Consider the following 265,960-nt stretch of genomic DNA (forward strand, 5'->3'; position numbering starts at 1 on the left):
CCACAGTGCTGGTCAGAACTGCATACAGAGGGGCTGCTGGCCGTGGTCAGCTGGAAGCTCGGCTCCGAGACCTGCAGAGAGCTTCTTCCAGTGGTCAGCCATGCCCTCTGTCGAGAGCCGTCACTCTGTCCCCACCCTTCATGGCCCAGGCCTACCCCTCAATGCCCACACTAGGTAGCCATATCCTCTGACTATTCACGGTCTGATTCATAGACACCTGGACCCCAGGCTGGGAAGGACCCGGGACTGCCCATCTTTTCCTTTCCTGGGGACCACTCTATGATCTGCTTCTACCATTCATGTCCCTGCTAGTAATAGACTCATGGACCCACGCCATCCTGTGTGGATCCAACCAGGGCGTCCCTAGGGTATGGGGGTGACAAGTCAGACACAGTTTCTTTCTTTCTTTCTTTCTTTCTTTCTTTCTTTCTTTCTTTCTTTCTTTCTTTCTCTTTCTCTTCTGTCTGTCTGTCTGTCTGTCTGTCTGTCTGTCTGTCTGTCTGTCTGTCTACATAGCCTTGACTGTCCTGGTACTCACTGTAGACCAGGCTGGCCTTGAACTCACAGAGATCCACCTTCCACTGCCTCCTGAGTACTGGTATTAAAGGCGTGCATCACCCACCACGTCTGGCCCACATGGCTCCCAATCAACTGGGAGGAATAAAATAATAAAACACTCCTCACCTACCACCTGGTCCTTGAGGGAAGCGTTTTCTGGAACTGGACAGGCCTGTGCTCCTTTCTGCCTCTACTACACCCAGCTCTGAGTGTGGGCCGTTACCTCTGGCACTCTGAAGTTTTGCCTTCGTGACCGTGGACAGTAAGTAGTCCCTCTTTGTGTGGCCATGAGGCTTGGCAGGGTGGCAGTGCATCCTGGGAAATGTTGTGAGCAGGAGACAGGAGGGGGCTGGGGTCAGCTCTACCCCTAGATGCCTGAGGGGCTAACATCTGTGAAGCTAGCCTTCCTCCTCCTTAGAATGGAGCTGAGGAAACGCTCAACTCCCAAGGGCCTGGCACGCAGCAGTCACTGCTCATGTCCCGGCTTCCCTCCTCAGGCTGGGAGACGATGCCACGCTTGCATTCACTGGCATGCAAGTGAGAGGTGGTGAAGGGGGAGAAGGCTCATCATGTCCCCTTCCGCAGTCTCTGCATGGGAGTTAGCCATCTGACAAGGGTACTGGGAGGGAAACTTCCTCTCTCCAGTCCCCAGGTTCCAGTTGAGTAGAATAAAGCAATACCTCCAGAGCCCAGAGGGAAGGCAAAACCAGCTCAACAGAATCACCAGGGAAAAACCACTCTGGAGACCTTGCTAATTCAGGCATGTGCTGTGCATGTGAGCTGTGGGGACCCGCCATTGCACCCACTCAAGAGCTCTGTGGCATCACGCTAGTCGGACCTACCTGTGATAACAGCATGGTTATCAGAAAATCCAGTCTGGTGTGCTGGTGAATGTCTATTGTTCTAGCTGCTCAGGCGGTTAAGCCAGGAGGACCGTGTTAGTTCAGGAATTGAAGTCCAGCCTTCAATTCTCCAGGCAATGGAGAAGGACTTTGTCCCTGCCTCCCCCACCCCCCTGAAAAAAATCCATTGTCATGACGTGGACTAAAGAGAAAGGGAAGATAGGGTTGCCTCTCCCTCTGCAAAAGGACTAAAGAGGGGCTCTAGTTTATACAGGCAGAGATATGGGAGAGACTGTGTTTTAAAAACAGGGTCTCAGGTAGCCCAGGTTGGTTGCTCTGTGGACAACAGTACTGGCCTTCAACTCCCGATACGTCATCAACCTCCCAAGTACTGAGATCCCAGGTGTATGCCATCACACACAGGTTTAAGCAGTGTTGGGGATCCAACCCACAGCTTGTGCATGCTAGAACAGCAGCACTCTGGCACCCGAGCTACACCCCAAGTTCAGGAAAGACCTTGAAACAATCATTGGAGACATGAAGGAAGATAGGGGCAGATGGGCTTTCTCAGTAAAACAGGAAGCTCTAATTCTCTGCCATCAGAGAATGCAGCAGAGGCTGGATAACAGCTTGGAAAGTCCCTTCTGGCTCTGAGGGTCTCAGAATGAATATGGATTTCATGTCATCTTCTTTCTTTATTGTTTAAAAAAATATTTGTTATGTATAGTGTTCTGCCTGCATGTATACCTGCAGGCCAGAAGAGGGCACCAGATCTGATTATGGATGGTTGTGAGCCACCAAGAGGTTGCTGGAAATTGAACGCAGGACTTCTGGAAGGCAGCCAGTGCTCTTAACCACTGAGCCATCTCTCCAGCCCTTATTTCCTACTTCAACCCCCAGTCATTCCCTTGTTTTTAGCCTTGACTTCCTTCCTATTCTCTCCAAGGGTACAGCTCAGAGGTGAGAAAAATTATGTTTTATGCAGGGTCCATCACCCCTAAGTTAACAGCACTGGGAGGCAGAGGCAGGCAGATCTCTGAGTTCAAGGCCAGTCTGGTAAATTCCAGGACAACCAAGGTTACACAGAGAAATCTTGTCTCGAAAAACTGAAAACAAACAAACAACAACAGCAAAACAAAACAAAAAAAACCAAAAAAATACTAAATTAAAAGTTAAGCTTCAAGCTGGGTGGTGAAAAAAACCAAATAAGCTTATTGGTTCACACCTTTAATCCCAGCACTTGGGAAGCAGAGGCAGGCAGATCTCAATGAGTTTGAGGACAGTCTGATCTACAAAGTGAATTCCAGGACCGACACAACTGTTACACAGAGAAACCCTATCTCGAAACAGACAAACAAACAAACAAGCCAGACTTATAGACACATGTCTAAATCACAGCACTTAGGAGGCAGAGGCAGGCAGATCTCTATGAATTTAAGGCCTGCCTGGTCTCCATAACAAGTTCCAGACCAGCAAAGGCTATAGAATGAGGCCCTGTCTAAATAGAAACAAAACAAACAAAGAAAAAAACCCAAAAAGCAACACCCCCCCCAAAAAAATAAAAACACACTGCACGCCTTCATCAGTGGTGTCTATTTGAATCAGCGAAGTGAGGCCATGTATCTTCTTCAATGGTGTCTGTTTGAATCTGGGAGGTGAGACCACTTGCCTTCTTCATTGATGTTTGAATCTGGGAGGTGAGAACACTTACCTTCTTCATTGATTCTTGAATCTGGGAGGTGAGGCCATGTGCCCCTTTCACTGCTGAAGTTCCTAATGGCTCCTCTTCACTGTCAGCTTGACTAGATTCAGAATCACTATGGAAACATCTCCCTGAGAGTGTCTGTGAAGATCTATGCGGTTGGAGGATCCACTCTGAATGTGGGTGGTATTATCCCACAAGCTAGGGACTGAGACTGAATGAAAAAGAGAAAACACCTGAGTACCAAGCCCCACACTTGTTGCCTCCTGACTGCGGACACAATGTGACCAGCCCTGTGCTTCCTGACTGTGGACACAATGTGACCAGCCCTGTGCTTCCTGACTGTGGACACAATGTGACCAGCCCTGTGCTTCCTGACTGTGGACACAATGTGACCAGCCCTGTGCTTCCTGACTGTGGACACAATGTGACCAGCCCTGTGCTTCCTGACTGTGGACACAATGTGACCAGTCTTGTGCTTCCTGCTCCCATGACTTCCTCTCTCTGATGGACTGTACCTTCAAATTGTGAGCCAAGATAAACCTCTTTTTTCTTAAGTTGTTTAAATTACACACACAAGCACACACATGTGCGCGTGCGCGCGCGCACGTGTGTGTGTGTGTGTGTGTGTGTGTGTGTATGTGTATGTGTACCATAGTGCACATGGAGGTCAGAGCACAGCTTCTGGAAGTCCATTTCCCATTCCAGAGGTCAAAATCTGTGTATCACTGTATGCCTTTATCTGTTGAGGCATCACACTGTCCTAACAAGTTGTAGTTTATTTGTTAATTTTTCAAGACAGGGTTTCTCTGTGTAGCCGTGGCTGTCATTGGAACTCACTCTATAGTCCAGGCTGGCTGAAGACTCAGAGATCTGCCAGCTGTGCCTCCTGAGTCCTGGGATTAAAGGTGTGTGCTACCACTGCCCGGCCCAACATGTTGTTGTTGTTTTGTTTTGTTTTTTGTTTTTGAGGGAAGTAATTCAAAATTCTTATAATTATTTGCTTTGTGATCAAACCATCCTCTCAAAAATGTACTCCCATTAGCAGGTCAGTTGAAAGAGTAGAGGATGTATTAGTTCTCAAAGACACCACCCTAGAAAGCTTCCCACAGCATAAGGAGGTTTTATAAAGTGCATGGTGCAGAAGACAAATGGTACAATGTCACGGGAGTGAAGCGATGCATCTCGGTGTGAGTGAGGTGGGTGAGTGGGTGAGCAGCCAGGCTGAATTAGTTTTTCCTCTCCCGGAGTCTCCTGCACAGACAAGTCAAGACAGAGTCTCACTATGCAGCGCCCGAGGGAGCATCACCAGCAATGGCAGGGGTGGGTGAGCTGCCCCATTGTCCTGGAGAAGGAAGCAACAAACCCATTGTGCTGCTCGCCAAGGAAGACTGGTTGGGGACGTGGAGGGAACAATGTGTAGCATAGTTCTCCCCAAACTTTGTGACAGCCTGGCATGGGGCTGACAGGAAACAGGAATGGATTGAGTTAAAAGGCCCTGGTTAGTTGGCATGGGGCCTTTTCCTGGTCTAGTGGGAACATTGGCAGTCATCCCTGTGGCCCCTCTGGGAGTCCTGAACTTGACCCACAACTCAGGCAGTAACTTGCTGAGATTGGCCTAGCTTGGTCCTTCATATCTTTCCACCACAGTGAATGGACTTAGAGGACCAAAGGGGCTGACACTGCTCACCAAGACCTGGCATAACTGAGGGACTGTGTGTAAGTAGGGGGTGGTAAGAACACTGGAGAGGACAGAGGGGCTGCGTGTTAGACTTATTGCTATTACCAGCATGGGGCAGGGGCTTGATTATCTGAACCTGGGGACAACTCTGACTGTACACCAAATAGTGCAAAAGAACACATCATAGGAGCGGGAGAGCTGTTTCAGTGGTTAGGAGCATTGGCTGCTCTTCCAGAGGACGTGGGTTCAATTCCTAGCACCCACACGACAGCTCACAATCATCTATAACTCCAGTCCCGAAGCATCTGATGCCTTCTTCTGGCCCTGAGGGGACTCCATGCATGTGGTGCACAGACATGCATTCAAGCATGTGAACGTGCACACACACAGCATAAATAAATATTAAGAACACCTCAGTTACATAGGTGAGTGTGCACTGAAATGTTCAAGCTGGATAACAATAGCGTTGTCCTGTCGGGTCAAGGCCATTCTTGCCACCAGGGTGTCATGATTACTCTTCTGACTCCACTTGGTTAGACTAAGTGATGCCTGCATAGCCAGTGACACACTATCTCTAGTGTGTCTGAGTGTGTTATTTCTATCAGGAACCCAGTAAAGGAAGCCTAATTTTGCTAGAGTGGCTGGGCATCTTCTAATAAATGAAATGGAAAGGAGAAAGGGTGAGTCCACCCCCACCCCTTCCTCAGCCCAGATCCATCTCCTGCCCTCAGACCCTGGAGCTCCCAGTCCTGTCCTGTGGCCATGCAGAATGAAATCCAGCAGCTCATTGGCTTCTCTAGCCTTTGACTGTGACGTCAGCAGCTCTCCTGGCCTTCGGCTTCCAAGTCTGTGGGGTGGTGGTCTATGCCTGTGTGTGCATGTGTATATAGGATGTCCAAAATCAGAGGGGTGGACAAGGTGGCTTCCTTCTAGGCTAGAAGGAAGGTGGGCCGCATTCTGCTTAGTTTCCAAGGAGTAAGCAATCTTTGGAGTTCCTCGACTTGGAGATGCACCCCTCCCATTTCTGCCTCCATGTTCACATGGCCTCACTTCCGTGTCGGTCTCGAAAGCCCCCTCCTTACAAGAGACAGCCGTCTCACTGGATGCTTATGTGAGTCCATCCCAGTCACACCTGAGAAGCCCCGTTTCCAAATAAAGTCCCTGTCTTAGTTCTCTTGCCGGTTGCTGTGATGAAAAACTCTGCCAAAATCAGCTCCCGGGAGAAAGACTTTGCTTTCGCTCATAGTTCAAAGCATATTCCATCATGGTGAGAACTTCAAGGTAGAAGGAGTCTGGGCCAAATTCTGTGTGTGTGTGGGGGGGATTAAGGATTTCAATATATTAATTTGAGAAAGGCATACAATTCAACCCCGGACATGAATGTAGAGACATGGCTACATACATGACCATGTATGTGTCGATGCTTCGAACAGCTTCAGCACAGTGAGCTCCTCCGGAGCTCAGGAATCTGGGCGAGGTAGTTTTCAGTTGCGATTCTTGTCTGAGCAGGTTAGAAAGGATACTACAAAGACTCTTCAGCCTGAATCAGAGACCATCTACCTACCATGCCACCCAAGCATCCCATCGTTCTACAGTAGCAAGTTTCACATCACTGAGCGCATGAGTCTGGGGCCACAGAAATTTCCCTGTTCCCAGAAACCAAAAGAGGTAGAGGGTTAAAGCCCTGTGACTGACAGGTGACAGTCACCTCTGATCTGATCAACCTGTCGTTTCATTAGAGCTGAAACATTCCCTGTGGGGAGGGAGAGGAAGGGGAGACTCAGAGACAGACACGAAGTAACAGTAACGAGTCTGGGTAAGTGGACAGGGAGGCAAAGGGAAAGACTGAGAAGATTCTCCAGGACCCTGGCCCAGCTTTCGAGGAGGAGTAAGCTACTGCCAGGGAAGGGGACTCTAGACTGGCCGCATTGCAGAGGGCTCTCTCAGACCTGTGCAGCTGCCTGCAAGTTGTTCCAGGGTTGTAGCTTTTGGGAGTCATTATTAACCTTGCACTGAACTTTTCAGTGAGGCAGCTGCTTTTCCTCATCCCTGCTCCTGTAAGCAACCCCCAGCTGTATTTCTGTAAGTAACCCCTCAGTCGTACTTTTGTTAGTAGCCCCGATAAAAATTCACTGGTCTAACAAGACTGACTTTGGTACTTTGATGCAATCATTACTTTGGTCAGTCATGGATTCCCTTTCTGGGATGCGTAGACATGCGTGCGTGCATGCGTGTGTGTGTGTGTGTGTGTGTGTGTGTGTGTGTTGCTTCTCTGCAGGAACAGTCTCTTCCACAACACTACTAGGTGGAAAGCTGCATCATACACGATTCCCTCAAGACACTGTAGTGCTCAGAGCTCTCACACACTCTAGACCAGGCAGGCTCTCATTCCACATGCTGAGAACTAACTTTGTAAGTTTTTCCCATGAGGCTATCATAGCCAATTTTGTTCTGTTATAATAATTTTAATATTTTAAAGATTTATTGGCTTTATGTGAATGAGTGTTTTGCCTGTATATATGTATGTGTGCAGTACCCACAGAGGGCAGGAGAGGCCATCAGATCCCCTGGAATTGGAGTTACATGTGTTTGTGAGCAGTCATATAGAAACCAAACCCAGGTCCCCTGCAGAAGCATCAAGTGCTCTTAATTATGGAGCCAGAGCCGGGGCTGGAGTGGGAGCCGGAGCTGGAGCAGGAGCCGGAGCTGTCTCTTCAGCCCCACGTTATTGTTACGTTTATTTTAGGATTACTTCCAGAGCAATTGTCTTCTCTCAGCCATAATGTTCCCTGCCACCAGCACTTTCCCTGTGTCTTGGGAGCTGAGTGCAAATGTAGCCCCACGCTCTTCTTCACTGCTTTATAAATGGCCAAGGAGGGATCTGAACCAGGGAGCTATGCTTTCTGTCTGTTTGGCCATCGCCTTGCTCTGGGTGACTGGGATCCATGACACCCAATCGGTGACAAAGGCCCATAGTTTCTGCTCAACTGGCAGAGCGTGAGCAGGGCACCAAGGGAGGGTGTAGAGAGACATTTCTGCCCAGGTCTGCTCTCCTGCATCGAGCTTGCTTGCTGAGGGCTGCAGGTAGGGTGGCTGCTTTCTTTGCTCGAACAAAAATGCCTGAGTATCTCTTGTGCACAACACTGTGCTGGATACCATGATGGGAAGGCAGGGAAGTCGCCCGTTTCTGTTACCTGGTATTTACCAAGATCCCCTTTTGGAGGAGAATGAAAGCTCTTTTCTTCCGGGTTTCTAAACAAGAGGGACACCATTGGCCCTTGTGACTGAAGTCTTTGGGTAGATTTGCCTTTAGGTGTGTCTGGGGCCAGGGACATCTGTCTTGTTTTCTGAGAATGAATTCTGGGTAAAGAAAGAGGGAAGGGTTGGGGGAGAGCAATGTCACTGGCAGATGCAGACAGGAGCAACCCCACTGCAGAGAAGCCAGTGCTATGTGACACGAGAGCTGTGTGACATTAGGAAGCATGGAAGATTCCAGAATGGGGTGCCATTAACACACTCATGCATTTGTCCATGTCTTTATTGGGGCCGAGATACTAACTTGGGTCTGGACCTCATGATGGACAGGTTAGGTGTTTCAAAGATAAAGATGAAGCACTTGGTTTTAGGGATTTCTGGCTGTGTCTTGGAGAAGCCAGGCCAGCACACACCGGTTACTAATCAAGCTTCCCCTGGCACAGTGATGCACAGCAGCTGAGCTCAGTTCCTACTGGGAAGTCTAAGAAACTTCTTGGAAACAGTTTACAAGGACTCAGAACAGGGCAAGAAAGGCTTTAAAAAAAATCACTAACCTGCACCACCGTGTGTGTGGTGTGTGTGTGTGTGTGTGTGTGTGTGTGTGTGTGTGCTTTCAGTACTGGAAAGGATCAGGCAAAAGGATCATGAGTTCCAGGCCAGTCTGGAGACACTGCCAATAAACAACAAACAAACGATAAACAAAATACTGGCTGGGAATGCTGGCAGGGGGCTTGCCTAGTGGGTGGAAGGTTCTCTGTGGGGCCTGGGTATTGAACTCAGGCTGTTGAACTCTTCTGGAGTTACAAGCAGCTGAGAGCCATCAGGCAAGGGTGCTATAGACCAAACCCGGATCCTCTGCAAGAGCAGCAAGCACTTCTAACCCCTGGGCCATCTCTCCACTCCATGTTTACACATTTTATAAAGTGCTATTATATTAATAGATTAACACAAATTAAAAGGTAGAATTTAGAGTAGAAGTAAAAACAGAGATCCCCTTATATTTTCCCTAAACATAGAATGACACCCACTTTGGAAAAAAAGCTACCTTAGTTATAGGCACGTGTGGAATGTTTCTGTCTGAGGGGTTCTGGAGTGTCTGTGTGTGTGTGTGTGTGTGTGTGTATGTACGTACTTGTGTGTGCTAACTCAGGCATGGAGGTGCTGTGGGGTTTGGGAGATGGGAGGCACGGCAAGGATTGGCAGGGTCTCTGAGACCTGAGGACGTAGACTGAGCAGTGAGATCCTGAATGAGGAGGGTCGTGACAATACAATAGAAGGTCTAGGCCCTCTGAATCTCGGCATGGAGGGGCTGGTGGTTCTGGCAAGTTCTGTGCCCCAGCTTGGCTGCAGAGAAGCAGAATGCTAGTCACCTTTATAATAAACTCCCCCTAACCCCCAATCAGTATCCGCTCCCTGTCTCTGCGGATAAGATGTGTGACCATGGTGATGGATGGAGGTGGTACCATGGCAGGGCCAACAAGGTGATCATTCTACCTGCTTGCTGTAGGTCAGCACCACATTTCTCTCCAGGTGCCAGAGGGTTATGCTAATAGATGTGGGTTGGGAGGAAGGGTTTCCAACTGAGAGCAACCTGACCGGTGAGACAGAGAAAATTAACATCCCTCCCTGCCTGGCTTGCTCATAGACTGCTTGCTTGCCCTACCCTCTGCCTGCCATGCTGCAGGGCCTCTCCTCCCTCCAGACATCCCCACCCTGCCCAGTCTTTCCATCTGACACTCTCAGCCTGCCTTCAGGACTGCTACTGACTCCAAGTCTTCCTTCATAAACCACTCATGACTGTAAAACAAATCCTATAATTAGAAACCAGGTTTGCTAAACCAAGTGAAAAATGTTACGTGGTCCTCCGTTCACTGGACCTGCAGCTGGTGTCCCATGACCCAGAGGAGCTGTGACCTTGGGCTTCCAAGAAGCCTTAATAAGGTAATGTTTATAAGGCTCTCGGGTTTATAACTCTGCTGGAGGAGAGCCCTGTGAACAGTGGACTTGCCATGATTCCAAGGCGGTCCCTTCCCACTCTATCTTGATAGTGGAGCATATTGCCCCCATAGGTGGTACATGGAAAGTCCCAAGCTTGGAGTAAAGGAAGTGGGCTCTGGTTCTAACTGTGACTCTAAATTCTTTGTGACACTGAATCAATCTTTGGTCCTCTTCGGACTTCTGTTTGTCCATCCTTGAAAAAAAAAGCCAATGGGTGTTGCTCTCAAAGCCTTTTCCACCTCCAACAAAGGCTAGTCGATTTCTGTGCTTACCACTGTTTCGTCTCAAGCAAGGATTCTTTCCCAAATTCCGTTTTCCTTCTCTCGACACCGGAGAACTTGGTAGTGAACTTGAGCTGCAAGCCACTGGCAGGGGGTTGGAAAGACACACGGGCACACCTTTCTCTGCCTCGGTATTCAGTCCCCAGTCTCCCTCCCGTGAGAGGAAATGAGAAACAAAACAAAGGAACAAAAACGGGACAGGCACTGAGAGGAAAAAACTGGCAGGGGTGAAGTGGGACAACACGGGGAACGGGGAGAGCCAGGGTCGCTCTGTGGAGAAATGGTCACACCGTTAAACTACCGTAGCACCAGTCATGAGAGCTGACAGAAAGCTCTCGGCACCAGGCTCTTGTACGGATAACTTAACCTCCATCCTACTAGCTCAACTGCCAGCAAAGGAGCAGGATGGGTACCTCCTCATCATCCTCATTTTAGAGATGAGAAACAGAGACAAAGGAGAAGGCTGGGAGTAAACCTCAGTAGTAGGGCACTTGCCTCTCACATGCTAGGGCCTGGGTATGATTCCCTTCACTGCACTGAAAAAGATAAGGAGAGATAGATGAATTTTACCCCAGTGAAGTGTGTGGTTGGAATAGATATTCCTAAACATCCTTGGTTTCTGCAGACGAGCCATCTACAAATCTTGAAGCCTGCTGCGATGTTTATGGTCACAAGCGTGAGGGGAAGTTTTCATCTCTGCATCTCTGGATGGTTCTGATGGACGGGGCTCTGTGACCTATACGGGTCATGGAGCATAGGTGATGAGGGTGTCTTGGCTGCACCAACCCTTTCAGATTTGGGGGCTGCTAGTTGCTGCAGCACAACCTCACTTATCCTGACTGACTGCTTAGCATGGACAGAGGTATCAGCTTTGCTCTGTGCATTCTCAGTCAATGTACGGGAAGCAGAAAGAAGGTTCAGACACAGAAGACCAAATGACCTTTGATAGGAGTGCCAAAAAAAATGGCCGTTGTTGGTCCTGTGGCGCTTGAGAACTGAAGAGGGGATCTGCAATGTCCTTAGGAAGACACTGATTTTGGAAGGCGCAGCCAGACCTAGCTTGGGGGCCGAGTTAACGGGGTGAAAGCAAGGGAATGCTAGAATGGAAGAGAAAGTCCTCCAAACATAGCCATGTGTAACAGGCAAGCCACGTGGTCACCAGGAGAGCACACTGTGAAGACAGAGCCGGTCAGCCTGACCTCTGACTCAGTGTTCTGGTGCTCGGGCATGAAACCCTCTGACAGATAAATCCTCGGCCATGGTGATGTGAACAGAGTACAGGCAGCTGTGAACAGAGTTTGAAATCATTCGTCTGGCCTTTGGCCCTCGGTGGAGGCCATCTGATGATCGGTCACACGCCTCTGACCTTAGCCGGCCTGGTGCCACTTACCTCTTTCTAAAGCAGGGCCAAGATTAGGGAAGCTGTAGGCCCAGCTTTCATGCCAACCTCTGTCTCTCTTTCCCTCACTGTATGGCCATGGGCAGGTCGCGTCTTTCTTCTTCTGTTAAATATTTATAGTGATTTCACTTCCTGTGCTGAGGAAATGAAGTCACGGGAACGACTGTTTTTAAAGGGGACAGCATGCCCGCGAGGAGTATCACCCCCACCCCTCAGGCAGTGGTCACCTGCCTCTGTCTATGACCTGGGTAGGGGACATCTTGTGTGTTCCAGAGCCAGGGGCTGGGAAGCTCCTTCCAACAACAGAGCGAGGGCGGACTTCTTCCCTGGAAGGCAGGCTCCAGAAATGGCCGGCATCACACAGGCTGGCTTTTCTTTCCTCCTGCTATCTAGAGAACTGACCTCCCATGGAAACTGGGTGAGACTTCACATTCTGGGGACAGCGCTTTTCTCCATCTGAGCTGAGTCCAGGGTCCCAGGCTTCTCAGAAGATGAACCACCAGTTGCCGAGGAATGTGGAAGATGCAGAAGGCTGAGCAGAAGTGTTCCAAGAAGCTTCCAAGATGCGTTGCTGCCCCTGAAGCCAGGGGTATCGTCACATCTGCCACTGTCCGCCGAAGCACAAGTCTGGGAGCTAATGGAAGGGTTCCGTGCTGACCCCCAGTGCCTAGGACACGTTGAGCATACTGCAGTTGCTTAATATGCACTTACTAAGTGAAGTGGGTAGACCACCCCTTGGGAATGCTCCAAAGCTCTTCACTGCCCTCAGGCTGAAGCCTCAAAGGACATTGCTCACTAACTGGAGATTACATTTAACCATCACTGTTTCCTCCAGACTACACAGACCACACAGCCGGGGAGACTGGGTTGCGAGTCATAACACTAAACACCTATGAACTCTCTGGAGGTCGGGAGGATGGGGCAGGAGCCTTGGCAATGTCTACCAAGGGGGGTAAGAGACTGTGTTCAGAGTTGTCTCTTCTCCCTGCGGTGGGTTGTGAGCTGCCCTTGGGGAGAATGGGAGCACATCTGCATGGTCATCCTGGCCCCAGGCTCTCCAGGGCGGGCGAATAAAATACACCCACTGCCTGGAAGCTGAGCCCCCTGATGGCACTCCAGGACTGCAGAAAGACACTGAGACACTACCCTCAAGGCCATACGCCCCCAGGTCCCCACCGCAGAGCCACCTCTAATAAAACAGCTCAGTACCAATCTCCCCAGCTAGGGCCTACTATTAAATCTGACCTGCTGAAGGCACCGTTCTCACTTAGCCCACGTCACTCCAAGACTCCTTGTTGTCAGCCAGCAAGATGCTGGCTGCCCCATCTCGTCCCCTGTGCCTACATCTTGGCTAGTTCCTTTTCCTCGGGCTTGGATTGTGAGGCTGTTCTCGTTCCTTTTTTTTTTCTTTGCTGGGTAGGGGGAATCTCCCACCCCAAAGAGACACAGATCCACCCAGGAATGGGGGAGGTTGGGTGGTGACTTTTGGGCGTCAGAGTCCTGGAGGCTCTAGCAGATTATAAACATCCCCTGGGTCTGAGGTGCGGATGTACGGGTGAGCCGGCAGCCCGGTGCCTGGACTATGCAGGCAGGCTGTTTATATCCTGCTCCTTCCTGCCCCAGGCCTGAGCGAGTGCAGGCAGGAGGGCCATGTTTATTAGGTCCCAGGGTCTGTACAGACGATCAGGACTTTTCCATGTGGAAGCTTCTAAAATCTGGGGAGGCTGATCCCCCACCTGTCTTACACAGTGTCCCCAGCCAGGCTTCTTGCCTCTGCTGAAACTCATGGGGGTGCCCATTCTTCCCTAGGGTTGTTACTTCTATTTTGAGGTCTCTCTGGGAACTACAAGGTTTTAGGACTGAACTGACTAGAATTATGCTGTGCTACGTGATCGGACAGAGCTAAGAACAAAATGTGTGCAAGCAAACAGTAGCTAGGCTGTTCATGGCACACTGGTGGGCATAGCACACAGATGACCTCATTTTCATTATTCTCTCCCTTCTGATGGAGCCTGGGGGGCCAGCCCCAGGTGACCCCAGTAGCCCAGCTGCTGCGTGCCTTGGGCTGGGGTCCTTTACTTTGGTTCAAAGTCTAGGACTTAAATAATAGTCTTCGTGAACATCAAAGAGCAAGAACAGACCCATGAAAATGCACAATGAACAAATTTACAACGAGAACAGCCCAAAGAAGCCAAACACGAAGTGCCTGTTACATCAAAGATGGAATGTGTATCCTGAGAGAAGAATGTCTCTGGAAGGCAGGGAGGTCACCAGCAAAGACCCTACACACAGGAAGAGTTGGCAAGGTGTCCCTGCCTGTGGGGGATGTCTTTGGGTGGCAAGCGCTGGGACACAAAGCAGAACACACAGTCAATCTGCAGCCTAGAAGCAAGGCCTTGGCATTTTCAGTGCTGGACACTGGCCGACGGGCATCTCGGAGTTGGTCATCCGAGAACCGACTCCAGTTCATAGTTGCTTGACATCCACCCTTTGGGGTGCAGATGCTAGTGACTGTCCTGAGCCCAGGGTCCTGCTGACGTGGCTGCCCCTCTACACGTCTCATTCACCCAGCCTTTCCCTTTTTTGAAAACTGGGAGCTGGCTGGTTAGGGCTATTCCCACCAACAATGTTCCTGTCTCTGGAGCTTAAAATAGACCCTCTTGGCTGGGACTCTGGAGTGAGCAGTGAGGCAGGCATTTGTGCAAATAAGGGCTTGGGAGAAGGATTCCTACCCAGGAGGGAGGGGACAACAGCATGGCAGAGGAGGCAGGACCTCCTGGAAGGATGCGCTTTGGGGGCTTTTGCCAGTAAAAGAGCCTGTAGCCTCTTCCTGCCTAACTAGACCCCCTTGATCAGGGTCTGGGGCCACATCCCCCAGCCTCCTGGCCTGGTTGAGGTTCTGGAGTGGCACCTTGAAGAGAGAAACCTCTGCATTGTCCCACAGGCTCTCGCCTCATCCCCACCCAATAATGCCGGATTTCTACTTAGGAATATTCCAAAGGCACCCTTGGAAGCCCAAGTTAAAGCTCATCTTAATAAGCACAATCCCAATTTCTGCTATCACTAGTTGGATGCTCGCGTTTGCCAGGCACGGCACAAAGCACTGTAGGATGCTTTCTTCTTCCATCCCTTACCCCATTGAAAACTCAGATTTATGATGTAGTTGAGGATGGCCTTAAAGTTCTAATCCTCCTGCCTCTGCCTTCTGAATGCTGGGATTACAGGCACAAGCCAACCCACCTGGTTTGTGCCGTGCCAGAGATCGGACCCAGGACTTCGTGCCAACTGGGCAAGCATTCCAACAACCTGAGCTACATGCCCAACCCCAAATCATTATCTCTATTGTACAGAAGAAACAAAGGGTCAGATAAACCAGCTCGTTCCCCAAAGTCACACAGCTATGACGAGGGAGACAGGATCAAGACTAAAATCCACCAACCCGTGGAGTCTTCACTGCCCTGGAGGACATCCCTGCTCCTCTGGGTCCCTTAGCGCCCATCTTTCATCCTGAGTGCCAGCGTCGCCATCCTGTGTTACAACTGGTTTGATGGAACGTATCACATTCTTAGCAGGTGCTTTCTATGTGCCAGAAACGCTATACTTAAACCGCCCCTGGGCTGGGGCGCTTTCGTGTCTCCCAAGAACTGTATGTAGTTCCTTTCCTGAGCTCCTCACCTTGCCCCATCTGGGTTGTTCGAGAACGCTGGGTGAGGCTGAGGTGTTACAGATCCCCTTTGATGGGCAGTCCTGCCCTTCAGGGGCAGTGTCTTCTACCTGCCCTGCAGCAGGAGATGTAGCGGTAAAACAAACTTGTTTTTGTGTCTTCTGTGACTTTGGGCAAATTGTTAAGTAGATATCCTAAGCCTCAGTTTCCCCAAGTCTCAATAGAGAGTAAAGTATAACTGCACTACAGGTGTGTTGGGATTGTCCCATGAACCAACAACATACTTGGAGGAGCTAGAGCCTGCATGACACCCAGGAGGTGGGCATCAGTCAGTAATTGATGCCCTCCTCCTTCTCATGTATGTATGTATGTGCACATGTGTGTGTGTCCATGTGGAGGAGGCCAGACGACAAACTCAGAGGCCATCCCTCAGGAGCCATTCGTCTTGTGTCTTTGAGCCAGGCTCTCTCACTGGCTAAGGGCTTTCCCAGTAGGCTAGGCTCGCTGGCCAGTAAGCTCTAGGGATCTGCTGGTTTCTGCCTCCCCAACACTGGTTTAGAGTACACAGTGAACGCCAACACTCCTGGCTTCACCACTTAGCTTCTGGAGATCGAACTGAAGCCCTGATGCCTACGTAGCAAGCATTTTATCAACTGAACTATTGCCACAGGCTCGCAATTACTATTTGCTGAGACTGTGGTACAGTGTTTCAGATATCAAAGGCCTAGTACATAGTAGATGCTCAAAGAAAGGAAGCAGGTACTTTGGGGTCAGCAGATAGAAACTTTCAGTCACAGATGGGCAGTGGAGGCACACGTCTTTAATCCCGGCACTCGGGGACAGAGGCAGGCTGATCTCTGTGAGTTTGAGGCCAGCCTGGTCTACAGAGCAAGTTCCAGGACAGCCACAGTTATACAGAGAAACCTTGTCTTTAATCCCATCCCCCACCCCCAAAAGAAAAAAAGGAAAGAAACTCTCAGTCATTGCCCTCCACAGATTGGCTGGCCATGCCTGCTCTGATGTGGAAGACACCTTTAACACTGCTCCTCAGCAGCACTGTTACTGGGAAGCCAGGGACAGGCACAGGCCTTGCCCACAGCTTCAGCGTCTACTCCAAGAGGAAGGAACCGGCCGTTGCTGCTCTTCAAGGCTGTCTGGCTTTCTGTTGGCGCCATCTAGTGGTGAGTGCCGTGAGGCTCCCGGCGGTCTGTAGTAGAGGTGCCAGGGATCACTGCATCGCTGCCATCGCTGCCACTGCTGGCTGCCCATCCGTGCATCTTCACAGGTACTTCCAATCTTTATTCATGAAGACCCAAGGACCCCATCCTCATACACGAGGCAGATGGAGACCTCAATTCCTGGTTTCTTCACCTTCCTTTCTGGCCTTGCACCAAACTCCGAGACTGGGCTCCACTGGTCTATACTCTGGACATCACTCGGGGACAATCAATGACTCTACCGTGGTTTCTCAAGGCCGTAGAAAGTGGCACCTTTCTGGTTCAAGACAGTCCAGGAATGGGGAAACTGGTGACAGTTACTCTGCTGTCCCTGGGGTCCATTGTAAGCAATCTGAGGTCTCAGAAGCACTGACCTCGCTTCTCCCTCTACTACAGACTAGCAAGGAGGCTCAGCCTAGCCCAAGGCTGTTAGTATAAGCATTGAGGGAGGATAAGCATTGAGAGGGATAGTTCTGCTTCCAGATCTAGCACAAATACTGAGTGAGCCTGGGAAAGCCCCTGTGAACCTGGGAAGGCCCATCCTCTCTGAACTTCAACACTGGATGGGGCATGGGCTATGTGAGAAGCAAGGATCTCTGTAGCTTCCAGACTGGCTTATATTAAAAGTGAAGACTCCTGGGTTTCCTACGCCAAGATCTCTGGACTAAAACACTGGGAATGGATCGACACCCACCTTCTCTTCTTGAGTATGTTCTGAGACTAGGTCTCTTGTATTCCAGACTGGCCTTGAATATGATGTGTGGCTGAAGAGGTTCCCGAACCCTTGGTCCTTCTGCTTCCACTTCGCAAGTGCTGCCACCACACGATGCGCTACTAGACTCTGTTATTTGGGAATCTCTATTAGCATACCATGTAGTTGGGTCCTGGGCAGCTGCGTTTCATCCTTAGGGATCAGGAGGAAGGGTCCATGTACTAGCAAGTAATGGGATGGATATTTCTGGGGTTCTGAAAGGCAGAGGAACCTCCATATCCTACTACATATTTTCAATTTCCTCACCTTATCGTGGGCCCCTCTCTAGCTGTAGAAGAAAGTGAAGAACTAGCTAGGCTGCCTCCATTCACCCCTCAGCCAGGTCCTTTCGTTTGTTCAAAGAGGGGCTGGGACAGCCAGGGCTGGGGGTGGGGGCTTGCTGCCCAAGGAGGTATTTTTCAGAGTCTCCCGCCCTCTGAAGTTTCCAAGGGCAGCACAGAGCCCTGTCTAGTATTTGACCAAATATGGTGGTATCTCTCAAGGAGCTCACGCCCCAGCCAGCTCCTCAGTTATGCTGTGGAAACCTGCCCTGCACAGATTAATCTTGTGACATTCAGGAGCCTCTTACCCTGCCCTCCTCCTCTCCCTAGTTCTTGTAAATGGCCAAGACTGGCCCTCAGCAAGACAAGACAGGGGAGCTCGCCCACCCCTTCCTCCTCTGCTGCCCCCACCCCTGGGCACCCCCCAGGGAGTGTATTTACTGCTTGCTCACTTTCAGTTGACCGTTCACTCAAGGTGAGTGGCCTTAGCCACAGAGGGTTGGCCGTCAGTTTAGTGTTTGGGGCCCCATGGACCCTGGGTCACCTGAGCTCATGAAGCTGGAACCCTCTTTAGGAAGGCTGCAGGCAGTGTCTCAGCCAGCAGGGTTGGTTTGAGGGGTACAAGAGAGAGGTGCAAAAGACCCACGAGCCCTAATACTAAGACAGCTGCTGTTTATAATAAGAAACGTAATAATTATAATCATTATAGCATCGTTTTATAATAAACAGGAGAGTGTTTATTGAGCGCTTCCTCTGTGCCAAGCATTGTCAGCTATGACATGGCCTATTTCTTTATTCTTTGTAGCAGCCTCGAGAGATATGGAAACAGATGTAGACAGTCAGTAGGAGTCAGCAGGGGCCACTATTTCCTGGGATGTGACTCTCATTATATAGAGAATGGAAGGAGAGTGAGAGAGAAGGAAGGGTCATAAGCAGTTGTCAGACAGGGGATAAGCCCCGAAAGGGGAGATCTCTCATGCAAGATGGCAAATGTTACTCCCATGAAGGTTGTAAGAAGGTTACTTCCATGAAGCTTTTCGGTATCTGCACCTTGGCCTGGGTGGAGCACACAGACTCAGAGACCTGTTCACGGAGGGCTAGAACTGCGCAGAAAATATCCCAACACAAACAGTGTAGCGTGGCGTGTTGAGTTCTGGATCGGAACCAGACCCAAATCCCAGCTGACACTGCTAATTCACTGTGGAATACCGGGCCAATTCCCTTCTTGCTCAGGCCTCAGTTTCCCTGCCTGTAACTAGAAATGAGCCCACCTGAGGCTGGTTGGAGTACCTGAGGAGGTTTCCTTGGGAGATAGGACTGTCTGGCCCTGAACCAAGACAGTCTCAGTACATTTTCTCTTCTGACCAACCAGCAGCCCATCCCTCTCCCTCCCTTTCCCCCTGGCCATCCCCAAAGCAAACGAAGCTGATTGTCTTAACTGGCGCTGTGGGTGCTGGCTGGTCAGCCGGCCGCAGGCCACAGGCGGAGGTGCCATCAGCCAGGGCCCCACCAGACACACAGGACATTGTCCTTCGGTCAACAGCCCCTGGGCACCTCAGGGCCTGGCTCCTGGCCTACCCCCACACCCCTCACCGCCTGCCACTGTGCTAAGGCCCAGCCAGCTGGGGGCCCAAGGCTCCCAGCTGACAGTGAGCCCACCCACCCACACCCCCCAGCAGCCCCCCGTGGAGCTATAATTGCCTCAGTCCATCCTGTTGCTGCTATTCTCTCTCTGCGGCATCTGGGGTTCCTGGCCGGTGGCAGCTGCAGGCCTGCTGCCTGGCTTGGTGGGATGGACTGGCCACACAGCCTGGTACGTGGTGCTCCCTTCTCTGTAGCTGTTCTTTCCCCATTGATTAATGGCTGCCTGTGTTTGGCTTGGAATCTGCAGGGACCAGCTCTGTCCTCTCCTTCAGGCCCAGGGAGAAACAGAGCCTGGTCTCAGCCTGCAGTCATGGCCTAAGGCTTGGGCTACAGCTCTGGGAACAGCCTGGTCACACTGAACTCTTTCAGGAGGAAGTGTCCCGGGCGATTGGGCAGACTCGGGCACTAGAGCTTTTCCAGACCTGGCTTCTGGGATCTGGGCAGCGTGCATGATCTTGGGCAAATCCTTCTGTCTTTGTTACCCATCTGGAAACTGAGGGGAGGGGATGTTGAATTTGATCTGTTTCCCCCTGCAAGGTGAGTTGAGGAACGTGTGGGCAGCTCAGCCGAGACGGCCTGCAGTGAGGGAAATATTTCTGCTGCAGAACATAGGACTAAAGGGAAGAATTTAGCAACCTAATTCACTGCTGTGGCTTTTATGCCAGCAAGTGGCTCTGCCAAGAGGGGCTAGGCTGGGACTTGTTTCTAAGGGTCAAGCTTGCTGGGTAGCCTGGATGATAAACCAGGCCTGTCCCCCTCCCGCCCCACCCTCAACACCCGTGGACCAAGATGCAGGGAAGGCACAGAGTCTGGTAAGACTCAGAAATGAAATGAGAAACAGTGAGCTGGACTAGGGTGAGGTAGGTTGTCTGGTGCTGAGGTGGAGGGGGTGGTGTGTGTGTGTGTGTGTGTGTGTGTGTGTGTGTGTGTGTGTGAGACAGAGAGGGAGAGGGAGGGAGGGAGATAGAGAGAGAGATCTGGAAATGAAGTCTTACAGGAACCACGCGCCAGCTCCGCCAGCTCCATGCAGTGTTCCTTCTCGCCCACTCTGTTTCAACTCATTTCCTCTCAGCAGAGCCTATAAGCGGCTCAACCCCCCTCTCCCTCGTCCACGTCCCTGGAAGACTTTAGGCTGCTTCTGCTCACGAATCCTCTTTCTTATTCCATTGATGAGTCTCCAGAGAAGCTGGGCCCAGCCACCCTGCTGCCCCAAGGGAGAGCCCTGATCCCCAGGCATGCCTGCCCTTGCTACTCCCTCTACCTTTCTGCTCCGTCCCCACAGTTAACAGCACTGAGGTCCCTGAAGTCCCGGGCAGGCATGGTGGTGGAATCTGTTCACTCTGCAGATGCAGGCACAGGGGATAAGATGCATGGAAGGGAGTCTGTCCCAGGGGGGAGCAGCTAAGGAGATATCGAAGAATCACACATCCAAGTACAATTGCAGATGTGTTAGGGACATGTGGGGCTTGGTGACTCCATGATGTCCAGAAGCAATGTTGAGGCAGTGACCTAGAGCCCACAGCTGGGCAAGGTTTTCAGAAGGTGGAAGGAAAAGGCAGAACCTGGTGGGCAGAGTGCAAACTCCCTCCCACAGCAAGGAACATGGGGAGCACAAGTGCAGAGAAGGCCAGAAGGGTCACAGGAGACCCCCCGCCCCAAGAGGGCCTCAGGAAGGACATTAAGGGGGAAGGTGGCAATGTCAAAAACGCTTTTCAATGGCCTCCACTGGCCTTGATGCGGTGAGTTGGTTAGGAGCCAGGCAGGCTTGGGAAAGGAGCCAGGCAGGCTTGGTAGGCGGTGGAGCTGTCCTGGGAAGCAACTATGGTCTGCAGATTGAGTAACTAGAGTGGGCAAGGGGATTTTCCGGAGGTAACTGATTTCAAGGACTTCAAGATGCATGAGTGTCATCAGTGCCCAACACAAGTGTCCATACCCAAGGTGGCCAACACAGAGGCCTCTCTCTTCTTTGCCCTAACCCTAAGCCTTGGCCCAGAGAGACTTGGTTCCAGCCTCTGACCAATAGCCTTCTTTCTCAGCTGCTCCTTCTTGCCATCTCTATCTTCTTGGGGCCAAGCCAGCCCCGAAACACCAAAGGCAAAAGGAAGGGGCAAGGGCGGCCTGGCCCCTTGGCCCCTGGGCCTCACCAGGTGCCACTGGACCTGGTCTCTCGCGTGAAGCCCTACGCTCGAATGGAAGAGTATGAGAGGAACCTTGGAGAGATGGTGGCTCAGCTGAGGAACAGCTCTGAGACAGCCAAGAGGAAATGCGAGGTCAACCTGCAGCTGTGGCTGTCTAACAAGAGAAGCCTGTCTCCTTGGGGATACAGGTAGGTGGGCTGGGCCCAGCAGGCCACAGTTCCCGCTGTCCCAGATGCTGTGTTCAGGACCTGGGATTCAGGTGAATTTTAATCCCTCTTCTGCATCTTTCGGCCAGTTGAATAGCTTTGCTGAGCCTTGGTTTCCCCAGCTGTCAGTGGGAGTAATGGTGGCATGCCCTTCACAGATAGACATACAGTGCTGTCTTTTTAGCCTCCGGGTCTGAAATGTAGGGCTTCTAAAGCATGGTGGTTCGCGCCTGCTGGCTACGCTCACACTTTTCACATCAGGCAGGTTCCTTCTTAAAATCTGCCTCAGAACCACCTCAGGGTTCCCGTGTTCACCCAGTCAGACTCCCTAGGACTGATGCCCAGATCACAGAGTTGCGCCTGTCTCTCCATGCGTAGGGTGCATGGCCCCTGCTTTGACTTGGGGATCACTGGGTTACAGAGGCAACGTCTGTGTGTCCCTCTCCACCTCCTAGGTCAGCGTGCAGAAGAGGCCCAAGGTACATGGGTTCGATGGAGTGAAGAAATAGCTCACTTGCTCCCAAACTCAGCCCAGGTCTTTGCTAGCTACGCTGCTTATATCCTAAGACTCTAGACTAGCACTGTTGGCCAGAACTTCCTGGCATGAAGTTCACTGCGGTAGCCTGGTGACTATTGAACCGCTGGAATGAGACTGAAGGACTAGTATAGATTGACTCCGATTTAGGTCGGCACATGTGCTACAGTCAGTGGCTACTGTGTTGAGCGGTGTAGCCTGGGACTGTGACAATGCAATCAGCAAAGGGCCTTCAGACCACATCTTGCTCCTGCTGGGCTGTGCCCATGTGCCAGTCAGGGAGATTGTAAAACTGTAGGCTCATTCAGGAGACTTGAAATTGATTTCCAGGGAGCTCCCAAGCACAATGAGGTGACTGACACTGGGTGTTCCTAGGTCTCATTCTCTTACCTCTCATTTGTGTTTAACTGAGGAGGAAATCGAGGCAGAGAGGAAAGATATCCTAGGTCTGGGACAACCTCAGAAGGATCTCACTATGAGTGTCTCAAGTCTAAGACCGGTTTGCTTTTAACACAGTATGTGAGCCGGGCGGTGGTGGTGCGCGCCTTTCATCCCAGCACTTGGAAGGCAGAGGCAGGCAGATCTCTGTGAGTTCAAGGCCAGCTTGGTCTACAAGAGCGAGTTCTAGGAAAGTTAAAGCTGTCACACAGAGAAACCCTGTCTTGTAAAGCCAAAAAACAAACAAACAAAACAAAACAAAACAAAAACATAGTATGGATATAAAAATACAATCTCCAGAATTCACAAGGGGAAGGAGAGAACTGACTCCCACAAGCTGTCCTGTAGCTCCTTGTAAGGTCTCCTCTGATCTCAGATAGATAGATGATAGATAGATGGAAGATAGATAGATAGATAGATAGATAGATAGATAGATAGATAGAATAAAATAATCAACAACTTGCTGAGCTAAGCATGGTGTAATTCCAACACAGGGAAGGCTGAGGCAAGAGGATTGCAGGCAGGAGGTCACCCTGAGCTACAAAACAAGACCTTGTCTCAAAAACAAAAAACAAACAAACAAAACCCCAAAGCAAAAAACAAAGAATAAAAGAAAAACCAAATCAATCCAAACCAATCCACAACACCCTAAAACTTGTTGAGTCTCTGAGGTTCAGTAAAACAATAGAATACAGGCCCAGGTCCTCGTCCAATGCAGATTCTACATCCACTTGTGAACATTTTCTCCCTGTAGATTAATTCCCCACAATATAAAAATAAGGTAGATAAGAGAGGAAAGGCTTAGTTTTTTCCATGGTCCCCGTGGTATCTTACTGGGTAAAAGGAGGAAGCTGGGGACACAGTGGTGACAGTACCTGACTAGCAGTGACTTCCAAATCGGGGTCTCCTGTTTTAGGAAGGTCGAGTTCATTACAAAACACCTAGGTCAAGGTTAAGGTTAGGCCTTAACCCTAACTCCATAGAACACCCTGGGGATGGCAGCTCCCTTTGTTGTTAATGGTGGCGCTCACCCTGCTCTCTCCCACCCGCTCGCTCCCCGCAGCATCAACCATGACCCCAGCCGCATTCCAGCGGACTTGCCCGAGGCACGTTGCCTATGTCTGGGCTGCGTGAACCCCTTTACCATGCAGGAGGACCGCAGCATGGTGAGTGTGCCAGTGTTCAGCCAGGTGCCAGTGCGCCGTCGCCTTTGTCCGCCACCTTCGCGCCCTGGGCCCTGCCGTCACCGCGTCGTCATGGAGACCATCGCGGTGGGTTGCACCTGCATCTTCTGAGCCACCAAGCCAGTGGCCACTGCGACTCCTCCCTCCCCGCACCCACTGTGTTCCTGCAAGGCTGATAAACAGTAAACGTTGTCCTTTGTAAAGAAAGGCATTGGGCTTGCTCCTTGCGACTAGGAAGCTAAAATTGTGTCCGGGTTGGATATCCCTGGGAAACAAATTCCAGATCAGTTTGAGTGAGCATTTCCTAGGACTCAGCCCTCGAGAGTGAACCAGTCTATTAGAAAATGCTGGGCTGGGGATGTATTTAACTCTTCAGCTAAACAGTCTGCCCAGCACAAATGACGTCCCGAGTTCCATCTCTAGCACTACATAAAACCAACAGGGTGGTGCACATCTGTAATACCAGACTATGGAGGTGGGTAAGTCAGGAAATTCAAGGCCACCCTTGGCTATGAGTATAGCCTCGGATACACGAGACTCAGGAAACAAATACCGCTTCCATTTCTATCTCTTGAGATGGTGGCAGACTTCCTCTGCGCTCTTCCCTGTAGCAGCTGCATAACTGGAACACGGCTGTCATAAGCCAATATGCTACCTAGCTGACTCAAGTTACTAAGACACACAGTCCTAAGAGGTTGCTCCAGGTTCTGCAGTGCCAAGCTAGGGCTCAGCCTCTCCTGGATGCTGTGGCAATGACCCTTGCCACAGATGGGAAGGGTTGCCCTTAGCCCCAGGGTTCTTTGCAGAACAGACCTAGCCTCCCCTAAAAGGGCCTCTGGTAGCCGAAGAGGTCCTAAATCATCATCATCATCAGCAGCAGCAGCATCTCCTCCTCCTCTTTTTTTTCTGGAATGGGAACTCTGATTTTAAGCATGCAAGAGCTGCAAGGCAAACTAGATAGGTCATTGTTCATCCAGCGACCTATCTGCAGCCCTGGGTACCAGTGCCTGCGATCCTCAAAATGTCAGTCTGCGGGAAGCTTGTCCAGGCAGACTTCTGGCTCAGCACTCAGAGGTGCTGACTTAGGTGGGGCTTGCTATTTTTCCACTTGAGTGCTGTGGCCTCTTTTAATCTCTACTATTATGGGGGTGCTGATGCTGCCACCTGTGACGGCACTTGGAGAACCACTGGGTCACATCAAAACATTCTCCTGACCAACCCTGGCAGTATGGGGTTATCCTAAATCCCATACTGGGTCTTGCCCTGATACTAGCTCTTTCCCCTTGTAATTGAATCTTGCCCCCCTGGGCCTTCTAATCCCACGGCAAATCCCTAATCAGCTGTCCTGGGCTCTAAAAATACCTTGCCTCCCCCCAGGACAGCTGAGGGGCTTGGGCTATTTTCTGTGGGTGAAATGAGCTAACACATTAGAGCTAACATCCTACAAAGGGTCAATAGCCCACTGCAGAAACATTTCGCTCGGCTGCTTGAGCCCGTGTGCGTACAACAGCTTCAGCGTGGAATGCTTTAATTGTCTAATTCACGAAAAGCCAATGGTTAGGTATGTGCCTGTCTGGGCTGGAAAGTAACTTACCTTTTTTGGTATTGTTGAAGAGTGTATACTGGTTAAAATTACCCTGGGAAGTTTTGGCCTGGTTCCAGACACATGGAAAATAGACTCCACGTGCCAGCTCATGCCGATCCCTTTAGCAGGCACTTCTGTAGGGGTTGCTTGTCTTTAAGGCTCCCACAGATGTGCTCTGGATCTATGTGCGCCCCTAAAGGCAAGGTATCGAAGTCGGGCTTTGTCCATGCTAAGGAGTTGCTTTACCACTGAGTTATCTCTCCTCCAAGCCCCATGCTCTCTGGGTCATAGGCCCATGCAATGGGTACAATCTCCAAGGCTTTACTGGAAGCCATTGTGAGAGAAGGTGAGCTGCAGGAGTCCTGGGGGAACATGGGTAGTGTAGGCAGGAGGAAAGCCTCTTCTTGGTGAGAAAGGGTCATCCTTATAGAAGGCGCATTAGAATCTTAGAGATGCTTAGTATACACTTGTTATACAAGGTGAAGCCTTTCCCTATTGCTGGGTCCTTATCTGAAACAAGCGGATGAGATTTCACTATCTCCAGGCTCTTGCCCAGTCTTTAAAATCCTGGGACTTAAATGTGTAAAAGCCTCTCCTAAAAAAGGGGTTTTGTTTATTTCTTTGAGTGAGAGCGCAAGAGAGGGAGAAAGACTGTATGTACAAACGCATACCACATGCGCTTGTGAAACTCACAGGGTAACTTCTGGGAATCAGTTCTTTCCTTCCATCCTGTGGGTCCTGGGGTTGAACTGTCTTCAGGCTTGCCAGCTTATCTTAGTCCATTGACCCTCTTGCTGGCCTGAAACTTGGCCTCTTGGGCCTGAGCAGGGGAGCTTAGGCCTTGGGAAAAGTGAGTCTATAAGTAATCTAGAAACCTACTTGGGTCTAAAGCTAAATACCCACTTCCTAGAACATGACAGATAAAATGCAGAGGCTTCCAGGGAACCTACCATCTGCTTCCTTACTTCCTTCAGCGCTGCTTCATGAGTGGGTGGGAGCAAGGCCTTCCTTAGCGCCCCAGCCCCGAAGACAGCTCGGGTCATCTGCTCTACAAAGTAGAATATCTGTGTAGAGTTTTGTGGGTTTCTCTTCTCTTCTCTTCTCTTCTCTTCTCTTCTCTTCTCTTCTCTTCTCTTCTCTTCTCTTCTCCTCTCCTCTCCTCTCCTCTCCTCTCCTCTCCTCTCCTCTTCTCTTCTCTTCGACAGAATCTCATGTAGCCCAGGTTGGCCTCAAACTTACTATGTAGCCAAGGAAGACCCCGATCCTCTTGCCTGACCTACCGAATGCTGGGATTACAGGCAGTGATGTGATGAGTCAGGGCTTTGGAGCACGCTAGGCAGGGCTCTAATGAGTGAGCAACGCTCTTAGCTTTGTGTGCAGGGTTTTAAGTACTCATTATACTGTGGACTACAGGCGGTAAGGGTGGTGCCCTTCTTGCTGGTCAGACTCACAGGCCTCTCTAGGCCTGGGCAGGGAATGTCTGTTCTGGCTTGAGAAGGCAAGGTGGGCCCCGGGATGCTTTCAGTTGGCCTGTGTTCCCCTTTTTGGAATCTGTCCTGCAAATGATGAGACCATGAGATGAACTTTGAAGGCTTGGGCAAGCGGGCCTCAGGGCATTGAGAGTGGATTTGGTTTGGAGCTGTTTAAGCCTGACTATTCAGGCAAAGGAAGGGTCTGAAGTGCAGCCAGCTTAGCCTTAGCATGAAGTCCCAGCCCAGGGAAGGACCTGCCCTGGGTCTAAGCCATATTCTCCTTAGGGACCCAAGGGGGTGGAGTCAGCTGAGTATGGTTTGTATTGTCTTTTCTTCTCTGGCCCAATATCAGACAGACATAAATACGATGACAGCCTGTGCCACCTGCATTTCAAAGTTCTTTGGAAGACACCATCACATGATTTGACGTCACTAAACTTGAGGGTTGGGGGGGGGGTGCATAGGTACCTCCACAGCTGTGACATTTGGATAAGACCTGTGCTCCCAAGATGATTATTATTCGAATCTGTGATTCTAAGCAAATCGGTTTACTCTATCACCCTATTACTGGTCCAGTGTCTGAAGCCCAACCGATCAGCACTTGGCCCTTCTCTGGCCACTGACATTGGTGCAGGGCTAGTCCACATGGCCTACGGGGGACCTGCTGACACTGCAGTCTTTGGCTGTGAGAGAGGGACCGGGGATTGCCCTATGCTCTGCACATGGCCTCAAATCGTTTTACCCAGTAAGGCCTTCACTGTTCAGGGAGTTTTCATTTGTTTTTCTTCTACTTCAGCCAAATTTGTTTTACTGGGGTGCCAGTCTTATGGCTTCTGTAATAGCTACCACACGCAGATCATCTCTTCACTGCCACCACCATCACCTGGTAAAGCATGAACCTTTGTTCCGGTGTGAGTCTAACTGCACGGGAAGGGTTTCTGCTCTTATGCTGATCTCAGTTAGGGCGAAACTCCAGAGTGGGGAAGTTCTATAAAACTGAGCTGAGACCTCAGACAAGTTATGCTGTCTCTGTGAGCTCTTGTCTTCCCTGCAGGAGCCAGATGAATCTTAGTATTATCTGTTAGGCAAGCTTCTGGGCTACGATCCTCTGGCGGCCATATTTCCTCTGTACATCCAAGCCTCTCCCCTAAAGCACAGTTTAACAAGTCTGAGTAGTGTGTGTGTATGTGTGTGTGCGTGCACGCTCCACACTGGCTCCACTCCTGTGTGCTCCCTCTGCAGAAAGGCCCAGGTCCAAAGGAACAAAGACAAGTTTCACTTCAAAAGCTGATTTGGGAGCATGGTGGTGCTGAGACTTGAACCTGGGGCTGCATGCATTCCAAATATATGTCCCCCACCGAGCTATGCCTGTGACCCTGGATGTTTATTTGACCTGTTTCTATAATGGTTTGGCAGTGTCAAAGCCAAGGCCTCCTAAATGCTAATCAAGCACTCTGCTACTGAACTACATCGCTAGCCCCAGTCTACTGATCTTTATAGTTACAGAAAAAGCAAGGCACAATTCTCTACATGAAGCCAGAGCCAGAGAAAGCACCAGATTAACCTCCCAAGAACTCCATCCCACACCGTCCTTTCCCCTGCCCTTTTCCCTGCTCGGGGAGTTCGGGGGTGAGGTAGGACCACTCTCTACCATCCAAGGACTTGCCTCCTGGGCAAGACAGATTCATCACATGACTCCTGTATCCTTACATAAAGAGAATGGCCAATCCCTCCAGGGGCCATCAAAAACTTCCTTTCTTCCTATGGCTCAACCTGTTTCCATTTTTCTACCTGACTGACAGGTAGCCCAGGGCTCTACTGACGGCAATGTTGGGGTAAATATATCAATCATACGCACTGCTGCTGGGAGGTGTAGCGATGGTCTCGAAAGAAATTCTGAACTGGAACCCACACCCAACAGCCCATCCAAACGCTGACATTTTCTGATCTTCCCTTCTCTTTAGGTAGCTGGTGGTAAATGTTTTTTTACAAAGGCTGTGCCTTTGGGGGGTTGGTAAGGAAGACGAAAAGGAAAGAAAGCTGAGTTCTCTGCTATATATTCCTTCTCTCAGACATCTTGGCTTCTAGTGAGAAAACGAAGTCAGAAGTGGCTTGGAGTCTGAATTTTTATTTCTTCTTGAAAAACAGTAACAAAAAAAAAAAAAAAGAAAGAAAAAAAAAACCCCAAGAAACAAACAAACAAAAACCATCAACCCCTCCCCCCCAAACACTGGCCTGAATTTCCTTCCCTTTTCTTAACCTCTCCCTTAAAAAACAAAAAAAAAAGGTAGCCTCTAAGAGGATCCTTAGGCAGACAGTAGGTCACCTGGACCCACGCAGGGGACATCTGCTCAATACACGGTGGCAGAGAGAGTGGAGCAGCCCACGAATGTGACCCAGTTAGCCCCGTGCTGCTGAGATGGGCTCCATCTTCAGTGTGGGGCAGAGTTCCTGGACTCTCTCTGGAACCCTCACAGTTCAGTCTTGACCTTGTGGATTAAGTCCTTTTGGTCAATCTTGTCCAGGTCCTGGTACCAGCGGTTGTAAGCCAGTAAGGCCACATTCTTAGCAGCTACGGCCATCATCTCCACAGAGCTGGCCGCCCACTCCAAGGCATTGAGGTAGAAGAGCTGGTCATGGAGCACGAACTTCGGGAGGCTGCGGCGGGAGCCGTAGAGGGGGTGGGCCTGCCACTCCGCCGTCTGGACTGAGTAGTAGGAACGGAAGAGGGTCTTCAGCTCAGTCCGGAAGAGGGGCTTCGGGGACTGCACCCGCCACACTGCTGCCTCCTGGGGCTGCTTCCGCCGGAAGTTGGCTGAGATGTTGACAGGACAGATGTTGTCCAGAGTGCAGAAGAAGCTGGGGAAATCTGTGGTGAGTATGTTGGCGAAGGGGAAAAGCTTAGGGTCGGGGAAGCCAAAGTAGGAAGAGTTGAGGTAGCCGTGGACCAGGGAGACCACAGTGGGCTGGAAAGAGCCCTGAATGTCATCGATGGGTGGAGTAAAGCCTTCAAAGGTGATGTTGTTGCTGCTGTTGTCCAGGTGCAGGGGCGTGGCAATGACCACGATGTCGTAGAACTCGGAGTTGTTGCCCCTGTCACTTTCATACCCCACTTGGTACAGGGCTTTCCCTTCTAGTAGGAGAGAGAACACAAACGTCCACTTATTCCATCGCTCCTACCCACTGACCTTCCTTCCATCGGGGACCCAGCACTGGGGGTGCAGAGAGAGTCTGGCATCAGGGGCAGCTCGGCTGTCCCTCCTTTCCATATTGATGCCGCTGCTGGGTGGGCACTGGTTTGGACGTTAGAAGGCCTAAGCCCTTCTCTGGTTCTGTTGCTGACTGGCTGAGGTAAAGATGCCACTCAAATGATCAGAGACCAAAGGAATAGTAGATACAGGGAGGAAGCTTCCTAGCGCTGACGCGAAGAGCGTCAGCGCCCTCTAGTGGTCTGTGAGCCTTTCCCTGATTTTTCTGAAAAATACTTCCCAGCAGGAACGCTCTGGTTGAGGTACAGAAGAGGAGGAGGGCTGGCTAGGAATGGCAGGGGCATAATTCCTGTTTGGTTCACTCACCTGTAGTGTGCAGGGTCACAGAGGTCACTGTGGCATGGATCACACTGGCCTTGGCGAGCTTCAGCAAACCGGAACAAACCAGCTTGTTGCCCCCTTCCACGGACCACAGGTTGCCCTGAGCCCCAGCTAGTGACATGGCTCCTGGGAAAAGGAGGGAGGGAGGAAAGATCTTGGGCCTTCCCACCAAGACAAGACTCCTCCCAACCACGAACCCAGGAAATGTGCTTAAATATAGTGTGATTTTAAAAGTTAAAAAAAAAAGGGAATGGGCCAACGACAATAAGCCAGAAAATGGTTTTCATAGGACCCAGCTTGTTCTAAGGATGTGGGCAAGGTGGACAGGCAGGCTGACGGCTGCGCACTTACCAGCAAAGGCAGGCATTGATGCTGACTGGCCATAGCTGGCCCGGAGGACAGCAGAGACAACATCATCAATAAAGCGCTGTGTGACCCCAACCTGGAGCAGGGACTCGGCCACTGAACGCTGGGTCATGTTGACAAAGGTGGCCTCCCCCAGGGAGTAGAGCAGTTCTTCTACGCCCGAGAAGGCATAGCCATGAGCCTGGTACTTGTAGATCCTAGGAGACACGTGGGACTGGAGTCTTGTGCAGAGAGGCTTTGTGCATGAGGCCCTAGAGGTCTACCGTGTTATTCCCTTTGGCCTGTTCTGTGGCTACAGTGGCTTGTCTGTACCTCCTCACTGGTAGCCAGGGACAGTGCAGAGACACAAATAATCCAGGATTTCAAAGGACTTGGCTTCTTCGTGTGGCTAGAGGCCAACTATATCACGCTTCCTGCCCAAGGTGCTGATATGTCTCTAAACATGGGTGACTAGCTTCTAGTCTGTCCTGGCTTCAAGTCCAAGCTGGACCTGATGGCTGTAGCCTCAGACCATTACTATCCCTGCCTTTGACTTGATCTGGCAGCGCTCTCACTTGCCCAGAGTTCCTGTCTTGTCTCTACTACTCCTTCCAGTCCTAGAGCTAGCAAAGATGGGAGCTACCTGCTGATATATTCTGGATTAGCTTGTCTATGAACTGCTGCCTTCTCTGGGCTTGATTTTCAACTGTGCTACTAGACAGCAGTGTCCAGAGGCTGGACAGGGATGTGGGACTGGAAGAAGACAGGGATGTGGGGCTGGAAGAAGACAGGGACATGGGGCTGGAAGAAGACAGGGACGTGGGGCTGGAAGAAGACAGGGACGTGGGGCTGGAAGAAGACTGGCCGGACTTACTTCTACAACAGGAAACGGTCAGCATGGCAGGGCTACTTAAAACCGACAAGAGGACAAAGTAGACGGAGAAGAGGGGGGCTGACTGTGACTGTATATGCGATGGAAGTCATGTAACCCCAGGACTTCGGATGGCAAGACAGGAATAGCAGGAGTTTGAGGCCAGTCTGGACTACCTAGTGAGACTCTGTGTCAAACAAAGTCAGAAGAAAGGTTTTAAAAACAAAGCTGGGGGCGGCTGGAGAGAAGGCTCAGCAGTTAAGAGCACTGCTCTTCCAAAGGTCCTGAGTTCAATTCCCAGCAACCACATGGTGGCTCACAACCATCTGTAATGAGATCTGGTGTCTTCTTCTGGCCTGCAGTCATACATGCAGGCAGAATACTGAGAATACTGTATACATAATAAATAAATTTTAAAAAATAAAAACAAAGCTGGGCGGTGGGGAGAAGGGCTGTGAACAGTGTTACGAGCATGACGTGACTGTGGCACTCACACACTCTCAGCAACGGCAGCTGCCTACAGAGGCCTGCACCAGATGGAGCCCTATAAACATCCAGTCATGGATGGTGAGCGGCTCAAGGGGCCCCGACTCACCCAAGGAAGCTAAAGGCAGTCAAAGGCTGCTGGAGAAGAGGAAGTCATTGTCCTCACTGGTGAGTTACCCATGCTCCAGAGGACCACTCCACCCCAATGCCCACATGAGCAGCCCTGGTTAAGCCCGGTAGATAGCAAAGCAAGCACAAAAACCGAAGATGTGACAGCAGGACGGGGCCTTGGTGGGAGAGGAAGGAGCACAGGAGAAGGGAGAATGACTGTGACAAGAATGCATTGCATCCATACAAAATTATACAAGAGTAAGTTTAAAAGGGAAGAAGAAAAAGGAGAAGAAGGAGAAGAAGGAGGGGGAAGAAGGAGGGAGAGGAAGAAGGAGGAGGAGGAAGGAGAGGGAAGAAGAAGGAAGGAAGGAGAAGGAAGAGAAAGAAAAAGAGGAGGAGGGGGAAGAAGGAGGAGGAGGAAGAGGAGGAGGAAAAGGAAGGGGGGAAGTATAGAGGAGACTTTGGGGGACATCTGGAGAATGTAAGGAAGAAGTGTCACCTTGTATGGCCTGATCACGGAACGGGAAGGGAGTGAAGAGTGAAAGAAAGTAGAGAAGGGTGTCATGTGACCACACCTGGGCATCTGACACTGGGGGGGGGGGTCTGTGATGGGGCTAGAGGGGCAGACAGCGTCTGCTCAGGGCTCCAGGAAGTGGGGGGCAGGGGGATACAGAAGAGAAGTGGCTGCTTGGCATGTCAGTACAGAGCAGGCGTAGACGAGTCCTCTGTATCTGGAGGTGACAGGGAGGGGCTGGCACTCAAGAGGAAAGAGGAGGAATGAGAATGTTCTAGAGCTGTGGTTCTCAACCTGTGAGGTAGAATGACCCTTTCTCAGGGGCTGCATATCAAATACCCTGCATATCAGATATTTACAATTCATAACAGTACCAAAATTACAGTTATGAAATAGCAACAAAATAATTTTATGGTTGGGGGTCACCACAGCATGAAGAACTGTATTAAAGGGGTCACAGCATTAGGAAGGCTGAGAATCACCATTCTATTTTTTTCGAGACAGGGTTTCTCTGTAGCTTTGGAGCCTGTCCTGGACCTAGCTCTTATAGACCAGCGTGGCCTGGAACTCACAGAAATTCACCTGCCTCTGCCTCCTGAGTGCTGGGATTAAAGGCGTGCGGCACGACCGCCTGGCTTGAGAATTACCGTTCCAGAGGGACAAAGCAGGGGTAGAAATCTTGCAAACAGGTGACCCCAGGCTGTATCTGGCCTCCATAAGTGTTTCATTTGGTTCACAAAGTCAACTGGTGATAAACACTGGAAAGCTGGACAAGTTCATGACATGTTTCCTTGTGGCTAGTCAGTGTGCTGCAGCTGGCTGCTGCCCTCAGAGGGTCTTACTCTTCGGGCTACCCCACCCCACTGTTCTCTTCCACCCAGGGGCCTTGCTCACCCCGCTTTAGCCTTTGTAAGTGACTGAGTTTGCAACTCATGCTTCGGTAATTTAGTGGGAGGAAGGAATGAAGACTAGTGTCACAAAGCCAGGGGCCCTGTCCCACACACTCCTCAGGCTGGGGCTCACCCTGAGTCTGCACTGAGTTGGGCAGGGTCCTTGCGTCGGCCTTTACCACCCTTTCACAATTTCCAATGCATCAGTTCCCTCCTGAGATCTTCCCTGGCCTCCTGCAGCTCCGCCCAGCCCTACCTCATGAACTTCTCCATGACTTCCTCCACCCACATCTGCAGCCTCAGGAAGCTGATGCCGTAGTGCCACCAGAGGCGGAAGAGGTTCAGCAGGTACCAGTCGGTTTCCTCCAGCACGAAATGCTCCCCGCCGAAGATGGCGCTCCTGCCCACCACCTCACGCCGCTGTCTCAGCCCTGCGGAGACCAGCAGCCCCTCAGCTCCCCTTCGTGGCCCTCAGGAGGCCCAACAGTGCCTTGAGCTTTTGCATTGGGCCCTTCCTGATGCAAAGGGCTAGAACTATTTTGTTCCTTTGTGCTTCCTGTCTGTAAGTAACATGCTAATGAATACACCGAGAAAACCATTTGCTCTTCCTAGTGGGCAAGAAAATGAAAACTTTGTACCATTTTGTACTTTCTTCAAAAGGGACCCACTCAGCCAAGAGTGAGGGAGATGCTAACATGCCAGAATGTCTAAAGCTCACAGGGCAGGGCTGGCTTTGCTATGGATCCCTGAACTCACACTAGCCCCTTCTAGCTTCTCAGCATTCTACAATTCAAAGAACACTCCACTCATCATGTATGTGGCCACGATGTAGTCTCTTCCACCCCGACATAACACATACAACATCCTGCATCATGAACAGCCTCCTGTATACTTACATGGCTTTGTGTTTCACCCCAAATACAGAGAGGGTGGGCAGGGAGACATTTCAAAATCCTGCTTTGGCAAACCCTGCTGTAGCAAATGAACTCGCATGTATGCACTTTGCGTATCTACAAGACGTGATCCTGCAGGACCACTTCTGAGGGACTGGAACTTCTTCAGCAGACAACATGCATATTCGGAGTTTAGAGGATGCTGACTTTGAGCCCCAATTTGATCACTTTAGCATCTCAGCTGAAGGGTATTAAGGATTTGAGTTCCAGTCTCTTTTTTTTTTTTTTTTTTGGTTTTTCGAGACAGGGTTTCCCTGTAGTTTCTAGAGCCTGTCCTGGAACTAGCTCTTGTAGACCAGGCTGGCCTCGAACTCAGAGATCCGCCTGCCTCTGCCTCCCGAGTGCTGGGATTATCCAGTCTCTTTAGAGGGAGATCTGTCTCTCATCCTAAGGCTGGCTGGGTGTGAGGTCATGTCCACATACCACCTGGTAGAGTACCAAGTGTCTGGTGGGCAATGTAGATATGGGATGTAGGATGTAGGATGTAGATGCTGATATGACCGCAATAACTAAGAGGCAGTACACTGAAAGGGAGAGACTGGCCTGGGAGTCAAACCTGAGTTCTAATCCCGGCTCTGCAACTAACTCACTGTGTACCTCAGGCAAGTTCTTTCCCCTCTCTGGTCTCAGCTGCTCCATCTGTAAAATGAGGAGATGGAGCTAAATGACGATCTGACCGCAAGGGCCTGGGGGAGTCTGGGAAGGGCCTGAGGCACCGGGCACTAGACCCCAATGCTGGACACTCACCCAGCAGCTTGATGAAGTCCTGCATGTGGAGGCTCAGCGAGTGGAAGGAGGCTGCCCCGCTCTCGTAGTTCTGCTTGTTGACGGAGATGGTGGCCAGGCGGCCACCCACAGCCCCTTTCTCATAGACGACAATTTGTACTCGGGGTCCAAAGTGTTGCTGAAGGAAATGGGCCACGGCAGAGCCCCCAATCCCAGCTCCAATAACAGCTGTCGGCAAGCCCGAACAAGGCAGGGAGGGAGAGACGGCACAACGGGAGAGAGGCTGGTTAGTAAGGCACTGCCCTGTGCACAGCGGAGGCTCCTGGCACATGCATGTAGCAGGCTTATGGAATTTCAAAGGATAATCCACAGCCTGAGCTTTCAGACGCTCTAAACCTAATGATCAAAGGTTGGCCCCTCCGACCGCACCTACTGCCATCCTCATCCAAGGAAGACCCTACCGGCAAGAGAGAAGGAAGGAATCTCAAAATTTAGAGAATGCTCTTAAAAAGAGAATAAATTGAGCAGGGCAGTGGTGGTGCACACCTTTAATCCCAGCTCTCAGGAGGCAGAGTCGAGCAGATCTCTGAGTTGTAGGCCAGTCTAGTCTACAGAGAGAGAGTTCTGGGACAGCCAGGGATACACAGAGAGACCCTGTCTCAAAAACCAAACTAAACAGAGAGAGGAGGTGGGGGAATAGAAAGGAATATAAATTGGGCCAATCAGATGGCTCCATGTAAAGGTTTGCTGCCAGCCTGTTGACCCAAATTTGATCCCTGGAACGTGGAAGAAAGAACTGATTCCTGGAAGTTGTCCCCACATCTCCATGAGTCATGGCATGCACGCTGCCCCTCTCTATACATCAGTCGATGTTAAAGAAAATAGAGAATAAATTTAGATTCTTATAAAATTCCCCATGCCCTCCATTTTTCTTATTTCAGGATTAATTGGTGAAAACAGTTACTGACCATTACTGACCAAGCAGTTCTGTTAGTGGGCTGAAAAACATTCCTTAGCTCAGGATCAACAAACTACAGCCCACAGGCCAAAATTGCACACCTTTAAACCTAGCATTCGGGAGGCAAAGGCAGGCAGATCTCTGTGATTTCAAGGCCAGCCTGGTCTACAAGAGCTAGTTCTGGACAAGGCTCCAAAGCTATAAAGAAACCCTGTCTCGAAAAACAAACAACAACAAAAACAAAAACCCAAAAAACAAAACAAATAAAAAAAAGAAATGTTATAAGCACAAGTCCTTCTTTCTTTTCTTTCCTTTTTTTTTTTTTGAGACAAGGCCTCCCTACATAGACCAGGCTGGCCTTGAACTCATAGAGATCTGCTCGTCTCTGCTTCTGCCTCTCCAGTGAACTATCTTGCCCAGCAGGCTTTCTTTCTTTTGTCTTTTGAGATAGTGTCTCACCACGCTGCTTAGGCTAGCCTTGAACTCCTGGGCTCAAGTGAGTCTCCCTTTCAGCCACCTGGTGCTGATGATCGCTGCCAACAAAGCCACACCCTTTCTTTCACTTACTATCAATAAGAAAATACTGTGAAATGGCCTGGAACACCCAAAATATTTACTTGTTGGCTCTTTACAGGCCTTTTGGTCAAAGTCCAACCAACCACCTGATGCTGCTGGGAACCACTGTCTAGACAGACAGTGGTCAACAAACAGCCCCGAGAAAGAATGAACTCATTATGAAACCCTTGGGCTGGGCTATTGCCTTGCCTGCAGTTCTGTCTGCCCAACATCTGAAACACGGCTTCCCTCCCACTGACAGTCCGGCATTACCCTCCAGTCAGGCAAGAAGATAAAGACTTCCCCAGTCCCCAGGTGCTACGGTTAGCCCAATTAGCCATCTTCTAAGGAGAGGCCGGTGTTGCCCATGCCTCTTCCAGCAGCTTCCCCTGCCTTTGCCACACCACATTCAAATGACTTGAGGACACAGAGGAAGCAGGATTATGCTGTCGCCGGACCCTGGCGGATAACAAAGTCCAGAAACATCTATTGCACAGTTAACTAACCAACTCCTTTTTCTCAGTACTTAAGAGTCACATCCAGGAATACCCTCATTTTCTTCTAAACCACTCTGCTCTCTTTCCCTCCTCTTCCTCTGGAGAGTCCCAAATTACCTACTTTCTCCAAAGAAACAGTCATGTCAAGGGCTGGAAGTGCCATGTTCAACCCCCCAATTCCCCCTGGTTATAAGTAAGATGTCCTATCACTGTGAGCAGGTTTATGGAAAATACCTAACACACTGCTCTTTGTCCTAGATGTGCCAAGGCTCAGAGATGAACCAAGGGGGGTTTGGGTTTCCAGGAACCTAAGCAGCCAATGGGCAGAGAGACTTGTGCACAATCAGCTAAAATGATCCATAACCAAGTAGGACAACAGGCTTTTAGGGATCCTGAGAAGGCAGCAACAGATACAGGCTTTGCACAGAGAAAGCATCTGAGCAGGACCCTAGAGAAAAATCTGCATGTCAGCGAGAGGAGAAAGGGGACTCTAAAGGGTCCTAGGGCCACTCAGAAGCATGGAGACAGGATCCTGCTGCAGCCCAGGGACTGTGACCTTTAATGGGAGGCACCCTGTCCTCCTTTCTCGGTACAGCCCAAACCACCAAAGGGGTTGAAGGTGTTTAGGAAGCTAAAGGGCAGCTTGTCATCGATTGGGAAGATGGGTGAGATATGTCTGGGGACAAGCTGGAAGGAGGCAGGTTGCAAGCTACGGAACTGCCATTTGGTTGTTGCGGGGAGTCCTTGCTGCCCATCCCCAGGAAAAACTACTGCACATCCCTGGTCCCTAAACCTGCCTAACTCATTATCCTTCCAAGCTTGCTCTGAAGTCAACCTCCATTAGACCTTCTCTTAATACCGCAGCCCCCGGGATTCTCTCTTGTGCAGACTCTTAGTCACAAATCAATTTCCAGTATGCTCTGGCCAGCCTTAACCCCCCCGTGGCCTGTTGTAGCTTTCTCACACAGTTAAGTTTTAGCACTGTACTGGCCCTGGCAAATCCACGTCATCTCAGATGTCCCAAGGCATTCCTGCCAATTGGGGTTCACAGGGGCAGCCTAGTGGAATTATTACGCTGTCCTCCCACAAATAGGACTCGGTAGCGTTTCTGGTTGTGGGAATTCATGTGCAAAGAGATTTAGGAAGCTTCGAGCCATGCAGAGTTAAAACAAAAGGCAGAAAAAAAAAAGTTGTGCGCAAACATGGTACCAGTGACAATGACTACACACGGTGAAGTAAGTGAGGTGTCCTGGTGCCTGCAATTTATTTGGAAATGCAACAAAATATGAACAGTGCAAAGAGCAGAATGGGTGGTGGGCACATGGATAAGACTGTAAAATTCTTTCAACTTTGTTGTATGTCTGAAGAACTTCGGAATAAAATGTTGGGGAACCACACAAATAATAATAATTAATAAAAAAAAATAACAGCCATTAAGAGTTCTCCATGCTGGGCTGTGGGGCTGTGCAGTAGACCGCTTGTCTAAGCAACCCTGAGGGGGGAAAAAGTTCCACACTCATCCGACTCAGCAAATCCATCCCCAGCAATCTATTTATTGTTCTGTCCCGTGGAAGGAACTACCTTCTATAGACCGGAAGTTCTCGTTAGATGTTACTTCTAGGAAGCCTTCTTAGAGCCCGCAGAACCTGCCAAACGCCCTCCAGACACAGAACTTTCTCATCCTAAGCTAGGGCCTGGCGTCCTGAAGGAACCACAGCCATAGCGTGCTATAACACACAGGGCGCTCAGCCGACCCCTGCAAAGGCCACCGCCCAGCTCCTCTTACTGGAGAGCTTCTCAAGAAGTAAATATTCCGTGACCGTGCGCCTTGCGGACAGCTGTCAGTGGCTATTCCTGCCCAGGCCTTCTCCTTCCCAGGCGGCCCCCTCCTCGTGCCCACGCCACCTTCCCCATCAGCACCTCCCCTGTGCACGCTTCTTCCGCGCCCACCAGCCCCTAGCCAATCTTGCACCCAGCTCCTCTCGGGAGCAGCCCTCCCCTGCCCCAGGTCAGCTGCAAACCCTCTTCCCGCCCGTCCTCCTCAGTGAGCACTCCACCACATCTTTCCCGCACCGATTTTTCCGGGCGGGGCGTCTCCGCCTGCAGCAGCGGCGGTGAGAAGCGTGGCCAGCATGGCGAGCAGCGGGACAGCGCGGGCCATGGCGGGTGGTGACCGGGCTGCACGCTGCGGATCCCCGCTTGCGGTTGGCGCTCGACTGCGCGCCCCGCCCTGGCGCCCCACTGGCCGGCTGGCCTTGCAGCCTGGTTGGTCCCAGACTTTCATTGGTCGAGCAACCGTCCCTCTGCAGTACTAGTTCTCCATTAGCTACATCTGTCTCAGGGAGAGCTCAGCCATTGGCAGCGCCCCTGTCCCTCCTCCTTGGATGCGGGTTCTTCATTGGCTGGCTCATTCTGCTCAGGCGCAGGTGTGCATGTCTTTGGAGCACAACATCAGGACCAGGGCCCAGTTGCTGGGAGATGCACAGAAGGGAGTTCAACCATGCTTACTAGCTTCGTGATGTGTCTTCTTCTGTGTTTCCAGGGGGCACAATAATCTAGGCTCTGCCTTTCTTGGTTGTGATGATCACGTGAGAGAATGGAGAGGAAATCACTTTGAGGGGCTTGTTAGTCCCTCAAGAGCTGTGAATTGCTGACCAAGCTGGCGACCTGCATGATTAGATGAGCTTCTTCGCGCAAGGGCTGAACCAAGCACTTCTGCGCTGGAGCTTTAATTTTCGCTTCCAGTTTCTACATCTTTTCCCTGCCTTCTATCGTCCCTCCCTTCCTTTATTTTTATTTAGGTATTTGTTTACTTATTTAGATACTAGGTCTCATGTAGTTTTGGCTGGCTTAGAAGTTAGCAGAGGATGATTTGGAATTCTTGATCCTCCTCTCAAATGCAAGGATTATGTACACGCTTGCCTGTATTTTTGGAGACAGGGTCTCTCTTGGTAACCCAGGCTGGTTACCAGGCTCTCTGTTGCTAGGATTACAGGTCTGAGGCACCGTGCTTCTTATCTAAAAACTGATGAGTTTGCCTGCACGTCTGCTTGTGTGCTGTGTGCAGCCTGCTGTCCTCCAAGGTCAGAAGTGGGCATTGGATCCCCTGGAGCCAGAGCTACTACACATGGGTGTAAACCACCACGTAGATGCCGGGAACTGAACCTGGGTCCCTAATGTGCAAGAGTAACAAATGTTCTTAACCACCGGACCATATCTCCAGCTTCTCTTCCTTATTTTAAACAAGCATTTACTCATCATTTTGTGTTAGGTATTCTTATGGGCTGACCACTTACAGTGGCTGGGTAGGATGGGAATAAGAATAAACTTATTGATGCTCTGGGAATACAGGAAACAATGGGTTATGGAGTCAAAAGTAAAAGTACAGTATGCAGATAGACCTGGAAGGATGAAGATGCAAGGCCAAAGCCCAGGAAAGCTTAACTCTAAAGATGGCCATTTGGCAAGGAAGCTGGTTCATGGAAGTCAACTGAGGGGCTGAGGCAGGCAGTTAGAAGTTGATAGAACATACAGAAGATGAAGGTTGGATCAAGGAAGGACAAATGCAATAGTTTTGTGAATGTGTGTATGGTACATGGTATGTGTAGGCATGTGTAATGCATGCATGTATGTGGAAACCAGAGAATAATAGGTGTCTTTCTCTATGTAGGGTCTTTCACCGAACTCAAAGCTCATTTGCGTCAGGCAACCAACCATCAACCTGGGACAGGCCTGTCTCTACCATCCTGGGTTGGGGTTCTAGGTTCATACATTCTTGCCTGGCTTTTTACATGGGAGATGGGGACTTGAACTTAGGTCCTCGTGCTTGCAGAGAAAGCACTCCTGCCAACTGAGCCCCTTCCCCCATCACAAAGAACTGCCGGGAGTTGTGGGACAAACTTTCCAGGGGACACACACCACATACACCACACACAACCTATTACCCCAGATAGGGAGCCCACAACGGATCAAAATATGAGTATCATCAAAATATGACTTGGTAAACCAGAAGTTTTATTGGGGTTACTTACAGGAATATGAGGGGTTACTTGTAGGAGCAGAAGTGATTCACAGAGAGCTCCATCACCAAAGTCCACCACAGTACGGATGATAGTTCATCAAAGCCGGGAACCTGGAACACCACTCAGCCTGCAGGCAGCTCAAGTTGGAGAGAGTCCTTTCCTGGTGGCTTACCTGGTCTTTGTTCAAGGCAGTTCTCCTGGTCTCTGCTTCTTCCAGGAGGTGAGACTTATCTGAGAATCCTCTTTGTAACTTGGCTTGTCTGAGAGTAACTCTCAAAAGTCTTTACTGTTCACATACTCTTGGAGAGGGAGAGACCTAGTGAATCTGGTAGTTTCAGGGACTTCCTGTAGCTATCTTGAGTTATCTACTTTCCCTCTTAATAATCAGGATGGAATGTGTCTTAAGCCAATGTTTTATCGCTGTGAAGAGACATCACAGCCACAGCGAGACTTATAATGGAAAACATTTAATTGGGGGCTTGCTTATAGTTTCAGAGGTTTAGTACATTATCGTCATGGCAGGAAGCATGGCGGCTCATAGGCAGACATGGTGCTGGAGAGTTAGCTGAGAGTTCTACGTCTGGGTTGACAGGCAGCAGGAAGACAGACACTGGCTTGAGCTTCTGAAACCCCAAAGTGCACCCCTAGTGACACACTTTCTCCAGCGAGGTGACATCTACAACACTAAGGCCACCTGTCCTAAATCGTTTCAAGTAGCATCACTCTCTATGAGTCTATGGGGCCCATTTTCATTCAAACCACCACAGAATATTTCAATTCTTTGAGGAAACTGCTACACAACAAAGGGTAAAACAGAATCTTGTAGAGGATGCAGTTTCAATTCTCAGTACTCACATGGCGTCTCACAACCAGCTGTCAGTCCTAAGGGATCTGATGCCCTCTTCTGCCTCTGAGGATACCAGGCACACAGACATATATCAGAGATAAGTGAGTGAAATTTAAATTTTAAAGCACTTTGGCTTGCAGTGGACCTGTAAGGAAACATAGATCACCTTAACCACTGAGCCGTGCTCCAACCCCCATTGTTTTAAGATAGTGTCTTTATGTATGCTGGGCTGACCTCAGATTGATAGAGATCCTCTTGTCTCTGCTTCTCAAGTGTTATGATCAAGGACATGGGCCACTATGCCCAGCACACCGAGGTCTTTTATGGTAAAGCCATCAAGATGAAAATAATTAAAGGTCTGGACTCAGTTTCATCGTTCTTTCATTCTAAAAGTGCATATTTCTGTAACAAGGTCAACCAGACAAACAGAACGGGAAGGGAAAGATGTATTATGAATGGTTAGTGTTCTGGCTAGACTTATGTCAACTTGACCAAGAGCTAGTGTCTTCTGAGGGGAGGGGACCTAGAAGCCTCCATAAAATTCACCTTTAGGCAGGCCTGGAGGGCATTTTTCTAAATTAGTGATTGATGGGAAAGGGTTCAGTCAATTCTGGGTGGTCACCCTGGGTTCTACAAGAAAGCAGACTGAGTAAGCCAGTAAACAGCACTCCTCATGGCTTCAGCAACAGTTCCTGCCCCAGGTTCCTGCCCTGACTTCCTTTGATGATGAACGGTGATATACAAGTGTAAGCAAAACAAGCCAGTTCCTCGTTTTACTTTTGGTTGTGGTATTTCATTACACCAACAGGAACCCTAAGACAGTCCGTGTAATGATGGGGGAAGCTCGAGGGAGCGAAGTTCTAAGAGAGTATGTATTTTGATATGGGGACGGCCTGCTGAGGACTACAAGGTCTTAATTGGTTCATGGAAAATTGGCAAAGCTTTTCTCTGGAGTCTGAGTGTCTATGGAAGACTAATCAGTGTGTGCAAAGACTAACAAATGAGGCTTCCTCCTCCTCCTGGATGTTTACAGCTGGGATTGTTGGTCTCCAGAGGCCTTTGAGACCAGCTAATGTTTCCCCTGTGCTGTACCTAATGAACACCCAGTAGTAGAGGCAGCATTAGAGAACCCCACCTGATCCTGGCTTCACTATGTGTGTCTGCCTGTTCTTTATTCCCTCACCAACCCTAGCCAGGGTTCCAGGACCCAAGCCACAAAGGTCACAGCAGGTTAGCTTACAATTTATTTTTAATACAATCACTTAGCCGGTCTTCCCTTTCCCCTAGACTTTAGACAATCGTAAAAATGTGAGAAAAACTGTGATAATTTAAGTAACAAAACAGGAGAATTTACTGGAGTTTCATGTACTCCTCAGTGTCATGAATCATAACCATTTTGTAAACATGGAATGACTGGTGGCAGAAGTCACAGGTACCAGAACTGCCCTCAGTGTCTATGCTACCAAGTCTGAGTTCTACTACACTGTTGTGGCTTCCATGTCCCTTCTTTGAGCTTCTTTTATTATAGCTTCATCTCATTGTGAATTCATGATTTAAGTCTGCAAAACAGAATAAAAGAACCTAACATTGATCTACTTGCAAAAAATGTGTGGAGAGATCAGAACACTCTAGATAACAGAACTTTTAAAACAACAGTCTGTTCTAGTTCACTTGCAAGGACAGCAAGTAACTCTAAAATATACATGGCCCATTTTCTCACTGTTTCCACCTGTCAATCTTGTAGGAACGAAGGCAAATTCATATTGTGGAATTTCACTGTTCCTTAAACAGGCACTTAGTAAGATGGTAAAATAATGCCTTGCCAAGAGAATCTTTTGACTGCAGAGTCCTGGAAATAGAACCTGGGTTCTCTGGAAGAGCAGTTGGAATGCCCTTAATCATTGAGTCATGTCTCAGTCTACAATAAATAATACTTTTTAAGTATACCTACACATGGTGTACAAACCATTTCTAACTCCAGTTCCAGGGGCTCTCACACCCTTTTCTGGCCTCCACAAGCACATGGTGCAGAGATAGATGGAGACAAAACACACACATAAAATATGGTCATATATTTTTTAAAAATTTGGGGGCTGGAGAGATGGCTCAGTGGTTAAGAGCACTGGCTGCTCTTCCAGAGGACTTGGATTCAATTCTTAGCACCCACATGGCAGCTTACAACTGTTTTAAACTTGAGCTCCAGGTGTTCCAACACCTTCACACAGATACACATGCAGGCAAAATACTGTGTAAAAGATAAAAAAGAAACAATTTTAGAAAGTAGTATTTACTGCTCCCAGTACACTTTATACCATCTCCAAGTCTTATCTTTGTCTAGGTGTTTAGATCTGATGGAGGTCAAAGGGGATGGCTTCATTCTCTTGAGGGTTAACTTACCACCTGAAAATATGATTGGAAGTCTGAGATTAGAATATGCCGCCCCAACATAGTCTTTGCTATATATTGTGCTGGTTATTATTTTGGGAAACTGCAGTCACGGGAGTAGCTGAGAGACTGACTTTCCTTTTTTTAATGCAGTAGTTGAAAGGAAATGCACATTGGCAGTTTTATGTATCAAAGGGCTTCCCCAGACGTCTGAGACCACCCACACTCATCATAGTTTTGTCTTCCAGAAGGCCTCTTCTGTAGGTCAGGATGTGATCAAAGCACCAGTTTTCTGAGGCCGACTCTCAGATTTTGCACGACTATTGTGTTCACATAGACAACGGAGTTTGCTTTTCCTCTCATTCATCCAGTTTGTGCCAGTTTAATTGACAGTCCAAAGAATCTAGAAGGACTGTCTCGAGTCTGTCCTAAAACCGACTAGATTTTTGAGCTTCAGAGGCAGCAGGAAGGGTAACACTATATTACAGAATTGAAAGGCCTTCCCACGAGAATTCACTCCATCACCAGATGAGTAAAAGAAAAACTTGCAGGCCAGTAGGCGACTGCTTCTGGCTAATGCATGAAAGGGAGCCAGCCCTGAACAGAAATCCCTGGCAGCCTATAGTTTCCTGGCTCCAAGGTATACTTCGAGTCATTAACCACATTTCAGAGCCAGGAATGACAAGGTTTGACTGTTTGGACAAATGGGGAATGTAAATATCGACAAGGTTAATCCCAAGACAGGCCAGCACTGCTTTTCCCAGGCAGTTAACCAAGGCTATCCCGCCTGCCTGGCAGGGTTATATCAAGAGAACCTTAGTGCTCCTTTGGCTAACTTAGTAAAAGTAAAATCTTTTATACAGCATCAGTTAAGATGTAAAAAAATATACAGGTTCATAAAATTTACAAGGTTAATACATAAATGAGGAGATAGACGTTCAAACAAATATGGCTTAAGATGGATTTAAGAACTAGGAAACAAAGCTTGTCAGGGCTGGGAGCAGAGCTCAGTCGCAGAGTGCTTACCTAGCATTCTGGAGACCTTGCACTCAATCCCCAGTGCTAAAAACACAAATTAAGTTTGTTGATGTGAGAAGTAATTTGTCAGTCTCAACCACAAAGGAAAAAAGGCATACCTCAGCATTATTAGATGAGAAATTCATGGGAGTCCAGCACTTTGTCCATTAACCTTCCCATACAATGTAATATAAGATCCCAGGGCAAATCTGACCAAGGACAGGAGTAAGGGTTGGTGGAACCAGCCATTTGTAGGTAACTACCTACACAATTGTGTTTGGGTTTTTTGCTGCTGGTATTATCACAGGTATTTCATACCCAAGGGGCTGAAAATAACTCTGCTTATAAGGGAAGAGGATCTGCAGAACCCACACTCACCTGACACACACAAGTCTCTCTGCTGCTGAGTCTCAACCTGCTACCATCTGCCATGGAAGCAGATACTGCTACACGGGCCCCAGCATGTACAACGCTGGCTGCATAGGCGAGGATGCGACCAAGGCTTCTCTTGCTTCTATGGTGTTTTAACCACCAAACTGGGGGTGTGATGGTGGGCATGGGCCAGTAGGACTCCTATATGGGCAACAAGGCCCAGACCAAAAGCATCCTGATGCTGAGGTATTCATGGAGAGTGGTACTGTCACCAACTTGGATAACAGAGATGACACTACACCTTATGTAATGAACCACGTGTGGCCCTCCCTGGAAGAGCACTTGCTGCTTACCAAGGTTCCCTTAACCCCACACCAGTCATGAAGAGATGACCCAGATCATGCTCAAGATCATCACTCTAGTCATTCACACAGCCACCAAGGCTGTGCTGTCTGTACAGCTCTAATGGTATCACCTGCCTCATGATGGACACACACACACACTGCTCATCTACAGGAACTACTCTTCATGATGGACTACACACACGCACCCCCACCAGTGCCCATCTACAGGAACTACCCATGAAGTTCCAGAATAAACATGGCTACAACCTCGTCATAGCCAAGCAGGAAACTGATCTAATATCAAGAAATTGTGCCATTTTGCCCTGGATTTCCAGTAAGGCATGGCTGCTGCTGCATCCTTTTTCCTGGAGAAGAGTTATGCCCGACAGCCAGGTCATCACTATGAGCAAGGACCAATTGTGCTGTCCCCAGGCGCTCTTCCAGCCTTCCTTTCTGGGTATGGACTATTGTGGTGTCCATGAACTTATCTTCAAATCTACCATCAAGTGTGCTGTCAATACAGCAAAGACGTCTATGCCAACGCAGTGCTGTCTGTAGGTACCACCATGTACCCAGGCATCGATTACACCAGGATACAGATCACTGCTCTGGCTCCTAGTACCGTGAAGATCAACACCATTCTCCCCAAGTGCAAGTACTCCATGTGGATGGGCTGTTCCACCATGGCCTCCTGTCTACCTTCCAGCAGAAATGGTTCAGCAAGGAAGAGTACAAGGAATACGGTCCTTCCTTCATGTACTGCAAATGATTCTAGGTGGACAATGACGGAGCTGTGTTCACACCTTTTCTTGACAAAATGTGCATGGAAAAAAAAACCCTGAGACAACTTTGTTCTTTTTCTCAATTATAAATATATAATTTTTTTTTGGTGCTTTTGATTCAGGATTTAAAAACTGGAATGGTGAAGGTGACAGCAGCTGATTTGGGATAAGCATCCCCAAAGTTTTGCAATGTGGTTGAAGACTTCGCATTTTGTTGTTGCTAACAGGAAGTCCCTTGTCCTCCCCAGAGAAGCACCCCACCCTAATCCAGAAAGGAGGATGCCCAGATCATCCGAGTGCATGCAAGTGAGATGAGACAGCAGCATTACTTTTGTGTAAATTACATATTGCAAAAAAATTATGCAAAAAAAACCCCTAATACTTTGTTTTTAATTTTGAACAGTCAGCTACTGTGCTTGGCCCCTCATGTTGGACTCTCCAACTTGAGATTTTTGTTTGTTTGTTTCTTTGTTTTTTTCAAGACAGGGTTTCTCTGCAGCTTTAGAGCCTGTCCTGGAGCTAGCTCTTGTAGACCAGGCTGGTCTTGAACTCACAGAGATCCGCCTGCCTCTGCCTCCCGAGTGCTGGGATTAAAGGCGTGCGCCACCACTGCCCGGCTCCAACTTGAGATTTATGGAGGCTTTTGGTCTCCCTGGGAGTGGGTTGTGTTGTCAAGGCAGTCAGAGCTTACCTGTTCATAGACTTGAGATCAGTTTAGTAAAAGAGCACACCTTATAAACAAGAAAAAAGGAAGACTGGCCCGACCCTTTAGCCCTTCCAAAAGGAACAAGAAAGGGGTGGCTATAGAACAATGTGTGACCCCTAGCAGGGATTACAAGTAAAAAAGATGACTAAATAAAAAATGAAATAAAGTCTTGAAAAATCTCTCTATATGTCAACCCAAATGATCTAAATTTATACAAGGGTAAAGCTTTGTCAATCTAAGTACCTAAATGTCACACCAATCCCTACCATCTCCCTTTCCCATAAAATATAAGACACACGATGCTGCACTAATTCCAGAAATTAGTTGAAAACAAAAGGGATTTTGGATTCAGTCATCAGAGTACCAACTTAAATGATTTTTGTAAACATTTTGAAAAAGGCCATAGGACACTCGTCACATTGTTCAAATGTCCAGTGGCAGGATTTCTGATGAGACCAAACAGGCCACATAAACCAATAAGATACTGTAGAGATAAAGCCAATATGACTAAATCCAAAGTGGAGCACACGAAGGACCTCATGTATAATACAAACCAGCTTAATAAATAAAGGAGACACAGGTGCCAGAACCTGCGAGAGTTTCAGTTCCTGGGGGCTTGTTCATAGCCTTCTCTGAGACTCCACTGCGACTTCTACTTGGGCAAGTCTAATGGTGCGGCCATGAAGTTTGTAACCATCTTGCCGTACTAATGCCACAGTGCCAGGCTGTACCCCAGTACCTGCTGGCATGTGACAGATGAGTTCATGCTCATGAGGGTCATATTTGTCACCAATCGGTGTCATTTTCTCTAGGCCATGCTTGGCAAACACGCTCTTCAGCTTTGCTTCTAAAAGGGACAGTCCTTGAAAGACTTTTTCCAGAGTAAGCTTGTGGTCCTCAGGTTTGGTTCCTTCTGAAAAACACTTGGCAGTCTTCTCCAAAATGTCGGCCACCTCCACCAAGTCCTTACAGAAGCTCTGGATTCCTGCAGAGAAAACAGATCCAAGTCTGAGAACAACGCTGTCCTTAGGGGTAGAACTTGGGGTAGGCGAAGAGGTAGCTCACTTTATACTTAGTATTTCTGAGAGTGGGAAGGTTGCTATGCAGGACTTGGGGATCAGCTCAACCATTCAACCTCAACTATGTCTGTCTGTCTACTTGGAAATCGGGAAGAGATACAACTTGGGCTAGATACACCTATATAAAATAGACTAAAAACAGGCTTATCTTAGTTGTGCAAAGGCCACTCTCAAGAGATAAGCTAGGGCCGGGCGGTGGTGGCGCACGCCTTTAATCCCAGCACTCGGGAGGCAGAGGCAGGCGGATCTCTGTGAGTTCGAGACCAGCCTGGTCTACAAGAGCTAGTTCCAGGACAGGCTCCAAAGCCACAGAGAAACCCTGTCTCGAAAAACCAAAAAAAAAAAAAGAGAGAGAGAGAGATAAGCTAGGAATATTTCATTGGGAGGGTGGGGGTGAAGAACACAAAATAAGAAAAGCCTACACTATGCTAAGGATGGCGAGAGCCACTTGTTCGTGGCTGCCTAGATAGGAAGGTAAGGCACACTTACAGATGAGGTGAGTGTCCTTTCTAAGGCCTGTTAGGGAGACCTGGAAAAGGTCCACAGAAACCTTTTAGAGCAAGTGAACTGTTCCAAGCTGAAAGTAAAGCCAGTGTTCCCACTCTGATTGGGATAAGGAATGGTCACCACTGGACATCCGTGGCATATTGCCCAGCAGGGGCTGGTAAAGAGTAGACTTATCTATTGACATGTTTATAGCTATGCCAAGGTGGGCAGCCACCTAGACTAGTCACAGGCAAGCAATAAAAACACCGACAGGTAGACCTGAGAAAACTGACCAGATGTGGCAGACCAAAGGAGAGGAAGGAATTCTACTTTTAACTTCCCAGGGCACAGACTCTACTAGCAGAGTTTCTTGAGGAAAACAGCGGCACATCAGCCCAACAGCAGTATACTAGCAACATGCCTACTGACTTACGGGCATGCAGATGGGCTCACAAGGAAAAGAAAAAAGTGCCAGTGTCAAGCAAGAAAACAAGCCCCGACTGAGAGCAGACGCTGGGTTTTTGTGTTGGGGATTAAGCCCAAGCCCATGGTTCTGCCACTGAGCTACATTCTCAGTAGAAGTTTTAAAGCAGCAAGCTTCTGTGCTGATCTGCATACTGCCAGGGGAGACTTTGCTTCTCAATGAGTGAAGCAGTGGAAACTTGGCTAAACAGAAGCCCAAGTTCTTGTTGGAACACCGAAGAGCAGTTTCTGACTGCATTCTTATTATTGTATTATGATTATTTTGTGTGTGATACATGCACATGTTTGCCTCTACGTGCACCCTGGTGGGAGTCATAGGTCAATGATGGATATTTTGCTCTAGTTTTTTTTTTTTTTTTTTTTTTTTTTTAGATGAAGACTCTTCTTGGACACAGAACTAGACATTTCAGCAAACTGAGGAGTGTCCAGTGAGTTGCCTGTCTCCTCCCCACCCCAGCACTGGAGTTAGTCACACACCTGACTTTTTTCCCACATGAATTCTAGGTATCCCAACTCAGGACTTCATGCTTGCAAAATAATTCCTTTATCCACTGAGCCATTTCCCAAGTCCCAATTTAACTACTGAGTTAAAACTATGCTTGCAAGGAGGTCAGATAGTTGTCATGACATATCACTTAAAAAACATACCAGGTGTGGTAGCTCATGCTTTTAATTCTAGCACTTGGAAGGCAGAGGCAGGAATTTCTGTGAGTTTGAGTCCAGCCTGATCTACACAGAGTTCCAGGTTAGCAAGGGCTACATAGAGAGACGTTGACTCAAAAGACATGAACCAAAAATCAAAACCAAATTATACTTTCCTTCTCCCTCCATGCTCATCTCAACCCCTTCAGTTTCCTAAGTATCTCTGAGGGCTAGGAGGAAACTCCATAAGCAATTGACTTCTGTAGTGTCCTTGGCTGACATTGTTTTAAGTCAATAAACTGGCAGTTAGTTAACATGAATTCATTCCTAGATGTCTAACTAGTGCTAACTCAGTGTTTGACTTCCAGTGTCCATCCACCTTACTCATCAAGCAGGTCGGACATCAGAAGTTCCCCCATTGCTAAAACTGTTCTTCTTGGAACAAGACATTTCCATAGCTCAGCAGCCAACAACTTTCTTCTGTAAAAGGCCACACAGCAAGCAATTTAAGGTTTGTGGGACAAGAGGCAAAAGTCAAAAATTTTACGTTTTGTAAGTAAAAAGAAAATAAGTTCATATGAATTTTAAAAAAAATCATGAAATTCAAAACTACTAACTGGCAGCTGGCTATGATCTGTGGAGCTTTGTTATAGACTTGGATACACGTGCACACATGTGCACAAGTGCTCGAACACACACACACACACACACACACACACACACACACACACACACACTCACTTTCAAGTTTTAGCTTCCTTCAGGCTGTTCTATAAAGAACCGACTTGCAGAGCACTGACAGCAATAAAGGATTCTTGTCCACAGTAGTATAGACTTTCCCTGTGCATACAGACCAATGCTGCTTACATCAGGCAAACTTTAGCATTCCTGGTTATGCACTGCTCTTTGGATTTTCCTCTTGAATGTTGCAATGATTCACTGCTTTATCAATGACTAAAAAATATTATTTGTATATACACTAGAATGTTGGAAATGTAGCAACTGTACATCCTCAGAAAAATAAAGGCCAGCATTATTATACAATGGTTAACATGACACCATTTCCACGCGTAGCAGAGAAAGCCTGTGGGGAGAGTGGGAGGTATGGGATGCATCAGTTAGGGGTCTCGGGTGCATTTCTACTACAATTAGTTTATAAAAGTGCTTACAAAGGTACATGCCCTTCAACTAAATTTACTACATTATGAATCATCTCTCACCAAATATCTTGGCGTCTTCCACACATCTCTGAGTTCGTCTCCTTATGTTTTCACAATCAGCGACAGCTCTCTGGTATCTCAGCTAAATAACAAAAGCAAAATCAAAGGTAAGAAGTCAGTGGTAAAGAATGCTTTTACTTTATAAATCTTGCCCTTGTAATAGAGCTCAGTGATAGAGTACTTTCTCAGCATGCACAAGGCCCTGGGTTTAGTCTTCAATAGTCGCTGTTTAAAAACAAATTAGTCTGAGACCGGCTGCTCTCCAAATTTCCAAAGCAGTAATCTATTTACTCTTTAGTAGCTTGTAAGTAATTACAACTAGCTTGAACACATCACTTTTCAAGTTCATTATCCAAAGCAAACAATTTCACATTTAGGCAACACTGCCAACCTTTCTTTCATGGACCCGGACTCTAACATGACAAAGACTAAGTTTCAAAAACTTATCACTGCAACTGGAAAGATGTCTCAGATATCAAGAGCACTGACTGCTCTTGGGTCCTGAGTTTAAATCCCAGCAACCACATGGTGGCTCACAACCATATGTAATGTGAGATCTGATGCCTTCTGGCGTGTAAGCAAACAGGCAGACAGAACATAACGTATACATAACATAAATCCTAAAAACAAAACAAAACCAACCAACCAAACAATAACCAAAACCTATCACCCATTTCAAGGCAGTTAACTCATCCTGTTTGTTCCTCTTTTCTCTTTAGTTTCTGGGTTCTTTAATTGCTCTCATAAGACTGCTTCCCAGCACCCTGCAGTCCTGAGGGACTTTACTCCACCTTGTAATTATTCTGCTTTAGCTATCTCTTCTCACAGTGCTCAATCACAACTATGTCCAGTAGGTCAGATGTTCTCTGCTTACCAGAGTACAAAGACCTCACACACCCAGCAAATATTTATTCTCTATCACCTGACAGGCACCACACCACCTTACTGCCAAACCATCAGTTATCTAAGGGCTGGGAGACAGAGGGAAGCAAAACAAGGCACTACGCTTAGCAAGTGGCTTTTAAAAACCAGACTTTTTTAAAATAGGCCCAGCAAGAGAATAGTGGAAGAAGAGGGGTAAAGAACCATTTTAAAGGAAAGTTCATTTAAAAAAAACAAAAAACACAAAAAATTCTGCTTGAACATTTAAATCAGAAAAGAGATAGTAAATAACATAAAATCTATTACTCACTGTTAAATCCTGGACTTCTTTTTCCAGTTTAACAGCTTTTAGCCTTAAGGCTTGCTCAGCAAGGGAGGGACCGAGTACATCAGGAGGGTCCTCAGAACTGCAGTCTTCCCCAGCAGTTCTTTGGGTGGCAGTGCTGAATGGGTGTAGCCATCCCCTAAGAGGGTGAGGTAGGGCAGTGGCACACAATGAAAAAATGCCACCATACAAAGGCAAACCACAACAGTTAGAGCCCCCAAAGCACCCCACGCTGACTCTCCATAGTCTTCAGTCTTGGTGACAGATGCTATGAAGTCCTAAGCTTTCTTCTGCTTCATCTGCCTCACGTTTTTTAGATTTTAAAGTGCTCTTAAAAGTAGCATTAAAGTGAGAAAAACGGCTCAGCAGTTAAGAGCCCTGACTGCTCTTCCTGAAGACCTGGATTCAACTCCAAGCATCTAAGCAGTGGCAACTCACCACCACCTGTAACTCCAGTTCTCCGGGATCTAATGCCTTCTGTAGGCAGCAGGCGCACAGTTGGAGCAGACATAATGCAGGCCAAACTCCCATACATTTAAAGTTTTAATGATATGCAGTTGTCATGCCACACAATTTACCATTTAGAGCGTACAATTCAGCATTTTTACCATGTCCAGAGTCTGTGCGTGAAATCACAATTTCACAACACCTTTGTCACATAAAAGGGCTGTATTTCACATCATTTACCACTGCCTCCTACACTGTTTGCCCAGGTAAACCTAATGATATTTTGTTTTCTATAGACAAGTCTTACGGATGCTTAATGTCAACAGAATCATAATAGATGGTCACTTAGAGCAGTTCTTCACTTAGAATGTGTTTCAGTTCATTCATGTAATTGTGATAAGAGGAAAATACCAAAAAGTTTTTTTTTAATTAAAAGTAATAGGAATAGAATGAATTTACTGACAAGCAGGAAATATTAGGTAACAGAGGAGTAAGAAAAGAGTGTAAGGAACTCTCCCCTGAAACACAGGAGCTAAAACTAAACTGCTGGCTTCTCCACCCCAGCCCCAAAAAGGTCACATCGGCTCTTCTCCCCTGAGAAGCGACCATCACCAATATCTGACTAGACAGATGTTAGCTAAAGATAAAAATGTCTTAACTAGAAACTTGCAAATCTCAGCTTCTGTAAAAACTGCTTACAGGATCCATTCAAGAGCAGTTTCAAATAGGCATTTTAAGAAGGGACAGTCCTGGCTGGGCAGTTGTGGTGCATGCCTTTAATCCCAGCACTTGGGAGGCAGAGGCAGGCAAATCTCTTGTGAGTTCAACACCAGCCTGGTCTACACAGCGAGTTCCAGGATAGTTAGGATGACACAGAGAAATCCTGTCTTGAAACTTCTTCCCACAAAAAAAAAGTGTAAACAGTTCCACAAGCCAGTTTGCTTGCCAGTGACATTTTGATATCACGAGCTCAAAATCCTAAGCACAAAACATAACTTCTTCCTAATAAGCACACAACTTGTGAAGAGGCGAGATGACATCTACACTGGCACAAAAGAACCCTAGATTATAGCCAGGCAGTGGTGGCGCACGCCTTTAATCCCAGCACTCGGGATGCAGAGGCAGATGGATCTCTGTGAGTTCGAGGCCAGCCTGGTCTACAAGAGCTAGTTCCATGACAGGCTCCAAAGCCACAGAGAAACTCTGTCTCGAATCGCCCCCCCCCCCCCGCCAAACAAAAAACAAAAAACCAGAGGCAGGCGGATCTCTGTGAGCTCGAGGCCAGCCTGATAGACAAGAGCTAGTTCCAGGACAGGCTCCAAAGCTACAGAGAAACCCTGTCTCGAAAAACCAAAAAAAGAACCCTAGATTGTTCTCCTTCTCACCACATAAATGAGAAATAGCCTCTCTCTGCCTATAAGTTTCCCCATCGATTGACAAGGGAAGGAGATAAACTTTCTGTTTCTGTCCTCCTTGCCAGTTGACTTTGCAATAAAACTTTTCTGTTATATATAAAAAAAAAAAAAAAAAAAAAAAAAAAAAAAAAAAAAAAAAAAAAAAAAAAAACCAACCTTGGATACAATGGGCAGAGGAAAGTGAGCCCTTGCTCTTGGTATCACTATAATACTTGATAATTGGTTCAGTTCACACAGAAACGTAGACTTGGACCTTGTTTAGAGCAGCTCTTCAACTGCGGCAGCTCTGACCTCTAGTTTAAGAAGTTCTCATTATACCTCCTAGACCCAAGTGAAAAACTTACAAGGTTAATCAATCTGTGGGTTTGAGAGCTCTTTAAAGCAAACAGTTTATTACTTATACACACAGACATATACTGGACAGTGGTCACTGAGACGGCAGACATTATAACAAAGGCTTAAGGGGATTGGGGTATGGGAGTCTGCTTTAAGAAAAGAGAACTTTAGGCAGAGCGAAGAGCTGGCTTAGTGTCACAATCAAGGGCATTTCCCAGACTTTACAGGCTGGTCCTGAATTTTATTAAGGGTTGATATCCAATTGAACCATGTATCCAATTAGGATACACGGTCCTAACTAAATATTTGGTTCAGAAAATATAGTTATCATAGATATGTCTGGGGGCAAATTATACACAGCCAAAAAGACCAGCCCTCCTGGAAAACCACATATATCCTGGAAAAACAGAAAGCTGGTCAAAACGACCAGTTTGAAGAGAAGAGGCCAACGCTCAATCACTCCTTCAGAAGAAACTAGTCTTTATTTCCTTACCTCACCCAACAAACTGCCGAAGGTAGGAAAACAAACCACCCCGCCCTAAGCATTGAATTAAAGGCCTCACAGCTCTGGCATGGCGGGTGTATTATAGATCAGGTGCATCAAGACCGGAAAAAGGATGACAAATGGTCACCCAAATTTCCTGGACTTCCCTGCCGCTAACTGACAAGTCAGAATTCTTGGACTTTATAGACAGCCTTAAAAAAAAAAAAATTCTTTCTCATGAGTATCCCCCGAGAATAATGAACAGTGTTCACTAATACAAAAACACCTGTTCGAGAACCGCGACTGGTTTCTAGGCGGGGTAGCTTCCTTAATATTTGCTTGGAAAAGTTGGTAAATTTTCCTAAATTCTAGATTCCTCAAGTTATTAAACACGAAATAATAAAAGGCGACTACCCATAGTTCTGTAGGCCACTGACGGCACGAATTTCACAGTATCCCTAAGACTGGTGGAAGGGGCGTTTGGAGAACGGTCCTTTGCTCTCCTTTTACACGCAAGTAAAACTATGTTCCCGAGAGCAGGAGAGTGACTGGACCACATGGAGTCTGGCTAAGAACCCCACGACATCCTTGGAAGACACAGGCGAGCAGGGACTAGGGATGAGTTACGTTTCCGATTCAGTGCTGCTTGGCTCCTACCTCCTAGGACGTGGCCTCGGATGCACTTATCTTCCCTGACCGGGAAAAGCGCGCCGATGGGCCTCAGCCTCCTTTACAGGAGACGCGGCGTGGACGCCGGGTCACGGGGCCTGCGGCCGGTCCTCGCTGGTGCCGAGTTAGCCCTCGCCTTCCTTCCCACAGCTGCCCATCGCCGCGCCCACGCCACGGCCTGCCCGGCCCCGCCGCCCGGCTTACCCGCTCTCTGACACAAGCCCCGAGGCCAGGAGGCGCTGCAGCCGCTGCACCGCCCACAGCGACCGCGCCGCCATGTTCCAGACCAGGACGCCGACAACGCGCACGCGCGCTCGAGCCAAGCGGAGAGACGCGCTCGCCGGAAAGTCACGCCTTTCCCCCGAGCTAGGCAGGGACTTCCGGTTTCCTGTGCGCCACACTGCTCTTCCGGGCCAGGCTCCGTAATCTGGGCTCTCGGGGTTGAGATGGTCAGGAGGACGCTTGTCCTAAGAGCTTCATAGTAGAAGCCAAGTTCACGGTGAGCGAGGCGGCTCTCACCTCATTCTCGAGGAGCGCCTATGAGATGACAGGCAATAAATGTAAAATGTGAGCAGTGCTTAAAGGCGAGGGGCACGCGCTGTGAAAGATCGACGCCTAGGCCGACGAGTCTCAACAACCCGAGTTCGATCCTGGGACCCACTAGAAGAAAAAAAAAGAATTCTTCAGCTTCTTCTCTGACTTCACTTCGGGCCCAGTCGTGTACGCCCCGAAATAAATACACGCCCACACAAAACAGAAAAAGACTAGACTATAGCCGTAAAGAAAGCCAGTGAAGAGAGAGAGTATTGAAAGCAAAAGATGAAATCCCGTGAAAGCGTGTGGTAACTTCAGACTGGAGAACTGGCTTGAACCGGTCTAGTGAGCGATTAAATACTGCAGCCTTGTTGCACCTTCCCCAGTCACTCTCATGATTTTCCTTTCGGCGATTGTTTTCTGACTTAACTGTGTGTTGTTTCCGCTTAGTAAAATCTAAGCGCTTTCAGGGCAGAGCTATATTTTGTTGCCTGATTTTGGTTGCAGTAGCTCGCCAACAGGTATAACTTAGGCCTGTAATCCCAGCCACTCCGGGCTAAGGCAAGAAGATCACAAGATCGAGTCCAGCTGGGGTACCTTAGTGAGGCGGTCTCAGTACAAGAGAGCTGGGGATACAGCTTGCCTAGCACATGCCAGACCCTTAGTATTGGAGAAAAAAAAAAAGTCCCTTTGCTGTTCAGAGAAAATTGAAAGGTGTAAAAAGAGGTAGAGAAGAGGAACTGTTGGAACAGCCCCGGCAAGAGAGGACGGAATGTTTTTACTATGGTTGTTGACAGAGGGTCTTATATGAAGCCCTGAGCTCGTTCTTCACCGTCTTCAGAGGTGGGTTTGCAGGGCCGGCCATCTCACCCCCCCTCCCCCATCGCTGTAGTCAGTGTAGTTACAGAGAAACCTAACTAGCTGGTATAAGTCTGTGCTTACTTCCTATTTTCTTAGTATTTTGTCTTGCTTTTTTTTTCCTGCAATGTAGAGTTTGAGTTTTGTGGTGTGATCACTGGTTTTATTCTTGATCAATAAATACTTGTTAAATGAATTAATGAAGTTGGATCATGTCAGTGAAGATGTGGGTAAATTTTATTTTTTCTATATGTGTAGGTATGTATATGGGTACACACATGAATACATGTAGTCCGAGGACCATTTGCAGTAGTCTTTGTCTTCCAATTTGTGGGTCCTGGGAATTGAATTCAGGTCATCAGGCTTGGTGGTAACCCCCCTTTACCTGCTGAGCCATTTCGCCAGCCCAAGATGTAGATACATTTCAGGGCTTTGCTGGGTGTAGTGGTGCACAACTTTAATCCCAGTACTTGCAAGGCAGCAGCAGGCAAATCTCTGTCAGTTTAAGGGCTGCCAGACCTACACATCAAATAGGCCAGTCAGAGATACATGAGAAACCCTCACCATCCCCAGACAGGGTTTCTCTGTGTAGCCCTGGCTGTCCTGAAACTAGCTCTGTAGACCAGGCTGACCTCAAACTCGGAGATCCACCTGAGTTCTGGGATTAATGTGACCCTGGATGAAGGGATGTCTGAGTGTGAAGATGAACTTGTGATTGCGGTTTCAAGCTTAATTACTGAGTAGACCTTAAGGTCAAATGATAAAAAATTTTAAAAAGGAATGGGACATATTCCTTCAACACTCTGAATCCTCACCAAAATATAGCCTACTTCTGCTCTAGCAACTTAGATCAGACTTTGTTTTTGCCAGTTCATGGGTTCCATGAGGACAGTCTTCTGTATCTTTGATCTCAGATGTGACAGCCAACGACATGTGGTGCTCTATGAGAATGCAGTTTAGGTGGAGAGGTTATGAACCCTTCAGATAAGAAACTTGAGACTCTGAACAGTGTAAGGTTCTCTCCAGTGAGGATGAGGGACATGAAGAATCTAACACTTCAGTGTTGGAAAGGCTGGGACATTAAGTTCCTCTCAGAACTGTGGTCTGAGAAGGCATTTTAACAACCAAGTACAAGAGCTGGTGTCTGCTTTAGCGGTTTGCTCACAGTTCTTTTAGCTACACAACTAAGACCACAGGTACACATGGAGACACGTATGTATCCATTGACTCATGTACATACGTTTGTGTGCATATGTGCATTTTTAAGACAGTGTTTTTAAGTCCTGATTGACCTAAAACTTGCTATGTAAACCAGGCTACCTTGAATTTGGCTTTTACTCATATATTTATTAGGTGCAACTGTGCTTCTGAATGGAGAGCCACAGAAGAGGCAAAAGATTTGGAGTTAAGAAATAAAGGTTCTAGAATCACATGAAACTGCAAAGAAAATTATTTTGACTGATCTCACAGAATCTTAGTGTAAAGTACAGGCATAATGCTTAAAAAGGCAATAAATATCAGAGCTGGCTACACTATCTTAAAAATATTTTTACATTTAGTGTGTGTGTGTATGTGTGTGTTTATGAGTGCCAGTGTTTGTGTGGAGGTCAGAGGGCAGCTTCTCGGAGTTGGTTCCATCCTTTCATCATAGGGGTTTTGAGGTCAAACTCAGGTCCCAGGCTTGGCTCCCTTTTACCCCCTGAGTTATCTTGCTGGATTCTGGCTACATTATTTAAAAGTTAAGAATAAAATGCAGAACCTCTTGTTGAAAAACTACTAAGGAGAAACATTTTCAAGAAGGCAGCAGTTGAATGTGAAGGTGAGCACTAGGTGTGTCCTGGGCATGGGCCTCAGGTGACACAGGCTGTTGGTGCCTGACAGGTGACGTGTCCTCATGTGTGTTAATGATTAACGACGCAGGGCCCTTCCTTCTTTGATCTCTGCATCTTGAAAAAAGCATTTAACCTTAAAATAGCTGCCTAAGAAAGAGTGTGACAGATTCTTAAGACACAGTGGTGGGCACCATTGTAGAATATCCATCTTAACATGAGCACTGGCAAATGTGGGCTGTTAGTCACTGAAGACACAGAAGTGCAGTTTGGAATGAAAACCCTCCCTTTGGATTGGATGCCTGTTGGTAGCTGTTACTGTCTGATAAATCATTTTTTTCTTTAACAGAAAGAACGAAGGTTTTTGAGTCAGACCTTTCTCAATTAGCTGATACTAAAATCTACTCTGACTTGAGGTATTTCCAACCTTAAACAATATAGAAGATGCTTCTCATGAACTATCTCATTAGCTACCCACCAGGATTCTTGGGAAGAGAGTACAATCACAGCCTGTTCTCATGAGAGCCGGGCCGGAGGTTGGGGGGGGGGGGTTGAATGACTTTCTTGAGGTTATCCTTCAGTTGGTAGCTGTCTGCCCTATCTGGATCCAGGACCATGACCACAATGTGCCTATCCTACCAGTGAGGTGATTGATTTTCCTGCTCTGGTCTCAAGCTACTGCAAAGGCTGATAAGGTTTCAATGAGGCTGAAGTATGTAAACCTTAGGTGGGTAACACACCAAGACTAGCCAACTGGTTATTCTGAGACACACATCTTCCCTCTAACCCCCAAGTGCCAGCTATCTTCCGACCTCTGAGAGTTGAGCATTTTCATCTTTATTGGAGATGAATATGTTAAAAATCGACCTAAACGCCCAGTGTTGAGACAGTCATGAATGGCATAGAAAAGACGTTGCTAGGACTTGAGGTCCTATACAAATATCAAGTGTTGGGGAAAGGCTTAGCACCCTCGTGGTGAGCAGAAGTGAGCCATCATCCCGTTGGCTTTCCTCAATAGTTTCACGTCACAGCAGATACAGAGCAGACTTGTGGGCCTCCTGGTACAAGATAAAGACTTCATTAGGCTGAAGACTTAGTCTTCCAACCATAGCCCCAGGGGCCTTAGTGTCACATTAAATAGGTAAGGACTTGACTGACAGCGAATGACTCCATCCTCCAAAGAATGCAACAGTATGTGGGCATTTGAACTCCATACTTCTCCCACTGTGAGTTTACAATGGGCCAGCTGTTCAACTTTCTTTACTCTCTGAATACTCATGATTTTAAAATGTTCAAACATGGAAGGTTTTAGTGGCTATACTTTGCCTGGCTATAAAACAGATGAAGAATGACTGAAATATTTTTTCTTCTGGTTTTTCGAGACAGGGTTTCCCTGTGTAACAGCCCTAGCTGTCCTGGGACTCACTCAGTAGACCAGGCTGACCTCGAACTTACAGAGATCTGCCTGCCTCTGCTTACCAAGTGCTGAGAATAAAGGTGTGTGGCACCACCACCGAGTGACTGTGGAATTTTTAGGTTCTTAATAGCTTTTGTTCACTGTTGTGCACGCAGGGATATATCGACTTTACAGTCCATTACCCCTGCTCAGAGGTCGTCTGTAAGGCCCAATAGGAATGCAGTCTGCTTAAGTGTTTTCAGGTGATGGGGCGTCTTCTTCATCATGACATTACCAGTGCTTCAGTGCTGTCTTCCTTTGCCTTAAGGACAGGGACGGATGCTGAGAAAGGATGGGATGGCTTATTCACATGTGTTTTCATTGCTTCAGAAGGCAGAGAGACCTAACAAAGCCTTTACAACCGCGAATGAACGAGTCTATCTCCCGCCACTCCCACGTCCACCCTCTGTAAAGCCAGAAGGATGCTTTCCACTTCTCCCTTCCCACAGTCCCTAAAATCATGCAGACGACCAAGCTGATCTGGGTGCTTCGGGTCTTTTTCTGATGTCTTTGTGAAGAAAGCATTTCCTCATTAGATGGACAAGCTGATACTCCTTCAGGATGGACTTCTCACCCTTCCTAGGTCTTCTTCATCTCCCATTCCTAAAGCACAGAAAGATGGGGAAAAGTCAGTTGTTGAGGTTCTAGTGGGATCGTAGGTTGGAACACTTACTGTATTCAGTATGAATGGCTCCACTGGCGAGGCCAGAGACCACGGGGCTCTGCTCCTCAGTGTCTGTGACCTTTAGTCCCTTTCTCCATTCCCAGCAGAGTAGTCAGAATAGCCTTCTGTTGTGTGGCAGTGGTGACAAGGTCTCACTATGTAGACCGTATTCTGTGTATTCTGAAATCCAGAAAACCCTGAAACAGGCATATTTTCTAGGTGTTTTGGCACAAGCTCATTTGGTGGCAAAGCCCAATGTGGCCCAATATAAGGCGTTTTCTGTTCTTTGCTCTACGTGTTACTCATATGCTTGAGAAATGTGTTGTGGTGTTTCAATACATACTTTTCTAAAGCCCCAAGTGTTCTTAACAGCTGTCCCCAAGAATTACACAAAGAGGTTAAGGACCAGTGTCATATAGTGAACCCCGAGCCTCTCTGTCCTTGTGTTGCTTTCTTGCTTAGCCGTGGGCCAGGTATTACCCATGATCTTGTCTCCTCACTACCTAGAAATGCTAGATGGCAGCTTGTCAGAACCATGTTAATGCAGGGCAAGGAGTCTTCTGGCTTTACTGCATGGCTGCACCCTCAGTTCCCCACCTTTCTCTCTAGGTGGCATCCTGGATTTTATGATGCATCCTGTATAAAAAGATCCAGACCTGTGAGTTGCCATTAGCTGAGCTCTTTCTGGGTTTACCTTGGCCTTCTGTAGCACTCTTCCTTGGTTGGAGGTGACAATGGATGGACTTCTCTTCCTCAGCTCAGAAACACAGTTGACAGGGAGAGACTGCTCTGCGGCATTGCTTTGGGGTTTATTTGTAGTTTCCTGTTCATGGCAAACCAAACCAAACCAGTGAGTAGGTGAGATACAGTGCCGTCTACCTGCACCCAACCTGCGCTTAGAAAGAAAAGTGAACTTTAAATGAGAAAGCACCAGGCAAGCATGCCAGCATGGAACAGGGCAGGGGGCGGAAGATGCTGGGGGCTGGGAGTAAAGACAGTGGCAGGCAAAGTCACAGAGATCTCCCTATGCACCAGGCAGGCATTGTATGGGTGGGCTTTTCCAGGAGCCTGTGAAGTAGGTACTTTTTATTAACTGCCCCATTTTTACAGATGAAATCAGGAAGGTCAAGTTTCTGTGGAGGGTGACACGGTTGCTTAGTATGAGAGCTGGGATTCAAATCCCATAGCTACCCTGTTTCTTTTGGGTGCCGCTGCTAGGGATTAAACGCAGAGCTTCATGTATATGCGCCTAACTTCTCCCTGGTGTTGTCTTAATGTCTACTCTATCTTCACCTGTTAAATCTTCCCTATAACTGCTCAATATTCATTTCTTTCTTTTTTTTTTTTTTGGTTTTTCGAGACAGGGTTTCTCTGCAGCTTTAGAGCCTGTCCTGGAGCTAGCTCTTGTAGACCAGGCTGGTCTCGAACTCACAGAGATCCGCCTGCCTCTGCCTCCTGAGTGCTGGGATTAAAGGTGTGTGCCACCACTGCCCGGCTTTATTCATTTCTTTAAGTGTGTGTGTGCTGTCTACTTTTATGTAAACTTGACACAAGGTTCTGAGAGGAGGAAGCCTCAATTGAGAAGATGCCTCCTGCCTCCGTAAGATCGGGCTGCAGCCAAACATGTAGGTCATTTTCTTGGTTAGTAATTGATGGGGGGTGGGGGAGACCCATCCCATTGTGGGTGGTGCCATCCCTGCGGCTCATGATCCTGTGTTCTAGAAGAAAGCAAGCTAAGCAAGCCAGTAATCAGCACCCCCACCTCCATGGCCTCTGCATCAGCTCCTGCCTCCAGGTTCCTGCCCTGTTTGAGTCCCTGTCCTGACTTCCTTCTATGATGAATAGTGCTGTAGAAGTGTAGAAGTGTGAGCCAAATAAACCCTTTCCTCCCCAACCTGCTTTTTGGTCATGATGTTTCCTCACAGCAGTAGTGACCCTAACTCAGGCAGTGTGAAATCTTAACAGCTAACCCTGCAAGGCATTTAGAAAAGACTTATGTTTTTCTACCTCCAGAGGGTAATTAAAAGGATCAAAGGTGGCGTGGAAAAGGCACCGAGGGCGCTGCTGAGAAGCAGTAGCTGCTAAGAAGAATGGGTTCCAGCTGCTTCCCCAGCCCTCTGTGAATCGGCTTCTCCATCCGTAAAAATGAAGCTAAGGATGCCCCCAAAGAGAGGAAGTGTGGGTGGCTTCAGATCATGGGGTGTGGTCTGCTCATAGGGAGTAGCTGGGGGCACAGCTCATACTTATCAGACGAGCCAGTTTCGTTGTCTGAGCGCAGGGAGGGCATCGAATCACCCAGCAAACACTTGATTTAGCCCTATCATCCAGACTCCGTAAGAGGCAGGGCTATGATACACACAGTCTAACTCCCGTGGGGTGTGTTTGGTGCTGGGGATCTAACCTAATGCCTCATCTATGCCAGACATGCGCTCATCCCTCAAGCCTTAATGAAAACACAGAATACTTGGGGCAGAAGACAGACATTATACAAACAAGCACACCCATATGCATATATTTTCCTCTAGTGGTCCAGTATTAAGCAGATGAAGAATGTATATGACCACTGGCAATTTATAACAATGCTTCCTAATAGGGTAGTCCTGCCCTTCTTGGGACATGTGGAATTTTCTGGAAACGCTTCTGTCTGTCCTAACTGGGAATGAAAACGAACAGTGGAGTGGCAGAGAGGGGCTCGGAAGTGGCCGCCCCCTGGGGGAGGCATTAGACTCACCTGGCTCTTGTTCTTGTTGCTCACAGACAGGCCCAGGGCGGGGCCCCCTGCCAGGGACTGTTGCAAGCTCTCCTTCACAGCCACCAGCTTCAGCTCCAGGTCGATCCTCTGCTCCTCCTTGGCACGACACTGAGCTTCTAGAGCGGCCACAGCCTCCTCCATGGCCTTCACCTTCGCTCCTGAGCCCAGAGAAACTGATGAGAAAGTCTGTGAGGCCTCAGGCGCTGCTGTCTCTCCTGGAGGACATTTCTAGCAGTACGGGTGTAGGTAAAAAATGGATTCTGAGGTGGGTTACCAGCCACACTCTGTGGTGTGGTCTTTAGCGGCCTAGCCTCCATCTTTAGGAAACAGTACCCTAATAGTTCACTGCAAAACCATAGTTGCCCACTCATTCCCTACAATTTGAGTAGGTGGGTCCCATGTAACTCAGGGGCCTGGCCCATGATCGCCTCTCATCTTCCGCTCACAGTGATGGGTTTAGACTTTAGGGTTGGCTCGAATGGAGTGAAGGCTGAGATTTTGGTGGTGGTCACTGGGAAGAGGCTCCCCTTTGCTGGGGTGTTCGGAGTTCTGGGTGAAGGTTTGTACTGTGCAGCCTCTCTGTCGCCACAAAGGGGAAGAGAATGAGGTCACTTGTTTCTCTACACCTCACTACAGTCTGATCTCTCAGTTTGTGTTTTCGTGTGTGATGTTGTGAACTGGAGTCATAGTTCAGAGCTTTCCACAGACCAGGTTTTCCGGGAGGACCTTGCGCTTACATAGTTTCAACTGATAAATCTTCATTAATGCTTCAGTCATGCTAAGAAGCTCCATTTGTATGTGGAGAAGTAGGGATTGAACCTAAGTGCTTGCCCACTCGGAAGGGCTCTGCCACAGAGCTACACCTACAGCCCTCTATTAAAAAAAAATGTTTAAAAAATCTTAAGGGGGCTGGAGAGATGGCTCAGGGGTTAAGAGCACTGGCTGCTCTTCCAGAGGTCCTGAGTTCAATTTCCAGCAACCACATGGTGGCTCACAACCATCTACAGTGGTGTCCTCTTCTGGCCTGCAGGCCTGTACGCAGGTAGAACACTGTATACACAACAAATAAAAATTTTCAAAAAAAATCTTAAAACACTCAAAAAAAAAAACGGGGTCTCATGTGGCCCAGACTTGCCTCAGACTGTACAATGGAAAATGCCTGCCTCCGAAGTCCTGGGATTATGGTGTGTGCTGCCACGCCTGGTTTATATGGTACCGGAAATTGAATCTAGGACTTGGTGAATGCCAGGTAGGCATTCTACCAATGAGCCACAGCTCTAGCTCAGTCCAGAATCTTCTCCATCCTTTAACTTCCACTAGAAAGCTTTATAGTCATGCTAGATGCATTCATTCATTGCTTTAGTAGTGGTTTATTGAAGTCTTACTACATATCAAGCATTGTCCTAGACCCTTGGGATGGATCAGCGAAGAAAACAGGCAAGGGTCTTTGCTTGTGTAATCCTATATGTATATGTGTATGACAAATATAAGCAAAAGTAATGAATATACTAAATTTTGCATACTGCAAATCGATAGAGATAAAAACATTGGCTGGGATAGTCAGTCTGTTCCAAATCATGGCTCTTACCGCTGGAAAGTTCCTGTCCTTTGTTTGTTTATGGGGGATTGAGTCCAGGGACTTACACATGCTAGCAAGTGTACGTGCTCCAACACTGAGTTATATCCCTAGTCCCATACATTTCCCTTATACTGAAATCAAACTGCTTCCCCTTGCCATCCTCCTGTGTGTTTATTCTCTTGCCTGGTCAATTTTTTTTTTTTTTTGATACAGGGTCTCACTATATAACCTTGGCTGTCCTAGAACTTGGTATGTAGATCAAGCTGGCCTCCAACTCATGGAGATCCATTTGCCTGCTGGAACCAGAGGTATGTTCTACCACTCAAGGTTCCAAATGTTTATTTTCTGGTTTACCAGAAGTCCTTATCTTAGGCCTGTAGTGATCTACGGATGGGCTCTAGGGTTGGGCCACTGAATTTGTCTGTACCATTCTGATGAAGTGTTTTGTTCTTAGGCAAGGGCCCATAGGTTCAACGCTCTAAAAGAGCCATGTGTGTTCTGTAAGATAGGACTCCCTATTCCCCGGAACCTGTGGGAGACAGCCAGGCAGAAGTGTGGTGAACTACCACTGGGTAAACGATGCAAAGAAACACGTGGAAAATTGTTGGGGCGGCTGACCAATCCCTTGTCTGAGGGGCGTGGCCGCTCCAGGGGCTAAAGATACCTTTAAAAGAACCGGGTTTGGGATAGCCCCCCCCCCCCTTGCTTCTTCCGCTTGGTTCTTTGCTTCGCTGGAACCTCGGCTTTGTAAGTGTATCCCACTTTCTCCTTTTATTAAAACTGATTTATTCTAAAAAGGCTATTTTGGTTATTTCCAATCCCATCCCCGCCGCATCAGAAAATGGGGTCAGAGAAGCCCAGAACAGGCAGGGCCTGGTGAGGTCGCTGGATTTCAGAAGAGGGTCCTGGAAAAGATCAGTGTTCATCAAACCTAGCCCTGGGCCACTGTCTTACATCTGAGTGAATAAATGCAGCACCCAAACAGTCTGACTACCAAGATGCTGAGGCATGCTTCTGCTCTCCTTGCCGCTGTAGTCAGGCTGTCAATTACTACAGGGAGGTCCACAGTACTGGGGGGCTTCTCATTCTCTATCTGGAAGCACTCACTAAACTCCCAGCACTGTCTTGAGTCAGGATGAATGATAATGAGGAGAAGGGGTGAAGCCCACCTCTCCTGAGTGGAAAACTAGGAGATCTGTGTTAAGAGGCCTCCCCTTATAATGCCAGGAGAAGTCTCAGGCTGAGCCACCCCTGTGTACTCAGGGCCACACCTTGGCAGGTACCTGGGTTGTTCCGGATGGCTTCTTTCAGTTCCTTCTTCTCCTGTCGCAAAGCCATCAGTTCTGTCCGAATCATCTCCTTCTCCTTTTCCAGCCTCTCTTTTTCTACCAGGTACCTGCGGGCATCCTCCTCAGCCCGGTTCTTGCCATACTTGTATTGATTGGCACCTACAGAGATACAGGACAGCAAGAGGTCCGCGGGTCTGACCTCTAGGGAGGCACACATGTGGCGTTAGCTTGCCTCTCACCTCGACTTCATCTGTACCATATGGACGGTTAGGTCCACTCATTTAAGCATATCTAGTGTGACTCCCCTGAGGAATAAGAAAGAACAGGGGAGCAGCACAGCACAGGGGCTTGGAACCAGGAAGACCTGGGTTTGCATTCTTTCTTGGCTGGGTGTGTGATGTCACACCAAAATGATTGGCGCGCTTTTGTGCCTTTCCCCAAAACCTCAGTGTCCAAATAAAAAGCACAAATAAAGACACTGATAACATTTAGCTTCCAGGAGGCAGTGAGGTTTAAAGGAGATAATCAAGAAAAAGTACTTAATATAGTACCCAGCAAATGATTAGTGCTTAGTAAATGTTAGGAAATAATGATAGTAGTATCATATCCTAGAGCAAAATTTGTGATGTCTAACCCGTTTTGCTTTGTGGAAAGTGTGCTCTGAATGAGTCAAGTCTCAGGTATTTGTGACAGAGGAAGACGCCTACATATAACTCAGATCAGACCCAGGCCAGTGTCAGGCCCCGCTCGTTGTACTGCTGGGGAAGGGTGGGAAGAGAGAAAGCCCCAGGAGTGTGCGAAGGTCCAGCACCACAGTGGACAGGACCATGCTGTTCACGCAGTGCGTGCTCTGCTCAGCCACCTGCCGAATTCCCACTTAACCTTCCTCTACTTTATTATCCATTGTGTAACTTACTTGGCTCTGCTCATCATTCATTTTACTGTCGAGGAAGCCAGGCACAGAAAGGTTAGGTCCCACTGTTGGTGACATTAGAGACAAGCTGGACACGTGTCTGTCTTACTCTAGGTGATGAGGTCATGAGCACAGAATCTGTACACGTGACATCAGTGGCCTCAGAAGAGAGCAAGATAGCCATCTATGCAAAAGGGAGGATGGCCCAGATGCCACGCCTGCTGACTTGGACTCTGGCTTCCAAAGCTAGAAGAAACAAGTTGTTGTTTTTGAAAGGTCATCTAGCTTAGGATGTTTTGTTACAGCGGACTGAGGAGCAGGGCAGCTTTTCTCCTGTGTGCCCAGGACGTCACTGGACTACACCATGTGGCTTCGAGCCCCTCCAGGAGCCCTGTGACTTCAGTGATGGTTCAGAGCCCCTGGAAAGGGGATGGAGAGGCCAGTGATCCTCAGCCACAGCAGCCCCATGATCATAGTTCTTATAATCTGAGCCCTTGTGAAAGATTTGATTTAAAAACAAACAAAACAAACAGGTCTAGGTTTTATACTTTTTGTTGATGTTGATATTTTGTGATTTCTTTAATCTTATATAGTGACTTCAATTTTCTACTTTGCTTATACATTGATTTGTATTTTTTTTTGTGTTTTTCCCAAGACAAGGTCTCATTATGTAGCTCTGGTTGTCTTGGAACTCACTATGTAGGCCATGTTGACCTCAAATTCACAGTGATCTGCCTGCTTCTGCCTCCTGAGTGCTGGGATTCAAGGTGTGGGTCTCACCGTGCAGCCCTAGTCTTTTTATTCATGCAGACAAGGCTGGCCTGGAGCTTGCAGGGATTGTCCTGTCTTTGTCTCCTGAGTGCCGGGACTGCAGCATGTCAATTACATGAAGAACGGTTTTCCATTTTAAACAGGTTTTTTTTCAAAGCCCTGTATTTCCAGCGCCTAAGCAAGAAGCTTATCAAGAACACTATGCATCCCTTCCTCGGGGGGCCAGATAGGAGAAAGGACTTCTTTAAAGTTACATCGCAGTGTCTCAGCCAAGTGAGAATGGAAGACTGGTTTCTCCAGTCTGAGGAGCTATGATTTATATATACTAATGAAATGAAACCAGGGGACAGAAAAAATTTTTGCTTTGTTTTTTAAAAGAAGTCTTCAAAAAGTAAAGACTAGAATGTCCAGGTGCATGGGAAAGAAACCTTAAGAAAGAGTATGTTTTCCTCTAGGAAGCTGGCTTGCTCTAGGATGGCCTCAGTGTGTCTCTTGTGTGCTCTGGAGAGCACAGATGGGGACACAGAAGTGAGCTGTAAATCTTGTGACACACCTGCTCTCAGGGACTTAGGAGGGACTGATTATCTGCTTACTACCCTAGATCAGAGACCACACACTTTGATCTTCTAGAAAAGATGAGTGTTCTTTCTCTCCCCCCTCTCCTACACACACACACACACACACACACACACACACACACACACCCGTATATGCTTATATACCTTTAAACACTCAACTATTATACAGATAATATTCATGCAATATAAAAACATTTAAATTAGCATCTATTTATTAAGAATTCACAGGCTGGGTGGTGGTGGTGGTGACACATACCTTTAATCCCAGCACTTGGGAGGTAGAGGCAGGTGGATCTCTAAGTCGAGACCAACCTGGTCTACAGAGTGAGTTCCAGAACAGTCAGAGCTACACAGGGAAAACTCTATCTCAAAAGTAAAAAAGAATCCACACGAAGCTCAATTTTTGGCCTTTTGAGTACTCAGGAAATGCTGAGTGGGGTCTCCTGGGTAAGCCAAGCAGAGTTTACCTCTGGAGTTAGGACCCAAGCACTCCAGCCTCGCCGCAAACCTCCCTCTGCTATTCACTTGCTCTCTGGCCGTACCATTATGGTCACTTTCTTTTTGTGTCTCTTGCTATGCTGAGGACCGGGACCTTACGTCTTCCCATACCTGGCAAGTGCTCCCACACTGCCCAGCCCCCACTCCTTTCCTTAGGGTAGAGTATTTACTGATGGCCTGCTTTTACTCATTTTTCTCCCTTAGCCCTGGAGAAATCTGGTACTGAGGCCCCGGCAGTGTTCTCCTCTCCCTCCCTCGAGTAGGAGAAAGACCACAGAACTCACTGGAGGCATGGCGCTTGACTTTGACCTGTGGGTCCACACGATGGGACTTCTCACTGCAGGAGGAGGCATGGCGCTTCACCTGAGCCCCGGTGGGGCGCTGGGGCTCCTCATCCTGGGCAAGGGGGACAGAGGTAGAAGGTTAAGTGCAGGCACCCTTCAACCCGTTCAGACAGGGAGCTTTTGGCCAGCTCCTTTGAGATCTGGGCCTTACAGATATAGAGGCTGGTGCAGCTCTCTACAGTACAGTAAATGACACCTTACTAGCAGTATCGTTTGAACCTCATACCTTTCTGTGCAAGGTAAAAGGCAACCTTAAGTTGGCGTACTTACTGAGAGGACAAATAAGAGGGCTCAGGGAACTGCGGGTGGCTGCCTCTATTAGAGGCATTTTGTCCTCCTATCATTTGAAAGCGTTCTTCTATTTTCTGAATTGCTAATGCCGTCTTCTCTCAGAAGAGGAGGAGGAAAAGGAGGGAAGCAAAGGCATGGAAGAGAGGAGCCAACGGCAGAGGCGATGCACCTTATTAACTGACTGCATTTGTGCTGTTAGAGCATTTCCCATGCTCCAAGTCTAGCCAAGGTCTTGAAGCCTGGTGTGATTGATACATTAGTGTCACGTAACCACTTTATTAGCAACAGTTCTGTTACTTCTCTGGGCAGAACGTCCCACTGCCTGGGCACTGCGCTATTTTCTTTCTTTCTTTTTTTAAACACAAATCACTACATCTTGTTCTCAAAATACTCCTAAGAAGAGAAGGAGAGGTGGGAAGTGGGAATCAGGGGGTCTGAAAGGCAAAGCCGAGGTCCCTCTGACTCCAGTTTTCATATCTGAAGTGTCTGGGTTTTTGTTTGTGACAGTATCTCACTCCGTAGCTCTGACTGGCCTCAAGCTCAGAGGTCCGCTGCCTCTGCCATATATGAAGTGCTAAACTACCCAGTTACTAGATTTTCTGCACCGGAGCAAAACCTTCAAGTTGCAGTCAAGAAAGACCTTGGGCACAAAAGGGCAGGCTGGGGATGTTTCTAGAAAAGGGGATCACGGAAGTGAGGACTCAAAGCATCTTCTAGTCCAGGCAGGTCCTGGCTCACAGGTGTGCCATGTCCTCAGCAGCTTTGTTCCCTCTCATCTAGAGGAAAGACCACCCACCCACTTGTTTCTGGTTGCAATGCTCCTGTCTTCTTTTTTTTTTTTTTCCCCAGAAGGCACAGGACACTCCACTGAGAGCGGGTGGGTTAGTGAAGGCAATTTCTCTGAAGCAAAGGAGAAAGTGGGCAGTGAAGGAGAGAGAAGACATGGAAGGACAGTCTTTGGCATGTTACTAAGCTGTGGAAATAACCGTACCTGCACCTTTTCATAAGGAACCTCATCGTAGACACGGGGCTCAGGCCACTGATCCTGGCAGGATTGTGCGTACCTAGAACATGAAAGGTTTAATGATGTTGGTGACATTTTGTGATGTATGCTGCCTCCATGTCTTCTCTTATCGGATGTTGGCAGCTGTTTTTTTTTTTTTTTTTTTTTAAATTTTACTCATTTTAGTTATTTTATGTGAACTGGTGTTTTGCCCACATGCGTATCTGTGTGAGGGTGTCAGATCCCTGGAACTGGAGTTATAGGCAGGCATGAGGTGCCATGAGGGTGCTAGAAATTGAACCCCGGTCCTCTGGAAGGGCAGCCAGTGCTCTTAACCACTGAGCCACCTCCTCAGCCCCCCCTTCCCCCGCAGTAGTTTTTAATGTAGACTGAAAGGTCACGAGCCTGTGAGGACTGCACAGGCACACATGAGTCTCACAAGTGACAACGGGTGGCGCATTCCCAGCATTCTTTGTAAGTCAGCCGACAGACCCCAGAATGGCAAGCAGCAGGCCATGCTTCCCACTTTGACGAAGGTGCTATCCTTCCCAAAGAAGCAGACTTCCTTCCCCACCCCTTCCGCCCAATGCTCAAGGCTGCATGCAGAGCCTGGAACTGGAACCGAGGCAGGAACAGGGGCGGGTCGCGGAACTGAGGCAGGAATCCCGCTCCCCCCACCCCTGCAGCAGTGCGTCGTGGAATCCCCCTTACAGGAAGGAGTTGCGCCCGGCACTGACAATGCTGGTTAGGGTCTCCACATCCACGTAGTCGTAGTGCAGGGCCTCTGGGGTGACTTTGGAGCCCATCTCCACCAGCAGCAGCCCGAGCCAGCGGCCCATGTCCTCTGAACAGCTTGCCTGGGGAGAGGAGGCACAGTGCAGTTCGCTTTCACACCGTGAAGCCTTCTGGCTGCTTGCTCACGCCTTAGAAACCCACAAATGTTTATAAGTCCTCAGGACTTAGTGAAGGAGGAAGAATTAGACTAGACACACATGCTGGAATCCAAGGCTCCTGAATTCTCTCGAGTATTTACTCAAAAAGCTGCTTCCTCCGAGGGTCCTCCCCGATTACTCCTATAAGATCCCTACCCTCCACCCTCTGGGCTTTTATATCTGACCATTTGGATGTAAAAACATTTCAGGGTTCTCGAAACTTCTTCCTTTCCTCGACCTCTTTCATGCTGGGGATGAAACCCAGGGCGCCTTGTGTATTCAAGGCCTGACTTTATCACTGAGTCATATCTCCAGCCGAAAACATATTGTTTAAAAATTTTTAAAAAATATTTATTTATTTATTTATTATGTATACAATATTCTGTCTGTGTGTATGCCTGCAGGCCAGAAGAGGGCACCAGACCCCATTACAGAGGGTTGTGAGCCACCATGTGGTTGCTGGGAATTGAACTCAGGACCTTTGGAAGAGCAGGCAATGCTCTTAACCTCTGAGCCATCTCTCCAGCCCCTATTGTTTAAAAATTATGTTACATGTATGACTAATTGTTTTGCCTGCACATATGTATGTGTACTGCATTAATGCCTGGTGTCTGGAGAAGTCAAACCCCCTGGAACTGGAGTTACAGATGGCTATGAGCCACTTTGTGGGTGCTGGGAATCACTACAGGGTTCTCTGTCAAAGCAGCTAGTGCTTTTAACTGCTGAGCCATCTCTTCAGCCTCCATAATTATAATTAATTCTCTACATAGGAAATTGCTCATACAACTCAAAATTTTCTTAGACTGCAATTACCAAAGCATTACAGAACCATTTATGGGGAAATTCCCGGATAAACTGCTGGCCAGTTAAACATATCCTTAATTCTGATGAAAAGAGCACGATCACAAAACCAGTTAGCTAGTGATGGCAAACTTAAATAAAGAAATAAATGAAGCATTTTTTTTGTTTGTTTTGTTTTTTGATTTTCGAGACAGGGTTTCTCTGTAGTTTTTGGTGTCTGTCCTGGACCTAGCTCTTATAGACCAGGCTGGCCTCGAACTCACAGAGATCTGCTTGCCTCTGCCTCCCAAGTACTGGGATTAAAGGTGTGTGCCACCACCGCCCGGCGAATCATGGTTTTTGATAGGGGAAAAAAAAACCTTAGAAAACTCCGTGTGGGTTAAGGGAAACAAGAAACTCAACAGGAAGATGCAGAGATAATTCTGTTTGAAGCTGAAAAACGAGGCAGATGGAAAGGACAGACACTCCTCCAGCCTTGAAAAATCACATGGCTGCCCTGGCCTGTTTGTCTATAACGTAGGCAGGTGGACATTTGAACTTTCCTGTGTCAACACTGTGAATTCTAAGTATCCCAAGGGCTGTCACATGGAGTGTGTGCTCTGAACAGCCTCAGAGAGGAGGGTGGTGCCAGCAGGTAGGACGGGCGGTGAGCAGGCGGCACTCATGCATTGTTTAGTATGGGCCTGCTGAGCTCAGTGTGTGCTGGACATGGTGCAGAGATCTAGAAAGAGAAACAGTGCCCGAGAATGTGGCTGCGGCCCTGCCAGTATGGAGCTGGAAGGATCTTAACTCTGCGTGGGGAAGCTCTCTGTAGAGGCTGGAGTTGCTCAGGGGCAGGGGCGGGCACCTTGAAGGGCAGCGGGTTTTCTGAGGTCGATGCCTCCTGCTGGGAAGGTCTGAGAGAGAACTCCAGAATCAGATCCCAGTCAGACCGCAGGAGATGCCTGTTGGACCTGGAACTGTAAGGTCAGGGCAAATAAGCAAACCTGGGCTCTAGAATTAGGGCTGCCAGAATTAGGATAGAAAAACACAGTGTGCTTTGTTGGGTTTGAACTTCAGATACACAACAAATAACCTTTCAGTGTAGGTGTGTCTCCAAATCACTCAGGATACTTTCATATGAAAAACACGATTCCTTGTTTATTTGGCATTCCGGCATCCCTGGTGTCCCCTATGTTACCTGACAAGCACGTTGGGTTCTTTCCCCAAAGTTCCTGTGGTAGAGTAGCCACAAGCTGACACCCCCACCCCCTACCTCTACCTTGACTCTCTCCTCTCACCTCCAGGATGGCCACCTCTTGCCGATTGCGCAGGATCCTGAAGGCAAATGGGTGCCTGGGTCCAAAGCCTGGGGCTACCTCACAGCCCCCGAGGGCAATGGCATTCACGTGGGTATGCAGGTCTGTGCGGTCTTTGTGGAAATAGAGAGTGTTACACTTGAGGCGGCACCACCGTTCCTTCCAGCCTTGGTTTACCAGCACGTTTAGATAGCCTGGAAAAAGAGACAGTCGAATGATCTGTTATAGTCCCCTGGGCAAAGGATACACAAGGATACCTTGTGATTGAGCTGGCAGGAAGGCCTGGCACCTTAGGCATCCTCCTCTCTGAGTCTCAGCTGCCCAGCTGTGAGCGCTCACTGACGATGCTATTCATGCATCTTTTGCCGGCCCCAGGACCACACCAAGTGTGATGGGAAGGGCCGACAATACTAGAGAAGGCGTACAAACGCTACAACTGCCCTCTCCACTCCACCAAACTGATTTTGCTGCTAAGAAGGAAAATGATGGATGATGCTGGCACCTAGCGGTAGCACATAGAAACATCACCACAGTAAGGGTTTGTAAGCCTAAAGCAGACAGCTGTGCAGCTGACCACAGAGCTAGAATCAGCTCTAAGCATTTTAGGTTTTTTTTATCTTTATTGTTTTTCTTTACCACAGCATGTTATGATTCAACGACCATGAAATATTTCTTTATAATGGCAACATTTATTTATTTATTTATTTATTTATTTAATTTACTAGTTTTTCAAGGCAGTGTTTCTCTGTGTAGCCCTTGTTGTACTGGAACTTGTCCTGCAGACCAGGCTGGCCTTGAACTCACAGAGATCTGCCTGCCTCTGCATCCCGGAGTGCTGGGATTGAAGGTGTGTGGCACCACCACCACTAGGCTATAATTACAGCTTTTAAACTAATAGAGTATTTCTGCATATCCGAAACAGATGATTTTATTTTTTTGCTATGCTGGGTATGGAACCTAGGATCTTACACAGCTAAGCAAATGCTCTGCCATTGAGACACACCCCATCCCCTTTAAAACATGTGATTATCTACTGGATTATAGCACATGGACCACAGCACTTGTATGAAAGAAGTAATGCCTTCTCTGCCAGACACTTTTTACTAAGATGTATTATCTTAAAAAGTACTTAGCATTTTTATTCCAATTTTCTTATCAGACTAGGCTACAATCTACATACACATATATATATATATATATATATATATATATATATATGTAGATAAACCAGAAACCACAGCCCTTCAGGGTGCTTAACCCTCCCGGCAAGCAACCCCAGTCTCTGCAAAGTTTCCTACACTGAGTTAAGGTCCTTCTAGCTCCACAAAGGCAGCAGCCATGTTTCTGTGTAAATTTTATTTTTCTAGTTTATAAAGGCCAGGATATAAGCTACATAAACATAGACATGAAACATATACTTCGTTGTTGTTTGTTTTTGAGATAGGGTCCAGGCTGGCCTCTGACCTTGAACTTGCTACAGAGACACACAGATGACCTTGAACTCCTGATCCTGCGGCTTCCAGCTCCCTAGTTCTGGAATTACGGGTTTGTATCACCAAGGCCAGCACACCTGGCGTGTGAGATGCTGTGAACTTACTCCTCTCTCACATTAGCAGAGGAAGCTGAAGCCTACAGACGGACAGTGGTTTGACTGAGTTCACAGGAATCATAGATACAATGGTTAGTGGATTTCCCTTTCCCTGGGCAATCCTTTCACCCACGGGAGTCAAGGGATGCATGCCACGGATGTTGACAGAGTGGAGTCTAGCCATCCAGAGGAACGAGCCAGGGCCGAGGTGCTGAGAGTTTCTGGCATCGGCCCCAGGGCCTGGGTGCAAGGGCCTGCACTTGCTTCTTCTGAGTCAGGACTTACCGCAGCACGGGACCTCATTCTCATTGGAAAACGTCTGCAGGTCCTCGCCCAGCGCCTTCTTCTTGGAGAAACTGATGATACGCGTGATCTTCCGGCCTGCAGCCCTGCTCATGGAACCCTTTAGCTCAGCGAGGCTATTCTTCTTCCCTTTGCCTGGCAGCACAGGAGTGGGTCACAGGGGATGATAGGGAAGGTCCCACGTTTACCCATTTCTGGCCTTCCCAGCAGCCCTTGCAAGCTGCACACATGGACTAGCCTGTAATTCCGCATATGAAAGGCCCAGTGGCCTTACTCAGGTCTCCGGGACATACTCTACCACTGTGTACCTGTGGCAAAGTCCCTCCCATCTTTGACATTCTCCAGCATGGGCAGTGGACTCCTACCATGTTCACAGGCTTCTCGGCGGCTCAGGGTGGAACTGCTGTCATTCATGCCCAAGCTGTCAGAGTCCGAGTTCTGTTTCTCTTGGGACAATCTCTGGGGAAGGACACAGCCAGCCTCACATCAGCGAGACTCTTAGAAGAGCTCCCTTAGAAGCCCAGGCTTCTTCCAACTCTCCAAGCAACAGCGATCATGTATCTGATACCACCCCAACCTTAACAGGAAGGTAGCAATGATCATGTCTTCAGGTTACACTATGGGGAGAGTGGTAGCATTAATTACAATGCATTGACAGCGACATCCTGGAATATGCATTATATCTGGCAAATGAAAGAGAAGGGGAAGCATTTACAGGGAATGTGAATGTAATTCAGTAGCACTGCAGGGATGGACAAGAGTAGGCAGCCCTGGATGCTGCTGGGCAAACTGATCAGGATGAAGTTCCAGAAAGGGACGGGCCAAGGTGATAGTATACAAGAAAAGGGTGATGATGTTTTCAAAGATAGATGTTTTCATCAAAGAAGTTGTGATAAGACCCAATGATCAGTAGACATCCATTACAGCTCTATCTTGAATGAGAATGAAGGAACACACACAAACACACACACGCACATACACACACACAACCTTTGTTGCCAGTCTATTAATAATCATACCTTCGTTGATTCACTAATGAATTCATATGCTACAAAGGAGGTAGGGCAGAAATTGTGGAAGAAATCCTAGTGCTACTATTCCCTATTAGCTGTGGGAATGGGGAGGCACCTAGCAGAAAGTGGATGAGCGTTTGAAGAACCTGGTCTGTGGGTTTTGAAACTGAAGTTACAGCCCTGTTCGTTCTGCAACAGTGTGCATATAGCAACTTTTCCACCAATGTGGGAAACAGGTAGAGAGGAAGACCATGAGTTTGTAATGAATTCACGGGATGATCCTTTAATCTCGTGACCCTGTGGAAAGAGACCCCACCAATACAACATCCCAACTCTTCTTCCACCAGAACGACCACCATAGTACATCGGTGACCCTCTCCTGGTCCATTCAACCACGGCAGAGAACTCCACTGCATGGCTTGCCCTACTGTTGCTCTATGGAGTCTCTGCACTGCACCAGAGGCCGTACCACACTGTGTATCTGCACACTCACACCCCCCTTCCAGTGATGGCCGTACCACACTGTGTATCTGCACACTCACACCCCTCTTCCAGGGTTGGCTGTACCACAGTGTGTACCCACACATTCACACCCCTCTTCCGGTGCTGGCCGTAGCATGGTGTGTACCCCACCAACACCCCTCTTCTAGGGCTGCTTTCCTACGGCCTTACTAACTGGTAAAAGCTAAGTGTGGGCAGGGCTGGGCTTCTCCTTCAGTTCACTTCATAGGCATCCATGTTCCCTAACACTCCAGCCAACCCAAGCTCCCAAGTCCATTTCCTGTCCCTGTCCAGGGCCAGTTCTCACAGCTTCCCATCTCTAGACCATGCCACACAGGCCACTTTCAGTGGTTCTACTGCCCATCCCTGCTGCTTAGAGCACCTTTTTTTTAATTTTAGTTTTGCCCTTTTCATCCTTGTCTGATGAGGCATCACTTCCTTGAGCCTCTGAGACAGGATCATGCCTCCCTGACACTCACCAGGAACCTGGCCCTGTCTCTTTCAGCATGTACCCAGGGTAGCAGATATAATACAGTATGATTGTTTTGACTCATGCCTGCCTGACCATTGGACTGCAAGTGTACTGATTTCTGCAGAGGGTCTACAGGATTTGCCCAGTGGTTGTTCATGGTGCTCTATTATAGTAGTAGAGTCCTGAAGAGGCAGCCTGTGTGGGCTCAAATGCTAGCTCTGTTCCTTATTTACTATGGGACTTGGTTACAGTGTTCCCTTCTGAAAACCTGTCTCCAACACAAGCATCCCAGAAGTGGGACTTCTGAGAAGTGACCGGATCATAAGGGCTCTCTTCCTTCAGCGGATTTACTCATGGCTAAATTTAGCTCCCTGAAACTGATCAAAGGCAGTGGAACTTGTTAGGTCGGGTGTCTCTGGAGTGCCTGGCCTAAGAAGATACACACCTGGTCTCTTCCTGCCTCCCTGTCTGCTTTCTGTCTCTTATGAGGTGAGCTGCACCACCTGTCTCCCTGTTTCCCACCTCTTCCTATTATTGCAGTACAGCACCCTGGTGATGCTCAGCCTTGCCCAAGGCCTGCAGCATGCTGCCAGCTGACTGGGGCTGAACAAAAATCATTCCTCCTTTAGCTGTTTATGTTTTCGCAGAGACTAAGCTGACCACCAGGCAACTGTCACTCTACTGCTTAGCTTGTAGGATGCTACAGGTGTGTGTGTGTGTGTGTGTGTGTGTGTGTGTGCCCATTACCTGACCCAGAGGAGTCAACTGGAGACACACATACCTTGTCCTGATCCAGCTTACACAGGAAGACTGGAGATCGGGGGGCCTCCAAGCCCTCTGCTCCCCCACACGGCCGGCTGACCTCGCGGATAACCTGTGAAGAGAACATGGGGCTGGGGATAGGTGTGCCAGAAAGCTCTGGGGACAGAAGCATGGCTGGGATTTGTGGGAGCAAGCCTGTTGTAAAGATGGATTGGGGCCACCAGGAGGCAGAGTAGGGCTGAAACAGCCATCTGCACAAATGCAAACTTATCATCAGAGCCTGTCTGGAAGGGCTTTCGACACACATCCCTACTATAAGAACACTGCTCTCTGCTGTCTGAGGAGAGTGGGGCCGTGGGTAGGAGAGATGTGAATCTTGATGACTCGCAAGGATGAGGGGGCCTGCTTAAGTGACAACTAGGACTTTTGCTTTCAGTGACATGGGAAATGGATTCGGGGTCCTTTTACTTATGCAGGGTCCCAGGAATAAGCATGCAGACGATAAAATGTAAAAAAGTCACCATCTAAGCTGGTGTGGTGGTGCATGCTTTTAATTCCAGCACACAGGCAGAGGTGAACAGATCTCCGAGTTCGAGGCCAGCCTGAGTTCTGGGACAGCCAGGGCTAAGAAGGCACCATCTGATGGTCTCCTACACAACAGCATTTATCCCCACAGCTGTCTGTGATCCTCAAGGTACAGGTGAGGATGATGTGACCCAGGGAGGTAAAGGTGCTGGTAGGAGGCAGCAGAGCCAGACCCCGAAGTAGGCTGCGAGGCTGCCAGCTAGGTGAGCCTTGGACCAGTACAGAGGTCCAGCATGACCAGGCAGATCCCTTTGAACTCTGGGCCTAAGCCTCCTATGGATTGACTCACAGGGACCCTGAAAATTGAGGCTCCTGAAGGCAAGTTCTCTCCCTTCCTTCCCCTCTGGACACAAAGGTAGGGGTGGGAATACCAAACATTCCAGGGAGAGCTGGTTATCACCGGAAGGAAAGGAGGAGGGAGGAGGAGGTAAAAGGAGGACTCTGGCTTCATTGTTCCAACCGGAAGGTAGGAGAGGAGAGCAGGGTGTCCAGTAGAGTAGACGGATGGGGGTCTGCTGGAGAGGACTGGGGGGCAGGGTAGAGCCATGACCACCATGACCAGAAGCCAACCAATGCTACAGCTCACTTACTGCCTGGCAGGCACTGTACCAACTTTTGTTGAATCCTTAAAAGAACCATTTAACAGATGAGGAAACTGAGGCACGGAGCAAGCAATGCCATTTGCATAAGGTCTCATGGCTCTCTGGCACTTGAACTCAAATCCAAGCACCATCAAAGTCTTCCCTCGTCATCACGGTGCCACCATGCCGACTTTGGAATAGACCTACTTAGCTTCACAGCTTGGTCCCAATCACGTGATGCTGGCAATCACTTTAAGTTCTCTGTGCCTCAAATGACTCACTTTTGAATGTCAGTAAAAACAGCCCCAATGGTCATATACACGAGGCTTTCGCATACTGCACGGTATAAAGTGATTAATTAATACACGGTGGCACCCTCTGACACCAGAAGATGCTGAACTCCAGTGGCTATCACAACAATGCACATTCCCATCTAAAAACAAGAAGGAGACCCATCCTCCCCCTATTTTTAAATTAGAAGGGCTAGCTGGCCTAATATTGAAATCAGTTTCAAAGGCATCAAGCACACCATTCCAAGAGTGTAGGTTGGGCAAACAGTAGGTTGCTATATAGGGACGTTAAACAACAGAGAGTAAAGACCTCCTCCATGAGGTCTGCTTGTTGTGAATATCCAAGGCCCATTTGATATGAGTCCTAGTCATGTACAGGGCCCCCCCTGGGCCCCCTCCCCCCCGATCCCTTCTCCCCTAGATAAGGTTTGTAACTTCAAAGGTTAGAACCCCATGGGTGGGGACAGAGAGGAAGGGAGGGAGTGCAGGATGGCAGTCTCTGGTGTGTCCTGTGCGTGCATACCTTCAGCCACTCCTCTGCCTGCTCCCTGCTCTGCAGAGCCAGCACCAACACCTCTGTGGCCCCCTGGGAGAAGCGCAGCTCATGTCTCTTGTGCCGGCTGTCCTTGGGCACGTAGACGACGGTGCAGGCATCTAGCGCCAGCCTCAGATGTGGCTGCCGGTCCTTGGAGCTTTTGTAACACTGCGCAGGGAGAGGGGGTAGGGGTCAGAGCTTCCTGCAGTAGGGGGTGGGAGGGGTAAGGCCCTCACACACAAGGGTAGATTCCTCCCTCGGGCCCAACTGTGAGCGATGCCTCACAGCGAGAAGCTGGAGAGGGGGTCTCTGGGAATCTTCCAGCACAGCTGTCCATGAGGAAAAGGCAGATTATAGCACAATACTAGGAAGACCATGTGGGCTGAAGAACCAGAGAACAAATAGGTTGGCTTGGGAGGATGCCAGCTGAAAGGGCTGCGTGGCAGAATGTTAGGAGTGGATCCCAGCAGGTACCAGTGCTGACCTTGGGAAGGCAGGCTTTTGCTCAGGAAGGCCAACCTTAACCTTGACACCAGACGTTGACAATGCTGTGACAAAAGGGGACCGTAAGTAGATAATGTGGCTGGGGGAGGGAGAGGCATTTCTTTCAGTAGCGTATACACTGGTAAGGTGTCTATACTCCTATAAATAACCCCTAACCTACACCCCTTTAAACAATCTTAAGAAAGCACAGGTTTACGCACGCACGCACGCACACAGTGAGTGGGAGGGTAGTTTGAATGTTAAGCTACCCTTGTGTTACTAGAATAAACCGGTAGTGGTCCTATGTTTTTATAAGCATCTAGTTCTGTTTGCCAGTGTTTCATTTAGAGCCTTCAACTGGGTTATAAAAGAAATCAGACTATGAATTTTCTTGTTTCATTTATTTATTTATGGGTGGACGGAGGCCTGTGTGCCACGGTAAATATGTAGTAGCCACAGACAACTTGCTAGAGTTGGTTCCCAGCCTCCACCACGCGGGTTTCAGGGGTCAAGCTCAGGTCATCAGGCTTGGTAACAAATGCCCTTACCCACTGAGCTGTGTTACCTGTTTTTAAGTTTTAGCACATAATCATGGGTTTCACTATGAAAGACATCATTTCCATACATGTATAGATTCTGATTATCGTCAGCCTTCTGCCACCCTCTCATTCCACTCCCACTAACCCCCTTCCACTGCCTCGTATGGGAGAATTATTAAAGGGTTCCCTTTGGAGTTGGGCTGAGACTAGTTGTCTTCTCGGGTCACTCTGTATCCTCTGGGCTGGAGGGCCTGGCAGCAGCAGGCAGTGGAGCAAAATACAGAAAGGGAGGTGAAAGAGTGGAAACATAGCTGGGTGGTGACGTGCACCTTTAATCCCAGCACTCAGGAGGCAGAGGCAGGTGGGTCTCTGTGAGTTCGAAGCCAGCCTGATCTACAGAGTGAGTTCCAGGACAGCTAGGGTTACACAGAGACAGCCTGTCTCGAAAAACCAAACCAAACGAAAAGAGCTGGAAACACACCTATCATGACTCTTGGACTGGCCCTGGCCTGCAGTCAGGGTGAGAAAAGGTTTCAAAGCCATGTGTTGAACATGGCATGGCTTGCAGACAGAGTAAAACATGAGAGAGAGAGAGAAAGAGAGGGGGGGGAGGGGGAGGGGGAGAGGGAGAGGGAGAGAGAGAGGGAGGGAGAGGGAGAGAGATAGAGAGAGGGAGGGAGAGGGAGAGAGAGAGGGAGAGAGAGAGAGGGAGGGAGGAGAGAGAGAAAGAGGGGATGAGGGAGAGAGAGGGAGAGGGAGAGAGAGAGAGAGGGAGAGGGAGAGAGAGAGAGGGAGAGGGAGAGGGAGAGAGAGAGAGGGAGGGAGAGGGAGAGGGGGAGAGAGAGAGGGAGAGAGAGAGAGGGAGATAGAGAGAGAGAGGGAGGGAGAGGGAGAGGGGGAGAGAGAGAGGGAGAGAGAGAGAGGGAGAGAGAGAGAGAGAGGGAGAGAGAGAGAGAGAGGGAGGGAGAGAGAGGGAGGGAGAGAGAGAGGGAGAGAGAGGGAGAGAGGAGAGGAGGGAGAGAGAGAGGGAGGAGAGAGAGAGGGAGAGAGAGAGAGGGAGAGAGAGGGGGAGAGAGAGAGAGGGAGGGAGAGAGAGAGAGATCAGCTATTACTTTTTTCCACAATTATGTTCATTTTCCTACTCTGGGTTTCTCTGTGTAGCTCTGGCTGGAACTCACTCTCTCCAGTCATCATGAAGGAGAACCACTCATTCTTTTGCTCCGTGTGCGAGTGTGCGTGTGTGCGTGTGCTGGAGCTCGACGTACCATGCCCCAAGGGTCTGTGCAGAGACCACTCACAGCCTCAGGCATATCCACAGGTCTCTAGGGAGGCACTCACCAGTAGCTGCTCCTCCTTGATGACTGTCAGCTGCTTGGCCCACTGCCCAAAGCGCTTTTTCCGAAGCAGGAAGGCACATATCCTGCAGTCCCTAACCAGGTGTATGGAGGCCTCCTCCGAGGGCCACTGGTGCCTGGGCCGCCGCCCCTTCTCTTCCTCCTCCTCCTCATCGTAGGACTCGTAGGAGCTACTCATGGCGTCAGAGTCATTGTCTGTGGGTGTCACAGGAAAGGACCCTCAGTCCCCGTGCCCCTTCTAACCCTGGCAGGCAGCCTGCTCTGGGCCTGAGCTACAGGGGACAGAGGAAGGACAAGGATGGACTAGAGGCCTGACTCAAAAGCTTCACTTTGGAGTGGCCTCTGGGTCGGCATCTTGGTGATTTCACTTCTTGGAGTTCCTCACCATTATGTAGTCATGATATATACCAGATGCTGCTTCATCTGGTGCCTTGGACCCCGTAGCATGGACAATGTTTAGCTAAGTGTCTTCTACCAGTAAGTGCTTGGTAAGCTTGTTACTGCCCTGACCTCATCACCACCCACAGCCATTGTCTCAGACCACCCTCCAAACCCAAATCCCTGGGACTGATAAGGAAACTGAACTTGCCTAAGATCAGCCATCGAGAATTAGATCAGGGAAAGACTCAAGTGACTCCCATTCCAGTGTTTTTCTTTTTCCTCCACTGAACCCACTGAGAACAAGGGCTTTGGGACCTGTTTGGTGGTCACAGCCTGGTAAGGGGTTGTGGGTGTGTGCATGCCAAGGGCCAGCTCTTCGGGGGGGACAGCTGTGTGAGCAGCTGCTTGGTACGTACAGGAGTTCTTCAGCTCTCCGTTCAGCCTCGTGGTGGGGTAACTGCTGTCCGCGTCCTCATAGTAGCCACCCACAATCGACTGGGCTGGGCTGCAGCCATCTGTGGGGGTGTTTGAAAGAGTTGAGCTTGTAGGCATATGAGTAGAATCCAGGGGCAGGGCTGGGAAAGTCCCAGGGACAGAGAGTGGGAACTCAGGGCAGCCACAGCCTGAGTGGGGGGCTCTACTTCTGCACCTGCTCTGCTGTGGCTCCTCGTTTAACCCTCCATACCCGTCACAACAAACTGCTTTGCTGGGCCTCGCCAGACCTCCAGGTCTATGTTCATCCCTATTCTCTCTGCCTTCCTACGTTTTTATCAGAGAATCACACCCCACCCTCAAGGCCCAGCTCAAAGACGTTTTTGCTTATTGCCCAATGGCATTGAGTGTGTGTGAATGACCTTGTCATAGCTCTGGTCCCGGTATTGCAGGGCGTAGGGGACCTGCTGCAAGAAAGGAGGCTTGGTTCCATTTTACACACAGGGCAGCAGGCCCCACAGAGATTGCTAGTGGCTGAGGCTGGATCAGAACTGAGATGGATGCCTTCATTCAGCCAGGCTGGCTCACGCTCTCATCATACGGTTCTTCAGAGCACTGGCTCTGGGTTCCTCCTGTCCATCTGTTTCCTGAGGAAAGTGGTACTGAAGTCCCTAGCTACTGGGATACTCGGCTCACTCCAAGCGAGTCTCAGAGCCCACCTTTGCCTCTCTGAGGCCGACATGTTGGCAGCACGGTGTACAAGGTGGGCCGAAGGAGTTGGCAGATGAGGGAGTGGGGTATGTGGGGGCAAAACGAACACCATGGCTGGGCACTGTGTGTGAGAGAGGAGGAACACTCTGGCTGGTTTGGTGGCAGGCTCTCTCCTGACTGGGTCCATGGTCTTCCTGAGGCCTTCCCTTCCAGCCTTCCCAGGAGGGGGCATCTCTGCCCTGTATGAAGGAAGTAAACTCTCTGGGAAGGTTAGGGAGACTCTTTCTGCCAGGGGCGCTTGACATGCAACTTGGGTCCCTGCAAGTACCTTGTCCCTTCCTTCTTCCTTTGCCCTTAGTGAACCAGATAAGCAAAAGTTGCCTGCTTCACCTCTGTGATAGGGATCTGGAGACTCATAGCCTGAAGAGGGCCACAGATCACTTGATCCAACCTTTCCACAGGCAAAAGGTATAAACACGGTAAATGTCACCAGCTGATGGAAAGATAAATTGGATGTGGCATGTCCTTAGAAAAGAGTTATCAGCCATTGGAGGCAACACATTCTGATGCACACTCCTACATGGACAGATCTTGAAAATGCTACGCTAAGTGAAAGATGTCAATCTAGAAAGGTCATATGTCAGATGATTCCCTTTATATGAAAAGTCCAGAACAGGCAAAGCCGTATTGCCAGAAACGGCAGAGGCTGGGGGCATTGAGGAGGAGATGCTGTGACTGAGGAGAGACTGCCTCATGATCCAGTTTCTTTTGGGGACGATGAAAACGCTTGGGGACTAGACAGCAGTGGTGGCTGTGTAACGCTAAATGCACGCCACACCAGGGACAGACACTTTTCAAAATAGCGTGACAGACAGCTAATCTTCTATTTTATCACTTTTGCCCATGGGAAAATATAAGCAGTACAAAAGAGTGTGAATGAAAGAACATTTTCCCTTCACCCAGATTTACTTTTCTCCTGCCTTCATCCTTTTCTTCCTTCCCTCCTTCACTGTCTTCTATTGAGAAGGGGCCTCAAACTCCTGGGCTCAAGCAATCTTCCTGCCTCAGGTTTCTAGTAGCTGGGATTTTAGTGAATGGCATCAAACTGACTTCAATAAATATTCTCAAATTACACATCACATTTACCTATCGTTATTATTTATTTTGCACAAGGGCTCTGCCACTGAGCTATCTGCCCAGTGCCCCACCTGGATTTTTATTCATTCCCCATAAGGAAAAATCCTGTCATGGGTTTCTTGCACATCCTAGAAAAATTATGAAAACCAATGCACGAGTGAGTATACCCTGTTAGAAAAAGCAAACAAATGAAACAGTGTTCTGTAGAGCCTTCTGTGCTTGGTTTTCTTCCATGACTGGGTCATTCACATGGTTTCTCATGGGGCAGACCTGTTTCATTTGCAGTTTGGCGGGTGGAGAATATTCTGCTGTGATGTGGGACAGCAGGGAAGTGGAACACCAACATTACCAGTTACAAACCCAGCTGCGCATGCTTGAGCATCTAAACCCAGTTTCCCTGTACACTGTCAAGTCCCTCTGCTGAGTAGAGGACTCCTCATCTGGTCCTTATGCAAAGGGAGGGCCACCTGCTGCACACCGGGGAAGTCAATGGGAGAACAAGGACTCTCTTTTGTGGCTAATTTAAGAGATTTTCTAAGGTAATTTATCCCATCAGTAAAAGTACACGCACAGAAGTCTTTCGTACATATTTAGGTATACATTATATATGCTATTTGCAAGCATTATGCTATAAGTAGATCATAACAAATATAAAATATTAATAGTTTCTAAAAAGATGATTGAACTATCTATAAATCAAGCCTCTCCTATTTCTGCCTGTACCACTGTGTGACTCCCTGGGGCTGGAGGCTGAACCATGAAGCTTGGTTTAGGCCAAAGGCCACATCTTATGATGTCCGTGACTTGGTAACACGATCATCTATATGTATACACAGAAGAAAAACCATGACATTGCAGGCTGAGAGTGGGAAGCAGGGCTGGCAGCTGTCACTTATGTCCTGCACTCTCTTACGAATGGAGCTAGCGCCATTCATAATAATGGAGAACAGAGATCTTCAGAAGACAGGGGTCCGCCTCAAGTCACAGAACGGGGACTAGAAGCCAAGCCCCTGGCCATGCCATTGGTCCCATGGTTTGGAGCTCAGGGCAGCTCATCCCAGAGAAGGGCGGCAGAGCTGGGCAGGCAGTGGCTTATGACTTGCTGCTCCTCAAGGAGCGAATTCTGTAAGCCACGAGGGGACCAGAACTTACTGTGAGAGCTGATGTACTCGGGGGACTTGCCGGGCCCCAGGGGAAAGGCTTCTTCATAGTAATCCTCGGGGGGAGGCTTGTTGGGCAGTGGTGGAGGCACGTCGGCTGTCTGCAGGGGAACAAATAAGGCCTGTTGAAGTAAGGCAGCTGTGGACACGGCAGAGGGGGGAACAGGTGGGAGGAGGGAGGGAGGGAGAGAGACTGGTTGCCAGGAGGCCAGGGTTCCAAGGATGCAGTCTGAACGTGAAGCTCTGAGCTGTTTTTGTGTGTTGAGGTCTCATTATGTAGCCCAGGCTGGCCCTGAGCTGCAATGCTCCCATCTCTCCCTGTTACATGCTGGGATGACAGTGTGGGATGCTGTACCTGGCGTAGCCATAGCATCTACTAGACTCAGAGCTGGCAACCGGAGAGCCCATTCGTGCTGTTCTGCTTCTGTAAATTCTACAAGCGTCGGAGTGCCTTTGTAACGTCCAAGAGTCTTGCGGACTGCCCCGAGTGGCTGTTGTGTTTTGAGTGGGCGCATCCACAGTGCTCCAACATTGGTGTGAGCTCTGCCCCACACGAGGAGCAACGGGACAAGTAAACACGAGGTATATAATTGAGGGAGCAGTGGAATCTGGGGTCAGGAAGCCTCAGCTTTTCAGCTCAGTATGTTCTTTTACTCGCTGCAGGATACTGGGTGCATCACCTAACCCTCTCCCTGAGCCTTATCTGTAAAATGGGGACAGTAAGCGTGCCATGCACATCTGGTTGCTGTATGTGTGTGTAAGTGAATTAATAACTAGTACCTGTGATGGAGGTGATGATGCTGAGAGTCTGTGTGACAAGCAAAGCTTATCTCTAACTCTGTAGTCCCAAGGCTGGGAATCCTTTACTCTGTAGGTGTGGAAAACTCAAACTCCAGGGGAAGTGTTTTGCTCACAGTCTCATGCAGAGCAGTGGGGATGGCAGAAGCCCCCCCCTCCCCTCACTTCCTAGTCCAGAGCTCTTTCCTCTCACCCATGCATGTAAACTGAGACTGGATGGTTAAGTCCTTTGGTCCAGAGGGTGCAAACTAGGCTCGTCACCGTCTCCCTACTTGGCAGGAATCAGGGTGGGCATGCCATGGTCCACACGGCACTGCATCTGCCCTTCACCATCACCATGGAGAGAAGAGGGTCCTGCACAGCAGCAGTGGTCCCTGGGGTTACAGCAAGAGCTTCCCCCACCCTCGTTGGTCAGGGCCAGGACTTACACTTCTCAGAGATGGACTCTTGGTTGGCTCAGGGCTGGCTCCCTTGCTGGGTTGTTCCCCATCATCCGACATATCCCGAAGGTCACCCAGGTCACAGTCTACAGAGAAAACCAAGGTGGCAGAGGGGAAAGATGGCTGGGCTTGGGGTCTGGAGGCTTGCCTGTGAAGCCAGGCCCTTCTTCTTCCATCCTTAGCAACCTGCACAAGCAGCCGAATAGAGTGAGCCCTGGGCTTCTTCCGTAGGTCGGCTGTGCTAATCTGTCTTGCCTGGCTTCTAGACAGAAGTCATGGTAGAACATCTTTGTGGGGTGCTTTGGAGGTCTTTGAGAATATGACTTGGAGGCATGGGGGGAGGCTCCTGTATATGTATGGGGCTCCTATGTCTCTCTGACATACAGGGACTGTCGTCTCAAAACTCTCCTAGGCCATACATCTCTTAGATAAACAGCACTTTCTTTCTAGGATGGCTGCACGGTGCCTTCTCTCCCACAAGCCACGCTGGCTGCTCTCAGGCTCACTCAGCCACTCTCCCCTGGTGATAGTTCTTATTTTCTGCTGAGTTGCTGGGCCTCTCAGCCAGGCTCAGGGGCCACAACTGATGGGTGACAATGGCTGCAAGGGAACCTCTGTGCTGTGCTGTTTGGCCTGCACATTCACTCCTGCAAGCTTGGGGTAGGTCTCCAACTACAGACAGAGGCTTTCAGAGCTACCGGGCTCAGGGTGAAAGTCAAGAGCAGCACAAGGGGGACCTGGTGTGTACGTGTGCATGTGCGTGCATGCACGCGTGTGTGTGTGTGTGTGTGTGTGTGTTCTTGGCTAAGGTCAGGAGAGGGAACTTACCAAATTCTTCAAAGAGAGACTCCACAAAGCTGGGACCCGAGTGCAGGTCTGCAGTATTCACATACAGGAAGGAGACTTCCTTTGCTGAGGGAGGAGGACACGCCAGTGAGGAGAGAAGGCTACCTCACCTCTTTCTAGTTCTTTGCATGGCCACTGTGATTGCGATTTCTGCCTCCACACACAAGGGTATCCAGAAGTCTAGGCTGCTACAGGCCGGCTCAGGGTTGGCGAGGAGAAAGGGCTCTAGTGAGGAGGAACCTTCGTCCCTGTCTCCCCGCCCCCACCCCAGTGATCTTGTGAGGCAACAGGTGACATTCTGTTTGAGGAGAGTATGACTCACTCAGAGTTACCTCATCCTTCAGGCTCCCAGAGTCTTGCAAGGATGGGGTACAGTTTGTGAGTTATGAAGAGACAGTATGCCATCTGATGACTTGCAAGTGTCTCCGAGAGGCTGGGGCAAGCTGCTAAGTAGGCAGCGAGGAACACATACACGTCTTTAGAGGGGGCAAGCGCAAAGTTTGTGGGGACTGTTTAATCTGTGAGGATGCGTGTGTCAGAGAGCACACAGGAGTGTATGTCTATGTGCAAATGCATGTCGTACACACACGTATACATTACAGTGTAGCCAAAGCATGTGCTTCTGTATGTATGTATGTATGTATGTATGTATGTATGTATGTATGTATGGCATATGTTAGTGCTTATCTTGTGTAATGTGTGGTGTATACAGTGTGTTATGTGTGAGAGCGTTGTGCTGTGAATCGATCATGTGTGGTAAATACATGAGCATGCAAGCTCCATGTGAGTCTGTGGAGGGCTGGGGATAGAGGAGGACACACAGGACAACCGAGACTACAGTGGAGGGGCGGGGCCTGGGTCACAGCCTGGCACCTGCTGCGCTAGGAGGCTTAGACATCCCTTACACAGGCTCCGGGGTGAATGGTCCCATTGTGGTCTGTGTTAGGTGGGACTCCTCGGGGCTGACCTGGGAGGGGCTGCAGGTTCTGCAGGATGGAGGCCACGGCCATCTTCTTCTCCAGGGTACTGTCACTGAGGTACTCATGGTCCAGGAGGCTGAGGAGTCCGGTAAGCTCTGGGATGAGCTGCTCCAGTACTGGGGAGGGACAGTCAGGCCCTGAGTTAAGCTCTTGTCCCTATCCCCTGGAGGCCAGGACAGCAGGGGCCAGCAGGCAGTGCCTTGTTTACCACAGAGACACAGACAGGGGCCCCCACACAGCTGTCCCACAGCTTGTCCCCAACCTCTCTGGGGAGGGCCCTGCTCAAAACCCAGTGGCTTTCCTCCAGCCTTCCTACTCTGCCTTAGACCTCAGATGGCCTTGGCCTGCTGACTGACTGGGCCTCCATGTTGGCACATCTGAGCCCAGGCCACCCTGGGCAGGAGCGGGATGGCCTTCCTTTGCCTCAGCCTGATTTGCAGGCACAGGAGCTCCGAACGTATCTCAGCCGGAGTCCCCAGCTGCCCAAAACACAGGCAGGAAGGAAGCCTTCCTGCTTCATCCATTCACATGTTCCAATCTCTAGAACCTTCTGTTTCCTGTGCCAGAGCCAAACGAAGCATTAACCCTTCCTACTCCATAGCCCGAACTAGCACTGCTGTTCTTTCCGCCCGAACATGGGTGCATCTCGAGCCTCAGTGTGCACAGGAATCATGTGGATTCTTGCCAAAATGCAGATTCTGGTTCAGGAGGTCTGGGGTGGGAGCTGAGATTCTGGGTTTCTGACAAGTTCCCCAGGTCAGAGACCCCAGCGACTCACGAGACCTCAGAGCGGAGAGTCCTTGAAAGGCGGGAGCATGCTAAGACCATTTTGTCATCGGCATTTCTCCGTCCCATAGAGGACTTTTTTGCCTTAGGGACAATGGTCAGCTTCATAACAGCTGTAACACATCCCTGCTTTATGACAGACGACACATGGTGACTTGTGTCGAGCAGCTATTACGCGTTGTGCGAACAAGCCTTTATCTTCTATCATCTGACCCTCAGATCATTATTGGTCCCGTTATATAAAGGATGAAATGAAGATGCGAAGAAGTTGAATACAAATAGCTATGAGGAGTCTCCACTGACTCCTCGCCCCGTTTGCTTAGCCAGGGGACCTTACTGCCTTGAAGCGTCTTATTTGAATCTACCAACAATTCTGAGGTAGATGTTGGGATCACCTCACGTTTTAGATAAAGAACTAAGATAGAGAGGCCACCGAGAAGCACCTAGAAGAGCTTGGACTTTCAGGTCCGTGAGTTCCTAGTTCAGATCCACTAGGCAAGGAGGCGCTGATGTGACTCGGCAAAGGCTCGGATTCTAGGAGGGTCATCACTCTAGCGACCCTGGGCCAGAGTACAAGGCTTCAGTCTGGGGTTGTGGGGCTTTCTACAGGCTACCTAACTTCCCAGTGATTCGGTTTCTTCCTCTCTAATCGGGCAAACCTTAACACACCTCACAGGGGACTCTGAAGGGTTTTTCCAGCACTCCTCAGGCATTCTTGCTGCCGCTGAATTCACCCCACTCATGTTGGGTGTACAAAAGGCTTCCCAAGTGTGGGTTAACCTAGGTGTCTCACTTTCTAAGAGTCTAGGCTGCAGCCTGCTCCACAGAGTGCTTCATGATGGCCTTTGTTTCAAAGAGACATTGTTTGCACAGTGGCACTGTTGAGAACAGGCAGTGATTCCATCTCTCTGTGGCACGTAGGCATTAACCTAAAGATGGAGCAAATAAACCAAGGTTGACAATCCAGATGGAACGACTGCCTCAGGAACATTCCAGCCACTGGCATTGTGGGAGCTACCTTTGGAGCACTTTCTAACTCACTCCCACTAGGCTGCTCTGAGTGGTCTGATAGGAGGACCCATTTTCCAGGACACTCACTGAGGCTGAGCAGAGTTCAAGGACCTGCACAGCTTCCAAAGAGTGGAGCTCACTGCTTTCCAGCTGTGGACTCCCAAGGCTGCAGAGAAGGAGACCTGTTGTCCGCAGGGCCTGAGTCCCCAGTGCCCCAGAGGGAAGGGTCTGGATGGGGTAGGAGCTCCCGTCTTTAGAGCAGGAACCATTTAAGTTTTGCTGCAGCCAAACTTCTACTGCCTGGAAGGCAATCTTTTCCAAAGGACTCATGGACCTTGCTGGACCTCAGGGATGCATGGATTTCAGTTAAGATGACCTCAAAATATTTGTGGGACATATATGTCATGATGGTTGCTCTGGGGATTAGAGAAAATAAAGAGGACATTATCCCAGCAGGCTTTCTCTCTTTTCTTTGTGTCTGTCTGTCTGTCTGTCTGTCTGTCTGTACACACACACACACACACACACACACACACACACACTGGTATTCACATCCATACCTAACCATTCACAAGGGATATGCTCAAGTGTGTAAACACAACAGTATAGCCTTGATCCTTTGCTCTGTCAGCATGCTGGGGGTACTGGGCAGAACAGCCTTCTGAACAGCATTCTGATTTTTTTTTATCTCAAAATTCTTTTATACTTTTAGAAATTCTTCAGGTCTCAAGAAGCTCCCATTTGCAGTGGGTTGTGTTATCAGTGCTGCTTAACGACTAGACCAAGAGACTGGTCCACCACAAAGACACACATGCAGCCCAGCAGCCTTCAGATCTGCCATCTTTACGTGCCCCTAGACCCTTAGACACTGTACCTGCACACTTGTGCAGAAGGAGCACGAGGAAGGCACACTGTATGTTAGTGTTATGTTGAAATACTTTTGACCCAGGCTTGGTAGTGCAAGTTCCAGCACTGGGAAACCCGAGGCAAGGGGGTAGCTTGAGACCAGGGAGCTAGAGATCAGACTGAAGTCACAGTGAGATCCCCACAAACAACAAAAGGCAACAAAAAGTAGCTTTGATCTTGTGGTCCCCTTGAAAATAGTTTGGGATGCCCAGGTGTTTCTAATCCTCAGGCAAGTGCCCAGTGGCAGGCTCAGTCTGGCTTCTCCAGAAGCCATACTTATATTTATTGCCCTGCACACAGCTTGGTTGCCCTTTCTATAGGAACAACCAGGTTCTGAGGGAATTCTCTGAGGTTATCACAGCAGCTTTAGTACTAAGCTCTGCAAGGCAATTTATTTCCTCTCTGGTCTTTGACAGGATCACATATGCAAAGCCTTGACTTCTAAGTACCCCGTCTCCCTATTGAGGATTAAACTCAGGGCACCTGGACATGCTAGGCAAGTGCCTTACCACTGAGCTACTCCCTCCCAGACCTGAAGGACTGATTACTGAACAGACATGAGTCACTAGAATCCAACTAGACAAAGGAGAAGGAGGAGCTAAGTGAGAAGATGGCGTAGAGCATGCAGACACAATGCTTTCTGCTTCCCAGAGAGAAAACTCGCTTGCAGTAAATGAAGAAGACCAGTCCTTGAAGCTAAGCAGTCACCTTGTGCTGGGCAAGTGGTCTGAATGAGAACGTCCCCCTAAGGCTCATATGCTTGAATGCTAGGACCAGTCAGTGGAACTGTTTGGGAAGGATTGGGAGGTATTACCTTGCTGGAGGAGGTGTGTCATGGGGGGTGGACTTTGGGTTTCAAAAGCCCTGGAAAGCCCAGTCTCCCTCTCTCTTTCTGGCTATAACTGTCACGCTAGATGTGAGCTCTCAGCTACTGCTCCAGCACCATGCCTGCCTGCCGCCATGCTCCCTGCCATGATGATAATGTACCAATCCTCTGAAACTGGAAGCCAGCTCTCAATTAAATACTTCCTTCTATAAGTTGTCTTGGTCATGGTGTCTCTTCCCATCAATAGAACAGTAATGAAGACAACCTTCACTGCCCTAGGAAAGAGAAAATCAAAGCTCAAAGGAAGAGAAATAAGTGCCTCGGATTTTTCTTCAAAGCTCAAACTCCCATGCTTTAACCTCCTACCACACTTCAGCTTAACCCAATAGCTTGGAGACCAGGATGCTGTGGAATATTAGTTGAAGTTGTGTTATATTCTTTTATGCTGTGGAACATTTGTTTAATGATGCAAAGATGTGTTGCATTCTTTTATGTTGCATTTATTTAACTCTATGAAGCTGTGTTGCTCTGCCTGTTTAAAACTCCTGATTGGTCCGATAAGGAGTTGAATAGCCAATAGAAAGGCAGGAGAAAGAATAGGCGGGGCTAGAAGGCAGGGAGAATAAATAGGAGAAGGACTCTGGAAAGAGATGATGAAAGAACAAGAAACGAAGGAGAGGAGGACATCAGGGACCAGCTACCCAGCTACCCAGCCACCCAGCCAGCCACAAAGCAAGAAGTAAAGAAAAGTATATAGAGTAGAGAAACATAAAAGCCCAGAGGCAAAGGTAGACGGGATAATTGTTAAGAAAAGCTGGCAAGAATTAAACCAAGCTAAGGCCAGGCACTTATAAGTAAGAATAGGCCTTTGTGTGTTTATTTGGAGCTGGGTGGTGGGCCCCCTAAGAGTAAAACAGTAAAAAACAACCAACTACAGCAGGGTAGGAGGGAGGTGGCAGAGGCAATGCCAGGCTTCCTCTCCAAACCCTCTTTGTTGAAGGTGCTGGGTTACACCTTCACCTGTGAGATTCTTTCTGAGGGGTGAGGTTTCTGCTACATGGCCATCTCCATAGGCAGCCTACCAAAACTTCACAGCCCCGACTATCAGCAACAACAGCACTTAGAGGAGCTTTCCTGCATGGAACCACATCCCAGAGAAAATGTTATATAACCCTGTGGACACAAAACCATTCAGCCAGCACCAAGCTCTTCCAGGATAACAGAGTTCACAGTGTTCTCAAGAACGCTGGATACAGAAGTATGGTCCTGCTATGGGGGATTCTCCTAAGGGATTTAAACCATCAGAGAAGGCTTCTGGGTGTCATGCAGATGACAAGCTGCACCACCACCAGGGCAGCAGCCTTGAGTTTTAGGTAGACTAAGACTCCAGGGTTGTTGGAAATGCAGACTCCTGGTCCTCTAGGCCAGAGAGTGACTTGGTAGATCCGCACGGGGGTCCAGAGGCACCAGGGTCTAGAGGTTAGCGTTTGCCAAGGACTCAGGTGCTTCTGCCCTGGCAATGCAAATTTCAGTATCTGCAAACATGCCAGCAAGCATCTATGAATCATATGGACTGAAAGAAAACCTTTATCATTTAAGAAACCACTGGACTGCCCCCTCTGGATAACAGAGAGCCAACGAGCAAAGGGATAACACTCCTACAGAAGATGATCAGTAGCTTCAGGGCAGAGTCTGGTGCAGTGGCTAGCGATCTGCGTCTAACCCCAAATGAGCCTTGGATTCTTTTTTTTTAATTTTATTTTATGTACATTGGCATGAAGGTGTCAGATCCCCTGGAACTGGAGTTACTGGCAATTGTGAACTGCCATGTGGGTGCTGGGAATTGATTGAACCTGTGTCCTCTGGAAGAGCAGCCAGTGCTCTGAACTGCTGAGCCATCTCTCCAGCTCTGAAGTCCTTGGATTCTTATATTTTGCACTTGTGCTGAGCTCTGGTCTTTCTGTTCAAGAGGACCCCCTAGCCTCAGAGCTCTGGGGACTCGGTAAGACCCTGTTGTGCCTATAGCCAACACTCATTAAGCGACTGCTGTATTGTACACTGTGGTCAGAGTTGTTTCTGTTTACTAACACCTTCCAGAACTTTGGATTCCAAAGCATTGACCAGTTGATATGTGTGGACAATGAGTTATACTTATTAACACAAGGCACACAGAAGATGTCTAATGAAAACGATATTTTGATGACCTAGCCCAGCTCTCCCATTTTAAAGATCTGCAAAGCGAGGGTCAAAGAGGTTGTGCGACTTGGCTGTGGTCACACAACTAGTCGAGGCAAAGGAAATATCCAGTGTGAAACGGACATACAATTCCCCCGAGTCTGATGTTTACGTGGAATTGTGTCAGAGAGGCTGTGGACTCCTCTCCCAACACTGTCATTTTCCAGTTGGGGGGATCCTTGGAAAATTTCTAGACTTTCCTAAGCTTCCAATCTCTTAGTAAATGGAATATTAACAGTTCCTGACCCACACAGTGAAGGTGAAGTAGTAATAGCACCAGATAGTCAGTCTTCATCTATGTCTTCTCCCAGAAAGGTGCTCCAGAGGTGTGTGTGTGTGTATGTGTGTGTCGCGAGGGAGTATGTAATGCAAGAACAGGGACCTGCTAGTCCTACCATGAGGACAGCTTACGGGGCTGGGCCAGAGCTGAGTTGGCAATGGTGGTGACAGAAAGCTGTACAGCCTCTTCCCCACTCAAGAGGTTCAAAGCCAAGTGAGGGGACATGATTCTTTAGTTAGAGGGATCATCAATGTCACCCATGAGCCAGGCCTCTACTGTTCTCAGCCACCCATTTATAACTTGTTCCTCTCCTTTACTCCCCGGTCCAGGCAACATGAGTTTTTGTGGGATAGACTAGGATATCAGCATGGGAAAACCCTGAGTGTGTGCTGCCAACACGGGCGCAGCCATGTCTAAGGCAACAGTAGCCTCAGACCCATGGGAAATATGGCAGTCTCCCTGCTTCCCAGGGGTGAGGCTCAGAGGGATGACAAAGCCTTCCTTTGGTCCAAGTGTGAAGTTGGCCATCTGTACAGAGCCATCTACCATAGTTTTCTTTCCAGATGCCCACTCCTATGATCTGAAGAATGCCCCCTAAGAGTTTAAACCTGTCTTCTTGATCTAGCCATGTATTACATATATACCACAAATATCTCTCTCTCTCTCTCTCTCTCTCTCTCTCTCTCTCTCTCTCTCTCTCTCTCTCTCTCTCTCTCACACACACACACACACACACAGAGCACATACCCTGCCTCCTGTATAAAACAAACACAATAAGCTTCCAGAGTACTGCGTCTCTCAACCAGAGGGTGCAGTCTACCAGATCCCAGCTTTACAGTGTGTGAATGTGTGCACGTGCGCGTGTCTGTCTGTCATTTCTTTAGCCCCAGTCAAGTCCACAGAGTTATGCAAGGATTTAGCACATCAGGACAGAATAATCTTTATGTCTAAAGTTTATTTAGAATAAATTTATTTGGTTTAGTTTAGTCTTAGAGAGGTCTAATAAATTTTAAAGACTAAAACCAAACAGGAAAAACGGTCTAATTTTCCATAAGTCTTTAATTTTTTTTTTCAAGTGAGAGTAGAGAAAGGTTTGGACACAGAAACTCGAGACGAGGAGCAATTATTCTCTGGGATGTAAGGAGGTTTCTCAAATAAAATTGGAATTTTCAGATATACCTAAGAGTAAATTTCTGAGTGTGTATTATTCCTGGGAAGAACCCGTCAAGGACAAGATCAATGATCTATGCTTCTCCCCACACCCCACCGAAACAATCAAAACAGGATACCATGTATCAGAGGTTAAGCCTCAGGCCCCAAGCAGTCACTTGCCCTGAGCCCTGAAGTGACTTCAAGAAAAGCTTCAGCCAGAAGGATTCTTAGCAATTGATGCTATGAGCATCATCACACTGGGTATTTAATGTAGTGCTGGGATCCAGTCCTTATTGCCCTTGTGTGTCTTTTTTAGGGGGGGGGTCAGTTTCCCTCATTTGGGTCTCCTCCATGTTGACAAGAGCATGCTCATGCCCAGCATGAAGTATAAGCTGAAGGAACCGTGAAGAGAATGAATTTATGGGCACAGACTTTTTTCTTGTGTTGATAAAGTCTAGCAGCTAGCTGATGTGATTTAAACAATCACATCCATCCCATTAGTGACTCAGCATAGTAAAGAGGTGTTTGGAAGAAGAAAAGCACAGAAACAAACAAACAAACAAACAAGCAAGCAAGCAAGCAAGCAAAAAACTCTGGTTAAAAAGGAAACCAAAGTCCATTTGCTCCTTTGGCTCAGCTCCCAAAGACTGTATACTGTCTTGTATCCCCCATGGGAATATAGCTGCGAATGACTGTGGGATGCGGTCTCTTGGTGGTGGGCATCAATTCTGACACATATACTGGAAATGGTGGGAGTCTGAAGATACTGAGCAAGCGGCCTGTGATGGTTCACTGTGACTGTCAACTTGGTGGGATTCAGAGACACCACAGACACAAACCTCTGGACACGACTGTGATATAGTGAGTGTCTAGATTGGATTAGCTGAGGTGGGAGAACCTCCCCTAAACATGGGTGGTACCATACTACAGGCTGTGGACCTGGACTGAATAAGAGGTACCAGGATCCACCACTCTCTGCTGGATCCTCCGTGACTAACTGCCCCACGCCCCTGTTACCACATCCTTCTTGATAGTCTGTGACCTCAAACCAGGAGCCCAAATAAACGCCTTCTCCTATAAGTTGCTATTGTCATTGCAACAAGACAAGTAACTAATATATCCCCAAGTTCAAGTCCTGTTCCCCCACTTCTTAGCCATGCATGTCTGAGACAAATAGCCCTCTGCTGTACATATACCACTATTAACCCACAAGTATGGCCCCTCAGTAGGAATGGGCTTGACACAGGAGAACATATGTAGAATGGCATTTAGTATATTGTAGGTATTCAGCCAACATGAGTGGGTTTACCTGCCTTAAGAGAACTTACATGTTATTTACATGCATTAATCTGTACAAGGTGGGCTAGCCCTGTTTTATAGGTGAGGATTTTATAAGTAGGAGGATGGCAGAATGGGAGGGGCTGGTTGTGATGTTTTTCTTCCAGAATGGGGCTCTCACGGGTGCTCAATTGGGGCCACCAGCACCACAGGAAAACCTAGGAGAACTGTCCTTTTGATCTGTGGGTTCAGAACTCTCTCCTTTCCTGCCAAAGGTCTCTTTCAATTTGCTGACTGGGACTACAGGGGCCCCAGCTTCTTCCTGTAGCTTAATAAGTGCTTCTTTAGAAGACCAAAGAACAGCCAAGTAGTAGGCAAAATGCTGGAAGTGACAGCATTGGTTAGACTAGCAGGGTTTTTTTCCCATCAAAATAAACATTGCCTGTTGTCCTGTTATATAGGAAGAGCATGGTATAAATGGACTGAAAGAGAAGCAGTAGAGATGCCCCGCCTGCCCAGCTAGGGTCTGGTGCTCAGCATCTTTCAGAAGTTCAGTCTTGGCCCTGTGGAAGTCACCTTGGAAGGCTTGTGTATGTTAATCAGAGCAGTGGTTTCCTGGCTGGAGAGGACTTGGGAGGAGGGAAGCTGAAGGACAGAGGAGGGTGTGTGTATAGGTTGGGGAGTTTTAACTCCCCTCATTTACTCAGGGTGATTTGGGGTAAGCAATTAAACTTCTTTGAGCATCATTTTCCTTCTAGGCATGAGGATGTGGAACTCCCAGATGTGCTGGCGCAGGGTGATGGGGAATGAATTGGACTTTTAAAGCAGGGTTATTAACAGGATGGTAGACTAGCACATTTCTTTAACCTGCTGCGATTTCAGCAAAATAGGGAGATAGGAAGTCAGAAAGGTCATAGGTTGTGGGGGAAGCAGTCATGTGGGCATATCTGGTGGCCCTATCTAGGAGCCAGGCTCGGGGACAGGCTCAGGGAAGTCCAGGGTCTTCACTGCGATCCCCAGCAGCAATTCTGTCCCTATTGAGGGGCTCTTGCTTGGAGAACCAGTTCCCAGTTCTGGGTCCCAGGGAAACCTTCCTTGCACATGGGAGGAGGTGGGGGCTTGCCTATAACGTCCCACTTCTGAGGAAATAACTTCCGGCTGTGGGATGGGGCTCTCCCAGAATTGTTCCTTTGTCTGTGGATTCCTCCCTGTTTAGCTCACAACGGAAACTGTTCTAGGAGGAAATGGGAAACTGTGACACCCGCTCCTTCTCCCACTCAAAATGGGAGCCTGCTTTTGTCTGGACAATCTGCACTGTCTCCCTCACCGAAGGTAGGGGGAGCAGCAGCAGTGCCAGGGGTATTCACAGTTCTTCAGTGATGTTCCAGAGGTGGCACTAAGCACTGCATGTGTCACCAAGCTTTTCCTCCTGACCCCATAAGGAAGGTAGGATCTGCTGTTCTATAAATGGACCCCGTGAGACTCAGAGAGGCCACAGTCACTTATTCAGAGACACAGAGCACAGACTGTGATTAGCACTCAGACCCAACTCAGCTGAAGCTTCTGGTATCTACACCGGAATCTTTTTCTGGCCACCTTTGTTACTAAGCACTTCTTGTTGGGAGGTTCTATAAAGAAGAGACTAGAGACTCAGGAAGATGAAAATGGGATTAATTCTGATTCTGGCCTCACGAGTTACTCTCATCACTGGACCATACACAGCCATTCTCATATAGCTGTGATTATGTAACGGTTATTATTATCATTTTTGTAATTGGTTATTTTCTCTGTCCTAAGCATCCACCATCACTCCACACTAAGCCAGCATCTTAACCGCCCTGGTCTTTGCACTCTCTGACGTCATCTTCAGAGCTGCCTTCCTCAGGCATTTGCTTCCTTTGTTCAGAGTTTTGGTGTCACTAGGTGAGAGCCTGAAATTTCATATTTTAAAGTTTTTTTGTTTTTGTTTTTGTTTTTCGAGACAGGGTTTCTCTGTGGTTTTGGAGCCTGTCCTGGAACTAGCTCTTGTAGACCAGGCTGGTCTCGAGCTCACAGAGATCCGCTTGCCTCTGCCTCCCGAGTACTGGGATTAAAGGCGTGCGCCACCATCGCCCAGCTTCATATTTTAAAGTTTTAACTATAAATTTTATTAAGAGGGTCTTAGGCTATAGATAACCCTTTCTTACTTTATCATTATTATGTTGCAGAGGGATTGTGCATGTTGCTGCCTGTCCTTGTGTTCCTCCCTCCTTTTTTAATATTTATTTATTTATTATGTATACAATATTCTGTCTGTGTGTATGCCTGAAGGCCAAAAGAGGGCACCAGACCTCATTACAGATGGTTACCAGCCACCATGTGGTTGCTGGGAATTGAACTCAGGACCTTTGGAAGAGCAGGCAGTGCTCTTAACCACTGAGTCATCTCTCCAGCCCGTGTTCCTCCTTCTTGACACCTACACGCTATTTTGCATCTCTGTGCCTCACCCTGTGCTTGCTCCCTCTCTGTAGCATCTCTGTATGGTAGGAATTCAGTTTTGCTGAGATCCAGTGAGCTTACAGAATTCGCTGGAGGCAACAGGTGCCAGGGTGAGATCTTTCTGGCTGCCCATGGTGTGCTGTGTTTTGGTACAGTGGAGAAAATGCAGGCACTGGAGCCAGAATCCAGTGGCTCAAGTCTTGGCCGCCTCCTCACTGACTACATGGCTTTGGTCAAGCTGCTTCATGTGTTTGAGCCTCAGTTTTCTGGACAGCAGAGTGGGTGATCATAACTGCCTATCTATTGTGTGAGACTAAAGTCTTACCGCCCCGCTTTAGCACGCAAGCAACGTGTGAACTGAGGTTTTGCAGACTCGTCAATTCCCACGAACTGTAAATATGTGGTGGCCAATAATGGTTCTTCCATGTGGAAGACTCCATAAAGATTCAGGAGGCAAGGCTCAGTAGCGGCCCGTGCAGAAGCTCAGGCAGAGGTGGAGGGTCGGCACCCAGAAACCTCAGTGCGAGAAAGCAAGCAGAAAAGGACCAACAGCTGCCTTAAGCTGCACTATTGGCAAGTAGCTATGAGCACAGGTCAGGCTGCACCAATGGGAAGCTGCTATGTACTTGTGTACAAACTCAGGCTGCACCAATGGGAAGCTGCTGTGTGCAAACTCAGGCCGCACCAATGGGAAGCTGCTACGTACATGTGTACAAACTCAGGCTGCACCAGTGGGAAGCAGCCATACACATAGCTTTGTTCTGTGCTGTGGCTCAGATATTTGAAGACTTGTCCTCAACTGATGTCTTAGAAAGCTACAGAACCTTACGATATAAAGGCTTTATGGAGGAAGTATATCACCAGGGAGTCAGCCTTGAGTTTTCGCTCTACTTCCTCTCTGCAGACCGACGTCACCATCTGTTTCACAGTCATGCTTCTGTCCGGCTCTCATCTAACCTTCCTTTAGTATCCGAGACCACCTCCCAGTGCTGTCCGCTCGTGACCACTGCTCCAGTGGCCACCTCCTTGCCCGTGGCCTCAGGCAAGGTACTTCTACATGTCTGTTTTCTCATGTGCAGAATGGAAATAATAAAACTGCTGCGAGCATCCAGGAGAGCACTGCACAGCATCCTCAGGCTAACCACGCTGAGCCTTATTATGACCTAAAGCCACCTCAGATTGCACACCAAATTGGGTGTCTTCTCATCAGATATTCGGTCCCAATAATAAGAAAAGTAATTCATAAAACTAGGACCGGGAGTGGGGTTACTGCTTTGTGATAAACCTAACTGTGTGGTTTGTTGACTTTTGGTTTGCCAGAGGAATATGGAAGAGCTGGGAGCTGGAGAAGCCCTAGGATGCTGTAAACAGAGCTCAAAGGGTCATTCTAGTGGGAGTATGGAAGACAAAATGTGGAGAGAGATGAGGCCAGCAGAAGCCCGACTCATGAGATCCCAAAGGGAAACAATAACTCTTTAATTCTGTGTCCCAAAAGAAAGGTGGTGTTCTGAGCCTTGGAGGGCTGGAAGGGGTTAGGGTGTGATGCAATGTTCGTCGGTTGCTAAAGCCAGAAGGAGCTCATGTAGGAGTGGAAGAAGAGCGATTGGCCAGAAGTGGCTAATTAGGACCCGGTAAACACTTCAGATGGAGCAGGTGCCTAAAATAAAGTCACCTTGCTGCGAAGAGTAGACCTAGAAGACTCCCATTTCAGGAGGAGAGAAAGGGGGGCAGAACTCCAAGTCTAATGGTTAAGTGAAGTTCTAAGTGCCTGTGATCATTGGACACGCAGGCATCTAATTCCATGGCCTTTTTTTTTCTTTCTTTTTTCTTTTTGTACCCTCTCCTGAGGTCTCCTAGGGGGAAGTCTTGGGACTTCTCTGGCACAGGGCCAACTTCATAACAACCCAAGACACATCAGAAGGTTTCTGCTAGCAAGGGAAAGGGAAGCAGGGAAACAGATCCTCAATCTGGCAGACAGTCCAAAGGGTCCTTCTGTGCTTGCCCTGAGCATCACAGCCCACCTGGACTATCTGTCTTACCAGCTGTGATCACTAACTCAGCACCATGATTAATAAGAACAAGGCTTTCCAGCTGCTTCATGGGTGCCTGCCCCAGTCTGGTCACTGCTCCTGCCTATGTTCCCTTCTGAGTGATCTCTGTCCTAAAGGTGTGAAAAGAGACACCGGCTGAGGAATGTCAGCTGCCTCGATGGCTGGGGAAAGGAAGGAAAACCCATTTGATTGTGGGTGCTTCTCACGGCAGTCCACAGTGTATCCACAATTCACTGTGCTGGAAATTTCTTCTATGCAGTGAACCTAACGTTGTGGTCTTGGCACTGCTCCTCTACCTAAGGAACACTCAGCTCAAGGCTCCCCACCAGCCCAGGAGTCTGTCCATCTTTGGGTAGAACGTTTTCAAAGGATCTGCTGGCCCCTCTCCAGGTACAACTGCGGTGCCAATGTGACACACACTAAGTGAAGCACGGATGCTGTCCTCGTGGGCTCACAGCTTAGTGGAGAAGGACATGGGATAACTCTGTCCTGCAACTGTGAACAGAGTGGCCTGACCTGTCCAGGAAGGCCACACATGCCTTTAAAACAACTCTCACAGGATGGCGTGGTGGCACAGGCCCAGGATCCCAGAAGTAGGGAGATTAAGGCAAAAGTGTTTCTAGGTCAAGGTCACCACCCTGGGCCACCCACTATAAGCACGTGTGTATGTGCTTGATGGGTGTGCATGTATGTGTGCATGTGTGTATATGCGTGCACGAGTGCATGTGTGTGTATGATGTGTTTGTGAGTGTGTGTGCATGTATGAGTGCATCTGTGTGTATGTATATATGATGGGTGTGAGTGTGTGCTTTTGTGTGTATGCGTGCACAAGTGCATTGTGCATGTGTGTTTTGCAAGTGTGTGTGATGGGTATATGAGTGCATGTGTGTGTATGCATGCATGAGTGCGTGTGTGTGTATGATGTGTGCATGAGCATGTATGAGTGCATGTGCATGTACATATGATGTATAAGTGTGTGCATGTGTGTATATGTGTATATGCGTGCATGAGTGCCTGTATGCACGTATGTGGGCATGTATGTGTGTTTATGATGGGTGTGTGTGAGCACGGACATACATGTACCATGACATACGAGTTGAGGTCAGAGGCCAACTTTCAGGTGTCAGTTCTCTCCTTCCACCATGGTTTCCAGGGATCAAATTCTATTAAATGTTGGTTAAGTCAGAGGATGAGCAGGGCCCATCAGGAAAGCAGGAGAGGCTTTAGGCAGTAATGAGGGGTGATCTGGTTTGCGTGCAGTGCTCTGGATCCACATAGCACTATATGATCATTTCCATTTTGCAGATGAGGAAAAGGACACACAAATGTTAAATACCTTGCTTGAGGTCACACAGCTTCTAGGCAGTGATGGTTGGGGCACAGGTCGGTAAGAGAACACATCATAAGCAAACAACACTGGGAACTGTCTCAGATACTAAAAAGGAGATCAGACAAAAGCTTGTAACTCCAACTCCAGGGAAGCAGAGACAGGCGGGTTCCTGGGGTTCACTGGCCACCACCCTAATACTTAGCAAGACCTGGACCAACAAGATACCCTATCTCAAGAAGATTCCTCCTGCGGTAGATGGGCACAAATACAGAGACCTGCAACTGGGCAGTGTCAGAGAGTGAGAGACCTTGGAATACTCGAATGAGCTGTCTCCATCAGATCTCTCCCCTTAGGACTCAGGAAACCCTGAGGAAGAGGAGGCAGAGGACACAGAAAGACTGTAGTCAGTGGGGACAGACAACACCTGGGATGACACCTGGGAAACAAGGTTTCTAGACACAACAGGATTTCTGCACATGTGAACTCACAGATGTGGTTCAGCATGCACAGAAACAACACAGGGCTAAGCCAGATGGGGTCCCAAAGAAAGACATTAAGTAGCACAACCCCCATTCATAACCCAGAAGCTACCTCTAGTTGATAACTGCTCTCAAAAGAAAAATTAATTTTCTCTAATAGGGTCTCACTAGATATACAAGCCACACTTAAGGGCAGGCCCGATAGTTAAAACAAAACAAATTCAATGTTATTTTTAGAGGGTTTTTTCTTTATATCTCATAATGTTTTGTCTAGGTGTTTATTTATTTGTTATTTATCATTTTATTTTTACCTTAAGATCGTTTGCTTTTATATTATGGTTTCCAATTTTGTTTCTGTATGTGAGAATATGTATGTTAACTCACCACCTGCATGAAGGTTTCTTGTGATTTTTCTTTTACTCTTTTTCTCTGTTTTTATTTATTATTATTACATTGATGCCTGTTTGTAGTCTAGTGAGAGAGAAAGGGTGTAGACTTGGGTGGGCAGGGAAGTGGGAAGGATCTGGGAGGAGTTGGGGAAGGGGAACTGTAATTAGAACCTCTAACCATCCAGCAGCTCGTCAGCATGGTCTGCAATCCTAAACTCAATTCTTTTTCTTGCCGAACTGCACAGGTCTTTGATGTCTCTGCTCTGTTTTCGTTTTCTCTCTTTATGAACCTGAAGAAGAGCAGTTAAGAGTAACCATACTACAGCCTGAATGCTCCCGTCTTGATATTTCCTTCAGCAAATAAATTACCCTTTACTTTGGAATTTAGCCGACTCCAGTTCTCAGTATACAGGCAGAATGTAGCCAGATTCTTGGCCAGACTGTAACAAGAATGGCCTTTCGCCCAGTTCCCAGAGCATCTCCAATCCTGCTGTCTCCCTCCAGTGTCAATAAAGGGTGTACATGAGCAAGAGCCTTGAGGGTGCCAGGGAGAACTCCGGTTCCTCTCTTGCTTATTAAGGAAGAAAATCAGATGCAAACTTGCATTCCAAGCCTCACTTTGAAGAACTGAACCGCAATGCTTTCTGTGCACAGAGCACCTTCCCATGCCTGCCTGGAGCCTCCTGATGGCTTCCGTGGAAGAAACAGGATTAAGTGAAAACAGGTACAGACAGGATCCAAAAGGGGTAACTAGACACTAGCAGGCAGCTAAGGCCCTTGACTCTGGTCTTATCTGTGTCTATAATTAGGCACACTACAAGGAGCGCAGCCTCCAAGAATAGGGCACACCCTGTTGGAGACCAGAGACTGTATGCGTGTGCGTGCGCGTGCGTGTGCGTGTGTGTGTGTGTGTGTGTGGTGTGGTGTGTATCGGGCGCTCTGTGGAGGCCCCTCAGGGCCCTGCTTGCTTCTTGCTGATGTTCTGGGCTGCAGGCATGTGGTTTTGCCTGCTCCTCAGCACCTTCTGGGCCTCTCTCTCCTTTCTACCTCTTCCCCCAGCTGAAATACCATCTGCGGTGTTTCTGAGGGTCTTGGCTACAAAGTGTCCCTTGACACTGTCCCTCTGGTCCTTTACACATTCTCTTTCATGGGCACTAACCAGATATGATTTCAGGTCTCACTTTTGAGCTTGCTCCCTATAGCCCTTCAGAGCCACACCTGGCTGCTAGCTAGAGGCGAGGAAAAGCCATTAGTCTCTCTGGTTTCCTGGCACGGTCCCAGGAGATTGGTTTTCTTGGTTCAAGTGTAGCTAAAAAAAAAAAAAATCTTCCTTGGATTCATATCAGCAGGATCTGCCCTTAGCACACCCTCCACCAAGAATGGGCAGGAAGGGTAAATATTTATTTTACAAATGAATGAATCTGATTCCATCTTCAAAAGAAAGCTTTTGTATAAATTATCATAATTTCTCCCTCCTAAGATGCCACCGATTTGAAGATGTTTTTATCTACTGAATAACAGCTTTTTTCAGGAAAGGGAAAAATGAATAAATTAACATGTCAATTGTAACATACACTCTGAGGTTTTTAAAGAAAAACTCTTTGTACCAATGAAATAAAAAAAAATAAAGATTGTAATTTTTTTCTTTTGGTTCTGGGTCTCTCAGAAAATAGGTTCTCAAACCTGACTCAGCCGCGGTGATGTAATGTACAGGCGGGTTCCCACAAAGTGTGCAGCAGAGCCTCAGATCTGACCCCTGGGGACTCTGGATCAGCGGGGCTGGCCCTGGCTGCCGTGCACTGACACCAATGGCAGGCTCTGCACAGCTAAGGGACAGGCCTGTCCCCAGAAGAGATGGGTTTGGGCAATGCCACCTGGGGGCTCCATCACAGACCTTAGGAAAGCTCCTGCCCTTGAACCTCAGGTCCCCACTGTAAAACCGAGGGAGGAAGCATGGTTTCCATGTGTTTTTTGGCAAAACCCATGGGATTTGCTTGACTTCCACGGGTGTGTGTGTGTGTGTTGTGTTGGGAGTAAGACAGAGGGAGGTTGCTGTGCTCAGTACTCCCACTTCACCCAGTGTAACTCTCTATTGCTTAAAATTTTGTTTGCAAAATAATTCTGAGGCTAAACGTAATCTGGAAAACAGGGAAATGGCCGTTCCCATGTCTTGCACTGTTTACAGCCCGTGCCTCTGTTTTCAGTGTTCCCAGCAGGCTCCGCACTCTCTCTACACCCTACCAAGAGTGGGCAAACACCTCTGGGAAGGCCTAGACCAGTGCTTCTCAACCTTCCTAATGCTGTGACCCTTTAATAAAGTGCTCCTCATACTGTAGTGACCCCAACCAGAAAATTATTTTTGTTGCCACTTTATAACTGTAATTTTGCTATTGTCATGAATAGTAATGTAAATATCTGATCTGTAGGATATCTGATAAGCGACCCCTGCAAAAGGGTTGTTAGACCCCCTAAGGGGTCATGACCTACAGGTTTGCAGGATAACCGCTGGCCTAGACGGTTCGTGTGTTTTAGGCTTTGCAGGACGCATAGGGTCTGTTCCAAGTACTCAGCTGTGGTCTTGTACCAGCTCATCAACAACACACACATAAGGACTGGACACAGTTCTTCACCAACAGCACTAATAAACCTGTTATTGGGCCCGTGGGTTGAGGTCTGCTGACCACTGTACTCTGCCAGTCATTGTGCAGTAATCTGTCAGGTGAAGAAACTGAAGCCCAAGAAGGTGACCCAAAGAGCCAGCGGATGTCCTCATCTTCCGTCTCCAATAGTGCACTGGCTTCCTTAACTCACAATGCTCACTCAGCCGCCTCTCCTGCCTAACCAGGACTGTGGGCCTCTGGGAACTGCAATGAGAGAAGGTGCCGGGACAAGACAAGTGCTCCGCTTCTCTCTCACAGATCAGTTTTCCTCCCGGTTCTTAGAGGGCTATAAAAAGCCCCCTGGCCTGCCTCCTGGGCAGCAGACTGCTGGTGAATTCCCCCAGCTGGAATGACCGCAATGTGGTGCCACATTCTGCCCCCACCATGGCCCGACAGCTGTGCCAGGGAGAAGAACTATGCCTGGCCAGCGCTGCCCCTCTATCCCCCATGACCGGGAGTCACTGGTATTCCAGAATGGAATTTTACATGGAAGGCTAAGCCAGCCTGGGGCCCTCCTGGATCGGCCTCCTAAGGCCTCTTTAATGCTAAACACCAGCTATAGTGGGACCGTTGGGAGGGAGAAGACTTACCACCTCAACTCACAGGGCTGCCTGTCTGTACCCCTTCATTGATGAAGGGTGTCCCTCAGGATGGTTCAGAGTTCCTCCTCTCAGTGCCTATCCCATTCCTACCTTGTGGTCTTTACCTAGTGAGCACTGCCCTGCTCCCAACATTCATACAAAACAACAACAACAACAAAAAACAATGTTAACGATAAATGGGACAGTATGAGAAGAAAAAAGTCACACTGCAAAGCAAATGTTCAACAGAGCCCAGAGACCACTGTGCCAGCTGCACATCTGACAAGGGTTAATATCAGAGAAACTATTCAGAATCCTAAAATAAACAGCAAAAGAACCAGTAGTACAGTTTAATAAATGAGCTAGTGAACCATAGTCCTCAAAAGAAGTACAAAGGACCAGTAAGTACACGGAAAGATGTCTGACACCCTTAGTCACCAGGGAAATACAAAACCACTAACTACATTGAGATTCCATCTTACCTCAGTTGTGGCCAGCGGCTCAGAAATAAATAACAACACAAGATTGTGAAGAGGTGGGGAGAAAAGAACCCTTATACATTCCTGGGGGGAAAGAAAGTTGACGCAGCCACAATGGGAATCAGTGAAGGGGTTTTTCAGAAACCAAGAGCTAGAATTACTATATCATCTGGTAGGCCATTCCTGGGTATGTCCAAAGACCCAAAAGTCTGCATGACACAGAGATGCGTGCACACCATATTTACTGTGGCACGTTCACAATTGCCAAGCTAAGAAATCAGCTCCAGTGTCCATCCGTGAATGAATTGGGGAAAATGAGGTTTGTATGCATTACTCGGCTACAAAAACCAAAATTGTCACCTGCCAGGAAGTAGCTGGAACTGAAAATTATCATGTTGAGTGAAGAAAGCCAGACTCATGAAGACAAATACATGTTTTTTTCTTCTCGTGTGGGCAATCTAGATTTAAGAAACAACACAGGAGCCGGGAGGTGGGTGCATGCCTTTCATCCCAGCACTTGGGAGGCAGGGGCAAGAGATTCTCTGAGTTCTAGGCCATTCTGGTCTGCAGAGTTCCAGGACAGCCAGGCCTACACAGAGAAACCCTGTTTCAAGAAACAAACAAAACGAACAAACAAAAGAAGAAACAATATAGAAGCGGAAGAGGAAATATTTGTGTACCCCTTTGGCTGGTAATTGTGGGCTTTGATAGTCATAGTCCCCTTCTTGCTGGCAATTGTGGGCATTTAAAGGCCACAGTATACTACACACATGTATGAAAATGCCATAACGTAGCATATTGTGTGATAAATGTATGCTAATGAGAAAGGAACTTAGGTTTGCAGGCAGACAGAGCTGAGTGGATAATACAGCCTTTTAAAGACCCTATAGCTTCATCTGTTCGATGGGGATAATGATAGTATCTACATGGACTGGGGTCATGGTGAGTGTCAACATGAGTAGGGTGTGACTATAAACACTCAGCATTTGGCATCGGTTGGACCCCGAGGACATAATGCAGAAAACACTCCTACACGTTGGGATTCGCCTGGAAATGGAAGACACGTGCCAGAGAGAACTAGAATCTCCTAAAAGCCCAGCCTCCTGAGGAGGACTGGTAACTGAAAGTCTTAGGGGAACTAAAACGGGGATGTGGCAGAAGACCCCACAGGTGGGCGATGCTGGACTGGTCTCTTTCAGGAAGATGCTGAACTTCTGGCTCTTCACCTATGGCTATGCTGTCCACTTCCTAGGGCTACTGCCATGGCTGGGACGAGCCACAGAAGAGAAACTCAAGGATGAACCAGTATCTGAAAAGGGACTCCAGCACCAGTTCTCAGTCTGATGATTCTCCTATCAATTGGCTGCTTCTTTCCCAGGGCATTCCCCTCCCCAGCCCATAAACTGTTGTGAAGTGACAGGATACATGACCACTGACACAGGGTGGTTGAGCCTTTGACCAAAGTTTTCCATAAATGCTTAGCTGGAGAAGCGAGCTCCCGTCTCTCCTTCACCTTTTGTCTTGTTCACAAATACCCCCACTTCCTTTGACAGCTCCCCACGCCATTGTGTTCGCAACAGAAAAAGCTGCAGGCTCATCTGACACGGTGGGGAATGAGTTCAGAACTTGAGCCCCTGCAGGTAAGCTGACTGAATACCGCCAAGCACTGGAGTGCCCCTCGCACGCTAAGCTCTGTATACATATGGTTCACATCTATCTCCAAGAAAAGGTAGTCTCGCTTTCTACATTTAGCTTCATCTGGGGACAGAAAGTTCACTAGCTTGTAGGAGTCTACACCGAGTGACAGATTCAGACTGCAGAGCTCCACTTGGTTGAAAGGTGGGAAAGGACTTTGAAAAGCCCTCAGTTACCTAGGGCAGGCAACAGGAAATCCTGGAAGGGTGTATGAGCAGGGCCAAAGGTCATGCAGAGCAGTGTATGGGAGCTGTGGTATTCACCAGTGAGAACAAATTCACCTGAGGGCTTTGCAAAATGCAGATTCTCCAGATCACATCCCAGAACCCTTGATGGGATCTCTGGAGTGTGCTTTCTCTGAGCTCCACGTGGGCATGGTTTGGAGCCCAGGCAGATTAGGGAAACACAGCTTTAGACACACAGGGAGTAGTCCTTGAGGCACGCTGGAGAAGTCCACAGTAGAAACAGGAAGACCCTGTAGGGGGAACAGGATATAGGAGAAGCAGCCACCCAATAACATTTCCCAATAACAGTCAACAGGATCTGGGATCTGATGGCACAAAGGAAGCAATGTGTCGTGATAAAGCCCATACTTCTGTCCCTCAAATCACGATCACCGAAACGGCAAATCCTGGTGTGGAAAATGACCGCATCCAGGGTCTACTCAGACCTGGATCCGTTCCCTTTCATTTCTTCACCATCATGATAGACATTTCCTAAGTGCCGAACATGGCAGGAGGAGCTGAGAAGGAGGCTGCGAATAAGCTAGGAAATGCCTGTCCTCAAAGAGCTCCTACAAACAGTGCAAGACATGCTGCATTAACTGCAGCTGTGGAAATGACCACCAGCAGCACATGGCGCTCTGAGCAGTGGCAAGCAGAGGCAGCTGGGAAGACTGGGAAACACTTCCCTGGGGAAGAAATGTTTGCACAGTGACTAGGGGCAACAGGAGTGAGGAGGGGGAAGGAACAGAGTACTCAAAGCTGGAAGGAGTAAAACCAGCAGCAGCATGAGGAAGTGAGCAGTTAGAGGGAGCGGAACCAGGATAACAAAGGCCTGGTGGTAGTAGTGGCTGGGGGGGGGGGGCAGCACTACAAGATGGTGGCGTAGAATGGGAAACCAGAGAGAGGTTCAGGTCTGCTTACTTCTCCGTACTCTTTCTTTCTTTCTCTCTCTCTCTCTCTCTCTCTCTCTCTCTCTCTCTCTCTCTCTGTGTGTGTGTGTGTGTGTGTGAGAGAGAGAGAGAGAGAGAGAGAGAGAGAGAGAGAGAGGCACATACGTTTGGAGGGGGGCACGAACCACACCATACACGCCAAGACCGGAGAACAACCTGTGAGTCCATTCTCTCCTTCCATTGTATGAGTTCTGAGAATCAAACTCAGGTACTCGGGCTTGGTGGCAATGTCTCCACCCACTGGGCCACCCACAGGCTCACTGGTTTTAAACAACTGCCCTGAACTACATCATACCCTCTTCTCCCCAGACTCCATCTTCACACACTGGTCCATCAATGCTGCTGCATGCAACCCGGGAGACCTGCTTTCTACAGTGTGTGGGAAGGTGTTACTGGAATCCTCTGGAACATCAGGTGAAGGTGACGGTAGTCCTTTGCCTGTATACTGGTTGAGGACTGTTTAACCTCTGCCTCACGGTGTGCCCAGGCAACACTTGCTTTATCTCTTTTTCATTTCTTCGTTTCTGTTTGTAGTCCTCTTCCTGCCTCAGTTTCCTGAGTCTGGGATGCCAACCATCCCTCGCCACACCCAGCTTCCAGCTTTGAGCATTTCTTTGATTGATGCACCTCTAAGTGCAGCCCACACCAGCTTTTGGCAAGCCTTTAAGAGAAGCTTCTGCAAGACAGTCCTACTGCTTCTCCTATAGGGACGCTAGCTGTAGAAGCCAGCACCCGTCTCTCCTTCGTGGTTTGTCTTGTTCAAAAATACCCCCACTTCCTTTGACAGTTCCCGACGCTATTGTGTTGGTAACAGAAAAAGCTGCAGGCAGGCTCATTTGACACGGTGGGGAATGAGTTCAGAACTTGAGCCCCTGGACGTAAGCTGATGGAGGACCGCCAAGCATCTGAGTGCCCCCTGCATGCTAAGCTCTATATACATATAGCTCACATCTATCTCCAAGAAAAGGTAGTGTCGCTTTCTACATTTAGCTTCATCTGGGGACAGAAAGTTCACTAGCTTGTCCTGTGGGAGTCGTGAGGCCTACCTGTGTGCTACCTCACTGGTGGCCAGTTCTCTTTGTGTGACGGGCATACCGCAGGGAACCCCGTGGGAAAGGAGATTCTATGTCTATGATGGGGTTCTGTGAATTCTGTTTTGCTTTCTCCAAGGCACTACGCTGTGAGAAGAGAAACTCCCACTTCCCAGGTTTGCTCCTATTCTCTCTTTGGAGGTTTGAGGGTATAATTGTTCAGAGAGCATGCACAGGGCGACCGAGATAGAAGATTTGGAATCTAGTCTTGTTTTAGGGCATGGCTGTGCCCTTGCCACCATGGAGGTAGTTAGCAGTATGCTTAAAATTAAGGCTGTGTTTAAGCCTTGTTCTGCGTTTCATACAGAAAGTGACTGCAGATCAATGTTAGTGGCTGTTCTGGATGGACTTGCATCTCCTGTCCACCCCTACCTTCTACCCATTCACATACTGAAGCCCTAAGTCCCATATGAAAGCATTTGGAGCCTGGACCTTTAGCAGGTAGCTGAGGTCAAATGAGGTCATGAGAATGGCCATTAAATCTGAGGGAGCTGGTATGAATCTAAGAAGAGAAGAGGCGTGTGAAAACCCAGAGAGAAGTCAAAAGCCAGGAAAAGGCCTCATCCAAAGTTAACCTTGATCCTGGGCTACCAGCTCAGAGAGCTGTGAGAAAAGAGATTCTCGTTATTAAAGACACCTGGTGTTTGGAACTGTGCCACGGCCAGCTTTCCTGAGGGAGGACAGCCTCTGACCCATGAGCTGTTCAGAGCACACACAAGGCGAAAGACTCAACAGGAAGCCCAGGGCCAGTGGTGATTCCAACTGCCATGGCTGCAAACACTGATTGGTATTCTTGCTCAAGGTGACCCTAGCCTGCCCAATATCACCCTACCCTGCGGTGGTGGGAGAGGCTAAAATGAGACCTGCCTTTTAAAAACTTTCCTTGATGTGGTGGTGGCGGTGGTGGTGTGTACATTTACCTAAGGATGTTGTGTGTGTGTGGGGGGGGTGGGCACAACAAAGAAGGCTATGTCTAACTTTAGCTTCCTGTTGCGCTATGGCAAAATACGCCGGCGAAAGCAATTTAGGGGAGAGGGGTCTTGCTTCACCTCCCGATTCCAGGTGACAGCCCATTACTGCAGGGAAGCCAGGGCAGCAGGAATTTAGAGCAGCAAGTCACATCCACAGGCACAGGCAGAGAGAGAAGGCATGCTTTGTGGTGCTCAGCTCACCCTCTGCCTTTCTAAACTGTCCACATAGCACACATCTCGGGGGTGCTGCTGCCCACTGTTAGGCTGGGTCTTCCCACATCAGTTTACAGAGCCAAGGGAATCTCCGTCCCCCTTCCCCCCCAAGGCACACCCATAGGCCAACCTGATCCAGACAATCCCTCATTGAGATGCTCAGGTCATTCCAGAATGTGTCAAGTTGATAAAGCCAGCCACCACAGTCGGCTAACATAATTTCTGAAGTCTTACGCTTTATCTTAAAGATGTATTTTGCACTTGAGTTCACAAGACTCTAACCCACGTTTGCTTTCAGCACAGTATTTGAAACTTGTCTCTCAAGGGAGAAAACGAGGATGACTTGGTCGTGTGCACTCTGGCCACATACCGTTTTACTCAAGGGTCGGCATGGCCTTTAGTAGGTCACAGAGCAGTGCTGTTGTGAGAATTTTGCAGGATTCTTTTTAAAATAGACATTCTGGCCAGGCGGTGGTGGTGCACGCCTTTAATCCCAGCACTCAGGGGGAGGCAGAGGCAGAGGGAGGTGGATCTCTGTGAGTTCGAGGCCAGTCTGGTCTACAGAGTGAGTTCCAGGACAGCCAGAGATATACAGAGAAACCCTGTCTCGGGGGAAAAAAAACCAAAAAAACCCAAAAATCAAAAATAGACGTTCTGATGAATTAGCTTGAGATGTATAACATGCATGCTTCATCTCACTTGATAAACCACATTGGTCTGTTCCTATCTTGTGCCAGACACTGTCTCACAAGCTCTGCTTCCTGGCTTCTGGAAGCTCACTTCCGGCCAAGGGAGCAAGATCCAGGAAGCTAACACTACAAAACTAACAGGACCTCGTGAGAAGATCTGTGCCGGAGAAGGGAAAAAGAGGTAGAAAAGGTCAGAGTCCTTGAATGCTCAGGGAGGTCCCACCTCTTAGCTAGAGGTCTGGAGACTGCATTTTGAAGTGGCCCCATTGGTTGGTACAGGGAACCAGACAGGACGGTATGTGACATCTGAGGATGACCCTGGCTTTAGATGTGAGGCTGGAGCATTGGGGAAGAGCAGAAGGAATGGGAAGTGCCTACTCTGCTTTTCTGCCCTAGTGTGTGGGTGTACCCTCGATCAGAAGTCAGTTAACAGGTGAAAACTGCCTTCAAATCATGTCTCAGCCTGCTCTCCTGAGACCCTGAAGGAGAAGGCGGATTTTGTGCTGGAGAAGGGTGGTGAAGAGGATGGGGTGGAGGGTCCTCTACGGCCCTCTGAACTTACACACCTGCTCAAGTGCTCCTCCCAGCCCAAACCCTCCCTTTTGCCCCTGGGGCCGCAGCAGAGCAAGCAAGGGGGAGGGTTGTTAAGTTGATTGTCGGAAGGGAGAGGAATTTTCCATTAACAGCAACAACAATAGAAACTGCTTCTGGTAAAGACACAACACTCTGTTTGCCAAGTGCCTTCACACCTGTGATCTCTGGATTCCAGAGGTGCCGTCTGAACCCAGGCATTTGACTCTACCCCCGTGCACAAGTAGGCACACGCCCGCTGCAGTGTCCTAACCTTTATTAAGACGCGTGCTCTACCCACCCCAAGGCCCAGGGAAGCCTTTATCTTTGCCCCGGGGTAGTCCCAGCTGCAGTAGTCTGCAGGACTCTAAAACGTCCACCAAACACAGGCAGACGCGGGGAAGCGTGCTCAGGCAGCCCTTTCTTCTCCCAAAGCAGCTGAAAACTTCGGTGTCCTGGGGTTTCTCTGAGGGCGCACAGTAGGAGCCACAAGTGTGGCTGTTCTAGGACTATAACCTGTACCCCGTATTCAACCCTCTCCCTCCGTGTGGCGAGGAGGGGGTAGTTGGCTGACCCCAAGAGTCTTTCATAAAGTTAGGAAATAGAGTGTTTAAATACGCCAATTTCCCACCCATGAGGGGACTCAGACCTAGGCCACGACACACACGGGATTGCTCCTGCTGCAGGAGGCACCTGTGCCCAAGTGTCTAGTGCCAGTCCCGCCAAGACCCACCGCCACTTCTCCCCGTCTATCTCAGCTCTTCTCCGCTCCCGGATCTCCCAGGTCTCCCTTCCCGGCCACCGCAGTGGTGCCACTTACCCCGGCCTCGGTCCATGGCGCCGGCGGGGATCCCGGGGAGCCCAGCCCAGGGCGCAGCAGCTGCCGCACGGGCGGCGTGCGCTCTTGGGGCTGCCCCAGCGGCTAGCTCGTCCCCTCCCCCAGACAGGATGCTCGCAGGACGCCCCCGCCCCGCCCTGCGCGCTCCCGGAATAGACCCGAGTACGCCTCGCCCCCTCCGCCGGTGTCCCGGTCCGGCACTGGCCAGCGCCACGCCCTGCTTTCCGCCGCCCTCCTGTTGGGCTAGCAGGGACAGTCTCACTGCCCACACACTTTGGTGCCGTGCCCGCTTACCGACCTGCCTGGACCACTCAGTTTTGCTTGTCCTCCGCTAAAGTCAGGGAAGCTAGCCACTTCACTTCCCAGTCAGGCTGTGTCTGTGGGGACTGCGTTAGAACTGCTTAGGCCCACCTTTTTGGCTTTAAGTTTATCTCCACTTCCAGAAGTTCTTTCCTGAGCCCTTTCCAGCCTAGATAGCCAGGCCGGCAAAAAGACAACAAAGGAGCCAGAGAGGAGTGAGAAACAATAAACAAAGATCTTCAGAAAGAAAATCTCCCAGGAAAAGGAGAAACAGAAAACTGCTAAAAAGACAGGCGGTAGATGGGGCCCACTTTCAACTTTCCGAGTTCCTAATGTACTAAAATGTGAAGAGATATCAAGCCAGCGTGATAGACATTGCAGAAGCGAAGATTTTTTAACACCGAAAATACAATACAGTGCATGCCTCTGAAGATAATTACAGGATGCAGAAAATGAATTGCTACAGCCCAGTCAAGAGAGGTAGTGTGAAGCTGCATGAGAGTGTCAACTCTTATTTCTGGAAGATAGACTGCAGACAAGCCCAATCCGGCTTCCCCAGCTGTGCCTCTGATTTGAGTGGGCAGCTACTTTGTAGCATATCTGACGTAATTGAGACACTCCTGTAAAGACATCGAAGCAAGAATGGCCATCTTGTATTTTCTTCAGCTCGAAATATTTCCTCTGTTGGTTTTACCTGCAGGTTGAAATTAACATTGCCTTTGCAAAACGACCCCAGTAGTTTGTTTAGTACGTGTGTGTGTACAGTGCTCAGACGGAACTTGATGTGTGTGTGTGTGTTTTTTTTTAAAGTCTTCTGAGTTTTTTTTTTTTTTTTTTCCTACCCAGGTACTGCGTGCTATGTCCCATCTGCGAGGCCTGCCTGCCCATCTGTGCCCAGAGAGACCTCAAACTGACCTCACAGCGCTGTTGGCAGGGCAATGAAATGATGATACAGACCCAGTTTATACGCCATAAATAGCTATGAAAATGTGAGCCATTGTTAGTTTCCAAGCTCCTCTTTGTTCCTGCCCGCTTTTCCAATTTGAAAAGGTCATTTTCAGTTCTAAAGCAGCTAACCAACAATGACAAGTGGATTAGCATCCTAAGTTCACTGCTTGAACTCTGGAACTTGGAAGTCATCTGCGTATTCTAAGTTCCCAGGATAACTCACTAGTTTTCAGTGTGCTGCAGCACAGGGCATTGAACCCAGGGCTTTCCTCAAGGCAAGGCAAGCGCTTGACCTTGGAGAACCACTCCAAGTTTTTATGCCCTCCCTCCCTCCTTCCCTCCCTCTCTCCTTCCCTCTCTTCTTTCCTTCTTCCCTCCCTCCTTTCTTTTTCTCTTTTAGACAGGTTTCTTCCTAAGAAGCTCAGGTTGGCCCCAAGTCATTAATCCCTTGCCTCTTGCTCCAGAGGCTGGGGATACAGTGCCAGGCTACCATGTCCTCTGATGAAATAACTTTCAAACAACAGTATAAAATATTACCATTGCCAAATAGATGGAGGTTTTCGTAGACATTGTTTTGAAAAAGTAGAATTTTCAAAAACTTTAAAGGATTTTGAAGTTTGATTCAAATAATTGGAGCAAAGATTTCATAAGAATTTGCGTGTTTTTATGGGAGTGACCTATGTAGTAGGATTAACTGAACTATGACCTAGGAAATACATAAAAATGAGAGTGGACACATCTATGCACGACTCTGAGAATTAATGAGGTTTGTAGGAGGCACAGTGGCTCTAGCTTAGCCTGGAACTTCGTCTGCTGGAACTGCTGGCCAAGTGGGCTGCAACTTGGTTGCTGTCAGGATGAGCCAATGAGAGGCATGGGGAAGATATCCGCATATTAACACAAAAGAATTATTACTTGGTTTTCTACACTTTTTCTTTAAGAGGGAACAAGAAAATGATTCCCACTGTTCATCAGTTCCCTTAGGCAGCATTGATTGGGGTCTGTGTAAGTTGGTGTTGAGAGGACAGATGTTAGGTAGGAGTGAGCCCCATCTTCAAGGAATCTATGAACTAGAAGAGGGGGTAACTTTAACACATATTATACTGTAAAAAGTACACAAGAGAGATCAAGGGCTTTGGTGTCCATGAAGACAAAGCAATGGCTTCTTACTGATCATGGAGACAGCACTAGAAGATAGGCGTGTGCTCGGGAGTCAGTTGATCCGAAAGTGTAACGAGAAGATAGCCTTACAGGCAAAGAAAACAGTGAGCGCAAAGACACGGAGATAGAACACGGCAGGACTGTTGGCAACGCGGTTTGCATTGGCCAGATCAGGGGGTATCAGGTGGTAGGTAGGAGGACAAGGACGTGAAGGGGACTGTTGATATCTAGTATTTAGTTCCCTCTTCTGTTTCTCCATATGTAACTCTGGCAAACAGTATGAAGACTTGCCTCGGATCTTCTTGCTTGCTGCTGAGTTTCCCAGGTTCACCTGGTGCTTGTTGAGAGAATTCCACACACAGAGAAGTCCAGCTTTGTAAAAAGATATCGAATTCGGCTCCAGGGAACAATACCAGGAAGAAAAACGTTCAGCTCCCTTCTGCTCCTGGTCTTGTGAAAACAAATGATAGTCCCCAGACTCCCTCTTCGCTTATCAGGTAGAACAGGAAACCCTGGGAAAGAAAAATTTGGAGTCTGAAGGGCTCTTGTATCGGGGGGGGGGGGGGGAGAAATACTGTCACCTCCTAACCTGTCATCTTGCGTCCCGGGTCAGCTTCCTTTGCGCTTGCCAGAGTGACCTTTTCATGACCCTAATCAGACTATGCTATTTCCCTCTTTAAAAAAATTTCACATTCTCCTTTGCCACCAGTGGAGCATTCAACTTCCTCGTTGCAGCATTCAGATACCTTCTTTGCTGAGCTTGTAGAATCTCGGGGAACTCCAGGAAGTATATGAAACCGGACCAAGGGGGATCAGATCTGGGGTTGGAGTTGTCGCTGTTGCTGTGTGAATCTCAGTTCTTCCACTGGGTCATCATCAATTATAATTCTTGCTTACTTACCCATCCTTGGCTCCAGATCACTGTGCGGGTGGGTGCTGTGCCTTACTCTGAGATCCCCAGATCCCAGCTCAGCACTCTGCGTCTAGTAAGTAGTGAGAAAGATTTAGGACAAGAGTCGTTCAGTAAACTCACGGCACCTGCAAGGCCTGCTGTCATGGACTGTTGCTAATGCTGAGTCCAGGCCTGTTATCCCTCTGGGAGTGTCTTATTGGTATCTATTTTTGGAAGGAAATGCAACTGCAAGGTGTCTTGTGGAAATGCCCTGGGCTCTCCAGGCTCCTGTGTGCACCAGAGGCCACATAGCTTCCTCTCCCATGTTCTTTGTTCAGGGTGAGCCCCAAGCCTTTTGCTTGAGTGTCTGCTGGATGAAAACCTCTCTTGTTCCACATAGCACAATGTTGGCATTCTAGCCCTGGTCCAGGGAAGTGACACATGCCTTTGGTCCATCGGGGCCCCAGTCACAGACAGCAATCTGGTGACAGCTGCAGGGAGGAAAGAGGGTGAGTGAGCACTCCTCTTTGCCGAGAGCCTTTATATTCCTGCTTCAGGCTTTGTGGTTTACATGCAGCCTGGCTAGGGAGCTCCCACTGATCTCAGGGCTCAGACTCACAGAGGCAGAAGCTGTGAGGCCAGAGGAAATGTTGAAGGACCCTTTGTCATCGTGTCCAAATGCCCCAGATAGCCTGGTCCCACCCTAGGTTCTGCCCCAAGGCCAGAGCACAAGGCCCCTCAAGAGTGACCATACTCTGAAGTCCCCAGGGGTAAAGGGTTGTTTGGAGTGCTGGGGACACGGGCAAAGCAGGGCTCTCCCCTCCCCTTTAGAGGGGGAATGGCCAACAGCTCAGACCTGGAGTGGACAGGTTGGCATTTTTTAGGAGAACCCAGAAACTCAGATTTTTCACATAAACATTAAAAAAAAAGTTGTGCACATACACATGTGAGCTTATGTGTGTCTGTGTGGTGGTCAGAGGACAACTTAAGGGAATTGGCTGACTTCTCCTGCCATGTGGGTCTCATGGGATTCAGGTCATTTGACTTGGTGACACACCTTTACCTACTGAGCCAACTCAACAGCCCATATGATCTGTTTTGACGTAAGAACGCTGGTCACAGGCTGGGAATATTGCTCAGCACGTGTCCAGCATTCCTGAAAGCCTTGGGTTTGTGCTCCAGTGCCACACAAACTGAGTGTGGAGGTCTATAATTATAGTATCAAGGAGGTGGAGGTGGAGGATCCATATTTCATGGTCATTCTTGACTGTTTAACAAATTTGAGATCAGCCTGGGATACATGGGGACTCTGTCTTAGGAAAAAAAGTTGATCATTAATTTCTCTTGTTTTAGAATAGTGTTTCTCAACTTTCTTAATGCTGTGCCTCTTTAATACAGTCCCTCATGTTGTGGTGACCCCCAACTATAAGATTATTTTTGTTGCTACTTCATAATTGTAATCTTGCTACTGTTATAAGTCATAAAATAATTATCTGTGTTTTTCGATGGTCTTGGTCATCCCTTGTGAAAGGGTTATTTGACCCCCAAAGGGATTGTGACCCACAGGTTGAAAACTACTGTTTTGGAATATCAAGAACCAGCTAAGCCATGCCCGTGGGCTGTATATGGCCATGGACTCCTTCCCTATGGAGACTTCTGGAGTGCCTGTCCACCCAGGACAGAATGCTAAAGCAGAAGCCACCTTTTCTGAGAAGCTGACTATTTTATTCTGATGCTCAAGGCTCAAGGGAAGTACTGGGCTCCGGGGTCCAGAATGAACTAACCTGGATCTAGGAAAATCCCAGAGCTGAGAGAAAAGTGAGACACCAGCCTATCTCATCTTGTCCTTTGTCATGTGGGGAAATGGAGGTTAAGAGCAGGTAGAGGGCCGGGCGGTGGTGGCGCACGCCTTTAATCCCAGCACTCGGGAGGCAGAGGCAGGCGGATCTCTGAGTTCGAGGCCAGCCTGGTCTACAAGAGCTAGCTCCAGGACAGGCTCTAGAAACTACAGGGAAACCCTGTCTCGAAAAAAACAAAAAACAAAAAACAAAACAAAAAAAAGAGCAGGTAGAGACTTTTAATAAATTACACAGGGCCTTAGGGGTGGAATGGGGAACAATGGGGCAGGAATTCAGGCTCCATGACATCTTTGTCACAGTCCCTGGCCTGTCACTCTGCTCAGTTTGTGGAACACAGTGGTGAAGAGCTAACCTTTGGAAAGAGTCTTTGCAGTCCAGGGCATGACCTTCAACCCTTCTGAACTATACCTTCCTCATCTAGGCTAATACAACTTCCTAGCAGAATGACAGGAAGATTTAAACATAACTATGTCTGTTGAATGCCTGGTGCCAGGTGTGACATAGAGCGAGTATTCTTCAAATGCCACTTGGCGATTTAGGGAGGTAGCTATTCAGCTGTTAAGTGCATGGGCGTCAGGTGAGATGGCCCCGAGTTTAAGTCCTGACTTTACCACATGCAGCTGTGAAAAACTGGATGAATTACTTCCCAAAGGCTCAATATGTTCATCTGCAAACTGAGGATAAAGCAGTAGCCAGGACACAAACGAGATCAGAGCACAGAGCTCATCTGTTGGAAGTCTTGCTATTATGTCATTGGTGAGGGTTTCCTTTGAGGAAGTTGTCAGAAGCTTATGGAAATAGTAAGAAAATCTTGACTACATAGACCCAGGCTGCCCCCTGCAGGGAGTTTCTTATGTCAAAGCCCTGGCTATGGAACCAATTCAGCCAGGTTCCTCTCCCCTGCAGGAGCATCTGGGCTTCTGGATGGGAGAATTGCCAGGCTTTTCACACTTGCTGCCACCAGGGCTGATGAGGAGTGACATTTTGTACAGACAGGAAACAACAAAACCAAAGCCAGGCAGCACTAGTACACACCTTTAACCCCCAGCACTTGGGAGGCAGAGACAGGTAGATTTTGAGTTTGAGGTCAGCTTGGTCAATAGAGCAAGTTCAAGGACCGCCAGGACTACACAGAGAAACTCTGTCTCAAAAAACAAAAGAAAAGAAAACCCAAATCAAATAAATGGCTATGATATTTCATCATGAAGGACAAACTTTGGGTCACATGGAGTTTGTTCTGATCCAGGTGGTCCAGTGTGTTGGGGAGTGGGAGGAAGGCCCACTCATGTGTTACAATCACGTGTCGTACTGGGAACTAGAGATTTATTAAGACTCTAGATATCCTTTTCCAGGGCTGAAAAAGCAAACTTCTAGTCCTTCACATGGGCTTTTCCGTTTCACTAGTGAGTCCTCACATCCTGCCATGAACAGGGACAGATAGATGCACCATTAGGTTGCTGTGGTCACCCCTTACATGGCCAGCATTCAAGACTACACTGCTAGTGAAATTCAGTGTATTTGTTATAACTACTTTGGTGGAACTCTGAACAGCTTAAACCCTAAGGCTGATGTAGGGAGAAGCTGCTTCTAAAGACGGTGCAGATCTAGGCATGCAAATGCAGAGAATGTCCCTCCCCTCTCCTGGCTCTTCCTTGTTTCATAGTCCTCTCTCTCTCTCCCTCTCCCTCTCGTTCTCTCTCTTTCCCTTCCTCCCTCTCCCCCTCTCGCTCTCCCTCTCCTTCTCTCTCCCTCCCTTCCCTCCCCCTCCCCCTCCCCCTCATCTTCCCCACCCCTCTCTCTCCTGCAAAGGAGGCTAGCAAGCTTCCCTGGTAGCTGGAGAATCCAGAGTATGCCTGATAACTGGAGAATCCTCTGTCTTCCTGCAGTTCCAGTACTGGTCCAGAGGGGGCACTCATAGCCCGGGGAAACAACGATTTGAGACTGCTGGAGAAGGTGGCATTGATGAGAGTAGTCTTTAGGTGGGACAGCGCACTTCAACTAGGAAATCCACTGGTCACAGACTTAGATGACATATTTTAGTTTTATTTATCTGCACACGTGTCTCTGCTGGCCTTTGGTGTCTTTTGCCTTTATCCCTCAGGTATAGCGGCAGGAGGAGTTAGTAAAAGGCTATGCTTCTCATAGATTGTACATTTTGCTCATTTAGAGCCCCACTCCAGGGCAGCAGCTCATAATGGTACATGTAAGCGCGTGTTTGTCACTGTGTAGTCAAAACTTTTAGTGTTGTGAAATGCTTAGATCCTCATTCCACACAGGGAACTAATGGAGCGGGCGTAGTTCTGGGATGTCAATTGCTATTAATTTTTTTAAAGTATTTTTTTTTAAAAAATATGTATATAGGTATTTTGCCTGCATGTATGTCTCTGCACCACATGTGTGTCTGGTGTCCAGGGATGCCAGAAGAGAGGGTGCTGCATCTCCTGGAACTAAACTTATAGCTGCTTGTGAGCTATCATGTGGATGCTGAGAACTGAACCTGGCTCCTCTGCAAAAGCAGCAAATGCTCTTAGCCATTGAGCCAGCGCTTCAACACCAATTTGCTACTAATTTTTAGCAATGCTTTGTTTTCCCATTAATTTTTCCTAGCTGTGTTGAATAGCGGCACTTCTACCCCACGTGAAATGCCTCTGAGGCCAGCTGCAGCCTCTGAGCCTTCCATAGCGGATGTTCACATCCCTGTGTCTGCAGTCTGCTAAGGGCAAGTGTCCCTGGTGCAGCTGATCAGGCTCCCTGTCTCAATGAACATACTCAAGACTCAGTTGGTCTGTTTGTAGCTACAAAGTGCAGCTATCGCCGGGCTTAACTATAACCTGTGATGTTGGAGGCCCCTAACACTGTGTTCTGGCTTGTTAATGTAATGTTGCCCTGCAGTATTCCAAGAGGCCATATATATGGGAAAATACCCTTCTCTAAGAACCTCAGAGTGTCCGACAGAAAAGGTTGAGTCTGTCCTTAAAAGGCAGATGGCTTAGCCAGGCGGTGGTGGCACACGCCTTTAATCCCAGCACTCGGGAGGCAGAGGCAGGCGATCTCTGTGAGTTTGAGACCAGCCTGGTCTACAAGAGCTAGTTCCAGGACAGGCTCTAAAGCTGCAGAGAAACCCTGTCTCGAAAAACCAAAAAAAAAAAAAAAAAAAAAAAAAAAGGCAAATGGCTTAGAGCAGAGTGTCTCACCGTCTCATCTTTACTGTTGCGCAGCTCTCGGAGATGCCGAAGGGGAGGCCAGGGCAGGGCCTGTGGTTCTGTATTCCTCATCAGCATTCCTGAGTGGAGATGACACTCTCCATTGGAACAGTTTGAGAAATTCTTCCTCACGCTCATTATTAATAATCACAGAGCCAAACCAGACTATCTGTAGAACGTGGAGGAATGGGAGGATATCTTCTATGCCTTCTGCGTGCCTACCTGGCTACTGCTGGGGGATATTTGTACACTGTGTGACCACATATTGCTACAATTCGTTTAATAAAGAGCTGAACAGCCAATAGCTAGGCAGGAGGGATAGGTGAGACTTCTGGGCAGAGAGAGGAAGTAAGAAGAGGTAATCGAGGCACAGAGGAGACAGGGAGAGGAAACGGGGGTGCCAGATGGAAGAGAGGTAACGCCATGTGATAGAAGGTAGATTAGTATAAATGGGCTAGTCTAAGTTATAAGAGCTCATAGGAATAAGCCTAAACTATAGGTTGAGCTTTAATAACTAAGAAGAGGTCTCACTAAGGTTATTTGTGAGCTGGCAGGCAGCCCAAAGGAAAGGCTGACTCCAGGCTACCTCTGATATCACCTTTTCCTTTACTTGTTCCACTCCATCCTCACTTCCACCAGATCATCAGTAGGACAAGCTCTTGTCCACCCAATGCCTTGCACACACTGTTTCCCTCTGCCTAGAATGTTCCTACTTCCGCTTTCTCTGCTGACGCCTTTCGCCTTTCGCTAGGTGTTTGAAGGGAGTTCTTTTCCTGGGGCATCCTGTCTGCTGATTCTGTTGTTTTCATGTACCATCTTTTTCTGTTTACTCTCTGTAATCCAGGCTGCTCGCAAACTCATGGAAATCCACCTGCCTCTTCTTCCCAAGTGCTGGGATTAAAGGTGTGTGCCACCACTGCCACCCATCTTTTTCTGTTTACTTAGAACTTGTTTCTCTTCTAGACCGGCGTGCAGGAGGCACATCTACCATACTGTTTATCTGGCAGCAGATGCCCCTGAAGTAAACATTTGTTGGGTGCGTATGTAGGCAGGAACAAAGATTTTCTTGGTATCTTTTTGTGCATTTGAACCACTCGTCTGGAAGGGAAGGAAAGTGGAAGAAAAGTAGAAACATATTCCTTCCTTTTTTTTCTTTTAAAAAGAAAGTGGGCCTGACGGTGGTGGCTCACGTCTTTAATCCCAGCACTTGGGAGGCAAAGACAGGTGGATCACAGTGAGTTTTGAGGCTAGCCTGGTCTACAAAGCAAGTTTCAGGACAGTCAGGAATGTTGCACAGAGAAACCCTGTTACAAAAAACAAAACAAAACAAACAAAAAAGAAATTGATGTGCACACTTTAATCCTAGCATTAGGGAGGCAGAGATGGCTAGATCTCTGTGAGTTTGGGACTAGCCTGATCTACACAGTGAGTTCCAGGATTCTAGGACAGCCAGGGCTGTTATACAGAGAAACTCTGTCTCAAAAAAATGTATTGTGTCGCCGGGCGATGGTGGGCACGCCTTTAATCCCAGCACTCGGGAGGCAGAGGCAGGCGGATCTCTGTGAGTTCGAGACCAGCCTGGTCTACAGAGCTAGTTCCAGGACAGGCTCCAAAGCCACAGAGAAACCCTGTCTCGAAAAACCAAAAAAAAAATGTATTGTGTCTGTGTGTGTGTATGCGTGCATTCATGCACATATGTGCATAGCACATATGTGAAGGTCAGAGGACAAATTATGGAAGTGAGTTCTCTCCTTCCACCATGTGGGTCCCAGGCACTGAACCCCGGTATCAGCACCTCACCTGTGGAGCTATCTCAGTGGACCAGAATTATTCTTGCTAAAAATTATAGAATAAGAGGTCAGGAAAGAGGCCAACCCACGCCACGTTTTCAAATTTTCAAGATTATTCATTCCTTCATTCCTTCATTCATTCCTTCATGTGTTTCTGAGTGAGTGTATGCTTGTGTGCGCACCTCTGTACGCATGTGGAAACCAGAAGAGAATGTCAGATGTCTCCTTCTATGTCTCTCTGTCTGTTCTTTCAAGTCAGAGGCTCTCTCTGAATCAGAACTTGTGGTTTTTTTTTTTTTTTTTTAAAGCTGGGCTGGAAGTCAGCAAGCCCCAGAGATGCCCCCAGTCTCCCTTCCTCCCCTGGCTGGTCACAGGTGCTTTGGATGCTCAGTTTGTTTCACAAGGACTGGGACCCGAATTCTGGTCTTCATAATCATGAGGATGCAGTTTATGAAATATTTGGTTAAACGAAACTACTGCAGGCCATCTCAGGGTCCTTGGCAGTGTGTATTGAGTTTCTTAAATGGCACAGTGTGGCCAAAACTCCAATGCTCACTCATGGGTCATTGCTATCCCCTTTCTCATCTTTCTATTCAGTAGGGCCTGACCCTCACTGTGGTGGTGGCTAAAAATGCCAAACCTAAATGTTCTCGCCTCCCCTGTGCTAAACACATGGATGTGCTCCCTAGTGCCAATGGGCAAGGCCGGAGCAGAAGCCGACTCAGGAGCTCTGGGAGAGTTTTTCTTGTTAAATTAGACATATGGAGGGAAATTTCTTTCCTGTCTTTAAAATATGGTTGTGTGAGGAGATGCCTGGGATCACAGCAGCCTCTTGTATATATGGGGGGCACACTGGCAGAGGATAAATGCCAGAGTATAAAGGATGATGGAACTGGAGGGGCGCAAAGAATCTGACTCTAGATGGCATTGCTGAGCTTCTGAGTTCAGAACTCTTGCATCCTGGGTTTCGGGTTGCTCTTACTATCCAAGCCACTTTTAAGAAGGCAGTTTGGACTTGCAGGTAAAAGGGATTTACCTGCTAGGAACGCGAAGCTGGTCTTTCTAGTTAGACAGGCCGAAAGGACTCCTGGCCCTCCTGGTAGTAATTACGAATCTTCAAAGTGGTTCCATCTGTGAGATCGGGGTGTTAACTATGGCTACGTGTTGGGTTGCTAAGAGGTCTAAATGAGATGATGTGCCTTAAGTCCTTTGCATAGGCACACTGATGGTAGTTAACATGACTTTTGTTAGAGTCTTATTTGTGACTGAACCCCCCCTCCCTCTGCTATCTCAAGTACCCTGCATTCTGCAGAGAATAGGCCACATAGTGTTGACCCAGTATGTTTGTGTGTATGTGCGCATGGTACATACATGGGGGACGGAGGATGACCTCGGGTGTTGTCAGTCAGATGCTTCTACCTTGTGTTTTGAGACAGGGCTCTCTCACCAGGACTTGAGACTCGCCAATCAGGCGAGGCTGGCTAGCAAAGGAGCTGTAGGTATCCAACTGTGCTCACCTTCCCAGTACCGGGATAGCAAACGTGCACCACCACTCCTTATGGATTGAACTAAGGCAGTGGTTCTCAACCTGTGGTTCTTGACCCCTTTAGGGGCTGTCAGATGGCCCTTTCACAGGGGCCCTGTATCAGATATCCTGTAGAGCAGATATTTACAATTCATGACGGTAGCAAAATTACAGTTATGAAGTAGCAATGAGATGGTTGGGGGGGGGTCATCACAACATGAGGAACTGTATTAAAGGGTTATAGCATCAGGGAGGCTGAGAACCACTGAATTAAGGGTTTTTTTTTTTTTTTTTTTTTTTTTTTTTGCCTTAACAACTTTAGTGACTCCAGTCCTGGTCCTTAGTTACTTTTGTGCATAGTCAGCTTGTTCCCACGCCAGCTACTCCCTCCCCCTCCAAAAAAAAACAAGAGGACATGGGTTTGGGTTGAAATGATGTGCTTTTATGGGAAACAAAAAATATCCAACAGCAATAACCAAAGCCCTTCAATCTCCCAAGTTGTTAACCAGTGACAATGACTCAATTTCAATGATCGCATCTGGCTGGGGAAGTTTCTAACGGGTCAGGAAAGTTGAAAGATGTTGGCCAAAAAGAGAAGTTGCAGGGAGGTGACATTTTTAAATGAGAGTACATTAGACTTCCTTCATAATCCCTCCACCCTGTCACCCTTCCAACTCGCAGATTCCTCAGATCCTTCCTGATTTTGCTTACATGCAATCTCTTCTAGAAGCTTCCTTGGTCTGCACCAGCTGCACACACCTTCAGCAACGTCACACATCCTTTCTCGGGCCTCCGTCCATCCCTTTCTGCCTTGCATCCGATATGTCCGGTACGTCTTACCAGGACTCCCATTACAAGGCATGCCCCTGAAACTAGGGCCCTCTTTGATTCATCCCAGTGCCCCTCCCGCCTCCCCCACTCCGTGCTCAGCATTCAGCAGGTGCCCAGGAAGGGTTTGCTGCAGTCAGCTGTACACTTGCTATGCCACATCACCAGCATTTCGAGCACCCATCCTTGTCTTTTTAACCTTCTCCATCTTTCTTCTGTGACCCCCAAAGAGTGTGACACAGGCATCTCCAAGAAGGAAGAGCAGCCACCAGTAAACAGCTCAGAATGGTAGCAGGGGTGGTGAGAGGAGGTTCTGTTTTCACCTGTCGCAGGAAGAGAAAGAGTCCAGTCCCTGAGGTCTCTAGGGGCAGAGCATGAGCAGGGCTGCTCAATGCCTCATTCTGGAATCCCCTCAACATCCACACTTCTAAAAGCTTCCCTTGTGAGATGCAACCAATGTTGTAGCAGACCCAAGGGGATGGGTGCATGTGTGGGTCCAATATGGATGCATTGCCATCTAGGGAGGGACCAGTAGCATAGGCCAAGATTTTTCTTTGGGCGGTGGCCTATTTTCCCTGGACAGGGGTGGGGGTGTCTATCTCAGATGCTTGCTGGAGCTATGGTGGGAACATTAGCCCTGTGGTGTGTAGGTCATCAGGCACATAGATTGTAATAAGGCTGAAGAGTACAGGCTGCAACAATGGCCTCTCCTATAAAGGGGGAAGGGTGGGAGTGTGTGCTGGGATCACTGTGGGGCAGGGAGAGGAGCCAGTTGGAGGTGGTAGGGGGAAGGGAAGTGCCGTTTTCCTTTTCCTACCATGAATTCTAGATTTGCACGAGGGAGTGGTCAGGACCAAGGGTCGAAGGAGGAGGGGTTGCTGCGCTGAGGAGAGGCCAGGGCCTGTCCACTCTGTACTGACGTAAGGAATGGATTTGAGGCCCACATATCTTACTGCATCACCCCACAGGGCGCTTAGCTCCCATTTGGAGGTGTGGAGAAAATTCTTCAAGAGGCCTCCAAGGTGCTCACTGATTTGGGTGGATCACGGTGGACTTTCCACCGGAGGGCCCATTTGTGACCACAGTGAAAACTGCAAGGTCAGCATCAGCCCTGGAGACTGGGAGATGGTCCTGAAGCAGGGGGTAGAGATCCCTCCAGGCACCTTTCAAAAGGAGAGATAGACCTTGGGGACTCAAGGTGGGACAGATGTTTCAGTATAAAAATGATCCCAGTAAAAGGATGGAGTCCCTTCAAATCCCTTCCCAGGTCCCACAGTACTTAGAAAAGAGAAGTAAGGAGCATAAAAATACCTCGACGATGTGGGCTCGCCTGACAGTACAGAAAAGCAAGTCTCATGGCAGGCAGCATGTTGTGTCCCATTATACAAGAGGATTATATCGCGCGTCAGGATAGAGATTTACATACATCTTTATATAAATGCATCTATATGTATAGAGCCTACGCCTAGAACAGCCGGGCTTGCTTCTTCAGTTCGTTCCTCTTCCAGAGGGCGAGTCTCTCGAACTCGGAGATGGTCATGCCAAAGACTTGATAGAACTCCTCCTGGGACAGGTGGCGCTGCATGGTGTGGATGGAACACAGGCAGCATGAGGATGTGAGTTGTGGGTTCAGAGGTCTCTCTGTACTTCACTGTGGGTTCCCTGGGCCTGGCCCAGGGTCAGAGCAAGGAAGTTGCATGGTGTATGATGAATGGATTGAGGTGCAGGAGACCCTCCTGGGGGGGCCTCTGGAGGTATGCATGCTGGCTGGAGAGGCTTCCCTCGCCTCCAGCTCTGGTGGGTGTTGACTTTACCCAAGCTCTATTTGTACACTCTGGTTGGCGTCCCCTTTATAAATTCATGTTCCATGTATCTATGTCCATAAGTACATGTGATTAATGCTACCCAACTCCTTTTTGGGAGAAAAAGGGGTACACCCAAGGATTCAGGGTGTACTGACCCTTATTGATATTGACCTAGCAGGCTTCTCATCAGAAGAATGAAACAAAAAAAAACCTCACTGCTTATATTTCTCCCACTGGAACGTCCTTTCTTTTCCTTGTATGGAAATGAGTTTGTCATATAAGCAAACGCTCTTCTGCATTTCACCGCAGGTTCCCATCCTCCCTTTTATTTCCCCTTCTCTGTTCTCAGAAATCGTGAAGGTTCATGTCAAAAGCCTTTAGACTTAGAAGTATATGACACTTGAAATATAGCAAAATATTAGGAATTGATAGATTTAGGTGAAGGGTAGGTGGGTGTTCATTTTCCTATTCACACACTTTTCCTGGAGGTCTAAACACTTTCAAAATGAGATTTAAAATCAAGTTTAAAAAGGGAAGTAAGTGCATTCCAAGTGTCAACCCAGCGTGGAGCTCCACAGCTTCCGAATGGCTATTCTAGCTGTACAGAAACTCACGGAGATGTATACACTTGGTCTGATCAGTTTCTGTAGTTTTTTTATAATAAAGTTTATTTTAAAAGAAAAATATATGGCCTATCTTTTGACCGCAAGGTTTCTGGATTCTCTGAGAATTTAGTATCTTCAGTTGGGTATTGAAGGACACCCAATGAGAATTATGCATACAGCCACACAACAATTAGCCAGTTTGTTGACTTATTGCCACTGCGAGCTAATATTTTAGCACAGTTTTTAGAGTTAGGTAGATATGGGTGTATAGCCTTGGGCACATGGGCAATCCTTCCAAGCCTCAGTTTCCAGTTCTAGAAGAAGGGATGGCAAGAGTGAACTAGTTCACTCTTGAGCACAGAGTTCATGGGCATGCCTGATTCGCTCACTTTTTATCACGGTGTGAGCTCTTTGAGAATCGCTTAAACGGATGCTTCCATCCCTACTTGTGATGTTACTTCCTTCTCCTCTTATCTTCTGTGCTCTGTGGTCCCAGCCTCACTCACCTCTTGATATCTTCTACCACACACAGCTCACTTCTGTATTAAAGCCTCAATACTGGCTGTCTCCTCTGCCCAGAAAGTGCTCACAAAAGCACGGATAACTTTGCTCAGATGTTACACAGCAGGTGAGACCTACTCTCGTCAATTTATTTGCAACCACAGCTTGCTTCTCCTAACTCCCAGTTCCGTGTCCAGTCCTTCTTTGGCTTTTTACCCTTCCCCTTATCGCCTGCTAGCACAGCTTAGCATTTGTTTTTCATTTGTGTCCTTGAGTGTCTGTTTTCTCACACAAGAATGCAAGCTCTAAGGGATCAGGGTCTCTGTTTGATTTACAGACACATGTAAATACATAGAACAACATTTAGCACCTATAATAAACTTCTAAATTATAAACTTAATTTGCTGTTATTTTGTGTGTACATATATGATGTGTGTCTGGGGGTGCACATGTCACAGAGCATGTTCAGAGGGCAGAACAACTTTGTGAACCCCATTCTCTCCTTCCACCTTTATGTGCTTTCTAGGGATTGAATTCAGGTTGCCTGGCTTGCATGGCCAGCATTTTTACCTGCTAATCTATCTTGCTAGCCCTTTAACAGACTTATGATAAATATTTATTGGATAAATGAGCTTCTGTACTCTGAACTTCTTGAGGACATCTTAGGGACTAGAGCTGGTGCAGAGGCTGGGGCCGTGTTTCTAACTCAGCAATACATTTTAGACATCCCTGGGTGATTTGAAAGCCACGGTGGATTGACCTGAGCTCCTTCCCCAGGCTGCGATTTATCTGGTTTGGGGTGAGAACTATGTATGAACCACCCAGTGAGCATCCATCATACATAGGGAAACTAGAGCTCCCTGGTCCTGAATGTCGGGGATGCTTGCGTGCCTTAAAGCCGCTCTTTTGAGATGGCGGGGAGCTGTCCCCTTCAGCACCATCAGGCACCTGAAGCCCCTTGTTAGGAAGATGTGAACAAATCATCCAAGGTTCTTGGGCTGCTAACTCAGGACCTTAGAGCTGGGTATACTTACAGAGCTTCATGGCTCACTTGCAGTATCCCCAAACCCTTCTGCCTCTACCCTGGGTGAATTTCTAAGCACCAAAGCAAAGCTGGTTTCCGTGTACTTCTTGAAGATCACAAAACTTCCTCTTTAGGAAGCCTGCATTCAGGTCCACAAATGTGTTCTGATATCTCTCCTAACCAGGTCCCGTGGTGCAGGACAGACAGTCTTTCCCATAGGAAACTCAGGGTCTGGCCGAGGGATTGAAATTAATGAGGGTGAGATATGCTTGGTGAAGGCAAGGGGAGGCTGGAGGACCAGGCATGTGATCTATCCTAGGGGAGGCCTTGGGAAGGAGTTGGGTACCGTGGGTACTGTGGTCTGTAGAGCAAGGCCCTAAGATCCGAGACAGTCACAGGATGGGAAGGGCATGTAGGAAGAGTCAAAGGCATGGAGAGGCAGGAAGGACACATCATGAGACAGGGTAATTCAAGTTCCAGGTCAGAGGTAGCCTGGGGTGGGCACTCTATGCTAAATGATCTGTACTACCCAGTGCCATGCCCAGGGCCTCTCTGCACTTATTATCTATACTGTTTCAACTGCTCATGATGCTTCCTTCCCATCCAAACCTTACCTACCTCTTCCTGCAAGCCCGTGTCAAGCAAGTAGGACTTGGTGACATGCTTTGAATAGCAGCATCCTAACATCTAGCTAGAACTTAATCCTTGGCACACTGCCAAACTCTGCCCAGGGCTTGATGTATATTCTCATTTGCTCCTCTTGGAAGCTTGAGGGGAGCATTAGGCTGACATTCTCACACAGCTGCAGCTGTGTTATCACCTGGCTGAAGCTGTCCACCTAGTGATAGCAGAAGCAGGATGCGGGTTTGTAACGTGGGACTTCTTTATGCTTTCGTCCTCTAAGCAGTGCCATTTGCCCCATTCCTCATACCCATCACAAGACCTGGCTCTAGTGCAGCCCTGAGTATGTAGGGACCAGACCTAGCTGCTGTTCTGCAGACAGAACATCCGTCTCCTGTGAGGACACCGGTAGCTCAGAATGGCACAGCAGTTGGGCTGTGGAAGCTTGCTCGAGTCTCTGCTCTTGCAACAAGCTTCAACAGATCCTTAAATGACTCATTCTGTCCCTAAGTGGGGTCAGCTCTGGCAACTATGGGATCTCTTCAACCCAAACGTCTTCCTCAGGGTTGTGCAGCGCCAGACATGTTCAGACTGTGCCCTGAAATTGCTATGAAAGGAGCCTAATGCAAAACTTTAAATTTACTCAAAACACCAGGAGAGTTTTTTTGAGATTTTTTAAAAAAGAAAACAGGTTCTTGAGTATGAACTTTATAGATGACAAGGTCATGCTATAATGTCAGCAAATTGGACATGCCAGTTCATACCTCTAAGCGCGTCCGGTCCACATCCTTTGGCAGCCGGTTCCTTCCTCTTGTTGTCACCAGCAGCAGCTCATACGGGTAGATCTAAGGAGAAAGGTGGGCATGTCTAGCTTGGGTGTGGGGGGTAATTTTGTCTCTTCCAGCTTCAGTTTGACCCTGGGCTCCTTTTTCTATCCACTAAAGCTAGACATTTAGTCAGGAGGAAGGGTTGGGTCCGCCTTCCTTGGGTTGGCATGGTCCCCAGAGTGTCCTAACGTTGCTAAAGATAAGCTTGGTGGTGGTACTTCACATAAATGTAGGCCCAAGGCCTTCTGAATGTGTCTAATAGTTGGTGGCTGTTAAGCCGCCCAGTTGGGCCCTCTGGTGTCCTAGAGTCTTTAGGGACAGGAAAAGGGTTAGAGAAGACTTAAGGGAGAATCAGGGACAATGGGCCGAGGTGAGACAATGTTAGTCCTGAAAGGTTTTTCATCTATGCTTCTTCCCTGCATAGATGGTGCTGCCATCCTCTTGCTGCTCCCCAAGGTAGTGGTTCCCAGAATCCTGGAGACCCCAGGCTCTATGTGTTCTTTACCTTGTATTCTGCAAAAAGAAAAGAGACATGTACCAACCAGAACCCACCTCTGGGCCGTACATCGCTACCTTGGCTTCTGTCTCAGTATCCTGTGGATCTGGTCTCCACACAGCGATTGCTCTAAGTTATGGGAATCCCTCTCTTCCTGAGTTTATCATGGGGAGAAACAGGGCTGGTATGAGCATGGTAGGTGGCTGGGGGTGGGAGGGGCTGGCTGTTCTTGAGATGGTTTTGTGAGGAAAGTAGCCTTCGAGCTATGCACAATAGGGGGGAAGGATCTGAGGCAATGAAGCCTAGGGACATGATCTTCATCATCTAGGGGCCCTTGGAAGCCGTGTCATGGTCACTTGAGCCAGGGCTTGCTCCAGGCAGCCAGGGGAGTCTGGCATGAGAATCTTCCTGGCAGAGAATCTCATGGGGAATTTTCTGGGAACACTGAGCAGTTGGCTCCGATTGTTTCCCTCTACCATGTCTGACTGGAAGCGTTAGCCCAGCACTACAGGGTAATCAGCACTTTCAGATGCTCTGAGAGCTCAGATGAGACAGATGGCCTCGAAAGCACCCAAGGGTGGGGACTAGAGAGGATGAGGGAAGATTAGGGAAAGGAGAGAGTGGAAGCTTCAGGGAGTGGGAACTCAGGGTTTAGACAGAGCCCACCCTGGGGACCGAACCGGTAGCCATGGTCTGCAGGCCAAGCAACAGTCAGTGCTCTGAGTCTCTGGGAAGTATCGGGATGGAATACCCCTGCAGCTCTGGCCAGCAGTGCTCACCTCGCATGCCCCAATTGACCGCGTTCATGCTGTCGTAGTGGAAGAGGTCGGCGCTGGGTGTCTGTAGGGAACATAGAGCTGGGCTGGCCTGAGATGCTCACTGCTTCCCAGAAGCACTTACTTTACCTCCAGAAGGTGGACCAGGCCCGAGGCATGGAACTCCTTCTGCGGTCTCAGTCTCAACTTAGGGAAATGTAGCTCTTCCAGCAATTCAGTCCCAGCATGCAGTGGGCAACAAGTATGGACCCACTAATTCAGCGGAATGGCCCTTTAGTACAAGATCTTCCCTGGGAGACAGCCCTATTGGCAACTGGAAGTCACCCCTTCCATGAAATCTCAACCTTCTTTATCCTGCTCACCCTTTTTCTTTTCTTATAGTACTGTCTTCCAACATTTGTATATATTGGATTTATTTCATATTGTTACTTATTAATACTTTGTTTTCCCTTATAAGAATCTAAACTCCGAAGAGACAGGAAAGTTTTAAAAGTGTATATGAGTGTTTGACTTGTAGGTGTGTGCGTGTACCATGTATGTGTGTAACTAGTGTCCGTGGAGGTTAGAAAGGGCCCTTGGAGCCCCTGGAACTGGAGTTATAGAGAGTTGTGAGCAACTGTGTAGGTGTTAGGAACCGAACCTGGGTCCTTTGCAAGAGCAGCTTGTGCTCTTAACCACTGTGCCATCTTCCCAGACCCTGGAGAGGGATCTTTTGTTTTGATCAACTACAGGTTCCAAGCATTCAGAGAAGAACCTGGCATCTGGGAGGAGGCTTTGAGTAAAATTGCTGAATGAATGAACGCTGACCCAAGTGCATTGAAGACGGGCTTCTCCGAGGGCCAAGGCCATATATAGCATCCTCTCCAGTGGTGCCCTGCCGCTTTACGGGTCCCACCCTAAGATGGTCTTAAGCCATAAGTAGGTTTACGGCTCCCTCTCTTGACCCGCTTGCGGTGTTTACTCTACACAGCTGACAGACAGATCCCTCTAAAAATCCAAGTTGGGTTCACAGGCTCCCTCTGAAGTTCCTTTCTGAAGCAAATGGCTTCTAATGATATTTCCATCTGGCTTCAGGCCCTCCCTCTTTCCATTCTGGCCACGTGACCTGGGACTGTGACTCACCTCTGGAGCATGGACTTAGGTGTTACACTTCTCTGTGTCTAAAAGGCTCTTGCAGATCTTCAAGAGTCGAGGTCCCTCCCGCTACTGCTCTCAGACCTTTGTTTGAATTTCTTTCTGTCTTATAGACTTTCTACCCCCTTGGCTATTTTTTCTTGTCTTGGCACCACCCAACAGCTACATTTTCTTACTCCTTGTTCATCTGCTAACTAGAACTGTGAACTTCACAGGAATAGTGACTTCCTTTGCTGTAGGGGCGACCCTCAGAACCTGGAACAGTGGCTCTTAGTCAGGGCTTAAAACTCAATACTTGAATCTGCGTCCTGCCCCCAACACTTGTACAGTGGCGACAACCCCCCCCCCCCCGCCCGCCTCCAGCCTTTAACTAGCTCACTGTTTAAATGGAGATTTTATGAACTGCTCAAGAGCCTAGAAGGCTTGAATCCTGGCTCTCCCTCTCACCGGGTGAGAGAACTGAAGCATGCAGCTCCCTTCTTTTTGCCTTTATTGCTCCACTCACAAAATGGGTTTCACATTAGTGACGACCTTGCCTGGGGTGTGAAGCTAGTTGGCGCTGGTAAAGCCAGTGTGTGGCACAAGAGTTCTTCACCAGATTCTCCCTGGGACCTCTCTCTACTGGGTGACCAGAGGGGAGGGGGGAAGTTACCATTCCTCTCAGCAACCCCACCTCCACCCCAAAGCCTCTCCTTGGTTCTGCAGGTTGTCATGGGGGTTAGAGTGTTAGCATCTGGGGCAGAAGTTCCCAACAAAGCTCCCTTACCCTGTGTATCCCGTTTCTCCTGTAGGCAGGCAGTGAGGCAGATTTGGAGATGAGGGGATCTAAAAAGGAGCCAGAACAAAAAACAGTCAGATCCCCGAGCCAAGGTTACTCTCCCTGGGACATTTGACCAATATTCCCCTCGACCTAGTGGGAAGTGGTGTGGGATCCAGGGGATACCAAATTCTCTGCAAGTTGCCCAGATTGTCTTGGGGAACCCTGCTCCAGCAGAATTCTAAGCCAACCAGAAGCACCTCTGTATATGCTCTGGCCTTGGCTTGTACACATCTATCCTCTTAGGATAGATGCTTGTGTTTTGACCATAGGCCTCAGAATTAGAGTTAAGCTCAGAACCAGAAAGGCAGGTTCCCAGGTGGGTACAAGAGACATATGCCTTTCCTTCCCTTTGGGAGTACCCCAAGTGGAGACCCACAATCCAACAGTGACGATGGGTGGGCTAACTTATACTAGGATTCTGTCATTGGAGCTATGGGGAGCTGTGATTGCCATGGCTCTGTCCTTACAAGACCCATGGGCTTCTGGTGGGGCAGGCAGAACATACCGCTGTCAGCCAGGTAGTGTGATCGAGGAGCTGCAAGGGAGAAAAGACCAGATTAGTGCTCACGGGTACAGAGGGGCACGGTGGAGACATTAATTGCTTACAAAGAAACACAGCTTCATACTCAAAGACTCTGACTGCTAGGAAGTGGGGAGAGGGGGCGGGGCGGGGAGCTCAATCAGCACTCCTTTCCAGATAGCCAGTTTCCTACTGTCGAATCTAAATACCACTCTTCCTATCCTCCCCCCTGCACCCCTGTCCCGCCCCAGTTCTTAGCACCTGTCAGGGAATAGATGCTCAGGAATATTTGTTATATTGATGTACCTGGGATATGTATGTATGCATGCACGTATGACTTTTTCCATACGTTTTTATGTATTGTGCTGGTGATGTAGGACAGGGCCTCACACACGCTAGGCGCATTCCTTTTCACTCAGTTGCACCCCTAATCAACAGGTGAATTTGAAGCAGCCTTGGCGCCCTGCAGAGCCAGAGCCAGAGCCAGAGATGGAAAACAGCGCCCCACGTGGTTAGGCAGGGAAAAGGTCTCATCAGTGCATACAAATTAGTCATCCTTCAGTTTCTCGTTTTGTAAAATGGGAGTTGACAGTCTATCCTTGGTAGGGATACTGTGAAGAATATATATATATGTACTGGCTAGTTTTATGTCAGCTTGACACAAGCCAGAGTCATCTGAGAGGGGAGAAGCTCAATTGAGAAAATGCCTCTATAAGAATGGTCTGTAGGCAAGCCTGTAGGATGTTGTTTTATTAGTGATCGATGGGGGGGGGGCGGCGGCTCATTGCCGGTGGTGCCATTCCTGGGCTGGTGGTTCTGGGTCTTTAAGAAAGCAGGCTGAGCCGGGCAGTTGTGGCGCATGCCTTTAATCTCAGCACTCAGAGGAGGCAGAGTTCTGTGAGTTCGAGGGCAGCCTGATCTACAAGAGCTAGTTTCAGGACAGGCTCCAAAGTTACAGAGAAACTCTTTTATGAAAAAAAAGAAAGAAAAAAGAAAACAGGCTGAGAAAGCCATGAGGAATAAGCCAGTAAGCAGCACCCTTCCATGGCCTCTGCATCAGCTCCTGCCTTCCTTGCTTGAGTTCCTGTCCTTGGCTTCCTTCAGTGATGGACTATAATGTAGACGCCTGAGCCAAATAAACCTTTTCCTCCCCAAGTTGCTTTTGGTCATGGTGCTTCATCACATCAATAGTAACCCTAACTAAGACAACATCACACAACACAGTAAGATACTTAGCACAATGGCAGGAGAGATTGCTTAGGGGTTAAGAGCATGCACTGCTATTGCAGAGGACCCAGGTTCAGTTCCCAGCACCCACATCAGGGGTCTCAAAAGTAACTGTAATTCCAGGTGCAGGGATCCAATGCCTCTGGCCTCCATGAGCACCTGCACTCAGGCGCGCGCGCGCACACACACACACACACACACACACACACTCTTAAAAAGGTATTTAGCACAGTCCCTGACCCATACATAATACTCCATAAAACTGGCTTTATCACCATCCCATGCCATCTTTAGTCTCACCAAAATCAAGGTTTAGCAAGGCGAAGAAGTGAAAGTTCATGACCTTAGGTTCCCTCCAAATCAGGTCTGACCATGGCTTAGCCATTTACTGGCTTTCTGGCCATAGGCAAGTGGATTAATGCTACTTCTCTCATCTATTGAGTGAGTGTTTCCTACACTGTGTGGATTGTAAGTACCAGTAGTGATGTCTACAAAGACCCAAAGCATAGTAGATTAACCAACAATGCCTTCTATCACCCAGCAAGCAGTGTCTGGAGACAGCCCTAGCAGGACTGAACTCCACAGAGGTGAGAAAGGAAGGAGGCAGGTGCACCTCTCCAAGGACAGGAAGGAGCTCTGTGAGAAAGTCTCAAGCTGAAGGGCTTGACAAAGTTCTGCTTGTTTACTTCTAAGTGATAGGAGGTTCATCACCTAGAAAAGAGGCCCTGTATATACATATGTTGAACTTAATTAGAAGTCAAGGCTCCAGATAGCCCAAAAGGGGGTTACTCAGGACAGCATGGTTTCATTTGGCGCCCTATCTAGCCCTTGGCCCAGTCTGTGTTCCACACCCAGGAGAGGCTCAGGAGGATGGCAAAAGAGTCAGGAAAGTGACAGAAACTGGGGCTACCTTCATGGCCTCTCCTGATCCCTTTATTAGATCAAAAGATGGAATCTGGAGGCTGGCTATGGTCCAGCACAATCCCAGGGAGAGGGAGATCCAGTTCTATGAATTCAGTGATTTTGGGTTTCTGTGCCTCGGTTTCCTACGTTTCCTATCTCAGATGTAGGGCTCCTACTGCAGGGAGGAAGAAGATATGGTGTCTGTGCCTCCCAGGGGCCTGGCCCAAAGCAAGCAGCTAAGAGATGCCAAGACAGAGCAGTGCTTACAGCCATTGAGGGACATGTCATAGCCCGTGGTGTGCAGGGCCTCCCGGCTGCTGGTGGAGCTCCGTGGAGGGGTCCAAGGATCCGCGTAGGAACTTGACCGCGCCTTCATCTCTTCCTTCAGAATCAGCCGGCCAATCCCACTCTGGAGCTAGCGGGGAGGAACATGAAGTTAGGAGGAGGCAATGGGGCAATATCAAGAATGACTGAGCCACTGTGCCTGAAGGAGCCTCTCCTGACCCTTCCAGAACTCTCTCTCCTTGTGAACTCCTGTGAGTTCATCTCTGCTCCCAGAATAGTCCTGAGGTCTGGGTAAGGCTCTGGAGGTGTGCCCCCCAAAAACAGGTCTAACTGGTGACAGGACCACACTGCTCTGCCTGCAGCCACTGGTTCATCTCCCCATTTTACTTGAAATTAAAAATCTAAAAATTAACTATTCCGAAGCCCAGTCATCTTTCAGTAGCCACAAGGTATTTGTTTTAGGAACTCTCCCTGACTCCAGGGCAATGAGAATCTTCATACATACACTGAAGTCATCACTTATAGAAAGTGGTATAGCCTACGCAACTCTTCCTGTATGCTGGAGCTTGTGTCACCTCTCACATGCTTATTAGCATAATGGAAACACCATGTGGAAGTTCTTTTTTTTTTTTTTTTTTTTTTTTTTTTTTGCTTTTTCGAGACAGGGTTTCCCTGTAGCTTTGGAGCCTGTCCTGGACCTAGCTCTTATAGACCAGCATGGCCTTGAACTCACAGAGATCCACCTGCCTCTGCCTCCCGAGTGCTGGGATTAAAGGCATGCACCACCACTGCCTGGCAACTATGCATTTCTTCTGAGAGGAGTTTGAACTTGGTTTCTGTCAATTGCAAATGAATAAAAACTAGTCTAAGTCTTTGATTCGATGCTGTAGCCTGCTCACCTTGTGCATGCTGCGATCAAAGTCCTCCTCCTCTCCTCCTGACGAGAACCTTCTGGCTCGGGGCACTGTCAGAGGCCAGGCAAGATTAGTTCCAGTGCGTGCTTTCTGCTCAGCCCTTTGGCTCCCTCCCTCCATTCCCTGGTTTCACATGGGCATCCTCACTGCTGCTATCCCCCTCCTATTTTGGTTGTGGTTGATCTGTGTCATTCTCTTTCTCTAAGTGGAGGCTTCTGAGGAGGTAATGAAGCCACCCGTGAGCTTGTACAAAGCTTTGTTTAGAAAGGAGACTCATTAGTGAAGTCAAATGTTGCATCCAAGTGGATATTGATGGGCACTCCTCCACACAACAGAGAGGAACAGCTTGGGATGTGGTGGGGTGTCATGGCATCTGGAAGGTTTATATATTCTACCTTTAAACACTAGGTTGCCTTCCCAACTGCAGGAACTGGTGTTTTGCTCCCCAGTGTATCCCTAGGGTCTGGGGCTGGTACTTAACACCCACTGTGGAAGGAGTAAGAATCAATCACATCCCCTCCCAACTTTCTCAATAAATGATTGTGGGAAAGAATTGGTGATTGCTCCCGATATGGATGGTAGGACTCCGGCCTTTGGACCTTCGTTAATACTACCTTTGGGGGACCCATGGTAGGTCCAGTACTCGGACTCTGAAGCATAGTAGGGGTCTGGTGAGTAGGCTGGACTATACTTGGAGGCCTGGCTGATGTCTTCACTTGTTTTACTCTTGGTTGCTGTGGACAAATCACCTGCAAAGGACCCAAGGACAGCACTTCAAGAAGGCAGAGTGTCAGCATCCCTTCTATGTCTCTGTCAAGCTCCAGTCCCGGGAGGCAAGTCTATTTAAGGTTAGAGGTCTCTGGTAGGAGAGCCTGGGACATGAAACACCCGAGCTGGAGAAGCCCTGGGCTAGCCCCTCATTTTACATTTGAGGACAGAGATGAGAAAGGGCTTGATCAAGACCACCCAGCCAATTTGTATCAGAATTGACTGGACTGTGGCTTCTTGCTGCACATTCCACGGACTCTCATGATATACATTAAAGTCATATCCTTAAAGAAAAACTCAAAGTTTCCGGGTGAGCCTAGCCCTTTCCTTCCTGACATCTTTGAAGCCTGCTTTATCATGGCTTTGAACCACATCGAGAAGGAATTGCTAGGCAGGGCCAAGAAACTTGTTGAGTTAGGTCAGCTGTTTTCATGTCCTGATTGAGGAGTCTACATGTGAAGGACCCTGGACAGGGAGTAAGGAGACGGAGGGTTTGGTTACAACTAAAGCCAGTTAATTTGAACACAGTCCTGGGTAAATACTACCCTTCTCTATATCTCAGCTTCCTCATCTCTAAATTAAGTACTAGGATGGTGTGGTAGCTCAGGTTCTCCCTGGCATCATGCATCCTTCCATCGGAAGTAATCCTGTAGCAGAGGTGACCAGGGAACTTACTCCAGAAACAGTATTCACAGGGCAGTAACTTTACAGTGGGGTCGACTGGAGACAGGTGGACAGGACAGAGAGCAGGGCTGGAGAAACCAGTGTGACTCTTCAGTCACTTTTGAGGAAGAGCTACAGGGAGGCAAGATCTGTGGATCCAAGGGCAAGATCGGGGCAAGGTCTATGATCTGAGGACCAGAGAGGAGGGTCCTGGTATTAATGGGCTTTCATTTAGCAGAGGACTGTGCATCACTCCCTTGCCGCTGCACCTGGTCCTTTAACTTGAGTCCTGGGCACCTTCCATTGGTTGGTGGTGTTTTTGCCATCTCTTAAGGATGCAGCCACCTTCATCCTGGACTCCTGAGCCTGCTTTGCTGCTATCTCCTGGAGCCCTCTTAGAAAACCTGAAGGGTCCTAAGAAACACGGTTCTCAGGGGGCCTTTTCTCTATCCAAGACAAACTCTCTTTGGGAGGGTTAAACCATCTTTGGGAACACCTTTGTTTCTAGCCACATGCACAGATACAATAGGCTTACATCTCACTGTGGGGCCTCTGCCCCACCAGCTTTGAAAACGGAAGATGACTGTTTAAATGCAGGATCTTAGTCAGATCATGGAGGTGCATATCTGCAATTCTATCCGTTGAGAATATCTAGAACAACCAGGAGTTTGAGGCCAGCCTGGGGCTATACAGTAAGTTTAAGGTAAGCCTCTTAGTGAGACTCTGCCTCGCCCCCAACTCTAAAGTAATATCCAGGGTCTTTGGTGGCCAGAGCCACTACTTGTACTTGCTCTGACCCTTCCTCTATCTGATTAGCTAGGCTCACGAGACAGGATGCTTCCTGCCATCTCCAAGTTTGAATCCAAGCCTATGCTCTCCTCTGTTACCTCACTAGAACAGTGCGCAAATGCCCAGCAGCCAGGCTAGCGGTCGTTCTCTGCCTCCTCAAAGGGAAAGATGTGCACAGTCACCTGAGGTTTAATGAGTGCTTTGTAGTAAGGAGCAGGAAGTCCCAGCATGGGCGACTTTGGTACCGGAGCTCAGGCAGAATCATGGGTACAGGAGTTAAGAGAGGACACCTGGGCTGTGCATCCAGCCTTTCTCATTTTAAAGAGTCTGGGTCATGGAAGAAGCTAGCGAGTCTGTATTTTTAAAATTAGTTTTCAAGGAACAGGTGTTTCACAGACCATTGTTTAAAAAGCACCAAATAAATGAATGAATGAGGGCCCAGGGAAGCAGCCAAGAGGTAGGATGCTTGACTAGCATGCACAAGGCCCCAGGTTTGACCTCCAGCACCAGGGAAACAAAATATGAAAGGAGGGAGTGCTTTCCTGTTCCTTTCTCATCTATGAGCTTCCATCTGCACTCAGAAAGGCTTAAAGCAGAGGCCCTGAATTCGGTATAGGAATCTACGCCTCTCACAGAATTCTAATGAACAATTTGAATTATCAGCATTCTGAGTGCAGCTCTCATAGGGACGCAGGCATTTCCCGGGATTGCTCTGATCACAGAATTCAGAGCCATAGAGAGCACGCAAGGAAGGTTGGGGAGGTGGTAAGAAAGGATTTAGGGGACATGAATAATTCCTTGCTCTTTTGAAATGACATGACCACACAAAGTCACCCCCGAGGGATTGGGGGTAGCAAGAAGGACTATGTTGTGGTCTTGCATCGTCTCATTCCTGGAAACCTGAGCAGAGCCATCTGTATTGGTTATAACTCCCCTCCCCCTCCATGTTTGGTCAAACTTTGTCTGCCTCTGACCGTACCATGCCGTTTGTAGATCGGGGGTTTTCGGTAGATGTTACTTTCTCCAGCTGCCAGAGACCAGGAAGGAACAGTGGGAGGGGGAGAGAGAGAGAGAGAGAGAGAGAGAGAGAGAGAGAGAGAGAGAGAGAGAGAGAGAGAGAGAGATGGGGAAGAGAGAGGGAGAGAGACAGGGGAGGAGACAGCACTTGGTCAATTGATCTGAGAAGAGAGAGCCAGTCAGCAACTTTCCCCAAGAGCTGCCATCTTTCCCCAGGTAGGTTTCCTTTTCCAAAGATGAGCTCTCACTCCCACCCGACAGGTTCCAGTGAAGCAGGAGAGAAGGCAGATGCACACAAATGGTACCAAGGAAAGGGAGGTGTGTTAAGTTTTGGGCATGCAAGAGGTAAGGGAAGACTAAGCAGGTCCTGGTGCAGGAAGTGTGCTCTGCTTCTCCCCCTAGTGGCTGCACTTCACTCCGTGCAAGAGTCCTCAGGGAGCTGCAGAGTTGTCTACCTTGCCCTCCCTCACAGTCAGACATTCCGGGCACCTCAAGAACTGTTGGGAATGGTGTTGGTGAAACAACAGGGTAAGCTCTTGAGAGTGAGTGAGTGGGGGTTACAAAGTTGGAAGAACAGGTCTAGGCCTGGCTCTATTGTAACCCAGTAGGCTTTTGTCAACTTGATACAAGATATAAGATACAAGATACAAGATAGCAACATTTGGGAACAGGGAAGCTCTGTTGAAACATTATTTCCATCAAACTGGCCTGTAGGCAAGTCCTTGGGGGGGGCTTTTATTGATAAATGATTAATGTTAGAGGACTCAGTCCATTGTAGGCAACGTCACACCTGGGAAAATGGTATTGTGTTGTATAAAAAAGGAAGCTGGGCAACCTATTAAAGCAGGCTTGTAAGCATATCTTCATGGTCTCTCTTCAGTTCTTGTCTTGGTTTTCCTCAATGACTGACTCTAACCTGCAGGATCAACTCTAACCTGTAAATAAACCCCTTTCTCTCCCTAGCTGCTTTCGTTCATGGTCTTTATCATAGCAATAGAAAGCCAACTCCAGCATCCATGGTGGGGCTTCCTATGAGGCCACACCTATGAGGCCAGGCCTCTGGCTTTCTCTCACCTCCTCTGGGCACACTGACTTTATTCCTGCCGCTCCCTCTGCCTGGGGTGTTTCTTCTAGGATTGTCACATCACCAACTTTAATGTCACTTCCTCCAAGAAGTCTCTTTCTTCTCACCTCATCTAGCATAACCTCCCTAGTCACTCTTGTACAATGCTCTGGGCTTTTTATCCCTGTTTATATGATCTATTATAAAATACAGTATATTCATATACTGCATATTAATATGGTATATTATATATTATAAAGTATATTAATATACAATCTAAAGTTGCTATTAACATCTTCAATTACCCTTTAACCTTTTCTTTTCATTCACACATCATCTCTAGCCACACATTACAAGTATCGCACTAACAACTGAGCTTTCTGGGCAGCTGGTTCTCTCAATACATTTATGTATATGCACTACAAAGATAAGATCTGGGCTAGAGTGAGCTCAATTGCAACCTCAGGGGCCAGAATACTATCTGGCTCCCCAGAGAAGCCAAGAGATGGATCCCAGACCACCAGCTTACAGGCATCGTGGTTCAAGCCAAAGAATCCGGAGGCAAGCACCTTTCACCATTTTGTCTTTACTGTCAAGCAGCAATGTAAGAAGCCAAATCTTGGACATTTCTCTCTTCCCTGTCCCTTCTTTGTGGTCCTGATCAAGGTTGGTTATATGGAGAAGAGACCAAAGCCCATAGGTATGTTAGGACTGGAAGGATGAGTTAGCATGGATGATTGGTTAGGGAAGGCTCCTCCAGGATCAGACTTCTCCTTAATACCTGAGCAGCATCAAGCAGGAGGCTCAGGCATCTGGCACCCCCAGGGAGCATGCACTCATGCTGGGGCTGGCGGGCTGGCAGCGCCTACCTGGGATGTGAAAGTGCTTGGGAGCCTGGTAAGAGGTTGGAGTGGAGGACCTCACATCTAACTGGCTATGGTATGGAGAGCTCCGGCCACTCTCAGGCCCTGGAGCATGCAGGCAGCGGTCCCCAGAGAGAACAGAAGCACAGAGAAAACAGGCATTAAATGAGATAGCACTGAAGGAAGCAGTGGGGTGATGGCAGCAGAGGTGGGGTGGGCTGGCTGTCCCAGCGTGCTCAGCTCCAAAGTGGAAGCAGCTTGTGCATTCATGCACCATGTGGGCAGAAACGAGCTGACCTTTCCCCTCATTTGACCCCAAAGTCTGAGTCTGCCAAGAAGATACCTTTACCGGCTTATCCTCCCACCCCACCCTGCATAGGCTCCTCCCTCAGTTTCCCATTTTCTCCATTCAAACGCTTGTTACTTCCCTTACCTCGGGTGACTGTATATACTTTAACTGGCTAAGTGGGGCCGGGGCTTTCAGGTGAAGACCAGATCCCAACCTTGGAGCTATGTGTTTCTTCTTGCTGAAGAGGAGTCTTCCTCTATCTAGGCTCACTGGGTTGCCTGACACTCCCTCTCCTGGCAGTTCCCTACCTACGTTCTTGCTGCTTCTCAGTGTGGCATACCCATCTTAGGGACTCAGTCTAGGCCCACTAGTCACCAGAGGGGCCACGGGCTTCCAGAGAGCCATGCTGCTATGGAAAGTGTATATTGTTCCTGAAGCCCAGAGACAGGAAGTAATCACATTGTCCAGACTCTTCAATTCTCGTAGGGGCTTCCTTTGCCTTACCTGAACGGTAATAGTGATGAGGTGAGCGGGAGAAGGTGGGAGACATGCCTTGCCGACTGTAGGTGGGGGAATCGATGTATCCTGGGCTGGAGGCCCGTCTCTGCCGGAGGTCCAGGTTCTCATAGATGTCCTGGGGAGGAGGTGGGACTGTGAGCAACATCTGTGGTGTAAGTCTTTTAGTGGGCGGGGGTGGAGGGTGGGCATGCTATGAAATCTGGAATTCTAGGGGCCCAGGCTTAAATCATCACACAACCTGCGGAGGGTGGGAGAGAGTTCTCAGGCCTTCATGCATCGCTCGGATCCCTTGGCTAGAACCCATGGGCAGTGTCTGGAGTCTGACTAGCGATTCCAGAGACATAAAGGGGTCTGATAGGCACGTGGGATTTTTTTTTTTTTTACTTCCATCTTCATGCCATTACTTGGTTGGGGGAAACATTTTGGGTTAAGCGATCAGGCCCCTGTGGTACAGGGGACGGCTAACCAGGGAGCCCTTCTTGGTCATCATAAACGAACACCACTTTTCATGTATTTTCAAAACACATTATGTATCAGATTAATTACCTGGGAGTAAGGAGATAATGTTCCCAGCGACTTTAAAAGCGAAGAATTTGAAGGCAGCCACGGAGGGAGTGAAGGTACAGAGGAAGGGACAGAACATGGTTAAGTGGTAAAATGGCATTAAGACAGGGCCTGCAGCTGCCTCTGGGGACCCTCTCCAGAGGACACCTCACTCGGAATTCAAGAATGTCAGACTCCTGGACAGTGGTAGGAAGTCTTGTGATTATGACTCCCTTTCTAATGGGAGAGCTTGGGGCCACACGAGGCTTCTCAGGAAATGGCTAGTCTTGATCTGAACCTAGGCTCCCTGACTTGGAGCTCAGAGCTATTTTCTCAACCCTCCCCTGTCTCTCTCTTTTAGTTCACACCTCCTCTGTGGTTCACAAAGACAAAGCCTAGGGGAGTAGTATTCACATTAAGGGCTGAGCAAGGACCAGGTCACTGCTGTAAACTGGGGGGCTGGCATGGTAAGGGGCCTAGCAAGCTGGAGACGGCAGCTGGGAGACTCAGTCCACCCAGCTGGGCTGCTGTTTTCAGCTGTGAGCAGAGCCATGTTGGAATGTCTACTCAACGTTGACCAGATTCTTAATTTCTAAGACAAGTAAGAAAGGCGGATGCTTCTGTGAAATCTCCTAACATTTACATGGTGACAGCTAATCTACATTTCTGAACGACACTGAGAGTGAACTAAAGCCATCTGGGGGTTGGCTCCGACCCAGGGGTCCTGGTCTCTAGCTTCAGAATTGGAGTCTGCAAATACTTGGTTCACTTTTCCAGGCCCATTTTAGGAGCCAGAACTCAGCCCTGGACTCTTAAACCAAATAGAACCCAACCCTTGTTGGTTTCCCTGTCGCTGCCCAAGGACACAAACTAGCAAGTGGTGGAGCTGGAATAGGTACCTGGGAGCCTACTCCCAGGCCAGGATCCTGCTGCACAATTGTTATAGCTCAAGGGTCTAGAATGGGGTGAGAAAATCTCTTGGCACATGGCTAGTCAGTATCTATTCTGCGATAGTTCTCCTGCCTTCTCCAGAGCACCCCCATACCTAGCAGTCATGTAACGGTTTCTAAGTCCATCTGATGCTCCATCTTTATTAATATGTGTGCTGTTCTGGGCATGAGGTTTTAAGTAAGGCTCACAACGGAGAGAACACACCTAACCAGGGTTTAGGAATGCCCATGTCCTTTGAGCCTAGTATGGGATCAGAGACATAGGCTTGAGTATCCGCAAGATTTCGCTGCTGTAGGAAAAGCAACAGCCCAAGTAGTGGATGAGTAGCTCTAGGCTCTCAGCTTGCATGCTGGTTCAGTAGGGCGTGGTAGGGACTGGGAAGAATGAAGAGCCTAGTCCTGTCGACAGGGTGTGCTGCCACTCATCATTAGATGATAGAAATACACATTTAATGCCTTATTTAAAGCCAGATTTTTCGAGATGAAAGCTCTCGGTATTTACAAGTTGGCTGTAAATTCCAGGTTAAGAGGGTCTGGAGGCCAATACTGTGGTGGAGGCCAAGCTGTCTATAATGAAGTTGGCTGGGGACCCCAGCAGCACCTTGACTCTTTCAAGAGTCCCAGAGAGGGCAAGATGCGATACCTCTCCATAGCCACATCTCTCAAGCATCTCGTCGGAGGTGTATCTGGAATGAGGTTCGTAGGAAATGAGGTCAGGGCGTTGCACCTCGTAGATGGACTTAACCTTGGGGAGAGCTGCCAGGTCTTTGTAATTAAGGATCTCATTATCCACTTTAGCCTGGGGAAGAGGGAAACGGGCAGGAAAGAAGGAGAAAGATAAGAGAGAGAAGAGAAAGGAGAGAGAACAAAACCAAGGCACGAGAGGATCAAGCATCTCCAGTGTCTACTAAAAACACCATTAGGCATGAAGGGAAGAGCTGTGGATACTGGAAGAAGAATGGGTCCAGAGGTTACCCATGGAGCAGCATTGTTTGTGAGGCCTCTGGCTTTACCAGAATGATCCCGCCTAAATACCACAATACCTCTCTGAAGGAAGTATAAATATTATCCTTTAGACATGGAAACTGAGGGACAAATTGCCCATAACTGGTGTCACAGGCTGCGGTCTGAACTCTACTCCTGAGTGATGCCCGATGCTAAACCCTACAACGCAAAGATATTCCTAATTGCAGCCATCTTGGTAACTCTCTTCTGGGGACCAGTTTATACTCGCCAGTAACTTTCTCACACTATCGATCCCCCAACTAAGCCCTGTGATCCTGCTGTGACTGGTGCCATTCTCCGTGCCAGGGAGAATTCTCACATGTTCTAGATAGGAATCTGCAATGAGTACAGCCCTGTGATCACAGTCACTTGTCAATAGCTTACTGGCTCAACAGCTGTCTGGCATGCACAAAGCCCTGAAGTTAATGCCAGTACCACAAAAAAGAAAGGAAAAAAGTAGCTTGCTCTCTGTGGCAGCCACATGGCGGTATTGACCAATATTGAAGTCGTAGCAAGGACTCTTCTTATTTTCTCTTGTCCAGGAGAAGAAAGGACAGGAAATAGTGTCACTGATGGGCATTGTGTGGGGTCAAAGAAAGAAGCTGGATGTGAATCTGAATGACCCTGCCATGGTGTCAAAGCCCACCTGGGCCTGGCAGGTTTGAGGATTATGTGTGGAGCCTCCCTCCTTGGTGGCAGGTCCTTTGTGTCCAATACCCCCACATTCTTGGTCTTGGCTCCTTTGCCCTGTGGTCAGCCGTGCTGCTTATCTCGCTGCTCCCTGGCTCTGCCACCCACTTCTCTTGGCTTCCTTCTGTTATTCCCTCCTTTCTGTTATTCAGTCTTTCTGCCTCTGGGATGCCTTTTCTCAACTGGCTCTAGATGGTCAGGTCTCTTCCGTCACTGGTAGCATCATAAGAGTGCACAGTGTCTTTATCTCCTGCTACTTGTCATAGTTACAACTGATTATCCATGGCCTGTATGTCCAGTGTCAAGAGGGTAGCAGATCTGTCCATCACCACCTCTCCAGGACAGAGCACAGACAGGAAGTTCAGCACACACTGAATGAATGCACGTATTACATAACCACAGGACCCCTGAGGTCATCTAGATTAACTCTTGTCACTTCTGCCTGTGGGAATAGTTCTGAAGGCGGGAGCTTAGACACGTGTAAGGGGTCTACTTTGTTTCTGGGCTTCTCAGATGTTTAGAAAGGCCTCCTTTAGCGTTGCGACTCCACCCCTCTTTTGCATATCGACACTTCTCCCGTTTCTTTATTGAACAACACTACCTATATACTGATATTATTCCACCTCTACCTGCCACTCTGACCGCCTAGCTGCTGTCTTGCCTGGTCTCAGTTAAGTACCAGGCATAGGAAAAAAGGTGCCTGAAATTTATCTTAGAATTGCAGGATGGTTTCTTTTGTCATTACACTGTCTTGAACTTTAAGCCATTGCCAAGGCTCTTGGTTTACTAGGTTGCATGTCTGAGAACAAGGTCTGTGTCCTCCCCATCCCCTTCTGTATCCTCAAGATTTGGTATGCCACCGAGAATAAAACAGGCACGGCCCAAATGGGTTTAAAAACATTTCAGGTGCTAGGTCAGGGGTAAGCAAAGTCCCTTAGCTGCTAAGAAGTGATACATACGCAGATGACTCGGTTAGGCGACCCAATGCTGGACCCAGGCGGTGAGATGGAAGTTTCAGATGTCCGTCTATGCTGTGGGAGAGATGAAGACAGAGGCGTGAGAAGCAGAAGTTCAGGCTTAGTAGGGAGAAGACAGTAGAGAACGCAGCTCTTGGGGGGCTTTAGCGGGACTGTTGAAGCACTCTGGCTACCTATGTCCTCCCTCTTTCGCCTCTGCCCCTTCAACCAATGTCTGTGTGTGAATGGGATCCAGCAGGTCTAGAACTTCAGGATGCTCGGCAGAATGCCGTCATTTTAAATAGAGAGTTGTTCATAAAACTTCATTTTTGGGTTATCTCAGCCAATAATGTATTTATTTTAAAAGAATAAAACTGCTTAGTATTCATTCCTTGATAGCTTAGTAAGCAATGCAGAAGCAAACGGAAGGTCACATACTTGCGCAATCATGCTGATTCTTTGCAGTGGACCCTTGGCAAACTGACATCAACCTAAGTGAAAACCTTACAACATCTGCCTCTGCACGGTGGCCATGGTGGATGGCCAGCTCCCAGCCCCAATAGTGTGCATCTCAGAGTGTAGCAACGCATGGTAATGGGAAAGTCAAGATTGAACCAAAGGCCAGTGGGGAAATACATGTGGTTTTAGAGATCTTAGATTCCTGATGTGCAAAAGGTAAATGGTCGTGCCCCAGGACTGCTCAGCTTCCATCCATCTCCAAGCATTCTGAATGGGGCTCCAAGCAATGAATGAGAACTAGAGGTGGGTCTGGGAACATGAATGAAGGTTGAAACACTTGATGACACCACATCACACAGTGATGAAGTGGAACGCTTTGTTCAAGCCCCCTGATTAGCTGGAGGAGGACTCTCGATGTGGCGCTAACACATATCAACAGCTGTCCCCCAACAACACTTCATTTCTCCTTTGAATTAAAGAGCGTGCCAGCAACACGAGCTAGCATTTTAAAGACATTTTTTTTCAACAACTATTTCATTATCCTTGAATTTATCGTGTTTATAACCAGCGTTACTCCTCTCTACGTGGCAGCCACAAGGTCTATTTTAAAATCAGCTCAGCTAAATGAAAATGAGTTGAGTTGCTTTAAAGGAAGGAAAAGAAGGAAAAGAAGGAATGGGTGCTGACATTAAAGAGGTGGCACACAGATGCAGCAAAAAGTCTCAGGGTTTTAAAGAAGAACTCAGGTTTGGGAAATTCTCCAGACAGGAAACTGAGAAAAATGACAGCTAGGTCTTCTTGCACTCTAACGGGAACAGGCCTTAGAAAGCACAGAGTGGGGAGTCCCATATGGACATAAAGAAATCACACATCAATAGGGCCAGTTCTGTCATTAACTGGATGAAATGGCAAAGGAGAAGGGTTAATTAGCTGATCAGAAATTGTGCACCTGTGGTTTTTTTTTGTTGAGAAGATTCTAGTAATGGAAGAGACTTTTAAGGGGACAAGTTGACAGCAGGGATGAGAACATAAAGATATGTTAGAGCTCGTGTTGCTCCCCGACCCCAGCACACATCTTAGGAACTTCTCTGCAGCACGAAGAAGCCAGAAGCTCAACCTCTTCCTGCAGTCTGGGAAACCCCGTCTCCTTCAGTACCAGGGACTCAGCTTCACAGGCCTTCCTGGCATTAGTCACAGTGCAGAAATTCTGAGGGACCAGGGTCTCAGCTGGTCTGCTGTGTGCCTGGGGACAACACTCTGCATCTGCCTGGCTGCATCATTACTGTCAAATGACTCTCTTTAGACTTGATTTTCTCACAGGCAAAGTAGAGATACAATTTCTTGCCCCCTCTGCCTCAGGAGGTTGAAGCAATCCAGTCAGGGAGGAGCTATGAAGACATTCTGCAAACTGTCAATTACTGAGATGATAGCAACTATAATTATTAATAAGTAACCCTAGGATAGGGAAAAACCATGGCATAAGCGTGCCAGATTGGCTGCCATCTTGGCCAGCATTGGTGTGGTTATAATCTCACCCACCCTAGATCCACTTCAAAATCTTCCACGCATCAAGTCCTTTATTGTTTTCAAGGTTCTTTCATGTTCAAGACCTTAATCTACCCAAGCTTCCTGAAGCAACTCTTCCCATCAGGGAGCCCACAGAAACGGACAACACATTTAACTGGTATAAAAGCATACCATGAAAGCAGAGCTTTCCCAACTTGTGGCAAAAGGTAGCATGGAAGACCATGCCTCTTACCTTGAGCTTCTTCTCGGCCCTGGCTGCCTGCTTGCAGATCGGGTGCCAAACCTCAGAACCTAAAGGGGCCGGGAAAATAACAGACTCAGATCTCTCAAAGCTGACAGTGACCAGAGTCCCCACTTTACCTCGGTTTGACAGCATGTGTACCTTACACACACATCAGTCAGGAGGAGCTTCTTGTTGTCTTGGAGAGCCACTGGTGTGCCAATTTGACTATACATACAGCTTTTCAGGGTGTCTAAATCCTCCTGTGCCTCTCAGTTCACACGGCATCCTCATGAACTTCCTTACCTGTCAGTTGGGGGTGACTTTTTCCTCCTCGGGGCTCCATAGTTCTCTGAGGTCTCTTCACACATACAGTCTCAAGTCATATTAGCTCGTGAATTTGCTACCCTAAGTATATCAACGGCACCTTCTAGGCAAGGATTGAGCTTTATCCGTGGGTCTGTTTCCCACAGCATCCACATAGAGTTTGCCTTTAGTGGAAGCCCGTGGGTTTGCAGGGTGCAAGGATGAACAGACGACTAGCCGTGAGTGACACAGAACAGGTGGCCAATAAATATTTGTTGAATGGATGAATGGCATTGGGGGTGAAAGAAAATGACAAGCCATGGTTAACCTCAGCTTTCTTTTCTCCTCAAAGACTTAAGAGAGAATTAAGACTTATCAGAGCTATTGCATTAAAGGGGAGGAGGTGTCATGGTGTCTATTCTGCTTGGGAGCATTGTCTTGACCTGATAATTCCTCAGAGGCTCGAAACCCTTCAAACTTAGCACACTAATGTTGCTAATACCCACATTTTATACTGGGTGGGGGTCCAGCTGGCTGGCTCCAAACCAATTTGGAAAGGCCAATTTGGAAAGGCATGAACAACAGGTGGTTGGTCACATGTTGCGAAGCCTCGAATGTTGCACATTCCCCAAAGAAGGGACAGGTGTCCTGGATTAGAAGGGAAAAAATAGGAACATATTATCCCTCTGGAGCCACTCCTCTGGTAGCCAGCCCTAGAAGGGAAGGCGCCAGCAAATGGCTCCATTCCGAAGCACCCAGCTGGCATTTGTTTGTCTGACTTTGTTTCTAGGTTATGCTTTCCATGATAGCTTCTGCCTGGAGCCCCCAGGACTGGAATATCAGTGAAGGCGCAGGAGTCTGGTGTGAGATCAAATAACCAGACCCTGGGGAGAGGAGAGAGGATCAGTCCCAAATCTGGAGTCTAAAGTTCTTTTCTCTACTCAGCCCCCTAATATAGCCTTGCTCTCTGGGTCCAGGTTCTTCATCTGAGTAAACACTAAGGTAACACTTGGTCTTAGAGATTATCTTCATCTTCAAAATTCTTACTCTAGGGCTGGTTTTGTCTTTTGTGGGATAGGAACCCCCACTTCTTATCTGCTGGTATTCTGGGATGTGTTTAATTATTCAAGAGAAGTTTGATTCCGTCTAAAGTAAAATGCAATGGTTATCAGAGCCCAGCAGAGGGACTCTGGGTCTGAGGCTTGGAGCCAGTGAGCACAGGGTGTGTCTGCTCTCAAGCACGGGGTTGTGATCTCTCCTTTGGGGAGTTTAAATTACAGAGAGCATTTCCGGTTCCTCTCTGAGTTGCTCCCCAGTCCACCAGGAGTTGTTTACCACTGTGGCTACGGCAGGAAACACATGTTCCAGGTCACTGTAGGAAATGCTTGGGGTGGACGTGGAGGTCATGAAAGTAAGCGAAAGACAAATAGGAAGGTGAAACAGGCAGAAGTCCAGGCTGGGGCAAACGACAGAAGCGTGTGTGGGTTCAGACTAAATCGTCTCTCTTACTTTGACTCCATGACACTGATGTATCTGATCTGAAATAAAACTGAGCCACAAATGGCTATTAGCTTTACTCTGCATGCAGGAAGGCGTGTTTATATATGAACTGAGAGGGAGGAGGAAGCATCAAAAGACAGGAGGAAGATGTAATTAGAAAATGAAAAAGGTAGGGAGTTGTCAGAATATCATATATATAAAAGAAAGTAATAAAGTGGGGTGGGGATGGCTGGTAGCTAGCAATAAACTCAGGTAAAAAAAAGTGATTTTCTTTTCCCCATGAAGACTTGTATGAAATTATGGTCTCCTAAGCATTTATGCCTTTGGACACCAGATCAATAGCATGGCCTCAACAAAAGAAAACACCTAGTGTGCTGGCTAGTTTTGGGTCAATTTGACACAGGCTGGAGCCATTTGGGAAGAGAGGACCCCAGGTGAGAAGATGCCGCCACAGGATCAGGCTGTGGGTGAAATCCTGTAGGGCATTTTCTTGATTGGTGATTGATGTGGGAGAGCTCAGCCCATTGTGGGTAGTGCCACTCTTGGGCTGGTGATCCTGGGTTCTATAAGCAGGTTGAGCAAGCCATGGGGAGCAAGTCAGTAAGCAGCACCCCTCCATGGTCTCTGCATCAGCCTGTTGCTCTAGGTTCCTGCCCTGTTTGAGTTCCTACCCTCACTGTTTTAGATGATGAACTATTTTGGGGAACTGTGAGTAAAATAAACCCTTACTTCCCCAAGTTGCTTTTGATCATGGGGTTTCATCTTATCAATAGTAACCCTAAGTAAGTCACTAGGGAAGGAGGTGATCTTTTTTTACCCCCAAATACAGTGTCTGGCTCATGTGAATGAATGATTGGATTCTCCCTTGGTATTTTTACAGTTATAGTATTAAAGGTACTCGGAGGAGGGTGGTAATCAGAACAGGGAGGGCACTCAAAATCACTCCCTAAGGTAGCATTTTTTTTTTTTTTTTTTAGCTTTTATATTTGTGTTTACCTAAGGTAGCATCTTCATCCTGGGAAGAGAAGGCAGAAAAGAAGGCAGAACCATGCCTGTGTGCATTTCAGAGCTCTCTGAAGGAAGAGGCTTTCATTAGATCTGTAACAAGAACTTAGGGCAAGAATTCCAGGGAAGGAAAAGTAACTCATGAACTGAATGTTCTTGCTCAATTGATAACGAGCTCCTGTCCCCCACAAGTTTTCAAATACATACCGAATAGGAAAGAGCTCAGCATCAGTATTGTGGAAGGGATTCATCATATGCCAACCACACTGACAGATTTTAAACAACCATCTCAATCCTTAGAGGTCTTGTTTCTACAGTAGTATGTCTCTCCATATACAGAAAACATTTAACCTGTCCAATTATCCCCATATGAATGCAAATTCTATGAAGAGAGAGATTCCTATGTATGTGCCAAAGAGTCTCAAGAAATACTTATGGAGTGAATGACTAGAGAAAAATGAGCTGATGAGATGATTCTTTCAGCCTGCAAAGACAATTGCCGCCAAGACTGTTGACCTGAGTATGATCCCAGAGTTACGTGGTAGAAGGAGAGAACCAGCTCCCACAAGTTGTCCTCTGACTACACGAGCACTGTGGCAAGTCTACACTTATGCACGCATGTGTGTGCACATGTGTGAACACACACACACACACACACACACACACACACACACACAAATAAACTAACACGACCACAATAAAACTTAAAACAAAGCAAGATACTTGACTTTGGGCCATTTGGATTCTCTAAGCGGGGCTTGGAGATGTGTGCAAATAGAACAAGCTAGTCTCTGATTTTGACAGCTAGAGTTCAAGAACTTTCACTAGGATAGGGTTGGCCAAGGTCTGACCATATGGAGCATAAGTCTGATCACCTGGTGCAGATTCCCAGGCCCCAGGCTGAGCCCCTGATACCAACTTCTTGGAGGTGGGGCTGAGAATCAGATCCCACAGCTCTCCAGGTGACTTTTGACTCTAAAGGTGAGAACCAGTTGGCTAAACACAATATGGCACCCCAAGCTAAGTTTTAAGAATGCTATGGGACAGAGAAACCAATGGTCCAAGACAGAATTCTAACATCTTATGTGAATGGGACATGTTTTACTTGGACTCCTGGTCCAACAAGTTACCCTCTCTTACTCTCTGAGACTGTCACCCACAGTTCCAGGCTTGTGGACCTATTGTGAAGGTTATATATAGGCTCATCAACTGACTACAGATAAAAACCCAATTCCAGCATATTCTTCACGCCCACTTGGATGCTTAGCAGAACCAGTTGGACTAGTTAAGCATGCCCCAGACCTGCAATGTCTGGGGCCGACAGGATGCTAGGATCCCACCCACCTCTCTGCTGGACCTTCACATTCAGCTTGCCAACGCCTCTTTTAAAACATCAGAGCTGCATCTGCTGTGGTTGTCTTGCAGAATACCCAGTGAATCCTGAGTTCTGGGTCAGCACTGTGTAAACACTTTCGAATCTGAATGTTTTTAGACACTGTGGGTTGCCACGATCCTCCCAGGATCTAACTCACAGCCCGTCTCACTTGGCAATGAAGGTGATTGAGTTTCAGGTTTCTGATTCTGCAGGGAATTCTGCCTCAACAGGTTTCTTCTCCAGATGGTTCATCACTACGGTAGGGTGAGGTTGCTCGGCATTCTGCCTCCATGGTAGCAGCACTGCCTCTGTGAGATGACCCAGAAGTGACCTGAGAGTTGCTCCATTAATAACCCTATCCAGGGCCGGAGAGATGGCTCTGTGGCGAAGAGCACTTGCTGCTCTTCCAGAGGACCCGAGTTTGGGCCCTAGAATCCACACAGGCAGTTCATAGCTGTCATTCCAGCTTCATGAGACCAGCTGCTCTGGCCTTCCTTAGACATCTGCACCCATGTGCACACACCACACACACACACACACACACACACACACACACACACACACACACACACTGTAGGAGGGGAAGTCTGCAGACACAAAGCATATCAGTGGATATACCAGGCACTTACAGGCAGGTGTGAACGAGTGGACAGCAACTGCTTATAGGGGATTTCTTTTGGGGTGAGATAGAGAGACACAGACGATGGCTGTACAGCATTGAGAATGGGCAAAACCTTCTTAAGTATATATTTTAAAATGATTACTTTGATGTTACATGAATTTTTATCTCAAGAAAAAAGAAAACCCTTGCCCCATAACCCCAGAGGAAGTAGATTGCTTCTGTAGACTACAGGGTACTTCATTCTCTTTCCATGAGGGTGCAGAGTCTCTGTCTCTGTCTCTGTCTCTGTCTCTCTCTCTGTTGGGGTGGTGAGCAAGCTTGTCCCTTGGCTCTGCTGTGTATAACAGTATCACCGCTGCCATCATCTTCGGTGTCAGAGGTCTTCCCCAGGCATTGGGCACTCAATGCATTATTTAATGTGGTATCCTATGATGCTTGAATCCTGGTTGTGCTGCTTGTAGCTTCGCTGGTTACATTGTCCAGAGCAACTCAGTCCTGCTCTGTGCCTTTGTTTACCATCTACAAGGTGGGAATTGATAATATCCACCTTGTAGGTTTGTTGTAAGGATTAATGAGCACACACACACACACACACACACACACACACAGAGACACACACTCAGAGAGAGAGAGAAAGAGAGAGAGAGAAAGAGAGAGAGAGAATGCACTGGAATGATATGTGTTTATAGTACGCATTACAAATAAATTTTTATCATTGTTAATATTATCTCTTCTCTCCCATGTGAAAACACTATGCTAGGGGCTAACTAGTTTGGGTAAGCTGAAAGGACTCACAGACAGATTGGAGGAGGAAGAGGTTTATTCCTTGACTCCCAGGAGCAAGGCCTGCCTGAGCCAGAGCACAGCAGCTGAGGGGCTGCAGGTGTTGTAAAAACAGTCCACTTTGGAGGGAAGCTCTTAATACCAGGAAGCAAACACCTCAGTGGCTCCAGGAAGTTCCTAAAACTGATCAGATTTAACAGGTTTCTCCCTCCCCAAGCTTATATAAGCAATAAGGGCTGTTGAAAGACACTCATAGACAAGCCAAGTTGCCTGGAAGAGGCTCAGGCCAACAGAGCCAGTGGGAAGATACTCTTCAACCAGCAGAACTGTCTGTAGGCTGAGCAGTTTGCTCTAGATTTCTAGATTTTGTGAGTTGTCACTCATGCTGAGGTGGCTTTTGGTGATGCAACTGTCTTTGAGTCATCTCTGCCACAGTTAGTAACCCCTCACCCATACACCGGTAAGTAATCCCAATGAAATTCACTGGTTCACCAACTTAGACTTTTGTGGTATCCATACTTCGGTCTGTCATCAGTTCCCAATCTGGGGTGAATATATGTCTGCTTACGTCTCCCCAAAACAAGTGAGGGGACACAAAGACAAATGACTGGCTATATAGGTGATGTTTCTGAACAGAAGCCTGGTGTGGCTGCCACTGCACCCTCTTGGCATGAGGAAGTAGTCTTGAGGCTTTATCAAGAGACAGAGGGAGAAAAATGTCTGGTAACCACAAACATGGTTACCATAGAGGGCATCAAACAGGAAGGAACAAAGAATGAAGCAGGACTGACGGTCCAGTGATTCAGGGGTTGTGAACAGTCATGAGAATAATCTGAATGTTTAGGATATATGCTAAGCAATAGGTATTCACATTTTTCCTTATTATTATTATGAAGCTTTTGATGCTATGAGGAGACTATGAGGAGGACACCTTGAGGATTAGGTGGGTCCAAGGGGTCCAAGGTATGGACAGGGCAAAAGTTATTTATTTATTATTATTTTCCCTTTTTTATCTGCATGAATGTTTTGCTTGCATGCATGTATGTGTACTATGTGTATGCATGGTACATGTGAAGGACAAAAGAGGGCACTGGATCTCTTGAAAATGGAATTACAGATGGTTGTGAGCCACTATAGGAGCTGGGAATAAATTTCTCTGTAAGGGCAACAAGTGCTGCTAATCACTGAGCCATCTCTCTAACCCCTATTGTTTTTTATTATTTGTTACTCTCTTTCTTTCTCTCTCTGTGCATATGTGTGTGTGTGTGTGTGTGTGTGAGTGTGTTGTGCATATGTGTGTGTGTGTGTGTGTGGTATGTGGGGCATGCATGTGAGCATGTGTGTATGTGTGTGTGTGGTATGTGAGGCATGCATGTGAACATATGTGTGTGTGTGTACGTGTGTGTGGGTACATGCAAGGGCCAGATAGAATGTTGGGCATTGTGTTTTGTCACTCTCTGTCTTACTTCCTTAAGGCAGGGTTTCTCACCGAATGAGAGGCTTACTTTGTAAGCAAGGCTGGCTGACCAGCAAGTTCCTGGGTTCTGTTCCCCAACCATGCCCATCTTTTTATGTGGATGCTGGGGATTCAATTTCAGACACTTGCACAGGAAGTTCTCTTACCCACTGAGAAGTTCTCTTACATCTCCCCCTCCCCAGAATTCATTATTATAACACATTTAGAAAGTGGGGCCTCATGCTGCATACTCAAGAGCCCCTTGACAACATCAGTATTTAAATAAAAAATAATAATGATGATATAAAGGTAGCTAGCACTGAGAAAATATGCAGAGCCCAATTTAAGCCTTTTCTTTTTGGCTGTCTTTTTTTTTTTTTAAGACAAGATTTTGTTATGTAGTCCAAGGTAGCCTTGAATTCATGATTTGCCTGCCTAAGCCTCCTAAGTGTTCTTCCCCCTCCTTTCTCTTTTTTCCCTTTCTGTGTGTGTGTGTGTGTGTGTGTGTTTGTGTGTAAGTCTGTGGGCATGCACACCCATGCGTGCATATGTAGAGACCAGAAGAGGCTATTGGATATCTTCTTCTGTCTTCTCTAGCTTATTCCCTTGAGACAGATATCATCTCTCATCATTTCAACTAGATTGGCAGTGAGCCTGTCTTTATGCTGGGGTTTTACCTGGGTGCTGGGTCCTCATGCTTGCATAGTGAGAGCTCTTATCCACTAAGTCATCTCTTTGCCTCCTTCATGTGCTCTTCATGCCACGATGGCAATATTGACATTACCCAGCACTGATGAATGTGTTGCACCCTAGGGCACAGCCACCCCTAGAAGTTTGTCATGAGCTCTGACTGGCAGAGCCAGAGGTACCTGGCTGTGCACTGAGCCCACTTCCTGCAGCTGATCCTCATAGCAGACCTATGTGGTGGTGAAGCCAAGGTTCTAGGAATTTGGATGTCTTAGCTGTTTGTTCACCTTTGTCTTTCCAGCCTGGCAAGGGCCTGGCATTTGCCCAAATGAAGTCATCAGAACCCCCCTGGGACTCCTCTGATGATCTCAGATGGGAATGACACCTCTCTGCCAGCTGATGGCTAGGGGCTGGCTACATCCTCCTTCCCATTGCATGGCTCCGTGGCCAGAGCAGGAGAGTATGAGGCCAACACAAAAAGATGCAGAGAGAAGACTGGTTTGGGGACACCCAAGGGTCCCTCAATGAGGCTGCTTCTGGATGTTTCTCAGTCCTGGCAGCCTATCAATCATGCCCCTTCTGCCTAATGTGGTTGGAGTTGAGTTTCTGCCACCTGAAAAGTCCAGACTAATAAAAGGTCTCTTCAGACTCAGACTCGAGCATCTGACACATTCCTGACTTGCCCCGGAGGCAATTTTGTTTCTTAGAAAATAGTGGAAGCAACTGGGAAAATTGCTGCTCTGGACCTAATTTTGACCAACATGAACAGATTGGCTGTGAAGTAGACGTGGCATGTAACTGGTGAGAAAATGGTCACATCACTTTGAGTTTGCGGGGACCTGATCTGAACAAGCTGGAAGCAGACTTTGGACACACACGCTTCAGATACAACACCGTAATATTTCCTGTGCGTCAAGATGTTAGGTAACCCTTAAAATCTTCAAGAAAAAAAAGAGACATCTCATCAAAAATTAAAATGTACTCTAAAATGAAATGTGCTTAGTACAGGCAGACTTGAGGAAATAGCAACTTAGTAAAAGAAAAAAAGATGTTTGAAAAATCTAAAATTACACAGCAGGGTTGGGGAAACATACGTTTTTAAGTTTTGAAGCATAACTCCTACGACCTAAACTGTCACTAGAGAGAGCCAGTGGAGAGGAAGAACCCTGAAGTGTGGAATGAGAGCCACCCAATTGGCAACTGCGCCTCAGCAAGTGTGGTTGGAGGAGATTTGGAGATCAAGAACATGGGCTTGCATGCCACCGTCGGAGACAACTGCAGGCCCTTAGTGGGACATCTACTGGCCTGGTGCACCTGTCGCAGTGACCTGTCAGGAAACGGGGGCCTCTCCAGCTGTGCTGGGACATGCCTCCCACTACCAGGTCCTTGTATCATCTGAACTAAAAAGAGCAAGGTCTGAAATAGCCTCGGTTCCACAGAGAAGGCAGCCCGGGATCTGTGGGGTTTGCATTAACACAACGGAGGCTCTTAGCTTTATTTTTGGATCATGGCATTGCTCAAAAATCAGGGGACCGACATAGACCTTCTTTCTACGTGTGGAATTTGGCAAGCAGTTCCAGGAGATCCACAGTATTCAGAAGGCTAACTAAGGAGAGAAGGCTCGGTTGGTTAAGTGCACGCTGAGCAAACATGGAGGCCTGAGTTTGAGTCCCAGAACCCGTGTGAAAAATCCAGGCACAGTGGTTTACACTTGCGATCCCAGTCCTGGAGAGGTGGAAAAAGGCGGATTCCAGGAACTCGATGACCTGCCGCCTTCCCTGACTTGGCCGCACATCTGCAACCCCAAGACTCCTCCTAAGCTGAAATGGGAAGTGGAGACAGAGAATCACCTAGAAGTGTATATAGTCTGGCTAGCCTGGAGTAGATGACGAAGTTCAGAGGAGAAAGACCCCACCTCAACAAGGAGAGGACCAGGTCCTGAATGCTGTCCTTTGACGTTCATATGTACAGTGTTGCTCAGCTGCATCTGCTCCAATTGATGAAAATAACAACAAACCAGGGTGGATGAAGGCCACTGGAGGCTATGTTCTAGTACACACACACACGCACACGCACACGCACGCACGCACACGCACACGCACGCGCGCACACACACACACACGCACACACACGCACACACACACACATTTTCGTAACAGACAAAGCAAAATGCTTTGATGAACTACACATACTAGTTCTTCATAGACAGACTAGTCAAGTGTTGCGAATTCCCTAATCCCGAGTCCTTGGCGGAGGGGTGGGAACCACAAGGTAAATGTTTTTTTGATCACCTCGTTAGAGTAGGTCAGAGGCCTTTCATTACATTCCCACTGTCTTCAAACTCTCCCTTTTCACAGATTGGTATTGACATCTCCACGTCAACAGAGTGGGGCAGAGCACTGAAGCCCCAGTGCCGTGTGCCGTACTTGACAGCATAGATGCTGAACCGGTGAGCAGACCCGCGATGACCGCCATGTTCCTCACATTTAACACTGGCGGACTCATGCTTTGCTACAGTACTTCCATTAGCAGTGTAGGGTCTGTCTGTCCCAGGATTTCAAAATGAATTCATTGAATATGCAGACGATAAGAGCGGGCCTTGTGCTTTCCAGTGTCAGCTGCCTCAGATCTTCACGATGGGGAGGGGGAGAGGCACACGGTGCAGCTAGAAGGCTGGATAAAGACTGCACCCGCTGTCCTGGATGGAGGTGTATTTAGGAGGAAGAGCACGCGCACCACATTTAGAGCCCAGTGCAATGCCTACATCTGCAGCGGCTCTGGCCTTTGAGACCTCAGTGTCAGCTCTACCCTGAACCTGAAGCATTTCAGCTTTATCCTGCCGCACCACAACCAGTGACCTAATTTCCTGGGGAAGCCCAAATGAAGGGTTTGGATAACAAACAGATTAGAAGTCTGGCCTCTTTATAGAAATAGCTGAAAACCAGAATGTGCAGCAGAGCTTAAAACAAAGAAAAGGAAACTTGCTGTAGTCTCCAGGGGGCCCAGAAGTCTCCCACAGATGTCAGGCATCTCCCAAGTAGAGCCCATCGGGAAGCCATCACACGGTGATTAAAACACAAAGTAATGAATCAAAGACACTCTGGGGATCGTCTACCAGAACCAGCTTGTCCCTGCTACAGAACCCTGAGACAGAGTCCAGAATGTGGGCCCTAATATTCTGTATCTCCGTCCTGCCCACCTCCACACCCTGCTCTAAGGCTCTCAGCACCGTCACATTCCTTCTGTCCTCCAGTGCTCCTGAGGCGCATGCCTGTTCTTTCTGTACTATATATATGGATTGTCCACCATGGGATGCTAGCTTCCATCTGGGGACTTCGCCCCTGCTATCCTCACTGCCTCTCCTCTTCGTCGCCCCTCCCTATTACTCAATGCTCAGGATCCTGGCTTGAAATGTCCTTTCTTCAGAGGAGCCGCCTCTGACCTCTTGGTCTTCTGATACGTTCCCCATTATCCCCAAACTTCCTCCTTAGAGAGAGTTTTGATGTTGTTGCTTCTGTTTGATCAATGCCTTTCTCTCCTATCTGGTGATAAACTCCATCAGCGCACCAAACACGTCTGCCTTGCTCATCTCTAAGCAGAGTGCTTGGCATGCACTAGAGAGCCTGGAGCAGCGTGACCTTCACTGGAACGGATTAATGAGAGACTGGTACCAGCCACACTTGACAAGGGAGGAAAGACACCCAGAGGAGAGAGTCACTCTTCAAGATCATGACCCATTAGCGGAAGTGCTGACCCTTGAACTCAAGACTGCTCCCTCTCAGCTGGCTCATTCCTCTCCTGTACTGCCATTTCTCGAGTCCTGGTGCTGTTACTCTGTAAGTGTATTCTAGACTCAGCTCCGGTGGTAACTGAAACTCCTGGTGGCTGCCACCCACACATGACACCCATAACCAGCATCATTATGACTCTAGCACCCATGGCCCAAGCCCCCTCATGGCAGATCCCTCGGCACCCCTCGAGGCAGGTCCTCTGGTACCCTGCAATTACTCCCACTCTCCCAGGAGCCAGAAGGGTAGGAATGGGGATAATTATTGAGAAGGTGACAGCTCTCTCCCACCTCCTGGAGGCATTTCTGCCTTAAGTTCTACTGTGCATTTGCTCTCATAAACACAGAGCTGTTGGCTTGACTCCATGTTTAACTCCTTCAGTATCCATGGGAAGTAAAGTTTCCATTGGGGGTAAAGTTTCTAACTCCTGGCTGGGAACTCCCTGAGGGCAGGGCCTTTGTCTCCATTGCTCCTTCCTGCCTCTCCTGCTGTTGGAGCACTACTGGACACATGCTAGGCCTCAGAAGATACAGGTGGTATGTGAACAAAGAGAAGGTTGTCTCTGACCAGGAATTTACTACACTTGTATCTTACAGGGGCAGCTTAAAGTCTATCATAAAGGTCAGACAATCAAGGTCCAGAGAGGCAAGAGGTTTGTCTACGGTAAACAAATTAGTAAGCAATAGTGCCAGGACCGAGTCTGAAGCAATCTAGGTCAAAGTACCAAAGAGGGGAAGAGAAGGATTTAGAATTGAAGCAGGAGGGCAAAAAGATGCTGATTGCTCCGTGGTGCACAGATGGTAATGCAGGTCCAAGGGCAGGTTCAGCACCGGGAAGTTGAGAAGGTGGAAGGAACACTGCACAGCAGATTTTCAACCCAAGTGCAAACTTTACATCCTAGTGGTGGTTGGTTTGCTAAGACAGGTAATACAGGGTCCTGAAGCAGGAATCACTTAGGATTGCGGAGGATTTTGGTGCTCATGGGGAGCCACAGGGACCAGACCTGGATATCAGCCCGGGTCTCAGTCCTGTGGAGGAAGGAGGAGAGAGCCTGGAGGGAATCCTGCACACTGATTCACAGAGGTCTCTGCCTTTCTCTAGGTGTATCCCCATCCTCATCTATATGATGAGGAATGTGGTTTTCCATTTTAAAGCAGCGTCCTCCCCCATCTAACACCCGAATGATGCTATGTTCAAGGAAGCAGTTAGAGTCCCAGAGTGTTTGAAATGGCCTCTTCATTGAGTCCCGCATGGGAGTCCCTGCCCAACGTGCCCAGTTTCTGCTGAATAGCTCTGGGCCAGCAGGCCTCAGCTGAGGATGATTTCACTCTCTTCCCCATCCCCAGGATGTTAGGCAGTATCTGACACACTTTTGATTGTCACAATGGAGAGTGCACATTACTGGCACCTTGTGGGTGTGGACCAGGGATGCTACTAAATACCCTACAGAGTACAAGACAATTCTTACACTGAAGAAGTATCTAGTGACTCAGCCAACACCCTAGATATTCTCAGTATCATTCATAATTTAATCTTTTCCTTTCTGAGTCCCCATAGTCTCTTGTACTTTGCTTGTACTTGGTTCCTCCTGGCTTGTCTAAGAATTGTTAGTCTTCTGCCTGCTTCTGAGCCCCTAACGCTGACCCCACTGTTCCTACTCCTCTCATGTAGCAATATCAGGAGGAGGGGGCTATGGAGAAATGACTGCGTTGTGAGAGCAGAATTTCCGAGGTTGAGATCAATACCTTTATGAAATAGGTCTCAGGGACCACCTCGTCCCTCTCAGCATGTCAGGATACAGCAAGAAGCTAGTACCCGTATGAAAGCAGGCCATCACCAAGCCTTGATCTTGGACTTGCCAGCCTCCAGAACGCCGAGCAACACACGTCTGTCATTGATGAGCTACCATCTATGTTAGTTGTTTTGCAGCCTGAACAGACCACAGGATCAACGATTAGGTTTTGAATCTCAAATGTTTTCCATGGGCTCATACTGGGAATGCTGGTTTCTCAGCTGGGTGCTGTGGGAGGCCGAGGTACCTTCAGGAGGTGGGGCCTGGCTGGCAGAAGTAGGTCACTACAAGTGGGAAGCGGGACTTTGAAAGTCAGAGCCTGAAGCCTGGTTCGGGCCCTGCTTGCCCCCTGCTTCCTCCGTCACCATGATATAAATAGCCTACATCACAAGGTCCATGGCCATGAACCTTTCTTGTTGTGATGGACTGAAAACCCTTTGAGCGAAAGAAATCTTTTCTCTCTTTAAGTTGTTCTTGTTGGGCACGTTGCTAACAGTGATATAAAGAGAAATGAGCACACCAGGTACCAGTCACTCACCAGGAGGTCTGCTCTTGTCCCTTCCGTAGGGGACCTTGCTTGGCATGATAGCCTCCCCTTAACATCCTTTATCATGGTTGACAGCCATTCACGGGATTATTGAGTAACACTAGTTCCTGCCTTGGGCTGTAGTATTGTGACGAGACAGAGCTTTCACGTGTTAGGGGCCCCAGAAGCAATTGCTAACGTGAAGCTGGTTTGGCAGCATAGATGGTGGCTTTGTTCAAGTTCTAGATACAAGGCTTGGTGCCTTGGTGAGAAGGCCTCACTCAGATGAGAAGCTGAAGTGATTGCATCAAACCAGTGGGGTGGGAGGGACCCGGAAAGGTCTTTCAGAAGAGCAGAGCCAAGAGCACTGTGATGTAGTGGGATCAGGGGCTGGACGGAGGGCAGAGGGATGAGTGGACTCTGAAGGTAACTGGGTGTCTGAAGCAGGAATCCAGGGCTAGCCAGGAGGGGAAGCCACTGTACCTTTCACCCTGGGAGCCCCGAGCAACAGCCTACTAGGATACTCTGCGATGTGGCGAGTTGAAACGGGATGGAACAGGCCAGGTAGAAACTGTGCGAACTCAGTAGCCTGGGCATCCCCCCTCCCCCGAGGTTCTTTGACCCTTTGGCCTTGTCCAGCTCAACCTCCCACCCCCACGTGGAGCCAGAAGAATTCGCTCAGAGGATTGCCAGGGAAGCAGGCCAGCGGAGCAGCCGGTGGAGGCACACGGGGATGGAAGGCAGATTACATGTCACCTCATATTAATCATTCCGGCAACTTCCCTCATCCACCCAGAGAGGAGAGAATTAATTGCAATCTTGAAGGCAAGCCAACAGCAGCGATAACACTGAAGAGGAAGGAGACTGTCTCTTTTCCAGCCACGAGCCTACCAGAACGCCTTCGAGGGGCAGATTTGCTTACCTGTGAGATACATCTCCTCCCCTTCAGTGAACATCTGGTGGCAGCGCACACATCTGGCACAGGTGGGGTGGTAGTGTTTCCCTCCTGCCTGTGGAAATCAGGATACAGAGCAAAACATCGGAACTGAGGCCACTGTCCAGTAGGGGCTGGTGGGTGAATACTTTTTGGGAACATTGGTGGGTCTGGTGTCTCTCTCCACGTCTCTGTGGTCGGTTGGGAGGCTGCCTGGGGGCAACCACAACCATATGAGAGTCTACCCAGATAGCTTGGTGGTTTTTTCATGGGTCTTGATGGAAGCTCATGGGATTTTCCTAGACATGGGCAGGGCAATCAGAGGACACTATTCCCCATCTCCTCATTGCTCACAAGGGAATGTTGATTTGAGGACTGCAAGCATGTTCCTGAGTATGGGGGCCCTTAACACTAATGATAATTGTAATGAGGAGTGTGGGCCCCTTGTTCCATCCCGCCCGGCTAGCTTATGCCCGAAATAGGCCAAGTCAGTTTTCTTTATTCAACCAATGAAAGCAACACATCCTATACCAGATAATTGACAATGACTGTAAGTACTACCATATGAACTTGAGGCTTAATAACATTGTCTCGGAATAAGGAAGGAGGAGAGATGGATAGGTCAATAGATAGATCCTTTCCAACCCTGTTATTGGGTTCTGATTTCACCAAGGAAAATGTGCCAGTGTCTGCCCATGCATCTGTAGCATTATTTAAAACACACTCGTGTAAGAATGAGAACAAGCATGAGGCTTAGAGTCTTTACAAACAAGAAAATCTGGCTAGAACGATATTCATTTTGGGCTGCCTTCAATTGGCAAACGACTCTGTTTTTCCTGTTACGTTGTACCAGTTGTCTGTTAAGTGAGTCAACTTAAAGACAGATTAAAGTATTAGGTAAGGCTGAGTGTATAAGGTTTACAAACATAGCAAAAATTATGAGCACAGCTTAAGGAGGACAGATTTTTAAAAAAATGGGCTTAGCGCATAAATTACATTACGTGAGAAACAAGACCCGCGGGGTGCTCCTAACGCCTAGGCTAAAAGGCTGTACCTGGATATCTCAGCCTGAGCCTGGCCTATCTAGCCCGGTTTTAGTAAACACATTCCTTTTTCTTACTTTCCTTCCCAACCAATATTTCATTTAAAAATGGAAATGAGTGCAAATCTTTTTTTGGGGGGGGGGAATAAATGGATTTTGAGAACGTTGTGTTTGAAGTCTCACTGGAAAGAGGGAGGAGGGTCACCCCCTGACCCCACCCCCATCTCACTTCTGCATTAGATACTAGAATCTCATCCCAGAAGATCTGATGTGCAAGGTCCCTTTGGTGACACATCTGGAATTTGCATATGGAAGGAGTAGCACAGAGCCTGGGATGGAAGGTGAAGCATGATTTGAATGATTTTTTTTTCCGTAACAGCACAGGTATTTTTAGGGGAGGGATGAGGTAAATGGATGACTGTGGGAGGTCATGAAACCCCCTTCTCTAAGCCAGCACTTAGTCTGATGTTAGTTCTCAAATCACGACTGTGTAAAAAAATCTTATCTGTAAATCATCTTAGGGGTGGGGTTCTTGGAATGGGCTTGTCTGTTTTGGAGAAACTCTTTTATCTCAAAACTTAGCAAGAATGTGAAAAGGGCAGATTCCTACAAACGAAAAATAATTTTCAATGTCCCCTTTCTCCATTCTTGGTTGTTTCTGTGGCTCCCACCAGTGAGAAAACTGTCTTTGTTGTCGAGTAAGCTGTATTCAAACTTCAGAAAGAGCCTGCTATTTTCCCAAGCAAGGAAGTCGTGGGACCGATCCTCCAGTACCATGACAAGGATAATCAGCTTAATTAGTAGCCTCTTCCTACTGTGTCTCCTTATCATTTCAATTATAGGGCCTTTTTTGGGCCCTGATTTTTCTCTCCATCATGGCAACAGTGGCTCCGCAATACTGAACGCACCTCTTCTTAAATGTCACACCCGCCACCCTGCCCCAGCTGAAAAGAGACTTCAGGCCTGTCTCAGCAGCGCTGGTCCTGGATGACTTAGAAAACAATGGAGTAGAAAGGAGGCTGCCAGGGCAACCTTTTCCCAGCATAAGGGAACAAAGGCAGAGAGATGCAATGAACCATTTTACACACTAACAAACTGAAGCCAAGAAGGCAGTGAGGAAAAGCAGCAAAGAGTTGGTACCTCTAAGGAAGGCCATATTAGAGAGCACTGAGCATGGCAGTCAAGGTCTGAAGTGGAGCAAGAGCAGGAATGGGACTGACACTCAGCCGTTCTGTCCCCAGAGAAGGAAGGAGTCACGAGATGGCCTCAGAAGAGAACGGGGATGTTGGGATGAGAAGACGAGAAACAGTTTGAAGTGTCTGCAGTATCCTGGAAATATGCTGGCCCTGTACTGGCGGTTACTGCCTAGCCAGCATCCTTGCCCATCTTCCAGAAATAGCACTAAGCTTGGCTCAGCTGGACCACCCGCTATCAAGCCGTATGGTTATATTGTGTGAGCCCCACCAATGAGCTGATTCCAACTCTATGGGCACAGTGAGATCAGGGATGCATCCGAAGTTATCCAGAGAGCCCCCAGATGTTGGCTGAACCATTAAGAAAGAACATTTTGTTAACCACTCTGGATGTGTCTATATGTGACTCTGTGATAGGATATAAGCCTAAGCAACTGGTATCCAATACCCCAAGCGCAAAGCAGAATCCTTTTCAGAATAAAGGCAATGCAGAAGAATGTGGAGCCAAGATGGTCAAAGATTCAAGGGATCTTAATCAGCCTCATTCTCCAGCTAAGCCTAAAGCCAGAATGATGCCCACATTCTTATTACGGGAATGGACACATGTCCTTTTCAGCCCCCCCTGATTTGAGACTGGCTTCTGCCTTCCAACTAAACAAAGTCCTGCTTAACATACTCATTAGGAAAGAAATGACAGTCTACACTATTGGCAAAGACTTGCTTAAGGTTTCGTGGCTAGACACGGTAAAATTAGAATTCAAATCCATGACTTTTTTTTTCTCCTGACCCCTGGGTTTCTGAGATCCTTAGGCACCACTGTGGGATCCAGGAGGCTGGAGTCCCAGACTCCATCTCTGCCTCTGACCTTGGACAGGTACCACTTGTCTTGGGTCTCCTTTTTTTTCATCTGTAAAGCAAGGAGGCTGGGAGAGCTGATTGCTAAATGTCTTTTCCAGCGCAAAGGGTGGGAGGAAGTCAGTCACACGCTGAGGGAGTTAGTATGAACGGGGTCAGTGGAAATCCAGTCACAGCTACCTTGAAAGGAGAGACTGCCATACTGGGAAACAAAAGGCGGCCACTAGGAAACCTTGCTAGCTGCAGCCTAGTGTGCATCAAGATTCTTCTCTTGAATCCAGCTTTAGTGGCCTTTCCCCCCACTGACTCCGCAACTTGCTAGATGCTTCTTCCTCGGTTATGCAGAAGCAGTCAGCAATGACTATTTAAGGCAAAATTTTACCACACGCACCAGCCTTTCCCAGCCCCCTCTCCCTTAACTTCTCTACATTTTGACCAAGATTCCAACTGACCCGCCATGTTTCCTGAAGCTCCATCTTTTACGCTGTTCTCAGTTTTCCTCTCTTACCCTGTGTGCACAAGCACACACAGATCTACATATGTGTGTCAGTTTATGTGCATGCACATGCTTGGGAAGGCCAGAGGAGAGTTTTAAAAAATATTTTTATTTTATGTGCATGACTGCTTTGCCTTCGTGTATTTCTATCTGTGTATCATTTTCATGCCTGGTGCCCACACAGGCCAGAAGAAGGCACCAGATCCCCTGGAACTGGAGTTACAGATGGCTGTGAGTTGCCATATGGGTACTGGGAATCAAACCTGGATCCTCTGGAAGAACAGCCGGTATGGGCCATCCCACCAATCCCTTCACCTTGATTTTGGAGACAGGGTCTCTCCCTGGCTTGAAACTTGCCAAGTAGGCTTGGCTGGCTGATCAGTAAAGCCCAGGGATATGCCTGTCCTTGCTTCCTCAGCACGGGGACCGTGAGTGTGAACCACTGCTTCTGACTTTTTCATACATGTTCTGGAGATCTCAGGCCCTTGTGTTTCAAAGGCAAACACTTTACCAGCTGAGCCAGCTCCCCATCCCTCCTCCTTGATTATCTCTCTTCTGATAACAACTCCACGTCTTTGTGCCACCCGCAGGCAGCCATTTCCCAAGGCTGGTGATAGCCCTTTCCCAGTCTGCCAATCTCTCTCCTCTGCCTTGGGAAACCTGACTATTCTCATACTGTTATTCAATTCTGAGTGCTAAGCTTCTCCAGGTCTAGCCTTTGTTTCTAGGCTTTGATCTACCTTCCTGTCTGTCCTCTTGAAACCTTCCTGGGATTTCAGTCACATCTCATCTCAAATGCTCACCACGATTCTGCCTGGATAACCTGGCTTCTCTTCCATCTCCCACAGATGCCATACTAAGCTTCTCATCACCCAGACTCAACACTTTGACACAACTTTGGCTTCTTCCTCAGTCCCCAAATTCTCAAGTTGCCTCACAGTGGCTGAGCTACTAAATTTCAGCTTCCATGGAGCTGGAGACAAAGGTGGTTGCCCTTGGTCGCAGGGGCTCCCTGGTGGCGTCTCTTCCGGTTTCCTGTGGGCACCATGCTACCTTCTCTAAGGTGCAGCTCTAACCAGGTCATTCCTGCTCAGCCTCTCTACAACTCCCCAGTGCCCAATGAATCATCCATAGACTCTTTATTCTTGTACCTCACACCCCTGGATTCCTGGGTCCAGTGACCTTTCCTGTGCGCTTCCGTTCCCTCTGCTTCGCCCTCTTCACTAGTCCTTAGAGATGCCTAGTCATTTAGTAATTTACTGCATTTGATTATCTGATTCTCTCTGACTCCCTATAGTTAATTTTCCATATCACATTCAGTGCAGGTTTCAAAAACATGCCATCTTATCACGCTGCTCCTTTTTAACGTTCTCCAAAGGTTCTCCCCTGCACTTACTATAAAACCCAAGCTCTTAAACAAGATGGACACAGTCCCAGGAAATAGGCCCTCTGTGACATGCTCTGTATTCCCACCCTCTATTTTCAAGGCCGTGTTGGCCTTTCTCTCTGTCCTGTCCCCTGGCTTTGCTTACACTGACCTCACGTCCTCAGAGCTCTGCTTCAGTGCATCTCCTCACACAGCCCTGTCTCGACTGCTGTGCTTGTCTGCTGGACCCACATGGGACCGTAGAATCCTTTTCAACCTGGTCCTCATGGTAACCACAAGCAACTGGCAGTGCTAATGATTCTGCCTACAGTGGCTGAGCCAGCTTGTCACTCCTTAGCCACTATCAGATGCAAAGTGGAGGCCTACAGAGATGAATTAGCAGTAGAGACATGCCATAACTCAATTGTCCCTATCTTTAGGGCATTATTTTCCCTTTACACTGAACTCTCCAAGGTAGGTGGCCCCAAAATATGGGCAGGTAGCAGCTAGTCCCACAGGGTGTGGAAAGAAAGGATAGTAAGGTCAACAACTCAGCAAGGGACTGTAGGTTGTCTGTCACTGGCAGAGAGAGCAGTGCATCAGAGGCTGGGGAAAGCTGTTGCCATGGTGATGGACCAGCCAAAGAAGGGCTTAGAGAGCAAGCTGCTAGACAAAGCTGGTTCTTAAATGAGCACATTACCAAACAGTTAAAACATAAAAAGGGCTTCCATCCCGAGGTAGAGCCAGGAGGAAAATCCTAATTGGTACTCCTTAGAAATCTGTCTGAGTCTGAATCCAAAGAAGCAACCGATTTCCCCGGCACAGCGGTTTTTGAACCAAGAATTATCCTGTCCACATTCTATTTTTGGGTTCTCAGATCTTGGCAAGGCTATCTGGTCAGGGCCATGCCGTAAGCTAACTCTGGGAGGTTTAAGCAATGGAGGGAAGGACACAGGGTGACTTTCTCTTCTTCGGTGATGACTCTTTGAAGTCACAGGTCATCCTGCTCACACGTGGTGACTCAGCCTCACTTACCTCCAAGACCCTGCCACTGATGTACCGGTCACACGTCTCACATTTAATGCCGAACTGGGAGTGGTAGTCAGCCTCGCAATACGGAACACCATCCCTACAAGAGGAAGTTGACAGGGGAAGTGGGTAGAGCGGGGAGGGTGGCCTCGGTCAGGACCCTGTCTGCAGTGATGGACCAAGACTGGGAGCTTCGGAATACTTTTCAAAATTAAACTGCCTCTCAGATCTACAGAGGAAGAAAAGCCATGGGAATATGCATTGGGTGAGGTCCCTAGGCACTGCTGGAGCCACTGCTCTGGTCTGTCGTTTTGGGTGGCCTTTTATTTTTTTCCCTTCCCCTCCCCCATGAGTTATCCAGGTTCACCTGCTTCTCTTTCCCCAAAGGACTCTTTTGAAAAATTATTTAAGACATGTTTTGCTCCCTGTAGAAAATAAAATGCTTTCACATGGTACAGCATTCTCAAAGCATAAGGGAAATGTCTCCCTTTTCCTTTTAGCCCATCTTGGTTTCCCTTCTAGGGTGTAGTAATGGGATCAATTTCTTACAGACCCAGAAGAGTTTCTCCTTTAACCAAAAATTTTATCCATAACTGAGAAGTTGGTCCTATTCATTTTCCAGTGTGTTGAATGAACAAGCCCATGTGTGGGATGGGTTAGTAACTTCCCCAGGTCACCCAGGATCTGTTTACACTTGAGGCTCAAACTCAGGTGGTCTGATTTCTCCCCACATTTTCATGAGAATTGACGGAGATGGGCCCAGTATATGCTAGGGTTCAGTCAGTGCCTGCCCGGCTCACTGTCTACTCAGGAAAGGCAATAACCACCTCCACCACCACAGTGGTTGTGAGAGTCCTCAAGGAGACTGTTGCCCACTTTTGGGGGTAGCGTAACGTGGCTCAGACACAGATAGGCCTAAAGAGAAGGCAGGCTATTTCTCTGTCTCCACCTGGAGCTCTTTGTGGGAGCGAGGTGTTAGCATTGCCTGAAGTTAAAGCAGCTGTTGTCTGTGAGCCATGAAACCTCCCTGACTCTTTCAATTTCCCTGACCTCTAACCACGTTCTTACTCTGTGGATGTAAGCGTGGGTAACTGCAAAGAAAAAAAATTGCTATCTGGGTAAAGATGCTGATACAACTTCACTCGGATTCCTGTCTTGGGGATGCCTTAGAGAATTGGAAATATACATGATTATAAACAGAGGCAGATGGGAAAGAGCACATTTACTGTGTCCTTATTAGATATGGAACACAGAGCTTTGGAACATAACATCTTATTAACCCTGTTTTCACAAATGAGCACAGTAAGTCTCGGAGCTGCTGAGTCCTTGGCCAAGGTCCCCCAGGCAGAAGGATTTCTGCCTTGAGCATCTGTAATAGTCATGGCTCTCCTACCACTTGGCTGCAGCAGGTGAGGGGCCCAGAGCCAGACTGCCGACGCCCAGGGAGGCAGGCAGTCTAGGCTGGAGCTCCAGAGCTCTGTGTAAGCCCTTACTGCCCCAGAAAGTTCTAACTTAGAACCAATGACTCTTGGCTGGTGACTTCCCACAGACATTCCTTACCCAGCATGCTTAGAGAGGAATGTCTGCCATCTACTGAAATGGCATCGAGGGCTCTCAGTGACTTGCTCAGCTCACCTCTGCAGTCTGGCACTCTGCTTCGCCTGTGTACACACTTGAGTTCCCAAAGAGGAGGGAAGTGTTTAACCCGCGCCCACCCGACTGCCCTGGATGGGCTAGGATTTTGTATCTAAGCTTGTCTTTGTGTTTTGAATCTTACCCACTCTTTCAAGGCTCAGCTCAAACCTTCCATAAGGTTCAGACTCCAGATGCCACTTGCAGCTGGTTAGAAGGGACCCTTCCTTTCCCATACTATCAATAGCCCCCCTTTGATCTTGGGCACAGGTGGGTATGTCTGGCCAGAAGCTATTTCCTCTTCCTGGACTTTTCCTTTGGAGGCCACCCTTTCTTACTCCAGCTGCCTTAGGGGTTGGGCCCTCCTGCCTTCCCGCCCTCCTGGCTAGTGTTTGAGAGGGAAGTAAGGCAGCTAAACCAGAGGGAGTCACCAGACTTCTGCCGCAGTTTTTACAGAGCTGCCTCTCCTTTCACTAGGCCTGCTGAACTGATGATCAAAACCCAGGCACTGTTGGGGATTTTTCTTTGCCACTTCATCGACCTGGGGACAAATCTAATGGAGAGGAAATCAGAGGAGGGAGGGGAGGATGGAGAGAGAAAGGGAGTAGGGGAGAAGAGAGACTCTGTAGTGCTGAAGACATCTTTAAGTGTTGGGAGCTGTGAACCCCCCAGATCCTGAATTTCTTGTAAACAACTTGTAATGTTTGCAGCTGCTCTGAGCACGAGACCTTCAGGAGTTCCTGATGGCAGGGGGGTGGTTTCTGGTGGGTTTGGCTGGGGCGTGGATACCAGTTAAGGATCCCTATATAAGCTGCCCCTGAACACAATAAAGGGGCATTCTTGGGGCATTTCTGCTCAAAGGATGACTCGTGTCTCTGTCTGTGGGTCTTTGTGTGTTTCAGTCTCCAGCCCCTTGCCTGGCTCACGAACTGTATGGTAGCGCATAGAGCACAGACAGGGGTGGCGCGCTACATTTAAGAAGCTAGTATACCTGTGACCTTCCCATGTCTGAGTCAAACGACTCCAATTGTTGCTTTCCAATGTGTGGGGCTTTTGGTCACTCATGACTGACACTTATTACCCACAGGCTCTTCCCACAGACCCCTGGTGTCCCAATTCTTCCTGTCCACAGCTTGTCTCTCTTGGTGAATGTGTCTCCACAGCAAACGCAAGCTCACATCTCCTGGCTTTGGGCCAGTCACGGGAGAGAGGAAATATCTGGGATCAGAAAGTGCCAAAGTGCTAGGGTTATTGCTCACAGTTGCCTTCGGGGATTTGACTATATATGTGTCGTCACCAGTGCTGAAGCCTGAAGAGAGCTTGTCCAAAGTTGCTATGTGTAAGTCCCTGAGGCTGAGTCCTCTTACCTGATAATTTGATTTATCTACCATCTCTGTTAAACCCATGCGATAGCTGTGTCGACTTTAGGTCAGGCATTGTGTTAAATGCCAGGGATCAGTAGTAACTATATCAAAGTCCCCAACCAAAGAGGGACAAAAAGTAGAACTGTCACTGCACATTGCTTACTCCCTTGAGTATCTGTACCATGAGAGGTTTGTTTGTTTGTTTTTATTTTTGAGATGGGGGTCTCCATTATAGCTCTGTCCTGGAACTCACTGTGTATACTAGGCTGACCTTGAACTCATAGAGATCCACCTGTCTCTGCCTCTTAGTGCTAGGATCAAAGGTGTGTACCATGCCCGCCCATTGGAGGTTTAATGTCCTAGTCCATCCAAAGCTATTTGTTAGTTCTTTGTACATAGTGAAAGCTCAGTAAATGGTGAACCATCTAAGGCATGCACATGAAGATGTATAATTAAAAATGGTGGTAGCCTGTGTAAGAAACTGGGCAGTCTGAGGGTAGGAATGGAAGAATGGAGGTGGGGAGTGATGGAGTGGAGTCACCTCTGAGTTGGAGACATGCAGAAGGAAGGGAAGGAGCCACAGGTAAGGACCACCAGTGCATCATGGGAGAGGAAACAACATGGGAAGGCCTAAGGCAGAAAGAGGCTAGGAGTGTGGTCATGTGGCTTGTGTGGCTTCCAATGGATGTGATGAAGGGTGATGCTGGAGATTCAGGAGAGGACAGTGGGCCAGGCCTTGTAGGATGCAGAGGCCCAGGTAGCCTGCAGGAGAGGGGGAGATGGAGCCATACTCACTTGCTAATGTACTCCCCCGTGAGGATGACACTACAGGTCTGGCATTTGAAACAGCTGACATGCCACTGCTTGTCCAGTGCCAGGAGTGACTGGCCATGTTTAATCTCCTCTTTGCACCCAGCACAGTCTGCAAAGACAAAAGTAGGACATCTTGGGTCCCTTCGACTTCCTGCCATCGTCCCATGCCACGGGAACCCAGCCCCGGATGCCATCCCTCCCCACCCAACTCTGGTGCTGCCAGTACCCAGAGACCTTACCAGACATGGGGAAGGGTTGCCAGAGCTCTGGCCTGTGGGAAAGGACCATGGAATGAGGAGGAAGGAGCAAGATTTCCCACTGCTCACCATGACCACTATTATGACCACTATTCGTCCAAGCTCGTTCTCCCTGCCGTCACCCCAGTGCCGGCCATACTTGCACCACCGAGAAGCCTGAGCATGCTCCATTGCAGCCCCCATCTAATTTCACCACGATCTCTGCATGGTGGAATTTGAGAGCCCTGTTTCTGGAGACAGGCTGCATCTTTCCATTCCTCTTTAGGTAAGGACCACGCAGTGCCTTCTCTTCTTGGTCAACTTGACTGGATTTAGAACTCTATGGAGACACCCACTTAGATGTGAGGGTATTTCTATAGAGTTTGAATTAAGAGAGAGAGATGCTGCCCTGAGTTTGACCGGCACCACCCTATGGGCTGGGCTCCCGGACTCGGTAAAGAAGAGAAAAGGAGGAAGTTCGCTGTCCCAGCGCCTGCATTCTCTTTCTCTGCTGTTTGGTCTGCTGAGATGTATGAGCGCATGCCCACTGCCACAGCTGTGACTTGCTCCCGCTGCCATGTTTCTCTTGCCATGATGGGCATGCTAAATTTTTTTTTTTTGTCTGGGCTGGTGCTAGGCACAGAGTGGAAACTCAAAGTATATTTGCTGAAGAAAATATGAATGACTGGATCTCACGGTGCTCAGGCAAAGGAGCGAATTTACCATGCTCATCTTTCCCCGGCATGCAACAATCAGTGTCTGAAAAGACTGTCCCAAACCAGAAATATGGTTTTGCTCTCTGTCACTGTCACCCTGAAACCAGAGCAGGAACAGAAAGTAGGATGGAGTTCAGTGGTCTGGTCTGACTATTGTTCAATGAATGTAAAGAGGGGTGGGAGGGGCAGGAAGTGGAGCCAGCATCCAAAGACATTGGGAAATCCTGGGAATTCAGGTATTGCTGATCAGAGGGTTCACTTTGTGAGAGGAAAATGGTCACTGGGCAAAGTTTGCCAGAGGTCAAACCTCCTTACTGGCATCACAAGACACACACACACTTTGGAGCATACAAGGAGAAGCCACATATAGACTTGGGGGAGCCTGGCTAGACAGACAGTCCTTAATCTAAAGAGGAGGTGGTGAGTCTAGGAAGGGTTGGTGTGTTTAGAAGGTTGTGGGGAGCCTCTGGGACTTGATGACCCATGTGTAGAGTCAATTTGTACAGCACTGAACACGTGGTTGCCAAGCACCATTTCCAACATCCCTGAGCATAAGCTGGGGCGGGACGGTACCCAACTGTAAAATGCTTTAAGCCTTCGGATAGGCTAGAGAACAAGGCGCTTGGAGATTTAGCTCCCCCTTTCACTTTTCTGGAATCAGTGCCTAAGTCTCCCTGTTAAATTGTCCCCTCCAATAATACTGCGGGTTTAAAAATTCAATGGCTTTGGTAGGTCAGGTGCCTCCTCTGTGTCCAGACGGACAGCATCTGGTCACACTTTCTAGGTCATAAATACAACGCTTGTGTTTCTGCGGCTCCTTAAGAGGACCTAACCGTTACAGAGGGGCTCCAAGTTCACAGAGCACTTGGTCCAGTGTCTCAGCCAGGGCAGGAATCTATCTTTGACAGGTGGTGCTTATTTTATGCTTTATTACACACCAAAGACTCAGCCCTTCTTGAGTCGGTTTGGGCAGGCATGGCTGTCAAGGATGTCTCCCTTCCGTGGAGCTAGGGCTTGACCCTGTCACTGATATATCCAGGAACACTCTTCTCTTTTCCTCCATGACGGTTCCTTCAAACAACAAAACACAACCACAGTCTGTCTCTCCCTCACCCTCCAGGCTTTATGTTTCACTTGCTGTGGTCATCCACAGTCACTTGGGAACGCTACGCAGTAGACATTGTGTTAGCCATTAGTAAAACTCTCTGACTCTTCCTGGGTGACTGGCTGTTTGCAGAAATGGCCACATTCCAGTAAAAGTACCATCTGAGCTATAGGGACACACCTGAGATGAATTTAGCACTCTAAGGTACATCCAATTAGGGGATGGTGAGGTGGAGTGGCTGGAGGCTGGGCTGAGACCCGGTGGAAGGGATGGTGAGCAGCTAGCCCAGGCACGAGTCTTCTCCAGCCTTAGTTACTCTTCTCAGCTTTTTTTTTTTTTTTTTTTTTTTTAGAGCCTGTCCTGGAACTAGCTCTTGTAGACCAGGCTGGCCTCGAACTCACAGAGATCCGCCTGCCTCTGCCTCCCAAGTGCTGGGATTAAAGGCGTGCGCCACCACCGCCCGGCTTCTTCTCAGTGTCTTCCCTACAACCAGGTCAGTAGAGCTAACGCAGGCCCCACATAACGGGTCGTTCTAGTTCTTGTGTTTTTCACCCACATCCTGTGTGTTACCAAATCTCTGATCTGAAGCCCGAGTAATTCTCCTTTGAAGGGAAGCCCTGCTTCTTCCTTTGAGGATTCTTGGATGCCCTTTATTTGTGGTTTTTCTTTCTCTATTACTCTGCTGGTCTTCCATTGTAGGGCTTCCTGTTTCCTGATATTTTTTTTCCTCCCTTTTCCTTCTTTCAGTCTTGTCCACTGGTGGGCACTCCTCTCTGGGAGCCCGTGGGTCTGGTGCCATGAGCAGGGTTGGGAGAGTCACTCCCTGTCCTTGGTGATTTTGCTGAGCCAGCTGCCCACTCCTCTCTATTCCAAAATTACAGCCTTCAGCTGGCGGAAAGCACAGTGCCCCCACCTGTTCCTCTCAGATCTCTCACTTTAGTATCCAAGCCTCTAGAGATCCTGTGCGGCCATTTTTAGTCTGGTTTACATCATCATTCCATTTAGGTCAGCAAAAGTAAGTGGGCTCCGTGAGTCACCGTGAGTTGCTCATCTTGCTTTAGGCAACCTGTCTAGGAACACAGGGGCTTTCCATTTAGAAAGACCTCTTGATATCGGGTGTTAAGGGAATAGTCTCAGAGCCAGATCTCATGCCTTAACACTGGGGCTCCTTTGGAAAGGCCATTTATGACCTTCAAGTCTCAGTTTTCTTACTTTTAAAACAATTACTCTTACTGCCTTCGTGGACGTGTAATGACTAAATGAGATATTAACTGTTCCTTTATTACAATGCCTGGCAATAGAATAAAGGCTGGAAGTGGGGATGGTGGATAGTGGTAATGGAGGAGGTGCTGGTGATGGTACCCGTGCTAATGATGACAATGACCGTGATGGTGATGTGGTGACTGTGGTGGTGATGGTGATGATGGTGGCCCTGAGAACGTTGGTGCTCCTCCTGCTAGCGATTCTTCTTTATGAGATCTATGAGGAGGTGTTTTTTTTTCATATGATAACTTGATTTTTCCCTTTTGACAGTCACGACTATATTCCTCGGAGTAAACATTATTCTTGCTTTTCCAGAACATACTCACCCTACAGAGATGAAACTTCACACACTCGTATAGTTGAGAAAAGACTAAGTTCTTTGTCCATTTCCCTTCCCCTGGTTTGTTTTTCTCTATCATTCGCATCTGGCTTTAGTTCTCTCTATTCCTTGGGTGCTCAGGAGACATTCTCTGTGCCCTCTGTTCAGGGATTCCATGCATTTGTAGCAGTCAGTGATTATCGTGGGAGAAAACACTTCAAGGAACTCTCTGTGGATTCTTGGGTGAAGGCCTTTATTTCTGCCATGAGCCAAAGACCTTGGTTCCCCTGGAGGCTGCTCACGTGCTCACTTGTTTTTTCTTTTTATCCCCTAACTTTCCCTCGTTTTTATCACTATCCCAATCTGCAAAATTATAGTGGAGACATTTTAGAATCTCTTTGTTAGAAATCTCTTCTAGAATGTTCCCATGTTAGCTGTTCACTCAGTTGAGAAAGCCTGCTTCCTGTCTGAGACCCCAGTGCACACACACAGAAACACACAGTGCACCGGAGAGAATTGACACTAGACCTAGGAATCTTATTCTTCATGCTCCTTTGATGTGCGTTCTACATTAAACTTGGATTAAGCCAGCCTTTCTCATTGCTGTAAGCAAATACCAGAGAAAAACAATTTAAGGGAGGAAAGAGTCCTTTTGGCTTGTGGTTTTGAGTTGTTTCAGCCTGGTTACGGTGGGTCATTTGTCATCTTAAACGATGACATCCTAAAGGATTCGCCAGCCTAAAGGGCGCTGCTGCCCACATTCAGGGTGAATCTTCCCCTTTAGTTAACCCTCTGATTTGTAGTCTAAACAGTTATGTTAGCTTGATCCCTGTGCAGGAACACAGCGCTTTGCACAACACCCTGCGAGGATGGTAAAGCAGCCCATTATTATTTCATAGCTGGGGAAATCAAGTCTTAGGGAGGCTACCAGACCATTCGTCTCCTGCAGAAGGTTGGCAGCCTCGCAGCTCAAGCTTGCTTCCCTCCGTTCTTCACACATGGGACCGCTGGCCTCTGGACTCCAAAGAAGATAAGCCACAGAGCCACAGCCCTTATCCCAAGCTTCAGTCTTTTTGGCATGGGAACATGATTTCAAAGAGATATGAAGGCTACCTGAGTGCACACTCAGCCACCTCAAGAGAAAACCTGGCCAGAGCAATAGATTGTTCTTGAGTATCATCAAGGACACTGGAGAAAGAGCCCTGAGCATCACATCCCAGGAAAGGATCTGGCTCCACTGAAAGGAAGGGCAGGCACGTGAAGCAGCCCATTCCTTGCCTCTCCCATCAGCCCGCTATGGCTAGGCAGACTGTAATGGAGCCCCTGGGAGCTGAGGGCTGCTGATGCGGAGGCTTCTTGGCTCACCCTCCTTGGTGTGATGCATCTCCAGCATGCTGACTGTGCTGGTGCCATGGCTGGCTGCCTCTGTTCCCACACAGTAATGCAGCACAGGAGGCTAATGGGTTTTCATTGATTCTCTTGATGGGGCCAGCCAGGGTGTCATATAACATGAAAGATCACTGGAGCTCAGTGTGGCTTAGGAGAACCAGGGGGCTGGGTCTGTGTGTGCTTGTGGGTGCAGGCAGGCAGTCCACAGCTCTATAAGGGTGTCTAGGAACAGTGATGTAAACATCTGGCCACTACACACCCTTGAACGGATGGACTGTGTAGCGTAGCGTAGGACTGCTCTAAGACACGCTCTCAATCTATCCCTTCCCCTCTAATCTGTGGCTTGATAAAATATACCATTATTTTGGCATGGTGGATGCCTTTCTCGTGACAAGATGTTATTCTCAACCTTAGGAGCAGCTAAGGAATCACCCACAAAGCTCATGCAGAATGATGGCACCAGATCCCATTCTCTCAGGTTCAAGCTGAGCCCAGAAATCTGTCTTTTCACAAGCTGATGATCCACAAGGCTGACACAGTGGTCTTGGAATCATACTCCACGAGGCACCAGCACAGCCCGTAGGGTTTATTCCCAGGGTATTCCTGACTTCTTTCATGAGATTTAACTGCAACTGCTTAATGGAGCTTCTAAATATTAAGAACTACCGGTAACAAAACACCTGATCAACAGTGGTGCAGATTCCTCAGTACATAGGACCAGGAACCCAGCTCATCCTGGAAAAGAGTTGCTCAAGAAGCTGGTAGGTGGCTCTGGCTATCACCGCATATAGCTAGGTAACCCGTCTTTCCTGAGTTGTGCTGTGGAGCCTGTGTCTGGGCTGTATGTCAGCTGGCTCATGCTTCAGTATCCATGGAGGGTGAGACCTTCCCCTGCTTCCCTCCAGGACAGAGTCCTTGGGAGGACAGTGCTCATAGACAGGTGCCTGTGGGGAGGACTCACGGCTTGGTCCGCGGATCTTGATGGGCTTACTGCTGGTCATGGACTGGGAGCACGTCTGGCAGACACATTCTTTACCACTGAAGGTCACCTTATCTCCAATTGGGAAAGGCTTCCTGCAAGGAAATGAGGAAGAGAGTCAGTTTCTCCTGCTCTGAACCTCCTGTGGCTACTGCTGACTGGCAAAGCCTGGGCTTGGGTAGTCTCTAAGGTGTGTAGCTTGCTTTCTGAAGCATCCAGCAGGGCAAGTGCCATTCAGAACGACAGTCTGGCTAAAGCACTCAGGATCTAGGGGTCCAGAACCAGATGATGCGTTGGGCTATTTATATCACGTGACAGCGGTAAGTCATACGGTGGCTGTGAGCGCATGCTCCCCAGCTGTAAACGGAGAGGCAACCCCACTGTTCACAGTGTTTGTCCTAGCTCTATGTATTAAGAGACCATGTGGGCCCCAAAGTTGCCAGTTCCTCCTTTGCTATATGGACAGTTCTTAAAACGCTCTTCCCAATGAGAAGATTATCATTCTCCACACATCACTCCTGACTCCTCCTCTGTGTTTGTTCAGTTTCTCCAGGCAGGGGGTCTCAAGCTAATATGTCTGCCTGCCCAGCCAATGATAAAGGACTTGCAGATCTTCAGTACCGCCAACGATGTTGAGTGGCTGCTTTTGCTTATGTGGTGTGGGATACCTGTCACGTGTGTGCGCTCTGAGTTTAGGTCCTGGCAAGTGGCCCCACTTGTCCTTTTATCAGCAACTTGGGACACTGGAGGGAAATCTGGGGTGGGAATCAGCGTAATTATATCCTCACTGTTCTGATTTGTTATCATTTTTACACAGCCATTAGTCAGAAATTCTAATTGGTTACTCGATTTGGCAACTAACCAGTGATGATTTTACGGGGGAAAATAATCAATCAATACTTTCTTTTCCCAAATAGAAATACACATGTCCTCAAATCATATTTTGCTTATGACTTAATCAGAGATGGCCATTAAATTTTAACACATCTGTGGGCAGGGCTGAGGTTGTCCTCATTTTTGTTTCTGTCTCCTTAATGTGTTGCTTGGCATGCGGTAGGGCCTTGGTGCGCATTGCTAAATTAACACGTGGTTGAGCTGTCTGGCAGGGAAGTGGGCAGAGAGGAGCTGTTCTGAGAGAGGATGGACGGCTGTCACAATGGGACAAGCAGGCACACGGCAGGCCGGTCGCCGGCCACAGGTCTCTGCACACACCCTATCTGTCATCTTCACGAAGCCAACGAGGCTGCAGTGGGTTTGACCTCCACTACTGAGGCTTACACAGATGAGGCCAGATACTAGGGTCATTCTTTCAGCCAGAGATAGTGTTGGGAGGATGGAGGAAGGCTATTAGCGCACATCCTTGTGCTGCCTGAAGACGAGAGTGTAGAAGCCTGGGTCAGACAGCTTCTTGGCTTCCAGACGAATTTCGGAGGGACAAGGTACTTGGTGGTTTTCTTGGGAAATGAAATGCTGCTGAGCATGGTGTTCGGATCCTTTTCTTGCTGTCATCATAGGACAAACCAGTGCTTTACGTCAGACTACACGGGACAAGATGGGATCTAGCTGCCGGATGTTTTGAAACCTGAGGCCCTACCAGAGCAGTCCATGCTCAAGTTCCCAGAAACCCAGGGTCTAGTATATGACCTATATGTTCCTGAGTTGCCTGGGGAAGGCCATGTCTTCCTCTTCCCTGGGACCTACCCAGTATCCCTGGTCCTCTGGGGTACTCACCTGCACAAGCTGCACACGAAGCACTTAGGGTGGTAGGTGCGGCCCAGCGCAGAGATGACCTCACCCGTGATGAAGTCCCGGCAGCTATCACAGCGGGTGCCATAGAGCTGCTGGTAGTCGTGGGTGCAGATGTACTCCTGGTTCTTAAAGAAGAAGCCCGACTGGGCCAGGCCGCAACCGCACACTTGGAGGAACAAGGGAAGAAACAGTGCAGGTTGAGTCTAGGGGAATCGGTAGGCAGAAGGTCCTCACTGGGGGAAAGGCTGGTGTCTGACTTTGTCATTGGGAGCCACAGGGCGGTGACACCTCAGAGCTCATGGGCCTTTGGGTCATCTGCATTAGCTTATATGGCGCTCTTCAGAGGTAGATGTGTGAGCCTGGTTTGGACTCCCAGGCCTGGGTTTGCATACAACTCAGTTGCTACTGATGTATATTCCTTGGGGATCATGGCTATTGTACAGTCTTTCAACACACTGAATTTCAAAGCCTTGGGACTCTCGACATGCCATGGAGCTGGCGGTATCATGAATCTGAGAAAGCAACACTCATTGAAAAAAAAATCCCCTGGAAGACTGTTATATGCCTGACTCTCCACCAGGTCAAGAGCAATGTGGAGATTGCTGGCTCCAAAGCCTTAAAAGGAGATAATTTGGGTTGGCAATGGGATGGCAAATGTGAAGTGTCTGGTTGGTTCTTGCTGCAGACAATAGCAGGGTTGGTTTGTTTCTAGGCATGGATGCAAAATACACAATCCCTGAACTGCAAAGAGGCAAATGTGTCTCCAGAGAGACAGTGCCATGCATTATGGGTGACGTGGCCATCGCATAGGTACAGACAGTGGAGAAAAGGAAGAAACCGGATCAGTGCGGAGGGAGGGACTATGGGAAGATCCTAGGCTCAGGTGGCGTCCACGTGAAGCACTGACAACATGAATTGCAACAGAGCACAGACGCAGGAAGCCACCAGCCACAGATGTACGCAGTGGGACTGGGACATGGCAGCGTCTGAGGGAGTGAAGGGAAGGCACACAGGAAAAGATGGTTTCAGCCCACTGGGAGGAGGGCAACAGTCCCGTTTAAGAAGTTCAGGTTTTGCATATGTGCGATAGCTCCTGGACTGAGGATACTGGGGGTGAGGCAAGATATTCCAGAGGCCACAAAACAATGCTGGCTTATGCCATGGGTCTTGGCCAGCCACCAGAACTCGATGGCTCTACCTATTGCTGAAAGCAACACACACTTTGGTCACAGGACTCAGAGAAATCAAGCCGATATTGACTGGGAAGTATTCTCCTGCCTGGCACTGTATGCAAATAAAGAGCAGTTAGGTAAGAGAAAAACAGGTGGATGCATAGGTATCTGAACAACCAAATTTATGGGGGAGCAAGCCCCATCAAAGGAATCTGCTGTGTGGGAATAAGATTCCCCAATAGGAAGTTCATTTATGAAGTGAACGTGATGAGCTACGGAAAGAGGCTGTTTTTTTCCATGGGAACGAAAGAGTCTCAGAGACAATGAAACCGCAGCAAGCAGAAGAAGACGCCAGTTCAGCCAAAAGCAGAATGGGTCAGTCAGGAATCAAAGGAAGGTAACTGGACAGGCCCCTGGGTCCTGTGTCTAGTTTTCCTTGTCTGCACCTATCTGGAGATTGTCTGGTAGCCTGGGTTTCCACATGGGCGGCCTTGGGTGGAAAAGGCTTTGACAACACAGCTAGCCTAAAGAGTTACAGTTCTCTGTACAGTACCCGACAGGTACTCTGGTTTTTGGCACGGGTTTCCTGAGGATTTGGGTAGCTACAAGGCGGCTCTCTCAAGCCTGGCCAGTGGTAGGGAAACTAACAGAATAGTTTCCAAGCCCGTCGATCTGCGGAGCCAGCTTGTCATGGGTGACATCACCTCAGCAAATACTGAGAGTTCTGCAAAAGGAGCCGGGCTGGAAACGGGAGAGCCTTTCAGAGGCGAGCAAACATGCCTCGCAAGTGTTTGCTTGCTTCTGTAGGTAGGCTGGCAGCAGGCTTAACAGCGGGGGATGGGCTGACCTGGGAATTTGATCACCGGGCCCTAGTCTCGTCCTTGCCACTAAGTCTCTGGATGACCATGAACTTGGCCTTCTCCTTCCTGGGGCCTCAGTTTGTTTCTGTGCAAACTGAAAAGGCTGACAATTTAGAACTGACCCTCTGTGGGCCCACGAGAAGAACTTAGGGCTTGCTGTGTGTCTGAGCATTTTGAATTCAGTCTGAAGTCTTGCTGGGGAAGGGGATGGCAGGGTGGATGGTGGAGACAGTGGTGACAGGAAGCCAGGAAAGGCTCAATTTTCAGTGACCGTGAAAATTCGTCCTCTCAAACAATACCTGGCCTTGGGAGCAGGCAGAAGCAGAGCACAGGCTGTTCTGGGCATGCAGGTGGTAGATCAATTGCTTCATGGAATTAGTTGGGTCATGGCCTACTACCTCATTGGAAACAGCTCCTGTTTTTCCCTTCTTTTTTTTTCTCCTTTGTTTTCTCTGCCAGCTCCACCTCCAGAGTCGGCTCTCCCAGTGGAGAAAACCAGGAGGCCATGAGAAAACTCGGAACAATCAGTTCCTTCATTTCCTCCAAGGAGCTTGAGGAGGAAGCTTCTGGTAGGAAGGATGTAAAAGTTGATAAGAATCTTAGGGACTCCTGGAAATACAGTAGGGAGTAGGGATGGGGGCAAGGAGCAAAAAGGAGCGGCACAGCAGGTACGGATGAGGCCAGGTGGAGCCTCACACACATGGCACAGGCTACGTGAGAATGAGCACACCTGGACAGTCAATATGCGTGCATGTGCACGTGCGCACACAGACACCACATGTAAAAGTCTGATGATTTAAAAAAAAAAAAAAAACAACTACTTGGGGCTGGGGAAATGACTCTGGGTAAAGCTACTGCTCTCCAGGCAAGAGGACCTGAGTTTGGATACTCAGAACACGTAAAGCCAGCCCAATGGAGCACATCTGTAACCCCAACACTCTTACAGTGAAATGGGAGGTACAGACTGCTGGCCTGGAGTATGTATGAACAAGGTAGAAAGTGACCTCTGACCTGTACTTGGAGAGATACACACACTGTTTTTTCTCCTCCACTCAAAGATAAACACAGAACTAAAGCAGATCATATGGCCGGGTAGTAAGAAAAGCAGATTACCCAGTTAAAAATGCTTGTGGAAAATGGACATGAATGTTATCTGTGAACACACTGCCTGGAAGTCGCTCTCACACACAGCCACAGCATGTGCCCAAGAGAAATGGGCTATTTTGCAGGTCGCAGGACTTTTGTCTGTGGTCCTTGTCTACATCTCAGGTGTTGCATAGTTTTAAAGTTCCCTCCCTCTTCTGTAGCTCCTTCGTAAGGTGATATCTCTCCTACTGGGGAGATATCAAGCGTGCTGGATCTAGGACTCTGCCAGAGAAATCAAGACGGTCAAGACTAGATTTTATGAAATTTCAAGATTATATAGTTAGAAGGGCCTGGAGGGCAATCTAATTCAATATTTAAAACATTTTAATTGTGAATATGTAACACACAGAGAAATACATCTGTACAGTTTAAGGAATAATTCAAATTTGTACCCACACGCCTGTCCCAAGTTTCTAAACTAGGACATTCTCGGCACCCGAGGAACCTGTCTGTAGCCCCCCCCCCCATAGCGCCCCCTTTTCTCACGGTCACTGATTGGGTTTTTATTAACCCTTTACATTACTTTGTAGGCTACCATTTATGATATATCCACACATAACAGGTCATTTAGTGCAGCCTGTGTCTGATGTTGTCACTACTGGACCCTTTTGCGTGTATCCTTCTGTGCTTGCTCAGTCTCTGGGGGCTGTGTAGAAATCACGCGGGGTGGATGCAGCTGCAGAGGCTGTCCCACGGCTGAGAACCAGCTTTGGCCAGTGCTGCTCCTATGACACTGCTGCTATGAGCATCGCTATCTGCCTTCTAGTTTCCCCTTCTCTTTCTCAGTCGATGTTCCCACCAGCAGATCCCATGGATCCTCATTCCCACCTGATCCTCAGGGGAGACCCGAGTTTTCAACATTGACATATGTGAAATGATGCCAGAGTGTGACTTTAAATTTCATTTTCCTGATGATTAGTGAATTCGAGAATATCTTCCTATGTCTATGGGCCATTTGTATTTCTTGCATGGTAAAAGGCTAAAATCTTTCACCCACTGAAGCTTTAAGTGGTGGTTTAGCTCAGAAACGAATCCCTTTCATTTGCCACCGTTAACACCTGTAGTGCCGGTCTTCTCGCTTTATGTCTTTAGATGAAGTCACATCCTCAGATTTTTCCCCCCCCCTGGGTTGTGTATGAGAAAGAGTTTATTTAGCTCATAATCCCAGGTTACAGTCCATCACTGTGGAGGGGTCAAGGCAGGCGCTCAAGCAGCATCACAAGCATAATTACATCCACAGTCAAGAGCAGAGAGAACAAAACGCACCTGCCTTTCCCAGCCTGCCTGTGCTTAGTGCCCAGGACTAAGTAGCCCGTGAGTTTTCTTCACTCTCATACAGGGTCCACCCAAGAATTGGTGTCTTCCACATGCTGGGTAGGGTCTATCCATGCCAATTAACAATCAAGACAAACCCCATAGACATAGTCCCAGGCCAACCTGATCTAGAGAGATCCTCACTGTGACCCCCCTCTAAGGTGATCCCGTATTGTGACAAATTAACTGTTAAAATTATCCAGAGCAACATGTGTCCTGAAGATGCTCAGCCATGAGCTTTATCACGTAGACTCTGGCACACAACCTCAGTTTTTTGCGCCGTCAATTTCCCATTGTTTTCTTTATGGCTTGAACGCTCTGTATCCCACTTAAGAAATGCTTCCCTATTCTAAGGATGCCTTGATGTTGTTTTCTAGAAGTTTGGTTGTGCTCTCCATATGGCTGCAGTCCACCCATCTGGAATCGACATTGGTGAGGGCTATACGGTAGGGATTCAGTTTCCCCCCACATGGAGAGTTAATCACGTCTGTGCTGTTTATGAAGCAGCTTAATTGTTCTCCGGTGATCAGCAACAGACCTGTTTCCTTGTGTGCTTTGTTCTGGTTCTATATTCAGTTCTGCTGGCCTATCTACCGGTCCTTAGTCCATGATCCGTGTGTCAGTAACTTACACACTAACAATAAACGGTGAAGGCTGGCTTTGCTGTTGGTCTTCAGGGATGTGGATAATCATAGACCTTTTGCCAAGAATTCAATTTTAACAGATTCTTAATTTCCATGGGAAACTTTATGGAATATACTAGAATTGCTTTGAATCGATAGTTTATCCAATATGGCGCTGTCATCTTAATTTTTTTTTTGATGCATTTATTTTATTTTGTATGTATGGGTGTTCTGCCTGCATGTATGTCTGTGTACCACGTGCATGCCTGGTGTCCTCAGAGGTGAGAAGAGGCATCAGATCCTCCAGAATTGGAGTTACAGATGGTTGTATAGGTGCTAGGAACTAAATCCTGGTCTGTAAGAGCAAGTAGTGCTCTAAACCACTGAGCCATCTTTCCAGCAGGTCACCTGTCCTCTGAAGGTCCCTAAAGTTTGGGTTTTGATGGCTGTACCTTGTGGCTCTGATTAACCTGTTCCCCTCTTTATACTTCTGTGGCTTGATAGTTAAGTCTAGAAGAGCCAAGAGATGCTTGGTTCATTGCACTTTTATGGTTTGGGGTGGGGATAGAATTGACCATTGACCACCACTGTCTTGATACATCACTTCGTCAGAGCTTTGCAAACTTAAGACAGTCCACTTATCCAGTTCTTTGTTACTGACCCTCCTTTTCTTTTGCAAAGAGAGTTTAACTACAGATCCAGTGGTTCAATATCTTAGGGAGCTACAGGATCACTCAGTTTTAAAAGTAACTCTTAGTAAGTTTCGCATTGACAGGATCAGTTTTTTAACCCAGGTTTTGCAATCTGTTGTTCTGATCTGTTGGGAGCATGTTGTGTTTCCACTATGGCAGCGCATGCAGTATCTTAGTGCTTTAACTTTAACATTTGCCTATTTCTCCTTCCTACATAAGTGATTTTTCAGTCACGTTGTCTATTTTAACTTGTATTTGTGGAGAACTCACTTTGGCTTTCTTCATCTGTGCTTTCTGTCTACTCTTTCCTTCCTGTTGTTTTCCCCATTCTCACTTTTAGAGCGGGGTATTTGGCTCACTAATGTTCAAACTTCTTTTCCTGTTATGATCATTTAAGGCTATTGCTGTTGTCTTTTACCACTGAAGATTTTCTGCCATAAGTATTTTATACATCCTATCTTTTCCTCTTATCACTGCTAAGTATTGTCTATTTTCCATCAAGATTTTGCTAATCTTTGCATCTTGCATCTCTTTTCTTCCATCTCAGGGTCCCTTCCCTTCTGCTTACAAAACACACTTCAAAATTTCAGTTCATGAGGTTCTGTTGAAACCAAATCCAGTTTTTGCCTAAAAATGTTCTTTGAGCAGTCTTAATGACACACAATTCCATGCTATAAAATTCAACTATTTAAAATGTATAACTCAGTCATATTTAGAATACTTTAGTATATTTGGTATTTTCTTCACATCCAAAATACACCATACACCCATTAAAATCAGTACTTACATTTCTTCAACTGCTTCCAACCAGTAATCTTTCTTATTCTGAGTATTTCATATATGCAGATTGAAATGTGCATTTGTGTAGTGTTTCCTGCATGTTCCAAAGGTTCCTTTACGTTGGAGAATGTATTTCATTCCTTTTTATTGCTGAGTAATATTTTATTGTATAGACAAAATGTATTTTATTTATGAATTCATCAGCTGATGGATATTTGATAGTCCCTTTTGTTCAGCTACTACGAGTAGTACTGCTATGAACATCATGTCTAATACTTTGAGTGAAAACATTTTCACCTTTTTTTGTATGTGCGCATGTGTGTGCATTTGTGCATGTGGGGGATGTCAGTCCCTGTGTGTATGGCACAGGTGTGGAGGTCAAAGGGCAACCTTGGCTGTTGCTCCTTAATTGTCTTCTAATTTTTGTTTGGCCTGCACAAGGCAGGCTAGCTGGTTCATGAGCTCCTAGGAGTCCACCCGTCTCCCCTTCCCGTCTCACCATCACTTGGAGTAGCTGCATTTTACATGGGGTTGGGGATCTATTCTTCTCTTGGCAATCGTTCCCTCAGACTCTGCTTTCATTTTTTTTCTTAAAATGCAAACCACCCAGGAGTGGAATTTTGAATTCTAGGCTTGACTTAACCTTCTGAGGAACTGTCAGACAGTCTCTAAGACAGCACAGTTGTTTATAATCCCACCAACGGTGACAAGGGTCACAGTGTCTCTACGTCCTCCTCAACACGTGTATTGGGACTGTCTGATTTTAGCCATCCTTTGTATGGGAACTTGTGTGCACTGTGGCTTGATTTGCTGCCTTTGAATTCTACTGATATTGGGCAGTTTTATGGGATATTTGCATAACTTCTTTGGAGAAATGTCATTTCCTTGGTCCATTTTGACACTGGGTTATCATTTTTATCATTACATTGTAAAAATTCCTTACATAGCTTAAGCACAGTGTTTGATTAGATATCTGATAAGTAAATATTTTCTTCCATTTGGGCCCTGTAAGGAGTGGTATTAGTCCCTGTATAAAGAGCACGCTCTCTCTCTCTCTCTCTCTCTCTCTCTCTCTCTCTCTCTCTCTCTCTCTCTCTCTCTCTCTCTCTCTCCTTCCCTCCTGTTCCACCTTCTCTCTACCATGCAGAGAGACTTACTATGATGGCTACCTGCAAGCCAGGAGGAGTCCCCATTAGAACCCAACATGTCCGGATTTTGTACTGTTAATATTTTCAGAAATGTCAAAAAAAAATTCTGTTTTTAAGTCACTCAGTCAATGGTATTGTTCTGACAACTGGAGGTGACCTGACATTGTATTATGTTGATCCAACTGAAATTCAAGCTATCTTAGCAGTATTATCTGTTCGCATTCTTAAGGGTATATTTAAGCCAGGCATGGTAGCTTACTCCTTAATCCTTGCTCTTCAGAGGCAGAGGCAGGTGGATACCTGTGAGTTCAAGGTCAGCTTTATATAGATAGTGAGTTATAGGCTAGCCAGGGCTACAAAATGAGACCTTGTCTCAAAAAAGAAAAAAAAATCAGGGGTGTATTTTGAAGAATAAAACTAAGCTTTGATGATGTTTAATTTGCCTATTTTTTTCCTCTGCTGAGTCTCTTTTTTATATTGTCTGAGAAGCTGGTACCCTGCTCGAAGGTCACAATGATTTATTCATCTATTTTTTCTTTAAAAATTTTGCAGTTTAGCCCATATGTTTATCTTTGAATAATTTTGAGTTAATTTTTATATGTTTGTATGAAACAGTCTATTTTCTGTCTTTTTTTTTGTCTGTGAATATTCAGTTTTTCTGGAACCATTTATAGAAAGATCCGTTTTCTCTATTGAATTATTTTAGCACCCTTGTTGAAAATAAACTAACCATATATATAAAGGTTTATTTCTGGACACTTGATTCTATTCTATTGATTGGTATGTCAATCCCTGTGCTGTCACCACACTGCACGTTTATTAGCTTTACTCGTGGCAAGTTTGAAAAGTGAGAAGTGCGGGTCCTCAGTGTTCATTTTCATTGTTTGCTCTTTGTAAATTGATGTCAATTTTATGGACTGATTTATGCTGTCTCGAAGTGCATATGCAGAAGCTTTACCCTCTGCCCTGATGGCATCTGGGTGTGTAGTTGCCATAGGATAATTAGGTTTAGGTTTAGATGAGGCCTTGGGAGTAAAGCCCTGTGTAAGCAGTGATATTAGTCCCTGTAGAAAGAGCTCGAGCTCTCTCTCCCTCCCTCCTTCCACCTTCTCTCTACCATGCAGAGAGACTTACTATGGTGGCTACCTGCAAGCCAGGAGGAGTCCTCATTAGAACCCAACATGTCCTGATTTTATACTAATAATTTTTTCAGAAATGTCAAAAATAAATTTCTGTTTTTAAGCCACCCAGTCAATGTATTGTGACAACTGGAGGTGACCAGACATTTTTATTATGTTGACCCAACTGAACTCGAGTGATCTTAGCAGCATTACAGTCTAATTCATGAAGACAGAATGGCTTTCTGTGTGCTTCTGCATTTTCAAGCTGTCATAATTTTTTTTGTTATATTTGTTTGTATATTTTTACTATTGTAAGTAGAATTTTTAAAAACTGTATTTGTTGTGTGTTGCATGTGTGTGCATATACATGTCACAGTGCATGTGTGGAGGTTGGAGAACACCTTATGGGAATCAACTCTCCTTCCACCATGTGGGTTCCAGGGATTGAACTCAGATTGGCGGTCTGTTGGCAAGTGCCTTTGCCCACTGAGACATTACACCACTCCCAATTGTTTCCTCAGCTTTATTTTGTTTTTAGCAGTGCCGGGAATTGAACTCAGGACCTCTTGTATGCTAGGCAAGCGCTCTACTGCTGAGCTATTACATCTCTAGCTCTCTCAAATTTACTTTCAGATTATTCATTGCCAGTACATAAACACACAAATGGTTTGGAATATTGATCTTGTGTTCTGAAACATTTTATTTATAACTTCTAATAATTTTTTTCATGCATCACATAGGTTTGGCTATACATGAGATCATGTTATCTGCAATAAAAACCATTTTCATCCTTTCTTCTCTCTCTCTCTCTCTCTCTCTCTCTCTCTCTCTCTCTCTCTCTCTGGTTTTTGTGACAGGGTTTCTCTATGTAACAATCCTGGCTATTCTGGAACTCACTTGTAGACCAGGCTGGCCTCAAACTCACAGAGATCCTCCTGCCTCTGCCTCCTAAATGCTGGGATTAATGGCGTGCGCCACCACCACCCCAGCTCCTTTCTTCTCAATTTATATGCCTTTAAAACTTATTTTTCTTGCCTAACCTAGTATTTCATTAAGCATTAGTGGTGAGATCAGACATTCCCATCTTGTTCTTTATCATATGGGGAAAATTTTAGTTTTTCACCAGCAAGTATGACGTTATATGTTGGGTTGCCTTTGTTCCAAAACAATGGTTTCTATGAATACATTACCCTACTTTGATGATTTTTTTTCTTCCACTCCACGAAAGAACATCCTACTGTTTTCCAGCTTGCTTGTTGATGTGAAAGCATCAACTGTCACCCTATCCACCATTCAGACTCAGATGATCCGTCTCTGATTTCTGGTTACTTTTGAGATTACTGCTTTATGTTTGATGATTTGAGGTTTCATTCTGATGTATGTAGGCTGCATCTTTTATACTTCCCTGCACAGTTTTGTTAGACTGCCATAGATAATGTCTATTCTAATACGTACTCTAGTCTCCACCATTTCTGTCATTTCTCTCCTCCACGATTTGCATTTTTGTCTCCGAGTTACTCATTTTTCTATGAGGTCTGGCATAAAGCTGAGCTTCTTCCAAAAGGATTATTATTTGCTTTTACTGTTTGTCAAGTGTGAAACTTCGTCTTAAATCTCTGACTCTGGAAAACACCTGAACTCATCTGAACTGATTTACTGTCAAGATGGAGGCGTCTCGGCATTCCCTGCCCTCCCATATACTAAGCCATCAATACTACCTTTGGGCAGTTCCAGTTCTGAAGAAACTCTTCAGAGTGGGCCCCTACTCTGACTGGGAGGCTTGCAAGGTCCTGGCCACCAGACTTAACCTGGAGGAGCCAGTTGAGGCTTCGTTCTAATGGTGCGAGCAAAAACAGAAGCAGAAGGGCACCATGGAGTATGCGCTCTATTTTATCCTGGCTCCTTGCTCTGCCAGCCAATTAGCATCCTTGAGCCCTCATCCTACCCTACCCAGCTCAGCCTCTAGCTCTACCTTTTTACTAGTCATTTTACTGCCAGTGCCTACAACAAGGATGGAGAACCAGGGTCCTCTCCATCCACCCAAGAAGGCCTCCTTGCTGGCGAGTGAGCACAGTTGCTTTTAATGGGGCCGGAGTGTGGGTCCAGGTGGGAGTCTTCCTGCCGCAACCATACCCACTGGCTCCTGGAAGTTCTGGGGGCTTTAAGGAGGCTCAGCATCTGAGTAACAAGGCGGAATTGGTATGTCACATAATGAACCAACCTTCTTCTCTAGAGAAGGCATTTGGCAGACCCTGGAAAGCATTCTGCAGTCCCTCACTGACAGGTGCCTGGTTGCAGTTTTCAGTGTTCTCTTCTGAGAGGGCTCATATCCCCAAGGCTGCCCCCAGACTTAATGTAGCTTGGGGTGACCGCCAACTCTTAATCCTTTTGCCTCCACCCTCCCATTATGGATTTTTGTTTTATTTTGTAGTTGTTTTGTTTCTGGCCTGGTATCTGAAGCTTCCACCTCTCAGGTGCTAGGCTGCACAACTGTTTGTGAGATTATTGGTTGTTTAGATTTTTTCCCCATTATTAGATCTTTTTTTTTTTCACTTAGCACTCATTTTACTTTTAGTCAAGCCCCTCTCCTGTGAAGTTTCATGCACCACCTTGCCCTAGAGTTAGTTTTCTGGTGTGCTTCTGTGTGTTTTATTAACACTTTTCAACTTGCTTTGTAGGGACCTGTTGGGTTTTCATTTCTATCCATGGCATATTGAAAATAAAATTATTCAAAGAAGCTAAAAATATACTTTGAGTCATAAAATGTATACACAGTACGAGTACCATCCATGAATCATGTAAAGGATGGATTCTCAACAGCTGCATAGACATTTCAGTCCCTTGTATCCAGTAGGCAAGCTTCCTTGCTATCCTCTTTGCTGTTGTTTGAGAGCCATTTTTCCCATGATGCACTGCGAGCAGGCCCTCGGCAGGGCCTCTGCTGCATGGTTTCCTTTTATATCCCAGCTTTGGTGGCTGCAGCATGGTCTGTTTCTCTCTATGATCCACTGAAACTTGATGTCCCCAGGGCTTTGCACAAACCGTCGGGATGAAATCTGGCCCTGGCTGTTCCACCACCAGCTCCACTGACTGCTTCTGACCTCTGCCAGTTCCTTCCTTTTATCTCAGCTCAGTACAGCGTGTCGGGAGAGTTGCAAGGGGCCTGGGTAGACATTTCAGAATTGCCTATTGAAGGCAACGAATCTCCTTTACTTGTTAGGGAAGGAAACCCAAATCCTGTCATTTGTTTTACCTCCAAGCAGCTGACCTAGAAATATTCAGAAAAAATAATGGTCTATTTTCCTCCTTGGAATCTTCGTCAAAGGAGACTCTATACCGTCTTTTGGGGATTGTGGATGTGGTCAAATGAGTCCCTTCTCTGCATTCACACCCTTGAGATCTGAGGCTTCAGATTTCCCCACAAGAGGCAAAGTTTCTCCAGGAGCTTGAGTCTGGCTTGGCTATTGGCTTGTTTTTGTCAACAGTAGGACATTAACAAGCACGGCCCAAGCTGGGGTGTGAAAGGTCTTGATTACTGAAGTGTATCCTCTTGGGCTTGGAGATCCGACACCACCACATGAAGGAGGGCAGGCCAGTCTGCTGGAAGCAAGAAGCCATGTGCAGGCACTGGTCCGGTCCGAGGTTACACTTTGTTAGGAGCAAAAGGTAACTGCTCATACTCTCTTCAGAATATCCATTGCAGAGACACACGACACATCCCTCCCTTATGACATCTTTGTTGTTTTGATTTTCCGTCCTGCCCCCTATTTCTGAGATGTAAAAGTAGTCACTCACCAAAATACTGTATAGCTCAACTGCACTAAAGACTTTGCCAATTCTCAATATAAGATTTAAATCGCACAAATTAAGACATATTCTATATATGCCTCTACAAACACATTGGAGAATATGAAATACACACACACACGCACACAAACACACACACACACAGACACAGACACACACACACATACACACACACACACACACACACACACACACACACACACATATATATATATATATATATATCTCAATACAAAGCCCAGTTGGATCATAAAGAAAGGAATTTAGGATTCTTCTCTGTGGCAAGGGAAGCCAATCTCAGTTACATGAGACTGAGGTAATTATTGATAAGAGGAGATCTGGAAGTTTCCATTGATCATATATTCAATATAAGTTAATGGTAAGAATTAAGCCCTTAAGAAATCAAGCCAGTATGAGTCCCATGGACAGAAACACAGTGCTTGTTATATTTGTCTGACCTCGAGAACTGCGATGTGTTCTGGGGATCACGATTTAAGAATAACACTGACGACCTAGAGTGGACCAAAGAGGAAGCCTCACGATCGCAACACAGGAGGGAGTCCTTGCAGATGAGGCTCACTTTGAGGACCTGTGATATAATTTGTCATGGGAAGACCTGGCTACGAGTATCCGAAGCGTGGTCACAGAGGACAGAGAACAAAGAGCACACATTGAACTTTCAGCACATAAACCTGGGATCACCAGGTGCAAGTCACAAGTTCTGGGTCAAGCTCGCAAGCGGTCCGCCAGGGCCATGGCTGCTTTGTGAACTTGGCAGCCTGGAGGCAGAGACAGGAGGTGCCTCGGGAGAGGTGTTTGTCAGCCCCCTGGAGTGGAGCATGGCTTGTGGGCGACAGGACTCTCTTTCAGATGAGCCCTGCTCCCTTCCTGCTACAGTGATCCTCTCTGTTTGGGAACGCTGAGCGAGCCTTGGCGTAGGATGCAGGACACTGTGAGTCAGCTCTATGTGGGTAAGCGGTAGCAACAGAACATCTGTTTCCAAATGGCAAATCTTTTTTTTTTTTTTTTTTTTTTTTGTTAGACTTCTCTGCTGAGGACCGCCATACTGTCACAGAATAGCTGTACATCTCAAAGCCAGACTGGGTTTATCCGCGGTCGCTAAAACTGTCATTCACTCTCTAGCTGACTGAGAGTCTCAAGCAGCAGTCTTTCCAGATGCAGGCGTTAGCTCTAAAGGATTGTCTTTTTCTCCTGGCCAGCCTCTGTTTCTCTGAGAAGGCCAGGACCCCCTCACACCCACCCACCCAGCCAGCTCTAATCTCACTCAAGTGTCCCCGTAAGAGCGAATTCCCAGAGGAAAGTGTTGGCCTTTACAGCTATCTCAAGAGCTTGTTATATTCCCATCCCTAGGCATGTGCTGGCAGGGAAGGACCAAGAATCTGCAAAGGGAGCTGAGCCAGGGCCTCCTACCTTGACAGGTGAAACATCTGATGTGGAAGTGGTTGTTATGGACGCGGACCACTTCTCCTTTGCAGGTGTCTCCGCAGCGGTAGCACTGGATGACGTTGGAGCTGCCCCGGGGACTGTAAGGAGTCTGCTGGTAAGGAACTGGAAAAGGAAAGGAGAGATCACTGTCTAGGAGGTCCTAATTCTTGGAAAAGTCAGTCATTAGTCATCATAATCTTAACTAGGAGAATAAGAAGTAGGACGGGTGGAAATTATCTCCCCACCAGACAAAAGTCCCCAGCACATGGGATATGCCAGACTTAGGTAGGACTGAGCGCCTCTGAAATGAGTCCCTGAGCCGCCTCCAACAGGCAAGGACTCAGGCGTGCACATAGCCCCTTTCCTTGCGACAATAGAAGCCAAACTGTTGAATGAAGAGACATGAAAGAGGAAAGAGTGTGCTCATGTGCTGCATAAAGTCTGGGCCAAGGTCAGATACCTGACAGGGGACCTTTGGCATCAGGATGGAGCTGGAAAGGCCCTATTGCCTCATGCTGCTCTGGCGGAGGGAAGCTTCAGAGCAAGGCATTAGTCACGTGTGTGATACTGCTGTAAATAGACCCACTGCATTGCCAGCCCTGGAAAGTGCACACAGTCATGTACGGTACAGAATATTTGACAATGATACTAATGACTGTGTTTCCTATACTATATATTTTATTGTTACTGTACAGCCCAGCTCCTTAAACTGTGGATCAAAGCCTCAGATGTGGTCATGTAACTGAGCCGAAGAGGGTTGAAAAAAAAAAATCTGACAACAGTAAAAGATTTCTGAACATGAACCAAAGAAAAGAAAATTAATCCAAACTCAAATGTGTTGTGAATCTAGCTGTTCCTGGCAGCGCTCACCTGTGTTGCCCTGTGGGACTTTCCCGCAGGCTTGGTTTGGAAAGATGCTATGGGCATTTCCCCTGCTCATGTCCTCCCACTCTGCAGTGCTAATGAACGCTGCTTCAAACACCTTGGCTCAGATTTGAGACCATGGTATGTTCTGCACTATAGCGGTTTTATGGATCTATAAGGCTTTCTCCTCTCATAGAAACATAATAGTTTAATTACGGAAAGCAAAGACTTCTGCTTCTTTCCAACGGTCAGGTCCAAGCATGTAAGTAGCAAATGAGTGTATCTTTGGGTTATACGGTGTTAGAACATTTTAAAAACTTCCATAAAGAAATGGTTAAGTCAATTTTGACTTTAGATTGAGGCAGAATTTCCAATGATTTCTGAAATGGTTGTAACAATCCTTTAGCCATTTTATACAACATATTTCTGCAAAGTGCCACTATTAACCCTGGGTAGTGCTGGAGAGATCTCTTCAGTGTTAATCTTCTGTGTAGACCTACTCATGATTACTTTTGAGATCTACTTCCCATGAGATGTAGTTGATTTAACCACCCTAAAGTCTTGGAAATTGAATAATAGGTACCTGCCTAGACCACAAGACCTCAGGGTTTAAATGCCATTTGCAGCCATCTGATGTAACCTGATAAAGGACTTTGCCTTTGAGAAATCCAGTCTCTCTTATAGGTGGCCTTGGTGGTCTTTGATGAAACATCATTCAGTTCCTTTATTTCCACTCAAAGTTGGAGACATAGTTCAAAACCATCTGCTCATACTCTTTGAGAAGGCTCAATCTTGTTCTGAAAACACCACTTACGCACGTAGACTTCACGGGTTATAAGTTTGCCTGGACTCTTGAACTACAGAGGGGATAACATCCTTCCAAGGTTCTTGACCTAGTGCAGTTGTAATCTGTCCACTGGCGTTTGGATGCCTTCAAGGCACATGAAGCGTGCACATGGTGACGTGTGGCAATGTGACTCTGAATGGAGATTGTGTGTGTTCCTTCGAGGGGAGACTACTTGATTTGCACATGGCTGATCTCTTCACCTAGCTATAAGTGGAGGAGGTATTGATGGTGTCCAAGTTGTTGGAGTCTAGATCCGTGCATACGCACCCCTCATGAGCAAGAACAAATCTTGGTTGTCATGGCCTCCAAGACTTCGTTACGGCAGCACAACCAAGACAGTTTCTATCTGGTGCATCTGGCACCTGATAGTTTCCCTAACTAAATTTGGTGTTACCCACACCATCCTCAAGCTAGTTTCATAATCAAGAGGTCAATGATCTCCTCAACTCATCTCATCCACTCTTCTCTTTTTAATGACAAGAGAACAGGGTCTCTGTCTTTCCTAACTTTCCTACAAGTGTCCTGAATTACAAGTGTGCTGTAGGGCAAGGACTTGGCTGCTTAACCCTGAAACTGGACTCTCAGAGGTTTGGTAACTAGGGTGGAAGAAAAAAAATCATTTTTTTGTTAAAAAAGGACAGTTTCACTGGTCTTGAATTCATCATTTTTTCTGCCTCTGCCTCTGCCTCTGCCTCTGCCTCTGCCTCTGCCTCTGCCTCTGCCTCTCAAGTGCTAAGATTATAGGCATCACCAAGATTCCTGGCTCAATTTCATAATGCCTCTCTCCATTACTCATTTCTTCTTTTCTGTCTTCAGTTGATAAATCAAAGAAATGCATTCATTAGCCAGGTAAAGAAATCATTAACTAAATTTGAATGAGTTAACACGGAAAAAATGCATTCGCTGCCCTGCCAAAGGCTGAGAAATGACTCAGTGGTTAGGAGTACTTGCTTCACCCATGGCATGCAGCTCTCAATCTCCTGTAACTCCAGCTGCAGAGAACCTGACATCCTTTTCCGGTCTCTGTGTGCACACATGCATGCACCCAGGTGTGTGTGTGTGTGTGTGTCCTGGAAACATTGACTGGAATCATGGCCACCGTGTCTCCACAACTCAAAACAATTCTCCTCACCTAGAATATCTCATGAAACATTCCTTTTAGTCCAAGCCCTTCTCTTTCTTTTCTAACTTCTGCTCAGAGTCCCCTAGAAAATATTACACTCCCCCTCCTCTCTGGCTCGTGAGAAAATATAAATCCTGCTCATATGAGCAGCATGGTGGTATACCACTGCCAAGGGAAGCAAAGCTGTGAGCCTGAAAATGAAATAAGAACAAATAGTACAGCCATCCCCACCAGCGAGGAAAGCTTGGAAGGCTCTCAAATCCCCACCAGACCCACAGCCCATGTGCTCATCCACGACTTTTGATTTAATCTGTTTTCTAGTTCAAGGACCGCCATTCAAGATCAATTAATTTTTTTTCTAATTTAGGGAAGTGCCTTTTGTGAGCTTGATCCTCCAGAATTCAGTCTTGAGCCTGATAAAAAGAGGTAAAATTAGAGGGGGTGTTGGAGGAGAACAGGCCACTGTGAGCTGGAACTTAACTCTGTCCCTCCGTCCCCACCTCAAGGATGAGGATGCTGCTGGGATGATGGGCACGGTCAAAGCTCCAGGAGTGTGTAATGTTTCTAAGTACATCATTAGCGGAAATCCAGGCACCCCTGGGAGAGCTCTTCCAGGTTGCGAATAGAGGCTGATTATAAAAGGGTGCTGAGACTTGATCTTTTTTTCAATACTAGAGTGTCAACAGACCTCTGGGGTCAGGGATGCTCGACTGAGATAGGCCACAGATGTCCCTGCCTTGGCAGCAATCTCATTTGCAGCGAGATTTTGTATTTTTTGGCTAATTAGATTAGGAAATTAACCTAACAATATTCTTTGTGTAGGTGTGTATGGGGACGTGTGGAGAACATGCCTCCCCCACCCCCCCCCCCATCTGAAGCTCCTGTGAAACGCTGATTTATTTGGATTTTCGTCCTGATGCCAGCAGACAGAACCTGGTGCTTTGCATGCACACACTCAACTATCTCGGTCACTGACCTTTCCCATCCCCCAAATGATGGGATCTGACTTGCTGATTTTCTCCTGGTCATTCCCTCACCCCACCTTTTCAAATCTATAAAGTAGGGAGGTGCACTTACGTGATTTATTACATTGATTTTATGGGTAAAGGTCTTTTAGATTCCAAGTTGATTCACATACAGATTCCCAAACTACCTCAGGTGTAAGGAACCCATCCTTGAGAGCAACATTTAAGGGTGGTGACAAGCCTTTGGGATAGCAGTTCTGCTTGTGATATAATCCCTGGCATTGCCAGGTTGGGCAATATAGATTATGTGTTATGCCCTCAACATACTTCTAGGAACCTCTGACTTCTTTTAGATTTATTTAGGCGAGAGTCACCGCTGTTGCCAGCCCTCAGAAAGTGCTATCTAGTGGTGCATGCCAGCCTAGTATACTAGACAATGCCAGCCTATATCTGCATTGTCTAGTATACTAGTCACCAGCTGTATGCAGCTTCTGGACATCTGAAATGTGGCTAGCATAACTGAGTTTTGTGTTAACCTTAATTATAATTAATATAAGCTTACATATAAGTAGCCATAGGTGGCCAGTGGCTAACATATTGGACAGGGAAAGTAACAGTTTCAAAAATGCAACATGAGGCAGAAGAAAAGAAATTAAGCCTGGTTGAGTTCTGGCAATACAAAAACAGCTCATATGAATTATTTTAGAGATGCTACCTTTGACATAATCTCTCTCTCTCTCCCTCTCCCTCCCTCCCTCCCCCCCCTCTCTCTCTTTCTCTCTTTCTTTGAGAGAGAGATAGTCTTCCTACGAAGTTTGGAGGTTAACCTAGAACTCACAGAGATCCTCTTGCCTCTGTCTCCTGAGTGCTGGGATTAAAGGTGTACACCATCACACCTGACACAAATTATTCATTTTTTATCCCCCCAAATTTTAAAGTTGTATTAAAAAACAATTTGTAATTGGGACTAAACACACAAACACACACACACACACACACACACACACACACACACACATCCTGAATTTGAGCTGTGTAAAAAGCACTGATTTTCTTGGCCTGGAGAGACTGCTCAGTGGTTAAGAGCACTGGCTACTCTTCCAGAGGACCAGGGTTCCATTTCCAGCAACTGTGGGTAGCTCACAACCATCTGTAACTCCAGTTCCACAGAATCTGATGCCTTCTTCTGGCCTCCAGGGGTACTCCATGCACGCGGTACACAGAAATGTATTGAGGGACATACACATTAAAATATATATATGCAGATGACACAATTTTCTTCTATTATATGGTTGAAATGAAATAACTGACATTGTATATACATATATATCTATATCTACCTATCTATCTTTATATATATTCTTTGACTTGGCTCTAGTGAAAAGTTATTTGATGAACAGCAGTGTGCAGACATGTCTGCTGTATGTCTACTTAGATCCCTTCAAGTATATACTGATGAGAAGTATTGCTGGGTCATATAACAGGTCTAATTTTAGCTCTCGAGGACCCTCCACCCTCATGTGTATAGGGGCTGCACGAATTTACATCCCCCCCCAACTGTGTACAAGGGTCCCTGACTCCATCCTTGCCAGCTTCTGCTTGTTTCCAGTGAGTCCGGATTCAGCATCGGATTCTGCACTTGTGTTTCCTCCCTGGCTATCTTTTTACGCCTTTCTGTGCCTTTCTCTGAGCAGGCTGGTAGTGACCTGGGTCCTGTTTCCCTCTCTTTCTAATTTTGGATAAATCATATGACTTCTCCAGCTTCAGCCTTGTTCTTGGCCACCATGCATCTTAGACAACGTGATTTATAAGGCTCGCTCTAATTAACAAATGGTTTTGCCTTTGTGGTCTGCTCTGGGCTTCCCTTCTTCCACACTTCATCCTCTCTACGAAATGGTCTTACATTTAAACTAGACTCTGTTTTATGTGATCAGATTTATTAGTCTCTTTAAAAGCAGATAATGGCACAGTTTCCCTCATAAGCATTATAGCTGAAGTTATGTTCTTTCTACCCATGGGCCACCTGTGCAATCTTTTCTTCCTTCTCCCCAAGGGTCACCTGACCTTGGAAATAAAAATGTTCTCATATTTTAATAGAGTGTCTTTAGAATGCTCTTTAAAAGCTAGAGGCACCTCTGCTATGCTGGAGTATAATTAAAAGAGCAACAAAACTGTCTTGGAGACAGCCTAACAGCTTGACTAATTGGCTAGAAGTGTAATAAAAACAGCTGAGTTTCTGGTTGCAAGGTGAAGCATCAAGCAGAGAACCCACTGCTTCAGCAATGAGCTGGCAATGGCCTGGGGCCCAGAGAAATGCACACCTAGGCAGGGTGCAGGGTGCAGCAGCTGCCACATGCAGTGTGCTGACTTCATTAGAACCCAAAGTACCCTGAGTGTGTTCTCAAGTACTAGTTAAGTACCAAGGAGACCCAAGTGTGGAAGCCCGCACTTTGTTGGCCCAAAGTGGCTGTGTGAAAGGTGAAGGAGGTTTGCACAGAATGGATTTGGTAACTCACAACGGGATATTTGGTTTGATTTCAGAGTTGAAACAGTCCTGTGGGCATGATCTAGCTTCCTAAGATGAGGTCACAGAGACACTAATTTCTGCATTGGAAGAGGAAAAGCACAGGGCACGTTTGGATGCTGGGATGTGGGTGGACTTGGTTAGGCTCTGGATTGCAGTCTTATAACTTGATTGCTGTGTGACTGAGCAAGTTGCAAAATAGAGCACTCAATTTCCCGATATTTAGAATGGGACTAACTCAGCATTTTTATTAAATAACTTAGACTGTGCTCAGGGTACTCTTTGACAAATTACTCAAAAGCAATAGCTAATTTCAAAGGCCTTCTAGAGTCCTGTATCCTTTCCTTGAATCTGTTGTAAAAATTCTTCGGAAATTACCCATATCAGCTAGCCACTGACCCTGGCTCAGATTGTTCTTAAATCCCATGCTGGACAAATCCAGCAAAGGATTCCTTTCTGTCCCTTCCTGGTGGCTGTCAAAATAAAGCTGTTGGTTACTGACCACTAGCTCCTTCCCAGAGCTCTCTGTCTAAGGCTCTCTGTGGGCTGCAGAAGAATGCATGAACCGGGCACTTCCTGCTGTGGAACTGAAACAAGAGCTGCTTGTGCAATGTATTTTGAGCATGTCTGTCGTCTCTGAAGAGAGAGCTTGGGCTTTGTAGTGTGTGCTTATTTAGAATAAGTGAGTGATGTGTTGTTTCTTGTCACCCCGGAAGGCCATGCATGTGTCATGACAAGAAAGCTCAGACCTCTGGTGCAGAAAGGGGCTGAAAGGTCGCACATATGCACTGGCTTGGGAGCCCTTGGGAGCCCCTTGGGGCGAGCGCCATGCTTTTGTCTACCGGTTTCCTCTCAGCATTGAGCATATAGTACATGCTCATCTTGCCATGCTATTTCCTTCTCATTTGATGAATGAATAGAAGAAAGACCAAACTGATTCATGGAACCACTGAGCAAATGAATAAGCTGAGGCCCGGGGGAGAGGGGTTTGTTAAATTTGCACACACCACAGAGGCTTGCCTCAGGGTGCAAGAAGTGTCTGTTTTAGAACAACTGGACCGTAGTAGGCAAACCCAGAGGTCAGCTCGGCTGGCCCAGATCCCAGGTTATAGAAAGCTGGTCAGAGAGTTTAGAAAGGGTGAGCTTATCCTAAGCTAATGGCCATGCTGAGGTCTAGTGTGGCATAGGTGACCAGGGCCAGTTTCCAAGATTTAGAGGCCTAGGGTGAAGCAGGAGGGTAAATGCAGAAGTCAAGTTTGCCAGGGCAACAGATAAAACTCAGAGTTCCTCTCTGTCAGGAAGTGTGCTCAACAAGCTACATGGGTCCTCCTAATGAGTTTCCTTCACTCAAGGAAGAATGCCACTCCCCTTATTGTATGGATGAGGAAACAGATCCAGAGAACTGGAGCTATGTGCTCAACGTCACACAGTTAGTAGAAGACCAGTCAGTGTGGCTCTAACTGGAACTCAGGCTGTGACCACAGCTGTGGTCTGCCGGCAGGGGCTTCTCTGCAGGAGCCCTGGTGATGCACAGCTAAAAGGGTGTCTAACTTCCTCTGTCAGCAGCCATTTATTCTCCTAAAAGCCATTTAGAAAGAATCCAGAAACAACGATTAGAGGATCCTAGAGTGCAGAGTAAGACTCCTGTAATTCAGCACCCTTAACCGAGGACGAAGCAGCCTTGACAGCCGTTCTCAGGCCAGAGCACTTTGGTCCTGAGTTTCCCTGGCACAGGCCAAGAGAGCTTGGCAGGTGTGCATGCTGGCCCTCAAGCAAGACGAACCCTGTAGGTGCTGGCTTCTTTAACAGGGTGGAGGCATGAGTCTTCTCAATTCCCCAGGTCTTCCCACAGATGGTCCTTGGCCTGGCCATAGTTTCCCAGATCAGCAGGTTGTGAGCACAGTCGGATACACGTGAGGCCTCTTTAAAGGCAACAGAATGCCCTCTGCAGCCCTGCTGCCAGGCTCGCCAGCATGCCTCACAGCCGTGACTGCCTTCTTCCAGAGAGTGTTGTCGGTACATATGTCAGAGCGGCAAGCTCTTGGCCAGACGGGCTGCCCCTGACAGCTGCTGCCACAGGCAGTTACAGCAGAAGGACACATGTCAGCATGTGTCTGACATGAAATGGGCTTCACGGTAGTGAGCATCATGAGTGAGGAGGCACAAGTGGCCGCCACACACTCAGGGACTTCTCACAATTCCCCTTGGCTCTACTTGAATTAGGTCTATTTCTATGTATGTATGTATGTATGTATGTATGTATGTATGTATGTATCATCTATCTATCTATCTATCTATCTATCTATCTATCTATCTATCTATCATCTATCTATCTATCTATCTATCTATCTATCTATCTATATCTATATTTATATATCTATAAATATCTGTGTCTCTTTTGCCATAAGTGGAAACCCTATTTGAGTTACTTTGCCCCTTCCTGCCTCCCCTCCCTGTCTGCTGTCGACTGTGCCTGTGTCCATGGGCTCTATCCAGAGGGCTGGCACTGGGTTTCCTTCTAAGGACTCAGTTTAGACGTGCCTTTTCCTTTCTTGCCCAGAGAGTCCCCTCCCGGCCCCCAGGCAGAGGAATAATCTTGTTAACTCTGAGATAGGAGCTCTTTCTGTCCTCCCTAATTTATGCTTTGTGTTGAACATTTGAATTTGCAGTAAAGCCCTTCTGTTCTTCTGAAGGCACAGGCTCTGGAAATTCTAAAGCCAGGAAACGTCTCTGTCAGCCCTGCTTTCTGCAGCCCTTCCTGACCCTGAGGCCTTGTTCACTGAATGGGGGCGGGGAGGGAGGTGCCAACCCTCAGTGCTTCCAAAATATTGTTTGGCCATCTTGGTTATGGGGTTTTACAAATCCACTATCCAAAGCTGGGTAAGAATGGGCAAAAAAGATGGATGGAGAAAGGGAGACTGTACTAGGTCTCTGCTAGCCTTGGGATTTTTTTTTTTTCCATTTTGGAGCAGGGCTCCCATCAGTCAATGCCAGCTCTCTTATCCCTCATCTCCTTCACAAACACCCAGTAATAGTTAGTAGAGAAGCCTGTCTAAAGTGGCTAACATTAATTGTGCCATCATCATCGCTAAACCTTCATCGGCATCGAATCATTTAATTCTCACAACCACCCAGGAGACAGACACTGCAGGGAATTCCCAGGCCCAGAGGGGATAATTAATGTGACTGAAGCCATCATCCAAAGGCTGCAGCTGAGTGCGCTCGGCATCTGTAGGTCCAGGAGAGGCCCACTCTTCTCCTTTGCCCTCCCTCTTTGGTGGGGTGTTCTCAGCAGTACCTCCTGTCCAGGGTACCTCAAAAGAAAGGGTCACGCTCTTCTCTCTGCTGAGTCACCGGGACTTTGCCTGGACATTCTCAACAGGCCGTCTCAACCAGGCAGCCCCTTTTCCAGGATCACGTCACAGCTTATCTGAAAAATACCATTTGGGTTTTGTCTGGGGCCCTGGGAACCATGTTGGAAAATGGAGGCCCTCAGGAAGTTGGCAATTGTCTTTGTGCTGAGTGACTCAGTTCCTTGGCCCCTGAGCCAGAGGCTTCAATATTTATACAACGTTTGCTTCCTGAGACCCTGGCAGCCCATCAAGCGCCCATACACTGTAGAGAAATCTCGGGGATATCAGCTAGCAAACTGGTTCCCCTGGACTCAAAGGTTTTCTCATTAGAGTGGAGGGGCCGAGAAACATCTATTTTTCTAGAAATACCTAGAGGTTTCGAAGTTCCTCCCTCCTCCCCCACACAGAATGCAAATATATTTTGTCCTGGTTGTTATTCAGGGAATTTCCCTAGACCAGTTGTTGTTTGGCTTGGACGTGCCTCCCAGACATGCTTTATTTGGTGGCCTGGTGTTTGTGTGTAAGGTCTTACAGATCACCATGGCTCCCTGCCACCAGCCGCTCTCTGGAAGTGTCAGCACTCAAAGGCTCGGGGTTCGGATCCTAGCTGAGAAGCCAGGTAGATGGACTCAGAACCAGGGCAGTCGAAACAGATCACTGTTCCCCTACCCCCACTCCCCAGTCTGCTCCTGCCTCACCCTACCCACATCCTCTCCCTTTACAGATATAACCATGAGCCTCTGAGAAGGGAAGAAGTTGCCCATGGTCCTCATTGCACTGGCCACATCAGACCTGGGGAAAATATTGAATTTCAGGCCAGGGATGTTTCATTGGAGGGCAGGGCACAAGGTATGGAATCCTGGAAGCTACTTTAAGCTCTCTCCGCTCTCAGATGTCCGGGGTTTTATGAGGCTCTCTTCAGTGTGCAAAGCCCTGGCCCAAACGCTTGGAGTCCTGCAATGCTCCCCTCACGACCTTCATGATGTTCACTATAATCTCACCACCTACTCACAGAAGCCCAACCTAGCTGTAGGCCTTGACTATGAGGGCATTAACCATCTTTCCAACTCCTCTTCCAGCCCCTTCTTTCTCATCCCCTCCTTTCCCCTAACATTCTCCACTCTCTCCATCATTCCTCTGTCTTCTGCATCAGAGAACCTGTTCCTTTGCTGCTTCTCTGGGAAGTCTCAGCATTTCCCTTCCCATTTCTGGGGCCTACCTATAAAGTTAACAGCTGCATCCTGGGATCTCTCAGCTTCCTATCACATTCTATATAATTGAATGTATAGCAAGTATAGGTTGCAACATGAAGTTCTTTTAGGGGTATTTGATAGGGATGGCAAAACTGAACCAAGGTACCCCAACTGAAGAGACGAGCTATCTAAAGGAGGGAAAATAAAACTACTGAGTCCCAAGGACTGTGGTCAGAAACTAGATTCTGCCTGTAGGTCATCATTTTGGGTCTCTGCATTTATATAGGCAGATGACCACAAAGTCACTTTCTTTTTTTTAAATGTTCTACAGACTTTCTTTTTTTTTTTTTTTAAGATTTATTTATTTATTATGTACACAGTGTTCAGCCTCCATGCCTGCAGGCCCGAAGAGGGCACCAGATCTCTTTACAGATGGTTGTGAGCCACCACGTGGTTGCTGGGAATTGAACTCAGGACCTCTGGAAGAGCAGTCAGTGCTCTTAAACTCTGAGCCATCTCTCCAGCCCACAAAGTCACTTTCTATTACTGTCTGAGACAAGCCACATGCTGTTCCCATGCCTGTAGGACCTAGAGGGACAGAATATTCCTGCAATGAGGTCTCGCAGAGCTCCGGGCTGGAGAAGGAAGCGCCATATAAGCTTGTTACTCTCAAGGTTTCTGTGAATTACTCTGGGGCAGGAAGCTGTTTTCAAACTCTTTTGGGCCATGACCCATTGGGAAAATTTTCTTTCACACAAAGACCCCCAGATACAAATCTGTGAAACTATCAAAGCCTGTTCACATAATACATGCTCACATTTTCTTTTTCTTTTCTGAAAAAGAAAATAATTCTATACCATCATTTTATTCCATTTTATTTCAAATGCTGCCTGCTACCAAATAAATTGATTTCAAGCTCTGCTAAGGGGTTGTCAGTGGCTGGAAGAGAGCCAGATGGTTCTAGCTACTGGTAGGCTGTCCAATGTGGTAGGTAGCATTGGCCATGTGACTATTTAAATGACAATTCATTAAGATTTAACAGTCAAGCCAGACAATGGTGGAGCACACTTTTAATCCCAGGACTCGAAAAGCACAACAGGTGGATCTCTGAGTTCGAGGCCAGCCAGGTCTAGAGTGAGTTACAGGACAGCCACGGCTGTTACACAGAGAAACCCTGTCTCAAAAACCAATAAGTAAATAAATGAATAAATAATAAATAAGCAAAAAAGACAAAAAAGATGAGCATTCAATTCTGAGTTATACTAGACAGTTCAAGTGCTCCATAACTACACAGATTACTAAGCTGCTGTCCTGGACAATACAGAAACAGAATGCTTTCTTCAGCCTATGCTGTTCTATTCGACATCTGGTTTAGAGCTAGCTTCATAATTTTGCGAACAAAAAGCCTGACATCCAAGGTCCTTCAGAGAGGGTTATGAGATTGGAGACACATGGAATTGGAACTATCTGAGGCCTCAAGGATATCTGCCCGTGGTTAGGAGCAGTCGACATGAGGAACGGGCCTTGAAGGTTTGTCTTTCACTCACATGGTCACAGATCCCCGTCTGAAGCCTATGTTTTGCATGCAAGGTAGTGGATACAAACCTCAGCCTTTGCAGAAAAACAGAAGCCAGTTTCCATTTCCTATTGGGCAAGTGTGGAGAGATACTGGGCTATAGAACCTGTCCAACCAGGGCTCATGTCTAGTCTTTGTCTCCTACAGGTTGTGAGCGTGAGCCAGGGGCTTCATGTCCCTGAGCCTTAGTTTCTACTTCTGTAAGATGGAGTAACAGTATTGCTTTTCAGAATTTTTGAAAGACTCAGAAAGCAGTATGTCCATGGCAACCAAAGTGCGCCACAGTAATCATAACGATGACACTACTGCTCTAAGTTAAACATCAAGGAACTATAAAAGATGGACACACTTTTTTACCCCAAAGGAAGTTCCAGGCTACAGTAAGGTGTATATGATAATGATGGTGATGATGGTGATGTTCATAGTGATTGTGGTGGTGGTGATGGTGGTGATGATGATGGTGGTGGTGGTGATGGTGATGATGTTATGATGGTAGCGGTGGTGATTTTGTCTCTAATGGGTCATCTAGTCCAGCAGTTCTCAACCTCTTTTAGTGTCAAACGACCCCTTCACAGGGGTCACATATCCTGCATGTCAGATATTTACATTACAATTCACAGCAGTAGCAAAATTATAGTTGTAAAGTATAATTTTATGGTTGGCGGTCACCACAACATGAAGTATTAAAGGGTTACAACATTAGGGAGGCTGAGAACCAGACATACTACCTGCTATAGCAGGCACTCCCGTGATATTCATCATCTGAATGACTAAGACACATCACTAGTAGCTGCCTTCTAAGGTAGAGCCTTGTACCTATGTGGCATGATAAGATTATTAATTATTTCTAACTGGGAAGGGAAGGAAGGAGAACGAGAAAACTGGGGAGAGTGTCATGGAGAAATGGCATTAATTTGTGTGAGTGTGTGTGTGCACGTGCGTGTGCACGCATGCACACCCATGTGTCCCAAGGTACAGGAGTCACAGAGAGCATGTGATGGTCAGAGGACAACCTTATGGAGTTGTTTCCTTCTTTCTGCCTTTACATGGGTGCTGAGGATCGAACTCAGGTCACCATGCTTGCAGGGCAAGCTCCCATCCCTGTTGAGCCATCTTGCTGACCCTCAGAAAGAAATGGCATTCTTTCTGAGTCCAAGAAGTCAAGACATGATGAGCAGCCAAGAAAAAGAAGGCAAAGATCAAAAGGCAATAGACAAAAGAAAGAGAAAACTCTCTTAGATATCATTTATGAGGGAAACAACAGGAAGGTTTTACTGCACCAGCAGACAAAAATTCCCATTTTAATCTGGGCAACAAATGATCATTTCAATTTTCAAGTTTAATTTTTGCAATATGGAGGGGCAAGAGGAAGTGTTTGATCTCTGTGTGTGTGAGTGAGAGGCTCTCGGTGGTGGCTTACTCTGGGTATAATGCCCGGCAAACAGCTTTTTTCACCCAGAAGTACAGTGGACATCTGTTGTTTTGCCTGCTCAGCATCTGTTCTCAGCTTCTTCTGGCAAAGGAATCTCTTTCCTGTGAGAAGCCATTCCATGGAATATGGGTAGGACCGACACTGTCCCAAGACACAGTGGTCAAATAGTCTGGACCTCGCCTGTCCATGCAGAGGGTGCTAGCCCTTTTCCAGGCTAATGACAGGCACATGACCTAACCCTTCTGACTTTTTTCTTCTTGTAGGAGCTCTTAGGGAAGACACCTGCATAGTTGCACTAGTAGGGGACAGTTGTGAGAGTTTTTGCTGTCATCTGAGTTTGGTTTCCTCTTGGAGACGGCCTCAGAACTGAGTGTGAACAGGTTTCTGAGTGTTTTATTTGAGTCTGTGGATCTTATGGACCTGGAGCTATTGTGTGTCTGAACTTTCTGATTACACAAACCAGTCTGCCCTCTTCCCCTGCTATAGAAAGATGTGAATTTGAGTCGGGGTTTTGTTACTTGGAGCTAGCTAGACTATGTCCTAATACTTAGTTTTCCATCCAAACTATAACTTGTCACCGATTTAAACTGAGTAGGTACTTTAGGGCTACTTCATGCTGGAGTGCATGATACAACATGACCCATAGCTTAAGTGAAGACACAGGGGTGGTTCAAATAGACTCAACTCCCACTTGCCTTCAACTCCTCTAGTGTGGGGGAGGATGGAGAAGGTTCTGTAAGAGAGAAAGGAGACCCAGCGACTGCCTTCTCAGCCATCCTTTCTCCCCTTCGCTTGGCAAACTTCTTTCTTTGTGGACTCTTCTCAGAGCTGACATGGCTTTCGGAGAAGGTGACAGCCTTTTCATCTTGGGGAGGGAATCCTGACTGGAGAAAAATGGATCCTAGTAATTTTCTTCCTTTGCCAATGGGTTAATTTAGGCAAAAGACAGGTGATGCGCAGCTGGCCAATGAGACACCAGAGAAGTCTTTTGGAGGCTGGGTAGATAGAACTGGGTCCTGGGAAGGTTTTCTCCAAAGGATAGTGCTACCCATATGCAACGGTGGAACTGTGTGCTCATGCTGAATGCTGAATCCCAAGCCACTTCAGATGGAAACCATCGGGGGGGGGGCTTGAAGGTATTGACAGAACCTCCAATGAACTCACCTTGGCCCTCTATTTGCTTTCCGTGATAGAAATAAACGTGTCTATATTGTCAAGACCAGTCTAGCTAGGACCCAGCATCTGTTGCCGCAAGCACGATACAGAACCTGAAAAGACTCTGATCTGGGAGCATCTGAGCAATGGGGGAACGTTTGTCTGAACAGTTCTGGATAGAAACTAGAGAGCTGGAGGAGATAAATGTGTCCCCGAGCAGAGGGCAAGGATGGGTAGGAACCACAACAGTTTCTTCCAAGGTACTTTTTACTGCAAGACATTATTTCCTGAAGTGATCAGCCGACTGCCTGCTGTGGAATTTTCTGGTGCGTTGGGGATTGTTAAAACACTGATTATGGGACTCCACCTAAGATGTCACATTCTAAAAGCCTCCTCTGGACATCCTTTTGCTCATCCGAGGATGAGAACCCTTGAGTTAGTAACTGGAAGGAAAAGCTAAGCATTCCTCAGTGCTAAGGCGAGAACACAAATAGCATTATCAGATAATGTGCCAGCCTCCTCCTGGGTATCACAAAGTATATTTCTGCAGTATGTTTGCCAACTTTCATGAATGTTTGAAAAAATTCAACTGGCATTGAAATACTGTCCCACTGATGCTAGATTAAACACACACTTCATTCTCTCAGCCACGGCAGATGGCTTTTCTTCTCTAAAGTTATCCTTTCTTTTTCTGTTTTAAATTATTTTTATTAATTCATTGAGAACTTCATATGTTGTATTTTGAGCATATTTATTCCCTCCTCTAACTCCTCCAAGATCCATCTCTTCATTCCATACCTACCTAACTTTATATGATCCTTGAAAACAAACCATTGAGCCTAGTTTGTGCTACCCACACACTCTGGGATATGTGGCCTTCTACTGGAGTGTGGTTGACCTATATCCTTAAAGAAAACTATCTCTTCCTTTCCTATCAGCTATCAATGACTCCTCAGCTAGAGGTAAAACTTCATGGCTACCTCCCGCCTCTTGTCTGGTCTGAGCTCTTGGGTGTCTTGTGCCTGCTGTCACACTGCTGTGAGTTCGTCTGGGCAACCTCCCCGTTGTGTCTGGTAAGAACAGAGTTTCCTTACACTCATCCACTGCCTCTGACTCCACGACTCTTTCCTTCCCCTCTTCCGCAGTGATCTTGGAGCCCTGGAGGTGGGAGGTGTGATATGGATGTCCTACTGAGGGCTCAGTCTTATTATTTGTCTTATTCTCGACCAGTTGCAGCTCTCTGTGTTAGTCTCCATCTGCTAAAGGAAGCTTTTCTGGTGAGGGTTGAGAGGCACTGAGAACCCGGGTCTAGACAGGTTAAAGGTTCAAAGGGAGAATCCACTACAATTACTTTGCTATTACTATTACTGACATGATATTAAGCTGACTTCTAATTACTTTCCCTTATACCCATAAAGCTGTCATTTCTTTTAAGAAGAGTATTTTGGGTTTGTGATTATAGCCACCCCTTACCAGGCAAAGATGAACAACTCAGGTCGTTATGCTGGTAGCGAGAAGAGCAAAGGTGTCTCCCCTCACTGCCATGTCCTGGACCTTGAGGCCCCATAGTCAGCCTGTTAGTGTCATTTATACAAATGAAAGTCATCCCTTGCACTTCCTGGTCTACCCCATTGTCTAGCCACAATCAAGCTGCATGCAGATAGACAATCTCCGGCTCAGCCTCCTCTCCATTGCTGCTAGCTCCATTTCAGCTGTGAGCATCACTCACCACAGTGGCCTTCCTACCATCAACCCCTTCTAGATCACCAGTTCTCAACTAGGGACAACCCCCAGCCAGGGTTATTTGGCAATTCCAGGAGACATGTTTGGTTATCAAAACTGTGATGTGTGCTGGTATGTTATTGACACCTAGCACTAGTAACCATCCTATAATGCACAGGGCAATTCCTCCTTCTCCTCTCAACATGGAATCATCTGGTCTAAGATGTTCGTAAGTGTTAAAGTTAATAAATCCTGTTTTAGATAGAACTCCATCCCACAATTCTCAGGCCAATGCTGTCCACCAACTCTCCTCAACAAGGTAAAGGGTGCCATTGGTTCTCATAGTCCTAGGAACTCTCTCTTGATGGTATTCTCAGCAGGAACTCGGATAATTATTTGTTTGCTCTCTACGTCTCCCAAAAGACTCTTCTCCAATACCAAAGACAGAGGGAACTTTTGAGCTTGGTTCTCTAGTCTCAATGCCAAGCATAAAACCTGGAGCATGGTAACATACAATAAAGATTTAAAAAATAAAACAAGCCTACATAGTACACAACCATGTGCAAACATGAAATACGGTGATCAGCCTAGCTCCTGCCTAGGAGAAGGTGATGCTTTTATTGAGGGCGCCAGGAAGGTCACATCATACATGGAGTGGAGCTTTGCAGCCTAGGGAACGTGTAGTGAGAATCCTACCATGGCAGCAGTTCTGGAAAGTTTAGGTTCCTGGACTTCTCTGTACAATTAAACTTTCCCATGAATGCCAAAGAGCATTTGTCCGTATCAGTTGTATATATAAATACTTATCATGTGAGCAATCATACCTGAGGAATGGTAAAAAACCAGAAGTGCAGAAGCACAGATTCCATTAGCTGCCAGAATGGTGATCACACCACACATTGCCTCTGGAAACCTCTACTGTGGACTCAGGAGGGGATGGGGAAGAAAATAACTTAAGGTCAGTTTACAAATCATGCTGATTTTCTGGACTTCTCAGAGGGTCTTAGGGACTCTCGTGGATCCTGCAACATCTTTGAAAAGGTAACACTATATGAGTCTTGATGCTAGAGGGGTAAAATCTCACAAAGAAATCATGGCAAGCTATTTGGAAATGTTCCATCCAAGTTAATCCATTAATCCATAGAAGCTGGGTTTCACTGGGACACTGCCCCAAACCTGTAGTTTGTGGACCTACTGAATGATTCCACAGCATGAAGCCAACTCCAGTCTGTCTTTGTGAGCAATTTCACGGGACACAGCTACTATTCATTGCCTATGCAAAACACTGCCTAACACACCTTAAAGAAGGAAGGACTTGTTTGGGGCTTATTATTTCAGAGGTTTGGGTGCATGGTTTGCTCAGTCCATTGCTATGTGTGCTTTGTAGTGACGTAGATGGTTATGGCAGCCAAAGCCTGTGGCGGAGGAAGCTGATTGCCTCCTGGTAGTCAGGAAGCAACATGTATCTGGCTTCTTCATCCCATCTATCAGATGGTGTAGCTCATAGTCAGGGTGGGTCTTTCACTCTTACTTAACCCTCTCTGGAAATCCTCTTACAAACATACCCAGTGATGTGTTTTATTAATCTAGGCTTCTCTAAGTCCAATAAAGTTGACCTCAAGATGACGTATCACAATAACCACGTCTACTCACTGGTGCATCGTTTACAGTGGCTTTCAGATTACAATAGGAGCAGAGACCATGTGACCTGCAAAGTCCAAGGTATTTATCATATGGCTCACTATAGAAAAGTGTGCTCATTCTCTTTAGAATGTGAAAGTTAGCTGGGTATGGTGGTGCACGCCTTTAGTCTCAGCACTTGGGAGGCAGAGGTGGGCAGATCTCTGTAAGTTTGAGGCCAGCAGCCTGGTCTTCATAGTGAGTTCCAGAATGGCCAGAGCTATATAGTGAGACCCTGCTCAAAACAAACAAACAAAAACAAACAAACACAAGTTAAAACAAACTGAAACCCAACAAAAGCCCCCTCAAACCAAAAACAAAGTCAAAATAAAATGAAAGAAAAATAAAAGAGAATGTGGCAGTTGAAATTTCAGCCTGATGTCAAAACCCTTTTAAAATGAGCTTCATCTTAAATCAAGTTGGGGGTTCATGGGTAAAGAAGAAAAGTGGGAACAAACATACTCCCATCAGGGGAGGGCAAAAAAAAATAGACATCTTGAGTGCTTTGTTTCCAACCCTTCAATGTTCAAAAGAACTGTGGTAAGTCACTTAGCATTTTGGTACACTAAGTAGGTTGGTCATAGAGAGGAAACTGACCCCAAGACAGAGATGCCCTGTGAAGACATGGGTGGTCTCTCAGGGCTGTGCGCTTCCTACATGTGGTTGAGGCTGGAGGACTATAATGTTGACAGGGTGAAAAGCCAGATTGTCGGGAATCAGATGCATGATTCCATCAAGTCAAGAAGCGTGAACTCAGTGCTAACGGGGACACATGAGTGATGTGGCTAGGCCGAGATAAAGGGAGTAGCAGGTTGTTGTCCTAAAGACATGCCCCTACTTGGTTTCAACTGGTTCCTGCCATGTAGGGACACAGCTCAGTGAAATTGGAAACTTGGATTTTAAAGTAAAATCCAAGCTTCTTTTTTTTTTTTTTTTTTAAATTTTGGCTCCAATATCAAACAAACAAAAATAAAAAAAGAATATAGTATGAGCCAACTAAAACAGGTTTATGGATTTTTTTTTCTTACAGTATGAGGGTGACAGTTGGCCCTCTGCCAGCTTAAATATGCTTTGATTCTAAGAGGATAAAAGCAACCCCTTATATTCATTCAGAATTTTGTTTTGATTTCCACAGTATCCTGTCATCTCATATTTTCTCTGTTTAGTGGCAAACTCAGGACTTTTGACTTCAAGTCTAGTGTTCACTGACAGTTGGAGACAGACACCTGTCTTCTGCGGAGAGGACTGGGTGGAGTAGAAAGGACAGGAGTGGTGAAGTCTGGAGAGTTAAGCTGTGTGAGTGACTAGGGAGCCTCACAGTAGGAAGTATAGACATCACCCAGTATAGACATGAGCCAGTATAGACACAAGCCAGTATAGACACGAGCCAGTATAGACATCACCCAGTATAGACATCACCCAGTATAGACATGAGCCAGTATAGACATCACCCAGTATAGACGTCACCCAGTATAGACATCACCCAGTATAGACATGAGCCAGTATAGACACAAGCCAGTACAGACATGAGCCAGTATAGACATCACCCAGTATAGACATGACCCAGTATAGACACAAGCCAGTATAGACACGAGCCAGTATAGATATCACCCAGTATAGACATGAGCCAGTATAGACATCACCCAGTATAGACATGAGCCAGTATAGACACCACCCAGTATAGACATCACCCAGTATAGACATGAGCCAGTATAGACATCACCCAGTATAGACGTCACCCAGTATAGACATCACCCAGTATAGACATGAGCCAGTATAGACACAAGCCAGTACAGACATGAGCCAGTATAGACATGAGCCAGTATAGACATCACCCAGTATAGACATGACCCAGTATAGACACAAGCCAGTATAGACACGAGCCAGTATAGATATCACCCAGTATAGACATGAGCCAGTATAGACATCACCCAGTATAGACATGAGCCAGTATAGACATGACCCAGTGTAGACATGACCCAGTGTAGAAATGACCCACCAGTTGTCTCAGAGGATCCCGAGCCACAGCTTTCCATACTGGATTTCTCTGAACTTCAAAGATACAGAAACCAATGGACACTTGAAGGAGTCTGAACTGGGTTTTTTGTCACTTAGAGAGGATTAAGAACTTGCACTGTTAGAGGACAAAACAGCCATGGCCCCAAGTATCAGTGGGCAAACGTGACTGTATTCCAAGCAAACAGTGCCTGCAAAAACAGGAGGTAGATGAGAACCTGGTCTGCAGGCCAGAGTTTGTCCACTGTTCTACAGAATCATTCAGTGGTCTGATAGACTAGTTGTGCGTCTATACTGCGTCCTGGTTCCACCCATCCTTCAAGGCCAACTCAGAGGTTATTTAGCTGGGTTAAGTGACCAGACAACGTTGGTAGCTCCTTCCCACTGTGAGATTCAAAGATGCTTTGAACTACTTTGTCTCCGATATAGGGCTAGAGCCCCTACCCCCAGTTCAAGCTGTGTTTGGAACTTGGCAAGCCTCCAGCCAAGTGCCCCCAACTGCAACTGCCACTTCCGTCACGGAGCATATGCTGGTGGAAGCCTCCATTCGTAGTGAGCCAGTAAAAATGCAGGGAAGGGACAGCTAGCAGATCTTTCCCGTTAGAGTCCAGGCTGCTAATTACTTTTGTAAAAAGAAATACATAAACATGCAGATGGCAACTGTAGTAAATATGATCTTCTACATATAAATATAAAAATCCTACCCACTCTTCGAGGCCTTTCTCATATGTACCACATTTCTAGAAATAGTCGCTGGTTTTCCTTTCAACCCCCACTCCACATATGAGCTACTTTTCTTTGAAATCTCATGGCACGGGTTTCTCTGGGCTAAGCTGTGCTGTCAGACTTGAGCAGGCATCTAAACGCCTAGGTGTCTTGTCAAAACTCGGGTTGCTGGGCTCCACCCTGTGGTTTCTGGTTCAGCTGTTCTACGATGAAGGCTGAGAACCTGCCTTTCTCTAGCCAATCCTTCCACGATGCTACGCGGTGACTCTTTGAAAATCCCCGACACAGCTCACATGCAGGACCGTGGCTTGTGCGTGTGTTTCATCTTGCCATCTGATTCTAAGTCATTTGAGGAGGCAACGTGTGTAGACCTGGAGTGTTCCTGTGGTCATACACCAAACATCTGGAAATAGCCACAGATGAGATGAGGAGGTAAAGATTTCTCCCCCCTCAGGATAAACTTGACAGCTGCTTCCGATAGCAGGTGTTTCTTGAGTCCACAGAAAAAGTAAAATGCAGCAGATGTGTTCCCAAGAAGTAACCAGCACAGGAAATCCCTGTAGTTATAATAACAATCACACCACCATTCGGGTGGAAGACCAAAACCGAAATGAAATCCATCAACATGTTATAGGACCTTCACTTTGCAGGAGTGGTTATCAGGGTGGGATGGGGAGGGAGAACACAAATACTAAAGGGTGTCTCCATCAGGAGGCACTGCCAATGGGCTGACTCATGACCCCAACCTAATTCAGAGACTGAATTCCTAACCACCAGCATCGCAGACTCTTAAGGAGGACAGGATTAAGCAAAAATGAAGTCATGACATAGACTAATCCAACATGACCGGTGTCCTTACTAGAGGAGGTGAAGACACAGGCTTCACAAAGGATTGCGAACACACATGTGACGGCAGTCACCTGGCAGGTCACACAGAGGGTCTTAATAGCAACCATCCCTGCCTGACCCCATCCTTGGACTTCTATGTCAACGTTTGTGAGGAAATAGCCTTCAGAGGTTTGTGCCGCCCAGGATACAGTAGTGCATTATGACAGCGCTAGTAAACTATTTAGTAGAGACCAAACCATCACCTTAAGTGGATGGCACAAAAGCTGCTAGGGTGGGCTGGAGGGATGGCTGTGGAAGAGGATGTGGCTTCAGTTCGGAGCCTCACAACACAGAGTAGCTTACAACCTTACAACCCAACTGTAACTACAGTTTTAGGGGATCCAATGTCCTCTTCTGACTTCACTAAGCAACAGGTGTGTGCACACACACATTGACAAAATAAATACACAAACACACACATTGACAAAACAAATACACAAATACACACATTGACAAAACACACAAAAAATAAAAATAAGTAAAATCTTAAAAAAAAAAAAAAGCTACCAGGGAACAAGCCGTTCAATGGCCCTGGAATAGGAGGCACTTACCCCATCGACCTTTAGCCCCATCCCCAGCCTGGGGGATCCCAGGTCCTAACTGGCCCCTCCCAACTCATTCTCTGCACAGAAGCCAAACTGATGCTTTCAAAATCCAAATCCAATGATACTCACCTCAGACTCCCATCCAGGGGCACTGACTACTCCCCAGTGGCTTCACTCTGCCCTGAGACCCAGCTAGACACCTTGCCATAGCCTAAAGGCCATGTTGATCCGACTCCTGGCGCTTGCTGGCCTCCTTATCTTCATCCCAGACAGGTTTCATCCGCCACCCACCCTGGACTTCCTTCTTTCCTTTCATTGCATCTGGCTTCCTCTGCACACTGGCAGATCCTCACTCCCAAAGAGGCGTGACGGAGGTGCTTCTGGGCTACCTGGATCCACATTCAGAGGAACACACAGAGGCTGACAGCTTTCAGCAGGTAGAGGTCATAGCTAACCCAATCAACTGCCGTCAGTAGACAATGGTCTCAGGAGCAGCGGCTAAGAACCGAGAGCACAAGCAAGAGGAAGGTAAAACTAAAACAGGAGACCTCCCGACAGGGCCACAGCATGTTCTTCCCGATGCGAATGTTGGTGAGTCCAGGGGACAACACCATTCCCCTGGGAGCTGTAAAAGGAGCCTGCCTGCCAAGACAAGTCACCTGCTCGGACAGACATGATGAAAGGGCTCTTTCTTTTTGGTCTGGCTCGCTCGCTGCCCTTCGAGACGCAAAGGGAAGCAGCTAAGCCTCCACCCGATGGGTACCATCCTGAGACCATTTTGTTATCAGTTAGTTAGAGACACCATGCCTTCAGATGTGTGAGCAGCAGCATAGCCCAGAAATACTATGAAATCCTTCCAATGAGGGCAGAGGTATGTAATGACATTAGATCCACAGTGAACTGACTCTTCCCCCACTTGGTCCATTCACCTCTAACCCAAATATAAAACTGGGTTTGCTTTGTTTGCGTGTAGTCAGAGTTGTTCTAGCCTTTAAGGGGTAAGAGAAACACTACCAGGTAACCAGAACTAAAAAAATCAATTCAGGTCTTTGCTGACTTCTGTCTCTTTCTCAAGCAGTCAAGGGAAGAAAATATCTGCTTAATATCTAGCAGACAAAGGTCAAATCAAGGCTTTATGTTTTGTGCCATGTGATCGTCTCTGGCCCAAAGAGCAGTAAGAAGCTCTTATGGCTGAGCAGGCTGAGGTGTAGGGTACTGAAGCAATGTGCATGATGCCAGCCCAGCCCTTGTACATTTAACCAGCTACCTTCCTACATAAAGTATACATTTAGGTCGATCTCTTCCTGTCATCCTGCCCTGTAAAATGTTGGAGAATTTTTCTGGCACTATTGTAGCAAAGCTGATTATTGGCAATATTAAGGTCAACAAAGCCCAAGAAATTCATCGCCACTTGCTTCTCAAACCCCAGCTATGTGGATTGTTCAGACAAGAAAGGGGATCACATCACTAAAGCATCCAAATACATTCACTTGCTCTGCTCTCTAAGCTAGATTCATAGCCAAAGCAAAAGCCTCCCAGAATGCCTCCCTGCTAGCCAAAGAGGCATCCTGTCCCGGGTCAACTCCAGGAGTTCTGGTACAATAATTAACATGTAGTCCAGAGGCCCAAACTCACTGGCACAGGACAGACTCTCGGAAGAGTAACAGAGAAGTCCCAAATTACACTCACCAAAACAGTTTATTGACCATAAGTGTTGGGAAGAATATTCATTTCAGGGGAGACAGCCACAAAGACAAGTGGAATTGTGGCTACGGGGCAAGTGGGTGGAAAGAGGGTGAGCCGCTCCTCTAGTCCAAAGCCCTTGGAGGTTCTCTAAGGCATTATTTATGTTCACACCCAGCTGTGGACTTTGCTACCAGCTACGGAGTATTTTCCCCATAGCGCTGATGTCACGGATGCTGAGGTCATCTAAAACAACACGCTCATTCGAGTCGCAGGACTGAAGGCATCTGAGGGCATCCCGGGCAGGTTAGCTGTAGTCGATGCCCAGCTGCTCTGGCTTTGAAGGTACTCTCTGGGCCTGATTTTTTTCAGGGGGAGAAATGGGCTCAGGGAGGGTGGTGGCGTCAGATCCAGACAACACAAGAAGAAAGGTGGTCTGATGAGCAGACACAGAGCATGAAGAGATGAGGTGGTGAGCCCCATGATTGGCCAGAGGTCCTGGAGAGCCAGCCGGTGGTGGTGCACGCCTTTAATCCCAGCACTTGGGAGGCAGAGGCAGGTGGATCTCTGTGAGTTCAAGGCCAGCCTGGTCTACAGAGCTAGTTCCAGGACAGTTAGGGCTGTAACACAGAGAAACCTCGTCTCAAATACCACCACCACCACTACCACCAAAAAAAAAAAAAAAAAAAAAAAAAAAAAAAAAAAAAAAAAAAAAAAAAAAAAAAGGAAAGAAAGAAAAGAAAAAGGAAGAAAAAGGTCCTGGATAAATATGGACATAGACTCCTGCCACCGCCACTTACTCCTCCTGGCCCACTGCCAGGATTGGGATGAAGAGGGACTAGAGATGGGGACCATCCCCGGGTCATACATGGCCAGTCTCTTTGTGTTTTAGAGTCTTCACCTGTGGCCACATGTAGGACTCCCAGGCCATAGGCCAACAGAGGAGACATATAGCACAGTCATTCATGGAAAGTGTCTCAGCCTTCCCAAGGTCAAGGGGTCTTAAAGATTTCTCAGAGTCCCTTGGCAGACACAAAAAGCTTTTCTCAAGTAACATTTATTCTGGTGTCACTTCTTCTGGCACCTACGGAACCCCAGTGGGGACCTGTCCCCAAGCAGGAAGTTCTGAGCACGGTTGGATCCCGCAGTTCGTGCGCTAAGGCTCGGGCACAATGATGAAAGTCATTACTTATCAGAATTTACTGGGCGATCTATGTGCCGGGAACTGGGGAAACAAACGGTTGTGTTTCCTGGGCACGGGGAGTTGACAATTACATGAGAAAGAGCTACAGTAAGTAGTTAGGCAGATGGTTTACAAAATAAGGGGAAGCCGGGCGGTGGTGGCGCACACCTTTAATCCCAGCACTCGGGAGGCAGAGGCAGGCGGATCTCTGTGAGTTCGAGGCCAGCCTGGTCTACAAGAGCTAGTTCCAGGACAGGCTCTAAAAAAGCTACAGAGAAACCCTGTCTCGAAAACCAAAAAAAAAAAGAAAAAAAAACAAAATAAGGGGAGTGGAACGAAGGAAATAAGGAATGGGGGAGGGGAAGTACTCCAGCCTGACTACAGAGATGGGAGGGGGTCAGCTGTAGGCCAGGGGCTGGAACAGGCCTGCTGGAGGAAAGGCACACACAAGGGACCTGAGGCTGGAGGGGACATACTCACGTCTAGGAGGCCAGTGTGGTTAGGGTGTCAGAGCCACGGAGAGCAGTGCAAATATACTGGAGAGGTGGCTCTTGAAATATACAGGTGTGCGTGTCAACCACTAATACTTCTACAGGTGTTCTGGTTGAACTAGCCCTTTAGGACAAGCAGGCCGACAGGCTGGGCCTGATGAAAGGAGCAGCCGCAGAGGCTTCAGGCTCAGCAGGACAGCTGAGAACGGAAGTCAGTTCTGTTTTTAAGATCAGAGTCTAAGGGGATAACCATGTGCCACACTGAAACTGTGCACAGTTTATTATTTCTAAACACATAGATATTACCAAGAGTTTTGGTAAATATGCAAAGTCATGATCAAGGTAAGGGACAAACATTTCCATCTCTCCTGATAATTTGTTGTGGGACCTTTTGCAATTAAGCACTCTTTTCCTTATCAAAAGCAAACTCCATTATGATTTCTTTATGTGTGTGTTGTTTTGCGGGCATGTGTTCATGGATGTGAACACGCACGCAGGCAAACGTGCACATGTGTGTACACAAGAGTGCAAAGGTCAAAAGTTGATGTTGGTGTCTTCCTCTATTGCTATCCACCTTAGTTTTTTCAGACAGGCTCTCTCACTGTGGCCAAGCTCACCGATTTGATTAGACTGGCTGTTCACTGAGTCCCAGGGATCCTCCTATCTCTGCCTGCCCATTGCCAGAATTAGAACTGTGTATATGGCTTTTCTCTCTTCCTTTTTAAAAACACGAGTGCTGATCTCTAAATTCAAGTCTTCAGGCTGCGTGGCAAGCATTTTACTGATTGTGACATCTCTGTTATGATTTCTGCCTATGTTGATTAATCTTGCCGGTTCCCTGTTATGATTTCTGCCTACCACGATTCATTCTGTCTGCTCTTGAACTTCACATAAATGGAATCAGACAATTTATACTTTTATATCTGACTTCCCTATTCACCAGTTTCTACCACTAATTCATGTTGCGGCTTGTATCAGCAGGTTGTGACGTTTTCTTAGCAAGCGATAATCTATTGTATAAATGGATCCCAATCTGCTTATCTGACTGTGCGCAGACAAACGTTTGGGTTGCTTTTAGCTTTGGACTATTATGAAGGAGATGCCAGGAACATTCTTGCATAAATCTTCTTGCAGATCTGTGTTTTCATCTCTCATGAGCCCACAGCTAAGAAAGGTGTTGCTGGATCATAGGTCGGTATGGTCTGAATTTTTATGATACCCTCATGCCACCCTCTAAAGTTATTGTCATTTGCATTTCCACCAGTAACATATGAGAGATGCCAGCCACATGGGCGGGTGGACACGGACCTTTTAAACTGTATTTCATCAGAAACCAATGATGTTGAGTCCCTTTTTAGGGTCTGTTGGCCACTTATTTTTATTCTTTTGGGATGTCTTGTGTGGGTTATTCCCTGTTTTTACTGATTTTAGTGGTCAAGGAAGTCACTGCCTACTTCAGAGTCTTAAGATACTTAATCTATACTTTCTTGAAAAGTCTTATGATTTTAGTTTTTATCTTCTATAGGTCTGTGGTATATTTTCAATTAATTTTTACACATTGATTAACAAAAGTCGTGTAATAATAGCAGCAGGGATGAATGGACTTGTCAGCTCTAAGAACTCCTTGAATTTAATTTTGTTTTTTAACTTTCAGTCTTTGTGTCTCTCATATCCTCTAATTTTATTTTTAACATTTATTTTAAGACAGGGTGTGGTGGTTTGAATAAGAATAATCTCCCCCCATCCAAGGCTCATATATTTGAATGCTTAGTCACCAGGGAGTGGAACTTTTTGATAGGATTAGAAGGTTGGGAGGCGTGGCCTTGTTGGAGGAAGTGTGTCATAGGAGATGGACTTTGAGGTTTCAAAAGCCCATGCTAATCCCAGATCTTCCTCTTTTGCTTATGGAGTAGGAGGTAGCTCTCAGTTCCTGCTCCAGTGCCTGCCTGTGTGCTGCCATGCTCCCTGTCACAACGATAAAGGACTAAACCTCTGAAATTGTAAGCAAGCCCCCAACTATATGCTTCTTTTATAATATTTGTCTTGGTCATGATGTCTCTTCGCAGCAACAGAACAGTGACGAAGAAACGGAGTCTTATGTAACTGGCTGTCAAGGAACTCACTGTGTAGATCAGGTTGGCTTCTAATTCACAGAGATCCACCTGCCTCTGCCTCCCAAATGCTAAGATGAAAGGTGTGTGACACCATACATATCTATGTTTTTTTTAAAAAAACCTTTTTATTGTGGATATCGTGCATACAAGTTTCAAATATCCACCCACACACATCTATGCAGCCACATTCAGGTTACCTGAGGTCTCCTTTTTAGTGTCAAAACCATTTCTGAATCTCTCTGTGCTAGCACTCTTGTCTATGTCTGATCTGCTGGTAGCTTTCTGTCAACCTGAGTGTCCCCCAACACATGCACTGGCAGATGCCATGTGTCTGAAGTCCAGCACGCACAGGCGTTCTCTCAGGCTCTGGAAGCTATTCCCTGGTCCCCCCCCCCATGGTCTGGGGCTGCAGAAGGGGAGCAAGTGTATGCACAGCTGAGCAACACATGACTCCCATCCTCAAGGAACTTTGGATTTAAGGGGGATGCTAAGGAATGCACTAGCAAACCACACTGACCTACAGCAAATGGGTTGCAGCCAGAAAGATGTCTGAATCAAAGTATTCAAATGAAATAGACTTTAGCAGAAAGCAAAAAGTCACTTCAGAAGGGCACGAGAAGGGTTTGTATGGAAGAGGGTTTTATCCTAAAGATGCCTAGGAGCGCGATGAATGAGAAAGTCTGTAAGAGTGAAGCACATGCCTTATAACCCCCTTCCCTTGTTTGGAATCTGTGCAGGTGTAGATTACAGGAACCCAGCTGAAAGCAGCTGAAGCAAAAATAGAATTTGTTGGTTCTTACAACAGGGAGGGCTGGGGTGGGAGGTAGCTTTGGCTTCAGGTATGGATGGACTCATGGATTTTTCTATATGATCACAGCTATGATTTCATTTTTCCTGCTCTTGCTAGGTAAAATGGCCACTGGTGTCCCTATATCATCTCAATTTAGTAACCTTAATAAAATGAATAATTCACCTTAAAAATCAATGTGACATTAGGTGGTTGTGACATACGTACTCAGGGAGGCAAAGGCAAGCAGATCTCGTGAGTTCGAGGCCAGCCTGGTCTACAGAGTGAGTTCCAGGACAGCCAGGGGTACACACTGAGAAACCCTGTCTTCAAAAACCAAAACCAATCCCTCCCCCGCACCCCCCCCCCTCAAAAAAAAACCAATGTGACCACTGACTCATGGCTGCAATTTAAAAAAAAAAAACTATCTATTTATGGGGAGTGTTAAGAATGGGATCTAACACGTAATAAAGTCCTGTTGGCGCACAAAAGAGTTCCATAACAGCCCCAAATGGAGTATAACAAAGGTTTGTTTATATGGCGATAAACTCCCAGTAAGGGTAACGATTTGCTATCCTCTGCCTGCACTGGGAACTGGAATGGCTTGGCTGCTGGATTCCGCTCCAGTTCCCAGCGCGCGCTTTTCCTCTGCAGAGACCACGCCCAAAGTGGGCCGGTTTCTTAAAGGCTATTGGCTGTAGGCGTTCCCACAGCAAAGTCCCTAGTTACTAGCTAACAGTTAAGTCCTGTGTTATTAATACATGCTCCTGATCCCCTTTCCCAAGAAAGTGAATGATGAAGGCATGGCAGTGTCACAATAGCTCGTACAATGTGATGATTACTTCTCATATTTAACGGGACTTCTCCCAACACATTCAACTGTATCTCATCACTTTCTCACTCACTATCTTTTGGAGTGTTTTCCACCTGCCGGGCACTATGCTAAGCATTTCACACCCGTTCTTTCACTCCCCTCTCGCTCCTATTTCTAGAGAGGAAACTGTGGGCAGGGAGAGATAAAGCGAGCCAGGGCAGGGGACGTGGCCCTCAAGCAGAGTGCCGCTGGAATCTGAACCCGAGCTACCTGTCTGACTATGTGAGCTCAAGCACTCACTACCACCCAGCTTTCACGACTGGGTCAGTGACCTAGTTTTAAAAGTTTCTCAGTTTGCATAGTGTCAGACGGCGGAATCAGATATCAGATCCACTGTGCGGCACAAGTGATGCAGACAGTAATGTCTGGTGAGGGACCACGCCAGGACCTCTCTACAGTCCCAAGCTAGCCCTCTCAGAAGCCGCTTGTACCGTTGCATGTTGCCAACCCTGGGCTCTGCAGTGTTATCGGTTAGGTGTTGCCACGAGTTCTTCCTAAATAATGCACAGCCTTCGTTGGGTCACTACTCAGCTCAAACCCTCTCGAGTCTCCGCCCTGACTGTAAACTGTAACACATACCCCTTAACCGGCACCCGAAACTCTCGAGGACCCGAGCCTCACCAGCCCTCCAGCCTTGCTTCACCCCATGTATCAACTCACGTCTCCACTGCATGCACACAACAGCTGGTGCCCCTGACCCTTCCCCAGATGCTCATGGCCTTTGATGTTGTTTTACATCCCAGTTTCCAGTCAAGGGCCCAGGACTCAGGAGCTGTACAATAAGGGATTGTGGGATGCTTGCCAATTGGAATAACTAAATAAGCCATGCTGTCCCTTCCCCATGATCTAACACAAATTTGTTCATCTCCTTGAAGCCTAGATTGAATGGTACCTTCCAAAGCCTTTCAGGGGACTTTGGTTTGCCTTCACACCTCTCGTTTCTCTGTACCGGAAGGGTTCCGTGACAGCACAGTTCCCAGTGCCTGTGCCTTGGAGACGCCAGGTGAAAATGATCTTTGGTTGGGATCTCTGTCCTGGGCATCTCAGCTGCCTGAAACATCATTGCCATATAGGTTGGGGATTTGTTTATTGTCTGAGTGAAGGAGCAAATATTCCCGGGACATCCAACTGCAAGACTGACCCCAATCCATGCATTCCCTGGGGCTTCCATCGCAATAAACAGGGAAAGATGGTGCAGAGGACGAGCAGGAAGGCAGGAAAGGTGGCCTCAGCCAGATGGACATGGTTTGACACCTGCACGGCTGCTTCCCAGTTTGTGGAACCTTGTCCAGGTGATTTATTTGTGAACTTTAGTTTCTTTTTATGTAAAATAAGGATATTAAATTGATCTTTTCATATACTTACTCAAGTCTCTGTCACCTCTTTCAAACCTGAGTTTGGAGCCAGCTGTTTATTGTCTGAGCCAGTTTCTCTTTCTATGAATTAAGTATAATATATGGTACCTACCATGCAGGACCTTTGCGAGGGCTCAGGGGTTTAGCACAGGAGAAGCCATGAACCTGTGTTCTACATATGCTGGTACAAACAGTACTCCTCTAAGACTGAATTAGGAGCAAGGATCAAGCAGAACAAAGCAGGCGAGGTCTGTCACCCAGCTATCACGGGAGTTCTCAAAGGGGACAAGAGATAGAAAGGAAGTCAATGAGCTAATGAACATAACCATTATGGATTGTGCTAGGTCTGTCTGTGCAGAATGGCAAGAATACATGATAACGTGGGGCCTGTCTTAGACACAGAGCTCAGGGCATTTGATAAAGTAATATGCAGAAAACACTCAGGCTGCAGTTAGGAAAGAAGACCTCTTCGTTGGGAGGAGGGGGAGGAGGAGGCATCTCTGATGGAGGTTGGGCTTCTCATTGTTCCAGAAAAGCTGCCTCCTAGGTCTCCTCTTATGTGTGTGGCAGTCCCAGATGTGTGTGCCCTTTGAAAGGGGGATTTACGGTCACCTGAGGTGCCTGTGCCACATAATCCTAACATCAGAGGCAAGGCTTCCATTTTGACTGTGAAAATACCATAATTCACTGGATGCCTTCGTCTCCCTTTGGACAGCAGGGCCAGGATTCCTAGGCGGTTTCCCAGATCTTAAAATGCAGGAGCAGACCTCAGGCAGCCCCCCTGCTCCTGCATGCTGAGAGTGGCTCGCAGCAGGAAGATTGGCACTTGGTGGAGTACGCTTCAGGTGCTTAAAATAGATCAACTGTGTCATTAGCCTACTCAAAGCAGTCACCTCATTGGCTCTGCCGCTGAGGGCAAGTGATGGCAGCCCGTGGAGAAAGACCTTCAATTTGCACAAAAATCAAGCAGATGAAAGGAAGCAGCTCTGGAAGATTCTGCCAGGGTGGAGTAGCGGGTGGTCAGGAGGGGCTGGAGCTGGTCACCGTTGCAGAAGCAGGATCCTGCCCCAGCAACCCACAGCAACGGGGGAGCCTGTGTGTGCCCTTTGTCTGGCGCGTGCTCCACTTTAATATCTGAGGGGTTAACTGCACTCTCAGGCAGACATGGACCAATCCGTGATGCTGACCCTAGGTCTTCCTACTCTCTAGCAGGTTTTGCATTCTCCACTGTTTGGCCACTCCTTCCGGAGCACATGGTTATCACTGTCCTTGCTGAATATGATGTGCCTGGAGGCAGAGCCTAACCAGGGTTCCGCAGAGCATGGCTCTCATCTCTTGGAGTCCACACAGCCTGGAACACGTACATCAGCAGCCCACAGGGCTCTGCGCCTCCTCCTGAGCCTGAGATATCCCGCCCCCCCCATGCCTCTCCTTCCTTGATAGGGGTATTTCGGTGGTTGGGGATGGGAGAATTCAACTATGAAAGGACACAGTCATGTATCTTTATTGAAGGGCTTTGCAGAGAGCATGGGCTTTCCATTAAACCAGTTCATCCCTTAGCTGTCTTTCGAGCTGCTGTGTGTAACAGGCACTGTGCTTAGCTTTCTATGATCTTCCCCAGGGGAGTGGGAAGAAGTTGCATTCTAGAAAGGTCCAGATAGCTATGGGAGATCCCTGTCTGTCCCAGCACTTGCTCCCGGCAGTGTCCTCCTGAGCTGACACAGAGCTCGTAGTGTGACAGGATGTCCTCGGATGGACCAGGCGTGTTTTCTATGTTACAACAAAAACGGAACGGCCATGAAACGAGACTCAAAGGATACCTTGTTTCAAGCACTGGGGACCATTGATCCAAAATAGTCTCCTTTGCTCTGGGTTCTATTTTCTACTACCATGTTCCCTGGAAGCAAAATCTGACCTCCAGGAGACACGGTACCCTGCCTTTGCTCAAATGCATCTAACAGGATAAGATATCCACCCCCTGGGAGAGGTCAGCTAAGGAAATAAAGACCACAGTGAGGTCTGTTCCCTTGAAGGGGACTTTAATACCTGGTAGTAGGAGATAGGCTGATCGGCTACCAACTCCATGCAGGACACTCTCTTGTAAGCATCATGGAGAAGCTGCGACTTGACAAGCAAAGATGCCCTTCTCCACACACGATGCTATATGGATCAGTTTACTAGACTGGGCTATAATTCAAGTGCCATAGTGGCAACATAACATAGAAATTTTTGTTAAGTGATAGGAAGCAGGGACAACTCTGGGGATTGGGGGCGACTGTGGCTAAAGAAACTTGTATACATACATCATACTTACAGTATAAATCCTACTGACTGCGGTCATGCTGCAGAGTGGGGGACAGGGATTGGGATCTTCTAGTTTTTTTTTTTTTTAAACAGGGTTTCTCTATGTGTCCCTGGCTGTCCTGGAACTTGTTCTGTAGATCAGACTGGCCTTGAACTCAGAGATATCTATGTCTCTGCCTCCTGAGTGCTGGGATTAAAAGTGTGCATCACTACCACTCAGGCTCTACTTTTGTTTTAAAGATAAACTAGAAATACCAATTTTGAGTTACCTAATAATTCAAATTTATTAAACACTCAGTACAGGGCAAACAGTGCATGTTGGCCGCCAGGGCCTCATTGCACTTACCTATATAGTCCATGAAAGTGAACCACACTGGCTTTATACACTGGCTTTATTTATTGTCTGTTACCAGAATCATGATTGGTACAGACCTAGCTTTTAACAAATAATCTTTGAGTGAGTACATCATCCAGTTTTGATTTCCTTTCCGGCATTACCAGGAGCTACGCAAATTGGAAACCAAGACCATGCCTGCCAATTCCCTTACACTACAGAGTACCACAGTTGAATAATGTCCTAGTGGGTGTGTCATGTGTGTTCGGCAAACTGAGTGTGAGCATGCTAAGCCACCTCTGGTCCTCCCTTGTATGATGTAACCCACTCCTCTTTCTTTCCTAAGAGAATCGCAGGTAGCTCAGGCTGGCTTTGGAGACTGTGTAGCTGAGGATGACCTTGAACCTTTGATCCTCCTTCCTCCATCTCTTGAGAGTTGTGATTGAGGCGCAGGCCTCCACCCCCAGTTTATACAGGGGAGCCAAGTCAGAGTCTGTTGTGTGTAGCATCACTATATGCATACACACTGCCAACTATGTATTATTTCTAGCCCAAGATGACTCCCTTTCTGGTCAGGAATGGCAAAGTGAGTGTTTAAACATCAAAAACTGGAGAGAGAACTTAGGTGATACTAGTATTTTATATTACCTGCAAGCATCCTGTGCCAGCTCTGGGGGCTTGGAGTTTGGAGAAACCTACCCACAGAGAATATTTCCTTTTGAGGGGCTTTGCCCGAACAGTCATGGCACCAGGATTGACTTGTGTCCTCCATCCTGATTCAGACTTGAAGATCTCAAGACCTGGTTTCTCAGAACACAGCCTGATTTGTAGATAGCCTTCATATAGATAATCAAGTTAAAATAAGGCCACAAGGGTGGTCCTAATCCACTGTGCCTTGAGTTCTTACCAGAAGGAGCAATCTGGACACGGATATATGGACAAACACACACACACACACACACACACACACAGTTGGAAGATTTGAAGAAAAACAAGAAGACAGCTAGGCACAAGCCAGGAGACATCTGGAGTCTCAGATCATCAGAGGGAACTTGTTGTGGTAAAACCTTGACTTTAGACTCGAAGCCTCAAGAACTGTAAAGCAACACGTCTCTGTTGTTCAAAACACTCAGCAGGTAATATACTTGGCTATGAAAAGCCTATCAAGTTAATAGGCTCTTTTTTTCTCTTTTTATAATCACTTGGTATGTGCTGGACATCACTTCAAGCAATTTGCAACTATAGATGGATTTATTACTTTAAAAAAGATTTATTTTATGTTACACATGTGAGTATCTTGCCTGCATGTATGTATATGCACAATGTGAGTGTCCGGTGTCCTCAGAGGTCAGAAGAAAGCATCAGATCCTCTAGAACTGGAGGTAAGGATGGTTATGAACCACCACATGGGTGCTGGCAACCGAACCCAGATCCTCCTAAGAGCAACAAGAGCTCTTCTTGGCTGAGCCATCACTCTAACTCACGGACTATTCCCAACAATGCCATGAGAAGTCTTAGTACTACTCCACGCCCTCTTGATTCTTATCAAAGAAGGGAAGTTAGGGTAGAAAGCAGGCAATTTACTTATAGACACACACAGCAAGTAAGGGGTAGGGATGGATTTAAACTCAACAATTCCAGTTCAGCGTTCCCTTAAGAACTACAGGATGACAATGTAATCAGCAAACTACTCAGACCTGAAGGTGCTTACACGCTTCTGGGTGTTTTCTGTTCATTTACAATGGAATCTGGTGAACGTTGGGTGAGAGCCAGGGGTTGACCATTCACTAGAGCAGATGCTATCTCAGCAAGATGAAACATTTGCCAGACAGGGAAGTCGGGATCCAGAACGGATATCACCTCCTTTATACAATCCAAGTGATCTTGAAATCACACTGTGATTTTCAGAGATGTGTGCTGTTATTTTGAACAATTTAAAAAATAGTTTATTTACATTATTCCTCTAGGCTCCCTCAGGTAATCATTATCAACAAATGCTTCATGATTTGGGAGCATTTTTCTTTCTAGGTTTGGATTTTCTTGAGTGGCATCTTACTGCATTTGTGTTGGGAATGGGTCCTTCTCTTGAAGTCTTAAGACACTTTGGTGCAAGCAGTGGCATTGGCAGAGGAAGGACATGTTGCTCCCTGTGCTGGTGTCTACACTGACTGCTCTTGTCTCCTGCCTCTCTTCATAGCTGGCTTTGAGCCCTGTGTGGCCATGGGAGGGTAGCTATTATAGTCTGTCAATTACCTTTCTTGCCCTATGGCTTCTAGTGGGACTGGGCCACTGGGGTGAACCCAAGAGAGGACAGGATGGTGTTGGTTCCCCTGGCTACTTCTCTAGAACTGGGGTGGTTGTTCTCTTGGAACCAAGGGTTGCAGGCCCTGTTAAGTAGTCATACTCAGTACCAAGCTCCTTCCTTCTGCCCTTCAGGCCAGGTGCCATCATGATGGGGGTGTGGAATGGCTGTAGTAACTAGCCTCCCAGCCCTAGGCCATTGTGGAGTCTTTTATTTTTCTGCATGTTTCCCACACATTTGTGAAGAAGCTTTTCTCAAACTCATTATACATTGCCTCCTGTCCCCTGCCAGAAGCCAAGCTGAGAGCCCAGCTGCTTTTTGTTTGTTTGTTTGTTTTTGTTTCTAATGGATCTCTCCCCCTACTTCTTCTATCTTGTAACCTGCATGAACCTTGGCCTTGTGCCTTTTCTGAACCAGGACAATGTGTGCCAACCACATAGGATTCTCACTTCCTATCTACCCTTTATAGCTTAAGCCCAGTACAATGTCAGGTTAATAATCTTCCTGCAGGTTATGGCTCATTTATATACAAAACCCCATAGTAGTGATTGTAATGATGTCAATCGAAGAGCCTGGCTACTATGACACCATCAGTTCAGAACCTTGCTTTACCCAAGGGCCAGTTTCCAATTCATCTCTGTTCGCTGAGACCCAACACTCACGAGCATTTCATTTGGTTCTCTCAAGAACCCTGATCGTTTGTATCTTACCAATCACATTCTAGACATAATCTCTTATGTCTGAGATCACACAGTACATGATAATCCTGACTTTGAAACCAAGAATCTATATGTCAAAGCTCAATTTCTTCTTGCCAGTAACACTCTTGTGGGGTTAACAATTTCTGAATACCCTGTCCAACAAAAGAAAGATTGCTGAGAAAAAGTGGCTTTGGTGGCCTGCCAGGCCCTGAGAAGGTGCACAGAGGGCTTTGTCTGCAGTGTGCAGGAGGCTCATTCCTCCTTAAGTGTGACCCATGCCTATGTTTTGCACTGAGAGCTCTCACCCAGTGAGCAAGATGGCATTTTATAGGGCACGGAACCGACTCTGGTGTTCAGGGCTTCATGAACACTGGGGTCAACTCAGTCTCTTCTAGTTTGGGAACTCCTGGTATCAACATAAGTACTTCAACAGAGAGTAAAAAGATTAGCGCTGCCTGAGCATGCACCACTGATGGGTGGTCTCCACGACTGTAGACGGTGACAGCAACCGGCCTGGGTTCATGGAAACCCCAGAGTGTGTCACTGCCAGAGGCTGCATGCCACAGCCCATGTGGAATTAGGTATTTGCAGAGCTGGGCCTCATGCAGGGACCACAGGCAAGCATATGGAATGACAGGGAACAAGTTCTGAGACTGTGACCATCCTCCATGAAGACATTAGCTAGCAGAGGGATACAGGGAGAACTTGGCAGCTTTGGAGGGTGGAGAGGCCAGATGGGTGACGCATGGGAGCCAGCAGAGAGGTTGGTGTGGTGTGGAGAGGACTTACTGGACACTGAGGGTCACAGAGTGGGCTCTCAGAAGGATGAAAGAGGCAAACATAAGAAGGACCAGAGCCGGGTGGTGATGGTGCATACCTTTAATCCCAGCATTCAGGAGGTAGAGGTAGATCTCTCTGACTTCAAGGCCAACCTGGTCTGCAAAGCAAGTTCTAGGATAGCCAGGGCTACAAAGAGAAACCCTGTCTCAAAAAACCCAAACACCAAAAACCACCCCCCTCCCAAAAGGACACAGAATGGTGTAGTAGAGAAGGGGTGGGGCTGGATTGCACGCCATGCCGTGCTGCAGAAGGTGCTGCAAACAGTTAATATGGGGGAATGACTGAGGGGGTGGGACAGACCAGTTAGGAGATGCCTCAGTGGGGCAGGAGACAAATGGTCCCTGGAATAGATTGGCCGTGTGTAGGAGGAAAAGAGAGCTGGGCGAGGGAGCCAGCCTTGGAAGCCAAGGCTTCGCTCCTAGGATAGAGCCTTTCAGCTGGGGGTTACAATTTATATGGAGCTGGGGAACAATGCCGGGGTTGTGAAAAGTTTGGCAGTGGTGAACGGTTCCTGAATGCTCAACGGACACAGATGAAGCGAAAGTCAAACAGGTAATGAACTTGGCATTTCTGGCAGGTCTAGGCTGTGCGGTGTCACGTGACTGCACTGTGCCGTCTCTTCACTAGAGTGCTAACACACCACATGGTGCCAAGAACACTGTCCGGAACACCTTAGCTCGGCCTTGAAACCATTGCGTGTTTATCACGGCAGTGTTTTCGCTCTGTTTATCGACGTTTTTTGGCTTTTACAGAGACATAACAGTTTAATCATGGAAAACAAAAGTTTTATACTGTTTTACTATCATTCCTCAGCAGGCAAGTATCGAATTAGTATATTTTTTTGCTTGCATTATGTTAAAACAGTTGGGTTTTTTTTTTTTTTTTTTTTTTGAGACAGGGTTTCTCTGTGTAGCCCTGGCTGTCCTGGAACTCACTCTGTAGACCAGGCTGGCCTCGAACTCACAGAGATCCGCCTGCATTCACCACCACTACCCGGTAGAACATTTGCTTTTAAAAAGGGCTATTTGTGTTGCTGACTTTACTTTCTCTTTGTTTGGTTGTTTGGTTGACTGACTTTACGTTCATGAAAAATTGTTAAATAAAATTTTGGCTTGAGATTAGGACAGAATTTACAGCAGTTTCTGAGATGTCCCTAAATATATTTCTGTCATTTTGTATTGTGTATTTATGTGGGATGGCGTTTTCAGAATTGATGATTATAAAACCGAAACATGATAAACTCTGAAAATGCTAAAGATATTTTATGCCCTGCTGTATTAAATAGTCAATCAAGATTTAATTAATTGTGTGAAAATAAATAGTCATATCATGGCAGTAGGAAAACTTATTTTAGTCTTCAATATGTAGTAATTTTATAGTATTTAAATATCAAAGAATTGTTTCAGAATAAATTTCTTTAAAATTTATTACCAATGAAAATTTGACTTCTTTGGAAAATCACTTTTATATTTATTTTATTGTTGTGTGTGTGAGCGTTTTGCTTCCATGTATGTGTGTGCCGCACGTGCATACCTAGCACCCACAGAGCTAGAAGAGGATGTCAGATCCCCAGAGACTGTGAGCCACCACGTGGGTGCTGGGAATCAAATCCGCAGGAGCAGCGAATGCTGAGCCATGTCTTCAGCCCCGATTACTTGATTTCTATATCTGTTTCACATACCTATCCACCGGGGGCTAGACATATACTCCCTGGGTGAAAAGGGACTGTGAGTGGAAACGCTCTAGGCGGCCCCTTCCTCTTCCTCACTGGCTCTGAGGGCAGAGCCCACCTGTTGCATGCACCCTCTCGGTCCATCCCCCAGCCTCAGAATCACTCTTCTTCCAAATGCCTTGCCAATGCTGATCACCATGTCAGAAGCAAGGATCCGGATAAAGCTGAAATCCACACTGAGTAACGACTGGCTGGGCACTGTCCTGTTGAGTCATGTGAGAAACAACCGTCTTATTAATAAACACAATGTATTGCCTGTTTATAAAGCATCTCCTCGTCAGTCCGTGTCATCCTGCAGATTTACCCTCCAGCTATGCTTCTCAGCTCCCGGTAAAGCTGTGAGAGGCTAAGTGATCTGCTCGCTAATGTCCCAAAGTCAGTTTAGTGGTGACAGCGATCCCAATGATGATCAGAAGAAAGAGGACAGGCTGATCACCTGTTGCTGACTTCTGTGCCCACAGGTAAGTCCTCCACTAAGTAGTTTACACAAAATTTTCACATGTAGTCTCCATCCTAGTCTAATGTTTTTTTTTGCAGATGAAACAACATGCTGAATATCACATAGTTCCTAAGGGGAAAAAGACAAACCGAACTGGGGACCCCCCCCCCCCCCCCCGGTGCAGACTGCGCTTGACCAATTCCTTCTCTCCTTCCTGATAGACTCTCCCTTTGTAATCCAGGCTGACTTGGAACTTGCCAGGTAGCCCAGGCTGGCTTTGAATTTGGAGAAGTCCTCCCGCCTCAGCCACCATAAATCTGGGATTATAGGCCGGGCACCACAATACCTGGCTCTAGCTGCTCTTATGGTTGCCTCCAAGCCGCAGCTCTGTAGGATCGTTCTCCAGATGAATTGATTAGGAGTTAAGCAATAAGTTATGGTTTGCCCGAACTTCGAAGTTGGCACCCGAACCACTGACTGTCAAAAACAGTTCACATCCTAGGCCCTTTCAGAATCCAACCATTAACTAAATGACTTGGAATGGCCTGATATTAATAGCAAAATGTCATCTACAAAGCTGGAGCAATCTCCCAGCTTCCATGGGAGAGGCTGTGTGGAGCCAGCAGGAGAAGTGCCCAGTTTAGTAACTGGGGTGAGGACCCCTTTAACCGGAAGTGAGATACACTCTGAGAGTTGTGTGAATTAGGCTATTTCACATTTTTTTTTAATCACATCAGACTAGCCCAGGGCCTTCTGCCAACACTCTGCCTCGGTGGCCCTACGGCCCTGTCACTCCTAGGAGGTCTATTTATATTCTCTCCATCTGTAGGTTCTCTTTGTTGGGATGAAGTTCAATGATGAAGTCCAGTTCTCAGGCCCTGAGTCTGAGTCTCCCCACAGGGTTCTCCAGCTACTAAGCATTCTTCCCTATAGGGTGCTTGGGGCTCCCAAGGCCGTCCTGGTCATTTTATTGCCTATGTCCCAGGACCCCTGCAAGCTTAACACTCCCTGATTAGAAAAAAACGGCATTTTTTTTCCAGTATGTGTTATGTACAACATTTAACTACGTAGATCATTATTTTGAAGGAGGGAAGAATAGAATGAGGGAAAAAAATCTGTTTTGTATTTTGTTTGTCCAGTCTGAAATAGAGCTGCTAACATGACAAGCATCTCAGGATTCTCGACAGGGAAAAGGCAGAGTCAGTTTCTATTGCCTTTCTTAGTTCCTGGGAAAACAGATGATCAATCCTTCTTGTCTATCAGTTACTGGGAAAGACTCCCATACATAAAACTCCCACCTAGACAGAGGAAGGAGTGGCAGGCAATCCACACCTTAATTTTTCAGGAAGTACACAGATGCAAACATATAGCCCTCCAATAGTGACAGGTTAGACAGGACTTGCCCCCACCCCCTCCCCAAATCTGGTACAAAGCCAAAGCCATCATTTCAGACTGTCAGCTAAGAGGAAAATTCTTTGGCTATAAGAGGGAAAGGGAGCCCAGCCTCGCTCGCTTGCCTAACACAGCTATGTAATACACAAAGGAAGACGGCGGAGACGTGAGTCACACAAATACGTAGTAAATAAATACATTTCATTTCCATCCCAGCAACTCTGCTTTGTTTTCCCGGTCTCGGTGCCAAGGCCTTGAAATGGAGGGAGGGTCAGGAAACAGGGGTCTAGGCTGGACATAGTCTCACTCAGGTGCTGACCCACTCCCCCTGCTTGCCCCTTACTGCTTTTGTAGAACTTGTCAATTCTTAGATCAGAGGGGTCTCTGATTCAACCCTCCTGGTCTTGCAGCTGAGCACTCTGAGAGGGAGAGTCGGGACTATTCCCAAAAGTCAGAACCCCCACTGGGAATGCATGCAGGAATCCTTGCTTGAACAGTCCTATTCCGTGCTGGGATGAATCCAGCAAGCAAGTTGACAAGAGAGTAGGACAGTGGCATTTGAGCTCAATTATGTCCTCCTTAGGCATTGCCTAGGTCGCATTAATTCAACCAGAGCCCATGGTTAGAGCAAACGTTACTGGAGGTAGATTGTCCCTTCCTGGGTTGCTGAGAGCATTTCATAGTAGTGAGGGCCCAAACCAGGAGCAAAATGTCTGGTCCAGCCTCTGCAGGGCAGTTATTGCCTCTGCCATTACTAGAGCTGGTCCTCGAAGGGGTTGTCACTTCCTCTCATTCTCCTGTAGGCTAAGCAGCCTCCAGGTAGCTGGGCAGTCAGCCTGGACCACTGAGGGAACCGAAGCTGGATCTTTCTTCCAGACTCAAAGGTGACTTCATGAGGATTTGTTTATCAAATTGCTCTTTGCTATCCCAGGTCCGCCCAGGCCCGCCCACGGCCTCCCCGCTCTTCCCGGGACAAGTAGGGCCTCCACGGATTTCCAGATGTGGGCATGGAGGTCTCCTGGGAGCCCACCACAGTCAGACAATGGCCACACTGCTGCTTCCTAGGCCTTTCCAGGCATAGCTAAGAGACAGCAGTTTTCCCGACAGAGGCAAGTGGCGCCGCCGATTAAACATTAGCAAAATCATCAGGAAAAGGCAGACCCCAAAGCTCTCTCCCTGTGCCAGGGAGCTCTGAAAGCACCCGAAGGACAGAGTCCAGGGTCAGGTGTCCCCGCAGATACCGGCTTCCTTCCTCTTTCCAGGCAGCCGGGGCGCAGGCTCCTGAACCTCCCGCCCCCACCCCTGTTCCCATGGCAAAGGAGAGGAGGATCCACTTACTGCTCGTGTTCATGGTGATGCCTTCGCTGTGGGTCTTTCATTCAATACGGAGGCCCGGGTTGCTTTTTAAATCTTGCGTTCTCCTGGCCTCACTCATCACCTAGGGGTGAAAAGGCAGAGCAGGACCAGCTGTGTATCCTCAGGTGCGCTCTCCCCCTGCTGGTCCCTCGCCGTCTGGGCTGGAGTCGTTGGCCTTGAAGGCTAGTGGACGAGCAGGGCAGGTGAATAGGGAGGAGGGGCAGGCGAGGAGGACTCGGGGGCCCGGTCCCCGGCACCTGGGACCCGAACCCCGGGCAGTCGCGGGGTTGGCAGCGCCGGCTCGCGTGCACCCCGTGTTATCCCAGCCTGCAGGCTGCGGAGCCCGAAGGGGGTGTGGACCACAGGGAGGCAGGGCGGGGGCAGAGCGTCCCCGCCCGGCCTCGGGAGCAGCGACCCGCCCCGGGACCCACCTCTTGGCCAGCTTTGGGAGCCAGAGGCCCCTGCCCCGGCCCCTGAGAGCGGCTCATGAATCCCGCTGGTCGTCTGGGTTCTGGGATGCCAGGGCGAGCCAGGCGAAACCTGAGAGCTCGCCATCCATGATGTGGGCTCGCGGCTTGGCAGCGCGGGGGGCGCGGCCGCTCGCTGCTGCCACCTGCTGGACGCGCCGGCGCGTGTCCGAGGCTCCGCCCTGCAGGGCTTCTGCTTGGGTGCTGGGGGTGGTGGGCGGAAAAAAATAGGACTCTGATGTCCTGGGGCCAATACGGGGTGGTGGACTTGGGTCTAAGGGATGAACCGATACAGGAAAAGAAAGTTATCATTGGAAGGGACTTAGAAGGAGAAACTGGCTTTGCGGGAGGAGAGCTCTACCTTAGCTCAGGACAAGCTGGGTGCACTACGGTTTGGGGGCAGGTCCCTACTGAACTGGAGCATGGGGTGGTCGGACCAGTGATTGAGACGCTGGGGATCCCTTTATCCTTTCAACTCATGCCCGCTCCCACCCATTACTCTCTTGATTCCCGAGATCACTAGATTAATTTGTTATACTCACCTATTACTCTACCTATACTCTCTCACTAGAAATGTTTACTCTATGGGAAAAAAAAAGGGTCTTCTCAGTAGACTCCCACCACCACGGCCTGGCAAATAGGTGTCAGTAAATATTTGTTGACAAAATGACCGTTGACTTATGTGGCCCTAACATGACACAACCCTAATTGTGGAAGGTCGAGGCACCGTCACCCTGAAGGTCTCTCACATCTGGGGAAGGCAGCAGGTACGTGACCTCGTGACCCAAGGTCACTACAGCTTCTGCGCAGTCGACTAGCTCTTCCTCAGATTATTTTTTTTAGCAATTAGTTCTCATGGCTATTTTTCAAATATTTTTTGGTTGACAACTGACCGAAATAGGGTGGAGCTCTTTACATTTCCTATGTCTGCTGACTCTCTCACCATCTCAGCCTAATTTATGCTTATTAAAATGTAACAACAACAAACAAACCAGACTAGAAGAATGTATATATCACCCAGTCCATAGAGTGACTCTGGTTAGAGCTTGTATGGCCTCAGAAAACTGAATGTCCACATCCTCCGTGTCCTCAGTACTAGGGCACAGCATCTTGTTGGCAGACCCTTCTGGGTTAACTAGAAGCCCTATGTGACAATAACTGCATGTGCTTGAGTCTGGGGTTAAGGTGAGACTGCAACCCTCTTAACACTGGAGAAAAGACACCTTTTAGATAAATAGAGTGTTTGTGCCTACCACAGCCGGGATGACATGACAGTAGCTGGACAACCTTTAGATAAATCTAAGTCAATCCTTAGATAGCAATGGATTCCAAATAGACCTTGATAGAGTCTCACAGTTATCCGTTGAGGTGGAGGGTTTAAAATAATCCCAGCAGACTCCTAGTGATTCTCAGAATTCTGTGTGTGTAACAAGTTTTGAGATTCTTGAGGAAGTATAGCTGCCTAGGCTCCAAGCTGATTCCCTTATTAAGCAGTTCAATAGATACACCAAGGGATTTTTAGATACATCATTGGGTTGAAAAGGGTAGAGGCCTAGAATAGCATTGAAAACACAGCAAGTGACTAATAAACTATTAAGTTCTTCTCAAAGATCTCTCTGGAGACCCTCCTACAGATTTAGTCCAGGATTTCTTATTCAATTCCAAAATATCTTCCTAGGTTCTAATTCTTGGAGAAAAGTTATTACCCCCCTCCCGGAGAAAGTCCTGATAAACAAGATGCATAAAAATAACCAAACTAGTTCCATATATTGTCACTCAAAACTTCAATTAACTTTTTTTTCAGATTATAGAGCAAAGTTGAATAGAAAAATGGTATACATGCCTTTTCATCCAGCCACTCAATTGCAGTAATAGGGGATGGTTTATTCTGTGCTCGCCTTGTACACAGTCCTGGAGGAGCACAGTCACGTCCTCTACACTCATGGAGCATCAGCCCCACTGGAGACAGGAGAGAAGATGGCAGCTAACCATACAAAGCGTAAGTTAGGAAAGCCCCATGACTGGTGGCCTGGTTAGGAGCCCACAGGCTGTCTTTAGCCCATCACTTCCTAGCTGCGTGACTTCAGACAGGAGACTCAGCCTCTACGAGTGTCAACTTCATCTATGAAATGGGTACAATGACAGTGGCTACCTTTGGAATTACTGTAGAAAATATAGTGGGGTGCATGAAGGCGCGATGTAGACTAATGTAGTGCCATCCTTCACTTGGCCCTGTGCTCAGTGACAGTCCTCTCATTTCCTAGACAGCTCCCTGTTGAACCTTTTCACACCTTAGCGTTTTCTAGCGACATGCAGTTTAACTGCTGGTTCTCGTACTCTGGGATTCTTTCAACAACATATGCTGCTGGAGGCTGTCAGATTCAGTACTTAGGAGATATCCCTGGACCATGGACCCCTCCAAAAGATCCAAGAAGCTTCTATGAGGGTGATGATATTATTTTTCTCTTCAAGGTTCTAAATCTAGGAAGAAAGGGTTTTTTTTTTTTTTTTCAAAAGGTCCCAAAGCTGCTCCTAGGAGGATGTCCACAACAATCGGAGGTAGCAGGAAAGACACAGGGGGAAGTGGGGGTGGGGATCTGCGGCTGTGGAAGTCATCAGCAAAGCAGAGCCATGGCTCCCTCTGGGCCAGAGCACAGGGGCGACAGCTATAGGGCAGGGAGCCCTTTGTTTGGAAGTTTGTTTTGAACTTTGAGGATCCAGATGGACATAAACAAGTTCTACTTGGAAACAGGCTCCCACTTGTTGGAAAGCCCTATGACAAAAATCACTGGGAGACAGTTTTTCTGTCTTCATTACAGGGAAGAGGATCCCAGTTGGGGCAAGCTTTAATGGCCATTGCTTTGACCTCTGAGGCTGTGGTGGGGCTGCCTGTGCCATGGCTTTTCTTCACAGGTGCTTGACCTCCTGGACCTGACCAGAGTCATGTCTAGCTCTCCTCTGTCTCACCTTCTGCCCACACCTCCTCTCCATGCATTGCTATTAAGTAACACAGTGCTGAAGCCATAACTTTTCTTTTGTATCCATCTTTCTCCTCCATCCCCATCCTGTAACATCTCACACTCTTCTCTGTCATATCTGCCTGTTCCTCACCTTCCGTTCTGGTGCCATTGTTGTACATTGGTGAATGTGTGTTTATTCACCCTCACCTTGATGCCAGCATAGAAACACAGGAGGGCTGATTATAGCCTAACAACTGCCCCCTCTGCTTATGGGAGCACCTCACTAAGAGCGAGAAATTCCATTTTTACTTTTGAAAAATAATGTGTCGGAACATGTAGAGCAAAGGGGCCTTGGTTTGGAAGTATGTGATTAAGTGAGAAAAGAAAACTATAGAAAAATGTATCTGGAATATTTGCAGTCACGCACACCATACATGTGGATATATATATATATATATATATATATATATATACTGTACCATAGACCAAGATATAGAATACACATAATACAACACATGAGGTGATTACGTTATCACCCCACAAATAGATCCTACGGCAATACCACATGCATATGCCGCTGGCATTCTCCACCTGAGATTCAGCTGACTTCTGAAGATTTGAAAATACATTGAAAATATTTCAAAAAGTATGTTGTGTTCCTGTTGAGTATATCTAAACTTTTCTTGCCACTGCACCTTACATAACTACTTGTAGAGCCTTGGTCTGTATTGGGTTTTATAGGTGATCTAAAGATTACTGAAAGCACAATGAATGGAGTGCAAGGCTAACACATACACATTGTGCCATTGTATATACACATTGCGCCACTTACACATACACATTGTGCCGTTGTCTATAAAGGGCTTGTGCAGGCAAGGTTTTGGGCACTCTGAAACCCAGCCCCTGTTGATACTGAGTGGCAACTGTGTGTCTGTGTGTCTGTCATGCACAAAAGAGGTCCAGGTGGATGTACTTCCAACCACCAGTCCTTGGGTGAACATTTCTGGATTATGGAGGTTTAATAAAATTATTTGTATAAGTACCACACAGGAGAGATTTTGGAAGGCACTGGTTTTAATTCATTGATTTAGCAGCCTTTAGCATCTGTTCTGTCAGGAGGCACCATGCTGCAGAGTCGTAGGGGAGAAGACAGCGTGCTGATGAGTGACAGACTTGTGATCACTGAAGAAGGCAAGTGAGGAGCAGCACCCCAGTCAGGTGACTCTGAGGGCGAAAGGAGAAAGGGCAGTCTGAGCTGACTGGCGCGGGAGGAAGGTAAAGTACGTAGAGCTAAGGAGGCGGGCTCACTCAGTGTTCCATTGCCGTGAGGAGATACCGTGACTGCAGCAACTCTTATAAAGGAGAACCATACCTAGGACAGCTTACAGTTTCAGAAGTTCAGTCCGTTATTATCGGAACGCACAGCAGCACGCAGACAGACACGGTGCTGGAGAGGTCCCTGAGAGTTCTTTCTACACCTGGATCTGCAGGCAGCAGGAAGAGACAGTGAACCACTAGGCCTGGCTTGAGCTTCTGAAACATCAAAGCCCACCTTGCAGTGACACACTTCCTCCAGAAAGGTCACACCTACTCCAACAAGGCCACACCTCCTAATAGTGCCACTCCCTATGGGCCTGAGGGGCCATTTTTCTTCAAACTACCCAGAGTCAAAGACCACAGACCAGAGGGAAGACAAAGCTGGACACCTTGATGGGCCTAAGGGCCTCATGTGGAAGAACTGACAAGAATATAGATGGTCATGATGAGCCACAGTCTCAGGACTAAGGGGCCTGGTATCATGTGGTTCTCTTGGTGTAGGAGGCTAGATACTCTGGTTCAGTCTTTATGCTGAAGGTTGTGAAGGCAGAGACAGTGGGATAAGATGCTTGGAGGGCAGTTCTGTCTATTGTGTGGCCTTAGGCCAAACTTCAAACCCAGAGGTTCCCCACACATAAAGATTCCAGCAAGACTTACCTCACTGTGGGCATCCACAGCAACAAAAGATACACAGTCTGGTCCAGAGTTAGTCACCAATAGCTGCTTATTACTCATGGCAACCTACATGATGCCTTAGGTGAAACTCACTGGCCCAAGTCTCCATATTAATAACAGGAGGAATGTACCAAAGGGTTCCCCAGGCCTAATATTGGCTCTGAGTGTTGGTGGGTACTTAGTGGAGAGTCCTCAGTTGGAGTTAGGCAGATTTGACCGTTTTCTAAGGTCATGTGGGAGATCTTTAATCCCCTAGGGCACTACTGGTCTGTGCTGAGACCCAGGCCCTGGGTAGATAACCCCTTCAGGAGACAGTGTTTTGTCTACTGCTTTCTAGCCCCGTGTAGGGCCCCTCCCCCAGTCTTGTCCTCTTCCGCCTACCCCAGGAGATACCTAAACCTATGTGGAATTGGCAGGCCTTGGCCCTGTTGTTCAGGCTGGAACAGCTAAGCTTTTCCGCTTGTTCCTTATATTGTTTTGTAGAGAAATGTTGAAAAAAAAATCAAAGTAGTTTCCAAGATGTTTGCAAGGCTTCTAGGGGGGGACAAAGGGCTGGCCTTGAGATCAGAGAATTGGGGGTGACCACGTGGGGAGCTTCAGGCAGAAGTCCCCATTGCAGGGTTCTGCTGAGGTCTTGTAGGTATGTAGAGCGCCTGCTGATGGTCGCTCTTCTAGCGGAAGGAAGGAGCTGGGGTCCAGCCAGTTGGAGGAGACCTAAGCACTTGACACAGTCCTGTCATTCCCCTGTCCACTGTCTGAGGCTCAGTTTCCTCATGGGTGGAATCTGAAGAGACCTCAGGGAGCAGCATTCTGCCCGACCCCTCCAGGTTGCAGGTGGAGTAAGTCTTGTTCACTCAGCATCTATCCTGGCTCCAGTTCTCCTGCGGGCAGTGCCCGCCACTACTGTGCTTAAGCACTGGGCACCCAGGACTTTCAGTGTACATGACCATCCATGTGGGAGTTCTGTGCCCACTCCTCTTATGCTTGGTTTGCTCTGCTCCCATGCCTACACAGGTGGAGCCTCCTCATCCTCTTAGTCCTGATTCAAGGGCTAAAGTATAAAGTAGACCACATGGCATCTTCAGTTAGAGAGGTCAGCATTTCCCACACCACAAGACTTCATTGCTCCCCAGAGTTCAGTTACTTACTTCTTATGCTATCTTCCCCAGTTTTCCCGCTTCCTCTTTATCCACTTGGCTGCTCTTTAGGATCTAAGTTCTGTCTCTGGATTAAGTCTTCCACTAAGATCTTTTGAGTGCTGAGGATGCACGTCTCCCTACTGTCTTAGGGTTACAAGTGGATCTCCACACCTACACTGCAGAGAAACACAGTGCTGTCCTATAGAAGAAGAAGGAGAAGGAGAAGGAGAAGGAGAAGGAAGAGGAGGAGGAGGAGGAAGAGGAGGAGGAGGAGGAGGAAGAGGAGGAGGAGGAGGAGGAAGAGGAGGAGGAGGAAGAGAAGGAGGAGGAGGAGGAAGAGGAGGAGGAGGAGGAGGAAGAGGAAGAGAAGGAGGAGGAGGAGGAGGAGGAGGAGGAGAAGAAGAAGAAGAAGAAGAAGAAGAAGAAGAAGAAGAAGAAGAAGAAGAAGAAGAAGAAGAAGAAGAAGAAGAAGAAAGGACTTATGGGTTCTCCTTTATTTCTTAGCTATCTAACTCTGGGAAAGAAGTGAATTATTTTTATCTTGGTCTATTCAATTATAATGGACAACAGTATTCACTTCATTACTATGTGGTATGTCTCAGGGTTAATCCAGGAGTAAAATGAAAACTATGCCTTGTAAATTAAAGTATATGCAAAATTGGTGTGGTCACTTTTGTCTTTATATCATTACAGACTAACACTACAGTCGCAAGACTAACACAGAATTGCAAAAGGTGAGACCCTAGGAAGGGCATTGTGGTAGTTTGAATGTATTTGGGCCCCGTAAGCTCATAGGAAGTGGCACTATTAGGAGGTGTGACCTTGTTGGAGTAGGTGTGGCTTGTTGGAGGAAGTGTGTCCTTGTGGGGGCAGACTTAGAGAGCTCCTATGCTCAAGATACTGCCCAGTGTCTCAGTTCACTTCCTGTTGCCTGCGAATCAAAGATGTAGAATTCTTAGCTCCTTCTCCAGCACTGTCTGCCTGCATGCTGCCATGTCCCACCATGATGATAATGGACCCAACTGCTGAAACTGTAAGCCACCTAATTAAATGTTTTCCTTTATGCTTTATGCTTTATGCTTTATGCTTTATGCTTTGGCTACAGTGTCCCTTTACAGCAATAGAAACCCTAACTAAGACAGCATGAAAAAGGGACCACAGAAGTCAGTGGCTATATACGTGCTAGTTATGTTCCTAGGATTGCCCTCAACATGCATGTTCCTGAAATATTGTGATATTGGTGTGCTGTGACACACAGAGATGATCCGTATGACCTCTGTAAGGGAATCAAACCCCTGATTGTAAGAAAACCTCACAAGTTTAATTCACAGAGCCACAGAGTTGTAGGATATAAGAACTATAAACTCAAGAGGTCATCTAATGGTTCTTCCTTATACGGGATCATAAAGGGGTGGGGGTGGTCATGCCGTGAGGCTGTGATGGAAACAAAGTTATCAAGTTAAGGATGGGTCTCCCAAGTCTAGGCAGTCATTAAGTGCTGAGAAATGTCCACAGCTGACTCAGTTTCCTTTGGATAATTGCATTAAGAGTCAAGTCTTCCATCTTTCTGAGAGGAACACTCGCATAAGTACACAAAGAAGAAATTCCATTCCATCATTCATTGTAATATAGAAGGAATTGGAGGGGGCTGGAGAGATGATGTCTTATGGTTTCTATTGCTGCCATAAAATGTCATGACCGAAAGGAACAGGGGAAGAAGAGTTTATTCTATCTTATATTTCCTGGTAGCAGTCCATTACCGAAGGAAGCTAGAGTAGGAGCCTATAGGCAGGAACTGATGCAGAGGCCAGGGAGGGGTGCTACTCATTGGCTTTCTCCTCATGGCATGCTCAGCCTGCTTTCTTCTAAAACTCAGCACATGGTGGTACCACCTAAAATGAACTGGACCCTGCCACATCAATCATCAGTCACGAAAATGTACCACAATGATGTGGGATGTCCTTCTGTATGCTGTGAATATGTGTTGCATTTATTGGTTGATGAATAAAGCTGCTTTGGCCTATGACAGGGCAGAATATAGCTAGGTAGAAAATCCAAGCAGAGTTTCAGGGAGGCAGAGTCGAGAGAAGATGCCAGCAGCTGCTGAGGAAGCAAGGCATATAGAAAGTAAGGAAGCACCGTGGCCATGTGGCAATACATAGATTAACAGAAACGGGTTAATTTAAGTGTAAGAGCTAGTTAGTAATAAGCCTGAGCTATTGGATTGAGAATTTATAAATAATATTAAGTCTCCGTGTGGTAATTTTGGAAGCAGCTGCCAGGTATTTGGGACCAAGTGCCTCCAAAATAGGAAACTTTCACCTATACCACAGGTTTACCCAAAGGCCAAATCAAGTAGAGGGATTTTCTCAGTTGAGTTTTCCTCTTCCTAAATGATTCTGGCTTGTGTGAAAAAGACGTAGAACTAGCCACCACAGATGATTGAGTGATTAAGAGCACTGGTTGCTCCAGAGGACCCAGGATTGATTCCCAAAAACTTCTGGACTTACAACTGCATGTTACTCCAGTTCCAGAAGATCCGTTGCATTCTTTTGACCTCTGCAGGCATAATTCATAAAGTGGTGCACAGACATCTATTCAGGCAAAACATCTATACACATTAAAAGAATAATAATTGGAAGCATTCTAAACTACAGTTTGTTTATACAATATCAAGGAATATTACATAGCAATTAGAAAACTGAAGTGGATGTTTATGCAGGACCTGCATGCCATTTAAAAACCTATTGCCTGGCTGGGGCAAAATCAAATTGTATACTTTGCTTGAATGTACTAAAACAAACACAAAATATCATATGATATAGCTTATACATTTTGAGGCATAAGATGTGATCTAGAAATATATTTGCTGAGCTGAAGAAGTACGTAGTTGTTGGGAAAGAGATGGAGACTGACAAGGGACCAAGCTCAGAGGGAAGGGGTCTCAGGGGACATTAGCTGCAGGGACCATATTTTATTTTAAGTCACCCCTTTTTAAACAAGGAAAATATATTTGTGAGTTCTCATGTAATTAAAAATTAATCCTGCTGTGTATGGTGGCTCATGCCTTTGATCCCAGCACTGGGAAAGCAGAGGCAGGCTGATTCCTGTGAGTTCAAGGTCCCCCTGCTTTGTAGAGAGATTCTAGGGTAGCCAGGGCTATAAGGAGAGACCTCATTTAAAGAAACAAAACAAAAAAGTAAACTATACCAAACAAAACCAAAACCAAAATCCTAACAATTAAAAATTAGCCTTTAACTCTAGCAAAGCCCTTCCTCTAGGCCTGTGGGGCTGACTTGTGACAGTGACTCACAGTGACTACAGTGAAGGGACCCACTCTTCAGCCTTGTCACTCGGCTCCTGGGACTCCATGGTCCCTGTAGGCTTATCCCTTGCCGGGTCCTGAGTGTGAACATCATATGTCTGAGAGTCGTGTGTCACCCCTTGAACTGATGGGGTGACTTTACGTATGGCCTCCATGATGATTCAAGGGCCTGTGTGGAAATCATCAAATCAGTAAGCTCAGAGGCTCTGATTCTTACCTCAGCCTTGTTTCTACCTGGCAAGCCAGGAACACCTGGCACAAATCCCTGCACCCCTGCATCCTGCCTCTGCCCACCTCTCTGATCTACCTTCCTCAAATCCCCACCTCACCTACTCTTCCAGCCATGGGCTTCCTCTGTCTGCGCTGCCTCCAGCCTTTGTGCTTGCTGCCCTGTACTAGCTGGTTTTACACAAGCTAGAGTCATCAGTGAGGAAGGAGCCTCAGCTGAGGAAATGCCTCCCTGAGATCCAGCTCTAAGGCATTTTCTCATTTAGTAATCAATGGGGGAGGGCCCAGTCCATGGTGGGTTGCTGTGGAACAATCTTTGTACACTATAAATATGTATTGCTCTCATTGTTAATAGAAGATTGATGGCTAGGCAGGAATTTTGGAGCAGAGAGAATGGTAGGAAGAGGAAGGGCAGGGTCAGAGGAGTCACCAGCCAGATGCAAGAGAAGTAGGAGATGAAGATGCCTTGCTGAAAGAAGGTACCACCACATGGCAGAGGCAGATAAGAAATATGAATTGACTGAAGTTGTAAGAGCTAGTTAATAATTAGCAGAAGCCATAGGCTGAACATTTATAATTAATATTAACTCTCCGAGTAGTTAATTGGGAAGTAGCTGGCAGAACAGAGATGATTATGGTCCTGATGAAAAATTCCTCTTACAGTGGGCGGTGACATTCCTGGACAGGTGGCCCTGGGGTCTATAAGCAGACTGAGAAAGCTGTAAGGAGCAAGACAGTAAACAGCATTCCTCCACGGTGTCTTCATCAGCTCTTGCCTCCAGGTTCCTGCCTTGAGTTTCTGACCCAACTTCCTTTGGTGATGAACAGCAGTGTGGAAGTATAAGTCAAATAAACCTTTTCTCCCCAGCTTTTTGGTATGGTGTTTTGTTGCAGCAATAGAAACCCTAACTAGGACATGTGGTCCCTAGCCTAGGTCTTCTTTTATCTGAATGCCACAAGCCAGGGTCTTCTTATCCATCAAGTCTCATGTCTAGTAAATATTACCTCCTAGAGACCCTCTCCAACTTGTCCTTCCTTCTTGGTCCTAGCTATCTGAAGGTATCTTGTACAATTTGTTTGGGCTCGTTATGGACTGGGTTGTACATTCAGACATAAAAGGAGTAAATGCCTCCCCGTCTGGCATGTGGTGAAAATTAGTAACCAGTGCGTGAACGAAAATGTGAGTATAACAGCTTAGACTAGAACTCTGGGTTTCCTTCTAGCCCTGCAGGGAGTGCAATCTCCAAGTCAAGCAGGGATGAACAATCTGTGCCTGGATTCCTAAGTCAGTCACTGCAGGCTAAAGGACGGGACCTGCTAGTTAATCCAAAGGTGCCCCAGTTTGCTCATCTGGAAGATGAAGGGACTAGACGAGATGCTTCTGCTCAGCTCCAAGCCTTCCCTGTGTCATAGAGTATAAACAGATATGTGCTTGAATTCACCTTCTCGAATACTGCCCCGATACTAGTTTGGATGTTTTCTGTTTCTTTTTTTTCCCTCTTTCTCATTAAAAATGGAACATGAAGCATGTGGCAGCATGGGTCTCTGGTGCACAGTAACTTGGAGTCCTTTATGCAAAATTTAGTCAAAGGCTTTTTTTTTTTTTTTAAAAAAAAAATCCCTGTCATTATTTGCTCTTCAAATAACCTTCAGTTCTGCCATTTTTATTAGTGTCTTGGCATGATAGTAGAGCAAAAACACTGGTCTGTTGTGAATCTGGCTACATAAGCGTGCACAAGAACATATAATATTTATCTCTAACCCCCTTGTTCTTGCACGTGGAGCAGAGGTGGAGATGGCTGAAGCCCTGAATCTCTTCCGTAGAAAGAAGCTGGGTCAGTTTGGTCTTGGGACAGGTTCCGATTTCAGAACTGTCTCCTTTTGTCTGTAGAGAGGTAACTGATCAGGTGTTGATCTGGTGACCGAACTCCAAGAGCATAAAAAGCCTCCTTTTTCACAGAGCTGGGCCCCGCGCAAAGGGCCTTGCACCCATCAGCTCCTTTACTTTTAATTTTCCTGGGAGGCCTGCGCCATAGAGATTACTGTTGTTTTTCACAGGAAGAAACTAAACCTGAGACAGAAAATCTAAATATTGTAGCTCACATCATGGTGGTTTCTTCTATAATGATACAAAATAAAATATCTTAATGCAAGTCTGGTTGTGCCAGAAGATGCACCTCGTAACACCGGTCCCTAATAGTCATGCCTGAATCAGCACCTGTGTGCTGTTTGTATCTGTTCATGCATGTGCACAGGCACACGAAGGACAGGAGTTAACACTGGTGTCTTCCTCAATTTTTTCCCACCATAGTTGTGAAACCTGGAGCTCACTTATCTGGTCAGACTGGTTGACCAAGGAGCTCCTGCAATCCATCTATCCCCATCTTTCCTGCCTTGGGACTAGGAGGCCGGCTTTCACTGGTGCTAGGATCCAAACTCAGGTCTCCAAGCTTTCATAGGAAGCACTTTACTGACTGGACCACCTCCATAGCCACCAGTTGACATTTAAAAAGCTGAGTTTGCATCAGATTTGAAAAGGAATTATGATAAGAGCAGGAGAAGGACTTGGGAAGAAGTTCAATGGGAGTGGGCTAAGAAGGGTTAACTGGAGCAGCGGGTATGATCAAAATACACTATATCCACGTATGAAATTGTCAACGAGTAAACTTTAAAACTTTAAGAGAATTATGTGAATCAAGGACCTCTCATTTCCTCAATGGATGAGCAGCCCTTACAAGAGAAACCAGCCAGATTTATGCATTTGGCTTCCTGAAACAGCCCTTGCTCAGGGACTCAGTGGCTTGATGTCAGAGAAAATAAAGGCTGAGAAATTGTGAGGAAAATGCCCAATTCCATTCAGATTGCTGGCAGCTAAGGTGGCACCCAAACCTAGTGGCCCCTCAACCCCATAACTATCCTGCCTTGTGGAAAAAGTGTGGTCTCTGGGGTTTCCATTTCGGATGACTTGTCTATAATTTTTCTTGGGATCTGTGGCAATATTTTCAAACATCATTGACTGAGTTAGTTGCCCAAGATGCTGCTGAGTGTGAGATGCCCGGAATGCAGCACGGTTTCTCTATGGCATGCCATTGTGAGCAGGGTGTTCTTGTGGGTGCTCTTCCGTTCACTGGGAGTGCTTGGCGGCTTGCACACTCCTGTCTCATGTAGTAATAAGAAGCTAGTAGTGGTTGTGATAATCGAAAAGGCTCCAGGTTAGGTGTCCCCAGGGAGACAAATCCTCCCTGATAAACTCCGCAGAAAACCCGAACAGACAAACAGCCCCCCCCCCCCTTTGCTCCAAGCTAAGGTTGCTTGCATTTCCACACATTGCATTTCCATCGTGTTAGGCAGTAGTGACTCAAAATTTAGGAGCCTGCAACTTTGGTATTATCACTGGTTCTTCAGGCCAGCATAAATTGATGAGCTTGAGAGAGCGCTATGTCTGTAGTATTAGAGTTACCCTCAGTGAGCAGTGGTGTAGGACCAAGAGGTCCACAGCTCCACTGTTCACATCCTTCTGACTGAGGGCCTCCACTCATGCAGAGGATTTGCAGAGGTGGTGGTGGGGTGCAGGTTGTGGTCCTGCTGTTGGATTATCACAGAGGAGCTGACTAGACCATGCAGAGGGTCCTGCCTCAACCTCCCAGATGCAGGCTGCATTTTGATAAGACCCCGGGTAGCTCGTTTCCACCTTAAGACCTGAGACATGGCAGTCGATATTATGCAAATGCACGCTAAGAACAGAGAGATACTCTGTGGCGTTTAATTGGATCCCTGTCACCAGCTGTCACTTTGGTTGGCTGTACAGTGTGTGGATGAGTCTGTGTCACCCGTTTGCCTGATCTCCATAGGAACGTGGCTTTGTGAAGGTTAGGAGCATCTGGACTTTCTTAATGAGCCAAGCTTCTAAAGATGAGGTTTGTGTTTCTGGTTCATTTTGCATTTTTATTTATTTGTTTGTTTTGTTTGTTTATAGACAAGTTCTCTCACTGGTCGGAAACTATCCTAGGCTGGCTGGACAGTGAGCCCCAGACAATTGCCACACCTGTCTCACCCCCACCTTAGGGGTTACGAGTGCATGGCCATCCTGCCTGTTTTTATCTTCTGTGGGAGCAAAGTCATTCTCATACTTCTATGGCAAATACTTCACTAACTGGGGCTAGCTCTCCAGTCCTCTCCCTTCTTTTACACAGTGAAGCAACCATGTGGCGGTTTCTGTTTCCTCCCACCCCCTCCCAGAATCTATGTGAAGCCTATCTGTCTCTGCCGTTATTGGACATAAAGCCTTGGAGAAGTTATTGGATGTATCTCAGATGTTAGATTTCCTCCCCGCTAACACCAAGGTGGAATGCCCGCTTTGAAGGCATGGTGAAGGACGTCACAAATTGTGACTTTGGAGATGCTTCCTAAATAGGTAGCTCTGTGCAGTCAATGGTAGGGTGTTTGTATTCTTTTTCTTTCTTTCTTTCTTTCCTTCCTTCCTTCCTTCCTTCCTTCCTTCCTTCCTTCCTTCCTTCCTTCCTTCCTTCTTTCTTTCTTTCTTTCTTTCTTTCTTTCTTTCTTTCTTTCTTTCTTTCTTTCTTTCTTTCTTTCTTTCTTTCTTATTTTGACAACTGTTGCTAGTGGGCATGAAAAAGATCACAAGGAAGACTCTGAAGCCCAATTGCTCTGCCCATGCTGCCCCCTGCTGGCGAAGTTTTTAATTAACCAGTGTGGATTAGAAGTGTCAGAAATAAATCCCAGAGCCCGGAATTGTGTATCTTGCCCTCTCAAGCTTGTAAAAGGCACCACGTGGCAAAGTTTGCCAATACCATTGCTAATCAGAATTCCCTAGGAAGCATCGAAAAATTCCCAGAGACTTTGTGTTAGAGGTTCAGATTCTCCATGTGAAGAGTCAGCTCTGGGAATCCGCGTGTTCTAAACCTGCCCAAAGGATCCAGGAGTGCAGCCGGTTCCTGAGTGCCACTTAAAGCATGATGGCAGGACCTTGGCTGGTGGATGCTATACCGGATGGACAATGAGAAACAGGGAAAGCATTGGGCCATTTTAGCTGTGACTCAGACATCACATACCTGAACTACTGGAGTAGGATCTGGGTACACAACTCCTGGAAGAAGTCGGTCAAGAGCCTTCCAAAGGAAAGCAGATGTGTGAAGAGACTAAAGAGGGCCAGGGACTGAAAGAGGAATGCTTGGTTTGCTCAAGGTCATCCACAGAAATGTGTCACTAAAACGCCCAAGATGAGACAGCCGTCAGGACGCCTCTTATCATAAAAATAGGTGAATGGAGTCCTAATAGCATAATGATGCAAAGTGCTGAGCACGTGGCTTCATTTCTTTTCTTTGCTTGCAAAAGTCTTCTGTGGCAGTTTAAGGGCACGAGGAGAGAAGCGGGCAAGCTGATCTAGGCCTGAGGCACCAGAAAGGAATCTTCTTGTTTCTCTGAGGACAGGTAGAGCTGGTTTGATCTGGATGCACTTCCGTGTAGCCTTTCCTGTTGAAGCAGATTTTATCTCCATCCCAGCTGCAGACACATTCTGCTCACCTGGGCACCTCTTCCCCCTCATTCTCTTGCCCATTCTGGGTGCACAGGCAATCCCCGAAACCTGCAGAACCTGCCACCTTCCCACACCGTATACAGCTGTAAGGGACAGAACTCAAGCACCTGTGAGCCTTTCTGAGCTTCTCTCGGAGCTATTTTGTAGGACAAATCCTTTATTTATTCCCTTCCAAAATATCAATAATGATGATTCATATTTGTTATATGGTTATACTTGCCTGTAAAGGAATGTAGCTTAAAACTGACCGAGTCAGGGTTTGGTTTTAATGGCCAGTGTATCTCAGTATTCGGAGCATGTGGAATAAGGATAAATGTTTGCTATCCTATCAGACAACAGCTGATCTTGTTGGTCATTCTGTGCAGGTCAGAAGACAAAGTTAAGCTCAGGGTGGGAGTCAGGTTGGAGGGCTGTGTCCCTCTGTAGAATCGGTGTTCCTTTTCCTCGTCTGCTCTTGGGTAGTCTGTGTTGGGGGAGCGTGCCTTTGAGAAGGGTGGGACAGGGTTCTCCAAAAGCCTGGTTATACAGAGAACACAGCTGAAAGGAGGTCTGTGATCAGGAAGACGATGGTATGACTGTATCATATGACATTCATGAAAAATAGATGCAATTTCCCTGAGATCTTTCTATAGAGCCCACCCCCTGCCACTCAGGGAGGGGTCTCTGCCAGTCTGCAGGAGACTATAGGCTGTGTGGTGGTTTGAACAAGGAATGCCTCCTCCTAGGGTCAGGTATTTCAATCCTTGGTCCTAGCTGGTGGTGCTATTTGGGAAGGTTAAGGAACCTCTAGGAGGCGGAGCCTTGCTGGAGGATGTGTGTCACTGGGAGTGGGCTTTGCGAGTCTATGGCTGCGCTCCATTTCCGGTTCGCTCTCTGCTTCCTGCCTGGGGACGGAGACATGATCTCTCAGCTGCCCATCCCAGCTGCCTGCTGCCATGCCTCTCCTTCCACTGTGGATTCTTCCTTGGGAATCATAAGTCTGAATAAACTCTTTGCGCTTGGTCGTGACATTTTATCACAGCAACTAGGAGCCCAGGAAGAAGATGAACTCTGCAGTTACTGGAGCCCGCATGCTGTGGGACACACAGTATCACAGGGCTTCCTTCTACTTCTCTCTCAGACACTCGATATTGTGTTTATGACAGGGGTGGGGGAAGGGTGCTTGCCTGCTGGGTCGCAATAGCCTAGGAGACCCTGGCCTCCCTGCTAAGGGCTCCTGTGACCTTTGGCCCTTAGCCAGTGGTAACCCCCCCTTCTCTTACATACATGTCTGTAATGACACATTCACAAATAAATAATTTTGCAAAAACTACAGATAATACAGAGTGTTTAAAAAAAATAAGACGGCGTCTCTTCCCCTAACCCTCTCTGTGTCCATTACTTTTCTCATTATTGAGATATGATACCTGACAAGAAGCAACTTAAGGAAGACAAGGTGTGGTTTGTTCTCATAGTCAAGGGTCCGTTATGGCGGCAGGAACCTAAAGCAGTCACAGAACATCTGATGGCAGAGAGGAGAGACTAAAGATTCGTGTTCATTTCTCCTTTTTTATTCAGTCCAAGACTCTGGCTAGTGAGAATGACCTTGCTTACCTCCAGGATGGGTCTTCCCACCTCCCTTAACCCAGTCTAGATAGTCCTTCACAGATGTGCCCAGAAGCTTGTTACCATGGTGACATAGAGTTGACAATCACACCATCTTGGCTCCAGTTCCTTTAACAGTTGTGAGAGACAGGGTGTGGCCCGTTCTATCTGCCAGTCCCCCTTCTAGCAGAGGAGGGGGTACCCAGTTCATTCTTGGGGGGAACAGATACATGCCAACTGCCATGGTGAGAGAGCCTCCCATGCACATCACAGGTATACTTTTCCACAAATGGGTTCATACTGACTCCATGGTACTGCCAGTTTCTCTTCCCTTTCTCCTCCTCCTCTTTTTACGTAATATGTCTTATCTTCAGGTTCCTTCCTTTATTCTCGACACCCACTTGCTTCTAGATAACCACTCCACCTCCATGGGCATTCTCATCCTTCATACCTCATTGTTTCCATGATGCTGTGGTCAGTCTCCTCCAGGTGTGAACACCCCTCAGGGAAGGACACCCAGGGGGACTCACTGGCCAGCAGGTCCCTCCTCCCTATCCCCTTTGGTGAATCTGATGCCTAAGTCCTAAATTCCTCTGGAAGTTGAGCTGAACTGAAGAGAAATTCTTTTCCCTGGGAGTGGTAGGGAGTGTCAGTCCTGGGCTGGGGTCATGAATTTGACGTATGAGTGCATGCATGTGTGTGCGTGCACATACACCTACTCCTACTACCTCAGCCTGCTGTGGGGGGCCTAATCGTTAACACGGACCACACAGCGTTAGTGTGCTGTGAACCAAGGACACCAAACCAAGTCCTCAGACATGAGTTCCAGCACAGACAGGCTTGGCCACAGATATTGCCCCAAAAGTATGGACCTCAGTTTCTCTACCTTTAAATGGACCTGGAAGAGAAGGAGGAGAGGAGGGGCAGATGTGCTGCTGCTGAAGGCCACTTCCACGCTCACTTCTGGTAACGGACTTCAATTGTCTATCCTTTCACCAAGCAATGGGGAACTGACATTTTGGACCAAGCAATGGGGAACTGACATTTTGGAAGGAGCCACTGGCCCTACTGGGTGAGGCTAGAACAGCATCCTGATGACCTCTGCCTTGGTCAGCAGCCACCTGGGACCTCTGGAACAGCTGCTTCTGGCTCCTCAGCTGACCTCTGATCAGGGCGTATCCCGAAAGCTGAGCTGAGGGCAGGCCCTTAGCTCAACAGCATTTCAGCTGGCTGCCGGCCTACCCCTGACAGATGCCTGCCTGGTTGGGTTAAGCTGGGCCAGCAGTGAGAAAGAGTGTGAAGGACAAAGGTCTCAAGGTCACACTGTCAGGTTCCAATTCTGGCTTGGTTCTCCCCCGTTGGCTGAGAGGATGGGGAAACACAGACTCTTCTTGATTTCCTCATCTTTCGACTGGGGAGACTCTTCACTCAGAATGTTGCAAGGATTGAGCGAGGTTTCTTTTTAATGCACTCACAGTGTTCAATAAGCACTTTTATTATCAACATCTGGAGCAGAAGGGCCCTGCAGGTGCCCAATAAATATGCATTGAGTAGATAATAGCTACAAGCCTCAAGTGGAGGACCGGCGACAAGGACCGGTTTTATTTCTGCCTAACTTCCTTTTAACCCAAGTCTACTGCTCCTTCAAACTCTACCAACCTTCCTGAAGCATACCTCCAGCCTCCTGCCCTGCCACGCACTGTAGTAATTCCCTCATCTGGAATGTTCTCCTCACCTGCCTGCTGCTGTAAGAACCCCACCCTTTATCCCAGCTAGAAGTCCTGTCTTCCTTTTTGTATTCCCGGGATCTTTCTCTGCTCTTTGAATCCCACGTTTGCATTTTCAGTCCGTGTCTTTCTTGTGAATTCTGCCCTGTGGATTCAGTATCTCCGTTTGGACATCCAATAGCCGTGACATGGGCATGTCTACTCTTCACCCTCCTCTCAGCTAAGTAGGTCCGCTCCCGAAGTCTCCCATACCAGTTACCCGTAGCTCCGTCTTTCTCAGTGCCCAGGCTGGTGACATCTTACTATCCCATTGCTACCACTACAGTCAGGGCCAATGACTTACACCTTTGCCCCTCTCTACCCACAGTCGCAACCAGAGTGATTCCTTGTGAAACATGCATCAAAGCGACTTGTGTTCTGCAGATTGCCAAAGTGGTCCACGGTTCCCTCAGGGTGAAAGCCAGCGTCCCAGTCACAGATCGCCATGCTTTACAAACCACATACCTCCCTGGTTGTCTCCTACTACACCGCTGGCTCTTTCCGTGCATTCTGAGCCGCCTCCTCTCCCTCCTGTTCTTCCTCTTCATCCCCTTCTTCCACGTCCTCCTCCACCTTCTATTTCTTTTCAAGAGGATTTTGCCACATATTCTAGGGTAGCCTCAAACTCACTATCTTCCTGCCTCAGTCTTAGAAGGATTACAGGTGCGCACCATTGTACCTACATCCAGCCTTTCTTACCTTGCTTTCTTACGCATAACAATCTTCAAACACGCCCTGCCAAGAGGCAGTTGAGCAGCCAGTAGCAGGCACTAGGCTGGGATGGGGTGGTTGGTGAGAAGCCTGGGTATCCACTCTCTGCTAAGCCTGGCCGTGTTCCTTTAACCATAATTGTAGCATCTGTCCTGACAACCCCTTGACAGCAGACCTCCCTCCTTGGCAGCCTGCTTGCTGGTCCAGGTGCCAGCAATCTTGCTCTCTGCTGCCCCCTTCTGGCATGACAAGGCTAAAGCCACCCAGCTACTGCCTGGCACTTAACTGACTTTATCTACACACAGGCCTGGAAATGGTCTTTTCATGTAACACACTCCAATTATGTTTTAAAAAAATTCTCATCACATGTAACTCAGCATTCCATATTTGCTTGTTTCTTACTGTCCGAGAGCAGGAATTTGTCTGTTGTTTCCCTGATGAACCTCTATACTAGAGAAAAGGCTGGTTTATCTTAGGTGATGCGGGCATGCTTGCTGAATGAGAACACAAAGCACACCCCTTTGTCCTCATCTTTCAGTGACTATAACTGAATACTTCTTTAACACCTAGAGTCTAAGTCTGTATCTCATTCTGTCAACTAGACTGTGAGATCTTCCAGGGGAAGAACCATTGTAAAGCAAGGGCCATTAGGACCTGGTCTGCAGGTGAATTTGTTTGTACTTAAGCATCAGCTCCTTGGATTGCAACTCTATTCTGAGTTACCTTTCCAGTGCCAAGAATTAGAATTTTTTTCACTTAAATGTGTAGATTTCTGGGTTTCATTAAAAAAAAAAAAGCCAAAGGTTCAGTTTTATGCTAGGTCATGTCCCCCTAAAAACCAAGTGGGGCCCTGATCCTTAGATTAGGCAAATCTCATACTATGTAACACGGAGTTGCCTCTTCCAGCTTTCTAGAGCAGAGTGGCACCCAGGTGACTTCACTTGTTAATTGCTGGCCTGTCCCTTGTAGACACAGGGCTTTGCAAACCCTGATCAATATATACGAAGGAAGCAACGGATGTGTGATAACAGCACTGTGATATTACAAAGGAAAAATGTGGGTTGAGTTGAATTCTGCTTCTACCCTGTTTTCCTCCTCAGTGACTCATCCTGGCGATTGATGCTGTGGTCTCCAAGCACAGCTGTGGGTTTCTTCAGTTATCTCAGTTCTGCTTTCTGGATTATGAAGGGTGATTATTAAGTGCATACACATTGTATGAGTCCCATACTAAGTGCACACATATGAGTCCCAAAGAAGACATAAGGACTCTGAAGACACTATCACCTAACTTTGGGTTGCAAACCTGAAGGCTATTATCAACATATTCCCAATATGATTCTTTTCAAGTATATATGTATTCCATACCATGGTAAATAATATTCCAGATTATGGAATTAACTTTTTCCAGCTTTTAAGGAATGAAACAATGCAAAGCCTACCCTCTGACCAGTATGAAATTAAAAGAGAGGTGGATGAGGGAACAGCAGAGGGGAAACTCCAAATAATTAGAAAATAAAATCCTACAATTATCAATAAGCATAAAGGAAATTCTAAATCTTTTTACATTGAGGAATAAAAACACAATCAATAAAATTGTTATGGTTATAGCCAAAGAATAGCCTGGAGAGACTATGTAGTATTAACACTTATGAAAGGAGAAAAATCTTATAATGACAAACTTATCTACTAGCTTTAGAAACGAGAGCAAGGAGATATAAATAAAGGTAAGTATAGAAGTCTATAAAATAGAGAATAGGAATGCAGAAGCAATAATTTGTAAACTTCTAGCTAGTCTAAGGAAAAAAGAGAAGACAGCAAAAGAGAAAGAAGGATTGGCTATAGCTCACACCGAAACTGGAAGACGAGGTTCTGGAGATGAATGAGAAAACCACCTGTCAGACATGCCAGAAGGTCTGAGTTTGAGTCCCAGGAATTCTTGTACACACACACACACACACACACACACACACACACACACATATGTATATATGGGCTAAGGGGTGGCCCAGATTAGAGCTGGGTCTTCCCACCTCAAGATCTGGATTAAAGGTTTATCTTCCCACCTTAAAGATCCAGATTAGAAGTGAATCTTCCCCCTTCAAATTAAAAATTCCTCACAGGTGTGCCTTTCTATTCTGGGTTTTAGTTAATTGCAAATGTTGCCAAGCTGACAACCAAGAACAGTCATCACTGCAGCTATAGTGTATGGGTTTATTTTTGGTCCTCTATCCTATCCCATTTATTTGTATACCTGTTTTGTGCAGTACCATGCTGTTTTTGCTACTATGGCTCTATAGTATATTTAGAAATTAGGTGTTTGGATGCTTATAAAATTACTCTTTCTGCTCATAATTGCCTTGGCTCTTTATCTCTTTTTTCTTCCATATGAATTATGGAATTTAAAAAATTTTCTGTTGAGAATGTAACTGTGTCATTGGAATTGTGATGGAGATTGCATTGAATCTATAGATTACTTTTGGCGCTATAACTGTTTATAATAATATTGATTCTGGCAGTTCATGAGGAAAGGTGGTCTTTTATCTTCTAGTTCTTCTTCAGTTTCTTTATTCAGTGTCTTCAGGTTTTCAGTATAGAAGCATTTCACCTTGGTTGGGTTTATTCCTTTGCGTGTTTCAAAAGTTATTGTGCATGGGACTTTTCTTCTCAGCAGATTCACTATTGGTTTGTAGACATGCTGTGGATTTCTGTATGTTGATTTTATATCTTGCTACTTTTTTGAAAGTGTTGATCAGATCTAGGAGTATTCTGATGTCAGTATTGGAATCTTTCCCCCCACTTAAATGTAGCTGCTCGAAGAACTGCATAGTTCCATGGCTCCTTCCGGCTGTTGGCTGATTTTAAAAATGGTTTATTTATTTTTATTTTATGTGCCTTGATGTTTTGCCTGCACATGTATCTGTGTGAAAGTGTTTGAACTCCTGGAGCTGAAACTAGAGACAACTGTGAGCTGCCATGTGGATGCTGGGAATTGAACCTGGGACCTCTGGAAAAGCAGCCGGTGCTCTAACCAGCTCAGTATTAGGATTTTTTTGTGTGTAGGATTCTGTCATGTGAGGACTTGACTCCTCCATTTGATATTTTAATTCTCTTTATTTATTTCTCTCTTATTGCTCTACTTAAGACTTCAGGCACTATATTGAACAATAGAAATGAGAGTGGGTACCCTTACTGTGTATTTGATTTTAGAAAAAAAATTGTTCAGTTTTTCTCCTTTAGTATATTTTGGCTATAGTTTTATTATTCGGAGACATATCTCTTTCAGTCCTAGTTTCTTCAGGGTTTTTAC

General features: G+C 47.5%; 5 protein-coding genes across 14 annotated transcripts; 1 reads left to right on the top strand and 4 right to left on the bottom strand.

Moving 5' to 3' along the window:
* The first annotated feature begins 19,421 nt into the window (after positions 1-19,421).
* On the top strand, positions 19,422-23,885 carry Il17b (interleukin 17B). The gene is made up of 3 exons (XM_038332226.1): positions 19,422-19,442; positions 21,310-21,599; positions 23,654-23,885. Exons 1-3 carry the CDS (start codon positions 19,422-19,424, stop codon positions 23,883-23,885), a joined length of 543 nt encoding a protein of 180 aa, XP_038188154.1.
* Positions 23,886-29,175: 5,290 nt separating this feature from the next.
* Positions 29,176-39,526, bottom strand: Pcyox1l (prenylcysteine oxidase 1 like). The gene is made up of 6 exons (XM_038331267.1): positions 39,401-39,526; positions 35,339-35,545; positions 33,895-34,069; positions 30,773-30,984; positions 30,407-30,547; positions 29,176-29,964 (listed from the first exon to the last, which is right to left on the bottom strand). Exons 1-6 carry the CDS (start codon positions 39,486-39,488, stop codon positions 29,303-29,305), a joined length of 1,485 nt encoding a protein of 494 aa, XP_038187195.1. The 5' UTR covers positions 39,489-39,526; the 3' UTR covers positions 29,176-29,302.
* A 3,901-nt stretch (positions 39,527-43,427) lies between these two features.
* Positions 43,428-56,604, bottom strand: Grpel2 (GrpE like 2, mitochondrial). The gene is made up of 4 exons (XM_038330519.1): positions 56,475-56,604; positions 52,905-53,058; positions 51,713-51,794; positions 43,428-48,787 (listed from the first exon to the last, which is right to left on the bottom strand). Exons 1-4 carry the CDS (start codon positions 56,546-56,548, stop codon positions 48,423-48,425), a joined length of 675 nt encoding a protein of 224 aa, XP_038186447.1. The 5' UTR covers positions 56,549-56,604; the 3' UTR covers positions 43,428-48,422.
* Positions 56,605-60,306: 3,702 nt separating this feature from the next.
* Positions 60,307-117,096, bottom strand: Afap1l1 (actin filament associated protein 1 like 1). 5 transcript variants are annotated; one of them, XM_038331836.1, is made up of 19 exons: positions 117,013-117,096; positions 90,540-90,668; positions 89,555-89,638; positions 88,715-88,812; positions 87,481-87,589; positions 84,465-84,563; positions 83,651-83,862; positions 81,279-81,458; positions 79,319-79,411; positions 76,917-77,010; positions 76,534-76,686; positions 74,643-74,854; positions 72,341-72,486; positions 71,618-71,690; positions 70,276-70,387; positions 67,214-67,390; positions 64,343-64,536; positions 62,306-62,434; positions 60,307-61,550 (listed from the first exon to the last, which is right to left on the bottom strand). In XM_038331836.1, exons 2-19 carry the CDS (start codon positions 90,580-90,582, stop codon positions 61,527-61,529), a joined length of 2,232 nt encoding a protein of 743 aa, XP_038187764.1. In that variant the 5' UTR covers positions 90,583-90,668; positions 117,013-117,096; the 3' UTR covers positions 60,307-61,526. The 5 variants fall into 5 exon arrangements, with proteins under 5 accessions (XP_038187764.1, XP_038187763.1, XP_038187761.1 ...); XM_038331835.1 differs by lacking the exon at positions 117,013-117,096 and adding an exon at positions 116,697-116,802 and having other exon boundaries at positions 64,343-64,521; positions 67,226-67,390; XM_038331833.1 differs by lacking the exon at positions 117,013-117,096 and adding an exon at positions 116,697-116,802 and having other exon boundaries at positions 67,226-67,390.
* An 11,716-nt stretch (positions 117,097-128,812) lies between these two features.
* On the bottom strand, positions 128,813-243,511 carry Ablim3 (actin binding LIM protein family member 3). Of its 6 annotated transcripts, XM_038332097.1 has the most exons (23): positions 200,674-200,855; positions 200,414-200,551; positions 186,302-186,485; positions 184,553-184,665; positions 178,546-178,672; positions 174,761-174,854; positions 168,762-168,849; positions 154,012-154,070; positions 151,797-151,868; positions 149,786-149,941; positions 148,196-148,225; positions 147,635-147,764; positions 146,848-146,946; positions 144,878-144,925; positions 142,293-142,427; positions 141,664-141,728; positions 140,747-140,894; positions 138,335-138,364; positions 137,776-137,834; positions 135,879-135,939; positions 135,109-135,116; positions 134,541-134,621; positions 128,813-130,799 (listed from the first exon to the last, which is right to left on the bottom strand). In XM_038332097.1, exons 1-23 carry the CDS (start codon positions 200,780-200,782, stop codon positions 130,686-130,688), a joined length of 2,148 nt encoding a protein of 715 aa, XP_038188025.1. In that variant the 5' UTR covers positions 200,783-200,855; the 3' UTR covers positions 128,813-130,685. The 6 variants fall into 6 exon arrangements, with proteins under 6 accessions (XP_038188025.1, XP_038188024.1, XP_038188023.1 ...); XM_038332096.1 differs by lacking the exons at positions 146,848-146,946; positions 148,196-148,225; positions 149,786-149,941; positions 200,674-200,855 and adding exons at positions 242,907-243,006; positions 243,356-243,511; XM_038332095.1 differs by lacking the exons at positions 146,848-146,946; positions 148,196-148,225; positions 149,786-149,941; positions 200,674-200,855 and adding exons at positions 242,907-243,107; positions 243,356-243,511.
* Between the last annotated feature and the right edge of the window lie 22,449 nt (positions 243,512-265,960).

This window comes from Arvicola amphibius, chromosome 5 (assembly GCF_903992535.2).
Source record: "Arvicola amphibius chromosome 5, mArvAmp1.2, whole genome shotgun sequence".
NCBI classification, from domain to species: Eukaryota; Metazoa; Chordata; class Mammalia; order Rodentia; family Cricetidae; genus Arvicola; species Arvicola amphibius.

Excerpts from the sequence above, each read along its gene's own strand:
- Il17b (XM_038332226.1), top strand. The coding sequence starts at position 19,422 with ATGGACTGGCCACACAGCCTG. Across the intron at positions 19,443-21,309 it reads TGGACTGGCCACACAGCCTG|CTGCTCCTTCTTGCCATCTC; the intron begins GTACGTGGTGCT and ends CTTCTTTCTCAG. Across the intron at positions 21,600-23,653 it reads CTGTCTCCTTGGGGATACAG|CATCAACCATGACCCCAGCC; the intron begins GTAGGTGGGCTG and ends CGCTCCCCGCAG.
- Pcyox1l (XM_038331267.1), bottom strand. The coding sequence starts at position 39,488 with ATGGCCCGCGCTGTCCCGCTGCTCGCCATGCTGGCCACGCTTCTCACC. Across the intron at positions 34,070-35,338 it reads GGACTTCATCAAGCTGCTGG|GGCTGAGACAGCGGCGTGAG; the intron begins GTGAGTGTCCAG and ends TGGTCTCCGCAG. Across the intron at positions 30,985-33,894 it reads GTCATGGAGAAGTTCATGAG|GATCTACAAGTACCAGGCTC; the intron begins GTAGGGCTGGGC and ends CGTGTCTCCTAG.
- Grpel2 (XM_038330519.1), bottom strand. The coding sequence starts at position 56,548 with ATGGCGGCGCGGTCGCTGTGGGCGGTGCAGCGGCTGCAGCGCCTCCTG. Across the intron at positions 51,795-52,904 it reads AAGAAGTCCAGGATTTAACA|CTGAGATACCAGAGAGCTGT; the intron begins GTGAGTAATAGA and ends TTTGTTATTTAG. Across the intron at positions 48,788-51,712 it reads GGAAGACGCCAAGATATTTG|GAATCCAGAGCTTCTGTAAG; the intron begins GTGAGAGATGAT and ends TTTTCTCTGCAG.
- Afap1l1 (XM_038331832.1), bottom strand. Across the intron at positions 89,639-90,539 it reads GAACCTGCAGCCCCTCCCAG|CAAAGGAAGTCTCCTTCCTG; the intron begins GTCAGCCCCGAG and ends CTCCTCCCTCAG. Across the intron at positions 81,459-83,650 it reads TCAAGGAGGAGCAGCTACTG|TGTTACAAAAGCTCCAAGGA; the intron begins GTGAGTGCCTCC and ends CTCCCTGCGCAG.
- Ablim3 (XM_038332097.1), bottom strand. The coding sequence starts at position 200,782 with ATGTGCACGCCTGAGTCCTTGCCTGTTGGAGGCGGCTCAGGGACTCAT. Across the intron at positions 178,673-184,552 it reads CAAGATCCGCGGACCAAGCC|ACTGTGCTGGGTGCAAAGAG; the intron begins GTGAGTCCTCCC and ends TTGTCTTTGCAG. Across the intron at positions 140,895-141,663 it reads TTGATCGCAGCATGCACAAG|CTCCAGAGTGGGATTGGCCG; the intron begins GTGAGCAGGCTA and ends CCTCCCCGCTAG.